General features: G+C 36.2%; 7 protein-coding genes across 12 annotated transcripts; 4 read left to right on the plus strand and 3 right to left on the minus strand.

Annotated features, from left to right (window-relative positions):
* Positions 1-11280: 11280 nt before the first annotated feature.
* Positions 11281-11778, minus strand: LOC123310343. The gene has a single exon (XM_044893808.1). The coding sequence runs from the start codon at positions 11776-11778 to the stop codon at positions 11281-11283; it is 498 nt and encodes a 165-aa protein (XP_044749743.1).
* A 27181-nt stretch (positions 11779-38959) lies between these two features.
* LOC123310344 lies at positions 38960-40276 on the plus strand. Its single transcript, XM_044893810.1, has 2 exons — positions 38960-38989; positions 39061-40276. The coding sequence occupies exon 2, from the start codon at positions 39143-39145 to the stop codon at positions 40274-40276; it is 1134 nt and encodes a 377-aa protein (XP_044749745.1). The 5' UTR covers positions 38960-38989; positions 39061-39142.
* Positions 40277-52200: 11924 nt separating this feature from the next.
* Positions 52201-53017, plus strand: LOC123310345. The gene is made up of 2 exons (XM_044893811.1): positions 52201-52456; positions 52631-53017. Exons 1-2 carry the CDS (start codon positions 52415-52417, stop codon positions 53015-53017), a joined length of 429 nt encoding a protein of 142 aa, XP_044749746.1. The 5' UTR covers positions 52201-52414.
* Positions 53018-60547: 7530 nt separating this feature from the next.
* LOC123308921 (eukaryotic translation initiation factor 5B) lies at positions 60548-213731 on the minus strand. Its single transcript, XM_044891730.1, has 14 exons — positions 213525-213731; positions 213391-213465; positions 208320-209056; positions 205649-206017; positions 179176-179343; positions 155307-155482; positions 155034-155252; positions 141534-142006; positions 137587-137800; positions 135111-135374; positions 110582-110658; positions 76299-76602; positions 66465-66626; positions 60548-60945 (listed from the first exon to the last, which is right to left on the minus strand). The coding sequence occupies exons 1-14, from the start codon at positions 213569-213571 to the stop codon at positions 60838-60840; spliced, it is 3393 nt and encodes a 1130-aa protein (XP_044747665.1). The 5' UTR covers positions 213572-213731; the 3' UTR covers positions 60548-60837.
* An 18072-nt stretch (positions 213732-231803) lies between these two features.
* LOC123309949 (THAP domain-containing protein 2-like) lies at positions 231804-235201 on the minus strand. Of its 2 annotated transcripts, XM_044893260.1 has the most exons (5): positions 235011-235201; positions 234666-234892; positions 234394-234526; positions 234040-234277; positions 231804-232025 (listed from the first exon to the last, which is right to left on the minus strand). In XM_044893260.1, the coding sequence occupies exons 1-5, from the start codon at positions 235079-235081 to the stop codon at positions 232011-232013; spliced, it is 684 nt and encodes a 227-aa protein (XP_044749195.1). In that variant the 5' UTR covers positions 235082-235201; the 3' UTR covers positions 231804-232010. The 2 variants fall into 2 exon arrangements, with proteins under 2 accessions (XP_044749195.1, XP_044749194.1); XM_044893259.1 differs by lacking the exon at positions 231804-232025 and having other exon boundaries at positions 233265-234277; positions 235011-235200.
* Positions 235202-242547: 7346 nt separating this feature from the next.
* LOC123310236 lies at positions 242548-245939 on the plus strand. 3 transcript variants are annotated; one of them, XR_006537349.1, is made up of 9 exons: positions 242548-242824; positions 242933-243297; positions 243349-243450; positions 243512-243841; positions 243946-244507; positions 244559-244699; positions 244758-245295; positions 245354-245571; positions 245656-245939. XR_006537349.1 is itself a non-coding variant. In XM_044893700.1 (8 exons), the coding sequence occupies exons 1-8, from the start codon at positions 242808-242810 to the stop codon at positions 245519-245521; spliced, it is 2223 nt and encodes a 740-aa protein (XP_044749635.1). In that variant the 5' UTR covers positions 242548-242807; the 3' UTR covers positions 245522-245939. The 3 variants fall into 3 exon arrangements, 1 of the variants encoding a protein (XP_044749635.1); XR_006537350.1 differs by having other exon boundaries at positions 244186-244507; XM_044893700.1 differs by having other exon boundaries at positions 245354-245939.
* Positions 245940-254745: 8806 nt separating this feature from the next.
* On the plus strand, positions 254746-255798 carry LOC123310148 (thioredoxin, mitochondrial). 3 transcript variants are annotated; one of them, XM_044893553.1, is made up of 3 exons: positions 254746-254815; positions 254862-255078; positions 255137-255435. In XM_044893553.1, exons 1-3 carry the CDS (start codon positions 254805-254807, stop codon positions 255287-255289), a joined length of 381 nt encoding a protein of 126 aa, XP_044749488.1. In that variant the 5' UTR covers positions 254746-254804; the 3' UTR covers positions 255290-255435. The 3 variants fall into 3 exon arrangements, with proteins under 3 accessions (XP_044749488.1, XP_044749487.1, XP_044749486.1); XM_044893552.1 differs by having other exon boundaries at positions 254765-254815; positions 255134-255435; XM_044893551.1 differs by lacking the exon at positions 254746-254815 and having other exon boundaries at positions 254937-255078; positions 255137-255798.
* Positions 255799-281390: the final 25592 nt, after the last annotated feature.

A 281390-nucleotide genomic window follows, 5' to 3' on the forward strand; every position in this document is an offset into this window, starting at 1 on the left:
TACAGGAAAGCAAGAACATAGTTGACTGTCTTAATTCTCTGTGGTGGGACATAATCACACCAAGAAACACACTCGTATATCATATTTAAGAAAGATTCGTTTCTCCGGTACGTCATTTGAAATAAATTTCTCTGATGTACAGATTCTCATTTAAATCCATATGTTATAATTTTATGAAATGCGTTTCATGTTTATCGATTCACGTTTAATGTTTTATGTTTCTTTGATGTGCGGACTGTCGAGGAGAAAAGATTTCGTGTTTATGATTTCTTCCTCCATGACGTCATAGGAAACTCGTTTCTCTGATGTGCGGATTGCCAAAAACTAGGTATGTGTTGTAATTCTATGAAAGAAGAATCATGATTCTTGTTAGGCTGACCGGCCACCGAATGCGAAGTTGAGCGAAGCTGAGCGTTTTCAATGCTAAATGATAAGCTACGTCACTCGATTCGTAGCTTGTCAATTATATTAGCATTGAAAACGCTCATCTTCGCTCTACTTCGCATTCGGTAGCCGGTCACCCAATATCTTGTTTGTCGTTTTCTGTTTTATGGGTGAATCAACTTTTAAATTTCCACATGATGAAATTGTGGGTTTTTTTCTTATTGTCCACATTTAAATACTTCACTCAAAGGATAATTTCCTAGTGTTTACGATTCTGTATAGAGCAGAGCTGTTTCTTCAAGAAATTAGTGAATTTGACTAAAAAAACAGCCAAATCTGGCCTCCTGGACCACTATACAAAAGTATTTTTGAACCGACTATACATCAACATCAACAATAATGTTGAAACAATTATATTACTCACATTCCCAAACCATACAGTTTCATTTTTATCTTTATATATGGCATATATCGCACGAATCGCAGGATGTCAACTGTTAGAATTAGGGTGTCAAGCATTAGAATGTTCATATTTCAAAAGTAAAAATCTTATCAAATCGTTCTTATTGAAGGGACAACAAAGATTTCCTACGGATATCCCACGGGATAATCACTTCGGTTCTCCAAGGGACTGATTGTCCGAGGGACAAAAACTAAAACTTTAAGCCTTATAATAATTATTAAAGATTTTTTGGGTTTTATTTAACCCTTACGGTAAAATATACAGGGTGACTGGTGACGTAAGGGACAACGGCTAAGTGGAGATAGAGGACCTCAAACTGAATGAGAATTTGGGTTTCAAATGTCCCATAAAAGTATTCGTTTCGGAGATATAGGGATAGATTTATGAAAAAATGCTTCATATATAAACTTCTATATCTTCGTTAATATGGTAAATTTTTCGCTGATATTCAACAAGCTTCTTCTTAAAGGCATTTACTGTCAGCATAAGAAAAAAAGTTGAAAAAAAAAGCAGGCGCGTATTCAAAAATTTCAATTTACTTGTCAGGTGAAAAATATCACACGGTATATGAGATAAAATAAATTCAAATAGAAATTTGAGAAGAAACCTAGCAGAGCTGTTCTCACCACGCCCTGCACATCTTGCCAAAGATAAGTTTGGCTTACTTTAATTACTCCCAGAACTGTTCTTTCTACTAAACTGAAAAATGTGGAACAATAGTCCACCTGGTATTTTTCCAATAGACTCTTCATCAAAATAATGCAAACATTTTTATTTTTGTGTTTGAGTATCCAAATATTTCAATAATATCAATGGGAACCCTCCGTGCAACCATTTGGTTTTTGGAGGAAGCTATGATTATTCAGCAACAAGATTTTTTTTTCATCGCCATTTGAGTGACGCTTATTGCTATACATGGACATTTTTATTTTCTTTTGTGTTGTTCTAGCATAACTATATTAAATGTAATTTTCCATCTATAAACTGTTGAGATTGTTAATGAATAAACATAACCGAATTCAAATAAAAATCATTACTTTTATATAAATTTATAATATCGATCAGGGACTCTGAGCCAGACTCTGATTTTGATCACATAAAAGTTGATTCACCATTCACCCTTATGTTTCTTCTTATGTGCGGCTTGCCTACGGTTGCAGATGTGGCGGGTTTTTCAAATCCGAACAGGGAAAACTTCATTTAATTACATGGTTACAGTAAATCAGAAGTTGTCGTTCGTCCATGCTGTTTGCTAAAGGGGGCCAAGTTCAGAATCCCTTGGGTAAATTGCAGATAATTTGCTATGATATAACGGTAGAGTTAGGGGTTGTTCAATTTTTTTCACTTCGAATAATACAATGAGTAAATTTAGTGAATTAACACTTTTGTGACGAGGTTCGCCTACTGAAGAATTAGGCGTTTCATATGAATCATAAACAATTTTACTGAAATACTGAAAACAATATTGAGTGATTATTAAAAAAATAAATAAAGGTCTTAAAAAACTGCTATCACGTCACATGAGATCATGTGTAATCATGGGAAGTCACGTTACGTCAAAAGAGTGTCGTTCAAAGTTAGTCCATGTATTTTCATGGGTTATCAACTATCTAGCTATGTAGAGCCACACTGATCACTGATAAGTGATGGTACCAATACACATTTGCGCATGATATCACTTCAAAGGATGAGCAAACAGTTCATTTCCGACAGTTTCCGTCGTTTTAATGATTGACTTACTTATATTACTATTATGTTGACGCCACGTCGAAAAACTTCACTTCTATACTCCATTCACATTTATATTAGCAGTCGGTTGGCCATGAAATAATTTTCTCAAGTTTTTATAACTAGAACGGAGTAAAGTTGGCACTCATGAAATTTCGTTAATGTCATAACGCCGGTGCCACAACTAATATCAATTTTTAATTTTTATTACGAAAATGCCGAAAGTGATTGAAAAAAGAGACAGGGTTTCAGGAAGTGCTATTTATTTTATTCAGGTCCGCTCATTCGTATATAGTTATACCCTGATATTCTAAAATCCACAATACGTCAGACGGTAGCGAACATATTCAATGTAAGAAAATTTATATAATAGTTCATCCGAATCTAAAAGACTTATATTTCAGCTGAATATTTCCACAATCAGAAAGATTGTGAATGAAGAGGATGACAAAGAATTTACTTCTATTGGGAGACCCAAAAAAGTGGTGACATTTGAGATTTTTATGTTTGAGTAAATTAATAAGAAAAGTTTACTACAGGATTTTCGATGAATGTCATCGTAGAATAAGTTCCCGAAAATTGATTTTTTTATTTTTCATTTGACTTGTCCTATACATTGTAAATGTCTTAAGGTACCAATTATTACCTAATTATTAGTATTATATCAATGTATTACGATGAACCGCCACAAATACGCGCCAGTTGTCCTGTTAATTGTTTATTCATGTGAAATTTTTGTTCAAAGGTGAAGTTCATCTTGACTTGAAACTTCCTTTAATTCCTTTTACTTATATTAATGCAAGATGATCTTTGTTGTTAATTCCTTCGGGAGATACCCATTCCCAACCACTGCATCATATGCATTTCATCTTCGGGTTAATATTTTTGAAATCTGCAACTGATGTAACGTATTCAAACTTCTGCCAAAGAAGATAACGAACATTAACTCTCCTCAAGCTAGTGCATATTATGATATTATACTAATCTTTTGTATTTTCCATGCAAATAACTGGATTTGGTATGCCTTCAATCAGTTTTTCATTCTTCCTTTATGTTCGTCACATATTTTCCGAAGAGATTCGACATTGTGATAAAATACGTAATAACAGAAACTTTACGTAGAGCGGGCAACATAACGTTGATTTAAAACCCAAAAATGTTTAGACGAGGTTCATAACCCCAAATTTTCGTACTATACAGAGTGAAATGTGTCAAATTTCCATGGCCAAACGAGTGCTTAAATAAAAGTGAATGGAGTATATTTGTTCAGTCAGAATAAAATCCGTTCGTACATTGGAATTAATTTTGATGATCGATCTACTACCTGCTTCCAGCAGATAACTTATTTCTATGAGATGGTTCTTCGTTAACGCTTGAATAAGTTCAATTCGGTTATACTTTCCGTGATTGTGCTGTGAAGCACGTGTCGATAGACACGTTAAAGTACCTACTTATAATACATATGTAAAGAAAAGCGTTATAATCGCGAAGCTTTCCTTAAATATTATATTCGTGTTACCTGGAATGGCCGAACTGACACTTTAAAATAAATTTTGAAGTTTTTTCGAAGCGTCATAATAAATAGTTTCAGAAGGTTGAATTAGAGGCTTTAAATGTTGTTTCCCTCTATTGTTTCAGGTTTGTTTTATTGTGAGTTTTGATATTGTTAATAAAGATTCCCTCTATTGTTTCAGAGAAACGCAATTGAGTCTCTATTCATTATAAAACAACATTTAAATCCTCTAATTCAACCTTCTGAAACTATTTATTATGACGTTTCGAAAAAACTTCAAAATTTATTTTAAAGTGTCAGTTCGGCCATTCCAGGTAACACGAATATAATATTTAAGAAAAGCTTCGCGATTATAACGCTTTTCTTTACATATGTATTATAAGTAGGTACTTTAACGTGTCTATCGACACGTGCTTCACAGCACAATCACGGAAAGAAAAGCTTTTCTTAAATATTATATTCGTGTTACCTGGAATGGCCAAACTGACACTTTGAAGTTTTTTCGAAGCGTCATAATAAATAGTTTCAGAAGGTTGAATTAGAGGCTTTAAATGTTGTTTCCCTCTATTGTTTCAGGTTTGTTATATTGTGAGTTTTGATATTGTTAATAAAGATTCCCTCTATTGTTTCAGAGAAACGCAATTGAGTCTCTATTCATTATACATATAGGGTTTTCTATTGGTAAAACTAGTGCTGGAGTGTATCACATAGAAGAGCAAATATGAATTAGGATATCTTGAAATTACTGCTCCGTTTTTATAATAAGCAACCTATATATGCGCACTAGTTTTACTAATGAAATTTTTGATTACAGCGAATTCCATCATCAGTACATCTAGCTTCAAATCTTGTGAAATGATGTAGTGAGATCAAATATGCACTCGCATAGCACTACACCATTTCCAGTTGTAATTCAGAAAGTTTCTGGTGTCTTGGAGAAGACGACTTTCTGGATTTTCTTTTTTGTTGAAGAAAGGATAAATTTTTGCAGTGCGAGATGCCCTTCAATATAAAATATTTCAGCTTATTATGTGAACAATTTCATTTCTTACAATCCACTACACTCACGGAGAGAAAGGGTTTTTCACTAAGGTTTTTCCCTAAGCTCTTGTATCATACACCAAATTATATGGTACACCGCTTAAGCTAACCTCTGCTAAAACTGTATCTCATACACATGCATTATTGTTTGCCTTTAAATATTGTAATGCTCTGTATCAAAAGAATATATTGTACATATATTCAGAAATAATCAATGGAAATGGTCATTTGAAATTCAGTTTAGTCACATATATTTATTTCAGAAACCGTCAATTGTAATTCAGATTAATCATTTGTATTTCAGAAACCGTCAAATGCGATTAATAAAACTATGGTCAAATGTGTTTCAGAAAATATCAATTGTAATTCAGAAAGAAATCCATTAAATTATTGAATTTTATTATCGTACTCTTCCGAACTTTCAGAAAATATCCATTATAATTCAGAAAGAAATCCATTATATCTATTTATGAACTTTTATCATCGTACTTTCTGAATTACAAATGACGGTTTCTGAATTACAAATGATCAATTCTGATTTACAATTGATGGTTTCTGAAATTAAATCGACTAATCTGGATCACATTTGATGTTTTCTGAAAAAAAAGTGAATAAACTGAATTTCAAATGACCATTTCTGAAATTAAATTGACTTATCTGAAATAGAGTTGACGATTTCTGAAATAAATTTGATTAATCTGAATTTCAATTGATCATTTCGGAATTACAACTGGAAATGATTTAGATAAAAAACAAGGAAGTTTTTTTGTTCTGGTTGTTTTGGTGGAACGATGACACAATCACTACATGATTTATTTCGATTCATTATTTCCCATCTTGAAAGCTTGAAGGGAGCATAAGAATTAAAATTTTAAACCTTGAACATTTTACATAAGGGCATGTAGATTTGAGAAACTGAATAAAACAACAACCATCCTCTGTATAGTTGCATATCACACTACAAGTAACTATGAAATCTTCTCTGGTTCGAGTTCGATTTGGAATGGTTGGACCTTAGGTACAGATACCTATTTCAAGACTGAAAATAATGGACCTTGTGTGAATTTTTCAATGTTTTTTCTTTCATTCAAAATAATATATTTTGATTAAGTCCTAGTTTTTGAAGGTCAAGTGCATGCAATAATCTGTAATGATCATATTCATTAAATGGCTTGAATGCCGTTCTTATTTATTTTCTAACTAGCTTTCAGATCCGATATTTTTCAGTCTGCCCCAAATCAATCAGTTATTTTATTCATCATAAGCAACACGGGAAATACAATGCGCTTATTCAAATAAAATAATAATAATACATCCGTCCAAATCGAAGGAATTGAATAATTCCTCAATCAATAAATACAATGTACAAAATAATGAATGGATGGTTCATAAAACGCCACATGCTTTCCTGGCAAGCATCCCAATGTGATGGGAGTTCTGCATACCTCGATCATTGAGAATTATTAACTTTTACTACTACGGAGCAAAATATTCCGACAAGTTATTTTACACTCAAATACTAGAGGTACCGAAAGTTTCGGAAAATAATCTCATCTCCCAAATGAATTAACGGCATGTAGAATTAAACATTAAATAATTGTCGCCTTTATGATTTAATGATGTTAGATTAGGAAATTAATTGGTGTTTATATATTTTTTCACTATAAAGTAATGAATAGGTACTTATGATTGTATTTGGAGAAAAGAAATACATGTCTTTAATTCGTCGATATATTGTCCCTATATTTGTAAGATTCAAAGGAATCTGATAAATGTGAATGCCATCTGCTGGAATAATTTCATAATGGCACGAAATGAAAATATATACTGCAGTAACAAAGATACCCAACATAAACATTGAAATTTGAACAGACATAAATACCAATTCGTGAGTCGTTGTTCCTACATTTCGGATATGAAAATATAACATTTGATCATATCAGACATTCTCATTCATTCACTCGTCCTCTAGAGACGGCCGGTTGTGCACCGCGTGATTTGGACGAGGGCCATAATTCTGGTAGAAAAAGAGAGAATCACCGGAAACGCTAGTTATACGCGTATGCAGGCAGGATGACTTCCATCTGGGAATATCCTCATTCTGAGATCCAAAGAAATTCTTAACTGCGGGTTCAACTAATTCGTTCGACGAAAACTCTTGTTGTTTTGACGTTCACGTTCACGAATTTATAAGACTGGCTGGTCAGGTTATTGAATTCGAAAATCTGCGACATCAGCATAGTGAGAAGCAACATAAAATTCAACGGAAGTTCACTTGAAATTTCGGCCACTGATCCCAAGTGAATTTATCGTGAGGCTTCTATGAAAATGATTGTTGCTTTTAACAATCGTTTGATTGTCAGAACGTAATCCTTTTCGATCGTGGGGTATCATACACTATAAAAATATAACAAGGCTGACCTATCACAAAATTTGACCTTGTCATATTTTTTTCAAAATCGAACATTTCAGAACAGTTGCGGCTTTAGGTAGGGAGAAGAAACAGTAAGCCGGCTTCAATATTGCCCGAAAAAATCAATCAGGGTGCTCTAGGTAGTTGTAACTAAATTTTCAGGGGATCATTTCACTTGTGAAAAAAATTTCACACATAAACATGACGAAGCTGAATTTTTCTATACCGGTAAGGATGGTTTCCTATCTCAAACATCCATACAAATATACAAAAATTTTCATTCACACTACAATTATTAAACAGCCCTAGAGATACTCGGTGATCGATTAAGATTATGAATGATCGCCTCGTAAACATTCCCCGTTATTTCAAAAGAGGTATTATCAAAACACTTTATGATAGAGCTAATTTAATTCCATCTACACCCGAAATTAGAAATAATGACATTGACTTCATTAAAAAATTTCTTAGGGATAATCAATACCCGACAAATTTTATTGAAAAACAATATTAAGTCATAATAATGATCAGGAACAACCAAAAAACCTTCAAGAACAACCAAATTTATTGAACGTTCTGTTAATGGCCTTTCAGAAAAAATAAGAAGAATCGGTTCCAAATTCAACATAAGAAGTGTTTTTAAATGCAAAATGATTTAAGATCTATACTAACAAAAACTAAACCTTTGAACAAAAACAAAAATCAAAAAATTGTATTTACAACATTCCGAGATTTTTGGTAAAACTTATACAGGTGAAACGTCTAGACTTGTAAAAATAAGAAAACGCGAACATAAAAATAATATTAAAAATAGAGAAATTAATAGATCCCAGATCGCAGATCATGTTTGGTCTAATACAGGAGACCACATGATGGATTGGAATAACACTAAAATTTCAATGACGGAGCCAGATCATTATTTAAAATTGAGATAAATTAATAAATAAATAAATTATAAACGAAAGATGAAAGAGGCTACTTGTATTTTATTGGATCAAAATAATAATTTGGCAAATTGTTCGGTTGGAATAGATCATATTTGGATCAATTTACTGAAGAAGAAACTGTCATCCGATCATTTCAAAATTAAATGAATCAACGTTTCTATGCAGTCTCTGTTTCTATGTATTGACAATTAATGTCAAACAAAAGATACAATTAAGTAGTCTAAAACTCTGGTGTATTCACTGATTCGATTTTGTTTTTAATTTCGTGGGAATATGGGATCAGTTTCGTTTTTTCCACTGTAGGTAGCGTTGTTTAGAATTTGGCAGAGCATTGTCAATTGATATTTGAAAATACATAATTTGAATACTTTCCTATGACTTACGTAGTTGTTGTATTTATAAGCGATTATTGGTGTGTGAAAATGTATTAGTTTCGAGAAAGGGTGTAGAACATTCATTTATTTAACATGTCGTTCAGTAAGTTCAGTTTGGTGTATGGACAATCAAGAATTATTATAGCTAAGAATTCAGTGTTGTTGGAATTTGTGGCAGAACCAAATCAGATGAACGAACATTCGGGAGGGATATAGCTAAGTTTTATGGCAACTTCAGCAATATTCCAAAGAAACTGTATTGGAAATACGTAATGTAAATAATTGTGAGCATGTATTGAGAATCAGAAAAACATATCTTTTTTTTTTTGGTGTAGCAGGGGGAAAATCTGCAAAACAGACGAACACACCCTCTGCTGAGGGGGAACAGTGTGGGGATTCTCACTCTCTGAGCTCGAGACCCACAAAAATACCTTAACTGCTTCTTCATAGGTTCCGGGCATTTTGCCTATTAACCAGTTGACTCTTATGGTTTCTGGACTCTCACACGATCATAGTCGTGTTGATAGTTGTATGCTGCCTATAGCTTTTATAGGTTAAGCTCTTCCTTGGTTACATTTAAATCCTTAACTGATCTCTCGGTCTTCGGTGGTAGGTTCTTGACCTTCTAGCTTCTTCCGTTGGATCGTAGTCGACTAATCTTCGTAGTTCCTCATTTGGATGTTGTTTGGCTTTGTCGAATATCCTTTCCGCCTTTCTCTTCATAAATTCTGTAACTGGTTCCCATTCCAAGTCCTTGTAGATTTGTTTGTTCCTAACAAACCAGGGTACGTCCATCGCCATTCTAAGGAGTTTATTCTCAGTGGCCTGTATTCTCTTGATGTGGGTCTTGGCTGTGAAGCCCCATGCCGCCGATCCATATGTGAGTTGTGGTCGCGCAATAGTTTTAATCATTGTCAACTTGATGTTCTTATTCATATGACTTCTTCTGCCTATGAGTGGATAAAGTTTACTCATTGCGCCTTTTGTTTTATCAACAGCACATTTGATGTGGTTTTTCCATGTAAGTCCTCTGTCAAGCGTCACTCCTAGGTATGTTGCTTCATTTTTCCATTCAACCTCTTCTCCATCAACTTCAAGGTTTTCTTCCATCCTCAATCTTCTCTTTTGCAGTAATATTGCTTGTGTCTTTCTTCCATTGATTTGGATTTTCCATTTGATGCACCATTTGAGCAATTCATCTATGGCTTCCTGCAGTCTCCGGTGTATGATCTCTGGGCGTCGATGTCTGAACGCTATTCCTGTGTCATCTGCGTACAAGGTGAGCATATTTCTAGCATTCTTCGGGATATCATAAACGTATATTACGTAAAGCAGAGGTCCAAGTACCGATCCTTGAGGCACTCCTGCTTCCAATTGTCTGCTTTGAGAGGTTGCTCCATCTATCTTCACGTAAAAGTTTCTATTCCTCAGATAGTTCCTTATAATTTTGCATAGCTTGGTCGAATATCCTGCTTTTTTCATCTTGTAGATTAGGCCTTCGTGCCATACTCTAACAAAAGCTCTCTCGATATCCATCAGAACTAATCCTGTGGCCTGTTTGGTCTGCATTCTTTCGGTGACGTATTCTATGAGCCGTAGTAATTGGAGTTCAGTCGAGTGTTCTCGTCGAAATCCAAATTGTTCGGGTGGAATTATGTTCAACATTTCTGTTTCCTCATTCAGCCTTTTGGCGATAACCCTCTAGACGACTTTTCCTAGTGCTGATAGTAGGCTGATTGGTCTATAATTTTGAGGAAATTTCCGTTCCTTTCCAGGCTTGTTGAAAACTATCATTTCTGCAGTTTTCCATCTCTTTGGGTACTGCCTCCCAAACAATGGATCACATCACCTATAAATGCCCGCTAACAACCTTTCCTGGAACAGGCGACGACTTGTTGCACGCGACACCGGAGGCCATTTACTGGCTTGAACAGCTATGCCTGGAGCTGTGATAGTGGAGACAATGACTGTGCGTGTAGTTGTGAAGTGTGTTCTAGTGTTGTGTTGTGTGTACCTGTATTTACTTTCCTTTCTTTCTTCCTTTTTTTTTCATGAATGTTCGAGTAGACCATAGGCTGAATAAATAAATAAAATAAACATCCTTGATAATCGATTTGTTATTGGATAACACGAAGTCAATTTCATTCTTGGATCTCCCGTCTGGACTTATCCATTTCCACCGTCTATTATTTGGTTTCTTGAAGAATGTATTCATGCAATATAAATTTTTCTGTTGTACATAGTTAATCAATCTATCTCCTCTTTCGTTTGAAGTTCCCAGACCAAAATTTCCTCTGTTGGGTATATTGTCGATGCTATTAGTTCTCACTATGGCATTGAAGTCACCTATAATTATTTTGAAATGTGATCTTTCAGATTTTGCTGTTGAAATGTCTTCATACATTCTTTCAACTTCTTCATCTTGAGTTGCTGATAGGAGCGTATATTTGGATGACTTGTAGTGTGTACCCCTCGGATATTTGTACTACTATATAAATTACTCTGTCTGATATTGCGATAATTTTTGTCACCAGATGCTTTATTCTCTTGTTCACAAGTATTCCGATGCCTCCGATATGTGGGTTTGTGTCTTTGTTGTTTTGGAAGAACATGTGACGCGAATGTAGAATTGTGCATTTTTCTTCTAACAGTCTTGTTTCGCTCAAGCCTAGGATGTCCCAGTTGATTTGCGTCAGTTCTTCTTCTAGTTCCTCGAGACGTTCCTGCGATTTCAAAGTTCTTACGTTGACGGTGGCAATGAATAATTTCAATGTTTTATGTTTCCGTTTCTGTTTGAATGAGCTTCTGCCTCCCCCAGATTCCACGAGGCAGACCCATTTGAGGGTGTGGGATTGAACACCCACCTGGGGACCAGTTCTGTACGTTGTACAACTCATTTGGAGGTAATTAGCCATAAATCGTCACGCTGGCCAGACGGGTTGACGAGTGGTCAGGGTTATGGAAGGATTTAGGGGATTTTTAGGTAGGATGCTGAGTTGGACATGGTTCCCCTCGGCATTAGGAGTTGAGGGGAAAACCACGGCTCGCGTGGGCAGGATCGCTTTCCTGAAGTAGATATTCCTCCACCGGGACCGTGAGAGAGCATCTACCCGCTACCGAAGGATTATTGTGCTTGTCCATTATTGAGCATGCAACTCCTTGTTCATTTTTAGACGCATCAGTGTAGAATTCCTCATCAAATTTCTCACTGTTTTTCAATTCAAGGAAAGATTGTTTTAGAATTGTGGGATATGAGTTTTCTGTTCATTGTATCGGTGTAAGACTGTATTGATCTTCGGTGAATATCTGGACCAGGGGCATGTTTAGAATTGGGAGTTAGAGAGTTATAAATCTATACATTCTGAGTGTTGATGGACGAGCTATGGAATTGGGGGCACCGTCATAAGGCGAGAAGCAGTGGGGCAATTTGATGTTTTCATTAAATCATATTATGCGGGATGGTTCGGCATAGCAAGCACCCTGGAGGCATACTATAGAAGAATTTGTTGTCGACGAAAGTTGAGAGGAATTTCTTGCGCTTCTAAGTGAAGGCTCTCAGATGGGCTAGATAATTCGCAACGCGGTATTGGGTACGGTATTCAGTGATTTCAGATTTGTTCTGCTTGATGTAAAATAGAGAATACTAACATAGATTAGCTTCGACCGTATTACACACCTGTAGATTCTCAGTAAAATTTCTTCATCGCATCCCCAGTGATGGTGAGATAGGGTTCGAAGGATGTTCATAGTTTTCATGCATTCGCCTTTGACGTTCTTGATGTCTTGAGTCTCTGATATTAGTTCATTCCTAAGAATTTTGGGTGGTCAACTATTTACAAAGGTAGGCCGTTAATTGTAACGTGAGGTTGCACAGTTGTCTTTCAGTAGAGCGAATTTTTTTATTTTGAGGGGAAGAAGTTGAATCCGATGTTTTTGGCCCAAGCAGTGATATAATCAAGAGTATTCTGTAACAGTTTACACGTACTGTTTGTGTTTTTACCTGAACAGAACAGTAAGAGGTAGTCAGTATATAAAACTAGTTTTATTGAGGCTTTGATGATGTTGCTTATGTTGATGGCTAACAAAAATAGGGTGGTGCCTAAGACGGAACCTTGAAGGATGCCGTTTTGGCTGGTGTAAGAAGCATACATTTCACCTTTTACTTTTAGCCTGAAAATTCTATCAGTTAGGAAGGTCTTCAGAAAAGGGTATATATTGCAATTGAGGTTGATATCTTTTAATTTAGTTAGGATAGCTTCGCGGCTTGTGGTGTCAAAGGCACTATCTATATTTATAAGTGCGGCAATTAGGTCTTGTTGAGTTGCGAAGGCGTTTGCAATTTCTGTTTGTAGAATTACAAGGTTGTCAGTGGTGTTTCGATTCTGCCTGAAGCCTGATTGGGTTGGATAGAGCAGATGCCACATGAGTTGTTGATTAACCATTTTTTCCAATATCCCTCATAGGGTGCATGTCAAAGAGATTGGCCTGAACGTGTTGGGTGAGGGAGGATTTACCTGGTTTCTTGATAGGTATAATATGGGATTGTCTCCACTGAGCGGAAAACCGATGAAAGAGATCATTTCGCCGGCAGTTGCTCATATGAAATATCCAATATAAAAAAACATTCAAAAGCCTTGGGCAACAATATCTTGATACTACTGTGTATCGTAGTATATGTCTCTTTGGATATCATATCACCTGTGATGCATCACGATGCCATATGGATTCAGTCAGAATGTTTTCACCAAATAAATAAATTGCTCGGCTTCCTTTGCGATCTCTTCTCGGCGCAAGAATTTATAGAAAATTTGTATATTCTTTTTCAAAATTCATTAGGTGATTTATTCTGAAAGGTATAATCATTATAAGTTTGAACTAAGCATAGGAAAAATACCCCCATGAAAAGGCCATATCTTAAAAAAAATATATAAGACAGCTCAATAATTTCGAACGTTTCTTCGAAAGTAGGGTGCTGCTCCATCCAGTAACAACCACATTCTCTGCCGAATATTGCGAGGAACATCTTCCAGTAATCTTAGCAAATTGTTCTGGAGAAAATGGAGAAAGTCTTCACCTGACATTAGTGGTGGTAGAAAAAATGGTCCAATAAACATTCCACACAGTAGTCAGATCCAGACATTCAAGGAAAACCTTTGCTGAAAATCTCTCTTCTGATAGCGTGAGGATGTTCTGTAAACCATACATGGGTATTGTGGAAATTCACTCCATTTCTTGGAAAGTGTCAGTAAACAGAATGGATGTTGTTAGATATTGGTGATTCAAAAGTCACAGGCAGAATTATTTTCTTCGAGGATGATCTTCTGGTTGGAGTGCTTGAACTTTCCGGAAATGGTGGGGGTACAATTGCTCTTGTCTTCCTAACTCTACTGTGGCCCACTCCGACGACCCTGGCTATGGATCTAGTACTTGTTTTCGGTGTTTGCTCAACTATGTCCAGAATCTGCTCCTCGATTCCTGCCATTTGCGATGTTACAGGCCTGCCAACATTTGCTCCCCGGGTTTCGTACAAACGTCCAGTATCCCTACATCTCTGCACCAAAATTATGAATATCCGAGGAGTTGGGTGATTTCTTAACGGAAATCGTCTTCTGCACAACCTGCAAACCGCACTGGCAATCTGTTTGAATTTACTATAAATTAAAATCATGTCAACAAGTTCATTGTTTGAGTAAACGTGAGGCATTTTTCAACTATTTTGCGTTACTCCGAAAATTCACAAAAATCATACGCTGACTCTAACGGTTACAGTACCAGCCTATGCATAAGGCCCGGTGTACACATCCGATTTTTTAAGTTGCGACACCGTTGCGGGACCGGATCAATTCAATGCACACTACACCGGCGTCTTTGCGGAGCCTGTAAAAATGACCATTCTATGGCCGTTCCAGCACCGCAACGGGACGGCGGGTGGAGACGGTAGTGTACATCCTCCCATTTGATACTTTGTACCTCAGACCGCAAGAGTGGCTCCGCAACGGCACCGCAACTTAAAAAACCGGGTGAGTACACCGGGCCTAAGGGTTTGGTTTCGGTAGTGCGTCGGATCCATGCAGTGGCTGCAGAATGTGACTACCCATATGCAATTACCAAGATGCAGTCACATTCTGTAGCACGGTAGCATTTCATCCGAAGCACTACAGAAACCATACCGTGAGTATGCATGCAGATCCGGACCGGGAATTTCTCAGATTTTCGAGTAACTTTAGTTTCGAAATACTCAGCTATTACTGTATTTATATTTTATATAAACGATTTTTGGTACCATGACGTATTTTGAGGAGTCCTATTACCTGTCAAAAAAAAAGGCTCACCTTTGAGGACACCCCTTAAGTTTCTAGGAGTTTAGATAAGGTTTCTGCATGAAGATGTTTCAGAAATATCATAGGAATGTTGTCTGGGTCTGCTGCTGTGTTCATCATAGAAAATAAAGGTTCTTGTAAGGTGGAGGAGCAATTTATAGGTTCTCCCGGTTCACTTCTATTTGGCTCATCACTTCCGAAACAATCAAATGTTTCGGAAATCACTGTTTTATCATAGTGGTATTCAGCTAAGGTATTCGCCATGTCTTGGCTGTTGGTCATTGGTCCATTGTATTAATTTAGTATAGAAGGTATTTTGTAGTTTGTGATGTGTCCTTTTATTTGTATTATTTCTTCAAATTTGATTCGATGGAGTGTTCGGGGAGATTGTGGTGACAGACGTATTGTATTCAGGATTCGCGTTTTCTCTCTTTCAAAACTCTTTTGGAGATCGCTCTGAATTTTTTTAAATTTATCAAATCCTCTTAGTTTTAGATTCGTCTATATCTGCTTGAAGCTCTTTTGCTTTCTTCGACCGCTTTTTTGCAAGATTGATTCCACCAAGGAACGAAACCATCCTCCTAACTGGAGTTATCGTATACTTCCGACATGTTTTTCGGCAGCTGAGGTCAGGATATATGTTTGTGAGGTTGTTAATGGACAGATCGGTGTTTGATGAAAAATCTGTCATTCTTATTCGGATATTCATCTCTTCTGAAAAAAGATCGCAGTTGGCATTTGATATATTCCATTCTGAGACGCTTTCTGTGGGATGGACGTTTTTATCGTCAATGGATATGGGCCTCCATGATCACTGTCATGGAGGCTGTCTAGGATATGCAAGAAAGAGCGAGTTGCTGAGACATATCCATACAGCACATGTATATCCATTGAATGTCCATTGAACGTACAAAATGGACATGACGGACATCCATTGTACGTCCAGTTATGTACAATGAATGGTCCAGAAAATGTCCGAACCTCACTGGATTTAAGATCCTATGGACATACCTACAGGTACCTACGTACCTGTATGTTCGTCCATTGTATGCCTGGAAATATTCTACATCTTTATGTGAAAAATTGAAATAAAATAAATAACAAGTAAGTATAATTTAAACATTGGACTACTGCCCCTGCAAAAAAAGAACTAAACTACAAAAAAACTGAATAACAAAGAAGCAGATATATAGGCATATATACACTGAATAGGAAACACTTTAACACTTATGATTTCCTATCGTTGGCTCCTCGAAGCCATTTAGAAATAGCCTCTTCTATCTCCTTCCTGTCCCCTTTACTGGAGTGTATGGCCGTTTCTGTAAATTTATTTCATTGAAATTTTGCTGTTGTCATATCATATAACAGTACATCACCATACTATAATAGTTTGGTGATAATATCTATTGAAAATTGAATTTCTGGATGTTTTCTCGTAATTCCGTTTCATATTCTTATATTGTTGTCCCCCTACCATTTAATAGATATTCATGGTTGTGAAAAGACAACAATATATTTTTTACGATAGTATGAATAATTATAACTAATGACTAATGAAATCATCAAATTAACATGAAACAGAGATGAACATTCGTGGTTCGTATAAGCATTCAACATTCAATTCTTTCAACATTTCTACCCATTAGATTATATTTTTCTGTCTACACGTAAATTTGCCACTTCCCTCAAGAATAAAAACTTCGACTCACCTCGTTACTATCAAATATATCCACAACACACTGGAACTAGAACTAGACACTATACCTCAAAAGTAGTTCCACAAGCTAAAGCCAAAATATTCACAAATTTACAAAATATGTCGAGTCCACTTCAAAATCCACTGATTACAGATTAATGAGTTTCTCTTAGATATTCTGTTCTGATTCTATATTTCGCTGTGTCACTCAAATGCAACTCAAAAAATAAATGTTTCGGTCTTAGGGACGAAAGTTCCATGGTGAAAAAAGGAATAATTGGCTGTATTCGGGTTCGACTTTTGGACGGTCCGAGAATTGTTCTAAAACTGCGCAAAACTGTTGCGCCCTAGTATCGAATCCTCTGCGCAGTTCTAGAACCATTCTCGGACTCTCCTAAAGCCGAACCCAAATACAGCTATTATGAGAGGGCAAACATCTGGGTTTCAACGTCACAGTCAGTATGTACCTACCATAGATTAACTTAAAATATAGATGGATCACTCTGACAAGTGGCGCCACCTATTGTTATGGTACACTAATCACAAAAAATTATTCTAAATTTGATCGTTAGATGTCACTGCATTTTGAGCTTTCGTATAGTGATTCTATCAAACACAGTGGCGACAATTGGAAATTTAGCAAGAATATGGCGGCTTAGAAGCACAGATTTCAATGATATGATCCCAAATTCGGAATAAGTATTGGCTCACGTCACGTCACGTGACCAAATCCGCCATATTCTTGCTAAAACTATGAAAAATGAGACCACAATTGTCGCCACTGTCTTGTTAGAGTCACTGTAAGCTTTCGATCGTTATCACTCGTGAATGACCGTGATCTCCGCCGAATATTCAAACGACTAATCAAGATATCTATAGACCGACAGATGTATTTTTGATTATCTATCAATTTAGGAATTGACATAATTTTCTAATAAATTATTCAATAGGCGAAGCGAAATATCTGCTAGAGTGAAGTCGTGCTGTGTTGTTGGGTGCAAAAATCGTGATGCAAGAAGGTAATTATGCGATATTACATTGAATTCAAAAGACCTTAAAACTTTTATTAACCCATAACAACCTAGTGTTTCACATATGTAACGCAAATTTCACTGGCAACGCTATTTTATTTCTCAGTAATTGTAGCTATTAGCGTTACATATATGTAACACCATTTTTCTCAAAAACCATATATTTTTCAAACAAAAATTGAGTTTTTTTTTGTCTTGTAGACTCCAATAAAGGATTTATATTCAATTAGAATATTTTTTTTCTGAAAAAATAGAAACTCAGGTTATTAAGGGTTAAACAAGTTCATAGGATGTTCGCTACTTCCCCAAAGTACAATTAAACATCGCCCTACAATACTCTCGAGGAGGCAGGATTTTCTCACTGAGGTTTCTTCTCTGAGCTCTTGTATCATACGCCGAATTGTATGGTACCTCATTACATCAACCTCTACTGAAACTTTTTCATGTCATACATATGCTTTATTGTTTAATATTCAAAAATGTATTGCTGATATTCAATAGACTATGCGTATATTATGTATAAATATTGAATTGTTTTTGTGTAATGAATGAGTATTGTAATTAGAATTAAGTGAATTTAAAAGATAATTTCAATTATAAAATGAATCCGTGTTTGAAGAACAATGCAATTATTTTTCCAATTGTGAACTGATTTTTTTTCGATTTTTCGGATCAGAGAAAAATCCAGATAAAGATTCGTATTATTTGTTATCTCACTGCAATTTCTTAATGAGCAATTTATTCGAATCTTTCTCTGAGTTTCACTCAGATATTTTCAAATATATTCTGCCTTGACCATTACAAGAAAATTAAAAATGAGCGTTACAGATTCCCTTTTTATTCGGTTCCGTCGAAAATTAGTACATGCACCGTAAAAACAGATGACGCTGAAGTTTGTTTTTCGAGTGGTCCATCTATTCTCTGTTCATTTAATCTATGGTACCTACTCCCAATGATAGCCGAGACCGACATGGCACTCATGGCAGCAATACAAGGGTATATCTTTGCATACACATTCCTGTTATTTCCAACATTCCTTATTTAAAGTACAATAGACATCCATAAAACGTCCATTTTTGAAAGTACAGTAAATGTCCAGAAATGTACATCCTAAGAATGTTGAGAAATGAATAATTATAGATACTAGAAAAAAGAAAATGATACATCCAGTTGTCGTACAGAAAAGTACAATTTCTTTTCCAGATCCGAACATCCAAAAGACGTATTATACATTCATGGATAATTCACGTTGATCCAAAAATGTAAGTTGAATGGACGTACACTAATGTACAATTTCTGATAGTACAATTAAGATCCAGATTTGTATATCTAGAGGATGTCCAATAAGGGACGTATATGGATGTTTGTCCAACATCCCTTATTTAAAGTACAATGTATAAATCGTCCATTTATGAACTCACAGTAAATGTCCAGAAATGTATATCTATTGGACTTCCATATAAGGTCCGTGGAAGTTTGTACTTCATTTGGATATAAAATGGACGTCCATTCGAAGTCATGTGCTGTATGGATGTGATAATATGATCACAAGAACTATTAAAGAGAAATTGCCAGTGGATATATCAAAGTGTGTGCTTTCTCCAGTATTAAGTAAGTTGATATTAACATCTGATATCATATCTTCGACTACCTTTCCTCTGCCGAATGTTTTTTTGGAACCCCATATGGTGTTATGCGAATTGAAATCAAACCAAAATGAAAGGTATAGGTAACTGATTGACAAGATTGGAAAGCTCCAGATAGCTGAGATTGTAATTTGATGGTATGTAGACGTTACATGTTGTGAGTTTTTGAGGACACCAGGCAATGATAGGATAGCAACAATTTCCAGAGGGTTCCTAGAAGTTTAGATCTGATCAAATGGATTCTCCACCACTAGCTATGGTGTTGGTAATTCTAATGAAATGATGACCTGCATAATTTTTTAGTTTTGATTTGTGGTTAGGTTTAAAATTGGTTTCCTGTAGGCAAAGAATAAGAAGTGAAGTGTCTGATATCAATTGTTGGATTCGTTCTATGTAGACGTGAGTAGAACCTATTATAATTTCACTGAATTAGAATGAATGTGATTTTTGCCGTTAATTTTGGGATCGTAGTGAGGAGTTATCTGAGGGGTCGTCGTCATCAATAATGGTGTCTTGGCTATTTTGACTCCTTAACTCTATCGTATCGTCCTCAACTTTTTATCTGATTTTTTCAGAAATTCGTGTTATTCTGTCGTTAGTGAATCTTTCTACGTACGAATAAATATTGTGTAGATCTTGGAGAAATAATTTAATGGATCGGATGTGAATATTTCTGCTTCAGTATAAGGAGTGGGGCTGCCATATAGGAATTTTTTAAAAATGCAACGAGGTTGTCGTAGTTCTCGAGATTGCATTTTTGGTGGATTCGCTTAAAGCGTGATCTTAGGGTTAGTCTATCTTTCGTTTTTTCTGAGCTTTTTTCCTAGTATAAGATCCTTTTGCTGGTGTGTGCGGGGGAGGCATGGAAGAATTTTCTGGGGGTCAGTTTTTCTTTGACATTCTGATTGGTTAGGTTGATCACTGGATGATGAAATTTCTGAAATTCCCCTTTTGAGAGCAAGATGTTTAAACGGCTAGAGGTATCAGTGAAGGTGGAATGTGAGCTTGTATTCCATTCGTCGAGGTTTGCGTTATTGTTTATATGTTATTCGACGGCTCTGGTTGTGGGTTCGGACAGTTTGATGCTGTATGACCAGATGTCGACAGTTGAAGCAGTCCATCTTATCGGTCGATAGAAATATCATATTGTCGTTGCCGTCGTATTTAATTAGTGTCGATGTTTGTAATTCACCATGTTTTCACTTGGTGGAAAGATGTAAACTTGTGTTCGGATGCTGAGGATATGTGAGTACTCTTTTCCAGGAATTCCAGCCTTAAGGAATGAAACGGGAGAGGCAAGTTGCAGTCCAAGATTTTGTATAACTTCGGTAACTAGTTCATGGGGAATACACGGTTATATATTTGAGATCACTATTCTTTCAGTTCTTCTTATCCTCAAATTTATATCTGCTACAGAAACAGTTGTATTGGTTTTAATAGGCTGTTCAACATGTTCTACGGATGTCGGATAAATGCAGATTTCATTGTTCCAAATTCTTGAGACGAGGCAAATATTTTTCGGGTGAACAATTTTCCCAATTGCTTGAAAATAATCTTGAAGTTTCAGATTGTCTTCGGCGTGAATTACGATGGCTTGTTACTTTTTGGGAAGTATTTGTAGACATTATTTTAGTGGGACTATTCGATATCATAATTAGAGCCCTTGTCCTTGTACTCAAGAGCGTTTGAAATGTCAATTTGTCGAAATCAGGAAACGGTCACAACCGAAAACACCAAAAAGTGTTTTGTCGGTTGCCTACTCTAAACTGGGCGAAGCTCCCGCTCGTGTTATCAGCTGTTTCACTTATTATGAGATAAGTAAAAGAAGTTTGTTTACCAATATATCGGAAATACCAATTTCTAGTGGTATTCAAGGTCCCTTAGTGACTTTCTTTTTACACTCGTGAAGTACTTCTTCTTCGTACTTATGCACTTATTTGAAACAAAAATTACAAACAAACTTCACCGAACTGAAAAGCAACAAGCTAACGCTCAACATCGAATATTTCCCATTCGGACCCATTGGCCTCATACAAAACGGGACTCCCCAACATAAGATCGATAAAAATAGACGATCAAACAGAAATCCCAGAAGCCACCAGCATTAAATACCTTGGTGTAATTGTGGACTGTCATCTTCAATGGGACGAACATATGAAAATATGTTGTCAAAAAATTCAGAGGTCTCCTGTACAAATTCGGATACATGAAGAAGTACCTTAGTTGCACAAAACATCTCAAAATGTTGTATGATGAGCTTATTCAATCTCAACTAAGTTGTGGAATTACTGGATGCGGCGGTGTTTACTATAATCATTTAGCATGCTGGAATGTCCTGCAAAAGTGGTTTTGGAAAAAAGCTCACCTTTCCCAGTAAACAATTATGTATTTTAAATCTCTGTTCTTGATATTAGAAAGTTGTATGTATACCCTAAAAATTATCACAACATTTATATTGGAAAGATAGGTACATGTGGACAAGCTGAGGCATGTATATTATACCAGACACAAAGAAAATACTTACCAAAAACCCAAATGTGAAAAGAGGATGTTACTCTAAGTGTAGACCGAGCTTTGACTTCTCAGCTTTCATCGGTCGATGTGAAGTTGCGCTCGGATGGTGATGACGGGTTGCGAGGGCTGAATTCGGATGATTTGAATTTTGTGTGTTCTAATACAGAAATTGAAAGTTTCAACAGTAAATACAAGCCAGTAATTAATTTCATTTTAGCGGGTCTTTTGGAGGGAGAATGTCCGTATGTTGAAGTTAAAATATACACTAAAGAATTTCATGTCTTACTGGATTCTGGAGCAAACCAAATCTTCATTAATGCTAATACTTTTGAATATGTCAGGGGACTGGGAATAAATTTGATAACTGATAATATTTCTTCTTGTGTTTTGGCTAATAGTCACGAATTAGAGTGCATAGGTTATGTTAATGTACCAATTGTTTTGGAAGATAGAGTACACATTTTCAAATGCTTTGTTTTACCAGAATTACGTCATAATATTGTCCTCGGGACGATCTTTTGGATAAAAATGGGTTTAGTCCCAGATTTGCGAAAAGGATACTGGAGCTTTAGTAATGAAAAAACTTGTGATAAAACCCTCAATTCTTTAAGAACAACCGGAGATTTAACTTTAATTCAGCAAGAACAACTCTACGAAGGCGTAGAATTTAGTTAAATTCCGAGTTCAAAGTCGGAATTTAACTAAATTCCGAGTTATTATTTGAGTTTTCTTCCATGAGAGGTCATAACAATGATATGTCAACCTTTTACAGACATGACATGATATGACATGAATATTTTTTTAGACATAACTGTTTTTTAGGTATATTCCGGATATTCTATGAAAACATTTCCTTCTCATATGTACTCGTGAGGCTCAATGGACTAAAAATCAGTACACCCCGAGGTACACCCGGTGTGCTTTGATGTTTCTTACATGAAGAGGTCATTACAACGGTGAGAAAACCTCATATAGGCTGCTCTATGACGAATTGGTTCATTTCCAAATATGCTGAGATATTCATTAGAGGATTCAGATTTCACAAAATAAACACGTTGTTCTTTAATAAATATTGAACTTCATGTTTTTTATTAGAGAAAATTGTAATTAGGTCCATGGATGTTTTTGAATAATTATGAAATTATGGTCGTAGACAGGTAGAGGTAAGGTTGGGCACAACCTCCCCCCACCCCAGTACTGAAATAGTAACCATAAAATAACATTGAGCTCCCAGGCCCCCCTCTGTATATATGGAGAAATAATCTATGTCGTTTAGAACAACACCCTGTGCATCTAGCCTGTATCGGTTTCGAAGTAAATAAAATTCCGACTTTGAACTCAGAAATTTGTTAAATTCCGACTTTGAACTCGGAATTTAGTTAAATTCCGACTTCGAACTCGGAATTTTGTTAAATCGGAATTTAACTAAATTCCGACTTCAAAGTCGGAATTTAAGGAAAAATATTTTTAAAATATTATGTGGCCCTTCTACGCCTTCGTACAACTCAATTCCATCATTAAAGATTATTTCGATTCAGTAAAAGATATTAAATTGGGATGTACAAATGTGATCGAACACGAAATTTTAACTAATAGTCCTCCTATAAAGTCAAAATACTACCCTGTTAGCCCCTATATGCAGAAAAAAATCAATGACGAAGTAGATAAAATGCTCGAATTAGATGTGATCGAACCATCGACCAGTGGTTGGAGTTCTCCAATCCTTATGGTGTCAAAAAAGGATAATTCTTATCGATTTTGCGTAGACTTTAGAAAACTAAATGCAGTTACGGAAAAGTGTGCTTATCCTCTTCTTCATATTTCCTCGATTCTGGACAGTTTGGGTAACGCGAAATATTTGACATCTTTAGATATAAAAAATGCCTACTGGCAAATAAAATTATCAAAGAAAAGTGGACAATATACTGCATTCACTATACCTGGACGAGGTTTATTCCATTTCAAAAGACTAGCTTTCGGATTGACTAATGCACCTGGCACATTTCAGAAATTAGTGAATGAACTTTTTGGACCTGAATTTTCGAAGTATATTTTTAAATACTTGGATGATATAATAATAGTCACCCCAGACTTTGAAACACATTTAAAAGTCTTACATCACGTTCTCAATAGACTTCTTGAAGCTAACTTAGTTTTAAATAGAGAGAAATGCGTTTTTTGCAGACCAGAACTTAAATTTCTCGCATATATATCGTTAACCAAAACGGTTTGGCAGTTGATCCAGAGAAAGTAAGTGCAGTTGTTAACATGCCTAGTCCTAAATCTCCTAATAAGGAAGCTAAAAGGATCATTGGGAGGGTTATGTGGTACCGTCAGTTCATCCCTAATCTATCGACAATAAATTGCAGAACCTATTACTAGAATTACTAGAAAGAATATAAAATTCGAATGGTCAGCGGAGTGCCAACAAGCTTCTGGTATAATTAAGGACTCTCTAATAAACGCACCTATTTTATCATGTCCCAATTTCGATCAGGAATTTGTTCTTGAATGCGACGCTAGCGGATATGGGTTGGGGAGCGTGTAAACTCAAGTATATGACGGTAGACAACAGTAATTTGCTATCTCTCTCGTAGTTTGACTAGGTCAGAGAGGAAATTTTCGGCAACTGAATTGAAATGTCTTAGTGTACTATGGTCGATTGAAAAATTAAGATGCTATCTGGAAGGAGCCCCTACTTTCACAGTCATTACAGACCATCATAGTTTATTGTGGTTAAATAATTTAAAAGATCCTCATGGTAGGTTAGGAAGGTGGGTTCTGAAACTTCAGATGTATAATTTCAAAATTTTACATAGACCTGGAAAAAATCATCATGTACCAGATTGTTTGTCTAGAGCTTTTCCAGATAATGTAGTATCAGAAATTTTCCTGAAAATATTGAAGATCGGTGTTATAATAAACTTTTGGTTCAAGTACGAAATAGTCCACTTAGATACCCAAACTTTAGAGTTTCCGAGGATGAATTTTTATTCAGTTCAAAAGCCGCGAATTTTCGAAACTTATGAAAGAATATAACGTGAAAATCTTTTACAATCCATTGTATCCTCCTGAGCCCAATTTTTCAGAGAGATCAAACCGCGTTATTAACAATGATAGCCAGTTATGTCGATGAAAACCATAAAAAATGGGACAAATATCTGCCACAACTCGCCTGTGCATATCGAACAGCGCAACATGAAGTGACCAAAAATAGTCCTTATTCAATTAACTTTGGATATGAAATGATAACTGACGGTAATGAATTCAAGTTTGATAGAACGAGAAAGAGTATTGCTAATGCTGCGGAAGATAATTCTACTTTTGATGATGGGAAAAAGTTAGTACGGTTGAAAGAGCTAAGAAAATACCCACGTGAAAAATAGATTGAATTTAGCTCATGAAAAATCAAAACACCAATACAATTTACGCCATAGAGCTCATTCATTCAAGGTGAATGATTATGTTTGGATTAGAAACCATGCATTGTCTTCTAGTGCGAAAGATTTTTCTGCAAAGTTGGGGGATAAGTTTTGTGGTCCATATAAGGTACCGAAAAAGCTAGGCGTGAATACATATGAAATTTTAGATGATTAGGTCGAAAGATACTTGGCACGTATCTAAGCTCAAGCCTGATAGGACATTAGACAGTGATTAGGCTCGACGTGAATGTTACTCCATTTGTTGTTCTTCTTCATAGTTGTGTAGTTTTCTGTTTTAAAATGGGTACCTTTCTTGGAAAAAAAAATCTTCGATTTTTTCTCCGTAAGAAGGGGGAGTATGTTACAGTATAATCATTGATTGGTTTGATACGATCGTATTTCTTTATTAAGATTGTTGGAGTTCTGAATGTTGTTAAAATTATTAGTGTAATTCATTGAATTTTGAATTCCCGGTACATATTGCAGATTCCTGATAGTATTGTTACTCTTTATTGTTACAGTTATCTTCGATTCAGAATGTACTGTTGTTTCCTGTAGTGTGGAGGTTCGTCGTCGTTGCGTTGGATGTCGCTGATGCTCGCTTGGTTCAGTCTCGTTCGAATTGTTTATTCGTGGGTATTATCAGTTTTTTTTTAAAAAATAATTTTTTTCTCAGATGCAGATTTGTTAATACGTTTCACTGAAAATTCATTATTCGTTTTGAGAGATCTCTACGAGAAGTCGAAAGTTAATGCAGCAGAGTAATTTTTCGTCGATAATTTGAAATTTAGTAAAATTGGATAAATTTTGGTGTAGAGGCAATTTCAGTATCGATTTAATTCGGATAGCCTTCAAAACTTTTCTAACTCTTGTGGACGAAGATCTGGCATTTTTTTTCCTGGAACGAGATTGGACCGGGCCGCGATTGAGAACACCATTGGCGACGAGGCTCCAACACTCAGAAGAATTGGAAAACCAAAACTTCTAGTTTCCAGCCCATTGTCATCCTATTCTAGAAATCGGGAGCAGAAGCTTCCGTGGAGACACATTCATGACCGGATAAGTCCTATATTTTGAACCTATTTATAGTCAGATTGCTCATTGCATTTTTCCACTGTTCTAATAATGAAAACTCTTTAAATCTCAATCTTACAATTTTTGAGTTTTCATCGTTGAAAGAACATTTGTATCTATCAGAATTGTGAATCTTGGGTCCATTGTAAATTTCCTAGTTGGATCTGTTGTAATTAATGAACTCATGTCTTGCTTGTAATAAAACAGTCAATTTCACGATTTTTTTGCCACCTAGTATCCTACAGGACAATAGTAACCTGGCCCAACCCGGATTAAGCCAGAATTTGGGAAATGTAAATTTATTTCAGAATAGTTCATAATTAGTGTAGAACCTAATATCTATTTATGTAACTAGGTACCTAATTTGTGAAACTAACGTGGCAAGGATAAGACAAAGATGTTCCTATATGGGACAGAATATATTCTAAGGTAGAGCTAAAAAAAATTAAAAACCTGAAGATGTTCATGAAAAAAATCAAAGAATGGATGAATTGTACAGACGAAGGTTTTTTTTAGAGAATTTGACGAATGCTAACGCAACCAACTAGACTTAAAAAAGTATTCCATTCCCTCTTCAGCCGGACTGTCCCGACATTCGGCCGAATGGATCCCGATTTTGTCATATACTTGCCTGGATTTGACATCAGACATCACTTCTTAGATTTGTCTGCCATTGTGGGGGAAACTTTGATATAATTTATTTTTGGTTTATATTAGGGTTTCATTTCATTCATAGTTACGCACAGATTCTCATTAGTTACCTCTGTAACATATACAGTTTATTTAATAGTTGAATAAAAATATGTGACTTTAGCCTTGCGGCTTTCATACATCAAATTGAAGCCGAAACTTTACCGCCGTAAAGTGGCGGTGCCTATTGGATATTAAGAGAAGTATATGATGCTGAGTCAGTCGAGAAATCCATAATTCAGTTATGAGCAACACATCGAATTATGAATTATTTTCGACCATTCAATGATCGATTCTCTGTTGTTAGTTCTTCGATATATTCGGTAAGGAAAAAGTTGACTGGAAATCGCATAACTGAAGAATCATTGAAGAGAAATGATACGCGTTCAAAATTTGGAAATCGTCCGTAACTAAGCTTTTGCATACCTATTTTTATGTGAAGTTTTTGCACTAAAATTATTCAGGAAATATACCCCTAAAATTATTGGACCTATCGAATCGTTTAACACCCTGTATATTCAACACTGTGTTTTGTACAATCAATTCAAGACAAAAAATCTTACTCTGAAGCAAATTAAGGTTTTTTTTTGACAAAAATTCTACTTTTTAGTTACTAACAAAATTCGAAAATACAATGATACCTTTTTTCAGATTGTTCATCAGAAATTCCAATCGATATCGATCTTAGGATCATAAGATAATTTCATTCATAGCTTTGAGTATTCAATTAATACACAATATTCAAAGGTATACTCAAGATGTCTAAAACTCTGGTGTATTCACTGATTCGATTTTGTTTTTAATTTCGTGGGGATATGGGATCAGTTTCGTTTTTCTCACTGTAGGTAGCGCTGTTTAGAATTTGACAGAGCATTGTCATTTGATATTTGAAAACAATTTCCTACGACGTACATGTTGTATTTATAAGCGATTATTGGTATGTGAAAATGTATTTTCGAGAAAGGGGTGTAGAACATTAAATTTTTCAACATGTCGTTCAGTAAGTTCAGTTTTCTGTATGGACAATCAAGAACTACAGCTAAGAATTCGGTGTTGTTGGAATTTGAAGCAGAACCAAATCAAATGAACGAACATTCGGGACCGATATAGCTAAGTTTGGAAACTTCAGCAATATTTCAAAGAAACTGTATTGGAAACATTGAACTAAAGAAAGTTCTTTAGTTCAATGATTGGAAATACACGAATTGTGAGAATGTATTGAGAATCAGAAATACATGAATCTATTCGAGTCTGTTACTTCAAATATTCTTTCTGAGTACATATAGTGAAAATTCCCTTTCCGTCAACTGAATATATTGGATATTTGATCAATCAACTGTGTTTTATTAAAATCATATTGAATTAACCTCCTCACGAATTCAAGTTGTCGAACGGAAATGATCTTGAAGAAGAACAGTAAATCCTCCTTCGAATCCTTATTCGATAGTGTTGAAATATTGACAGATTTGTTTTTACAACGAAAATTATACTGTACATCACAAATATTCCTCAACAGCTGACAAAATGGGCCAGTTCATATTTTGAACTCGTTGATCGACATTCGATATCAACGCAAAACAAAATGAAACGAGAGAGTATATAGTTATAGTTATAGTTATAGTTATAGTGTGAAGGGGTTACAGTTCACTGCGACCTTAAGGTCTATTGTGCCCCCTAACAGAGCTGTTTTCATTGCGCCCTTTACAGCTCGCCTTCCAGATCCAGAGATCTGATGAAATCCAATATCTGGGACGGCTTCAACGAGGATAATTCCCCACTCCTACAAGTTTCTCGTCCAAAGCACTCTTTCCTTTGGCTTGCAATGGCAAAGCATTCCGAGAGAGTATCCTTGAACTTCCTTTGGTAGAACAAGAATAGAACGAAGCAAATGACATGGTGGCGCCGCCACGAAACTGATCCCATATCCCCGATTTTCTGAAATGTTGATGCTTGCAAAAAGTGACAAGTGCACACACCAGTGTTTTTGACATCTTAGGTATACTGAAGCTTTCTTTCTCTATAGAAGTTCTGTGTTGAAAGTTTCACCGAAGAGGATGAGAACAATCCTATATTCCAACGGATTACTAAACAATCATATAACCTTGAATTTTGAATCACTTCATATGAAACATCAAGCAATTAAAACACCTCTAACAAGAACAAACAAATAGGGCAGCATCAAGATATTCCAATCTGCTCGATTGTTACCGAACCTTTTTGAACAGGAGGGCCATAAAGTGTCATAAAAGTTGAAACTTTATTGCTCTCTTTTCGAGAAGGCCGTAATCACCATTCCAAATATTCTGTAAGAAGAATAACGTCCCTGGCAACTCTTGCTTTATCAAACGAAATAATATCTTATCTTTCGATACATATTCTCAATGATAATATGTATCGAAATTTTCCAGAAAAATTTTTTTTCAAAATTGAATAAAGAATCATAAAAAAGAGAATTTTTGAAATATCTCCCTTACAAAAAACTTATTGCAGAAAAATCAAGTGGTGAATAAGAACATCGATAATGGAGATGAGGGGTTGAAAAATAACTACATAGTGCTTCACATAAAGTCTTGGAATAAGTTTGGATGAAGGCTTTATTATTCACTTTTTTTCTCGTTTTTTGCTCTGTTTCTTTGTTTCAGATATTATTTCGAAATGGAAAGAGGATAAAGAAATTTTTATGTCAATGGACAGGAAGCCCTTCAGTATTAAAAGCCTATTCTGTAAACAAACTTGTCATCACTACACTTCTCACGAGGAGACAGGGTTTTTTTACTGAGGTTTTTCCCTAAGCTCTTGTATCATACTCCAAATTGTATGGTACCCCGTTACACTAACCTTTGCTAAAACTCATACATATGCTATATTGTTTGATAACTAAAAATGTATTGCTGACATTCAAAAGAATATATATATATATATATATATTTTTTCATCACCGTTTACCGGGTAATCATGCAGCTGCCGGACTTGGTTGTCAAGGCAGTCGCAACGCTATTGACCTTGCAAACACTTTCTCACGATACGGACGGTGTTCAAAAGTACTTGCTTCTGTGCCCGTGAAATTATGGTCTGATCCAGGCCCAGCTTTCGCGTATTTTCGATAAGGTGTTTTTCCACCAAACCATTAGTCGATATGATCAGTGGTAAGATACTTATGCCCTTTAAGTTATGTAAAGCGCGAAGCTGAAATGCTAGATCGTTGTATTTGCTGATCTTTTCCGAGTATGCTCTGGGAATATTGTCGTCCGCCGGGATAGTCACGTCAAGGAGGACACAAGTTTTCTGCTCCAGATCAAACAATGCGATATCGGGCCGGTTGTGTGCCACTCCACCATCTGTTATCAGTGTGGCATCCCAATATAATTTGTAGCGGCTGCTTTCCAGGAGTGTTTTTGGTTGATATCGGTAGTGTTCCTCTTCACTGCAAAGCAAGCCTAATTTGAGAGCCAAGTGTTGATGATATATCTTGGCCATCGCATTGTGTCTGTCCAGATAGTCCCTGGGGGCCATAACCGAACATGATGACGTCAAGTGCTGAATAGACTCAGGAGCTTGGAAGCACCTTCTGCATCGGTCAGAGGGGATATCTTGTTTGGCTATATGTTTCAGGTACATTCTAGTAGGCATTACCTGGTCCTGTATTGCTATCAGCCTCCCCTCTGTTTCCGGTAAAAGGTATCCAGCACGTAAGTATGACAGTGATTCGACTTTATTAACATGTCCACTTTCTAGGAGAGAAGCATATCTACCATGAAGAGCCTTGGACTTCCATTCTTCGATCAACTCATCACTCGAGCGCCCGGAAACCCGATCAGCCCGATTAGACAGTCCAAGAGCCGAATAGTTCTCGTCAGCTCGGCAGATAGCCTGCAAAAGTGGTGAGTCACTTTCATGAAAATAACCCCTTAAGGAATCAATATGTTTGTCATGTGCAGCCTCCAGGTTAAGTAATCCTCTTCCTCCCTGTTGTCTCTTAAGATATAGTCTGATGTTAGATGAATGCGGATGGTGGACTCCATATCTCGTGAGCGTAGCTCTCACCGCTCTATCCATCTCGCGGAGCTCTGTTCTCGACCAGGTCAGCACACCAAACGAGTACATCATACTAGGAATCGCCCAGATGTTAATAGCGGTAAAGAATGCTTTGGAATTGAGTCCTGTCTTCATCAGGAGTCTTAGTCTGGCATAAAGTTTATCCTTAAACATCTTTTTCATCTCCGATGTTCTAATCTCCAAAGCTTGGCTGATTCCCAAATACTTGTAGGTGCCATCATCGTCTAGAGCCGGTATTGTGACATTATTCATTAGGGTCTGGTGTTGAGTTTCTTGAATTTTTCCCCTTTTTACCTCCAGCACTGCACACTTTTCGATTCCCAATTGCATATTTATTGATTCGCTGAATGCTGCTACAATCTCAAGTAATCTTCTCAGTTGTTCCATACTTGCGGCGTATATTTTCAGGTCATCCATGTACAGATTATGATTAGTTTTTATGTTCTGTTGTTTGTCTATGATATAGCCGTACTTTGTATTATTGAGCAGCATGCTCAGGGGGTTCAGTGCGAGGCAAAACCAGACAGGGCTGAGCGAATCACCCTGGAATATACCCCGTTGAATTCGGATCTCGTCTGACGTCCCCAAAAGATCCCCCGCTCGTATCTGAAGTGATGTTCTCCATGTCTTCATTAAACTCTCCAAAGCAGTTATGATGTTATCTGCTATTCCGTGCATCCTCAGCACCCTCAGCAGCCAAGAATGTGAGATGGAGTCAAATGCCTTCCTATAATCCACCCATGCCACAGATATATTTCTTAGCTTTTTGCGGGCCTGCTTGGTCAGGATATAATCGACCACTAAGAGTTCCTTACTTCCTTTTGTCTTCATTCGGCATCCGCTTTGCTCCTCAGCCATCAAGTTATTCTGCCTGAGGTGGTCGCCTATATATTTAGCTAGAATTGATGTAAAGATTTTATATACGGAGGGTAAGCATGTGATAGGCCTGTAATTTTCAGGGTTGCTACTGTCTCCCTTTTTCTTTATCAGATGCGTTATCCCTTTCGTAAAGAAGTCAGGTACGCCAGAGGGATCCGAGAGTGCCGCCTGGAAGATTTCCGCCAATGGTCCGTGGACACTTGAGAGGTGCTTCCACCAGTAATTGTGGAGTCCGTCCGCACCAGGAGCTGCCCAGTTGTTCAGACCTTTCAGGGCTTCAGTTATGTCTGCCGCTTCAATTCTTAGGTCCTGCATTTGTGCTCGTGGGATTGTCTCCTGTGCCTCTTCTATCCAGTACGCTTGATCGTCGTAGGTAACGTTTTCGGACCAGATCTTACTCCAATACTGGTGGGCGGTTTTAGAGTCGAGATGGCCCTCCACATGTTCTTTTTCCTGTTCGAGGTTCCGGAAGAACTGTTTTTGGTTCTTGAAAAAAAGTCTGTTGTTGTTATGTCGCTTTACCTTCTCATTGTAGCGCCGAATACGAAGCCCTAACACTTTTATTTTTTGTTTCATAGTGTCACACCTAAGCGAGATCTTTTCCCCGAACATGGGATCCCGTCGTTTAATACGGAATTCAGAGGCCACCTTTCGGACCGCTTTGACCACTCTAGTTGACGGTGCGGGGTTGCTCAGGTAAGTATGGATAATACCAATTTTTTTCCTTAACCTTGTTATCTCCCCTTGCAGCCGGGCTTTCCAAGGGGGGATTGAGGACTCCATCGTATGATGATGGGCATTACGTTGTTGGAGCTTTTGTCCATTCATCTCGCATATAGTGGCGGCTCCGGCATATACTACGCTTACCACCTGCTCCAATGTTTTCACATTATTCAGATGTTTCGGGAGAGTTGTGTTCAGCGATTGAAGACTTTCAAGGACCGCTTTCGAGTAATCGAGCTTAGGTATTCTTGGTCTACATTCTGGCGTCATTCCCGAGTAGCTCATCAGATTACGTAGAAACGCTCTCTCCACCTCATCATTCTGCCCCCTGTTCTCAAAAAGACCACTCCTTCTCACCCGTACCGACGACCTACGAGCCTCGACTGGCTGTTCAACAGTGAGCTGAATAGTCGGAAAGCAAGTATTCTCGATTCTATCAAGTTCGGCCTGAGACAGCTTCTGGTTAGCAAGAATCCATCTCACACGATTGGAGAGCAGCTGGACGTTGGCTGGTCTGGTCGGGTACATATCCCTCCAAGTTTCCAGTAGAAGCTGTCTATATGTCCTGTCAGACTGTGCAGCAAGATACTGAGCAATATAATGTGCGCGCATTAATAAATAATTCTCATCTAAAGTCCATCGCGTTCGCCTATCCCGCTGTGGCCCAATAGCGGAGCGAGCTCGTGGCTCGCTCAAACTAATTGAGCTATCCCTTCGCTGGGTTGCAGGAATTGGCCCTGCGGTTCCTTCTCGGAGGGGTGCGCCGCTCGCTCCACACAAACCTCCTACAGGCCAATCATCCTGACGGTTCCGAAGAGAGCCGACCTGAGACTCCCTACCGCCCTGGTGTCTACTTCTCGTTTTTTTTTTTTTTTTTTTTTTTTTTTTTTGATGTAGCAGGGGGAAAATCTGCAAGACAGACGAACCCCCCTCATCTCCTGAGGGGGAACAGTGTGGGGTTTCTCACTCTCCTGAGCTCGAGACCCACTAAAAACCCTACTGCTTCTTGAATTTTGGTTCCGGGCATTTGCCTATAAACCGTTCATCTCTTGATCGGTTTTCTTCTCGCACACTATCGTGCTGGGATTTATGTGTTTATCCTCTATTGGATTAACACTTTATTGAATTTTTCAATAAGTTTCTGTTGTTATTTTAATCTCTTTTTAATTGATCTCTTGGTCTCCTTCGGTAAATTCGCATTCTCCTTTTGTCTTCCTCTGGGTCGTAGTCCACTAGTCTCCTGAGTTCTTGATTCGGATGGTTTTTCGCTGTTTCGAATAATTTCTCTGCTTTTCTGTTCATGAATTCCGTTATGGTTTCCCATTTCAGGTCCTTATAAATCTGTCTATTCCTGACAAACCAAGGTGCATCTATTGCACATCGTAGCAGCTTGTTTTCAGTGGCCTGAATTTTTTTGATATGGCTCTTTGCCGCGAAACCCCAGGCAACTGATCCATAAGTCAGTTGAGGCCTAGCAACGGCTTTGATTATCTTCAATTTTGTCTCTTTCGACATGTGGCTTCTTCTTCCTATCAGAGGATAGAGTCTATTCATCGCTGCTTTCGTTTTGTCGATTGCTTGTTTGATATGACTTTTCCAAGTAAGTCCTTTGTCAAGCGTTATTCCTAAATATTTGGCTTCATTTTTCCAGTCGATTTCTTCGCCGTCAACATCCAGTTTCGTTGTGGGTCGCAGTCTTCTCTTCTGTAGTAATATTGCTTGGCTCTTTTGTCCATTGAGCTTGATTTTCCACTTTATGCACCAGTCATTTGTTTCGTCAATCGACTCTTGTAGAACTCGTTCTATTATTTCAGGGTTTCGGTGTCGAGTTGCTATGCCTGTGTCGTCAGCATATAACGTTAGCATGGTTCTTGGATTTTTCGGAATATCGTGGATGTATATGTTGTACAGAAGTGGCCCAAGTACTGATCCTTGGGGTACTCCAGCCTCTATATCTCTTGTTGAGGAGCATTCTCCTCCCACTTTCACGTAAAATCTTCTATTTTTGAGATAATTCCGTATCAACTTGCATATTTTGATCGAATATCCAGCACATCTCATCTTATATATTAATCCTTCATGCCATACTCTGTCGAATGCTCTGGCGACGTCTAGTAAAACAAGACCTGTAGCTTGTTTATTTTGGAATCCCTCTGTTATGTACTCTGTGAGCCTCAATAATTGTTGTTCTGTTGAATGCTCTCTTCTGAATCCGAACTGTTCTGGTGGAATTAGTTCCAGATTTTCGGTTTCCTCATTTAGCCTCGTGGCGATAATTCTTTCTACTACTTTTCCTAAAGCCGACAGTAGACTTATCGGTCTGTAGTTTTGTGGAAACTTCTTCTCTTTGAATGGTTTATTGAATACTATGACTTCTGCTGTTTTCCATTTTTCTGGGTAGTGTTCTGTCCTCATAATTCCATTCGCGATATTAGTTAGAGCGGCTATACCTTTTCTAGGTAATTTCTTCAACATAACATTCGTTATTTTATCGCTTCCGGGAGCTTTCCTCTTTTTCAAACTTCTAATTATTTCCCTGATTTCATTTGGCGATGTTGGCTTGTCTATTTCAGCAGCCGCTGGTAATTCATCCATTTCTTCATCATTTTCTTCAACCAGTTCTTCCAAATCTTCATTATCGTCGTCTATCCTGTAATTTATTCTCGATTCTCGTTCGATCGAGTCCGCCAATGCATCTGCCTTATCAGTATTGGTATAAGCCATTCCCCTTTCTCCGTGTAGGGGTGGAATTTTAGTCTTTTCTCCTCGTAGGCTTTTTTGCATTCTCCATGCAGAATGATCGATTGTATTCAGTTCTTGCACCCTTTTGTTCCATCTGCTTGTTCTTAGATCTTTCAGGGCATTTTTCAGAACTTGGCTATGTCGGTTGAGGTTCCTTCTATTCAGATCATTTTTGTTCATCCTATATATTCTTCTTAGTCTTCGATTTTCTTGTATAAGATCTTTTACTTCTTTAGGCGTATCGCCATGCGGATGACTTGGAGCTGGTCTCTTCACTCTTCTCGTGCTTTTTTCGTAAGCTTTCAATATAATCTCTTCCAGTTTATCAACCGCACATTCCAGATCGTCTGGAGTGTTTATTGTTGGAATTTCTGTTATTTCCGATTGTATTAAATGGCTGTATTTAGTCCAATTGGTATATTCTCTTATTTCCAACAGTTTTTCTCTTGGTTCTTCTCCAATTGTCAATTCCACGGGATTGTGGTTTGAGGTTCCATCTTCCAAAGTTTCAATCGAGAATTCTTGACTTATATTTTTCAATATCGCGATATCTATTACATCTGGTATTCCTCTTCCAAAAGCAAGATATGTCGGTAGCTCTGGTCCAATAACTATGGCATTTTGTTTTTCGGCGAAATCCTTGAGTTTTTTGCCATTTCTATTCTCTGTTATGCTATTCCATAATGGGGATTTACAGTTGAAATCTCCGATGGAGATTTTCGGGTTTGATCCTTCCAACATGTTGTTTATCTCTTCTTCCAATAGATTGTTTTGTGGTGGCTTATACGCCGAGGTTATTTCGACTCTTTGCCGATTTAATTCGGCAACAATCGTCACTTTTTCTGTTTTTCCTTGTGTTTCGTCGGATCTACTTTTAAAGTAGTGTTTCAGATCTGTTCTCACCAATATTGCTACTCCTCCTCCGGTGTTTGTAATTCTGTCACATCTATATGTTTCATAATTCATGAAATTCAGTCTTCTGTTCCGGTTTATTCTTGTTTCCTGTAGGGCTATAATATCAGGTTGTCTTTCTGATATTATTTGTTCTATCTCGGCTTTCCGAGTGTTGATCCCGTTTATGTTCCACGAGATTATCTTGAGGGATTTCTTCCTAATATCCGTAAGGTCCATTAATTCAGTTTACTGAATAATGCTTGGAGTTTTTTCTCCATTTCCCTCTCAATTTTCAACATTATCTTGTTGAAAATTTTTTCTGTGAAGATATCTAAATCATCGGCTGATTCAGATATCTTTTTCTTATCTTGTTGACTGTTCACAGCTTGTTTCATTGTAAGCTTTTTCTGTCCTTCTTTTTTCTGGACGGGTTTCGGAGTCTCCCTCTTCTTTTCCTGCTCTGTAGGTTGGGTCTTCGCTACTTCCTGAATTTTTTGTTCAGAAGTTGTTGTTTTTGTTACCTTCTTTTTCTGTTCAACTGATTTTCGGGAATTTTTCTTTCTGGTCACCAACTTGAACTCGCTACATCCTTTGTAGCTAGCTGGATGGCCCTCTTCTCCACATAAGACGCATGTGGCATTTCTCTCTTCACCTTTTCTGGTGAGTGTGCAGTCATTGCTGCTGTGGCTTCCTGAGCACTTTACGCATCTCCACGGGAAGGAGCATTTGTTTTGTGCATGCCCGTACCTTTGGCACCTAAAGCACTGGCTTGGACTTTCAGGCCTCTTTTTATGCTCAACCACAATACAGAGGTTGTAGAGTCGCTTCACTTCGAATATTTCCTTTTTCTGGGTTTTAACCAGGTAGAGAGGTATTTGTTTCTTTGTCTTGTTCGATGTCATTCTGGACACCTCAGCGTCTGTTATTCCCTGGAATATCAGGTCGTCCTTAATCAACGCAAGATCAGCGTCGATTGGTAAATGCCTAATAACGGCATATATCTTCTTCTCCTCCTCCATTTGGTAGGTAAAAAATTCTTTACCACGCTGCTCGAAGAATTTCGTGATTTTTCTAAAATCATCTACGGTTGACGCGATGATTTTTATACCGTCTTTAACTGTAGTTGCACGGTTGTAATTTATCCTTTTTGTGTAGAGAGCTTTAGATATCTCTACCCAATCTGAGGTGCCCATCATCGTGATGGGTGGAATTTTATCTTTTTTAGGCACTTCCATTGCCTTCTTGACAGTCTCCTCATCAGAAGAGGAGCTTTCTTTTCGCGCGCGTTTAGTTGGGGGCGCGTTTGGGGCCTTCGCGACTTGGGTTGTATCATTTTTCCTTGTTTCGGGTTGTGAAACAGTTCCTATAAGGGAATTATTCTTGGAACCCTGTACCGGCTTTGTGATTGCGGCGTACGTGGGAGGTTTCGTCATATTGTTGCGGGTCATTTCCTCCCTCAATAGGCGCATCTCACCGACCAACTGTGACACAGTTTCAGTCAGTTTGACTATTTGAGCTTTCAACTGCCCATTTTCTTCTCTGAGCTTTACAAGCTCCTCGTGTTCGCCTTCGCTGAACTCTTCAGCATCGGTCGCTTCCATGTAGGAGCCCTCATTATCTGAGGTTTCCGACATGGTTTTATAATCAAAAATCTCAAAATAATAAAATATTCAGAAATCTTCACTAAAATAGTCTAATATAAAACTATGGTATAAAGTCGAATGTTTTATACGCTATGATAAAAATCAGAAAAGAGATACGAAAAATAAGCTCACCTGATGTTTTCTGCAGTACCAACGAGAAATTCTCTGGACACTTAGGATGAACACCAACTTTGAGAATTTTAACGAATTAAAATTCCGATAACAAATATAGAACCTACAAAAACTTCGCAGACGGAATCAAATATTCCGTAGCTTGGTTAGTGGGCACTTTCACCTCCGCTTTCTCTTTTACGGCACTGTGACACTTCGACTTTCTCGTCCGCTTTCTCTTTTATAGCACTAGGAGCACTGTAGCACGTCTTCTCCTGTCAAGTGAATGACTCGGAATGTACTTCTCGTTATAGGGGCTGAATATAACTTATCCCTCAAAGGCTGCCAACCTTCGAAGGATTGTGGCGACTCGGGTACGCGGGGGCGTCAATCCCCGATGATCTTGCGACCACCCTGCGTATTATATATATTATATATATATATATATATATATATATATATATATATATATATATATATATATATATATATATATATATATATATATATATATATATATTATATATATATATATATATGTAAAGAAAATGTATTCCTTTATTTTGATTGTTATGACTTGAGTCAGTTTTGTTCTGTGATTTTTATCATCTCGTTCTATTCCCTGTCGTAAGAGATTGATGACATATTGTAATTATAAGCATTAAATGTCGTTTCTCTTTTACAGGTAAGATTTTGTACATAATGTTTATATCAAATGAATTATGTAAATAATAAAAACAAAAATCTCTTTTACAGAGAAACTCAGTTGTGCTTTTAATCAACACTCATCCTGAAATAGTCTTATAAAACGACATTTCTTGACAAATTGAAGACGAAGATGTCTAAACTAAGGTTCACCTTTGAAGTAAAACCCTCTCAAGATGGAAAATCAAATCACATTGCCGTAACTTCTATCAACACTGAAGATGGCAGAATATTTTTGATACCAGAAGATTTTCAAGTGGCATTCTTCCATAAAGAAATCTGTGCTACAAAGAATTTTACAATAATCAAGAATACCTTAAAACGAAGACATCAATACAGGAATGTTTGGATAGCCTTAACAGAAGATATTAAAAAAACCTACTTCGATGAAGACGGTAACATGGTTTTCATGGATATGTACTTAGATGAAGCAAATCAACAAATAAGCAATTGTTCATCTAACACTACCCAAATATTGGATGAAAGCAATCCTATGGTCAAAATCTTGGAAAAACTGGTGAAAAATCAAGAGAAACAGAAGAAACAGAATGTGAGGCAAGCAGCCGAGAGATTTGTTCTTGAAAAATATGATGGTAGAACTACAGATTCATATCAATGGCTTGAAGTTTTTGAAAAAGAATGCGATAGATTTGAAATAACTGATGATAGGGAAAAAATTGAGATATTCAGATTGTTTCTGGAGAAATCATGTGTGGACTGGTATAATTCCATGATGATAAAACTAACATTTGATTCTGAATGGTCAGATTGGAGGAAAAATTTTTGCCAAACTTACGCTAACAAGGGCTGGTCTGCTAGTAGGTATGCGATATTTTTTAAATACCAAACTGGCTCTCTACTGGAATATGCTGTGAAAAAAGAAAAACTAATACTAGAGGTAAGAAAAAAAGTTGACCAGGGAACTCTAATAGACTTAATCGCTGCTGGCCTGCCCAATTTCATTGTGGATAGGATTAACAGAGAGGAAATTTTGGAAACACAAGATTTGTTCAATGAAATTGGGAGGTTAGAACATCTTGTCAAGAATAGAACATTGAAACAAAAATCTGATGCAAAACCAAACCCAGAAAAGAAACATAAATGTAGCATTTGTGAGAAACTGAAAAAGGGAGTTCGTTATCATTTAGAATCTTCTTGTTGGTTCAATGAAAAGGACAAACGATCAAATCAAAAAAATCAAATCAAAATTGTTAATAACTCAGAAATAGAATGCGAACTTCAAGATGAGGATCCAAAAAACTTGTAGTGCCGCCATTGATCAAAGTGAAATTAGTATTGAATAAAAACGTTAACATATTTGGTGTCTACGATTCCGGTTCGAATGTGTCTCTTATCAACTCTAGATTGTTGAAAGTGGTTAATAAAAATAAACGTTATTTCAATAAAACTAATTTGAAAACGATTAATGGCGTTAAACAAGCAAGTGGTATGGTATCACTTAATGTGAAAATTTTTGATATGGAAAAGAAAATGAATATTTTCGTTATAGATAAAACAAACTTCGATTATGATTTTCTGATTGGTTTAGATTGTATAAAAAGTTTCTGTTTAACACAAAATGAAAATTTAGAAATTAATCAAAGAAATCCAATAAGACATGTTACCATTTCTAAAGAAATAATGAATGAAAAATATGAAGAACACGGTTCTTCAAAAGCTGTTGAAAGTAAAATTGATATGAATGGAGGTGAATATTTGATCAATTTCAATGAGAACATCGAGACAAAACATTTCGAAATTCATGTCAATCACCTGAACTATGATCAGCAATCAATAATAGATGAACTGATACAACAAAATTTATCTGTTTTTGCTAAAGACAAGTACGATGTGGGCACGGTATCGGGTTATGAAGCACATATTGATCTACTTGAAGAAAAATATTGCAGTAAGAGGCCATATCGCTGTACAATCGAAGATAGGAAAGAAATTGAACAGCAAATCGCCAAGTTGCTGGACAAAAAACTCATAGAAGAATCGTATAGTCCTTTCGCAGCTCCAGTAACATTAGCATTAAAAAGGGACGAAAACAAAAGATCAAGACTGTGTATAGACTTTCGAGACCTAAATAAAATAGTAGTTCCTCAGTCTCAACCATTCCCGCTAATCGAAGATCTAACTGAAAAAACGAGAGATTGTAAGTTTTTCTCATCGCTTGACATAAATTCGGCCTTTTGGTCTATACCGCTAAGGGTCACAGACAGACCAAAGACGGCTTTTGTTACTCAAGAGGGCCATTTTCAATGGACATGTTTACCGTTTGGTCTGAAAACGTCGCCAGCGATATTCCAAAGAATAATGGGCAATATAATAAGAAAACACAAACTTTCCGGATTTACTGTGTGCTACATTGATGATATTTTGATCTTCTCAAAAACATTCTCAGAACATATCGATCATTTGACACAATTGTTTCAAGCAATCAAAACAGAAGGATTCAGGTTAAAATTTGTAAAATGTAGATTTGCAGTTGATTCTGTAAAATATCTAGGTCATATAATTGAGAACAATTCTGTAAAGCCATTAAAAGACAATTTAACCTCAATAAGAAACTTTCCAGTGCCCAAGACTCAAAAAAATGTTAGACAATTTTTAGGTAAAATAAATTTTTATCACAAGTATGTACCAAACACAGCTATAACGCTAGATCCTTTACACAATCTCCTCAGGAAGGGAAAACCTTTTATTTGGACAAAAGAATGTCAAGAGTCATTCGATAAATTGAAGGATTTACTATGTACCCAGCCAGTATTAACAATTTTTGACCCAAGTCTCCCCATATACATATATACAGATGCAAGTTTACTGGGAGTAGGTGGAGTACTTAAGCAACCACAGGAAAATGGAGAAGAAAAACCAGTGGCATACTTTTCGAAAAAACTCAATGAGGTGCAAAAAAAAAAGAAGGCAATTTACTTAGAATGCTTGACCATTAAAGAATGTGTAAAATATTGGCAACATAAATTGATAGGAAGGAAGTTCACAGTTTTTTCGGACCATAAACCTTTGGAAAATATGAATTTGAAATCAAGGACTGACGAGGAACTTGGAGACCTTGCGTACTACCTATCACAATATGACTTTGATATCAAATATTCTCCTGGTAAAAATAATACTGAAGCTGACTGTCTCAGCAGAAATCCTGTTTTGGAAGCAGATGACAATATGGAAGAACAATTAAAAGTTGTGAATTTGATAAAACTAGAGGATATCTTGGAAGATCAAAAAAAAAACCCATATGTGCAAAGGAAAAAACCACAATTAATAACTAAACACAATGTTCACTATAAAAAAATTCGAAAAAAGGAGAAAATCATATTGTCAGAAAATTTCTGTAGGAAATTTATGGAAAATATGCATAAGACTTTATGTCATATAGGAATAAAACAGATGCAAAAAATGATTGGACCATATTATACGGCAAAAAATTTAACGGAAAATATAAAATCTGTATGCAAAAATTGCAAGATATGCATCAAAAATAAAACAAGAGGTCAAAAAAAGTTTGGATTATTGTCTCATTTAGGGCCAGCCACAAAACCATTCGAAATCATGTCGATCGATACAATCGGAGGTTTTGGAGGATCTCGATCAACGAAAAAATACATGCATTTACTAGTTGATCACTTCACCAGATTTGCCTATATCCTTACTTCAAAAACCCAACACGCAAACGATTTCATTAAATTGGTGAATAACATTGGAGATGCGGAAAAAATTGGAACTGTGCTCACAGATCAATATCCAGGCATTAATTCAAAGGAATTCAAGGAATTTTTGAATAAAAAACGCATAAATTTGATATTCACTGCTGTGAATTCACCCTTTTCTAATGGTTTGAATGAGAGATTGAATCAAACCTTAATAAATAAAATCAGGTGTAAAATTAATGAAGATGAGAAAAAGAAAGCTTGGACATCTGTTGCTCAGGAATGTGTACAAAAATATAATGACACAGTGCATACAGTCACACAGTACCCACCATCGTATTTGTTGAATGGTACAGATGCCACTGTTTTGCCTAAGGAATTAAAAGAGAAAATTTCTGAGCAAACTTTAACTGAAGATAGAAAAATTTCATTAAAAAACACATTAAAAAATCATGAATATAACGAGAAAATCTATAATAAAGGCCGTGAACATCTTGAACTCAATGTTGATGACATGGTGTTTGTTGAAAATGGAAACAGATTAAATAGGAAGAAACTTGACGAACTGAGAATTGGACCATATGAGATTGTCGAAAAACTATCGCCTTCGATTTATAGGGTTAATACCGGTCACAGGAAATCCGAGTCAAACCTTTTTCATATATCCAAACTAATCCCTGCACGAAAAAATAAAAACTAGAAAAGAAGCCGCATGAATAATATGTTGTGAATAATTTCTTCCCCATGGGGGGTGATGTAAAGAAAATGTATTCCTTTATTTTGATTGTTATGACTTGAGTCAGTTTTGTTCTGTGATTTTTATCATCTCGTTCTATTCCCTGTCGTAAGAGATTGATGACATATTGTAATTATAAGCATTAAATGTCGTTTCTCTTTTACAGGTAAGATTTTGTACATAATGTTTATATCAAATGAATTATGTAAATAATAAAAACAAAAATCTCTTTTACAGAGAAACTCAGTTGTGCTTTTAATCAACACTCATCCTGAAATAGTCTTATATATATATATATATATATATATATATATATATATATATACATATATATATATATATATATATATATATATATATATATATATATATATATATATATATATACATATATTTATCCAGCATACTATGTTGCGTCCATACATTGTCTTTGGGCCATACACTATTGCGTCCTGAATAATACTGCGTCCGTATACCGGACGCAGCATTGTTTTTCAAAGTTTTCTCTGGTATTTCGAGGGATTCAATGACAGGGGTGGTCGCAAATCAAGAAGGACGTCGAGAACTATCTTTGGAACAACTATAGATTTCATTCATCTATTGATAAAAGAGTTATTCTATGTTGAAAAACATATCTCCAGACGCAGTAAAGTGCTTCTCATGAAACCTAAAGTATATTTTTAGTTCACGCAAATTCCGCTTCGGGGGCGCTTCAAATGATGAAAACTGATATACAGTCAATATACATCTTTCACACGACGCATAATGTTGCGTCCTAAATCTGGCAACTGTGTATACAAGTAAACCAAGTTGTATTTGCACAACTGAAATGATTTAGCTTCCTAGGCTCCAAGGTCATCCCGAAAGTCTGTTAGGTGAAGAATTGGATTCTGTCTCTAGAGCAATAGCAGCTACGATTGAAGTGCCCTTATGGTGTTCTTTTAACTGATATTGTCATTATTATTTTTTCGAATGAAAAACAATTATAACTCGCCTGAATTTTATTCCACTTCAATTAGAAATCAAACGATAACACTTTCCAGAGAATTATCGGATTTATAAATTGACATGAAAGGTATCGCTTTATCCGCTTATGCTTATGTCATCTCATTTCACTTGTGAATTAAAATTTTTTTATTCCACTGGATGAATAAACGTCAACTTCCCTTGTTGCTAGAGGCAAGTGTATTTGCCTCTTCATTTCCTTTAGTTCCCGAGGGACCAGGAACCTAGCTATAGAGTCATACGGTCATACAAAGCAGTTTTTGTTGATCGGTCGTCCTGTAGACCATCTGGCATTTGTGAATTGGTGTATTCTCCAGATTCTATGTTCTTATGTAGTTATCTACTACTTTCTTCCTCGTCTTCAATAGAAATTAATTGTTCTTGAAGATTGTGGGTCCCCATTTTGGTGTGAAGGAAGCTTTTGTCCTTCTCCATTTTCTGTGTATATGACACATTCAAAGCAGCTTCTGGTTATCTGGGAAGATGAAGACGAATCTCTTCTAGCATTTTTCTTTACACTTCTGGTGATCTATATAGATTGAAGGTGTTCATTGCCCACTCCAAACATCGTCTTTTAAATATCCCAATCTTCCTTACGAGGATACTTGGTCTATATTGCTGTATCGATTCTAGTTATGGGTTTACTACCTGTGGAGGTTGTTTTGGGAAAACTGAAAGATCGTTCCTGTTCTCCTTCGGTGAATTATCCGTCTGGCTTATTGAGCGATATTGCGGGGTTGATTACTCCTTTTGCCATGACCTTTTGTATTCTGAGTGCTGTGGGATTAGAAGTGGCATTGCCACAAAAATTAAAAAGTTCTACAAATTATGTAAACTCTTGTATATATAATTATATTTTTTACGATGAAAATTCCGTTTTTAAAAACACAAACTTTATTTTGGAAATTTACAACAGTGACTAGAGACTACTCTATGTAATGAGACAAGCAAAGTAACTGATTGACTTCTGAATTAATTCTCCTCTTGCATCCTGAATGAATTGATATTTATAACAATGGGTTATCTTAAAAGAGATAAGGATGCAGGTGCACTATTGCGTAATATTAACATTGTATGGCTATATGTAGATTCAAATAGGAAACAAACAAAAGTCTAATTTAAGTTAATAAGGGTTAGGATTATGTAATTCCTCCCCACCTTGGATAAAGGTATCTCCCAAAGGAGTAGCTTTACAATTAAAATGATTATTAAAATATTTAAAAGCTGAAAATGCAATTATTGCTAAAATTATCAATATTAAAATTATTAAAAATGTATGATTATTATTTTGGAAGTTCCATCCTTCCAACTCTTCTAAATGGATATCTGGGATTTCTTCATCCTCTGTAGCATCATCTTCTCTCTTGGAGTATTTGTGTTTGGATACCATCTTGGGTAAAACGATGAATTTTTCTTCACTAATAACTGCAGTTGGGGAAATTTCTTTTTGACCATTACTGACGACACAACTTGTGCGTATAATAGCGATTGGAGGAACAAAATGCCATTTTGTTTGATGAGGGCAATCTTCTTTAATTTTTGTGTTTTCCACGGAGAGGATATTTCCATCTTCTAATAATTTGAGGTTTGACGTAGGAACCATTTTTCTTCTTGTACAATTTTCGAAGTGGGTTTTCAAAATATTTTCCATACATATTGGAGGCTTGGATAATGAGTCTTGATCGCAGAGGAAATCATCTTCGACTGGATGACATTCACTTGTTGACCATTTTAATGTCTCTTCTTGTGAGAGCAAATAAGGATAGGTAAAAGGAAGGGTAAGATTGTTTTGAGGCAAATAGTAAAATTTATGTAAATCAAAACTATCTTCATAAATTGTTGGAATTGATATCAGAAAAAGTAAGATCTTGTCTTTGAAAATAACTTTTGTATGACACAATTGATAGTAATCTTTTATGTGATGCATTGGAATAATAGTGACATTTTTGACTAATTCTACGAATTTTGTGTACGGTAGAATAGATTCATGTAAGAGATGTAATCTGGCAAAACTAACTGCCGTTTGAATTTCGTCTAATGTATTCTTAATATCTTTGAGTTCAAATGTCATGAGATGCATTTGTTGAACATCCCTCAATGCTGGTACAATTTGCAATAATTTAAGATTATCATTTAATTTTTTAAATTTCTCATTATATTTATCCTTAAGGTCATTTACAATAGTCGCGATCTGTTTTTGATTCCTCATGAGTGTCTTCTCATTTTTCTCTATGCTATTAAAATAAGTTCTATAAAGTTCTTCATCATCAGAATCTAATGTTCCAAATAGTATTTTAGAAATCTTGCCACCAAGGTTAATTAATCCTCTCTTAATTCTAGTTTTTTCATTTAAAAGTTCCTCGAATGTATTAGTATTAATTTCATTAGAATGTAATAAATACTCGTAATTAGCTGTAGCTGCAAAACCCAACTGTTGATGCTTCAATGCTTCAATTTCTACTTGATATTTAAAAATTATATCTTGTATCTTTTTTAAATCAATAAAATAGGCAAAATATTATTTTCTATTGGAATTATTTCAAAGGGATTGATCAAAATTATCATTTCGCATAATATAAGAAGGAAGCTCGTTTTCAGGAGCATTATGTCTGAAACAAAATAAACTATTTTTTCTTTCGTTGTTTAAGAATTCTTTTATGATAAATATGCTTATTCTTTTTATCTTGAATTCGATGTGAATCAATTTCTCGAGCATCTATCTTTTTAAATACCGGATCTAGTTTTCTTGTAATAGGATTTTTAATATAAGTGGGATTATCATTTAATGGATGGTCTTCTTCAGCGGACCTTTTCTGATTAATGTTTTCCAAACGATTAATACTTTTATGCTTTCTTTTTTCTAATTCTTTCGAAATATCATTGAGATTTTCCACATAATTTTCAACATAATCTTGTATTTGTTCATTATGAGTTTTTTCAATGGGTAATGAGTAATTTAAATCTGCCTTGATTATTTGCATTGGAGTCATTTCTAGACTCGAATGATTAGAATTATTATAACTTAATAAAGCAAGAGCTAATTTATTTTGAAAAGTAGAATTTTTATCATCAATAGTACGTAATTGCTCAATTAGTGTTGAATGAAATCTTTCCACAATTGCATTAGAATTTGGATTGTAATTTGTGATATAATGAATTTCGATTTTATGTACTTTACAAAAATCTTGAACGACACTATTTTTAAATTCTAAGCCGTTGTCACACGTGATTTTAGAGGGTACACCATAATGACTAAAATACATTATTAATTTATCAATTATTTCCGTTCCTGTTTTCTGAATTAAAGGATAACATTGTCCTAATCTTGAAAATGAATCTACTATGCTTAAACAATATGTTTGACCAAATCTTATGGTATCACAGTAAACATGTGTAAAGGGTTTTGATCCTATAGGGTTAGGTTTGAATTGAAGTTGTATAGGAGTTCTTTCGTATTTACTCTTTTGACATATTTCGCATGAGTTAATATAATTTCGTACATCTTTATTCATATTAGGCCAATAATATTTTCGTCTTAAACTAATTAAATTTTCGCTTACACCACGATGTCTAGTTTTAGTTTCATGATATTGTTGGATTCGTAAAATTTGTTCTTCTTTATCTTCAACATCTTCAACAAATATTTTAGAAATTTTAAATTTAATAGTTTTATAATCAAATTTATCTTGTAGGATTCTAATAAGGGATTCTTCTAACTCTTCGGATTGAAAATATATCGTGTAAGGTTTTTCAGGACGAACATATTCTTTAATGAATTTAAATAAATCATTATCAATTGAATTTATCGAAACGCGAAATCTTATTTTATCTCCAAATAACTTCGTTGCAAAGGATATGCATTTAAACATCGTTCCGTATATGGTAACTCTAAAATTGGATTTTCTACGTTACTATGGACAGTAAAATCATCATTTTCATCATTATTATCTTGATTCAAATCATCTTCAATATTATCTTCATTATTATCATCATTATTATCATCATTATTATAATTTTCATTTAAGTGAGTTCCTTCATTATTATCATTATTAATATTCTGATTGGGATTATTAGTATTTTTATCATGAGCATTCAAGAGCTCTAAACATTCATCTAATTCCTCTTCAGTAACTTGATTAATCATTGACGCTAATTCGTCTTCATCTACTTCTTCATAAGTAGCTTCTTTAATCAATTTCATAAATTCTTCATATTCAATACCATTAAAATCAATATTTTTATTATTTATTTCCTTTTTCTTTTTACTTCGAATATTATATATCATTATGTTTATATTTGAATGCATAAAAATGAATTGTATCATTTTGAATATTATAGACCATTCCAATTGGTCTAGACCACACGCAATTCGTGGTAACGCTAAATATTTCTCATTATTATTTTCACATAATTTCCGTAAATCTATTAACGCTTCAAAAACTGTTTCATACTTCGGTTTTTCATAATAAAATTCTTTCGTAATTAAATAGTAAATATTTCTATTATCTCGGTTAATAAAAGCAACTTCTCCTGTTGACTTATTTTGCGATTTTAATTCATCGATTCCTTCATATTTTTGTTTAAACGTTAAAGCAATACCTTTATTCATATAAAAATCTTTTGATACACAATGGGCTAACGCGTATTTCTTAGGGGCTTTAAATAAATTACCTTCTTTTTCTAGAACATTAAAATTTTCTTCAATTTCTTTTTTATCGTAAAGTTTCAAAAATTCTTCGTAATTCAAATGATCAGTTGAATTCAAAACAATTCTACTAAGGGCATCGGCATTATTATTCGAACCTTTTTTATATTTGATTTCATAATCATATTCTTCTAATTTAATACGCCATCGCATTAAGCGTGAATTTGGTTCCTTTAAAGAAAATAACCATGTCAAAGGTTTATGATCCGTGTATATCGTAAATTTTCTTCCGTATAGATAGGGTCTAAAATGCTTACATGACCAAACTATTGCGAGGAGTTCTTTTTCAATTGTACTATATCTCGTTTCTGCAGGGTTCAATGTTCTACTTGCATAAGCTATTGGTAGGTCATTCGGAGGATTACCTTGAGATAAAATACTTCCAATTGCAAAACCTGATGCGTCGGTACTTATCACAAAGGGCTCATTGAAATTTGGATATCGCAATATAGGGTGATTCAATAAATTTCTTTTGCATACTTCAAAGGCTTCAATATATTTCGGATCTATAACATTAATTTTTGCGTCTTTTTTCAAACATGCCGTTAATGGTTTCGTAATTTTCGCGAAATTAGGAATGAATTTTCTATAATAACCAACTAAACCAAGAAATGACTTAATTTCTTTTTGTGTTTTAGGAATAGGGAAATGCTTAACCGCTTTCAATTTATTTGGATTAGGTTCAATTCCTTCAGGGGTAATAATATGTCCTAAAAATTCAATTTCATTTTTGAAAAAGTGACATTTGTCTAATTGTATTTTCAAATTATCTTTCTTTAAAGCTTCAAGAATAGTATGAATGTCAGCTAAGTGTTGTTCGGGTGTATCAGAAAATATAATAACATCATCCATGTAAATATAGCAAATTTTTCCAATATATTTTTTCAAAACGTCATTCATTAATCGCTGAAAAGATGCCGGAGCATTTTTTAAACCGAAAGGCATTCTTAGAAATTCGTAGTGACCATCTTCAACAGTAAAAGCTGTTTTTTCAATTGAATCTTCATCAACTTCTATTTGATGAAATCCGGACGCTAAATCAAGCACGGTAAAATATTTTTTATTTCCTAATTTGTCCAATATGTTTTCAATTTGTGGTAGAGGATATTTATCATCAATTGTTTTATCGTTTAATTTTCTATAATCAATTGCCATTCGCCATTTTGTTTTACCTGATAAGTCTTGTTTCTTTGGAACAATAACAACTGGAAAAGACCATGGGGAAATACTCGGTCGAATAATCTTTTTATCTAACATGTCTTTAATTTGACTTTTCACTTCTTCGCGATGAATTTCAGGATATCTATAAATTTTACAATGAACAGGAACATCGTCAGTCGTACGAATTTTATGTTTTACTCTGTTTGAAAAATTAAGGGGTTGACCAGGGAGTTGAAGTACTTCTTCATTTGTTTGAAGTATTTTCATTAATTGACTATTTAATTTCGGTTCTAAATGACTTAAATCGATTGGAATCTCCGTTTGATTCTGACAAACTTGTTGGTAGTGAAAAGGTATTTGACAATTATCATTAAAAATAATTTGATTTTTGAAATCTAAGTTAAGTCCATATTTATTCAAGAAATCTGCACCAATTAAACCATCATAATTTTTATGAAATTTATACAAAATAAAAGGATGAAAATCATCTGTTCTAAATTCTGAAAATAATGGTAGTAAAACTTTTTCATCAGAAGTTTGCTTTCTAAAACAAGCAGTTAATGTAGTCGATTCTTTGAAAATATTTTTAGGGAAATTATTGTACGCAAATTTTGGATCTATCAAACAAACTGAACATCCGCTGTTGTTTCAACCAAAGAAACAACATTTTTTGGTCCTTCGAGCCGGAAGAGAAATTGGAAGCAATGTACAAAGAATTCATGTGGGAATATATCGAACTAAAACACATGACTCCAGCAAATCAGACGACCAGCACAAGATACTACATTCCGCATCAAGCAGTAATAAAAGAGGACAAAGAAACAACATTTTTTGGTCCTTCGAGCCGGATCGAGAGAAAGGATTTACGACCCTAATCTCGATCAAAACATCAACGCCTGTGGGGAAGTCTTCCAGAGCCAAATCCAGCGCCAGCAGAAGCCCTCCAGAGCCAGCACCAGCATCCGTGAAGAAGCCATCCAGCGCCAAATCCGAGCCCGTGAACTAGCCTTCCGGATCAAAAATTCAAAAAAACCAGGGAACACACCGAGTCCACTGGAAAAAATGAGAGCTAAGGATTTACGACCCTAATCTCAATCAAATCATCAACGCCTGTGGGGAAGTCTTCCAGAGCCAAATCCAGCGCCTGCAGAAGCCCTCCAGAGCCAACAACAGCATCCGTGAAGAAGCCATCCAGCGCCAAATCCGAGCCCGTGAACTAGCCTTCCGGATCAAAAATTCAAAAAAGCCAGGGAACACACCGAGTCCACTGGAAAAAATAAGAGCTAAGGATTTACGACCCTTATCTCAATTAAATCATCAACGCCTGTGGGGAAGTCTTCCAGAGCCAAATCCAGCGCCAGCAGAAGCCCTCCAGAGCCAGCACCAGCATCCGTGAAGAAGCCATCCAGCGCCAAATCCGAGCCCGTGAACAAGCCTTCCGGATCAGAAATTCAAAAAAGCCAGGGAACACACCGAGTCCACTGGAAAAAATAAGAGCTAAGGATTTACGACCCTTATCTCGATCAAATCATCAACGCCTGTGGGGAAGCCTTCCAGAGCCAAATCCAGCGCCAGCAGAAGACCTCCAGAGCCAACAACAGCATCCGTGAAGAAGCCTTCCAGCGCCAACTACGAGCCCGTGAACAAGCCTTCCGGATCAGAAATTCAAAAAAGCCAGGGAACACACCGAGTCCACTGGAAAAAATAAGAGCTAAGGATTTACGACCCTTATCTCGATCAAATCATCAACGCCTGTGGGGAAGCCTTCCAGAGCCAAATCCAGCGCCAGCAGAAGCCCTCCAGAGCCAACAACAGCATCCGTGAAGAAGCCATCCAGCGCCAAATCCGAGCCCGTGAACAAGCCTTCCGGATCAAAAATTCAAAAAAGCCAGGGAACACACCGAGTCCACTGGGAAAAATAAGAGCTAAGGATTTACGACCCTTATCTCGATCAAATCATCAACGCCTGTGGGGAAGCCTTCCAGAGCCAAATCCAGCGCCAGCAGAAGCCCTCCAGAGCCAACACCCGCATCCGCGAAGAAGCCTTCCAGCGCCAACTACGAGCCAGTGAACTAGCCTTCCGGAGAATCAACAAAAAAAAAAAAAAATCTTCAAAGCAGAGATTTCATGAAACCTTCAACCAACATGGAAGAAAAATTGGGAGAACAAATAAAAGCATGCCTCAACTCTCGCCCTCTTATCCCAATCACCGAAAATCCACAAGAATTAGATGTGCTGACGCCTGGACATTTTCTCATAGGAAGATCACTACATTCAATCCCTGAACCAGAGATCAATGAAAAGAATATCACCCTACAAGATAGATGGAGGCTTATACAAAAAATGAAACAAGACTTCTGGAAGAAATGGACATCGGAATATCTCTCCAGATTGCAACAAAGGAGCAAATGGACGGATAAAAAAGAAAACATGAAAATAGGAGATATCGTACTAGTCAAACAGGACAACATTAATCCCAACCATTGGCCCTTGGGAAGAGTGACGCAGTGTCACCCAGGAAACGACGGATTTGTGAGAGTGGCTACGATACGATGCAAAGATGGAAAAGAGATCAGAAGACCTATAACCAAAATCTGTATACTCCCGGTCGAGCAAGAAGAAAGAAGAAACGATAAGACTAACAAAGTCGGACCTTCCTCGAAAAATAAAGAATTCCAGACGAGAGACCAACTCCAGACGTCAGCACCAATTCATGACCATGCCCAATAAAGCACTCGATCGAGTGTCACACGAATTAGAATTAGGAAATTAGGAAATAGGACAATGGAAGTAACAGATTGCCAACACTGGAGCTCCAACATCAAAGCCTGCAGCATTTCGGCCTTGGGAGTAATGTTCGAAATTCGAACATTATTCTAAAAAATAATCAAGTTCAATAATATGGAAAATTCCATCTGAATTATTCACAAAACTGGGTCACGCCGAGCGAGCCGTCGATCTACCGAATTCTGCTGACTGGCTAGAAACAATTGATGCAACCGGGGACTCCGTCAGTGCAGTGATACCAAATATGGCAATGTTATTTCTATCGTCATTATTCAATTTAGTATATAAGCTTAGACTGTAATAATAAAATCATCATTCATCTTTAGTTTGATCAATATACCTCTTCGGCAACTGTGGAGTTAAGACAATCCCTTGAACGTTCTGAGTCTGGTCGTTCAGTTGCCCTAAAAACTTCAAGCAAGTGTTGTTTCAACCAAAGAAACAACAACAATTAATAATTTACATTTTGGATTTGAAAATTCAATATAAGGTAATTGATTAGAGTGATCTAATGAATTATTTAAGTCAATGGCTCTTCTTGAGGCGTTTCGTGAAAATTTTTCATTACTAGGATAACGATCAGGATCTTTAGAAGTAGATTGTACATGAGTTAATTCTTCAAACGTAAAATTAGGTTTAGGATTCTCATTTACGAATCTTCTTTGAGGATTTACATCATATTGTGAAGAATAATTTGGACGTTTTTGAGGATAATTTCTACTTTGAATGGACATTCTTTCTGGAGGACTATTATTTCGATAATTAGGATTTGGTTTAAAAACATTTTGATTATTATATCGATTTCCAAATACTTGCTGATTTGTCGGATAATTATATTTTACTGGACGTTGATTGAAGTGTATCGGTTGCGAAGGAAATTGCGCATTTCTTTGATTATTTTGATTAAAATGATTAAAATTATTGAAATTATTAGCAGGACGATTATAATTATTTGCGGGGCGATTGTAATTATTTGCTGGGCGATTAAAATGTGTAAAATTCATTTTTCGATTATTTTGGTTAAAATTATTAGAATAGTTATTCTTAATTGGTTGAGGCTTATTCCGTCTGCTTCTATCGAGTAATTCATATTGTTCTAAATTAGAAATATAATCTTTTACAGCATTTACAGTATCATCAAAGCTATAATCATTATGCATAATTAAATGCGTTCTTAATTCGGAGGGTGAATTTGAAATTAACACTGTTTTGCAAATTTTTAGAATATTCGTTTTATACAGTAATTTTTCTGGATCAGTCATTGGGTCTGCATCAATTCGATAATTAATTCGTATTTTTAAAGCAATTATACGTTCTATAAAATTTAATAAATCTTCATGTGGCTTTTTATTTAAAAATTGTAACTGGTGGATTAATACGTCTAGGTTGATAAGATCTCCAAATTTAGTATAGAGAAATTGTTTGAGAAGTTCCCAATTATTAGGAATATCGGAGGTAAATACTTCAGCACGAGCTCTATCAATTAATTTCGATTTTACAACAGCAAAGCAATAATTTTTTACAATTTGGTTCTCATTAGCGAACATCATTAAATAATCTTCAGCATTTTGAATGAACGAATGCAACTCATTTTCTACACCTGAAAATTGAGGTAATAGCATGCCAAATTTTTCTGCAATAGACAAATCTATTCTTTCCGTAGCCATTTTAAATTTATTCACTTTTTTATTCTTTTTGAAGGAAAAATGCTTAATTGAAGTAATCTTGAGATTTCGTTATTTTAAATAATTATTCAATATTATAAATTCACTTTATTATCGGTTTTTTGAAAGAAACCTAGAAAAAACTATTTGAAATCGGTTTTAATGAAGAAAAACCTAGGAAAAACTTTGATAATCGGTTTTTTAGAAGAAACCTAGAAAAAACTTTGGTACCGGTTTTACGCTCAAAACTGGGAAAAAGAATGATAACTTTGGGCCAGGTTATTAGACTGGGGGAAAAAATTCAGGACTTGCTCACCACGTTGTATTCCTTAAAGTTGTCTTATGAAGTCGTCGAAGGGCGCTACTCGATCAATCGAACTCCTACGGGGTTTCACCTTGTTCTTTGGTTGTGCTGGACAGTTGAAACTGACAATTGTGGACGCTCTGGATTCTCGGCTTCTCAGGCACAATTCCAGGTTTTCTGCTTTTCACACAAATCGGCACAATCCCATCCTCGTCGCCAATTATATTTTTTACGATGAAAATTCCGTTTTTAAAAACACAAACTTTATTTTGGAAATTTACAACAGTGACTAGAGACTACTCTATGTAATGAGACAAGCAAAGTAACTGATTGACTTCTGAATTAATTCTCCTCTTGCATCCTGAATGAATTGATATTTATAACAATGGGTTATCTTAAAAGAGATAAGGATGCAGGTGCACTATTGCGTAATATTAACATTGTATGGCTATATGTAGATTCAAATAGGAAACAAACAAAAGTCTAATTTAAGTTAATAAGGGTTAGGATTATGTAATTATATGTAGTGTCCTTGTAATATATTAATTACTAAGGACTGTCTGTCGAAGTGTATATCACAGAGATGCGAGATCTGATTGAATTTAGAACAAATCATATTGTAGACAGATGACTGAAACAATATATTTGTTCTGGGCGTAGTAAGGTTGAACAAGCGTACGGGTCTAGAACTTGGGCGTCCTACATGAAATCCTACTCTAGCGAGTAGATGTGCCACCTCAAACAAACAACGCCCTTTCTGACATCAAGCTTAACTGCACCGAATTTATTCAACAAAACAGCATGATCTTACTCAAAAAAACTTCTCTGAACAGCCCCCATTAGTCCGAGAGCTGGCAACGAAATTCGGCAAAAGTTTTGTACTGGCGCATAATTTAATATGATTTAGTATTGAGGGTGTACATAAGTCAGCACCCACTCTCAAGGTCAGGTAGTGGAACACCTAGCGGCGACGCGTTTTAATGTAGGTATATGAAATTACAACACACTCTACAAGTATTTTGTAATGATTGAAAATTATCACTACTTCATAGAACAGAAAATTTGAAAAAGTGGTCAGATCTCATTTTAGTGAAACGCGGTATGTCAGTACACCACATTAGTTGCTGCCTTGACGATGTTGTTTCAAAAGAATTGTATTGGCTGAAACTGCATTTACTGCTCAAATATCATATATTATTTGTGAATAAAATATTCAGACCACATATCAATAGAAGAGAGGCAGTCAGCAGTCACCCCAAAGTACGGATATTGTAATTTTATATAAATCAAAGAGCGTCGCCGTCAGATGTTTCACTACCTGATCTTTTAGCGTGGGTGCTGATTCATATACACCATCAAAACTAACTCATATTTAATTATGATCCATTACAAATCTTTTGCTAATTTTCGTCGCCAGCTCTCGGAATATATGTCATTGTGATGTGTATGGCAATCGTATATTGGGTTCCAAGCAATGCATCCAAACTCCAGCTTGCTTGTCACAAATGTATTGAACAGCAAAATCATGGTATCCGGATCAGAAAATATCTGCCATTACGCAAGATGAATTCATACATTCTTGGCCTCGTACCAAGTAAATGATTGACATGAGGAACAAATGTAAAACTTTGATCAAAACAACGCCAAGATCTTTTATCTCCGTCTTTTTGCTCAGGACGCTGCTATCAAGACTATAACTATACAATAAATAGTTCTTTTTCCTGGTGTACGTGGCGACATTGCACTCAAAAATGCTCAATGGTAGTTGATTTCTGCCACACCAAATGAAGAATGAGTCCACAAAGCACGCTGCAGGAAACGCAGTCTTCAATAGAGCCTATATCACCAAAGATTTTAAAATCGTCAGCATGAGCCCATGCACGAATAGGATTAATTAGATGCATTCTCACTTGTTCAAACTTCCGGGAGTGGATAACTGGAGTGGAAGGCCTCTAAATATCCCTGATCGACTTTTTGTTCCAGATCGTAATGCGAGAGGTTTGGCCAATTAGTTTCGAACTGTTGTAAGTTTTGCTTCAGATGGATCTTAATGGTGGATCAGTTCCTCTTCTGTTATTTTATATTCGATTATCCTATGGTCAGAGATTGATGGTTTGGTCACCATTTCCCAAGCTTTAACACTTCTTCTGGAAGCTGCGTTGACCATTGTCACGTCCAGAACCCCTTTTCTTGCCCTGTGACAGAACCAGGTGTTGTCCCCACGTTCTTGAGATAGTTCTTCATTCTGCCAGAGTTCTGCAGGCCAGAATAATCTCCAATTCAGTAACGTTATTGGTTCTCAGATCTAAAAATTCATCAATCAGATTTACCATTCAAACTTTATGCCCTGGGTATGAAGCCCCCTGTTCGAACATTGATCCTTTGTATTTTTCACTTTTCTGTTCTTCGTTCACTACCACATTATTTTTGGCAGCGAAGGGAATACAACACAAGAAATTCTTTGAGTTCTTTTTCTGGCAGAACTTTATCGAGCTTTATTACGTGTATATACACGCTTTTTCAACAACTTGGCATATGCCAAGTTGTTGAAAAAGCCTAATTGCAATATATGCGAGCTTTATCATTCTCAGAAACTGCTTTGGTCTTTGGAGGTACAAATGAGAGTTCTGGTTATTTGTCTATGCCATAAACTTCTCTCAGATGGAAGTAAGGAATTCGGATTGTGTCTCTCTATATACCCTGATAAAGTATGAATTCTGCAAGCGGACAAGATGCGCATAAGAGTTTTCGTCGATCACGGCTAGCCCTGCAAGATGTTGAGGTGACCACTTGCATTATATTCTTCTTATACTACCTGATATTCTAGTATCTATAGTATCACTCCATCTTGATGAACAAATCCTCCGGTTTCCGACATCAGCTCAGCCGACTCCAGAAAAGCAGAAGAGGATTTTTATAGCAAGTCATGGTCTTTCAATCTCTTGAAATATATAAAGTATATGTTTACTCATATGATATTCGAATGAAAACTTCAGTTTTGCTTGTCTAATCAGGCTTTCTAATATTTTTTGTTCTGCTGGCGTGATAGATTTTCCTACTAGCTTAAGATCCATTCATATGTCGGATATTAGTTTCTCCAAAGCACTCCAGCTCTTTGACTTCGATTTTATGATGAGCTACTATTCCCTTGAGTGGGTCTTGACCTCTCAATAATCTTATTCCATTTCCAACTTTTGTGTATAATGTTGGTATTGCAAACTTTGAAACCCCTGTCTTCCTGCATTCGAGGAAAGTATATCCTTTGTATCGAAGAGTTACAGTTACAGTTTGTTCGGCGCATCTGTCGAATCCCCCAGACCTGCTACCGCGACCAAAGCGGTCTATTGTGGCACACAAACAAGCTCAAAGAGCTAAACTTCTACCTCCAGTGCCATCTTCCAAAGGGAAGAGGTGATAACAGAGGAGGAGTAGTTCATGAATTCCCCTAGAACCAGCCTGAGCGAACCTTGTCTGTCGCTGGGCAGTCACTGAGGATATGCTCAATGGTTTCGTCCTCCTATAAGCAAAGGGAGTCCTTGTATATCGAAGAGCTGGAATGCAGGCTACGATTCATATTCAAACTCTTCTATCGAATTCGGGAATTTTATTCGCCGTCCTTTTAACTACCCTGAGAGAGTAGTTGACTCTCCAGTCTGCCAATTGTTCGTAGGAAAAACGTAGGATGAACTAACAACTGTGCAGTTAATGCATTCCTAATTTATGTTATCTCCAGAGCACCACTCTCTCACATTCATTTGTTTAAAAAAAAAAAAACGAATGAAATATATAATGTTTTTAAAACTATTGCATAATCACTAAAGCTCTTGACAAAAAGACACTTAAATAGTGTTTGAAACATTCTGAAATACGATTCCCCAAGTGAGCAGTCCACAAACTAAGGATGATAGCCATCATAAATATAGAGGTGTTTTGAAAGATGAAAGTTGTAATAACTGGAGCCAATGTTATAATACCATCACGTCATCGAGTTCGAATAATCCTATTGTACCAGATTCTGAAACAAATGTGGCAACTACGCTGGACGCAACAACATGCTAATGGTGAAAGATTGAATAAAATTCGCACGCAGCATTGTGCTACATATGGAAACAAAATATACACCGGACGCACTAATGGTAGGACCATGAAAGGACGCAATAATGTGCGTATATCAACTTCTTTATTAATAAAGATATTTGAGATCTGAAACGACCAAACTACGTAATTTTTTGAGTAGATTAATATACTTCGATCAGATTCCACCTAGGTAGCGTATTTCTGGGAGACGCAATAAGGTTGCTTTTTGAAAGGACGCAATAAAGTATGCCAGATGTATATATATATATATATATATATATATATATATATATATATATATATATATATATATATATATATATATATATATATATATATATATATATATATATATATATATATGTATTTATTGGGAAAGCGACTTTGGTGAGTAAAACTCTTTTTCCTTCAGCTTAAGCTTTCGAGACTTCAATTTATCTCTTCTTCAGTAGCACTATGAAACATTGAGGGCTTAGTATTTGTAGGCTATAGTAATTGTAAAAAAGTAACTACTTGTAGGATTTGAGATTGTACCTGGGTTGTTATCGTTGTAATTACATAACAGGATGATCATAATTTCATATTACATCTTCAGATTGAATGCAGCTAAGAAATCCTTGAACGTCGGTGTTTCATTAAGGGTTAGATTCAGAATTCGTTAGGTTAGAAGCAATATGAGACCACAGACGCACAGGGAAATCATTGGTGACTCGATGACAAGTCAACTCTTTTTCTTTGTGTTAGGTAGTTATTAAAAATGTCTCACATTTAACAATGACAAATAACAATCTGATTGGATTTCTTGTTCTTTTTCTGTTAGAATTAATTCAGAGCAATTTTTATTTCTATTTTTCATATAATTAGGTTACAACGGGTGTATTGAAGGGCCGTGGAGAAACTATAGGGTCTTCTATCTGTGTGGGGTTTCTGTTTCTAGACATTTCGTCCATCTCGACTAGGTTTGCATAAATTGCACTGAGATTATCGATGTCTCTTTTGTGGTTGAATGCGTTTGGTTCTTGGGTTATCCTTATCATCTCTATAAATTTTCTCTTCCAATTGTTAGTTTCAGGCTTAGTGATCCTAGACACAGAAACTAACAATTGGAAGAGAAAATTTATAGATATGATAAGAATAACCCAAGAACCAAACGCATTCAACCACAAAAGAGACATCGATAATCTCAGTGCAATTTATGCAAACCTAGTCGAGATGGACAAAATGTCTAGAAACAGAAACCCCACACAGATAGAAGACCCTATAGTTTCTCCACGGCCCTTCAATACACCCGTTGTAATGATATGAAAAATAGAAATAAAAATTGCTCTGAACTAATTCTAAAAAAAAAAGAACAAGAAATCCACTCAGAACCAAACGCAATCAACGTAGAATATAGAATATAAGTGATGGGTAGTGAAGGAACTAGACTGCAAATAGTTTTTTTATTATCAATGTACCTCTTAATTTTTTCGATAAAAATAATTTGGAACTCTTTAGAGTTGACTAAACTGAAGAATATTTTAAAACTTCAATTTCACATAGTTACTCAAACTGACAACACGAATCATTGTTCATATCAGTAATGAAACAATATCGAGAATGCATCAAGTTGAACAAAATCGATATAGACGGATAACATCTTGATATTTATGAATACATCAATATTCACAATTGGATTTTTTTCTTGAAAGATAAAAATTCATACAAATATCCAAATTCTACAAAATTTGAAACACTTTCTTCAGTTCCACCATCAACTGCCAGTCAGACTTCAACAAATCATCTCTGAAGTAGTCCTTACAGGCATCAATTGATTGACGGGATATCTGCAACAAAATAAATTTTGTACTGAAAATTTAAAACAGATGTTCAAAGTGAAAGGTACATAAAAATCACACAGAAGTGTATTCTTTTGAATTGATCCGGCACCAATGAAGTATTAAAACGCGTATTAAGAGGGCATTATACCAAGTGACTTTCAAGGTACGGTTCGAAAGAACTTGGGTATTTTTCCATTTCCCTCCAATGCACGACAATGGACTTTGGTTTACTATGAGCACCCTGATACCACATTCCTGTTGTGAGTAGGTGGGTTGATGATTATTCCGTGTTGTGTGAACCTGGAAATAGGGGTGAGTGCCTCTCTGAGTGTTGCGACTTTATGGAACTTTCGCAGGTGAATAGACTGCCTAATAACCGTGGTGTTTTTCTTGACCTCACTTTCTCGTCGAGTCCTGGAGTTCTGGTGGACTATGAAAGTGATCCTCTTCTAGAAAACTCATTACATCATTATGGTTATTCAATCACTATACCATGCTCTGACAACGCTTCCTTGTCAAATCCGCACGAATTTGATATGTATAATAATCATGATTTCAAGAATGGTGACTATGTTGGCCTTAATAATTATTTTCGCTCTGTTGATTGGAGTTTTTGTAGAGACATTGATAGGGCACAATTTTATTTTATATTATACCGAGGAGTTGAGATGTTTGTTCCAGCGAGGGTGCATTGTTCCACGTGGTGCATTTCCCCAATGGTTTGATAGGGAGTTGATAAGGTTAATCAAGGCGAAGAGGCGAGCTCATTTGCGTTATAAGGCCTCATACTCGTCCGAACATTACGAATTGTTTCGTGATCTACGTCATCAGTGTAAAATTAGGAGTAAAATCTGTTTTGAAAATCATTGCTTATTCATCGAATCTAGAATCAAGTCCGATCCAACATACTTTTGGAAGCACATGAGTTCGTTAAAGGGGACTTCCCCAATAAAGAGTCTTCTAACGGTGAAGACATTTCAGAATTATTTGCCAAATTTTTTGGCAAGGTGTTCATCAGTGAAGAAATCGTATCTCCCCCAATGGATATTCCGGAGTATGCTGATTTCAACGGATTGCCATTTTCTTTTGCCGATGTGTTCGGTGACATATCGGAGCTTGAGTGTTCCTGCTAGTATGGGTCTGACATTATTCCATCATTCTTATTGAGGCAATGTATTTATTGTTTATCTGCGCCTTTATGCGATCTACTCAATTATTTTTCAAGTACTAGAATGTTCCCTTCCATTTGGAAGGATAGTTACATTTTACCCATTTACAAGTCGGGGGACAGGCAGGTTTTGGAACAGGAACTGCAGACATCTATAGATGTAGATGCCAGAAAGTGTGAGAATGTTATTCTTTCTGAATACGCCACGGCAGGATTCCCGGTACCTCAGACCAAAAAGAACCCTAACGACCATCTTTGGGATGTAAAAAACCATTTTCACATGTCGACTATTCCCCCAGAAAATGACACCATAAAATAATAAATAAATTGACTTCAAAAATTCCAAACTGAGCTCCGATCTCAACACCCGCAAAACTAACACTGTCTGGCTTAATCTTCTGCACAATTTATCAACATGCTCTGTCCACTCAAGATGTTCATCAATGTGGATACCCAGAAACTTGGTTGTTGTTCGAGGACAAATAATTTCTCCTGATAATGTGAGCTGATGTTCTGCTTGAACACTTCTTAGTTTATGGGAAAAGAAAACAAATTCCGTCTTATCTACATTTAGATGTAAGTTATTTAGTGTGCATCATGATTGTACAGATTGGTGAGTATATTCAAGGAGGCCCTGAAGATCTTCACGGTTTTTCCCGCGTATTAGAATGTTTGAGTCGTCAGCAAAGTTGATGAATGCTATTGATGGTAGAGATGTCATTCTAGATATATCATTTCCTTCCCTGAAGGCGGGGAGTATATTTCTAACGATATTAGGAATGTCATTTATATACACAACAAATAGCAGCGGACCCAGCACACTGCCCTGTATCACACCTTGCTCAATAAATGTATAATCAACTCCATCTATCCTAAGAGATACATGCTGAGAACGTCCGCTGAGATAGCTCCTAAAAAATTGAGTTGAACATCTCGTATGCCATATGCCTCAAGTTTCTGTAATAAAATCGCATGATTTACTGAATCGAATGCCTTCAAGAAATCTAAGAAGAATCCGAGTATCTGTTCATTCATCTCAAAGCCCTCAGTTATCATCTCCACTAGTTCGTAAATCGCTGTCTCAGTGCTTTTTCCTTTCATGAAACCATGTTGTTGTGGATTTAAAACCTTGAATTTCCTGAAGAAGTTGAGAAGTCTATTTACTATAATTTTCTCGAAAATTTTGGAGAAGTTATTAAGAGACTTATAGGTCTGTAGTTATTGATATCATTCGGATCATTCTTCTTGTAAACAGGTTTTATCACATCTATTTGAGCATATCCTGAAATACTCCGTACTGAAAACTGCTATTCAGGATATGTCGTACTGGTTGAGAAATCCAAGAGATACTTCTTCTTATTACTCTCGTTGGTATACCATCATAACCGACGCTTTTTTTGTTCGCCAAGTTATTGACTACATGTTCGATTTCTATATCAGTTACGTCGAACATAAAAAAAGAATGATCCAGCCGAGTAACAGCATTCAATGTCTGTGGCACATTGCTGTATTGATGTTGGTTTGCCGAGTTTCCAAATAGAAAGCCAAAATCCTCTACTAGTTGCTGGGGCTCGTTAATATTGCCAAATTTAGGTTTTCCTTGTGCTCTACCTGTTTTCTCATTGATAATATTCCAAATTGTTTTCGATTTATTTGCAGAATTTTCATATTTTTGACGATAGAAATTCTGCTTACTCTTTCTAAGTGCAATATCGTATAAGTTTTTCAGTGTTTTGTATAAATCAAGAAATAATGGATTAGTACAGGCCACAGTAAAAACTAAATCAAGTTGTTTTTTGATATTTTCTACCTTAGAATTATATGGGATAATAGTTTTATGACTTTTTTTCATTATCTTTACTGGAAAACATTCTTCGAACTCTTTTTTATAAATACGAAAAAACAATATCCACTGTGAGTTAACATCTTCTAATGACAGTTCGAATAACTCCTTCCAATCGTGATCTGATAATTTGTTACAAAATTCTGAAATTTTTGTTTAATCGATGGGACGAGTTGTTATTGTTTCCGTTTTATCGTATTTGGTTGAATATTTGAATAGAACCACTTGGGCTGAATGATCAGAAAGATGAGGATTTTCGCAGTGACCCGAAGCGCAAACAATATTAGTAATCACGTTATCAATACATGCTTCTTTACGTGTTGGCTCATCTATAATCAATCGTGAATTAAAAGATTCGATGATTGAGGGTTCTCTATTCACATCCCTGGAAGTTTCCTCAAAATGAATATTGAAATCACCAGCAATCAAGAAGGGGATGTTTTTGTTTTTTAGGATTTGCATCATTATAATGAATTTCTCGATAAAGAGGTCCACATCACTGAATGCTGACGATGATCTATAAATAGAAATAACTGCGATCGGCTTATTGTTGATATTTATCATAACATTACTTTCTTTAGTAGATGTTGATGTGTTTCTCTTGTATGGCTAATTCTGAGTCTTCTGAGGATAACAAGGTTTTGACGTATTCGTGTGATTGGAGGATTTGTATTGATTGTGGAATCTATCAGAGCAAGTTTCGAACTTCTGTTTTGCCAGATGAATTTCCACTTATCTTTAATTTTATTCTTGCAGAGGTTACTCATGTCGTAGTTTGTTAATACTTCTATATAAAGGCCATCGATAACAGCTTCCTTTGCTGCTGCATCTACCATTTCGTTACCCTCAATACCGCAGTGGGAAGGAATCCATATCAATATCAGGGATTTATTGTTGTTTTGGATGGAACAGATGAGATCTGTGATGTTACTAACATCACTGTAAGGCCTCTGGGTGGCTTGAATTGAGCTAAGAGAGTCAGTACATAAAATGGGCTGAAATGTTCCTTGTTCAGCTATAAACTCTAGAGCTTTCTGAATTGCAACTAATTCGCTCGTGTTCTTCCCTGGATTGTCCTAAACACACACACACACATAAATACTAAATTAATGTCCAATTAATAATGTGCTGATGTTGATGTCTTACACACTCAGAAACTCGTCGAGACATACACCCAATAGAATGGTCGATTTCCTTTAGAGGCATCTCATCCCAGGCAACTTGTACCTCATGTCGAAATGCCGTTAAGTTGAAGTCTTTGGAGGATGGGGTAAACGAAGTATTCTTCTTCTCATAATGTCCCAGACCTATTCTATGGGTGAAAGATCGGGAGGTCTAGGGAACATTAAACTGAGTTGAATGTCTTCAATATGAGCCATCATGGTTTTGACCATGATCTTGTTGGAAAAGTGGGTTGAACAGCGTCAGAATACAAGGCAGAAGATGCCTCCTGGATGTAATGCAAGCCGGTTATGTTTCCTCTTACCAAAGGTGACCTAGCCCCCTATACCATAATTTCGAAAATGGGGAGCAAATGCCTATCCACATAAGATAGAGGATCTCGTCTCTCACCACGCTGCGACGCCTTGTCACCTTTGTAAGGGCATCATGCATGCTGATATAGAACCTAGATTCATCACTAAAGATAATGTAGTTCCATTCAAGGTCCCAGTTCCAGTAAGTCCCAGTACGGACGGTATGAAGCAAGTCCAAAACTTCTGATGCGGCGATAAAAATTTCACATTGTAATTGACCTGACATGCTCTGTAAACCGCTGATCCGCAATTGACCTTGTGGACTTGATGCAGACCCATAGAGCCAAAAGCCTAAGGCGGCTATAGTGAAATGAGGTCATGCATCTGGCACGTCCTGTCTCTCTAGCTCTTCGTGTAAGGCCTTCATACACTTCTGCGCAGTCCCTTTTTCGGAAGGATAAACCACCGTCACGTGAGCCCATCATTTGGAGTTTATCAAACTCACTCAGCTGCAAAAAAAATTCTTGTCTTTCCACTCTAGGTATAATAAATTAAAGCAGTTTGAAAAACTGATCGTCCTGATTTATAGAAATACATTCATCTCATAAATTCATTAATACTTGGTGTTGCTTTTATGTGCCACTTGATATTATAGTCACTCAAATTGATGTTGCAAAGCAAACATGTGATGACATATTCAACAGCGCCGTAGATGTCCAAAATTACTATAATTGTTTTAGAAGAATAGTGGTTGAATGAAATTTTAGTAGATGTCTCAAGCTTCCTTCTAGAACCAAGCTAGTTTATTTCCGCTGGCACACTTGTTTCGTTTACACACTTACCTAATTTCTGTACGCAATATAGAATTCACAAGCGTCTCGTAAGTTCCTGTTAGTGAGGTTTAGGCCATATTTGACTCAAACAAGAAGAGGATTCCGATATCCCCTAGCTTGCCAATTATAAATTTTCGGATAATATATGTGGTAAAGGTGGTTTGCAGAATCACCCTGTATAGGATGGAATGATTAACGATACTCACCTTACTAACCAACATATCTTTTTCATCGAAATGTCTGCCAAACATCTTGGGGGATTCACCAGGAATAGGTTCGATTTTAACACATACTTCCATGCCTTTTCTCGCATTTTCAACGGGTTTGTGATTACTCTCTACACTAGTGACTATTCCAACGTCTAGGAACTGCAATTAAAAGGAATGAAGTAATTTCTCGTTATGTCACGATATAATGGATTCCGAAGTGGAACTCTGCCTAGTACGCAGAGTCTTTGCTTCATTTTGACACAGGATTTCTGTTGTCTAATGGATATGAGGAAAATAAACAGAGTAAAGTTATAAGTTTAACTATAATAGAATATTCAGAAAAATATATTACATAACAATAATAATGATAATTCAATATTGTAAGCATTATTGGTAATTGATTGATAAGATAATATTATAATATGCATGTTTATAATAAACAGGGTGAGTCTTTGACTCGTATAAATATTTTAACAGTGGATTCTTGAATTCAAAAGAAACACTTTTTTTCTATACCATTTTTTTCCGTGATAAAAAGATTCACCCCCAGTTTCACAAAGCTCTATAGGGGAACCAACGCTTGATTGAAGATGAACGTCAATTTGTTTTCAATCAATAATTCATTCATATGAGAATTCGGAATACCATTCCGCATTAAATTATGATCTATTTAGGTACATTCAATGAATCTCAATTGCTACTTCTTCAATATATGTAGGAATGAAAAAGTTCGAATGATTTCGTTTTTGAAATCGACTGGCTGTCAAATCGTTGATCGGGTAATAAAAGTTTAATTTTTTTTTTACATTTTAAGTTTCCATGATGTGCCTTACCGCCTCTGAGAACCGAACACTGAAGTTTTTCTAAGCATTGATAAAAACATTTCAACCTTGAAAATACGCTAATATATTAGAAAAATGAGCATAAACTGTCTTTTTCCGTTCCATTTGGGAAACCAAATTGTATTTGGGAATCCAAATTGTATTTGGGAATTCAATAAATGATAACAGAAATTTGGAATATTTGAGAAGGTGTATACTTCTATTCTAAAACATTTACACCTGTGTTAATCATGGTCTTCCATTAATATTCATCCTTCCGATGCGCCCGGTTAGGCGCTTGGGGTGCTGTACACTTGTACAGTACTCTTTTTCTTTTTGTAATCATGGTCTTACCTAGTTGTAATACAGACAAAAGATCTTAAAGGTCATGATAATTAATGAGTCCGTACATTCAATTTGGAAAAAACCTTCATCATAAAGCACTAATATTCCATATCATATGTTCTCACGTCAAAAAAATAAGGTTAAGACACATAATTAACAATCGAGATGGGCGAGATCATAGACCCACTCGTGACAAATCTTTTATGACCGATTGCAGCGACGCATAGGAAGGATGAAGTCATCAACAGTATCTACCAACACCAAAACGGTGTAAGATACAACAATGGAATGGAATGGAATGCTATCTATTATTTTTATTTTTATAAATTTGCACTAGGTTAGTATATATGGAGCTTAAGTTGTTCGTGTCAGACCTATGGTTAACAGTGTCAATAATTTTAATATATAACATCTCTCCCACGCCCCGCCTCAACCAGCCATGTGCACAATCCAATACAACTACATTTTTTAATTCAAAGTCATGATCCTTGGTGAAATGGTGGTCAGCTAACGCAGTCCTCCCTTTATTATTTTTAAATTTTGGATAAGAAACGTACATATGCTGCTTTTTCCTATTTGACAAGTACTGCCCTCTCTGACCAACATAACACTTTGGACACGACATACAAGGAATTTTATAAACTACATTGGAACGCTGTGAAATCAGCGTCTCATCCTTTAAGCGCGAAAACAGGTCCCTTGTGGATTCACTACTATAATATGTCATGCACACTTCAAGTATTAAATTCTTAATTAACTTGGTAATTTTCTGAAAAGCCCCCCAGCAAGAAAGGTAACTTAAAATATAATGGTGAGTTATTTGCACCCTCTACAGACATCGACGAGGTTGATCTTTTTAGATTAAACTCATTAATTATTCTATTTACAAAGTTAGTAGAGTAATTATTCTTCCTCAGTAAAGTCTTAATGCTTGTCCTAATTGGTAAACGATCGCGCGAGCAAGCGATCGCGTTGGTCGGTCGCATCGCGTCTTGATCGCGCGATGAAAAATGGGTGTCCTAATTCGGAACGCCTATTCGAGCGAATAGATGTGGTCGGTCCGATCAACTCACTATCGCGCGACCATCTCACACTGCGCAGTTGCTCTTATTAAGTTAAAATGACTTCTAGAAACGAAGATGCTGAATTTTTGTTAGGAAATTTGCACCTTCCGATACTTCTCGCAGAAGCGGCTCTTCCAAATAAGAGGAAGAAAACTAATCAAATTAGTTAGAACCCGATCCGAATTATGTGAATTTCATCATCTTTACCGGGAGCTGAGAAGTCAAGATTTGTTTTTTCATTACACGAGAACATGTGACTACATTTGCAAGGAAATTGAGCGAGAGTGCCTAAAGTTAGTAATTTTTAAATACAAGAATGAAATTTTGTTCGTCGTCAGTTGTATGCATTAATTTCTCAACTCACTTATAAAATTTCAATCCAATGAGCATAGTTTCTGTAAAAAATTGTTTATTGAACCTTTTTCATGCAAACACATCATACTGATGATGATGCCTTATTTATACAAATTGGAATATTTTGACAAAAACGAATATATTATATTTAGCTTGTTTGTATATTCAACAATACAATAATAATAACAACAATATTTATGAGAGGTTTCAAGGACCTTGCGCTACAAGAAGATAAGGATATTTCTGCGATGAGGTTTTCGATTTTGCTCCTCAATTTTTGGACAGCTTTCATTCCCTTAAAACATATTTCATTCATTCATTTTCATTCAATTGTTGGCTTCATAAAGCCAACAATTTTAAGAAAAGTGTATCCCCATCGACAGCAGTTGCGTCTTCATATTTTATCTTGAAAACAGAACTTCATTAATCCTCAAAGTCCATCCTGTCCAACGTTCGATAGCGCGATCAAAAACAAACTTGCTTGTTCTGGAGCGATCAATCGCATGGACCGCTCGAAGTCGGTAACCAATTCGGTCACAACCCTTCATACGTATAGGTTTGTATCTAGGCGTTGAGGCGATGTACTCGAAGCGATATCGAAGTGCGAGCGTCCTCCTCCATCGCGCGAGCCAATTTTGTGCTGTATTAGGACATCCAGCTTTGTTTGTTCACGTTTGATTTTTTCATCGCGCGATCCTTTGCCAATTAGGACATAAGGATAATTTCAAACAATGATTGTTCAACAAATACAGAACTACACAAATTGAAAACTTTGAACAGCAAAGATTTAACAGTAGTCTTGAACTACTACAAAACGAGTTGTAATTCAGTAAACGTCCAGAACTGGTAGGCTTCGAAAACCATCTTGTTGTCAATCATCATCATCACCTCTAACCTCTAACCACCTGAACATCCAGAAACGACAACATATGCTCATTTTCATGTTCCAAGATAAAACTGCAACTTATCGTGTAAACTATTGAAAACTGTGAGCAATTCATGGACCTTATCAGCAGGGACGGCCAAAAACGTAACATCAACATATAGCTTGACCACTGCATGGTACATAAAAACTTAGTTTACTCCTCACAGAAACAGAGACTTTTCAAATAAATTATTGTTTCTTTTCCGGCTCTTACATCTCTTCAGGCGTTCCGCATACAGAGTTAACTTCTGCTTCAGAGTGTCGAGGCAGTGGTGAGCAGTAGCATTTTTCGTCTCTAGTTTCATGTGTGTCCTATTCCTACCCATTATTTCTTTGGCAAGTTTCACAACCTTTCTCCCGCCATTCCCCTTTAAGTACTCCGTCAGTCATCCCATTTCTCTTCTAAGCCTTTCTGTTTTGTTTTGTAGAGGTTTCTGCCATGTTGGCGTATGTAATTTATGTAACCTTGGACCATCGTTGTTCGTTCGCCGAATTCTTGCCCCTATGGTTTTCGCTGTTGTTAGCGCTGCGCAGTAAAAAACTAGATGCAGATATTCCAATGAACTTCCGTTCTGCAGGTACTCAAGTAAAACGTAGTTAGTCAAGATGTCGATTATGAGTGACAGTTTGTTGGATGCATTGGGTTGGGAAGGTGCTATTCGATGAAGAGGATCAGTTTCTTCCAGTTTGGCAACGTATCTCCTCATGTCAGAGTCGACTTGTCAGCGGAGCTCTCACTTGCGTTGCAAGATGGCCATTATGTAAACTAACTTGACCTTATTATGCCAAATAACATTCAATACTATTTTGCAGCCCATTCGACCATACACGAGACACAATAGGAGTTTCATTCGTTTCATTTCGGGTGATGTGCACATTAGCCGGCTAAAGATGAAATTCTCTGACGCAAATAAACATCTTATCGAACTTTAGCGTGTCCTCGAATGTAAACTTGACATTAGCTGGCTCTATGCTCAAACCTATCTTTATCCATAACACATATAATCCGACGTCTATATATGAGTATAGTTATACATTTAAATCAGATACTTCTACTGACCGGATTATTACATAGCTCTCAATAAATTTTATGAAAATCTAAAAAATTAAGCATATGATATTATCTGATATCAATGGAATATGGAACTTCTTTGAAATACGCTGTTTCATTTAAAATCCCACATCAACTCGGTCCGTAGACAAAATACGCTCATCTACAATACAGCTACGAAGACAGCGCCGCAGATGCCTTCTCTAGCGACCGAGTGACCGACCGTTCGTTCGGTTCCGTCAGGTACGGCATGCCGAACCTGCCTTACCAACATATCGAAGGAGCGCTAATGTCAATGAGTCAAATTGCTTCAAACTTGAATAATTTTTGTTGGAATTTCATTCGGATAACAATTAAAATTAGATAAGCCTCTTATTTAATAAGAAATGGATCACGCCTTCAACAGTAAGGCAGGTAAATAATAAACAAATTAATTCAGATGCATAACACTCGCAGATAATTAAATCAACGAATGTTACGATCTAAATCTCTTATTCAATGTTTTTTCCGCCAATATCCGATAGTTTCAGTTTCACATAACAAATTACAAGAGATCGCTGTTACTTAAAACGAATTTTAATCGTATTTGATAATTTTTATGAACTAGAGTGCTAAATAAACAGGGTGTTTCCTGATTGAATGTCAATATTTATGGGGCTGATTTTTGGGCCCATTTAAAAAAAATCTTCATATGAACATATGTCCTAAACGTCTTACCTTTTGAGATACAGGCTGGTATTATTTAGACAGTCAGTGGCACGCCCCTGACTGTATTCAGCTATGAGCAAATTTGATCTCTTGAATATTTTCAGTCCGACGCACGGGTTTCATCTAAAAAAAATTGAATCTACGTATGTCTTTGCATGGTGATATTATCATATGTATGTATTAAGGATATTGTTATGAGCATGCAGAGAAACGGTTTCTATTTTTTTAAGCGGAAACCGTGAATCGGATTGAAAAAAGTCAAGTGATCAACGTTGATAAGAAATGAATGGGAATTTCAAAAATAATTTTTATTTCAGGAAAAATCTGTGGCGTACCATCAATGTCTGCCAAAATATGTGGGTCAAATTAAGTACGAACGCCATTGGTGGAAATTAAGAAAAATGTGATACATTAAAAAATGCCCCTTGATTCATAGTATACATGTATGACAAGTTTTATTGAAATATTTGAAGTGGTATTGTAGATATTGATAATGAATAATTTATTTTTGAAAACTTTACTATCCTGTATCTCAAAAGGTAAGACGTTTAGGACATTTGTTCATATAAAGATTTTTTCTTAGAATAGGCCCAAAAATCATCCCGATAAGTATTGACATTCAATTAGGAAACACCCTGTATAATACTTATGAAATTCCGACAATTTTTTAAGAACTTTTCAAAAAATAAAGACCAAAACTATGATGAAAGTTGATATTGTTGGGTCAATACTTCGCACGGTGTAGCACATATAGGTCCGGCAGGCAGCGACCACGCCGACCCTAGAATGCCTCTCTTCGGTAACTCGAAGAATGATCGTTCGGGATATCTCGATTCTATCGTTTGCGCTCGAGGTGATGTTAATTTTCGCAATTCTCAATTTCGTTAGAATGCACTTTTGTTTGTTTTTCCAATTTTATTTTATGGATTAGCTATTTTTAGAGTATTTTTGTTTGTTATTTATATATTCTCATTTTCATTTTTGTTCTGAAATTATGTTTAATTTTCAAGTGGTATGCAGGGCTAAAATGGTTATTTCTCAATCAATTTTAATTTCCCGGATAATCTTCAGAGATTATGGAAAAGGAAACAAAAATTATGGCGAAACTCCACTATGAAAAACTAACGCACCGAGTGCAGTACCCCATGGTGGTGTGGAAACCTACACAAAACATATAGAAAATATTTTTAAGAAAATATATATAAATACCTGCCGACCCAGGTTAAATATGCTCGAGCCGCCACTGCTAAGAAAAGAGTATTTCTAGTTCCAAAATAAGTTATGTCGATGTTGACGATAGTGAATGATTAGAAAAACGACATGGCAAAAATAGAAACATTTCAACAAAACTATATTCAAGGAAGAAAAATTCCTAGAATCTTCTAGTCTAGTCTACGTTACAAAATTTTACATATTCCTATATATCTTCTAGCAAGAGATTGGCTACCATTATCTGATAAGGACAAATACGCTCCCAACTGGTTGTACAAATAACAATTCCATAGCATTTCGACCACCTGTATCTTTTCAACGAAATCGACTCTCAAAAAATGGTAAAATCAATCAAAATAATATTTTGCTACTGTTAAGATGGTACGAGTAAAAGACTCGCCGGTATAATAGGCCACAAAAAAACCTTTCTTTAAATGCTACTCAATACTCACAGAATAGGGTTCAAATTAGACGTCCAGTGAGGGTATCTCTGAAACTAGCAGAACTAGAGCAAAACAGATGGCTCTTTGTCAGAGAAACAACCATTGCCTTTTACCATCTCTCGTTTCTGAGTTATTAGCAGAAATTGACATTTTGACGATTTCGGAAACTTTTAAGTCTTGAAGTTAAAGATCTGAAACTTGAATCTTCAACGCCCTACAGAAACTTTTTTACGCAGAATCCAGTGGCATTCCGAAAAGAATTTTCTCTTGTTTATTTCGAATTATGGAGCAAAATTTATATTTTTTTTAATGAAAACTATCATTGATTTTGGCATCTTCGAATAGAAAAAATCACAAAATTCAAACATAAACAAGGTGATATATTAGCTCATCGACAAACTTTTACATATGAAAGGTCATGTATTTTCAACAAAAAAACATTATGGGAAAATAATATATCCGATTTCAATTAATCAAAGAAATAAAAGGTTTCAAAAGTTTGATTTTATATAAGTGGTTTATTCTTTCAAAATCATTTCAATACTAACATAAACTGCTGAAAACTGAAAATAATATGAATACATAATTATAATAAATGCTCTCCCTCCTCAATGCATGTTTCGTAAAGACGAATTAAAGGGTTCTTCGCTCGAAAGGGAATGTTTGGTTGATTTAGAATCGAGTAGTAGAATTTTGTACTCTCTCTAGCAACTTCTGTTGTGTATTAATCTCTTCTTGATAAACAAGTGTGACTACGCTTGTTTTCAAGCACACTTTTTGTTATTAATAAAGCATTTCAATAGACATGCCAATCGCCTTATTATGATTTCCTCGAAACTTATGGACCATTTATTTCCTCAAATATGGACATATGATTCCATAATGTTTTTTTTGTTCAAATTATATGACTTTTCATACGGCAAAGTTTGTGTGTGAGCTTATAAATCCCCCTGTATATATGATGATACAACGATGTGAACAGGTCAGTAACTAGCTATCGACTTGATTTTCGATTTTTTCTTCAAACAATGTGCCTGACAATTGAGGTGTCCGAAAATAAAATACTGTTTTTATTTTAAATGACAACCCCAAGTTTGTTACATTTTTTGGATTCGCCTCTAAATTTTCTATGTAACGCCCCCGGTTTCATAGACTTAGGCGCCTTAGTTTTTGACTTACGCCAATTTATGTGTCAGAATAGCGTAGAGCATAAACCCACACAAAAATTCGTCGAACATCGTCAAAATCTGCAATCCGTCATTGGTCTGGGGCAGAATTTGCGCCAGCGACAAAACACCCTTGGTTTTCGTGGATCAAGGGATCACAATCCATCAAAAAGTCTACCGATGCGAAATTCTAGATGCCGCGGTACTTCCGTTGGCCCAGCAGCACTTCAGCAACACGCAATGGACCTTTCAACAGGACTCCGCTCCGGCTCACAAAGCGAAAATGACGCAAGAATGGTGTAAAACCCATTTTCCGGGTTTCATCACATCTGCTGAACGGCCGCTCTACCGCCGGATCTCAAACCAATGGAATACAGCGTGTGGTCGATTTTTGAGCTCATAGTGTGTGCTAAACACCACAAAAGTTTGGAGTCGCTGAAGTAATCCCTGCGCCGGGAATAGGACCGATTAACGCCCGAGGAGCTGCGGCCCATTGCCGAAGCGTCTGAAGCTATATATCGCCGCCAAAGGAAGCAATTTCGAAACTGCTTGAATATATTATTACCAAATGTTTATGTTATTATTATTCGTTGTTGTTTTGTTCAATTTCTTTTGTTCGGCGAAGTTAAATGATAAAAAGGTTGTCCGAGGTTTTTCTTGCCACCCTGTATGTTACAAAATGAGAAATGTTATAGAATTCGAAGAATAGATATTCCCAATAATTGTGAAATTACGGAAAATTCGATATGCTCGAATGCTATATTCGTCCGAATAAAAATTGCACTGACACATTGAATTTATTTTTCGAAATGTAAAGCTAAAAAAGCCAGCCCATCAGAAAAATTTAGAGTCGGGTGGAAAATTATTAACGAAATTTCGGTTCTTCCGGCAAAGAGTGCAATATTCACCATTATTCAAATAATATTTTTTTCAATGAAGAAGTCCCTTTAATTCCAAAGCTTTCTTTAAGCCTTAATGACACTATGGTGACCTGACCTGTAACCTTAAAGGGTCTCAAAAATTAATGATCTTAAACCACTTCCGGCAGAAAACAGTTAACATATATCTGAATATGTATAATTTTTAAAAACATGATTTTTTTCCACTCAAAAATTACAAATTTAATATTTTGCATTAAAAAAAAAATCTCCGTCATATACGAATTCTTAAAGAGTAAAAGACGAGAAAAAATTTCAGAATGCAAGTGAATTCTATTTAAAAAAATGATTGTAGAAGGTTCAAGTTTCAGAACTCTAACTTCATAGACAAAAAGTTTTTTTTGAACATTTTGAAATCGTCAAAATCTGAAGTTTCGCTGATAACTCTAAAACGACGGATCGTAGAAGGCCATTATTTCCACCATTGTTTGTTTCTCGAAAGAAGAGCTGAGGAACGCTCCATCCGTTCTTACCCTTCCAGTTTCCGAGATGCCCTCACTTGACATCGAATTTAGTACACCGTTTACATTCAGTCAGAGACATAGAGACATGGACTGAGCAATGTCAGTATGAACATTTCTGTTTTATAGAAAGAGAGAAATGATTGTCGGGCATTTACCTGTCTCTTTTTTGTTCACATAGAGGTGAGTGTGGACCAATCAAAATTCTAGAAAAAGACAACTGCATACCCGACGTGCGTTTTTCCCTGTCACTTTTTTTGACCGTATTTCATGCATAGATATAAAGGGAAGGCACAGTCCATGTCTATATGTCTATGCATTCAGTAGAGCATAAATAACTCACCTCTTTGGATGGTACACAAATCGGGGTACCTTCCCTCACCACTCCGGCCTCTACCATCACACCACAAACAATCGGATCCCTAGAGTTGAAGATGCAATTGGGCAGTATCCTCAATTTGCAAGGGAACACGGCGATGTGTTTGAATTCTTCGCGTTTTCTCGCCTTTAGTTCTTCCCTATAGGCGGTGAATTTATCAAAAAGATGATAGATAATGTCTGCTTGGAATATCTTTACTCCCAAACTATCGGCCAGTTCTTGAGCGTCCTTTTCCACTTTCACGTCAAATGCTAATATAGTGGCATACCTAGAATATTGTTAAATGAATGTTTTAAAGATGAAAACTGAAATGATAAAGTGTGATCGTAGGTACGGGTATTTCTGACTTTTTTGTGATGGGGATGGAATAACACAGAAGATATTTTTGATTCAACAGCCATTTTTAAAATGGATGAAGTACATAGGCCTGAATTGCTAAAGCAATTAATAATTAAGTATTGCTTTTTGAACTTGACTGGAAATGTTCTTAATTTTTTGGCGTATTATTTCAAATTCCCTAATCGAATCGAGAATATTTTGCTTTTAGAATAAACAAAAAGATTTACTAATGCTATGATTTGAGAAAAACTTCATCTGCCTTATTTTACTCAAATTTTCGGCTAGTATTGGCAAGACGTTCTCGAAGAATATGTTGTTCTAACCGAATAAGGTTGTCTCTTAAATTACAAGAGAAGTAGGATTCATTGGGCAATTTTATCATTTTGCCTTGTTCTATTCAGATATATATATATATATATATATATATATATATATATATATATATATATATATATATATATATATATATATATATATAATTTTTTTCACCTTTGTAGTTCGTGGCTTGTGTCCTGAGCATGCCGGGTCAAGCAGACCAAGGCATGCATGCTCATTTACTAGTCAAGAACCCCCGCACTATACGCGTTGTCCATAAGATGTTGTGTCTCTGATCAACCGTTCTTCCAGTATAAGGCAGGCAGTATTCTCAACAAGTTTGTTGTGATCACAAGTAGAAGTATGAATGTGCTGGTGAGTTTATGTATTTCCTTGAGTTCAAACGCCAGATCGTGATATTTTGTTTTTTTCTCAGTGTACGCCCTCTCAGCATTGGCGTCCGCTGGAATGGTGATAACGATATCAGATCTATTGGTGGAATGGGCCTATCCGTAACAAGTGGTTAGTCCCAGTGTAATTTCATCTCATCATTTTCAAACAGTTCTTTAGGTAAGTTTTCATGGATTTCCTTAGGATTCTTTATTAATCCTGCTTTGAAGGCAATTGCTGGTGGTATATTCCCTAGGCGCAAGTACTGAACAGAAGGATGTTACATGTTGTATCGTTTCAGTCGCTTGAGAGCATTTTCTGCATCTGTCAGTGTATATGTTACCGGCAATGTGTATGATTCCGGCATTCCATACAATGCCTAGGCAATGTATAGAATGCCTGGGTTTTCTAGGCAATATATGAAATAATACGAATGCGTTTGTCCATTTCATACTTTACCTAGGCATTGTATACAAATCCTAGGTATTATATAGAATGCCTGCTGATCTGCCGGGAATGTGTAGAATGAATTGATTTAGGTGTGAATTCATTATCTTATCAGAATGGGTGTTTATGGGTATGCACAATTCGTTGTCCACTGAGGGAAACTCGAGAACTAGGTATAAGAGCTAGAAGAAAACGGATGACACATTTCCGAGCTCTTTTTCAGAGAAACAAAGAATGGTGAAAACCGTAGCCTCCTACTATTCTCCGTTTTTTATATCAGCAAAAAATGAGATTTTGACGATTTAAAAAAGTTCTCATAGCTTTTACGTATTTGAAGTTACAGATCTGAAACTTGAACCTTCTTGGGCACTTTTATATGTAGAATCTACTGACAACAGATTTTTTCCAATTCATAAATAACAAATTCAATAAAAGTTTGCATTTAAAAAAACGAAAGTTCGTCTAATGATTCGAAATTAAAAAATATTTCGAGTTCGTCTTTGGATTCTACATAAAAAAGTGCCTGTAGAAGGTTTAAGTTTCAAATCTGTAACTTCAAAGACAAAAGAGCTTGATATTATTTTATGGTTGAAACATTTTTTTTCAGTTCCTATTTTGATGGAAGTTTGAAGAGATAGAGAGATACCCGAAAAGCCATTCTGTACAAAAATGTCTAAGTTTTCAGATCCTAGATGATATGTTTAATATTTACTTTTTAATTGAAATGAGCATCAAAGACACTCGTTGGTCGGCTGCCATTTCAATGAATTCGCAACGAACGAATGCTCTCCTTGAATTATCGTCTTCCTTCATCGATGCGATCTTACCGTAACACATTGCCTGCTAGATATTAGGTATTCTATAGCATACCTAGGAAATCTAATATATAAAATTCTCGTGTCATAGTTTTCGTTACCATACTCCTCCGAAACGGCTTGACCGATTTTGATGAAATTTTTTGTGCTTATCCGGTATCTATGAGAATCGGCCAACATCTATTTTTCATCCCCCTAAATGTTAGGGTAGTCCACCCCTAAATTTTTTTTGTATTTTTTAGACAAAATTTTTAATTTCTATTTTTTTATGATACAACATACAAAAATACATACAATCCTCAATTTTCACCCTTCTACGATCAACCCTTATTTTTTAATAGCCATTTTAGTAATTTAATCATTAGGAAATTATTTATATGGCAAAACAACGTTTACCGGGTCAGCTATCTATGAGAATCGGCCAACATCTATTTTTCATCCCCCTAAATGTTAGGGGTAGTCCACCCCTAAATTTATTTTTTATTTTTTAGACAAAATTTTTAATTTCTATTTTTTTATGATACAACATGGAAATTATTTATATGGCAAAACAACGTTTGCCGGGTCAGCTAGTGTATATATAATAATATTTCATACATTGCCTAGGCATTGTATTGAATGCCGGATTATACACATTGCCGGTAACATATACAACGTGTCCCAAAATTCAACGATAAGCCGGCGCTGTAGGGTGTACATGGTCGTGACTACTTCAGAAAAAATAAGAAAAAAAATCCAGCTCACTTTGTTATTTAATTACAAAATAACTTAGAAATTCTTCGAAAATTAACAACCTTCATGACATTTTAAGTTACTACGGCCACAATTTTTTAAAAATTTTTGTAAATTTTTTTGTGTCGGCAACTTGAGTAGTACTGCTGCCCACCACGATTCCTAAATCTCCTAGAATACTTATAGTTTTTACACAAAAAATAATCAAAATATGTTTTTCCCATAAAATTTTGAAAGATTTTTCCGTTCAGCCCACTTTCCCTCATTGTTTTGTTAAAAAAAGTATGGAAACTATGGCGGCAAGTTTTTCTAAAAATTTACACAACTAACCAAGATTCCAAAATAGTATAATAATCCAAGAAAAATAGTCGCAAAAAAAATATGCGTACCATTTCTTAGAAGAACTAAATTACTTAATTGTTCTCGTTCATAGTGACAATTTTTATTATGTGCCGAAATGAGATTGTGTAAAGTCATTTCTTGGAATTTCAATGGGGTACGTGTGTTGTTGATGAAATTTAGAAATTAAAGAGAAAAATATAGCGAGAGATACACCTTAGAGAAGGATAGTAGATGTTCTTTGTTTAATAACAATAGCACTGATAAAGAAGTTCCTATTCTCGGCAAAGTCAGTACCAATCTCAGAACATAGAAACATGGAATGGAAAATAACCATTCCAAAGACTGGAGTGAGATAGTTGCTTAGTGTTGCCAATCAAAATTGAGACAGTTGACTCGGACATCATTAACATCAATGTTCAGTACGAATAGATAGGAAGTATGAAAATTTTTCAATATAACGCCACTGCCTTAGTGTCGTGCTAGACAGAGGAACATCGAATGTGTGAACTACAAAAAATTCATCCGTAGCATAGAATGTCCATTCCATGTTTCTATGTTCTGAGATTGGTACTGACTTTGCCGAGAATAGGAACTTCTTTATCAGTGCTATTGTTATTAAACAAAGAACATCTACTATCCTTCTCTAAGGTGTATCTCTCGCTATATTTTTCTCTTTAATTTCTAAATTTCATCAACAACACACGTACCCCATTGAAATTCCAAGAAATGACTTTAAACAATCTCATTTCGGCACATAATAAAAATTGTCACTATGAACGAGAACAATTAAGTAATTTGGTCCTTCTAAGAAATGGTACGCATATTTTTTTTGCGACTATTTTTCTTAGATTATTATACTATTTTGGAATCTTGGTTAGTTGTGTAAATTTTTAGAAAAACTTGCCGCCATAGTTTCCATACTTTTTTTAACAAAACAATGAGGGAAAGTGGGCTGAACGGAAAAATCTTTCAAAATTTTATGGGAAAAACATATTTTGATTATTTTTTGTGTAAAAACTATAAGTATTCTAGGAGATTTAGGAATCGTGGTGGGCAGCAGTACTACTCAAGTTGCCGACACAAAAAAATTTACAAAAATATTTGAAAAATTGTTGCCGTAGTAACTTAAAATGTCATGAAGGTTGTTAATTTTCGAAGAATTTCTAAGTTATTTTGTAATTAAATAACAAAGTGAGCTGGATTTTTTTTCTTATTTTTTTCTGAAGTAGTCACGACCATGTACACCCTACGGCGCCGGCTTATCGTTGAATTTTGGGACACGTTGTATATTCTATCCCGCTATATTTTTCAGATAGGCTTTCGTGGGGACCACCTGATCCTGAATGGCTACCAGTCTTCCCTCCGTTTCCGGAAAGAGGTATCCACTTTTAAGGTACGTAACCGATTTTTCTTTATTGATTGTTGTTTGTTTTAGGACGATTGGATATCTACCATGAAGCGCCTTACCGTGCCATTCCTCAAACAAACTCACAAGCGTGATAGGTCCAGCTGGTTGATTAGTGGAGGCGAGGTTTAGAGGTGTGATGCCCTCGTCTACTCCGACAAGTGTTTTGAGGAAAGGTATATTCTTTTTGAGGAAGTATTGTTTCATTTTCGTCACTGCCCTGTGGTGCGTCATTTCTTCGCTCTGCAGCCCCCTCCCTCCATCCTTTCTAGGAATGTACAAACTGTTTACAGAAGCATGAGGATGGTGTATTCCATGTTTCGCTAATTGTGCTCTTACTTGGATGTCAATGGCTTTTAGATCTGCTGTTGACCATCTGACTATTTATTGATATGAACATGGCTTTAGCATTGAGCTTGCTTCGTAGAAATTTTTTAAATCTGGTCAAAAACTTCTGTCTGATTGTAGCCTACGCTTCTGTATTTTTCATGTCTAGTCTTTGTTGTATGCCCAAATACTTGTATTCTTTTTCTGGGCTCAGAACTTGGATTACCACTTCTTCTTGTACAAGCATTTGTTCCCCTTCCACATTTCCCATTTCCATCCTCATGGTCTTGGTAAAGGATGCCACAATCTTCAGCAGTCTTGTCAGTTGATCCTTCCCAGCAGCATACAGTTTAGGGCCATTGACGTAAAGTTGGTGAGTTATTTTTGTGTTGTTCGTTTTTTCTATGACGTAGCCGTAGTTTGAGTTATTCGGCAGTTTGCTCAGAAACTTTATTGAAAGACAGAACCAGAGAGTGCTGAGATTGTGTCCCTGGAAATGGCCTCTTTTCATGTTCAATTCCTTTGTCGTATGCGTGCCTTGTTTGTTTTTTACAAGTAGTGTTGTTTGCCACGACTTCATCAAGTGCATGAGTAGGTTGGCGATAGGCCTCCGATACTCCGTATAGCCGTAGGGTCTTCAACAGCCACGAGTGTGGTATGGAAGGCCTTCTTATAATAATCAATCCATGCTATTGATATGTAACGTTGCCTGTTTCTTGCTTGTTTCGTAACTATGGAATCTATAATGATCAATTCCTCGCGCGTCCTTGCGACAGCCACCTTGTCTTCGTGCCATAACATTACACTTGCCTGCGTGTCTCGAGATGTGCAGTGTGAGGACTCCAGTGAGTATTTCGTAAACGGTCGAGAGGCATGTTATTGGACGATAGTTTTTCGGATTTCCATTGGTGCTTCCCTTAGGTAACATATGTGTGATGACAACTGTGATGGAGTTAGGTATGGTAGAGAGATTCGCCAATTCTTTCTGAAATATTCTAGCAAGAAATCGATGGGTGTGGCGGAAAAATGTATTCCATCGGGCCCAGGAGCAGACCAGTTGTTCATCTTCTTTATTGTGGCTCTCATGTCATCCGCGGTTATCTGAATTTCCTCCATGCTTCACCTCTCTGCTTCTCGTATCCAGAAAGCCGCATCATCGTGTTCCTCTTCGTGTCCCCAAATTTTTTCCCAGGCCGTATGCATGTCCTCAACCGTTGGGGTTTCAACTTCTACTGTTATGGTATTTTCAAGTGAGCGGAAGAACTGTTTGTTGTTTTTGTAGCATAATTGATTGTTCTTATATCTCTACTCTATCATTGACGATGAATCCGATTTCCTAATGAAACTTCCTCTTTCAGGGTGTTGCTGGCCACCTCCAGTTTATGTTTGAATTCTTAATTTCGGGTCGTGATTTGGAGTTCTGATGCTATGCGGTGGGCAGCCTTCGGGAGTCTTGTAGTGGGTGAGTTAGTTTGCAGGTAAGTATACAAAGTGCCGATTTTATTCCTAATTGTTTTAATTTTTGTTTCCAGGCGTGTTTTCCAGGGTGGTGTTGTTTCCCTTCGACAGCGTTGATTTTCGGTTTGTGAGCTGTATGTTATTGTCTTCGCAGACTGCTATTGCTCCGACATATGTATACGTAGATCTCTTCAAGCATTGACTCGTTGTTTACGTGGGCTTGCAGTATTTCGTTTACTTTGTGAACACTACCTACAATATTATTTGAGCCCTTCAGTCTGGGTATTCTAGGTTTTTCTCGGGGTGTAATGTAGTAAGAAGAATAATTTATGTTCAATGTTCTAGTTGATATAATGTATCATGCGCAATGCAAAATGATAATGACGGTGACAACGAGGTAGGATTAGTTAGATAGACAGATTGATTAAGAGAAGTGCTGTAGTCAGAGAGACAAATAAATTACGAATTTTAAATTAGTTGTTTAATATAAAATTATTCAACTCTACTGATCAATCACCTTACAGGGGGAGACCCCCATGTATATGTACACGTTTTTGTCAAATATACGCTCTATCTTGCTTTGGTGAGTGTTTGTTCTCCTATCTGAGTTTGTCGCAGTTACAGGAGGGGCAACTTATAGAAGTGGCAACGTATAGACGTTGATGGTTATCTTCCACGACTGGTGCGTAAGGTCTTGTATTCTTTTTTATTTCATCCAGCTCAACGCTCAAGAATTTCTCATTTTGAAGGATCCATCTGACTCTGTTTTGGGTATGATCGTTTCTCCGGATTAATGTCATTCCATGTGGTAGTGAGGAGTTCGCGATATATTCTTCCAGTTGTTTGTTGCAGTTCTTGGGAAACAAAATTAATGCTATATGTTTATGTTTTGTTTCGTTTTCGCGATGTCGGAGTCACCTTCCACAGTCCCGTACTTGAAATTCAATGAAATTTTGTCGGACTTCTGAGGGTTGTATCTCGACCATCTTGGATTATTTTATATAGAAAATTTTTGGTGAAAAGACATATTTTGAAGAGTTCTATCTTCTGTCAAAAAAAAGCCTCACCTATGAAAACACCTTGTATATATTCAGGGTTAGAACTATTTAGAGGCTGACTATAGGGTGGCTTAAATTGCAAAAAAGTAGTACACCAGTATAATCGCAATAGGTATAGAATTATGACTACACACCGAATTTCGTGTAGTTATCTCCAAAAACAAATGAGGTATGAAGAAAAAATGATAATTGTTTAATTTTCATTAAAATAGCGTGCGTGTTCATGTCATATTAGTTACTAGGGTGATTCGTTAATAAAAAAAAGAAGACAGTCAAAAATACATCAGTCAATTCATCAGAAGCTTTTCAATTTTCTATCCTAAAATAATCAATTCTAAAAAGAATATTCGTTGAGTGACCAGGACCGACCTACAGTATTGTTCAATTCTTCGTTCCCTAATAAAAACCAGCAACACAAATATTTATGTGTTCATCTTATTGAATGGATACATAAATTTGGTCCAATTCGAGCCGTATTTGAGAGTGAAGGTTGATTTCAATTCCTATCCCGAGGAGTAGTGAAGAGGTTTGCTGTTTCATGGTTGGATTTTAATCACCCCCAGAAGACAGAGGAATCGGGTGACAGCTGGTTGTTTAATACTTCTACTGAGCGAGTTCATCGCTGGATTTTCGATAAGTAGCACTATCATCGTGCAAATTTCGTCTCATTTTTATTGAGCTTTGTTTTCTACTGTGCTTATAACAATTACAATGTCTGAAGATAATTCAAAATCGAGTGAAGTCGATGATGAAGTGAGAACTCTGATTAAAAACAGAGGTATAGTTAAAGCCAAGATGACTAGAATGGAAAATTGGTTCAAACAAGATAAACCTCTTGATATTGTTCAATGTAAATTACGTTTGGAACAACTAATGCAAATTTTCAAAGACTATGACAATTTTCAATTATCATAACCTCTAATTAGAGGTTATGGATTATGAATCACATCATCAAGACAGAGAAATTATGGAAGATAAATATTTTGATTTGATTTCTTTTGTAACTAAAATTGTTAATCAGTCTGAGGACACTCAACAATCCAATTCTTCAACTGATAATCGGTCTACAATATCTCATTCAAGTATAAAGTTACCTGAAATTTCTATTCCAAATTTCTCGGGCGATATCAAACACTGGCCAAGCTTCTTCGAACTATTTACTGCACTGATAACAAATAATCAAAAATTATCTAATGTTCAAAAATTAGTGTATCTGAAATCTGCTCTAACAGGGGAGCCATTACAACTCATAGAAAATTTGGAAGTGATCGGGTTGAACTTTCCCATAGCTATTAATACGTTGAGGGATAGATTCGATAATAAATACCTAATTGTTAACGCATATATAAGAAATTTACTGAATGTTCCATCCTTAACAAAAGGTAATGATAACAATCTGAGAAACTTTATTTCACAAATTAAAACAAATTTGGCAGCTTTGAACACCTATAATTTATCAGAAAAACTTACTGACTTGATCCTTATTCAAATTTTCACACAGAAGCTAGATTTTGGTTTAAGAAAAGAATTTGAAGGGGAAAGAAATGTTCGCGATTTTCCAACGCTCCCAGAATTTATACAATTTTTAGAAAGAAAATATAAGGTTCTCGAAAATTTGAGTGAGTCAACTCAAAATTCAAAATTAAATTCTTCGCACAAAAATAATAATACTTCTCGTAGTTCTTATCATGTTGATACTTCAGATAAAACAAAATTCTTCAAATGTTTCATCTGTGGTACCGATGAGCACAGAATATATTCCTGTAAAAGGTTCCTGAATTTATCTCCAAACGATCGTCATGCTGCTGCTAAAGCAAAAAATGCCTGTTTGAATTGTCTTTCATTAGGCCATACTATTCAGTCATGTTCTAGTCAACGCAAATGTTCCAATTGTCAAAGGTCTCATCATAGTTTATTGCATTTCAATAAGAATTCATCTCGAAATTCATTTTCCCATTCCAGATCTCATGATGAACCATCCAGATCAACTAGTTCGACGCAAGCATCTTCCTATTTATCCACTAGTGCTCAACCATACATTCCAGTGCGAGAAGAGGTTGATTCTTCTGCTCAAAATTTGTCTTCTCTTTCAGTACAGTCCTCTAATAATGAAGTGCTTCTAGCTACGGCATGTGTCAAATTGTATAATTCTCACAACCAGACAATTATAGCTCGTTGTTTGACAGACTCAGCAAGTCAAACATCATTTGTAACTGAAGATTTAGTTAGAAAACTCAATCTCAAAACTTATGACCAGAAAATTCAAATTTCCGGTATCTCTCAAAGTTGTTCTATGTCAAATAGAATGATTGATCTAAAAATTCACTCATTAGTACACACCGAACGAAAATTTAGTGTTTCTTGTGCTGTTCTTAAAACTATAACTTGTAAACAACCACAGTTACCAATTAGTTTGAGTTCTATTCCTATTCCAATGAACATTCAATTAGCAGATATCCATTTCAACACTCCATCTAATGTTGATATACTTTTGGGTGCAGACATATACTTTGACATCATTACTGATGGTATAATTAAATTAGGTCCTGGATTGCCTGTTCTTCAAAATTCACATCTAGGATATTTAATTGCTGGAAATATTCCTCAGTCAGGATGCATGTCTCGTGCAACTCATTTAAATGCATCACAATATTTATTCGAATATACAGAACCTACTGCCAATCCAGATGATTGTTGAATGATACTTTAACCGAATTTTGGGAAATTGAAGAAGTACAAATTCAATCTGAATCTATATTGACTCAAGCAGAGCAACAAGCTGAACAAATATTCAAAGATACAACCATTCGGTTGCCGTCTGGTAGATTTCAGGTTGACCTACCATTCAAAGGTCCAAATGAACCTTCCAAACTAGGTGATTCATTCTCTCAAGCAAAAAAGAGATTTTTAAATTTAGAAAAGAGACTTGAAAGTTTCCCTGAACGAAAGGCCCAATATTCAGAATTCATCAATGAATATTTATCCTTAGGACATGCAGCAATTGTACCTTTAACTCTAACCAATGAATTATCCCTTAACAAATATTTCGTACCTCATCATTGTGTCATTCGTGATCAAAGTATCACAACTAAGCTTCGTGTAGTATTTGATGGTTCTATGAAAACCTCAACTGGTTTTTCTCTTAATGATATTATGCTTAAAGGTTATACTGTACAACCAGACTTATTCGATATATTAATATGTTTTCGTACATTCAGGTACGTTCTTATTGCTGACATTGAAAAAATGTTTAGGCAAATTCAAATAAATCCTAATCACACATATTTATTGAACATCTTGTGGCGTGACAATCCTCAAAATAAACTGAAGTGTATAGAATTGAAAACAGTTACTTATGGCACAAATTCAGCCCCCTTCTTAAGTACAAGATGCTTAAAAGAACTAGCAATGCAAAATAGGGAGAAATTTCCTCTCGCAAGCGAAGCAATTCTGAACTCCTGTTATGTGGATGATTTTCTTTTTGGCTGTCATGATGTATCAACTTTGATTGAGGCTCACCATCAACTCACTAATTGCTTACAATCAGCTTGCATATCACTCCACAAGTGGGGTTCAAATTCTCAGGAATTCTTAAATTCTATTTCAAAAAATTCTCACAAGGAAAATTATACTTTAGATTCAGGAAAATCTTCAAACAAAATTTTAGGTATGCTATGGGATTCGCGTTCTGATAATTTTAGAATTGCATTGCCAAAATTTTCAATGAAAGAATCTTATAGTAAACGAGAAGTTCTCTCCACCATAGCATCCATTTATGATCCTCTAGGAATCATAAATCCTTTTGTTGTTAGTTTGAAAATTCTCTTGCAAAAAATTTGGATTTCAAAAATTGGATGGGATGAAAACAGTTCAGAACTTCTTTTTGATTGGAAGACTGCCTTAAAAGGTCTTTCAATGCTTTCCCAATTAAAAATTCCAAGAACTATTCTTCAATTTGAATCAAAAATTTTACGACATGAAATTCACGGATTTGCCGATGCCAGCTCTCAGGCATATGGAGCCTGTATTTATTTAAGGACAGTCTATTTGAATAATTCTGTCTCTTCAAAGCTGATAACAGCTAAAAGTCGTGTTGCACCATTGAAAATCTTATCTATACCTAAACTAGAATTGATGGGAGTTGTACTCTTATCAAAACTAATTTCAAAAATCTCTAATTCATTGTCATCCCACTTACAAAATATTGATTCCATTAATCTATGGTCTGATTCAGAAATAGTGTTAGCATGGATCCGATCTCATCCATCCCGTTGGTCTGTGTTTGTTTCTAATAGGGTAGTTCAAATCCAAGAAAATTCAAAAGGTGCCACATGGAGACATATAAGTTCCAAACTCAATCCTGCTGATTTACTCTCCAGAGGTACATTGCCAGCACAATTGATAGTCTCAGATTTGTGGTGGCACGGTCCCAGTTTCTTTTTTCAACCAGACCTTGATTTAACCCTATTCAATGTCAAGGAATTCTTTGGTAATCTTCCAGAGCAAAAGAAAACTGTTCATTTCGTTCAAAACACTTTGGATATTTATGATGTTTTCACACAGTATTCTGATTTATTTCACTTAAAAGGGGTAATGGCCTATTGCCTCAGATTCATTCAAAATTGCAGAAGACCATTCAAAAAATTGATTGATTCGTTATCTGTTACTGAACTCAACTCAGCAGAGATCAAAATTGTTGAAGTTACTCAACGACGGTATTTTTCCTGTGAAATAGGAAATATAAAGAACGAAAAGATATTGAAAAACAAAGTTATTCAAAAACTCAATCCATTTATCGATTCCATAGGTATTCTGAGAGTTGGAGGTAGACTCTCAAATGCTATTCTTCCCTTCAATCAAAGATTTCCCATATTACTTCCTTCTAAAAATCATATTTCAACACTTTTGTTGAAATCAGAACATTTGAGACTATTGCATGCAGGCCCTCAAAACACGCTTTCGAGTATCAGACTTAAATATTGGCCACTAGATGGACTGAGAGAAATAAAGCGTATCATTAATAAATGTCATACTTGTTATAAATTCAAACCACAATTGTGTTCACAATTAATGGGAGATCTTCCGAAGGAAAGGCTTCAAGTATCACGCCCTTTCACAAACACCTCTGTTGACTTTGGTGGTCCTTATTTAATAAAATCTTCTCCGCTGAGAAGGTCTCCACTTATGAAATGCTATATGGCAGTGTTTGTTTGTATGACAACTCGTGCTGTTCACATCGAATTGGTTTCAGGGTTAAGTACAGAGTCATTTCTACTCACTCTAAAAAGATTCATAGCTAGACGTGGAAACCCTTCTATAATATTCTCTGACAATGCCACTACAGTCGACTCTCGTTAATTCAAACCTGCGATAATTCGAACCTATCTATAATTCAAAGCTATCACAAGTTCCCTTCAAAATCTCTTTATATTTCGAACAAAATCAATACATTTTTATGCACTTGGTAATTCGAACGAAAAAATCATTGCTATATAATAAAACGATGCGTTAATTCGAACTCATCGGCGTCCAACACTCGACAATTCAAAGTTGCATAGAGAAAGAGGCGGAAAGATTGGAAGTACATTTTGCTACAAGTTCAAACTTGTATCAACGTACACGACCCTTTGTTTTTGTTATGATTAGTTTGACTATTTGACACACACGAATTGGTTACTCTTTCGTTGGTATACAGATTAAAAGTTCGTTTAGTTATGAACCCTAGAAAGTATAAATGTTTGACGATTGCTGAAAAGAAGAAGTTAATCGAAAAAGTAGAGGAAGGTGAGAAGAAAAGTGATGTTGCAAAAGAATTCAAGATTCCTCTGAGTACTCTCTCAACCATAATAAAGCACAAGGAGAAAATTTATGCTACTCAAACTGCTGGAGTACGGAAAAGAACTACTAAAGGTGAATTTCCCCGTCTGGAAGAAAGCCTGGTCATTTGGCTGAGACAGTGCAGACAACAAAAGGTGTCTATTAGCGGAAACTTGTTAAAGGAAAAAGCAAAAGAGTTCGCGTCTACCCTAAGCATCAATAACTTTGCGGCAAGTGAAGGGTGGCTTACAAATTTCAAAAAGAGAAATGGGGTTGTATTTAAAAAAGTTTGTGGGGAAAGTGGAAGTGTTGATGATGTAGTATGCTTGAATTGGCACGGTAAATTGAAGACCTTGATTGAAAACTATGATGCCCGAGACATTTTTAATACTGATGAAACTGGCCTATTTTTCAAATGTATACCGGACAAGACGCTTACTTTTAAAGATGAAAAATGTCATGGGAGAAAACATAGTAAAGAGAGGTTGACAGTTTTACTTGCAGTAAATATGGACGGATCGGAAAAACTTAAACCATTAGTGATAGGAAAGGCAATGAAACCGCGATATTTCAAAGGAGTGAAATCGTTTCCTACTGACTATCGTGCTAACAAAAAAGCTTGGATGACGACAGAACTTTTTAACAATTGGCTTTTAACAGTTAATGGGGACATGAAACGACAAAAGCGGAAAATTTTACTATTTTTAGACAATTGCACTGTCCACAACAATCCTCCTATATTGTCCAACGTGGAACTCTACTTCTTTCCGCCAAATACAACTTCCAAATTGCAACCATTGGACCAAGGGATCATCCATAATTTTAAGACGTTCTATCGCAAAGAAATTGTTAAGCTCGTTTTAGAATCTCTCGACAAGCAGCTAACTGCAAATATCACGGTTCTGACAGCTATTTTACTGATTGACAAGGCATGGAGAGCTGTAACACCCCTAACGATTCTCAATTGCTTCAAAAAATCCGGTTTCTTAAAAGAAGATCAGGAAAATGTTCCAATAATTATGGATGATGAAGAACCAGCAGTAGAACCATTAGTTGACATCAGCGGTGTGAGTTTTTCTGACTTTGTTCAAGTGGATGAAGATGTTGCTGTCTCAGGTTCACTAACCGATTGCGAAATTTTATCTGAGACAGATACGAATGGAAAAAGTAACGATGAAGATGAGGATGATACATCAGAACCTTTGGCAGAGGTGTCAGTTAAGGAAGCAAGATCCTCTTCGATACCTTACAAAGCTTCTGACAACAAAACGAAAGTGATGAAAAAGCATTTCAGGCACTTTTTCTCCTAAAAAAAGTTATTGAGCAGTCTGAGCAGCAGCAATATGCTTTGAAGCAAACCAGTATAACAGACTTCTTTCGAAAGATTAATTAATTCACATTATGAATATACATGTATGTACACGAATGTACCTCTGAACTTTTGACATTGTTATAGAATAGCAGTTAATAAATAAAAATTGATCAGCACTTAATAATTCGAAGTTTTATTTATTTTCTCTCACAAATTTCGAACCATTTGATATTTCAAACACTCGATAATTCGTAATATTTTAAGAGTCCCTCGAGTTTCGAATTAACGAGAGTCGACTGTAATTTCCTGGGCGCAAAAAACCAGTTGAAGGAATTAAATTAATTCTTCAAAAAACCTGGAACTTCTGAAATATTGCAAAGGTATGCTGTTCAAAACAATATTCAGTGGAAATTTATTCCCCCTCGTTCACCTCATCATGGTGGCCTGTGGGAGGCAGCCATTAAGAGCGCAAAATATCATCTCATAAGAATTATGAAAAATTATATTTTCACTTTCGAGGAATTTAGTACTGTACTAGCCCAAATTGAGGCAGTACATAATTCACGCCCCATCTGTGGCATTTCCAATGACCCTTCAGATTTTAACGTTTTAACACCAGGACATTTTTTGATAGGGACTAGTTTGACAACTTATCCAGAAAAAGATATCACTTGTTCTCCAATGAATAGATTATCGCTTTGGCAGAAATGCGGCCAAATTCAACAGCATTTCTGGGCACGTTGGAAAACCGACTACTTGAATAGATTACAAAATAGACCTAAATGGTTCATTCCTTATAATAATATTCATGTAAATGATATTGTATTATTGAAGGATGAAGCAACACCTCCACTCAAATGGCCACTAGCACGTGTTATTGAATTGATTAAGGGCAAAGACTCACGCGTTCGTATTGTCAAAGTTAAAACTCAAGGAGGAACATTCACTAGATCAATCACTAAAATATGCCCTCTTCCATATTGCGATAACAATATTGAATCTTAATATGAAGTGTTAAAATATATCGTAATTTTGGAACTCTTTATTTTCAATTCTTAACCTCAACGGTTCAGCCCGGGGAGTATGTTTAATTTTCATTAAAATAGCGTGCGTGTTCATGTCATATTAGTTACTAGGGTGATTCGTTAATAAAAAAAAGAAGACAGTCAAAAATACATCAGTCAATTCATCAGAAGCTTTTCAATTTTCTATCCTAAAATAATCAATTCTAAAAAGAATATTCGTTGAGTGACCAGGACCGACCTACAGTATTGTTCAATTCTTCGTTCCCTAATAAAAACCAGCAACACAAATATTTATGTGTTCATCTTATTGAATGGATACAATAATCTTGATTTCCACTTTTTTCGAGATATCTCAGGAACCATCAGAGAACTCAGGAACTGTTTACACCAACCCATTCATCCTTGAATAACGCAACTTTTTCGTAATTTAAGCTGCCTGTATTTCTAACGGTATTCGATAGTCCCCCTCTAAATAGTTCTAACCCTGTATGTATATTAGACTGATTCAAAAAAATCGACTTTCTTTCTTTTCCAGAAACCCCTCCCTAATTATCTTCAAGCATTGAAAAATTACGTCTGTGAAAATATTAGCTGAAAATATCATTATTTAGAGGATTTTTTTCCCTACTGATAGCACGAAAAAAAAATTATTGCTAATTAAAAAATTTTTGTTCGCAAACCAATGAAAGGATTTCATTGAGCGATATATTTTTATGTGGAGAATTAGTTGCTTCTACAAAAACTGTTCCGTACAATTTATCGATAAAACGGCTCTTCCAAGTTATTAGAGCTTGAAATGAAAAAAGCTATTTCTACTTGGATATCGGGGAGAATTTTGGAATTTATTATTATTATTGGGAAATCCTTCTGGAGAGTTACAGTTAATATGATTTTATGTAGATTTAAATCATTTATGACATCCCCAAAGTGTCAACTTCAACAAATATTGGAGTACCTAAGACTTTTATACTCTTTGCAATTGAATTATTAATCATCTCTTGTTTTTCATTCACTTTGGTCAGAAAACATTATTGGTTTTGTGCCCACTTTCAGATTACTGTTTGATCTTACACTAAGTACTTGTCTTCAGTTTCAGTCGCAATACAATTTTGTATACTCAGTATTTTTGTAAACCCAAAATGGCCGCTGTCACAAAATTCTCGCTATATGATTTCATTGAAAAAGACATTACGTAGTGAAAGTTACATGAAAATTTCAATTTCTTCAAAGACCTTTTTGTTGTTAACGATTCAGCGGAGCGAGTTATTGCTTTAATTGAAGAATTCAATAAATACTAAAAGAAGAATGGATAACAGTTAGTTTCTTTTACAATTGATCAACGAATACCGTCATTGTTTTCCGGATTGCAACAAAAAAATTTGAAATTATCTGTTTAGAACAAACAGGGTCCGGCAATGAAGAATAGTGTTTCTGAAAAGATTGACACACTTTCATTTTTAAACATAGATCAAAATTTATTATTTTAATACATTAGTGGAATGATGCCATTTAAGTAACATAACATAGTTAGGTCCGAAAAATTACATCAGATAGGTGGCGTCCATTCTTGTCGATGCATTCTTGGAAACGGATTGCAAAATCGTCCATACTGTTTTCGAGCATGGCACGAGGAATCCTTTCAATTTCGTGCGTTACGGTTTCCGAAATAGCCTCAAGAGTTCGCAGTTTGTATATGTAAACTTTGAATGTTAAGTAGCCCTATAAAAAGTAGTCACAACATGAAAGGTCTGGTGACCGAGGTGGCCATTCCATATTTGCTCAGAAAAATGTTCCCTCAAAAAAGTCATTGCAGATCTTGATGTATGGCAAGTCGCCCCATCTCTACTAAAATGGCATCGTGGAACGAGTGATATCAACCATCGTGAAACCATTGGCTCGACAGTGCTGCACATAACAGTCGTGGCAAAAACGCCATACTCCATTGGCGGACCCTGTATTATGTTGAATATACCAACACCAATATTATTTTGTACAACCGAATAAATGTTACCATGCTTTCTATATGAGACTTATTTCTACTATCATTAAACCTGCCAATACCACAAATATCGAGAGATTTGTGGAAAAATTGATAATTCTTGTGGCCGCGGCCATTTTGAGTTTACCAGGCCCGGATCTAGGGGGGGGCAAGCGGGGCGCTTGCCCCGGGCGCAAGCGCAAGGGGGCGCCAAAATCAACCAGAGGTTAAAATTTTTTTACTTCTGATTTTCTCGGAAAAAAATAATTTCCTAGTTCTAAAATGGAAAGTGTAGAATGGAAACATGATAATCCATCACTATGCCTAAAATCTTTAAAATCAATGAGGGATCAATTAACTGCATATTATTCAGTCATCTACGAATGACCGCCACACTTGGGTGAAATAGGTTGAAAGATCTGATATGTTCACACTGCATCGCGAGCAGTAATTTCTTTTCACAAACCTTTTAGGGCTTTCACTCCCAATCTCTGAAACAAAATCAATTAAAAATGAAATCAACGATTTGCTCCTGCGTGAATTCTTGCACTAATTTGTTTCAGAGATTGGGAGTGAAAGCCCTAAAAGGTTTGTGAAGAGATGCAAAATCCTCCCAAAATAAATTTCAATCGATATCAGTAATTTCTTTGCCTGCCGACTCATCGCCTTCTCATCTGGAACTAAAGGCCAAAATTTCCGATTTTATATAGATCATAACTTAAAAACTAATCCTTTCAGCATAATTCTGTTTGCATATTCGTAATCTATGCCTTAGTGAAAACACCAATTTTGGATGGAAATCGGTAAGATTGAAATTTTTTCAAATTTTCCATAGATGTACCGAGATTTTCACCATAATATGAGCCCCCCTTTAACTTTGTTACTAAGAGATACAAAAAATTGTCTTATACAAAAGTTTCACGAAATTGAGTGTTTTAAAATGTTTTCACAAAATGAAATATATACAGAGTGGGTGATTTTTTGAAAAATATTTTTGGTCTCCGATCAAAAGAGAATTCATTTTGTACACTAATTCGAGGGCGTAGAACACGATGGAAAATCGGAAATTTTGGACCTTCGCGGAAAAATTCATAAAATCTGAACTGTTCGTGATAGATGAATGAAGTGTGGTTTTTTATATTTGCAAAGAACCCATTCATCATCCAAAAAACAGCATATGACTAGTGCCTTTTTTCTAGCTGCTACAGCTCCTCAAAGTTGACTAATATTTCCGAAATTTTGCACTAAAAGTGATTTATTTCTCAAAATACTGATCCTCCAAAAATCTAATTGCATATTCGTGATCTTCGACCTTGAATTGATATGTAAAATGATCCGGGTCGACATATGTAGCTAAATAAATAAATTTTTGTTCGGAATAATTTCGTTCGTGAAGCGCGGGTAAAAACGATAGACGAGGGCGGGTTGCAAACGACATTCTTGTAAATACAAACTTTTTTATTTTTCGAACGATGGCAACCCGAGTCATTTTTTTTACTAATTCGAGGTCGTAGATTACGAATATGCAATTTTTGGGAGTATTTTGGGAAAAGAATAACTTTTAAAGGAATAATGAGAAAAAATATCTTTTGATGGAACAATGGGAAAAAAATAAGAGTGATTTTTTCCCAAAGTACTCATCTTAGGAAAAATCTAATTGCATAATCTATACGACCTCGAACTAGTGGAAAAAATAACTCGGGTTGAAAGCGATGACGAATATGCAATTAGATTTTTCCTACGAACCTTAGAAGGGGGGGGGGGGGGGCGCCATCATGAATTTTTGCCCCGGTCAGAAAAAATCGTAGATCCGGGCCTGGAGTTTACAGAAATTCTGAATACATGAAATTGTATTGTGACTGAAACTGAAGACAAGTACTGAGTTTAAGATCAAACGGTAATCTGAAAGTGAGCACAAAAGTAATCATTTTTTCTGACCCAAGTGAATGAGAAATAAGAGATTAATAATTTGATTATAGAGAGTATAAAACTTTTAGGTACTGTCCAACAATTGTTGAGGTTGACAATTTGGGCATGTCATAAATGATTAAACTCTACATAGAATCATATTATTAATTGTAACTCTCGAGAACGATTTTCTAATTTTCAAAATAAATCCCAATAATTTTTCCTGATATACAGAATAAAAATAACATTCCTCGATGAACTACTATTTTCGGCTGATATTTTCACAGACGTTATTTTTCAATGCCCTGAAGATAAATAAAGAAGGGGTTTCTCGAAAATAAAAAATTTCGATTTTTTTAATATATTATACAGGGTGTTTCCAAATTAGACGTGAATCTTGGAGGTGTTTTTATCACTCATTTGCTGTCGTTTGGGCTATATTTATTGATAACCAAAAATTAACAGTGTCCGAGATATTTGAGTTCTTGTGTTTTTCAAAAAATTTCTCACCTTACATCACTTTTCATTTTTTCTACGTTGACCAAGTTTGATTATATTTTTGGATTATTCTCATCAGAAAAAAATATGATACGTATGGAAAAAGCAAAACTATCTTGTATTAAATATTGAAAAAGAATTAGAATGTTTTAAAAGTTGGCATATGAAGAAAAGTGAAATCAATTCCTAATATCAATTCACCTGAATCTTTCAAATTCCAAAATTTATGTATGAAAAAATTATTTCAAAAACTTGCCTAATTCCTTCTTTATTTCCTAAAAAAGTTTTCGTTAGAATGCAAGCCCTATTTTCGTTTCAGCAGATTCAGATTTGAAAGGGGATAGAAGCAAAGAAAGGAATGTAATGAATTAAATATTTTTTTATTGCAATTGAACTCAAAATTTCATTAGAAAATGTATTCATAAATTATGTTCGAAATGACCGCCACCATTCCTTATAAAAGCGATATGCCACGTTGGATGTGAAAATGCTTCATGCACTCGTTCATGATCAGCTCGCATTATTGGAACGACAATTCACGAAATTATGGTCTCCAGTTTTCATTGGTAATTTTTGAGTCATTCACGACGATTTTCTTAGTTCTACAAAATTCGCCATCTATGAGAACCAATGTGAACTTAACAAAAGCTTCCTTCGAGTGAGGAGCGGCTTCTCAAAAGCAAGCTCAATTTTGTAGTAAATCGGATATTTCAAGATTACTGCTGCTTTCATTCAATAGAGAAAAAGTGTTTTGATAACTTCGAACGTGGCCATCTGAAGATATTCTAATATCACAATTTTCCTACTGTTTCTCCTGATTTGAACATTGAAAGGAAATACGGTTTTCACATAAACAAATTTGTTTCATGCTTTTTCATACACATGTGATCATCTTATGGTGAGTTTCTACAGAGTTAATAAGAACTAATACTTAAGAGAGGAAACATTCCAATTGGCAGATGACGTGCACATGTTTGCCATCTGCCCATTAAATTTGTCCTTTTCTTAGGTTTTAGTTCTTAGTTACTTCGCATAAACTCACCAATAATTACATATCAGTTTAATTATAAAGTATGATCTAAATATACAGGCTTAGTCAGATCGAAATCAAAGGTTAAGGTGAGAGGGTTATCTGAATAAACCCTATGTAAAGGGTTTTTTACGTATACAACAAAACGAACTACTCAAAAACAGAATGGAATCGTTAGATCAAAACCGGAGAAAGAACTGCATTCGTATTTTTGGTATTGAAGAATGCGAAGGAGAGAATGCAGAGGAATTAGTCCAAAATTTGTTCAATAAGACGTTGAAGGTGAGAATTAATTTAACAACAAATACTGAATCATGTTTCCGTGTGGGTCGACAAAAAAGCGGACAACAAACATCGCAAGACGATGATATCGATAACAAAAAACCACGCGCAATACTGGTCAGATTCTGTAATTATAGAGATAAGCAGAAAATCATGGAGAAGAGAAAACTTCTAAAATCCAGTGGCGTCGTGATCAAGGAAGATTTGACTAAGTATAATTTGGATATTATGAGGAAGGCTGTCAAGAAGTACTCTTCGAAAAATGTTTGGAGTTTCAATGGTGAGGTATTTGCGACTATCAAGGGACAGAAGACAAGGATCCGGAGTGATATGGTATAGAAATAGTACCGAAATATTGATGGAGTATAAAAGCGGTCTCATGGATGTACCTACTTGTGTTTTTTCTGTATTTTCTCTTTTTTTGTGTTGTTGATTTTTTGAATATTGTTCATTGAATATACTATTTTTTAAGGATTACAAAAATTATGCAGATAAATGGTTTGAAGTGTTATACCAAAATTTCAGAGGTTTGAGGACAAAGCTGAATGAGATAAAATTGAATATCGAAGAGGAGACTTTTGATATTATAACTGGAACGGAGACATGGCTTTACGAGGGTATTCTAGACTCAGAGGTAATTAACTTGCATAAATACCAAATTTATAGAACAGATAGAAATTTGCAACTGACCAACAAAGTCAAGGGAGGCGGGGTGATGGTAGCAATAAATAAAACATATAAGGTATTAGGTGTTGATCGCAGGTGTGGAAGTTATGAATTAATAAATGTAAAAGTCAGGATAAGAAAGGAGAATATATCGTTTGTCATTGTTTACTTTCCACCGGGCTCACCTCTTGAGATCTATACAGAATTTTTTGATTATGTAGAGGTTTTTTTTGAGGAGTATAGTAATGTCATCATAGTTGGAGATTTTAATTTGCCAGATTTTCCGGACGATCTGACAGCATATGACAGTCTAGATGAGAAGCACAAGAACGTTTTAGATCGCATTAATATACTTGCACTCGAACAATGTAATCGAATTTCTAATTCAAACGGGCGAAAGTTGGATCTTATCTTGGTTCCTGGAGATGAATCTCACAGAATTTCCTTAACTGGATCTGAATTTCCGCTGATATCAGAAGACAAACATCACCCTTCTCTTATTTTCAACATAACATTCAACTCTATAGCTGATAAAGTTGATAGAAACTCGGAAAATGAAAGGTGGTATTATGATTTTCGTAGATGTAATTTTTACGAGTTGGTTGTTGGTATAAGACAAATAGATTGGACGCCACTGTTCCATCATAATAATGTTAACGATGCATTGGAGTTTTTTTACCGACAGATGTATGGTGTGATAAATACTGTCGTTTCATATTCTTGTAAAACAAAATCGAAATTTCCAGTATGGTTTAACAAGGACATATTTGAATCCATGAAAAGGAAAAAACTGCTGAATAAATTAAAACATTTATCAATCAATCATTTACAACTGTACAGGGATGAGAGACGTAATCTCAGAAAACTGATAAAGTCTAGTTACGCAGATTACATAAACAATATTGAGAACGGAATGAAAAGGGACAACAAGGCATTCTGGAATTTTACTAAAAATGAAAATCGAAACTGTAGCTCAATATCACAGTTTGAATTGGGTGAGCAAATGATTCCAGAATCCGAAGCGGCACATAATTTTGGAAAATATTTTGAATCAGTGTTTAAAAGAGAAAAAGCTGATTACGAACCTAAGACTCATGAGCCCAAATTTTCATTGTCGGAGGTTACAGTGGTGGATTTATACAACGCGATAAAAGGGTTAAAACCAAAAAAAATCAGCGGGAATTGATGGAATTCCTCCATATGTCATAAAGGGCTGTGCTGAGTGGCTGAAGGAGCCACTGATTTTCATATTCAATTTGTCAATGCAAACGAAAACATTTCCGGTGTTGTGGAAGGAAGTGGTGGTGACACCTGTACATAAATCAGGCAAGGTCTCAGAAATTCAAAATTATAGGCCCATCTCGGTTCTTTGCGCAGTGGCTAAACTATTTGAGCAAATAATATATGCAAAACTCTCGGCAATGGTGAGAAGCAGTATATGCCAGGAACAGCATGGATTCACACCGGGAAAATCTACCACCACCAATATGTTGCAATTTTGTCATGATATCACGGAGATCATGGAAAACGCACAAGCAGATATAGTGTATACTGATTTCAGAAAGGCTTTCGATAATGTGAATCACGACTACCTATTAGACAAAATGAGCAAATATGGTGCAGACGCATGCACCCTTGAGTTTTTTGCATCTTACCTGAAAGATAGAACATTCAGAGTAAAGTACGGAGGTGTTTCGTCTGAAAAATTTTACGCGAATTCTGGCGTGCCACAAGGATCAAACCTGGGACCACTGTTGTTTCTCATATTTATTAACGACTTGCCACAAGATTTGAGTTACTCCGGATGTTTAATGTTTGCAGACGACTTCAAGATCTATCGGAGAATTGATAGTGCACAAGATTGCCTGAATCTTCAATCTGATATTGACCGCGTCTACCAATGGAGTGTCAAAAATGGATTACCCTTCAATAAGTCGAAATGTGTCGTATTATCCTGCACCAGAAGAAAGGAAATGTTACAGCACCGATACAACATGGATGGAGAAGAACTAAAAAGAGTAAATAAAGTCAAAGATTTGGGCATAGAGTATAATAACACTCTCTCATTCAAGAGTCACATCGAGACCATATCGGCAAAAGCTTACCGCAGTTTGGGATTTGTCATGAGACATTGCAGGAATTTTAGAAATCTGGACACTGTGATTCAGATTTATAGTACGGTGGTCAGACCGAAACTTGAATATTGCTCGACTGTGTGGCACCCTTCACCTATATTGTACAAGTCAACACTAGAAAAGGTCCAAAATAAATTTTTGAGGTTTTTATATTATAAAAAATATAAGACGTATCCGGATTATAATACGGTGAGATCAGCCCGACTTAGAAGGGAGTTTGGGATACCATCACTGGAGACCAGACGACTTCACGACACAGTGAAGACGTGTTATAAGATTTTTAACCATCACTACAGAACACCACACCTGAGAAATCTAATGCATGTAAGAATTCCTCCCCGCACCACTAGACTGAATACCTTCTTCGATATGCCCCCAACAGTAGCTTTCAATTACTATTCACCAGTTGTGAAAATGTTAAAGATAACAAACCAAGTCCTCTGTATGTCTGATCTTAGCTTTTACCAACCTCCTAAGGCATTTTACAACGGCTTGCATTCGTATTTCGAACAAGAATATATTGATTGAGTTAAATTTGTAATCTGACTTTTTTTTCCTTAATTTGATTTAGTTGTAAAATAATAATATAAGGTTTATTTCTTCAATGCTTCGATATATTTTGAGTGTATTCTTTGTGTTTCTCATGTAAAAAGATTTGTAATCTGTTTGAGAAATAAATAAATAAATAAATAAATACCTGAAATGAAAACTTTCAAGAGTAATCAAGGAAAAACCTGATGGGAAAACAGTAATTTCCTCGGTAATTTGAAACTGGTTGATTAGCCTGTTTGTTGATTGTTGATAATCCTCATGGATTGAATTGGTGAATTGTTCATACAATTCACGAAATGTGAAAATATTTCTCAAAACATCGAAGTTAATTCAGATAACACATAACATCCATTGAAATAAATATCAACAAATGACAAATGTTACGATCTAAATCTTAATAAAGATCATTCCATCGAGGAAGAACGCTGACCATGGCTTTGGAAGACCAAATCTTGAACTCGTCACGGCAACACAATTCATACCTCGATGAAAATGGATTATTGATTTTTATATCAATGCACGTTATAACAGGTCTTTCACTTCTGGCTTCCGAAAGTATAGACCCTGCACTTGACAACCGTTTGACATATCTGTCAACCAAAGCGTCATATCATTAGAGCCATATTTTGGCGATTAAGCGTCTTAATCGATGTCTTAAAGCGTTTTTAAGCGTGACGTCATTAATTTTGTTGTCGCAAAAATAGAATATCGCTGATGGTTGAGTCATCTGTCGTTGTCATTAGACAGCGAATAGAATTGTGAATTTTTCAATTTCTGTTCTTTGGCTATTATTTGAAAAATATTTCTTTATTCTAAGTGATAATGCAGAAACTGCATTATTGGCAATAAAAGCACTCTTCCCTAGTAGGAATTCAAATCAAATTCGATATAAACAACATATTCTCCCTTCTTCTTTATATTACCTCTTTCCGCTTAAGACGACACAGGCCAGAGACAAGATGACTCTATGACACAGGCGCTCTCCACAGACCGCCAGGTTCCGCTTAAAGCGTCTTAAGGTAAGCGCACATACAACGGCATCGGACGGACGGCATGGAAGGAACGGCACGGCAGCGGCGGAATTTTTATGAAGGTATCGCACATATAACATCGGAATCGCCGGACTCCGGAGGAATAGATTAGTTGCGGTGAGGAACCAGCGTTCGTTCTGGAGGAAGAAGAGTTTCAAAAGCGAAGGAATCGTAGACGAATGTGGATACATGACATATGTAAAAAAGGAAGGATTTTGGAGAATATGTTCATTTATTTCCGGACTTGATGAAGGACGAAAAAAAATGGTTGCTATAATTTCTGTCACTTAAATTGTACAGGGTGGGCAAATTTCGATGTTTTTGCACTACAGCTTTTAAACCAGAGGAGATAGACAAAATCTGATACTCCATTCTCGTTCTCTTTTTCTGAGAAACTTACAATAGTTACTAGTGATTTTTAGCCACTTTCTTTTGTTTTTGAGTTATAAGCAAAAATTGGAAAAATGGCGATATCGAAATAAATTTATATCTCCGCTAATACTGATGATAGAGCTCTGAAATTAAAACATTATACAGGCACTTTTTTACGTAGAATCCAGTGGCGTGCTCGCCTTTTTAGCAGGATTTTTAATTACGAAGCTATGATCCAAAGTTTCGTTTTTTTAAATGGGAACACTAGTTTTCTGTGCAATTTTTTGAAAGCTAAATTTTTACTGATTTCAAAAATATATAACATCTTATGGTTTGTATCAATATAAATAATAGAAAATGGTCAAAAACCTTTTTTCTCAATATTTCTATGGTTTTAAATTTAGACGAGCACAGAAAAATAGAGTTTCCTATAACAAAAGCCGTCTCCTTCCAGCAATGTCATTCTTTCTATGCAGTTTACCAATTTTCACAAAATTTGAATCAGATATATTTAATAAATTTTCATAATAATGAAAAGACTTAAAGAAGGAGACAGTGGTAATCATACGATGCTATATGTTTCTGTGCTCATCAAAAGTTGAAACCATAGAAATATTGAGAAAAAAGGTTTTTGACCATTTTTTATCATTTATATTGATACAAACCATATGATGTTATATATTTTTGAAATCAGTAAAAATTAAGCTTTCCAAAAATTGCACAGAAAACTAGGGTTCCCATTTAAAAAACCATACTTTGGATCATAGCTTCGTAATTAAAATTCCTGCTAAAAAGGCGAGCACGCCACTGGATTCTACGTAAAAAAGTGCCTGTATAATGTTTCGATTTCAGAGCTCTATCATCAGTATAAGCGGAGATATAAATTTATTTCGATATCGCCATTTTTCCAATTTTTGCTTATAACTCGAAAACAAAAGAAAGTGGCCAAAAATCACTACTACTATTGTAAGTTTCTCGGAAAAAGAGAACGAAAATGGGGTATCAGATTTTGTCTATTTCCTCTGGTTTACTTTTAAACGGGTAATTTCGATGTTTTAGCAGCTTTCTGTAGTGCTAAAACATCGAAATTTGCCCACCCTGTACAATTCATTATAATTTTGTACGCGCAGTATTAAGTTCTCCTGAAAACTCATGCTTTTGCCGTGAATTCGTATTTCGTATGACTACCCGTACAAGCCGCTGCATGTAGAGACTTGTAAAATGACGCAGATGCCGCGGCAATCTCCGATTGGTATCGCACATATGTCGGGATCGGCCGCCACGGCACGCATCGGTCGGAATTTAATTCTCGTTCCTCAATTCCGTCGGATGCGACGCGATGCGATGCCTGCCGTCCGCACATATGTGCGTTGCTCCATTCAGTTCCATTGAAAGTAATTTATTCCGATCCATGCCGTCCGTCCGATGCCGTTGTATGTGCGCTTGCCTTTAAAGACTGACGTCATGACTTATTCGCTCGAATAGCACCGCTTAAAGACGCTTCACGCGTCTTAATCGCGAAAATATGGCTTAGTTGAATATTTGCCATTTTACAATATGGGTCGTTTTAGCATCGCACGTGTTAATTTTGTGAAATTATACTACAAAAATGGTAGAAAACCAGTAAATGTTTTACGAGTATTACGGGCAGATTTTGCTCGTCAATGTAGTGCGTAAATTCGAAGAAACTGGATCCGTAGCAGATATTGTGAGACCTGTACACCATCGTATGTGCATTCGGCCGAAAATATTGCTGCCAGTGTGAAGGAAGACCCGAATGTTTCGATTCCACGACGTGCTCAACAATTGGGCTTGTCAAACACATCATTGTGGCGAAATTTTTATTTGGATTTGCACCTGCATCCATATAAAGTCCAGCTGGTGAAAAAATTAGAGCGTGCTGCTCTAATGCGTCGGGCATACGTCGATTGGGTGAACGAACAACAGCAGCAAAATGCTGAATTTTCGCATCAAATTTTCTTCAGCGATGAAGCACATTTTGAGCTTGGTGGCTATGTGAACAACCAGAATTTCCGTATATGGAGCTCAGAAAACGCACACGTGATAGTTGAGCGGCCATTGCATCCGCCAAAAGTCACTGTTTGGTGTGCATTATGGTCTGGTGGAGTCATCGGGGCAGTATTTCTTTGAAAACGTGGACGGCGAGACGGTAACCGTGAATGGTGAGCGCTATGGCAACATGTTGGCCGATTTTTTTGGCCAAAAATTGAAGATATGGATACGGATGACAAGTGGTTCCAGTAAGACGGCGCCACATGCCATACAACACGACCGAACATGGCCATATTGAGATCAAAATTTGGGGGACGCATAATTTCGCGTTTTGGTGATGCCCATTGGCCGTCGGGGTCATGGGATTTTGGACCCATTGGAATTCTTTTTGTGGGGTTATGCGAAAGACCGTATTTATGCCGACTCTCCGCAAACTCTTGAACATTTGAACAACATTCGTCAAGTTTAGGTCGAGATACCGCCCCAAATATGCCGAAAAGTCATCGAAAATTACCTGTTTCGAATCAAGGTCTGCGAGGAAGCCCTAGGTGGTCATTTGAATGATGTTGTATTCCACATATAATGTCATAAACCGAACTTTATTCAAACAAATTTTCAATTCTCAGTATGTTTCATTTCAATTTACTTTCTGAATTTGAAGTTGAAAAACCCTGTATATGCATTTGAATTAATTTCATTTATTTTGAGTTTTGAATAATTGGATTTGCCCAACTCTATAGCTCTCATAACCATGTACATCTATGGTCCAAACAGCAAACAGTGTGGTAATACTGCATTATAATACAGTATTCTGCCACTGCCATTGCAATTCAAGATGCTTGCTAGTATACGGCAGTTTAATTGTCTTTAAAACAAGGTGTCACTCAACTTTTTGGCAATGTATGCTTCCATAGATGTTTCTGTATATTATGGTGAATGTAAATAAAAACACACTGTAATTATTGTATAATTCTTTGGCGATCGATTTCGGCTATGATTAAGCGATCATCAGGCCAGCTGAAATTACATTTTCACAATTTAAATAATGCTATTTTTATGTAAACGGTAGTCATTGTAAAAGAATGACAGTGTGCAATCTTACCGTCGTTGGAGGTATCGATCTCTAACACCATAAATTTTCTCGATCTAACAATTAATCTCGATAGAAACAATAACTTCTCTTTTGATATTTATAGAAAGCCTACACAAACCGATATTATCATTCCTTACCATTCGTATCATGCACTAACATTAAAAAGAGCTGCTTGTAACTTTCTATTTCACAGACTAATTAACATTCCCCTATCCCCTGAAAAATACAATAAAGAAAAGAATATTATATACCAAATTGGCTTCAATAATCAATACACTAGAGAATATATAGATCAGATATACCATTCAATCAAAAGAAAAACAATATTGAAGAAAATCTACCCCCACATTGCAGAAAGAAAACAATATCTATCCATTCCATTCTATAAGGCGGTGAACACATATGAGCGGCCGCGGCCACGATTACGATCACGATCACGATCACGATCGAGAAGCGTCCCATGCAAATGTATTATTCCGCACATAATATCACGATCTGTTCAGCGATATAGTGGCGTTCAGTCGCGATGTCTCACGATCGTGATCGTGATCGCGGTCGCGCCCGCTCATATGTGTTCACCGCTTTTAGGTTTACATGAAAACATCCCAACATATTGTTAACAAATACGATTATACTCTGATAAATAATCGACATAAAAATTCGACAAATGACACCCCAAATTAATCTTCTAATCTAACTCCTTTTTTCCACTACATTTTACATATTGAACACGACAGGAACTTCGACGTTTGGGATATATTTCAAAGAATTGAATAGAGAAAAAGTATTTCTTGAAGTCACATATTTCATCCTTGATCTTGTCTCATCATATATGTTTGACAATTTACCTCCAACGACGGTAAGATTGCACACTCTCGTTCTTTTACAATGACTACCGTTTCCATAAAAATAGCATTATTTAAATTGTGAAAATGTAATTTCAGCTGGCCTGATGATGGCTTAATCATAGCCTAAATCGACCGCCAAAGAATTATACAATAATTACAGTGTGTTTTTATTTACATTCACCATAGTGTCACTCAACATCTTTCTCATTCGATATTTTAGACGTTGCTGTTATCACGCTCACAGGGTTGGTACGAATTGATTGTAACTTGGAGCCAAATGTATAAAATGTCCCCCTACGAACCAAAGTTTACCTCTTTTCACATTTTTCCGATTTTGCATGGGGGTCGAGCGGTGGTACCTTTTCCAATTGACACACAGTATATTCAATCTGCGAAGATATCAAAACTTTTGTCAACTCTATTTCGAATAAATGCCATAATCTTGACTTATCTGACGACAATAATCCGCTTGCTCTCAAGAAGCCGCTCCCACGAAAGAAATTTGATAAGTACATATTAGTTCCCATAGAAGGTGAGGTGTGAAAGAAAATCGTGAGTAACTAAAATATTACTAATGATATGGAACTCGCTCCAAGGGAACAAATTGGGTACTAAATAGCTAGCTTCACGCTTCATCGAAGACAATATTGGAGTTATTTTAATAGAACAATTGAAAGAAATTCGGTACTAAATATTGGCATTGAAATTATTTTCGGAACCAGAATGTTGGTGTTGGTGCTGAGTGGACTGGGACTAAAAGTTGAAATGCCAATAAATATCTAAATGAGATCATTTCAACAGAACAAATTAGAACAAAATGAGTAGGTACTGATGTAGCATTAAAATTGTTCCGAAAATTGAAAATGTTAGTGCTCAGTGGGACCTCAGCAATAAATCATAGAAATTAGAATTACTCAAAAACCATAACGGTGCTTGAAAAGTTTTTTTTCTACAAGCGTGCGCGTTCAACCTTTTTCCCGCACGCATTTCAAGTTGCAAAGAGTCGCTTTTCCAAAACGTGCGGGAAAAACGCCTGCTATTTCTTTCCCGCACGCATTTGCGTGCGGGAATGGATTAGCAGGGGTTTTTCCCGCACGCAAATCTTATAGAATAAATTAAATTCTATCATGTCTCTATGCACCGAACGTCAACGATGAGTAACCCATGGTAACGACATGCAGAATTACGTCTGTCATTTTATATGAATTAATCAAATGAGATATGATCTGTATCGTGCAATTGATATATTTATATATTTCAAGCGCTTGTAGAAAAAATATTGTTCCTAACTCTTGCGTAAAGTGTCTTGCCCGCACTCAACTGCTTACCCGAACTCTGCTTCGCATCGTTCGGGCAACGGCAGTTTCGTGCGGGCAAGTATCACTTTCCGCACTTGATAGGAAAATAACTATTACAGAACAAATCAAAAAATTCAGTAGTGAATATTGAGCTGTCGAGATTTTTGCGACTAACTTGTCGCTGGTTTCATGCGGCTCTGAATACGTTATTCGTAACAAATGAACAATTTTTGTTAAATCAAGACCTCAAGAGTACCTTCCCCGCACAGCATTCAGTAAAAAATTCTCAGACCTATTGTCCAGTATTTCGATTTATTGGAAAGAAACATGGTGATCTAATAAACCTACGTAGAAACTATGGAGAGTAGAGAGAAGGCGAACGATCGCTGCTTTGAGACCATAGATTTTTTGTCCCCTAAAATATGTACCAATAGGGTAGTTCATGTTTTTGCCAACAGGCGCGCTGGTCATCACGGGATGGCGAAATTTTGATTTAAACTAATTTTACTTGGCTGAGTGAATTGTCTTCATATGGTGACATATGATTAGAATATTATTGTTTTCAATTTTTGATAAGAGAGCAACCATGGTGAAATGTTGAAGAGTGCGCTAGTGTATGAGCATTTTTGAGAGAATTGGAAAAAACCTTACCCCGAGAATCGACTCCGAATCAATTTGTGTGTCAAAAGCACTTTTGCGATGAAGATTTCAAAAAGATGATGGATTCATTATGAACGAAATCGAAATTATAATCCCTCGTGAGAAGTGGACTACTCTGAATAAGAATATCTAACCAATAAAACAACATGGTTCAGAAGTAGATGTTCTTGAAGAATTTTGTTGGCATAACATAATATATCGTTTATAACGTTTCTCAGCTGAGTATTGGAAACAGAATCTGCTCTAATACCTAAGTTTTAAATCTGAGATTGCTACCTTTTGTTGTGTTGATGTGTACTACTCCTCACTGCGAATTTATATAATTTTGTAGATTACAGTAAACCAACTTACATACCTGTTTTCAATAAATAATGATAAACAAACGTAAGTAGATTTTTTTTTGATCAGTAAACGCGTTCGGCATTGACATCGGATCAGTTTGGCGCACGTATTATCGTTCGATAATTACATCTGGATGTAGAGGAGGTAAATCTGTTTCGTTCGATATTTGACGTCTGAAGTATCCGGATGAAATCTTTTTGCTCGGCCTCGAGAGACGGAGGGAAAAGATAAATCGGTTATTGTTAGGTTAGGTATTACTGGAATTGAAATTTAATGAAACAATCATAGACTTATACTTTAAAATGAATAACAGTAACATTAGTTACAGATGATATTGATCTGCAAAATGATTTATTTTTATTCCAAACTATCCTGGAAAATCGTTCAAAATGTGGTTTGCAGTTTCAAACAATACCAAAAAAAAAAGGGAAATTTGTCAATGACAAACGCGTTTAGTGATTTCTTTTGAATTTCATTGATTTCGTCATTTATTATGAATGAATAAAGCTCATAACATAGTCCCATTTATAATATGATTTGTATTTTATTGCATATAATTCAGAGAACTCATATTCAACCCTTTCAGGCCCAAATTAAAAAATTTCATTCAAAATAAACTCATATTTTGAGGTCGAGAATACATGAAATGCAATATATTTCAATGAATATCTATTTGTAATTTTTTTTAATGATGGTTTCTACATGTAAGGACCAGGACTCAACTAATAATACAAGTAATATTATTATTTCTTGTGGAAGGCAAGAAAACAGTTTTTTTGTCACCTAAGCAAAGACCAACTTTACACGCTGTACAGCGCCATTTTGCAGAACTATTGCAACCCAATCCGAGAGGAAGCCTTAGACTTACCACTCTTGCAGCTGTTTTGAGATGTAACCATAGGGATGCATGGAATATATATTATTAGAGGTGGTTTCATAGTGAAACCACTAGGAATGAAAGGGTTAACACGTTGAGCGCCGCATCGAAAACTTCAAATTTTCCCCTGGGACCAAACCTTTCCATTACATGAATATTTACAGAATTTTGTACCTTTTTTCAAAGTGTCCACCCGTGAGCTTGCGGTCTCACCAACTAAATTCACATGTTTGGATCGCGTGCCTAACAATGGATACTCGCAGTTCGAAATAAACCCTCGAAGTGCCCACCACTGGGCACGCGGTTCTCAAGACAAATCACACGCGGCGCTCAACGTGTTAATATAGATTTGAAGAAATGTATTTGAAAAATCATCAGAAAAACCACGGTGACACATAACCTAAAATACAACGGAGGCTGTTCATTTAAAATTGACGCTAAAATCCCCACCCCTTATTAATAAACATAGCGATCGCAGCGACTCCTAGCCTACGTTCCCCGTTTTCGGGGACACATTATTAGTACGGCGATCGTTCTCCTTCTCTCTACTCTCCATAGTAGAAACCATGGAACATAAAAACATGGAATGGCCATTGAAGTGATACGAATGTATTTATTGTGGTACACACAATCGGTGCTTCTCTGACTAGCGTGACACTAAGGCAGTAGTATTTTATTATATAAATATATATACTATATATATATATATATATATATACCTAAATTTTCATATTGAAAATTTATGTGACAATGTCAGAATCAACTATCTAAATTGTGATTGGCGACATTAACCAACTATCTCACTCTATTCTTTGTACAACAAATGTATATTTTTCCATTCCTTGCATCTATGTTCAAATGTAGAAATGTCAAACTACTTACTGACTGTCATGTTCCAGCATGATAGACGCCTTCATAACGTCTTTCTTAACAACAGGTCCGATCCTGATACCAGAGTACTGAAACAAAGAGAAAAAAATGAGAGTGTGTTCGAGACTTCAAAATCATTTGATGTACACCTTGAAATAAGATGAACCTGCTTGAAAAACCAATAAAGAAAACAATAAATAACGTAATATCTAGGTGTGCTTCCACTATTTCTGATTGGTTAGGCGTTCCGTTAAATGAATGGGTATCGGACCCAACCGAACATTTTTTCATGAAATGTAAAAACTGAGATAACTAGAACAATCGCTTATCAATAATCAGAAGTGGCGACTCGTTGTCGTTTGAACGAGGAGACTAGCATTTTGATGCGCAATGGATTCAAGTATTCGCAGTCAATCGATTATATTTTTTCAATACAATGAAAAATGGTATTTATTTAATAGTTTCCAAAATTCCAGTTCAGCACGAGAACGTTAAATTCAAAATGAAATTAACGTGATCTTCTTGTGAAAATCTCAGAGATCGAACATAGTCGAAGTCGATAGAAGAGAATTTATTGTGACCGCTAGAGAAGCGGGAACCGCCCAGCGGAACTCAGCCTCTGTTGGCTCCGTGAATGTTCGGATATTCCCTGTCAGTCTTCAGGATTCTCACTTCACTAGCTTATAACAACCACAGAACATCAAATATAAGAAGTGATGCTTCCGAACTGATCCGCAGAAACCACGTTTAACTGTCATTTTGAATGACACTGTAAAGTGGGGGCTTTTTATAATGGGGGAGGTCGCTTGTATTATTTCTTTGACGTAAATTCGAAATTCGAAAGTGCCGTTTGATTTACAAATATATAGAATATTCAATTTGTTTGAATTAAACAATGCTTTTTATAACCATTTATTAAATTTTTTTTATTTAATTATATCATTTCAACAGCTGGAACTATATAATAATGCAATATTTCAAATCAAATAAACTAATTATTTCAATATAGCTTTATGAGGATACAAACTTATGTAATTGATTCCAAATCAAAATAACTAAGATAAATTGGTTTCCAAACAAAATTTTCACATCCCAAAGGACCAGGATTCTCGAATGTCTATTGGATAAGTCTTGGATGCACTGTAGACCGGTTTTTGTTCGACAATTGATGTCACCTGCGAGAGTCACCCATTAGACATGTTAGAATTAGGCCCCAGGTCTTACATGTATCGCAGCATTGAGAAATTTGGTGGTTGGTCAAATTCCTTAGAATCAAAACATTGATCAAGTCCTACAGAAATTGATGTTAAGATACACATGAAAAAATTGCACACAAATTCCTTCCACTGTCATCCTGCATGGTTTTTCAATAACTTGTGAACACAAAGCTTCACCCACAGTCGTCAATAGAGAACTTTAATAGGCTGTGGCCTTACCATAACAGTTAATGATATCACAGCTACACTTAGCATAAATAAATGAAGGGGCAGCACGTTCTGTTTCATTTTATCGAAATGAAACAGATGAGTGCGAACATACATTTGGTTGACATCAGGAACATTCGGCAGGATTCTAACGTCCATCATCAGTACCTAAAAATAATTCATAATAATAAGAATTTTTACAAAGATTCAATGCCAAGATAATAAATGTGCCTCCCGAGGGCTAAAAGCTCCTAACTGACAAATTCTGCAATTTAATAATAATAATAATAATGCCTCAGTGGCGGACGATAACTGTAGTTATGGAAAAATAAGGACGATGCTGACTAAACACAATAAACATCACCCCAAAAGCTCAATAGAACGGACCGAGCTGCCACGACATCTTGGGGGTAGAGGAATTGTTGATTTGTCCAACCGTATGACCCAGGAAATTGAAGGACTTCGAAAATATTTTCTGAGCAAGGCTACTTCATCAGAACTCCATCAAGTAGTTTGTGTTGCTGATACTTCAACACCGTTAAAGCTACAGCAGGACCACTTGGAAACCGTCGAACACTCTGCAGAAAGTAAAATGCAGAAACTGATTGGCAAACCTTTGCATGGGAGGCACCAGAACGAGGTCAACCATGATTACGTCGACATATCTGCGTCGAACTACTAGTTGATTCCGGAAGGTTGTTTCCTGAGACAGAGGGCTTCATGCTCGCCATCCAGGATCAGGTGATTCAAACAAGGAACTATATGAAATATATCGCCAAGGATGCCTCAGTGGCGGATGATAGCTGTCGTTATGGCTGTGCGACACATGAAACTATCCAGCACATCACCGGGGGATGTCAGAAGTTCGCGGGCACGGAGTACAAAAATAGACATGATGCTGTTGCCAAGATTCTTCACCAAGAATTGGCACTAAAACACCAACTTCTAACTTCGAAAAAGGTTCCTTATTACAATTACCATCCGGATGCTGTGCTGGAAAATGAACATCACAAGCTCTACTGGGATCGCACGGTTCTCACAGACCGGAAAATAACCCACAATAGACCAGACCTCATATTGCTCAATAAGGATGAGGACACAGGACACTATTCATCGACGTGGCAATTCCAAATAATAACAATCTTCTAGATAGACACACTGAAAAAATTTCAAAATACAGAGATCTTGAGGAACAAACCAGAAGACAGTGGAAGCTGAAAGATATAAAGACCATCCCTATTGTCATTTCATCTACAGGCCTGATACCGAAGAAACTACTAGAGAACTTGAGAAAACTTCAGTTGGACGAAAATATTTATAAAGTCATGCAGAAGGCGGTACTGCTCGGAACGGCGAGAACTGTACGCAAGTACATGGGGAATGCAGAGGAACACCGTTTGCTCCGACAGGAAGTGCGGATGGAGCAGGAATCCAACCTACAGCAGGGAGCCGAGAAGCGACCCGGACCCGACCACCACCACGAGCCCGAAAACCTGGAAAGGGCTCCAACAGAGCTTAATCCTTTTGATATCTGAGATAAGTGAATTTTCCTCTGGAAAGGAGTGTGAAAGCCGCAAGGCATAATTATGCATATTTGAAACACAGAATTCAATTTCGGAATAAGCATAAACTAATTTATCGACAATTATAAATGCATTCCTCACCTAGCACAATCGTTTACATATTTAAATCCTCCACTTCCATCGGTTTCGTTAGTCATAAATGAGAAAAATTTACTAATCCTATTCCGTACAAAACTTTTCAAAACATTTATATTCCATATTCAACTGACGTTTTCCACTTATCCACTTATTTTAGTTGTCATGTCACCCGTCCGTTATGCCATGTCATTCCCCACTTGGGCAGTCGAACGTATCAAAGACATACGATTCTGAAAATTCCAGCCGCCGGCGCCGTTAAAAAGTGAAACACGTATGTCGACGTTGAAGGTTTTCTGTTCGCCGTTGGCTAGAGAAGAAAACACCTAAGAATCACTTTTTTATAATAGATTGAGTATGTACAACCAATTACCATTGTTTATGAGATTTGCTGATAATTTAAATCGATTCAATAGACTGATAAGTTATATTAAGAATCGATATTGAGCGGATGAAATACAGGATGTCACCGTTGACGCGGAACTGGATTACGCTTAAGCAATGATGTTTTCACATTTTTTGAAGCAGAATGTCTCAGGTAAGTAGCAGGAACCAAAAATGTAAAATTTTCGCAACATATTAGTTGCCTAAAATGCATTTTAATTTTCAACTAATTCATTGATTTGATTGTATTTTTATCACTTTATTATTATCTATTATTATCTACTACCTTTCTCTATCAAAATTGTAGTTCATATCAAAATATTGAAACTTCACAGAAAAAATTAATTTAAAAAAGACAATATTCTCAAATTGAGATATCTACCAATCAACTGTAAAATAATAATTTCAAGGTCACTACTATCCTCATTCTCAATAATATCAAATTGAATTACAATAACCAGACCACCTTTGTTAATAACAACTCTCACAGCAATACACGCTCTATATTAATCAAACAACAACCCTTTAATGCAAAGAAGTTTTTCCAATCACATTCAACCTTCGTCATACAATACTTGCGGGAATTTTGTTTTAAATGCTTGCGTCAACTCCCCTAAGGACTCAAAGGCTGCTATGTTCATTAATATCTGCCATTCCGCCCACGTTAATTTCATTCAGTTAGTGGCATCAGGGGAAAATCAAACAGGCCTGAGACTGCGTTATTTGCGGGGGTGGCGAAATCGATCTAGTCTACTAGATCGATTTCACCACCCCCGCGCATACTCTACAGCATTTCCAGTTGTAATTCAAAAATGATCAATTGAAATTCAGAAATCATCAATTGTATTTCAGATTAGTCAAGTTCATTTCAGAAAACATCAAATGTAATTCAGATTAGTCGATTGAATTTCAGAAATGGTCATTTGAAATTCAGTTTAGTCACATTTATTTCAGAAACCGTCAATTGTATTTCAGATTAATCATTTGTATTTCAGAAACAGTCAATTGTATTACAGAAAATATCAAATGTAATTCAGAAAGGAAGTCATTGTATTTATGAACTTTTATTATCCCCAAAAAAAACTAAACTCCATGTATATAAACAAGAAAATGCGACAATTTAAACGACAACAGGCATGTCGTCTATGGCAATAGCAGCTGCATGGGAGGTGGTTGTGGTGCTATGCTGCGCGATTGTGTACTTAGCCTGGTCAATTCTGGTCAATTCTGCAGATATGCAGATTCAGAATTTTCAAGAGAATAGAAAGATTAGGTACATACCTAGATAAAAAATAAGGAAGCAGGATCACGCCAAGATTCTGCAACACCCTGAATATATATGAAAATAAGTTTCATCAAAAATTCATTTTATACTGCGTAGCATAAAAGAGTCAAAGATAGAGGACGGACATTTATAATCAATCACCCTGTACCTACGGGGTACAGGATCAAATAAATCCTGGAGACAAGTAACACAGTGTGTATCTTGAATAGGATATGTGATTGGTAGGGTACCCAAAACTGAATTAACTTAATAAATCATTTTATGTACGTATCATTCCAATATCATGAAAATGCGTATTGGATTTTAATCCAAGAGAGAGATTCATCTGACATAACCTTGAATAATATTCGACTCTTTCTTACTCTCTGAATTACAAATTATGGTTTCTGAAATACAAATGATTGATTCTGATTTACAATTGATGGTTTCTGAAGTCAAATTGACTAATATGAATTACATTTGATGTTTCCGGATTTCCTGTATTTATGACTTGTGAAAGCAACAACTTGTTTTGCAATATCACCAATAAAGCTAATCTAATCTAATAAAAGTGACTACTCTTAATTTCAAATGACCATTTCTGAAATTAAATTGACTAATCTAAATTTCAATAGATCATTTCTGTATTAAAACTGGAAATGGTGTGGTATGCGCAACGACAGAATAAGTTTCAAAAGTTTCGTGTAGATATAGGGTTGGAGAGTATGGTATTGGGGCATCAGCTTATATAAGAAAACTCTTTCTCCTTGTAGCTCGAGCTTTCGAGATATAGGGGTGGACATCCAATGTCGAAATTGATGTAAACAGATTTTCAGTCCATTCAAGAATATAACTGACATCCTAGTAGGACTTGGTCCAGACGCAGCTTAATATCTGGTCACAAAAGAGCTTCAATAATTTCTGTAGTTTTAATCAGATAACTGAAATATATAAACATAACCTAGAAACGCTTTTGGAAAGAAGATTATTCAAATTCAGAGCATATTAATCAACATTCAGAATTGGAACAATAATGTTTCCAATTTGTACGAATAAATTAAGGTCATGAACAGCAGTACAGTATTCAAATTATCGTCGATCAGTGGCCCAGCGCATAGATTCACATATAATAAATAGTTCACTGTTCATTCACAATACCAACCTGAATTCCGCAACACAAAATTTTAACTTAAGGGCTATTACAAACTCAAATTCTTTAATGGACTATCTCTATTTTTGAATCTCACACTATTTGATCAATTATTATCAACCAATAAGTATATTGAGTACGATTCCAAAAGTTTTTGAGAGCCCTATATTGGACAGCATTCGTAATCTTGTAATCCCACAGCAGCATGGATTTGTCCGCTCTGGATCTTCTACGACCAACTTGTTCTCTATAGTCTATCCAAATCCGAGAGGCCAGCGTAAACAGACTGACTAACGCGTGATCTTATTTGAGGTACTCCTCTTATTGGTCAAAGCTTCAGGAACGCCATGTTTACAGGCGGGAGTAAGAAGCACCCTCCGCAGAACCGCATTACGTTTGATTCATTGATTGTATGCGAATTGTTGTGCAGAACTGCAGAGGTCATTCATTGCTTTTTCTTTCTTCTTCTTCTTCTTCTTCTTCATCTTACGTTAGGACTCAGTCCTGTGTTCTCTGCAATGTTCCTCATTCCTGGGATGCCGACGTCCAGCTTTCGTACCATCGTTTTGATGGTCTTCCTGGTAGTCTCGAGGTATTGGGCTTTTCTGTTTTTGCTATTTTGGGTAGTCGGTTGTCGGGCATCCTATCTACGTGGTCTCTCCAGTGTCTTCGTCTTGTTCTGGCCCATCTCACCACGTCTTGTAGTCCACAGATCTCTCTGATTTCCTCACTTCTCTTATGGTCGTACAATGTATAGCCCGTTATACTTCTCAGTACTCGCATTTCCGTTGTTCTCAGTTGTCTTTTGGTTTGAGCATTTTCGGCTCGTGTTTCAATGCCGTATGTCATGACTGGCCTCACACATGTCTTGTAAATTCTGACCTTGCTAGCTGTGCTCAAGTGTTTGTTCCTCCATACTATATCGCGTAGGTATCCTGATATCAGGGAAGCTTTTGTTGTTTGGCTCTGCACCTCTTCTTTTAAATTTCTGCTACTTGTTATTTTAGAGCCAAGGTATGTGTACGACATTACTTGCTCGATACTCTTATTATACACTGCCAGCTTGCATCTTCTCGGTTCCTTAGATACAGAAAGGCATTTTTCTTTCGTAAATTGGTTTATAGTTGTAGCAAGTTATTCAAGTTACAAGCATTTAATATAATGTCAAGTACTGATACTGCTGAGGAATCGCGTGTTGACTTAAGTCCTCCAAAAAAGAGACGTCTGAAACGACACTTCAGTGCCGAGATGAAAGAAATGATTTTGAATACTTGTAAAATTGAGATTTTTCAAAATGCAGGAATGTGTTTAAAGGACGTAGAACTCGGAGTTGCTGAGAGACTTGGCATTGGAGCTCGAAGTGTTAGGAGAAATATTTCCAAATATGTACATAAATTCCGGTGTTCTATCACAGCCGGCAAAATCGGACCACCAAATGGGAGTCCTCATCAGATTTCGATAAAAATGTAATACGGCGAAAAGTTCACGAGTTTTTCTTTAGAAATGAACACACCCGACTATAAAGAAAGTATTAAAAATAGTTAATGAAGACTCGAACTTGCCAAATTTTAAGAAGAGTACCCTCTCTATTATATTGGAAAAACTTAATTTCAAATATGGACGTCGCCAACAGTTTTTTAATGGACCGTGATGACATTAAATGTTGGAGAAGAAACTATCTCACGAAAATTAGGGCCTTCCGTGATGAAAAGAGGAAGATTCACTACTTGGATGAAACTTGGGTAAATGCCGGTCATACTAAATCCAAAGTGTGGACCGATGGAACAGTTACATCTTCTCGGCAAGCGTTACTTGCTGGACTATCTACTGGATTAAAAAATCCGTCTGGTAAGGTCTTGAATTTTGAGTTTAACCCTCGGTTTCATAAAGCTTGATCAGAGAATAAACGATCGATTGACGGATGAACGTCAATTAGTTTTCAGTCGATAAGTTGGTCATAAGCATTCTGAATATCATTCTTGCACCAAATAATTATCTATACACGCCCATTTCACGCACGCGCACACGCACCAGTTCTCAACTGCTTCTCCTCCAATATATTCGGAAATAATGAAAGTTTCAATGATATCCTTCGGGAAATCGAATGCCAAATGGTTGATCGAGCAATCAAAGTTTTGTGAAACTTGATGTAAGTACCTTTTTGGTGGAAAACAATTTCAACATTCTTTTTCAAATGAAGTGAATATATGTTTCCAGGCAAAGAATTATTGTATGTCATATTGGCAGTGACACTTGTTTTTTAAACTGGAGGACTCTGAACTTTCCAATCCAAAAAAAAATGGTGACTACCATGAAGAAATGGATGGTCAGTCCTTCGAAAAGAGGTTAGAGGGTATACTTCCTAAATTAGAGGAAAATTCTATAGTAGTTTTAGATAATGCTCCTTACCATTCAAGGAAAATGGAAAAAATTCCTAACTCACAATTCAGAAAGAGTGATATCCAACAATGGTTGAGAGTGAAAAATATTGATCTCACCCCTGACCTCATAAAAGCGCAATTGTTGCAGATAGTCAGGCAGAACAAAGAAAACTTCGAAAAATACATCGTGGATGAAACCGCAAAGGCCCAAAATATTACTATTCTTAGATAACCGCCCTACCACTGCGAACTGAACCCTATTGAATTGATTTGGGGATGTCAAGAATTTTGTGGCAGATAAAAACACCACATTTAAAATGGCTGACGTCCAAAATCTTTTTCAAGAGGCTCTCTCACGGGTTACTTCCGAAAGATGGAGAAAGTGCGTGGAACATGTCAAACAAAAAGTTGAGGTGGACATGTGGAAATTGGATAATATTATGGATGATATAACACCAGTCATCGTCAACTTAGAAGAAAGTTCTGCATCTTCTGACGACACTACGGACTAGTCACTCTTGCAAAAAATATTGTTACACATTTATATACATAGTATGTATTAAAGTGGGAACTTTAGATTAATTGTTCATTACTGAGACTTGTAGATAAGCATACATATTTTTCAACGGAACTGGAACATTTAAAAAGTTTTAAAATATAACGCTCTTGGAATAAAATTTATTATTACACCTCTGCGTTATCACGTTCTTGTCGCGTGATCACTGCATGCTGCAATGTTTACGGCTGGCCTCTTTGATTTGGATATACTATAGAGTTCAGTATGCTCTTGCTGAATTACAGAGTGGTTCGCAGGTCTATTGCATTCCAGAAAGCCTTTGATCGGGTCAGCCATTCTATTCTTGCGAGTATTTTCATAAATAATGTTACCACATATGAGGACAAATATTGTAAGTTTCTGATTTTTGCTGATGATTTCGAATTGTACAAGTCGATTAGAGATATAATGGATGTACATCAACTTCATTATCTATAAACAATGTGCACATTAGCCTGCTAAAGATGAAATGCCCTGACGCAGATGAATGTTTTATCGAACTTTAGCCGGTCCTCGAATATACACTCAAGTTTAGTCGGCCAATCTTAAGTTTATGCTCACACCTATCTTTAGCCTTTATATATACATCGATTATATCATATTAGATGAGGAAATAAAAGTTCATCCTCAAGTGATCGCCCTTGCAATCTCAATCCTTGAGTGTCTAGGAATTCACTAGCGTAGAACACTCAGTACTTAAAGTCAAGGTGAGATACACCCCCAACAGTCACCGATAAGCAGGAAATAGAAAGACTTAAATGAAAAGGGACAAATGGAAAAAAAATTCCATTTCACAGTCACGCGTCGGCCAGGCAGGAATTTGGAGTCTTCGGAATGAAAATCACCTCCTCCAGCAATCTCATAAATATATTGTTCTTCCTATGACTGGGTTGTCATAATGAAAATAGTGGTTCGAGGAAATCGAATGTGCAATGAGAGCAATATTTTGTTTTTATTTTTATGTTTCTTTGCTAAATTGCAGTCAAACTTACAGCCCTCCATTCTGTTCCGCAATGTCTGCCTCGTCTGACTGATGTACTGAGCGCTACAATCAACAGAAAACCCCATATACTAAGCAATTTGGGGCCGACAAAGTTGGTGTTTTGTCCTTAGGCTTTGAAAACAAACCACTGCTTGTTTTTGAGTAATATTTCACTGCTCTAACGTCAGCAGAAAGCAGAACACGAAACAGTTTATCAGTTTATGCTGAAATATAGAGCAGTATTAAAATTTTATTATCTTTCGCATAGTCAGTCGAATCGACCTGTCCATTATTGGCGAAACAACTGTTTCATTAAGTATTGAATAATTTAGTGAGATATACATTTATCGCGGAAAATACCAGAAAACCTTACATCTCAAACCAAAAAAATCTTACTGATCACAGATTTAAAAATAGGAATCCTGTGAGAGAAGAGAGAAGCTATGTTTGGAATTAAAATGTAACATTCTAACAAAGTATACAACAGTCAATAATTCATGTTCCTTTCTAACTAACAGCAAATCTGAAAAGGGCAATCTCGAATCCGACTCCACCCTAAACTGGAACTATATGAATTTCTATATTATCATAAGGCAACAGCAATTCAACACGAAAATTCACAACAAAGGTGTCTGAACAGTGGTTATTAATATGTTAATTACTAATTCTGCAAAAATCTGTTTAAAACATATGTCTCGAAGCACAAAATAATTTTGCAGATCGGCGTGAAAGCAGCCACGAGTTCCATCCAAGCGTATTCCTCTTGGAACATAGATACAAGGAATGGAAAATAAACATTTGTTGTTGTCCAAAGTGAGATAGTTGCTTAGTGTCGCCAATCACAGTTGAGATAGTCGAATCTGACATCATTGTCACGTCCATTTTCCGTACAAAAAGGTAGGACTATATAAATTTATTTATTTTAAGCCACTGCCTTAGTGTCGCGCTAGACAGAGAAGCATCGAATGTTTGTACCACAACAAATACATTCATAGCACGTCAATTTCCATTCCATGTATTTATGTTCTAAGGTTTTCCTCGGCGCCTCGGTGAAGCATTCGGCCCGCTCGCATTGGATCGTAATTCGTAATCAAGACTGGTACGGGATTGAGATTGAAAAATGGAAATGTAATATTATAGTGAACGATATTCTCGAAAAGGGGTGAGGGTACTAAGAATCTACAACCATTCTTGACTATTTCTACGAATGGAAAACGAGCTAGTGGGTCAATTTTTTTTTCAGTGAATATATTGTCCCAACGGTGCTGTTCAAGACTTCTATAGTACCTGATTTTGTCGGGAAACAATTCACACCCACCACACCCCACCTGACTTTCGTTAAAAGATTATGCGTCAAGGATAATTTGGATATTGGAATTTTTTTCTGAATATCTTGTCCCCAAGGTGCACTTCACCCAAAATTTTGTCGGACACTACCCTCAACCGATGTTGGGTAGTTGTATATAAAGAGCATCTTAAAGAGAACTGAAAAAAAATTCAAATATCCCACTTTTACTCTACTTAGAATAATTCCGAAAACACAGGTTGGGGTGGTGGTGGGTGAATTGGTCCCCGACAAAATCGGTGGTTAAATAGGTCTTGAAGAGGAGAATAAATTCACTGAAAAAAAAAATATATCTCAATTTTACTCGACTTAGCATAATTTGGTGCGAAAATGAGGTGGGGTGTGAATTCTTGCACGACAAAATCGGGGACAGGATCTTGACACTTCCTCACCCTTACCCCAAATACGGTTTTTAGTTCTGCAATCAATTGCTAGGTGGTACTGCATACGAAAATATATGTCATGTTCTCCACAGATTACTGTATTCTGACATATTGGATTTGTCAACGCCAACAGTGTCAATGTCAATATATTTTAATGCAAATTCTTGGTTGTCTATGAATTCTTGTTTACAAACAACATATTACAAATCTCATAAGAGTCTAAATTAAAAATACCCATTTATTACAGTCGACAGTTTCATCAGGAAATTGATCTTCTTGTGAGAAATGTTTGATTCAAAGAACCACGTAATTATAACATTGATCGTTTTTACTTAAACCAATCCAACTTTTAAAATGTGTATTAATCAATGGATTAATTAATAGGAGGTATGTATGCTTTGTACATTTTGAAAATGTTCAAGATACCTAGTAGTATCTCTATGACAGTAAATTTACTATTTTCCTTTTTAGAAATCAAGCATCCGCTTCAGCTTCCCAGAGAGGCTATCGACACTGCTGACTTCATACTATTCTTGGATGAGCTATTTGATTCGTTGAATGTATCCAGAGCTTCGACATCCACTGCTGAACCCTTAGCCCTTTCAGGCCCAAATTAGAAAATTTCATTCAAAATAAACTTATATTTTGAGGTCGAAAATACATGAAATTCAATATATTTCATTGAATATCTATTTGCTATTTTTTTTAAATGATGGTTTCTACATGTATCCACCAGGACTCAACTTATAATACAAGTAATATTATTATTTCTTGTGGAAGGCAAGAAAACGGTTTGTTTGTCACTTAAGCAAAGACTAACTTTACATTTAGTACAGCGACATTTTGCAAAACTTTCGCAACCCTCTATGAGAGGCCGCCTTTGACGTACCACTGTTGCAACTGTTTTGAGATGTAACCATAGGGACTCATGAAATAAATATTATTAGAGGTGGTTTCATAGTGAAACCACTAGGAACGAAAGGGTTAAAGAGGGCGGTTAGTATTCAAACAGAATAGAATGTTTGTTGGAGCAGACGATACAAATTTTCAACAGTATATCATTTTATTGCCCTCGAAAGAAAAGATCTGTTGTGGTGCCCACTTTGAAGAATATAGTGTCAACATTGAAAGCCTTCCTCTACTTAAGGCAAAAACTGTTCAATGATCATAACTTTAAATATATTCTAACTGGGGCTTTCAATTAAGATTGTTGAGAAAACCTTTTTGTGTACATTAGAGCACATGGAGTAAGGCATTCTAACCCAAATGTTGAACACATTATTTCATCATTCAAAACTTTAGTTATTAATAATTTCATGTCGGTGCATTCCTGGGGATCTAACTATGAGGAAGATAAAACAAAGAGTTTCATCAGCCGCCCCCATTGAACTCTATGGGAACTGGAATGGCTTCGTAGGTAGCAAAATTCGTCGAAAATTGTGACCGAGAGAGAGGGAAGATGTAGAGCAACCTTTCTCTCTCTAGCGTGTTTTTGTTTACACTATTATAACCTAAATTTAAATGTCATTTTCGTAGATAAATTTTAAATTACATTGTTTAATGTCTTTTTGTCAGTATTTTAGTAAAAATCATGGTGAAAAATTGTTTAGAAGCCATATACTTCCGATTTACATTCCTAAGAAACTCGTAAAATGCCTATATATCAAGTCAAGTTAGCTGTTGAACAGAATTTTTTCTTGTGCTTTTTCAAAGCTTAAATATAGTTTTTTGGTGAGTGTTTTTTAAGTCTATGTGTTTCCCAGAGTGACAAAAGTGGTTTTTGCAGTAACAAAAAACATTTTGAATAAGAAGAATTTCATAACAACAATGGTCCAGTATTGTGTTGGAAACGGATGCCATAATGCAGGGGACATAAATATAATATAATATTTTTTCTGTGAAGTGTTGGTATCACATAAACCAATCCATCCTGAACAGTTTTACAGAAGTGAGAATCCACAAAAGGTGAGAAGCAGTAAATAATTAGGAATTATGCCTTATGTTTTTCATTTTTTTAGGTTCCCTCTCCGAAAACCTTTTACTTTACAACTTTGGACCAAATCTACAGGAAGGAAAAATTGGTATCCGTAGAAATACATTTGCAGAAAAAAATTTGTAGTCCCCCACAGGAAACATTTCTTGGCAGTTTGTCAAGGAATTAGAAAAAGGTCAAATGGAGGAAGGTCTAAGGTTGGCTAATTCCCTCTCATCTCAGCATATCAATTATAAAAATAGAATTATGAATGTCAAATTACCTACTCAAACAATGAGTAATGGGGTAGCAGATGCTATGGAATTTCTTGATAACAAATGTAAGAACTTACAATTCGAAGATAGTGCCGCTACAGTTGAATTCATTAGAAAAATTGATAGAGTGTTTGACATTCTTAATTCTAGAAATCTGTTCCGGAGAGGGTTTAAAGCTCCAATTAGATCTTTTTCCCTGAGGTATGTTGAGGAAATTTTCAGTGAAACTATAGAATATTTAGAATCATTGGAAATTGATGATACCAACATTCTTTTTCACTATCGAAAGACATTCGCTTTAGGATTTACTTCGACCATGAAGAGTGCACTAGGGCTAGTGTAGAATGTTCCATCAATCAAAATTAATGAATGATGAACTTCATGGGGATCCTCTACTATTCGTCAGAAAATGACTAAATTAATTTTATTTAATAATTGTTAAGCAAATGTAACATTTTTGTCCCAATTATGTTGAATAAAAATATTTCAGCAATTTTGTTCTTTACTTTTTGAAATTATTCCTTTTATATATTGAACTATTTGGAATATTTAAAATCTCTCGCACTGACACCAGAGACGACTGTCTCTGCTCCAGAGACAACTCTGTCTCAAGATTATAATTAATATTTATATTCAAATTACTCTAAAGCTTCTATTTTATTAATTCATCAAGGCTGCAAGGGTGATTATTAAAAATTTCGTTCCCGAAATTCAGGAAATTATGATTAACATCATAAATCACTAAAAAAAGTGCAAAATTTTTAGAAATTTCGATTAGAATGACAAACTAATGATTAATTATTTTTAGTACGAACCGACTCGTTGAAAGATTTGAACAATTTGGGAAATAGAGAGAGAAGTGAATTTTTCCAATCAGTATCAAACCTTCAAATATTTTCAGTTCGAATAGTTCATTCTTTCATTCCCGCACATTGAAATGTTTACGTTGCTAATAGCAACGGCGTGCGAAAGAGAAAGGTTGCTCTACATCTTCCCTTTCACTCTTCCTCATTTTGCCTGTATCGCGATGCCATTCCAGTTCCCATAGAGTTCAATGGCCGCCCCACACCGACCAGGCCGCCGGTTGACATCACCATTTGTTATTACTTGTACATTTCTGTATATAATTTAATCCACTAGGAATAAAGAACTGAACGTTTATTTTGTTGCCAATTATTTTGCCAGTGATAGTCAATTTAATAAATCAGTCTTTTTAGACGCTACCACCCTAGTCTTCATCGATACCCTTCTCCACTGATACTCAAGTCTACCCGGGCTCTCTAATTCTGTGAGTGGAGTGGGGTTTCACTGATTGTCCCACTGGCGCCCGAGCAAAGGTAAGGGGAGGCCAGTGTGAGAGAAAAAACCCATCACAATAGTAACAATATTATTTGTGTGTGATAGTAACGGTGAAAGAGGAGAACCTTGCGGTGTACCTTGTTGTGGTGCAAAAATGTATGATTTACTGTTCTTAATTATGACTAATAGTTTGCGATCTTCCAAGAAATCTCTTATGATATTTAGAAAATATCTGGGTGTATTCATCTTGTTTAGTTTTAATAAAAGACCTTTGTGCCACACACTGTCAAAGGCTTTATTTATGTCCAAGCTGATTGCCCATGTTTTGAAATCCTTCAAAGTGGCATTTTGGGTGTTTTGTATAATAGGAAAGTAGGTTCCTCTATCAATTTTTCTTTTTTCTGAAGAGATTTTCTTTGGGGTAGTAAAAAACTTCTCATACCACTGAACAACTTTTCTTTCTTGGGCTCTGTCGAAGTCATCGTCCTTGTCATATTTGAATGAAATTTCATAGTGTTTTTCGAATGATTTTACTTTTTCAGCATCTGCAGAGTATGATTTTCCATTTTCTATTAGAGTTGGAATTTTATTATATTGTTTATATCTTGAAAGTTTTTTGATTTCTTGATAGAATGATTTCCCTTTAGATTCGTTTATTTTGTCACAAGCTCTTATCCATGTATGTTCTCTACATTGGTGAATCATTTTCTGTATGTGTTTGTTATACTCATTCAGTTTCTGCTTTATGCTAGGGTTCATATTCCTGGTGTATTCTATGTACAGGGTGGGCAAAATTAGTTGTCTATTGAGGGGATCTCGAGAACAATAGCAGCTAGAAGAAAACGGATGACACGTTCTCGAGCTCTTTTCTCAAGACTAATCCAAATCTGAAAACAGAATCGACCTATCATTTTTAGATTTCGAGTTATAAATATAAATTGAGATTCTCATAACTTTTTTTTTGTCTTTGAAACTTGAACCTTCTTAGGCACTTTCATACATAGAATCTACTGACTAAAGATTTCTTTCCAATTCAAAAATAACAAATTCAATGAAAGTTTGCATTTAAAAAAAATTAAAGTTCACCTAATGATTCTAAATGAAAAAATATTTTGAGCTCATCAGTGGATTCTACGTAAAAAAGTACCCATATTTCAAGTTTCAGATTTGTAACTTCAAAGACAAAAAAGTTATGAGAACTTTACGAAATTGTCAAACTCAAAAACGAAGTATAGTAGGAAGCTACGGTTTTCACCATTCTTTGTTTCTCCGAAAAAGAGCTCGGAAATCTGTCATCCGTTTTCTTCTAGTTGCTATAGTTCTTGGGATCCTCTCAGAAGACAACGAATTTTGCCCAACCTTTACATTTTTCTTTTGTTTTTAATCAGTTTTATTATGTATGGTTGCAGTTCATGAAGGAAGTTTGTATGGCTGATAATGGGTGAGTTGTTTCTGATATTGCCGGACAGCATTTCGTTAAACAATTCAATATGTTTTTCATTTATAGCTGTTTATTTATTTATTTATTTATATATATTTTCATTTTAGCTGTTTTTTTCAATAAATTCCTCCATTGCTTTGTTCACTCTCTTCATGTTACACTTGTTGAAATTATGAGTAAAGCTCTCTTGGTTCATCCTGTGTTGGTTTTTCTAGATCTAATTCAAATATCATTGCCAAATGGTTAGACCCTAAGTCTGGGATAAGTTCAACTTCTGCCACATTATTTTACATGTTGGAGGTGTGGATTATGATGTCTGGCGTGGTATCTGGACCGTTATCCCTCAGAAATGTGGGCATAGTTGGTACCTGTATGAAGTGACTGTTTTGGAGGAAATTGGATATTTGTTTCCTTTTCACCTTGTTCACATTAAAATCTCCAACAATGGGGTATTTTCCTAAATTTCAAAATATATGTCATTGAAATCCTTATAACTCAAATATATCGAAATATATTTTTTTTTTAATTTTAACATATTGCGTTTTGTCTGCATTCACTTACGAAAATTCTGATTTCAGAAGTGCTCTCTTATGAACATTCTACGTCATTTTCACAATCCGGCAACGCCCGTCGAATCAATAAAGGTTATGAAAGTTTTATGATCATCATAGACTTAATAAATATCAAGTTTGGTGATCACATTTGACAAGGAAAACAAACAGTGCATAGAAATATCAAACAATGACACAAAATGTCATCGTTTTTAAGAATATTTAGACAGAGATTAGAGCAACAATTTTTTGAAATGTGTGGATATAGGATTCTATATCTTCTTGATCTGTTCCACTGTTGTCTAATTAACAAAAATTACTAGATTTTAGTGAAGGCATTCTACGTCACAAGCTTTTACATATTCGAAGTTTCGAAGGGTATATTTCTGAAATTTCTGAATTTTGAAGCGAATGTTTTACGTGTTGGATAACCAATGGAAAAGGGTTTCCATAAATAATTTTGAATTCGATTTTGGAGTTTTAGGAAACTTGCCCATTATGGCATACTTATACTGCATCGCTTTCGTAAATTCAGTTTCTTCTATTTTAAATAATTGAAACGAAGTACAGGCGGCATGCGGGAGAGTCAAATGTACGCATTCAGCACAATTCAACAGATTTAGAAATTTAAAATTAAATGTTAGAATCAAGTCCAGTCTTTAGCCAGAAGGAACAAACGAATATAAACACAGGTATATGTCATTCGATGACAAGACAGAAATAATGAATGACTTTTAAATGAAGCGTGACCTATGACAAGTAAAACAAGTGACACGCAAATTTGGTGGCGCCACCTTACAATAACATAATCTATAAACAAAATTATGTCAACAAACATACAACAAATTAATATAGCACATTGACAAAACGTTAAAATACGTGTAAGGCGGGGAAGATCACCATGGGAGCAACCTCTTGAACAATGGGGTCAAGACGTTATTAAGGTTCACTTGTGTATTTTCGCAGTTATTGTGTGACTGCATTTCTCGACTGATCTCAAGATCCTCAAACAGGATCATCTTGATGTTGTACTTATTGCCCGTAATGTTGTGTAGAACCTCAGAGTTCCGGTTTCGGCTGAATTGGTGTCGGGAAAAGGCGAGATGATGGCCAAATGTTGATAATTGGGGTCTGCTCAGATGTTCTTTTATTCTTGTGATGAGTTTTTCTCCTGGTTTGGCCCACATAAGATGTGTCACAATCACCACAATTGAGTTTATATACGCCACTCTGGTCCAGTTTCCTTGAGTTCACTAATAAGGAGCCTAGTGAACGTACACCGGAACAAGAGATCTTAAATCCGTCAACCGAACGTTCGAGGACGTGAGATATTGTGGCCTATGTATGGTACAGAGCAGTATTTCGAGGTGTTGTCCATAACATCTGAACTGTATGCTAAGGTTCTTCTCTGTCTAGTTAGTACACTGTTTGTGATCACATCAACTACCTCTGGGTCATAGCCATTATTCAATGCAATTTGTTTAATTATATTGAACTCTTTCTCTCTGCCTGAGATAAGGGGATGTTGAGGGCTCTATGAATGTAACAACGCAAGGCTGCCATCTTATGCCTTCTGGGGTGGCACGATCGGGCTGGTATTATATGATCGGTTTGTGCCTTCTTTCTATATATCTCAGTGAGGCTGGTCTGTGAGGGCTATAGAGCGACAGCCCCCCATACAAAAAATCAAGAAATCAATCCTTTCATGTTATTTACCTTCCCATACGGTTTTTAATGAAAATATTACATTCCACGGTTATTTATATAATTTATTAATGTATAACTTTCATGCGACTCCTTCAGTTTTGTTTATTTCAATCATAATCTAGCAGTCCGTCCCTGCATGGGTGATGAATCGTATAGCCGCGAATTCTTGCAAAGCTACGATAAAAGTCGCCCCTATCCGCTTCAGTCTAGCCGCTGCCCGCTAGCGCATAGCTACTGCTACTGATCTTAAAATGAGAATATCAAACACAAAACTGCTGTTAATGCTTAGGTATGATATAGCACTGATTTGCGTGATCTTTAACCTTCAATATTCAAGGACACTTGATCATATTAAGCAAACGAGAAAATGAAGAGGAAACTCAGCTCACGATTATCAAATTAATCGAAACTCTAAAAATATACTCTTCATTTATCGACTGTGATATAAAGATAGCTATTTATCTTTATGGAATCGAAATTATCTCAATTATTCATAATGAAACTCATATTTTAGGAGACAGCTAACTTTAGAGAAAATATTAGGTTCAATAGTCAATGGGAAGAATATATATAGGTATACCTATTAAAAGATTGATATGTAGCATGAAATTACACACATTCATCATTTGAATGAAACTGAAATTTTTGTAAACTGCTTTTCAAATGGATATATGATTCTGCCTTCTCTTCATCAATTTTTTGTTGTATTACATATTGAAAATTTTGCGTTTTTTCGAGTTTGTTGTTGCATCGCTTATGTTTGAGAATTAATTTTTTTGTCAAAATATTGCTATTATGTTTCGCTATGTACCTACGTATTAAGACATTTTTATTTTTATATGTCTGGTTAGATATACATGAAAATAAATTTTACTATTATCCCCATTAAAGGGGCCCCCTTAAATCAATAGTACAATTAATCTTCGATATCAAGATTGGCGCCCCAAGTCGTATGACACACATGACACACTGACGGCGAATCTATTGCAGAGAATGACTCGCATACCTCTCCATAGATGGCTACGCGGTATCAAATCAGATATTTTCGTGTAACTCAAAAACTGCAATGGTGCTGTCAAATATTCATACGGCACTAATTTGCAGTAATGAGGCACTAAATATTTGACATAATTTCAGAATTAGTGCTTCCAACTTGTTCGAAAAGCAACAGGCAATTACTGTAAAACTAAAAATGATATCGCATCAGTTTTAAAATCACTAATAGGCACTAATTAAGCACTAATTATTGCAACAAAAATTTTCACAAAATTCCAATATGTTGGTGCTGGGCGTGAAGTCAGCACCAAAGGAAATAATCTGTGATATTATGAAAACCGTTCATTTTTTTTCGTTGGTTCCAAAAGCACTAATAGCCACTAATTAAGCACTAAATATTAGTATAATAATTTCATGGTAATTTGAAAATGTTGGTGCTGAGCGTGAAGTCAGCACCAAGAACTTGAATTATCAATTTCTCAAAAACTACATTGGTGCTGTCAAAGATACAGCACTTAGGCTATGTCCTAATTGGTAAACGATCGCGCGAGCAGGCGTTCGCGTTGGTCGGTCTCATCGCGTCTTGATCGCGCGATGAAAAATGGGTGTCCTAATTCGGAACGCTTATTCGAGCGAATAGATGTGGTCGGTCCGATCAACTCACCATCGCGCGACCACCTCACAAAGCGCAGTTGCTGTTTTTCAAGTTAAAATGACTTCTAGAAATGAAGATGCTGAATTTTTGCTAGGAAATTTGCACTTTCCGATACTTCTCGCAGAATCGGCTATTCCAAATAAGAGAAAAAAAACTAATGAAATTAGTTAGAACCCGATCCAATTTAGATTAATTTCATCATCTTCACCGCGAGCTGAGAAGTCAAGAAGATTTGTTTTTTCATTACACGAGAATGCCAACTTCAACCAACTTCAACCTGTGACTACATTTGCAAGGAAATTGAGCGAGAATGCCGTCATAAAGTTACTAATTTTAAAATACCAAAATTAAATTTTGTTCGTCGTCAGTTACACGTATGCATTAATTTTTCAACTCACTTCTAAAATTTCAATCCAATGAGCATAGTTTCTGTGAAAAATTTCTTGAAATTTATTGAACCTTTTTCATGCAAACACATCATACTGATGATGGTGCCTCATTTATCCAAATTGGAATATTTTGACAAAAATGAATATATTATATTTAGCTTGTTTGTATATTCAAATATAATAATAACAATATTTATGAAAGGTTTCACGGATCACTACTGTGCTACAAGAAGAATGGAATATTCCATCTGCGATGAGGTTTTCGATTTTGCTTCTCAACCTCAATTTTTGGACAGCTTCAATTCCCTTGAAATATGAAGCCAACGAATTTAAGAAAAGGGTATCCTCATCGACAGCAGTTGCGTCTTCATAATTTATCTTGAAAGCAGCACTTCATTAATGCGATTTTCCTCAAAGTCCATCCTGTCCAACGTTCGATAGCGCGACCAAAAACAAACATACTTGTTCTGGAGCGATTAATCGCATTGAACGCTCGAAGTCGGTAACCAATTCGGCCGCAACCCTTTATAAGTATAGGTTTGTATCCAGGCTTTGAGGCGATGTACAGGGTGGGCAAAATTCGTTGTCTACTGAAGGGATCTCGAGAACTATAGCAGCTAGAAGAAAACGGACGGCACATTCTCGGGCTCTTTTTTCTTGACTAATCCAAATCTGAAAACAGATATAGCCTAACATTCATAGATTTTGAGTTATGAACGAAAATCGAGAAATTGTCATTTTCGATGGAGCTGAATAACTCGCTTATTTGAAGTCGTATTCGAAATCCGTTGTTACATTCTACAGGCACTTTTTCATGAGGAATTTGAATATGATATTAATAAATTTTTTGATCCAGTAATTCTCGAGATACGACAGAGATTTTTGATTTTTCAAATGTAAACTATAGTTGAAAATTCTTTCATCTTGCTGCAATTTTTTTGCTGATTTCAAAAATGTATCATATGTTGCTATTCACATGCATATAACATAAGAAAAAAATTCAATACTGTTTCCTACTTTTTGATTCACTGTTGAATCTTCAGTAGGCTGACGTAACCATAGCGACCATTGAATATCTTTTGTGAACCTGAGCCTCTATGAATGGAATCACGGATTTCTGAATGAATATTTCGATGATTTATTTGTCATCGTTTGTTGTTGAGAATACACAATCTGATTATTATTCCTAATGGCCCGAAATATTCCTAATTACGAAAAATTCGATATGTTAGTATGTTATATTCAAGCGAATGAAAATAGCCGAGTCGCAAGGGAAGTGTATTTCGAAAAATATCCAGAACGACAGCAACCGAGTGAAAAATACTGCCAGCGGTTAGTTCACAATCTAAAAAATTATGGTAGCTTTACAAAAGTACGTTCAAAAAAATATAATAAAGAAAATGAAGAGGAGAATACTCTTAATATAATTGGAGCTGTGACAATCAATCCAAATATTTCGTCTAGAAAACTGGAAGAGGAAGTAGGCATCAAACGGAGAAATGCGTTGAATATATTGAAACGCAATAAATTTCACAAGGGTGAAATTTATTGCGTATATTTTACGATATCTATAAGGATAGATATCGTAAAATTCATCATTTGAGAGATGGGGACTTTGAAAGAAGGATTCAATTCTGCAATTGGTATCTGAATAAAGTAGAAGAAGATTCTCTTTTCCATGAAAAAATTATTTGGACTGATGAAGCTCGCGTTGAAAATTGTGGAATAATAAACAGGCACAATACGCACTATTGGTCAGACCAAAATCAACACTTGGTATTAGAAGATGGCCTTCGACAAGGACGATTCGGGTTCAATATATGGGTTGCTTTATATAAGAACAAAATTCTGGCATATCACATTTACAGTCAAACCCTTAATGCAGATGCATATCTCAACATCATGCAGCGAAAAATTGAACCAGCACTCGAAAATATTCCATTGGTATGTTTGAGGGAAATATATTTTCAACAAGATGGGGCCCCTGCACATAACGCCAGAGTCTCAAAAAATTGGTTGAACTCTAATTTTGGTGACCGTTGGATTGGTACCCATGGCCCTGTGAGATGGCCCGCGCGTTCTCCAGATCTTACACCGCTAGATTTTTTTCTATGGGGATATTTAAAAAATAAAATTTACGAAACAAGAGTACAAAATTATGAACAATTAAGAATCAGAACGGAAAGCGCCTTGAGAGAAGTCACCAGTATTCACATCGCCAACGCCATACGTAGTGTTAGATCACGATGTGCGGCATGCTTATCTAACGATGGTTCACAATTTGAACACTACCGTTGACAGAAGTTTCTATTTTTCAACATATTTCTATTGTAAAAATAATAATTGTAGTTAACTATCGGATTTTTTATATTACTGACTCATTAAATTTCTTTCATAAATAGAAAAACGATAATTGAATAAATTTTCTTCTTTAGTGATCAGACGAAAGTCTTTCACTCTCTTTTAATTAATGGATATCGATCTCGATATCAATATATAAAAGAAATAATTATTCGACAGTCGATGATTCCTATCACAGAAGGTTGAGTTCACGTACCATAATGCATTTTCAAAGGTCGCTATGGTTACGCTAGCCTACTGATAATTCAACAGTGAATCGAAAAGTAGGAAAAAGTATTAATTTTTTTTCTAATGTTATATTCATATGAATATCGACATATGATACATTTTTGAAATCAGCAAAAAAATTGCAACAAAATGAAAGAACTTTCAACTATAGTTTACATTTGAAAAATCAAAAATCCCTGTAGTATCTCGAGAATGACTGGATCAAAAAATTTATTAATGTCATATTCAAATTCTTCATAAAAAAGTGCCTGTAGAATGTAACAACGGATTTCGAATACGACTTCAAATAAGCGAGTTATTCAGCTCCATCGAAAATGACAATTTCTCGATTTTCGTTCATAACTCAAAATCTATGAATGTTAGGCTAGATCTGTTTTCAGATTTGGATTAGTCAAGAAAAAAGAGCTCGTGAATGTGTCGTCCGTTTTCTTCTAGCTGCTATAGTTCTCGAGATCCCTTCAGTAGACAACGAATTTTGCCCACCCTGTACTCGACGCGATGTCGAAACAAACAAGTGCGAGCCTCCTCCTCCATCGCGCGAGCCAATTTGGTGCTGTATTCGGACAGCCAGCTTTATTTGTTGACGTTTGATTTTTTCATCGCGCGATCCAACGACCAACGCCATCGCCCGATCGCGCGATCCTTTGCCAATTAGGACATAGGGTAATAGGCACTAATTAGGCACTAAATATTTAACATAGTTTCAGAATTAGTGCTTTCAACTTTTCGCTAACTTCACGGACCCGAGGAAAACGCGTGGCTGAAACTCGTGGCTGTTTTCACACTGGTGCTGAACTCTAAGTTTCTGAGATCTTCGTTGAACCTGAAATGTAAGATCCAAACTGCTCTATGCCCAAAACTATCAAATCCTCTGTAAAATTCATGAAAATGGACTAGACATCCAAACTAATGAACTTATGTTCCAGGGGAACCATACTATTTTCAATGATTTAACTACTAATGAGTAGGAATTTTTATCACCATAACTGAATCTATTCCTGAATGAATTGGAAAGATCCTAGGTGTGGTAACCTATGTTAGATAAAACTGGCCTGTACAAAAAATGGTTCTACAAGAAAATGAGTTACTACAAGCAACAGTTGAAAAACCAGTTTAATCATTGTGGAAGAATTGACTCACAGGAATTTTGCTGGTCCTCAAAAAGTCTAGAAGTGCTTCAAGAGATCCTAGAGTAGATGCCTGCACATAAACTCCCCTCTCTTGAAGTTTGATGTTGGACAGAGCAGATTTTAGTTCCTTAGCTACTTCTTCTTTCAAGATTTCAACTTCATCGGGCTTGTTAGCGACGTAAAGATTAAGACCAGCTATGGCTTTCTCCAATTCTTTAGCAGCTATTTTCACTCCTTGGGCAGCTTTAATTTCACGATACTCGATGTAGGCATTCTGGAATTGATTAGTTATAAAAAATACAAAATATTAAAAGATGTTAGATAGAAAGAATTCCATAAGGGAAATGGTTTTCCTTTTTTTCATTTTGCTGCATTTAAATTTTGTATGTATTTTCTTATGCCCGTTTTCACCAATGATTCCTAAACGAGCCCCTTTCTAAGTGTTCCTTAGCTTAAATTATTCCACATAAATTCGTTTTCACCTTACAAAGGTATACTTTGAAGGAACACTTAGCTAGGGTAAACAGATTTCCGTTTATATTCTCCTAAAATATTTTAATGTCTTGTGCAGTATATTCATCTATTCCAACAGAATTTAACCCCAAGCTTGAGCATTGGAACTGGATATGAAACATACAGAAGAGCGCCGAACATTTGAAGTGTTTTTATGTGAAGTGATAATGTCAATTGAAATACCCAATTTTCAGTTCTCTTCTTGAGCATATCAATAAAAAAATTATTTTCATATATTTTTCGATATTTATATGCCAAATATTCAATATCCTATCTATGATGATTTACTTAACTTACTTTCTATAGAAAGAAATATTCATAAAAATAAAATAGTTCCATACAACCTTTTTTATATAAGATCTCAGAAAGGCAGAAGTATATAAATGTAAATGGCATATTCCTTATGCGTTGATAGTCATACAAATTATTCTATATTTTGTCAACGAACATCCTCCTTGAGATAAGAATCGCCATATTCCAACATGACGGCATTTTTTCATAAACCTTAATTGTTCAAAATTTTTCACACAATTTCAATTCATATATTCATACCTGAGAACAAGTTCTGTTGTATGGTTTTCGAGCGATTTTGAACTATTTAAAAGTCTCAATTTTTAATTTGATGGAGAGCGAATATATTCTCAACACAGTTTTTAGTTCAATCTAACCTCGCAAACAACCGTGTATCCAAATGAATGAGTTGATCAAGCATTTTCTCTGTTTGTTATTTTTTTATAATAACATTCTAAATTCTGACAATTTTCCGGACGAGTTTCGAATGGCAAAAGTCATAGGAATTTTAATACGTGGAAAAGATTCTTCTGATCCTAGTAGTTATCGACAGATTAGTTTATTGAGTGTTCCTTTCAAAATTTTAGAGGGGCTAATTCTTTTTATGATTGAATCGACTCTAGAAGGCGCTTTTCAAAATTGTCAAGGGGGTTTCCGAAAAAATAGAAATTGTTGTCCTCAGGTTCTGAGCCACATCACTTTCATTCAAGCAGGTTTCAATGATGAACTAAAAAAGAAGCAGCATTTGTAGATTAATCTCCAGCATATCACACAATATGGAAAGGTGGTTTGATTTTCAAACTTTAGACACATCTGAAATGTGGAATGATGGTTCGCTTACTGGAAAACATGATGTCAGAAGGTTTCGTGTTTTTGTTAATGATAATAGTTGTAATTTCAAAACTTTAAATAATGGTCTTCCACAAGAATCTTTTCTTTTCAATTTATATATCAGTGATATCCCTGCTTCTGAGAAATTTATATAAGTTGATGATATTGACCTCACATTCCGTCATTCTGATTTTAGATGTATAGAGAATGATCTATCTACAGATTTAGAATTTTTCGAGTCTTAACCCAAATAAAACCGAAGTTTCGTGTTTCCATTTGAATAATCATTGAAAATTTCTTTTCTGGAACATAACTTCAATCCAAAATATCTAGGAGTTAAGCTGGATTCCTCGATGAATTTCAAAGCACATTTGAAAATTTTGCGTCTGAAGTTGAAAACTAGGAGTATTATACTGCATAACTTATCTAGTACTTCATGGGGTGCTGATGCAACAACTACTCTTCGAACACTAACCCTAGCTTTGGTTTTTTTCGGCTGCTGAATATTGTTGCCGAGTTTGGGTTATTAGTGCTCATTTCAGCTTAATTTATCTTGATGATGTGCTTGGCTGAAATCTTGAATTTTTCATGCTGTAAGTGGTGTTCCCACACCTATCGATGATTAAAGTAAACAAAGATTATGATTCCACGGTGCAAATCTTTTAAATACTGAACATCGATTAGTTTAACCATGGTTACTAGCGAAACGATGCAAACGGGCAATAGAGTTTAAGAGTCCCCTAAAAGTTAGTGAAAACGAAATCGTAGCTGAGAGTCACTTAAAAGGGTCTAGGTATCCCTTAAAATTTAGGGATATTTAGTGAAAACGGGCATTAGAGTAAGAAAACTACCTTGACACGCAGCTCTTTCATAGGCTGAGGCATTAACAAGCTTCTTATTTGTGTTACGATAGGTCCGTCTGTTCCTGCACATAACATAGTGTCCCCTTCTCGAAGAGTTCCATTAACCAAAATAACATCAATGGTAGTACCCAATCCAGAAATGGCCTTGACTTCCAGAACTGTGGCTTGTAATTCATCCGAATACATCAGTCGCTGTGGCAATCTAAAAATGAGAAAGAAAGACAATTAAAGCAAGTAGTTTCGAATTGAGCTTAGGTTTAGGGCGGGAAATTTTTTAGGCAGAACTTGACGAAAACATTCAACTTCTTAGAGGCATTAATTAATGAAAAAACTTGCAATACAGATTTCAAACAAAAGTTTATAATTTCCGAAGTCTTCAAATCTTAATGATTTCAAACAAAAAGTTAAAGATGCTTTTTTGACCCGAGCGAGTTTGGACGCCTGTCGCAAAAACTGTAAGTTGTGTGGCTTAATTAGATGTAGTCAACCATATTTTACGTTCGTGATAATTTTTGTAGTCGCCGTGTTTTTCGTGAAAATTATCGGTTTTTTTTTTCAAATATTTATAGATACTCTTGGTTTTCAGAATGAACACTGACGTACAAGCGTATGCAGAGACCGAAGATATTTTGAATTTTGTGCTGTACCAGTTTATAGAATTTTATATTTTCTTGAAACCTATGGGGATCAGAGAGAAGGAGAACAATGGGTGCCTTGAGACCACAGATTATTTGTTCCCTAAAATATGTACCAATAGGTAGTTCATGTTTTTGCCAATGTCCGCGCTGTCGATAACGGGAGGGCGAAATTTTGATTGAAACTAGTTGAAGTTTGCTGAGTGAACTGTCTTCCTGGTGACAGATGATTAGAATATTATTATTTTTGATAAGAGAACAACATACGATAAAGCGTGCGCTAGTGTAAGAGTGGTTTGGCATCGGAAAGAAAGGGATAAAATATAAAATTTCAAAGTACATTTTTGAGAGAAAATTGGAAAAAACCTTACCTAAAGAATCGACTCGGAATCATTTTGTGTGCCAAGAGCACTTTTGCGATGAAGATATCAAAAAAGATGGATTCATTATAAACGAAATCGAAATTGTCATCCCTCGTGAGAAGTGGACTTTTCGGAATAACAATATCAAACCAATGAAACTACATGGTTCAGAAGTGAATATTCTTGAAGAAGTTTGTTGGCATAACATAATATGTATAAGGTTTATAACGGTTCTTAGCTGAGTATTGGAAACAGAATCTACTCTAATAAGTGATCAATCTGAGATTGACCTTTTTTTGTCATGATATGTTCTACTCCTCATTGCAAATGTATATAATTTTGAAGATTACCTTAAACCAACTAACATATCCTGTTTTCAATGAACAATGATTTTTTTATCACTGATTTATTTAGAATTTCATTGATTTCGTCATTTATCTTGAATGAATAAAGCTGATTACTTAGTACCCTTTTTAATGCAAATTGTATTTTATTGCATATAATTCAGAAAATTAATATTTATTATAGAATTGAGGAAACTTATTTGACAAATCATCAGAAAAAACTACGATGATACATAACCTATAATAAAATGAAGGCTGTTCATTTCAAATTGACGCAAATTCCCATCCCTATCGATCAACAGAGCGATCGCGACTCCTATTTTTTCCGTTTTTGGAGACACGTTCTTAGTACGGCGATCGTTCTCCTCTCTACTCTCCATATTAAATCCGATGACATTTTTTTGTCATAGTTTTTTCTTGTCAAATGTGGTCACCACACTTGGGGCGATTTCTAGCTTGTTACCGGTTATGTTACTAGCGGTATTTTGTGGGTATCCCCTCCACTACCGTCAAGAACAACTTTATGAATAACCATTACTAGTTATTAATACGAATCGAAAAATTGATTGGTAAAGAAAAATGTTTGATCATACATGTCAAAACAAAAAATAACCTCAACACAGTACTCAGTTGAGACTGTTTCTTCAGATGACACAACTACAAGTAACCGGTAACAAGCTAAAAATCGCCTCTAATAATTAGTGAGTCTATGGCAATCTGAAAACTTTGAGGACAATTATTGACTCAATGGGCGTTACCGGATTGTGAAAGTGGCGTACGATGTTTGCGAAACTTTTTAAATCGGAATATCTTTAACTGAATACAGACAAAATACTATTTTGGTCCATTCAAGTAGGCCAGTAGGCTTTGAAAGTCACATTGTGATAAAATACGTAAGAACTGAAACTTTCACGTAGAACGAAACCCAAAAAGCTGATTTAAAACCCAAAAATGTTTTGGCAAGCGTCATAGCGTCATAATCTTACATTTTTTACTGCACAGTGCGGAATGTGTCAAATTTACGTGCAAACCGACTGCTTTTATGAAAGTGAATAAAGTATACATCGAGCCGAGAACACATATTAACGACCTCGGCCACGATCACAATCATCAAGCTATCAAACGCATTCCGTGTATGTGTTCACATTTGAGAGGTTGCGATCGCTAGATGTAGGGAACAGTGGGAACACATATGCGCGATCATGATCGTTGACAATTTTCGTGTTTTGATAAGAACAGTAGTGAAAATTATTTTACTGGCATTACTTTTAGACGAAGAATAAACATCAAGCAAAATTTGTTAAGACCCACTAATATTTACCATCTAATGGGATGATATTGACAGCTTTTTTGAGTTTACGTTGAAGTACATCGAAACAAATTTTACTTTCGATGGCGGAAAAATTGGCTATCCAAAAAATTTGAAGTATTTATATACTTGGTCATAAACACCAAAGTCATAACAGGATTGGGGTGACATTAAAGTATTAATTTTTGCATTTTATCGAGTGGTTGATATCCAAAATTTATCATAGTAAGGTTGGTTGTTTCAAAAATGATGTATACGGTTCTAGAGAGTTTGATAATCCCTCACATTTCTCTTGGGTTATCACAGTCGACCCTAAAGATCTATATTAAAAATTTAACTTCATCTAACTATCTCAGTGGAACCGAAAAAGCTTTGATCTGTATTAAAAATTTAACTTCATCTAACTATCTCAGTGAAACCGACAAAGCTTTGATTGATAAACAATAAATGGTATAAGGTTACGTTTTCGACTAACTATAGCACGGATTTCTACGATTAGAATTAAGGGAAATCCAAGCTGTTTCTACAAAATCAACAACGTGTATCAAAGTTCCCCATCAAATCAATTTCACCCTGTTCGACCGTACTATTTTATGGATATTAGAGAAGGAAAAGGCGAAGTGTTTGGGTTCATGATATTCCCCAATCAGTATTGGACTTGTCATAGAGATCCTATGACTTTTTACAACTTCAGTAATACAATAATATGCAGTTCCTTCAGATATTTTTCCTAGCGCGATCTGCGATCAACTCGACCTGCGGCGTTTGAACACTGACTGCCTCGCGACAGAACGCCGCTATATCGCTGAAAAGATGGTGATAGTATGTGCGAAGTAATACATTTGGATGCGTTTGATCTCTTCACGATGGTGGCTGCTGCCGCTTAGGCCCGGCGCAAATAAAACCGCAGGTTAGTGAGGTGACGCAGCGTGAGTTTTTGTAAAACAAAGAAAAGACCAAGACCGCGCAAATAAAGCGTGACAGTGACTTGTCAGATAGTATGTGCAGCGCAGGAAAAAGCTGCGTCACCTCACTAACCTGCGTTTCTATTTGCGCCTGGCCTTATATGCGTCAGGGGCTTGGCACTTCCTTACCCCCGCCCCGAATACGGTTTTTAGTTCTGCAATCAATCGCTAGGTGGCCCTGCATACGAAGATATATGTCAAGTTCTCCACAGATTACTGTATCATTACACTAAAACATTTTCACGATTACATCCCAAATTAATTTAATATGACTCCTCAGTTTGCAACACCTGGAAATAAGTGTATATTCAAACACTCACCTATTTTGACAAAACTCCACTATGAGGGCTAACAAATTTCCCATTCCTTCACCAGTAATTGCGCTTGTGGGTACTAAAGAAACATAGCTTCGAATATCTGGATTCTCGAAAAATAGAGCGGCGTTTAATCCTTGCTGAGCAAACTGTACAATGACGTCTTTAGTACGTGTTTCGAATTCGTTTTGTGTATTCTGTGCTTGAGCTTTTAGAATATCTCTGATATCTTTTCTATTCATTGTGTTCCAATCATACAATCTATCAATTTTATTCAAAGCTACGATGAAGGGTGTTTTCCTTTTCTTCAGAATATTAATGGACTCAATTGTCTGAGGTTCGAGTCCGTGCATAATATCTACAACTAGGATGGCTATATCACAAAGAGATGATCCTCTGTTTCTGAGATTGCTGAAAGATTCATGTCCTGGTGTGTCAATAATGAGTAGGCCGGGTATTCTAAGAGGCATCTCACTAGCCTAAAAAATTTAAAAACAAATAAATTGAAGTTTTTCGTAGAACTCTCTATCTGAAACAAAATAAATTCAGAAATTGCTAGTGGAAAACGATTCTGCGATAGAATTCACTACTAGCTATGCCTGCCCGTTTCGTAGAACGAATTTTCTACCGACGTGAAGCTAGCAGCCAAAATGTAGTAGCCAGTTTCCCAATATACCCGAACGATCAGTGGCGTCGTGGATGTATAATCCCGTGTAGTTATTTTCCAGAATAAATATTTTCTCTCAATGGATGTGACCTGATAGAACCAAGAGTACTTTTGTAATACGAAATATAGAAATTAATGTAGATACTTAAAGAAGTGATATGGTATTCGTTGACATCTGAAAACGCATGAGGGACATCATCGGAGTTCAATGAAATAAAATATATTCATATTAAATAGGAGGACGAGGAGAAGCCAGCATCAAAATAACCTGATATTATACTCATATAAGGAGGAATATATGGAGAGAGGAAAAATACCTTCATCGGAGTTCAATGAAATAAAATATATTCATATTAAATAGGAGGACGAGGAGAAGCCAGTATCAAAATAACCTGATAAATTACTCATATAAGGAGGAATATATTGTAACGTTTTCTTCGCTAAATTAAAACGTCCGACTGATTAAACTTATTTATTTACACTTAATAATCTTATAACTCACAAACTAACTATTTCACTACTATTTATTTCCACTTTTGTTTATTTCCACTAGTCGCTTGCACTATAACTGTACTTGTACTTGCCTACCTGCTCCTCCGCTGGGCTTATATAGGCGCCGGAAACATTCAGGTACCTTCGCGGTTATTCTAGACTAGAAGCTCTCGACCGCTCTGGTTCTCGAAAGGTCCGACCGCAAGGGCCGGACTGGTTACACTGTCCCCTCCTTAAGCCTGTACTGTCCCAGAACAGATTTAGTGAATTCCTCCGAGGACCGTGGCGAAACTTGCACTCATCACCATTCCTACAGTAGCTATTCTGATGGAAGTAGCACTCCACAGTTTTTCCAGGCTCCCTGGCCTGCTTTGGGTTGAAACTGCACACCAGGATCCGTATACCAGTCCCCTGAAATACCACCTCCAGCATGCTTCGCACAACTCGCCAATTTAGCTGGTCCAATCCACAACCAAGCTTGGGAACAGCTAATTTCCTAACCCCAAAGCGTTGCAGGTATTCTTTCAAGCTATGCAGTGCCGTCCATAAATTCTGATAGGTTGGCTTCTGATAAGAATGTTGCTTTGTGACTAGGTAATAAATGAACCGACCTTCAGCCTTCATTTTCAAAACTTTTCCGATTCTTGGCTGCTGTCGCAATAGTTGTTCCTGACGTCCAAATTTATTTCTGAATACTCTTGCTATTCCTTTGCTCATACGAAGGTCCTCCGCTACGCAATGAGCGAGAGAGTATTCCTTAGACACGGTAAAGAGAACTTGATGTATAATACTTCCTGTGTAACGCCGAACCGTGCAACGCGTGTCTCACCATAACAATACATAAACTTCTGGTAATCGCTGCTACCTTGCATCGGGGCTTCCACAAGACGTACTTCTTCTTCGTCCTGCGCGTACGGGGCTAATCGGTTGAAATGGACAACCTTTGGTTTTCCTCTGGGGAGCTTCCTTATCCGGTAAACTACATCATTTATCCTCTTGATTATTTCATACGGTCCCTCCCACTGTCTCTGCAGCTTTGGTGAAAAACCTTTCTTTCTTTGTGGATTATGTAGCCACACCAGATCTCCAGTGGTGAATCCACCTTCAATAGCCTTGAAGCCGTAGCGCATTTTCATTCGGTCACTTGCTTGCTGCATTTGATTGCGCACCTTGCCATGAATGTAATCCAGCTTGTTCCTTAATTTACTAACGTAGTCCTCCCCAGCTACGTCTTCTCCAGGCTTACATCCAAACTCTAAGTCGCAAGGCAGTCTTATTTCTCGGCCGAACATTATACTGGTTGGAGTTTCCTTGGTAGATTCTTGAATCGAAGATCTATGCGCCATGGTGAATTGATGTAAATATTCATCCCAATCCCGCTGGTGATCAGAGACTACTTTGGCTAGATGTTTTCCCATGGTCCGATTCATTCGTTCGACCATGCCGTCTGATTGTGGATGAAGAGGTGTAGTCCTTGTTTTGTGAATTCCCAATTTGCTGCATACCTCTTGGAATAACTTCGATTCAAAATTTCGGCCTTGATCACAATGCAGCTCCAGAGGTATTCCAAATCTGCAGAAGAATTCTCTGACCAATTTATCAGCTACCGTACTTGCTTCTTGATTAGGAATACCGTAGGCTTCCACCCATTTCGTGCAATAGTCCATCGCTACCAAAATGTACTTGTTTCCATGGTCTGTTTCGGGAAAGGGGCCAGCGATGTCGATAGCTACTCGTTCCATGGGGGATCCGACGTTATATTGCCTCATTGGTGCTTTTCCTCTACCATAAGGTCCGTTAGCAGCAGCGCAAACCTTGCATCTTCTACACCAATATTTAACGTCCCTCTTACAATTTGGCCAATAAAATCGCTGCCAGACTTTTTCCAATGTCTTGGTTATCCCGAAATGTCCACCTGAAGTTCCGTTATGTAGTCTGGTCAGAATGTCTGTCACACGGCTCTTCGGCACAATCAACTGAAGTCTCTGCTCAGTTCCATCTTCATTTTCCCAACAACGTTTCAGAAGACCTCCATCAAGTTTCAGCGTTTCCCATTGAGCCCAATACGACTTTATATTCTGACTCAGTCTGGATACTTCTTCCCAAGTAGGTCGTCTACCGCTCTTCTTCCAACTCAGGATTTCTTTCAAGTCGTTATCTTCCTCTTGTGCTCTTTGAATTTCCTCAGGTAGCCAGTCGTCTTCGATAACGGTGGTCCGCCTCAAATCGATCTTTTCTTCCAGACGCGAACAATGGCTGCAATTCTCGGGACAAGGTCTTCTTGATAACGCGTCTGCATTGCGATGGCTAGTCCCCGCTCTGTGTTCAGTGTCAAAGTCATACTCTTGCAGCCTCTCAATCCATCTAGCCACTTGTCCTTCCGGGTTCTTAAAACTCAGGAGCCATTTCAAAGCAGCATGGTCCGTTCTTAGTAAGAATTTCCTTCCGTACAAATATTTGTAGAAATGTTCTACGGACTTGATGACTGCTAAAAGTTCTCTCCTGGTCACGCAATAATTCCGTTCTGGTTTGGACAACACCTTGCTGAAGTACCCGATGACTCTTTCCTGTCCATCCTGGACTTGCGATAGAACGACGCCAATGGCTGTATTACTGGCGTCGTTGTCGAGCACAAATTTACCTTCAGCCCTTGCGTAACTCAGAACTGGAGCTGTGACCAGAGCCTTTTTCAATCGTTCGAAGGCTTCAGTGCAATCATCGGACCATATGTACTCCTGTCCGTCTTCCGTCAATTTCGTCAGCGGCTTGGCAACGTTGGCAAAACCAGATACAGATCTTCTATAATAAGTGCAAAGGCCTAAGAAACTCCGCAACTCACTTTTGTCTTTCGGTATAGGCCATTCCTGCACTGCGTTGATCTTATCCGGGTCAACTTTCACACCTCCCCGTGAAACTACGTGTCCTAAATATTTCACTTCTGTTCGAAACAGATTACATTTTTTAGGACTTAGCTTTAGGTTGGCATCACGAAGTCGCTGGAAAACCTCGGATAGGTTGCGTAAGTGATCTTGGAATGATTTTCCCACTACTATCACATCATCCAGATACACCAGACAAGTTTTCCAGGAGAGCCCTCTCAATATTGTCTCCATCAGACGTTCAAATGTGGCAGGAGCATTGCATAGATCGAAAGGCATAACTTTAAACTGCCACAGATCCGTTCCAATACTGAAGGCAGTCTTTTCTTTGTCTTTTGGATCCAAGCCAACCTGCCAATATCCACTCTTCAGATCCAAGGTGGAAAACCAACGTGATCCCGAGAGTGTATCCAGGGTATCATCAATTCTCGGTAAGGGATAGCTGTCCTTTTTCGTGGCCTGATTGAGCTGCCTATAGTCTACGCAGAATCTAGTAGTTCCATCCTTCTTCTTCACTAATACTACGGGCGATGTCCAGGGGCTATCTGACGGTTCGATTACACCTTCTCTCGCCATGTCTTCAATAATGCTTTCAGCTTCTTCTCTTTTTTAGCCAGAGGAAGACGTCTAGGATGCTGTCGGATAGGTTGTGCATCACCAGTATTGATTTTATGCTGCACAACATCAGTCTTCCCTGCTTTTCCGTCCGTAGCAAAAACGTCGGAGAACGTTTGAACCAATTTTCTCACTTCGAGTAGTTGGTATCGGTCGAGCTCTTGACATTTTGAAGTGAGGAGGGACACCAGTTCTTCAGAATTGCTTTGCGATTTTGAGACTTCTGCAGTACTTTTCCCACCCGAAATATGGTACACAGGTACACCACGTCCAATCAAGGTATCCTTCTTCAGGGTGACTGGAAACATGTTGACATTTAGCAATCGGATGGGAATGCTGTCTCTTACCCTTACCAAGGTCTTCCCAAGTAGTAGTCTTTTAGCTAAGGTTGTATCGTCAGAGGGCTCAATTACTCTCACGCAGCCACTCCTCGTTACATCGTCACATCTACCAGTCACTATGCCTTCAGTTCGCCCTGGCAACGTGATGTCCTCGGTCAGTCGAATCCGATATATCTTGTCCTCCACATCATTGAATGGAATCTCTTCACTTCCTAGCCGAAGTACATCACTCTTCATATCCAATTGGCATCCAAGCTTCTTAACAAGGTCCAATCCCAGAATAACTTCTTCCGTGATTCCAGCTACCAGGACTTCGTGGCTAACTGTTGTGTTTCCCAATTCAATAGTGGAGATGATCGATCCATAAGTCGGTATTTCTTGTCCAGACGCAGTTCGAAGTTTGATCCTAACTGGGCGAATCTTGAATCCTTCAGCAATTTCTGGACGAACAATAGTTTTGGTCGAGCCAGTGTCTACCAGTATTTTCACATTTCGTTCATTTATCTTTCCGGGGATAACTATGCTTGATAAATCCTTAGACATTATTCCCCGGATTATCACTTCGGGGGCATTTTTGGCTTGGGTCGATTTATGCCCCTTATCACCGACCCTTTTTAGTTTCCCTGCTGTGACTCTTTTTCCAATTCTGGACAGTTTCGCTTGAAATGCCCACTTTTGTTGCAGTTCCAGCACACAGTATCCTTTTTCCTAGTTTGTGATATTCTGCGGATTTCTTCTCTGACAATGTCCTCAATAGATCGGTCTGATTCTTGGACTTGTCTAACACGAAGGTGTCCTCTATGCGACGCTTGCTTCGCTGCCTCAATTTCCAAAGCCTGAGCTAAAGCATCATCAATGGTTCTAGGGCGTGCTAGTCTCAGGGCTTGTTGTATTTCACTATCCTTTATCCCATCCACGAATGTCTGGATTGATAGCTGTTCCAGGAAGCTATCTGGAGCAGATGGATAAGCCAGCCTGACTAATCTCGCCACATCAGCTTCAAACTCTTGGAGATTTTCCCCTGTTTTCTGCACTCGGTTCTTTATTTGTGCATGGTATGCTTGTTGTAGATGAGCATCACCATATCTCATCTGAAGTTTCGATGTAAGAACTTCGTAACAGGCTTGTTGGCTCTCCGGGATCGTCTGCAGAATGTTGAGTGCTTCTCCTCGTAGAGCTATAATTAATGCCGTGGCTTTTTCGTTGTCGTTCCAATTGTTCACCAGGGCAGCAGCTTCAAACTGTTTTTGGTATGTCGACCAGGGTATTTTTCCATCAAAAGTTGGAGGCTTGATTTTCATTCTACTACCTTCGCCGTCATTTTCCGCTTTCGCTGTGCTGTAGGGTGATGAAGCCAGAATATCTGTTCTGTTTGACATTCTTTTCAAGGAATCTATCAATTTGGCATGATGTTCAATTAATCCTGCCATTTCTTCAAATTTTCCATTAACTTCATCATAAACTTTGTCAAACTTTTTATCAACTTCGCCAAATTTTTCGTTCACTATATCAAACTTTTCGTCTACTTTATCAAATTTTTCATTTATGGTTTCCAGTTTCTCATCCAATTTATCTGTTAGTTGACTCACCACATCATTACAATTTTCCTTAATCTGGTCCATTTTTTCATTCAATTTACAAGAGTTCTCGTCCATTTTCTCATTCAATTTTCGAGAATTTTCTTCCAACTTACAAGAGTTCTCGTCCATTTTCTCATTCAATTTTCGAGAATTTTCTTCCAACTTACAAGAATTCTCGTCCATTTTATCATTTAATTTTCTCAAAAAGTCCATTACCGCTTGAGTCTCCATAGCGTTCTGCAGTCTTGTGGTCACTGGCATGAACTCCAAATATCCAAAATTATTTATTTAATTCGAGCGATGTTAAACCGCACACTTGACACCAATGTAACGTTTTCTTCGCTAAATTGAAACGTCCGACTGATTAAAATTATTTATTTACACTTAATAATCTTATAACTCACAAACTAACTATTTCACTACTATTTATTTCCACTCTTGTTTATTTCCACTAGTCGCTTACACTATAACTGTACTTGTACTTGCCTACCTGCTCCTCCGCTGGACTTATATAGGCGCCGGAAACATTCAGGTACCTTCGCGGTTATTCTAGACTAGAAGCTCTCGACCGCTCTGGTTCTCGAAAGGTCTGACCGCAAGGGCCGGACTGGTTACAATATGGTGAGTATATGCCGTCGAAGAGGGTGAAACTAAACCTTGAGCTACTTAAAAATCATTTTGTATATGAGCCGCTTATTTTGAAAGTGGCCTAACTCCATTTATCTTCAAATCGAGATATTGAAAGTTTTGCGTTTCAATGAATTTAAAAATATACGTATAAGATACTAAGGAGTCATACTGCTTAAGCGTATCTAAGGATGTTAAATTTGAAGTTCCTGTTAAAATAGTGGCAATTATTGAGTAAATAACGTGCGTTTTCTTATCAAGAATGGAGTTGGGCCACTTTCAAAATTAACAGCCAGATTTATTATAAAATTTGAAGGTGCCCAAGTCCATTCAACATAATTTAAGATGTTTCAAATTGAAAAAAAAGAATACGAAATTTGTTTTGCATATGTTGAAAACACACATAATTTATGCGATTCAAAACATTTTTTAATTACACAACATAGAAAATTACAAACATAAATTTATTACAAAACAATTTACTATTCATCTATTGATTTGTGCGTGTGAAAGGGATTTGAAAAAATCATGATGTTCTGGTGGTATGTATATTTTTTCATGAACAATATTTCCGGTTTGACTGCAATATCTTTTTCCTGAATTCCGTTTAATCTTTCGCACTTTTTGGATATATGGTGCATCAATCTTTTCTTCATTGTTATTGGGATCTTCATCCTCTGACGACGAATATTGTTCTATAACTGTTTTTCTCATTCGATATTTTTTAAATTATTAATTACTATTTATTCTTCACTATCTGAACTAAGTGGTCTTATTCTGTTCTTCCTCATGGGTGGAATAATTTCTATAATTTAATATTAAATTTTAAGTTTTATATTAATTGAACGTACAGGTTAATGAACTAACGCAATTGTCCCAATAATGAGGTTAACTTGTAAATACTAATTAATTGAAATTATCTTCATCACTGCTTTCCGACATTATCAATACTAAATATCTTGATGTAACTATAAATGGAGTTGGGCCACTTTCAAACTACACGGCGCAGTTATTCAATTAATTAGGAAAACTCATATGTAAAAAATGTATCGTATTTTCTCTGAATATAAGCAATCTGAAGTGCTTCACTGATAAATAACATGAAGTTGTACATGTAACCATGGTAACCGGCAAAAAAATGAAAAACGGAGTTAGGTCACTTTCAAAATAAACGGCTCATATGAAGGCGACGAGAAACCAGCTTCAAACACATATGATGAATAACTCTTATAATGAGGAATATATGGCAGAAGAGAAAATCCCTTCGGTGCCGTCGGTAAGGACGGCACCGTCCTTATAATTAGGAATATATGGTATAAAGGAAGTTCTCATCGAAACTTCGGAGTGCAATAACCCCCTTAGTTATCGATGAATCTATGATTTCCTTCAGAGGGCGGCTGAAATTCCGCCAGTACATACCAAATAAGACACAGAAATACGGTATGAAACTGTAAAAGTTATGCACTGTTGACGGCTATATGATCCAAATCATTTTTTACACAAAAATGAGAAAGTTGAGGGAAAACATCACTCTGACACAATAGTATTGTAGTAATTTAATTCATTCAAGTGAAAGAAGGGCATTATCTTCGAGCAGAAAATTTTTATACCAGTTTACCTTTAGCTAAGAAATTTTTTCAAGAAAGAATAATTTATTGTGGAACCCTTTGCGCAAATAGAAAAAGCATTCCCAATACTTTCCACCGAAAAATGAAAAAAAAGGGAAAAATATATGGTCACTACCCATATGATGCGTCAAAAATATTGATGTGTAGATAAAAGACCTGTTTTGATGCTAACCACAGATCCGGCTCATTCTATTGATGTTCTAAGTGTGTAATAGATTACAATAAAGCAAAAAAAAGGAGTCGATTACAGTGGTCAAATGTCTTCGTACCACTCAGTATTACGGAGAGGACTTAAGTGGTACAGGAAGGTCGTGTTCCAATTGTTATTTGGAACATGTGTAGTAAATGCATCAAATAAAAAACTGTCGATAACTGCATTCAGAAAAATTTTAGTGGAAGACCTTAAAAAAAAATGTACCAAAAATAAAACTGAAACCTCCCGCAAAACGCTCCACACATTTGTTAAGCCAACTGGCCCAGGAAGGAAAAAAAGAAAAATATGCAAGGGATTCTACGAAGAACTGCGTAAAAGTAGTTCCAACTGTGAGGCGAATAAGAAACACTAAAAAGAAGAGTTTTTGCGAAAATCTGTAGGGAATTCTACAGAGAATAATCGGCTGTTACAAACAGGCCTTATAGTTGTTTTAGAAATTTTAATCTAGGTGGGACAAAGGTTGCTGTAATCTAATGCAGCGCAGAACGTAAACTTTTCAAATTTAAATAGTGTTTCCCAACGTGTTTCACACAATAATTTTTCTAATTTCGAATGGCAAATTGCGATGAATTCAAATCAAAAGTAGCAAAAACGTGACGGAAAATATTCAATTTTTCACTCCGTTACTATAAAAGCAAGTATCGTTTCATAATCAGTTGCGAAATATTTTGCTTTGCGTAACTGGTTACGTTTGATGGTGACCCAGCGGGTGTTTCGGCGCCATCTCGAAATTCCTGTGAACGCGTCTGTCCTCTCGGCAAGCATAATCAAAATTTGGGCTCGTCAACTTGAAGAAACATGAAGTTCAGGGCGGGCAAAATTCGATGGGATTGAATAGCAGCTCTGTAACCGTAAGAGCTAGAGAAAATGGATGGCACGATTCCGATATCGATTTTCGAAAGATAGATAATGGCCAAAACCGCATCCCTCTATGTTCTTGCGTTTTCAAGTTATAAGTGAAAATTCACTTTTCGGCTCTTTGAATTGATGCGTCTATTTCGTAAGGTTTCAGGTATATCGAAAAACAAATGTTACATTCTTAGACACTTTCTTATGTAGATAGCAGTGGGGAAGTCAAAAAATGTTTCAATCGACCACTTCAGTGATATAATTGTAACTTTGATTTTTTTCAAATATAAAATATTTTTTTTTGGCATTCCAGTCCCATATTTCTTTCTGATTCAGAATGTATAATATACGTCGTGTCTTTAGTTGTTCTTTCAGTAAAAAAAAAATCAAAAACTATTTAGGTCAAGTTAGCAGGATATTTTCATTGATAATATGTCTATGTTGTGTAATGTTATGAGATAATTTGAAGATATGTTCCGGAACCTTTTCAACTAGTACCACAGCCTTTTCAAACACCTTCACAAATAAAGACGGCTGTATCAATACTAGTATAGGTAAATATGATGTAGTCATAGAAATTCTCGTTGTTTGTGAATGAATGAAAGTGCTGTATCAAGTCTTTCATAACCTGACAAAACATATAAGCATAAAGCTCATTAGAGCTTTCTTATTGGAGGAACACAAAATGCAGGCCACCAAAGTCCTGGCTCTCACAGAGCATCAAAAAGCTGGCCATTCACGGTGGAGCCATCGAACTAGAATCCGTGGAACTGGCCCGATACCATGCATATTCCACCGTGTATAGGGAAATTTTGGTCGAGCCCAAGCCTTCTCAAGGTAATGTTGGATTTTTCGATCCAGCCAATATCTATCTGGTTGACTCATACCGGTGTAGTTTTCCCGATCCAGACGGGAGATTTCGCCTAATGAGAGGATATTTTAGCGTGGCACGTGCCATCCCATGGCTCCATAGAATTTTCAGTCGGTTGAAAATCCAGCGAGGTTTGATCGAGTAATGATGACAAATTCTACCGATCTACCTATGAAGAATCAATTGCTACTGAAACTTATCATTGAATTCATTCGGAAATAAAAAATACATCACACAATCAATAAAAAAACATCAGTTTTTCTGGTCATAATGCTTGTAATATCGTCAATGGAAATATGTTATTCCCATTTATATTCAATTAATAATAATAAGATGTGAGTCATGAATGCGATCATTATAATTAATAAACAGGGTATTTCTGAATTGATGTGAAAGTCTCAATGGGTGATTATTTAGCAGAAATTAAGGGGGGTCTTGTATATAAATTTTTGCTCAACACCCTTTTTCCTCCAAGTTACAGCCCTTTTAAATTAGGTAGAAAAATGATTTTATTTAATATATCCACTTTGGAGAAATTTAGAAGAATGAAATTTGGCAGATAACTGTGATGCTACTAAAATTGCAGTTTTTGAGTGTTTTCATTACCCTAAAATGTAATCACAAGGGGCTGAAAAAAACAAGCCCTATAATTTTTTGCACCAGATTTTTTTTATCCAAAAAGACAGATTCAAACTGCAATGTCTTAACTTTTCATAATAAAGTTGTTAGTTTGATCACAAAAAAATAAAATACTGCTCAGACTCTTTTCCCATAAATTCACAGAGGTTATCGTTTATTAAAAAAAAAAATCAAGTAAGATGCTGTCAAATGAAGTCATGAAAAAAAGTTTTACTATCCTGATTTTCTCTAATTTCTAGAAAGTTTTATAATGACTTCACATGTTTTTCACAACCTATTTTTAAAGGGCTGTAACTTGGAGGAAAAGGTTGTTTAACAAAAAGATTTATGAAAGACCCCCCTTAATCTTTGCTAAAGAATTGAAATCTTTCGCAGCAATTCAAAAACACCCTGCATAATCATGCATCATTCTCGTCGATTTTTTTTTATATTTTTCTATTCACTATTCTCCAGAATTAAGGAAAAATACCCATTGACCTATAAAGTTTGCTTCTGTAGCAGTAATGATAAGAACACTTTTGAGAGTTTTAGCTCAGAAAAATAATTATTGAACAGTTTTATTATTTTTTTTAATAATACTATCACACAGCGACTACAGTTTTCAATTAAAGGGTGTTCCAAATTACTCGATTTTTTTTAATAAATAAAACAAATAATTTGCATTCGTTTTCAAAAATTTTTTACTGGTAATTGACATTTATGTACGAAAAATAATATCTGCCAAATGGCCCCCTATTGCAGCTCTACAGACGTCTACTCTTTTCTTTAGATTTTAAATGAAATTTTTGTCATAATTAAGGCGCAAATAATTTCATGCTTTAGTTCAAGAATCGATTGTGGATTATTCTTATAGACCTGGCTTTTCACATAACTCCCAAAGAAAATAGTCCAACGGTGTCAAATCATATTATCTTGGTGGCCATTTGACATCAGCGTTTCTGGAGATTATTCGTCCAGGAAATTATTGTCTCAATAAATCAATTGTGTCTTTGCAAAGTGAGTGGTAGCGCCATCCTGTTGAAACCAAATGCCCTCTAGATCAATATTCATTAATTGAGGCCACAAAAATTCGATTATCGCCGAACCGGTCTCTTGAAATTTCAGATGCTTTCAGATGGACGATTATGTAAACCATAAAATTCACGTAATTTTCTAAAAACACTTTTCACAGAATGCTGATTTTCTCGAAAGCCATTTTTATAAATGTCGTACATCATACTTTTTAAATGTCAAAATACCCAGACGAATTCGGTGCGCCATCTATATTTTATTCATTCTTAAAAAAACAGCGCAATTTGAAACACCGTTTATATGTGACAAAAATACTGCACACTTAGATGAACGATGAAAGCGTTATCATCAGATATGATGACTTCGAACAATGTTATCAGGGCAGATACAACAGAAATATTATGGGGGACTACATTTAAGGCTCAGTGAAAAAAAAAATTTATAAACATGGAAGAAAAGTAAAGAGATCCACTCTTCAATATTTTTTCAACTACATATTTTCCACAGTAATTGATCTTCAAAAATGATGAAATTTTAATTGAAAATATTTTGTTATATTGATGGAAAAATTAAAATTTTCTGAAATATTGATTAATCATTCTTTTACCCCACTTACAAAAGCAAACTCTTTTAGGTCAAATTTTTTTATTCGTGTTACTGACAATAAATCAATCGGAATTTCATACCCCTCAATCAAAACAACATTTGTTTCGACCCCCGTAATTTTTTTTCTCATAGTGTCAAAATACCTACTGATATTGACTTATAATCAACATTTATCACCAAAACTAATGAGGGATTTTAGAATCGCCTTCCTAAATTTAAATATTTGAATATTGAGAACTAGGGGATGAATCGTAGTCATTATAACGTAAATATATTTGTAGAAAGATTACATGTGCCATATTTTATGATACTGACAAAGACTATAAGTATTGCCCTCTTTCAAAAGAATACATATGTATGTCATTTCGTCTTTATATCGACAGAAGGTGCATTGAAATGGGTCATCACAATTTTCGACAAACTCGCTCTGAGAGTCCGAAATTAAGATTTGTGTTATTGTCTTAAGCCTATGACAAAGAAAACTTACTCCTTTCACCATTCTTATATTCTCTTTGATGGCTTCGATTGGCACATTTGTTGCACCAATTTGCTGAGTAATCCCCCCGGCTTCTCCATCCTGGACGTTTGTTCTTCTCAATTTGTCCAAAATTTTAGTTTTACCAGTATCTACATGTCCTAATACGCAAACAATAGCTGCTCTCAAATTGTCTACTGTTCTATTCTTTTCAGCCTCTTCTTTCCTCAGCTAAAATAGAAAGAGGGTAGGGCTGAGAACATCTAAAAAAAATTGAAATATTACCCTAATTCTCTCGAGAGCCTTATCTCTTGCCTTCTGAGCAGGTGTTCGATCATCTTCATCATTATCGTGATCATCTGATTCAGAATCTTCGCTCTCCGACTCCTCAGAACTACTCTCTTCTTCCAAATCTTCTTTGCTCTTTTCTTCAGAGGATTTAGAACTTGCCTTTTTAGTTTCTGAAAAAAAACTATTATTGAGATGTTTTCCCGACCCAAAGTAACTCGATTATAAATAATAGAGATGATATAATATAGAGATTTAGGAAATATCCAACTAAAGCACTAATCGATTATAACCCATAGAATATTGAAATAAATCGTTTTATTTTCTACTTGTTTTCTTTTCGACTTGTTTTTTCCTTTTTTGAAACATTTTAGGGTTTTTTCTCCCAATCTCTGGAACAAAATCAATTAAAAAATTGAAATAACCGAGCCGAACAACGAGGGCAGCAGGCCCGAGCCCAAAAAGGCGAATCAGCTTGGAAAGACGAATCATCTCCCTAGTCATTATACTAAAATATTATGGGGACCATTGTTAGATATTATTCTATGACCGACGTCCGAAGGACGTAGCGTAAGCGGAAGAGAGCTCGCAAACATGAAGAAAAGTGCTTTCCGAAGAGCCCCATTTATATTTATTTTAGCAGTCGGTTGGCCATGATATTATTTTCTCAAGTTTTTGTAACTAAAACGAAGTAAGGTTGGCACTAAGATGTCTAAAAACATGGTGTATGCACTGATTAGATTTCCGTCTTTGGAAATAAGAGATAAGTTTCGTTTTTCCCACTGTAGGTACCGCTATTTAGAAATTAACAGTTGTCAATTGATATTTGAAAATATTTTGAATATATTCCTACGACTTGCGAATGTGCTGTATTTATAAGCGATAATGGGTGTGTGAAAATGTATTAGTTTCGAGAAAGGGTGTACAACATTCATTTATTCAACATGTCGTTCAGTTTTCTGTCTGGATAAACAAGAACTACAGCTAAGAAGTGTTGGACTATCACCCTTTGTTGTTAGAATTTGAGGCAGAACCAAATCAGATGAACGAACATTCGGGACAGATACAGCTAAGAGTTTTATGGCAACTTTGGCGATATTTTATCGAAGGAACTGTATTTGAAAATACTTAATGTGAATTGTGAGCATGTATTAAGAAACAGAAATACATGAATCTATTCAAGCCTGTTCTTCAAATATTCTTCACGAGAATAGTGAAAATTCCGTTTACGACAATTGAATATATTGGATATTTCGCCAATTAACTGTTTTATTAAAATCATTGAATTATCCTCCTCATGAATACAATTTGCCAAACAGAAATTATCTTGAAGAAGTACTCCTTCGAATCATTCGATAGTGTTGAAATATCTGCAGATTCGTTTTTCATGGAAAATTTAAGTGTAAATCTCAAATATTTCTTAACATTTAACGTCCAGTTAATTTTTTTTGGATTCGTTGATCGGGATCACAGATTACTGTAATTTGTGATCGATATCAACGCAAAACAAAATAAAACGAAAGAGTATCATTAGACTTTCTTTGATAGAACAAGAATAGAATATGGTGGCGCCGCCATGAAACAAATCTCTTATTTTCGATTTGGTCGAATGTCATTTCATTCAAAAATTGACGAGTGCATTGTAACGGGTTTGGTTCGGAAAAAGGGTTTAATCTCGAGCGCCAGCTATTCTTTCAATAGGGAGAAATAGCAAACCCACCCAGGTACCTACTAGTCGGAGACAGAGTTCGGGTTTATCTAAGGTGGTAGCGATAACAAGTACTTTAAAACCGAATTTATTACAACAATCTAAATTACAGTGAACCATACAGTTATTTCCAAGTCAAGAAATATATATAGCTGATGACCAAGTTCAAAAATAAGGAAAACAGAAATGCAATAACTTGTCACGGTGATCAGAAAGTGAAATCAATGAATCAAAGAATATTCAAATCAATTATGTTCAGTCAAACTATCAGGTATTAAAGAAAGCAAACAATTAATAGCGGTTACTTTGATTCCTTCTGAGACAATGACGGATGTAAGGGGTTTATACAAAATTTACAGCAACCGGGTGTCTCAGAAAGATTCAAGTCTCTGTAATCGGTTAATTTAGCAATGGGTTTGATCCCGAGCACTTCCAGTGATTTTCAGTGTACAGGCCAATCAGAATTGAAACTATTCAATAAACGGGACGGGGTTGATGCAGATGAAACACAATGCAACAATTTACAGGATAACGGGGTAGTTTATCGTGGTCTCTCCGTGGCAACCTTGGGTGTACACGCCAAGCATTACCAGCAGAAAAACTTCGAGACGTCTGCCGATTGGTTTCTGTCACCAGATAGCCAGGCGAGAGAAGTCTGCGGTAAAAGGGGAAATCTACACGGAACACAACAGGGGTAGTACGGTATAAGTTACTGTGGTCTTTCTGTGGCAACCTTGGGTGTCACACGCCAAGCATTACCAGTAGAAAACTTCGAACCGGCGTGAAGCTAGCAGCCAAAATGTAGCAGCCAGTTTCCGAATATACCCGAACGACCAATGGCGTCGTAAAAATATATTCCCGTGTCGTTATTTTCGAGAAGAAATATTTTCTCTCAATAGATTTGAACTGAGAGAACCAAGAGTCCTTCTGTTACACGATAAATAGAAATTCTTGTAGATACTTACTTAAGGAAGTGATTTGGTATTCGTTGGCATCTGGAAACGCATAAAGGATATAATCGGACTTCAATGAAATAAAATATATTTATATTAAATAGGAGGACGGGGAGAAGCCAGCATCAAAATCACCTGATGAATTACTCGAAAAACAAGGAATATATGGTGTAAAGAAAATCTCTTCGGTGCCATCGGACTGGGTGAAACTACCCCCGAAAATACTCAAAAATTATTTTCGATATGAAGGAGACGAGAAGCCAGCTTCAAATTCACATGATAAATTACTCTGGTAATGAGGAATATATGGTGTAAAGGAAAATCTCTTCGGTGCCGTCGAACTGGGTGAAACTACCCCCGAAAATACTCAAAAATTATTTTCTATATGAAGGCGACGAAAAGCCAGCTTCAAATTCACATGATAAATTACTTTGGTAATGAGGAATATATGATGTAAAGGAAAATCTCTTCGGTGCCGTCGAACTGGGTGAAACTGCCCCCGAAAATACTAAAAAATTATTTTCGATATGAAGGCGACGAAAAGCCAGCTTCAAATTCACATGATAAATTACTTTGGTAATGAGGAATATATGATGTAAAGGAAAATCTCTTCGGTGCCGTCGAACTGGGTGAAACTACCCCCGAAAATACTTAAAAATTATTTTCGATATGAAGGCGACGAGAAGCCAGCTTCAAATTCACATGATAAATTACTCTGGTAATGAGGAATATATGGTGTAAAGGAAAATCTCTTCGGTGCCGTCGAACTGGGTGAAACTACCCCCGAAAATACTAAAAAATTATTTTCGATATGAAGGCGACGAGAAGCCAGCTTCAAACTCACATGATAAATTACTCTGGTAATGAGGAATATATGGTGTAAAGAAAAATCTCTTCGGTGCCGTCGAACTGGGTGAAACTACCCCCGAAAATACTAAAAAATTATTTTCGATATGAAGGCGACGAGAAGCCAGCTTCAAACTCACATGATAAATTACTCTGGTAATGAGGAATATATGGTGTAAAGGAAAATCTCTTCGGTGCCGTCGAAGTGGATGATACTACCCCCGAAAATACTTAAAAATTATTTTCGATATGAAGGCGACGAGAAGCCAGCTTCAAACTCACATGATAAATTACTCTGGTAATGAGGAATATATGGTGTAAAGGAAAATCTCTTCGGTGCCGTCGAACTGGGTGAAACTACCCCCGAAAATACTAAAAAATTATTTTCGATATGAAGGCGACGAGAAGCCAGCTTCAAACTCACATGATAAATTACTCTGGTAATGAGGAATATATGGTGTAAAGAAAAATCTCTTCGGTGCCGTCGAACTGGGTGAAACTACCCCCGAAAATACTAAAAAATTATTTTCGATATGAAGGCGACGAGAAGCCAGCTTCAAACTCACATGATAAATTACTCTGGTAATGAGGAATATATGGTGTAAAGGAAAATCTCTTCGGTGCCGTCGAACTGGGTGAAACTACCCCCGAAAATACTAAAAAATTATTTTCGATATGAAGGCGACGAGAAGCCAGCTTCAAACTCACATGATAAATTACTCTGGTAATGAGGAATATATGGTGTAAAGGAAAATCTCTTCGGTGCCGTCGAACTGGGTGAAACTACCCCCGAAAATACTAAAAAATTATTTTCGATATGAAGGCGACGATAAGCCAACTTCAAATTCACATGATAAATTACTTTGGTAATGAGGAATATATGGTGTGAAGGAAAATCTCTTCGGTGCCGTCGAACTGGGTGAAACTACCCCCGAAAATACTTAAAAATTATTTTCGATATGAAGGCGACGAGAAGCCAGCTTCAAACTCACATGATAAATTACTCTGGTAATGAGGAATATATGGTGTAAAGGAAAATCTCTTCGGTGCCGTCGAACTGGGTGAAACTACCCCCGAAAATACTAAAAAATTATTTTCGATATGAAGGCGACGAGAAGCCAGCTTCAAACTCACATGATAAATTACTCTGGTAATGAGGAATATATGGTGTAAAGGAAAATCTCTTCGGTGCCGTCGAACTGGGTGAAACTACCCCCGAAAATACTAAAAAATTATTTTCGATATGAAGGCGACGATAAGCCAGATTCAAATTCACATGATAAATTACTTTGGTAATGAGGAATATATGGTGTGAAGGAAAATCTCTTCGGTGCCGTCGAACTGGGTGAAACTACCCCCGAAAATACTTAAAAATTATTTTCGATATGAAGGCGACGAGAAGCCAGCTTCAAATTCACATGATAAATTACTCTGGTAATGAGGAATATATGGTGTAACAGAAAATCTCTTCGGTGCCGTCGAACTGGGTGAAACTACCCCCGAAAATACTAAAAAATTATTTTCGATATGAAGGCGACGAGAAGCCAGCTTCAAACTCACATGATAAATTACTCTGGTAATGAGGAATATATGGTGTAAAGGAAAATCTCTTCGGTGCCGTCGAACTGGGTGAAACTACCCCCGAAAATACTAAAAAATTATTTTTCTACAAGCGTGCGCGTTCAACCTTTTTCCCGCACGCATTCCAAGTTGCAAAGAGTCACTTTCTCTTCGGTGCAGTCGAACTGGGTGAAACTACCCCCGAAAATACTAAAAAATTATTTTCGATATGAAGGCGACGATAAGCCAGCTTCAAACTCACATGATAAATTACTCTGGTAATGAGGAATATATGGTGTAAAGGAAAATCTCTTCGGTGCCGTCGAACTGGGTGAAACTACCCCCGAAAATACTAAAAAATTATTTTCGATATGAAGGCGACGAGAAGCCAGCTTCAAACTCACATGATAAATTACTCTGGTAATGAGGAATATATGGTGTAAAGGAAAATCTCTTCGGTGCCGTCGAACTGGGTGAAACTACCCCCGAAACTTCGACTGCACCGAAGAGAAAGTGACTCTTTGCAACTTGGAATGCGTGCGGGAAAAAGGTTGAACGCGCACGCTTGTAGAAAAATAATTTTTTAGTATTTTCGGGGGTAGTTTCACCCACTTCGACGGCACCGAATAGTCCGGGAGGCAGGGGCTTTTTTTCAAGGAATTTCATCCCGGCTGAATTTAATACTGTAGGTTGTAGTCACATTGCAAATGACGAAACCGACCGTCAGCTTCAATACCATCGGTGGGTGCGGGCGTGGGAGGCGGCGGAACTTGGGAAAAAATGCAAAATTTCAAGTGATTTTATCCCGGCTGAAATTTTTTATATGTAATATTAATGTTAAATAGAAACAAAATAGTGAAGTCAGCCGATAGGCGGAGGGTGGAAAATACGTCAGTCGAGCGCGCGAAGTGGGGGAAAAAATTTGAAAATCAAGTGATTTCATCCCGAATGAAAACACCTCCATATGATTTCTTAGATATATGGAAATATAAAAATGACCGTCAGCTGCGTGTCTAGCGGGGGAAAGACCGTCAGTCAGATCATTGAAAATTCCACGCGCCGTATAAACGCACGAGCGCGCTAATACATTTTTGCTCTGACTGACGGTCTTTCCCCCGCTAGACACGCAGCTGACGGTCATTTTTATATTTCCATATATCTAAGAAATCATATGGAGGTGTTTTCATTCGGGATGAAATCACTTGACTTTCAAATTTTTTTCCCAAGTTCACGTGCTCGACTGACGTATTATACACCCTCCGCCGATCGGCTGAATTCACTATTATGTTTCTGATTAACATCAATATTACATATAGAAAATTTCAGCCCTGATAAAATCACTTGAAATTTTGCATTTTTTCCCAAGTTCCGCCGTCTCCCACGCCCGCATCCACCGCACTTATTTCAAAGAAGCGCTCGTTGAATTTTTAATAGACGATTGGTTAAATGATCACATGGCATCGTGGATTGAGAATAAAACAGTTTTCGTAAACTAAATGGAATGCCACAAATATGAAGTTAAACAAGGTAAAATTCAACGATCATCGGATTCATTGTTAACGTGTCCAGGTCACGAAGAAGCAGACACATATATGGTTTTCCATGTCTGTCACTTGAAATCTGATGTTCATGTAACTCCATATGATTTCTTACATATGAGGAAATATAAAAATGACCGTCAGCTGCATGTCTAGCGGGGGAAAGACCTTCAGTCAGAGCAAAAATGTATCAGCGCGCTCATGTATTTATACGGCACGCGGAATTTTCAATGGTCTGACTGATGTCTTTTTTCTCATTAGTTAATCAGCCTACGGATATTTTTACATTTATATTTATTGAAACTATGATTTCGATCAAAATCAAACGGGTTTGTTATGATTCACACATGATACATGTAGGTAAAGCAGCAACATCATATAACATACTTAATTATAGTATAGTATAGTATATTTATTTCATTTCTACAATTAATTTACATATCGCAGATATGTCAAAATAAAAAAGAAACATGTCAAAGCAACAACAAAAAAATATATCAGGAGCAATTTTTCTTTTTACAAAATTCTCTAAATTCTTTCAAGTTATAAGGTTCACACTGAAGTATGTAGCTGTAGCTGTGAATCCTTCTCCGAAAAAGGTTAAACTGTTCAATGCCTTGCAAATTTCTTGGTAAGCCATTAAATAATTTCATCGCTGCATAATGGACATTTTTCTCCCTTAAAGTTGAGGAGTGTATGGGATAAAAGTAGGGTTCAGTTCTTCTTGTGTTATTACCATTCTAACAGTCCTCAAAGTAATACTGGTGCTTGTGGAGAAATAGAAGTAGTCTATATATGTAGAGACCATAAACTGTAACAATATTGTTTTTTCTGAAGTGACCACGAGACGATTCTCTATGTCTAAATGATAGTATAAATCTTATTGCACATATGCAATAGGTCATTCATATTTTTATTAATTCGTTATCAACATAATCAACATTCAAATAAATCGGTAGGTTCGAAAAGAAATGTTGGTTCAGTTCAGCCTTAGAGGGCGGGAATAACAATCCGTCAATTTTTGTTTTCTAAGTTAAGTAGATTGCAATCATCTTAACTGCCGTATGCATTATTGAATGCTAACACATGAGCAGTGTTAATATCATCAAATTCTGTAAATCCATATATCCTACAAACATAGTATTCTAAGTATGTGAACAATTGATAGAGGTTACAATTGGGAATTTGTGAAATGTCACTCACTGCTTGGATGTACGTTGGAAACTTCCGGAGAATTTCAAAGTTTTTTTTTTCTTCACAATAAAATGCAGAGTTGAAATGGCATCCTCTGAAGGCATGAAATTCTGGCAATACAGAGCACAAATTTGGACCCAATGATGCAAACAATTCGGTGACATCAATGAATATCTGATTATTGCCGGTCCAACATGCATCGAGATTTGGACGTTCTTCTCGATGAAATTCATATTTCCCAACATAATGATCAATACATCTGTATCAGAACATCGCATTGTTACATGAACATCAGATTTCATGGACATGGAAAACCATATATGTGTCTGCTTCTTCGTGACCTGGACACGTTAACAATGGATCCGATGATCGTTGAATTTTACCTTGTTCAACTTCATATTTGTGGCATTCCATATAGTTTACGAAAACTGTTTTATTCCCAATCCACGATGCCATGTGATCATTTAACCAATCGTCTATTAAGAATTCAACGAGCGCTTCTTTGAAATAAGTGTGGTGGGTGCGGGCGTGGGAGACGGCGGAACTTGGGAAAAAATGCAAAATTTCAAGTGATTTTATCAGGGCTGAAATTTTCTATATCTAATATTGATGTTAATCAGAAACATAATAGTGAATTCAGCCGATCGGCGGAGGGTGTATAATACGTCAGTCGAGCACGTGAACTTGGGAAAAAAATTTGAAAGTCAAGCGATTTCATCCCGAATGAAAACACCTCCATATGATTTCTTACATATATGGAAATATAAAAATGACCGTCAGCTGCGTGTCTAGCGGGGGAAAGACCGTCAGTCAGAGCAAAAATGTATGAGCGCGCTCGTGCATTTATACGGCGCGCGGAATTTTCAATGATCTGACTGACGGTCTTTCCCCCGCTAGACACGCAGCTGACGGTCATTTTTATATTTCCATATATGTAAGAAATCATATGGAGGTGTTTTCATTCGGGATGAAATCACTTGATTTTCAAATTTTTTCCCCCACTTCGCGCGCTCGACTGACGTATTTTCCACCCTCCGCCTATCGGCTGACTTCACTATTTTGTTTCTATTTAACATTAATATTACATATAAAAAATTTCAGCCGGGATAAAATCACTTGAAATTTTGCATTTTTTCCCAAGTTCCGCCGCCTCCCACGCGCGCACCCACCGCTACTTGACCAGCTGACGGTCAGTTTCGTCATTTGCAATGTGACTACAACCTACAGTATTAAATTCAGCCGGGATGAAATTCCTTGAAAAAAAAGGCCCTGCCTCCCGGACTAGAAGAGATTTTCCTTCACACCATATATTCCTCATTACCAGAGTAATTTATCATGTGAATTTGAAGCTGGCTTATCCTCGCCTTCATATCGAAAATAATTTTTTAGTATTTTCGGGGGTAGTTTCACCCACTTCGACGGCACCGAAGAGATTTTCCTTCGCACCATATATTCCTCATTACCAGAGTAATTTATCATGTGAATTTGAAGCTGGCTCATCCTCGCCTTCATATCGAAAATAATTTTTAAGTATTTTCGGGGGTAGTTTCACCCAGTTCGACGGCACCGAAGAGATTTTCCTTTACACCATATATTCCTCATTACCAGAGTAATTTATCATGTGAGTTTGAAGCTGGCTTCTCGTCGCCTTCATATCGAAAATAATTTTTTAGTATTTTCGGGGGTAGTTTCACCCAGTTCGACGGCACCGAAGAGATTTTCCTTTACACCATATATTCCTCATTACCAGAGTAATTTATCATGTGAGTTTGAAGCTGGCTTATCGTCGCCTTCATATCGAAAATAATTTTTTAGTATTTTCGGGGGTAGTTTCACCCAGTTCGACTGCACCGAAGAGATTTTCCTTCACACCATATATTCCTCATTACCAGAGTAATTTATCATGTGAATTTGAAGCTGGCTTCTCGTCGCCTTCATATCGAAAATAATTTTTAAGTATTTTCGGGGGTAGTTTCACCCACTTCGACGGCACCGAAGAGATTTTCCTTTACACCATATATTCCTCATTACCAGAGTAATTTATCATGTGGGTTTGAAGCTGGCTTCTCGTCGCCTTCATATCGAAAATAATTTTTTAGTATTTTCGGGGGTAGTTTCACCCAGTTCGACGGCACCGAAGAGATTTTCATTTACACCATATATTCCTCATTACCAGAGTAATTTATCATGTGAGTTTGAAGCTGGCTTCTCGTCGCCTTCATATGGAAAATAATTTTTTAGTATTTTCGGGGGTAGTTTCACCCAGTTCGACGGCACCGAAGAGATTTTCCTTCACACCATATATTCCTCATTACCAAAGTAATTTATCATGTGAATTTGAAGCTGGCTTATCGTCGCCTTCATATCGAAAATAATTTTTTAGTATTTTCGGGGGTAGTTTCACCCAGTTCGACGGCACCGAAGAGATTTTCCTTTACACCATATATTCCTCATTACCAGAGTAATTTATCATGTGAATTTGAAGCTAGCTTATCGTCGCCTTCATATCGAAAATAATTTTTTAGTATTTTCGGGGGTAGTTTCACCCAGTTCGACGGCACCGAAGAGCTTTTCCTTTACATCATATATTCCTCATTACCAGAGTAATTTATCATGTGGATTTGAAGCTGGCTTCAAGTCGCCTTCATATAGAAAATAATTTTTGAGTATTTTCGGGGGTAGTTTCAACTAGTTCGACGGCACCGACGAGATTTTCCTTTACATCATATATTCCTCATTACCAAAGTAATTTATCATGTGAATTTGAAGCTGGCTTCTAGTCGCCTTCATATAGAAAATAATTTTTGAGTATTTTCGGGGGTAGTTTCACCCAGTTCGACGGCACCGACGAGATTTTCCTTTACATCATATATTCCTCATTACCAAAGTAATTTATCATGTGAATTTGAAGCTGGCTTTTCGTCGCCTTCATATCGAAAATAATTTTTTAGTATTTTCGGGGGTAGTTTCACCCAGTTCGACGGCACCGAAGAGCTTTTCCTTTACATCATATATTCCTCATTACCAGAGTAATTTATCATGTGGATTTGAAGCTGGCTTCAAGTCGCCTTCATATAGAAAATAATTTTTGAGTATTTTCGGGGGTAGTTTCAACCAGTTCGACGGCACCGACGAGATTTTCCTTTACATCATATATTCCTCATTACCAAAGTAATTTATCATGTGAATTTGAAGCTGGCTTCTCGTCGCCTTCATATAGAAAATAATTTTTGAGTATTTTCGGGGGTAGTTTCACCCAGTTCGACGGCACCGACGAGATTTTCCTTTACATCATATATTCCTCATTACCAAAGTAATTTATCATGTGAATTTGAAGCTGGCTTCTAGTCGCCTTCATATAGAAAATAATTTTTGAGTATTTTCGGGGGTAGTTTCACCCAGTTCGACGGCACCGACGAGATTTTCCTTTACATCATATATTCCTCATTACCAAAGTAATTTATCATGTGAATTTGAAGCTGGCTTTTCGTCGCCTTCATATCGAAAATAATTTTTTAGTATTTTCGGGGGCAGTTTCACCCAGTTCGACGGCACCGAAGAGATTTTCCTTTACACCATATATTCCTCATTACCAGAGTAATTTATCATGTGAATTTGAAGCTGGCTTCAAGTCGCCTTCATATAGAAAATAATTTTTGAGTATTTTCGGGGGTAGTTTCACCCAGTTCGACGGCACCGAAGAGATTTTCCTTTACACCATATATTCCTCATTACCAGAGTAATTTATCATGTGAATTTGAAGCTGGCTTCTCGTCGCCTTCATATAGAAAATAATTTTTGAGTATTTTCGGGGGTAGTTTCACCCAGTTCGACGGCACCGAAGAGATTTTCCTTTACATCATATATTCCTCATTACCAAAGTAATTTATCATGTGAATTATAATAATAATAATAATAATAATAATAGTGCCTTTATTCAAAAAAGAAGAAAACCAGAAAAAAACATATTTGAGGCGAAGTCTAGCATCTGCTACTCCACTCAACCCCCGACAAAGTACAGAGAAAAACGAAAAATTATATGAAAAGAAAGATAAATATCACAAAAAAGAAAAGAAAAAAGTGTACAAAAATAGAGCGAACTGAAATTGAGTATGTAGAAAAAAAAAAACAAAATAAAAAAATATTAACTATATTGCAAGGACTGATTCACAAACAGCTTCAACCTCAGTTCCCTCTTCAATGACCCGATAGTTACTCTCTCAAAATCAACTAAAAATTCATTGTGCAGCTTTACTGCATTGAAGGTAAAAGAGCGCTGAAACCTAGCCGAACCAAATCGAGGCAACATAAGCCTCCCCCATGTCTCACAGCCACATCATGTACATCCCGCCTGAAGACAAGCTTTCGTCTCAAATAGGGAGGAATACCCGTCTCCAAAACTCGATATATCAAAGTCGCCATATGCAGCCTAAAAATATTCTCGACCCTGAGCCATTCCAACCTATTAATACCCCTACTAATACCCCTATCATACTTTCTCAGACCAAGAACATAGCGACAGCATGAATTCTGCAATTTCTGCAACCTATACTTTTCAATGGAATCCAGGCATGGATAAAAAACGGTCAATCCATAACTAAGCTTAGACAGCACTAAGGTTTCGCAGAGATATTTTCTCGATTGGAGGTCCAGAAAATGTCTTTGATGATATAGATATCGAAGAGCCAGGAAAGAACTCCTCAACAGAAACGAGACATGCTCCCTGAACCTCAGCCGGCAATCGAAAATGATCCCAAGGTTTCTGCAGCAGGTGGAGGATGGAATTTTATCATCACCCATTTTAATGTCAAACTCCGCATTCAGCGTTTTCGGAAAGAAAGGTATAAAAAAAGATTTCTTCACGTTGACCCTCAGGCCATTTCTCCTGCAATATTGCATCATTGCAGATAAATCTTCATTGAACTGCTCAACAGCTGCAGAAATAGAGGATGGAAGGAAGGAGAGACGAACCTGAGTATCATCGCAATAAAAATAGATGACAACAAATTTTACGACTTTGTACATATCTGCTATGTATACTAGAAATAGCAGAGGGCCAAGAATGGAACCCTGAGGCACACCTGAAGTTATTGGGCAGAACTCCGAAAACGCATCACGCAACTTAACGCACTGATATCTACCAAAAAGATAAGACCTAAAAAATCTCAAAGCAGATTCATCAAAACCATAGAAACCAAACTTAGCACAGAGCAACTCATGGTCCAGGGTATCAAACGCTTTTGCGAAATCTAACAGGGCCAGAACTGAAGCATACCCCCCATCCAGAGATCTCAGAATGTCATCAGCAATATTTAAAAGAAGAGTGGTAGTGCTGAAACCCCTTCGAAAACCAGACTGATGCTCAGTAAGAATTTTGCCACGGGTGACATAGTCATAAATCTGAACAAACAATACCCTCTCGAGAACCTTCGACATAGCTGGCAACACACTAATCGGACGAAAATCGGAAAGATCCTTAGGATCAGCAACCTTGGGCAGAGGATTCACAATAGAGCACTTCCAAACATTCGGATAATATCCAGACTCCATGCAAACATTGATGATATGCGTTATGAAGGGCAAAGTAATGCTGAGAGACAATTTAAGCATTCTGGCAGACAAACCATCAACACCCAATGCGTTCGAACGAAGATTGAGCACAACAGATCGAATCTCCTCCACAGTCGCAAGTCTGAACGAGAATTCTGTATCTGGATCAAACCTAGAAGAACCATAATAGTTAGTTGCATCAGGGCAAACATTCGGAGAACTGAAGACTGAGCGAAAATAATCATTGAATTCCTGAGGGTCAACAAAACATTCTGGCACAGTTACCACAGAATTAGTGTGCAATGATCTAAAAGATTTCCAAAAAAACTTCGAACCCTGGGATCGGGCCCGGGACATGAAACTAAATTTTTCACTTCGCACAGCCGACGTTACAGTGTTGCGCAGACTAGTATAGTACCTAAAATCTGCTAAGTTCTTTGTCAGCTTATATCTTGACAGGGCCCTATCTCTCAACCTCATCATTTCTCTCACAGTGGGAGTTATCCAAGGGGCAAACGGTTTAGAAACTCTAGATTCAACGTAAGGTGCATGTTTGTCGAATACTTCGGTCAGACAACGACAAAAAATGGATATCTTTGTATCAACATCATCTACATAGAGAACATCATCTATAGATGAACTGGAAAGGTCTGACAAAAAGTTCTGAAGGTCAAAACTACGAAAATCACGATAACGTATCATCTTTGGGGAATTAATTTTTCTTTTCAAGTTGATCCTACAGAAAACTCCCCTGTGGTCAGACAACGAATGATCAATGACCCCATGAATTTGAAGCTGGCTTTTCGTCGCCTTCATATCGAAAATAATTTTTGAGTATTTTCGGGGGTAGTTTCACCCAGTTCGACGGCACCGAAGAGATTTTCCTTTACATCATATATTCCTCATTACCAAAGTAATTTATCATGTGAATTTGAAGCTGGCTTCTCGTCGCCTTCATATAGAAAATAATTTTTGAGTATTTTCGGGGGTAGTTTCACCCAGTTCGACGGCACCGACGAGATTTTCCTTTACATCATATATTCCTCATTACCAAAGTAATTTATCATGTGAATTTGAAGCTGGCTTTTCGTCGCCTTCATATCGAAAATAATTTTTTAGTATTTTCGGGGGCAGTTTCACCCAGTTCGACGGCACCGAAGAGATTTTCCTTTACATCATATATTCCTCATTACCAAAGTAATTTATCATGTGAATTTGAAGCTGGCTTCTCGTCGCCTTCATATAGAAAATAATTTTTGAGTATTTTCGGGGGTAGTTTCACCCAGTTCGACGGCACCGAAGAGATTTTCCTTTACACCATATATTCCTCATTACCAGAGTAATTTATCATGTGAATTTGAAGCTGGCTTCTCGTCGCCTTCATATAGAAAATAATTTTTGAGTATTTTCGGGGGTAGTTTCACCCAGTTCGACGGCACCGACGAGATTTTCCTTTACATCATATATTCCTCATTACCAAAGTAATTTATCATGTGAATTTGAAGCTGGCTTCTCGTCGCCTTCATATAGAAAATAATTTTTGAGTATTTTCGGGGGTAGTTTCACCCAGTTCGACGGCACCGAAGAGATTTTCCTTTACACCATATATTCCTCATTACCAGAGTAATTTATCATGTGAATTTGAAGCTGGCTTCAAGTCGCCTTCATATAGAAAATAATTTTTGAGTATTTTCGGGGGTAGTTTCACCCAGTTCGACGGCACCGAAGAGCTTTTCCTTTACATCATATATTCCTCATTACCAGAGTAATTTATCATGTGGATTTGAAGCTGGCTTCAAGTCGCCTTCATATAGAAAATAATTTTTGAGTATTTTCGGGGGTAGTTTCAACTAGTTCGACGGCACCGACGAGATTTTCCTTTACATCATATATTCCTCATTACCAAAGTAATTTATCATGTGAATTTGAAGCTGGCTTCTAGTCGCCTTCATATAGAAAATAATTTTTGAGTATTTTCGGGGGTAGTTTCACCCAGTTCGACGGCACCGACGAGATTTTCCTTTACATCATATATTCCTCATTACCAAAGTAATTTATCATGTGAATTTGAAGCTGGCTTTTCGTCGCCTTCATATCGAAAATAATTTTTTAGTATTTTCGGGGGTAGTTTCACCCAGTTCGACGGCACCGAAGAGCTTTTCCTTTACATCATATATTCCTCATTACCAGAGTAATTTATCATGTGGATTTGAAGCTGGCTTCAAGTCGCCTTCATATAGAAAATAATTTTTGAGTATTTTCGGGGGTAGTTTCAACCAGTTCGACGGCACCGACGAGATTTTCCTTTACATCATATATTCCTCATTACCAAAGTAATTTATCATGTGAATTTGAAGCTGGCTTCTCGTCGCCTTCATATAGAAAATAATTTTTGAGTATTTTCGGGGGTAGTTTCACCCAGTTCGACGGCACCGACGAGATTTTCCTTTACATCATATATTCCTCATTACCAAAGTAATTTATCATGTGAATTTGAAGCTGGCTTCTAGTCGCCTTCATATAGAAAATAATTTTTGAGTATTTTCGGGGGTAGTTTCACCCAGTTCGACGGCACCGACGAGATTTTCCTTTACATCATATATTCCTCATTACCAAAGTAATTTATCATGTGAATTTGAAGCTGGCTTTTCGTCGCCTTCATATCGAAAATAATTTTTTAGTATTTTCGGGGGCAGTTTCACCCAGTTCGACGGCACCGAAGAGATTTTCCTTTACACCATATATTCCTCATTACCAGAGTAATTTATCATGTGAATTTGAAGCTGGCTTCAAGTCGCCTTCATATAGAAAATAATTTTTGAGTATTTTCGGGGGTAGTTTCACCCAGTTCGACGGCACCGAAGAGATTTTCCTTTACACCATATATTCCTCATTACCAGAGTAATTTATCATGTGAATTTGAAGCTGGCTTCTCGTCGCCTTCATATAGAAAATAATTTTTGAGTATTTTCGGGGGTAGTTTCACCCAGTTCGACGGCACCGAAGAGATTTTCCTTTACATCATATATTCCTCATTACCAAAGTAATTTATCATGTGAATTATAATAATAATAATAATAATAATAATAGTGCCTTTATTCAAAAAAGAAGAAAACCAGAAAAAAACATATTTGAGGCGAAGTCTAGCATCTGCTACTCCACTCAACCCCCGACAAAGTACAGAGAAAAACGAAAAATTATATGAAAAGAAAGATAAATATCACAAAAAAGAAAAGAAAAAAGTGTACAAAAATAGAGCGAACTGAAATTGAGTATGTAGAAAAAAAAAAACAAAATAAAAAAATATTAACTATATTGCAAGGACTGATTCACAAACAGCTTCAACCTCAGTTCCCTCTTCAATGACCCGATAGTTACTCTCTCAAAATCAACTAAAAATTCATTGTGCAGCTTTACTGCATTGAAGGTAAAAGAGCGCTGAAACCTAGCCGAACCAAATCGAGGCAACATAAGCCTCCCCCATGTCTCACAGCCACATCATGTACATCCCGCCTGAAGACAAGCTTTCGTCTCAAATAGGGAGGAATACCCGTCTCCAAAACTCGATATATCAAAGTCGCCATATGCAGCCTAAAAATATTCTCGACCCTGAGCCATTCCAACCTATTAATACCCCTACTAATACCCCTATCATACTTTCTCAGACCAAGAACATAGCGACAGCATGAATTCTGCAATTTCTGCAACCTATACTTTTCAATGGAATCCAGGCATGGATAAAAAACGGTCAATCCATAACTAAGCTTAGACAGCACTAAGGTTTCGCAGAGATATTTTCTCGATTGGAGGTCCAGAAAATGTCTTTGATGATATAGATATCGAAGAGCCAGGAAAGAACTCCTCAACAGAAACGAGACATGCTCCCTGAACCTCAGCCGGCAATCGAAAATGATCCCAAGGTTTCTGCAGCAGGTGGAGGATGGAATTTTATCATCACCCATTTTAATGTCAAACTCCGCATTCAGCGTTTTCGGAAAGAAAGGTATAAAAAAAGATTTCTTCACGTTGACCCTCAGGCCATTTCTCCTGCAATATTGCATCATTGCAGATAAATCTTCATTGAACTGCTCAACAGCTGCAGAAATAGAGGATGGAAGGAAGGAGAGACGAACCTGAGTATCATCGCAATAAAAATAGATGACAACAAATTTTACGACTTTGTACATATCTGCTATGTATACTAGAAATAGCAGAGGGCCAAGAATGGAACCCTGAGGCACACCTGAAGTTATTGGGCAGAACTCCGAAAACGCATCACGCAACTTAACGCACTGATATCTACCAAAAAGATAAGACCTAAAAAATCTCAAAGCAGATTCATCAAAACCATAGAAACCAAACTTAGCACAGAGCAACTCATGGTCCAGGGTATCAAACGCTTTTGCGAAATCTAACAGGGCCAGAACTGAAGCATACCCCCCATCCAGAGATCTCAGAATGTCATCAGCAATATTTAAAAGAAGAGTGGTAGTGCTGAAACCCCTTCGAAAACCAGACTGATGCTCAGTAAGAATTTTGCCACGGGTGACATAGTCATAAATCTGAACAAACAATACCCTCTCGAGAACCTTCGACATAGCTGGCAACACACTAATCGGACGAAAATCGGAAAGATCCTTAGGATCAGCAACCTTGGGCAGAGGATTCACAATAGAGCACTTCCAAACATTCGGATAATATCCAGACTCCATGCAAACATTGATGATATGCGTTATGAAGGGCAAAGTAATGCTGAGAGACAATTTAAGCATTCTGGCAGACAAACCATCAACACCCAATGCGTTCGAACGAAGATTGAGCACAACAGATCGAATCTCCTCCACAGTCGCAAGTCTGAACGAGAATTCTGTATCTGGATCAAACCTAGAAGAACCATAATAGTTAGTTGCATCAGGGCAAACATTCGGAGAACTGAAGACTGAGCGAAAATAATCATTGAATTCCTGAGGGTCAACAAAACATTCTGGCACAGTTACCACAGAATTAGTGTGCAATGATCTAAAAGATTTCCAAAAAAACTTCGAACCCTGGGATCGGGCCCGGGACATGAAACTAAATTTTTCACTTCGCACAGCCGACGTTACAGTGTTGCGCAGACTAGTATAGTACCTAAAATCTGCTAAGTTCTTTGTCAGCTTATATCTTGACAGGGCCCTATCTCTCAACCTCATCATTTCTCTCACAGTGGGAGTTATCCAAGGGGCAAACGGTTTAGAAACTCTAGATTCAACGTAAGGTGCATGTTTGTCGAATACTTCGGTCAGACAACGACAAAAAATGGATATCTTTGTATCAACATCATCTACATAGAGAACATCATCTATAGATGAACTGGAAAGGTCTGACAAAAAGTTCTGAAGGTCAAAACTACGAAAATCACGATAACGTATCATCTTTGGGGAATTAATTTTTCTTTTCAAGTTGATCCTACAGAAAACTCCCCTGTGGTCAGACAACGAATGATCAATGACCCCATGAATTTGAAGCTGGCTTTTCGTCGCCTTCATATCGAAAATAATTTTTGAGTATTTTCGGGGGTAGTTTCACCCAGTTCGACGGCACCGAAGAGATTTTCCTTTACATCATATATTCCTCATTACCAAAGTAATTTATCATGTGAATTTGAAGCTGGCTTCTCGTCGCCTTCATATAGAAAATAATTTTTGAGTATTTTCGGGGGTAGTTTCACCCAGTTCGACGGCACCGACGAGATTTTCCTTTACATCATATATTCCTCATTACCAAAGTAATTTATCATGTGAATTTGAAGCTGGCTTTTCGTCGCCTTCATATCGAAAATAATTTTTTAGTATTTTCGGGGGCAGTTTCACCCAGTTCGACGGCACCGAAGAGATTTTCCTTTACATCATATATTCCTCATTACCAAAGTAATTTATCATGTGAATTTGAAGCTGGCTTCTCGTCGCCTTCATATAGAAAATAATTTTTGAGTATTTTCGGGGGTAGTTTCACCCAGTTCGACGGCACCGAAGAGATTTTCCTTTACACCATATATTCCTCATTACCAGAGTAATTTATCATGTGGATTTGAAGCTGGCTTCAAGTCGCCTTCATATAGAAAATAATTTTTGAGTATTTTCGGGGGTAGTTTCACCCAGTTCGACGGCACCGACGAGATTTTCCTTTACATCATATATTCCTCATTACCAAAGTAATTTATCATGTGAATTTGAAGCTGGCTTCTAGTCGCCTTCATATAGAAAATAATTTTTGAGTATTTTCGGGGGTAGTTTCACCCAGTTCGACGGCACCGACGAGATTTTCCTTTACATCATATATTCCTCATTACCAAAGTAATTTATCATGTGAATTTGAAGCTGGCTTTTCGTCGCCTTCATATCGAAAATAATTTTTTAGTATTTTCGGGGGCAGTTTCACCCAGTTCGACGGCACCGAAGAGATTTTCCTTTACACCATATATTCCTCATTACCAGAGTAATTTATCATGTGAATTTGAAGCTGGCTTCAAGTCGCCTTCATATAGAAAATAATTTTTGAGTATTTTCGGGGGTAGTTTCACCCAGTTCGACGGCATCGAAGAGATTTTCCTTTACACCATATATTCCTCATTACCAGAGTAATTTATCATGTGGATTTGAAGCTGGCTTCAAGTCGCCTTCATATAGAAAATAATTTTTGAGTATTTTCGGGGGTAGTTTCACCCAGTTCGACGGCACCGAAGAGCTTTTCCTTTACATCATATATTCCTCATTACCAAAGTAATTTATCATGTGAATTTGAAGCTGGCTTCTAGTCGCCTTCATATAGAAAATAATTTTTGAGTATTTTCGGGGGTAGTTTCACCCAGTTCGACGGCACCGACGAGATTTTCCTTTACATCATATATTCCTCATTACCAAAGTAATTTATCATGTGAATTTGAAGCTGGCTTTTCGTCGCCTTCATATCGAAAATAATTTTCTAGTATTTTCGGGGGCAGTTTCACCCAGTTCGACGGCACCGAAGAGATTTTCCTTTACATCATATATTCCTCATTACCAAAGTAATTCATCATGTGAATTTGAAGCTGGCTTCTCGTCGCCTTCATATAGAAAATAATTTTTGAGTATTTTCGGGGGTAGTTTCACCCAGTTCGACGGCACCGAAGAGATTTTCCTTCACACCATATATTCCTCATTACCAGAGTAATTTATCATGTGAATTTGAAGCTGGCTTCTCGTCGCCTTCATATCGAAAATAATTTTTGAGTATTTTCGGGGGTAGTTTCACCCAGTCCGATGGCACCGAAGAGATTTTCTTTACACCATAAATTGCTTGTTTTTCGAGTAATTCATCAGGTGATTTTGATGCTGGCTTCTCCCCGTCCTCCTATTTAATATAAATATATTTTATTTCATTGAAGTCCGATTATATCCTTTATGCGTTTCCAGATGCCAACGAATACCAAATCACTTCCTTAAGTAAGTATCTACAAGAATTTCTATTTATCGTGTAACAGAAGGACTCTTGGTTCTCTCAGTTCAAATCTATTGAGAGAAAATATTTCTTCTCGAAAATAACGACACGGGAATATATTTTTACGACGCCACTGGTCGTTCGGGTATATTCGGAAACTGGCTGCTACATTTTGGCTGCTAGCTTCACGCCGGTAAACTTCGAGACCTCTGCCGATTGGTTTCCGTCACCAGATAGCCAGGCGACAGAAGTCTGCGTTAAACGGGAAGTCTAAACGGAACACAAATGGGGTAGGACGGGATAGGTTACTGTGGTCTTTCTGTGACAACCTTGGGTGTCACACGCCAAGCATTACCAGTAGAAAAACTTCGAGATTTCCGTCGACTGGTCTTGGTTCACCAGAGAACCAGGCGACAGAAGTCTGCGTTAAACAGGGGGATTAACAACAAGGATTAACACAATTAAACAAATAAAAGAATGCAACTTTGAATCACGAAGTATGCGGTATCAAGAAAAGACTTACAGTTTGTTCCGGTACGATCACACCAAATCTTAGCGAAAAAAAATGAAGAAAAGCAAAAGAAAACTCTAATAGGAAGAAAGACTTAATTAAAGCGGAAATGAATTAATTACTGAATCGAGAAAAGGATCAATTACAGAATCACTACCGAATCAAGACTGAAAAATGAATCTAGAATACAGAATCGCAGAATGACTACCGAATGAATAATAATGAATAATAATCCGCGTCTGGTGGTGCGGCCCTATTTATTAACTCTCCAACATGTGGACGGTCACGTGATCAAAATTGCACTCAAAATTCGGAATTCTCGAATATTCTCCCCAGAAGAAATATTCTCGGTGGCGGTTATCTCTTTATCGGTAAAAGAAACTGTCGTTATCTGCAATCCACGATGTTTTATACTGAATTCGGTGTGTTTTTGTGGACGGAAAAACAACGCCGAATGCAGAAAGACACTTTTTCTTTATTTTGGATTCTTACGGCGGATTAATGATGGAAATTTCAATTATACGGAATTTGAATTTATTCATCAGGATTCTGAAAAATATTTCTAAAATGAAACGGCATAACTATATCGAAACTGAAATCTCCATCAGACGGTGTTGCATTGTTTCAACTGGAAAATTCAGGGAAACGGATATTTAAAACGAGGCTTGATTTTCACTAAAAAACAATCAAGTATCGTTACAGCATACACCATGTTTTTAGACATCTTAGTTGGCACTAGTTGGCTAACGACCTAAAATTATATCGGAAATACTTCTTCAATAATAGCAGATGTATGTGAATGTTTGATACAGATTTATACAACTCCTCCATCCACTCAAAACCTTAAAAATCCAATGTTCATTTAAATCACAAGCATTGAGATAAGTTTGTAAGAAATTAGAAAAATGAATGTTTATTCAACACAGTACATTTCTTGTTCACATACCCCTTATTGAATTGGTAATTATATTTCAACTCCTCACATCTATTTGAGTCAACTAAATACAAAAACTTTTATCTTTGGGTTTGGGAAAACAAACTAATTTTCGAATAGGTAAATCATCTATAATGAGCATCACATACATAATACCTGTTGTATATCTGCTCAACAGCTAAATCTTGGTAATATTTTGGCTTGATGATTTCAACCCACTTTTCAAAAAGAGCTGTCTTAGTTTTAGGAAACCGATGTCTCTTACTAACAACATCCTCACATCCAAATACACAATAAGATTTCAATACCATTTTTTGGAAGATATCTTGGCCTGTCCCAACACGTTTTCTTTCACTAATCACTCGATTTCTCTGAAGAAATTCTTCTTTCAAAGGTGAGATTTTCACTTGAGCTTTTGATAATTTTCCGACCAATAAAAATATATTCGAATTTGTACATATCTATTGAAGACAACAGTGACATTGATATTTGACAAATTAATTTCATTTTTATTTATGATTCTGTTATCTGTTATTCTGTTATTAGAACATAAATATCTATGTTTCAAGGGTTTAAACGATCAACAGAGTCATCTATAGATCAAACATTGTAATATTTGCGACTACAGAGTCATCTTATCGATGCGATTAGAACTAAATATGCGATTTGGAGTGGGGGTAAGAGAGTGTCACGACCCTGGGAATGCATTCAAATCATTTTCAAATATCAATTGACAACTGTCAATTTCGCTGCCTACAGTGGGAAAAACGAAACTTATCTCTTATTTCCAAAGATGGAAAAACAAAATCTAATCAGTGCATACACCATGTTTTTAGACATCTTAGTTGGCACTCATGAAATGTCGTTAATGTCATAACGCCGTTGCCACAACCAATATCCATTTCATTACGAAAATGCCGAAATTCAGGTCCGCTCATTCAAATGGATATACCCTGATATTCTAAAATCCACAATTCGTCAGACGGTAGCGAACATATTCAATGTGAGAGAATTTATATAATATTTCATCTGAATCTAAACGACTTATATTTCAGCTCAATATTTCCACAGTCAGAAAGATGGTGAAAGAGGATGACAAAGAATTTCCTTCTATTGGGAGACCCAAAAAAGTGGTGGCATTTGAGAATTTTATGTTTGAATGAATGAATGCGAAAAGTTTACTGCAGGATTTTCGATTAATGTCATCGTAGAATAAGTTTCCGAATATTGATTTTTCTATTTTTCATTTGACTTGTCCAATACATTGTAAATATGTTAAGGTACCAATAAATACCTAATTTATTATTATTATATCAATGTATTAAGATGAACAGCCACAAATACGCGCCAGTTGTCCTGTTAATTGTTTATTCATGTGAAATTTTTGTTCAAAGGTGAATTTCATCTTGACTTGAAATTCCTTCGGGATATACCCATTTCCAACCACTGCATCATATGCATTTCATCATTTCAAAGAAGACAACGAACATTAACCCTCCTCAAGCTAGTGCATATTATGATATTATACTTATCTCTTGTATTTTCCATGCAAATAAATGGATTTGGTATGCCTTCAATCAGTTTTTATAAACTTCAAACTTCAAAATTTCATACCTGTTGTAGGTGTTTCCTCTGAATTATCGTCCTCATCGGACGATGCATCCCAAGCATCTTTTACATCATCTTCAGGCTCTACTTGGGTCGTAACTTCTGGAGTTGTTTCTACAATTTCTACCTCAACTGGGACTTCTTGCTTTTCAGGTTCCTCCTGGGACTTTTCTTCTGTAAAAATAATAGTATCAGTTTGATTCATCTAACTTTTCAATCATACTAGTTAGCCGATAGATCTATCTCATCGATACTTTGAATTTGTGGATATACCTAAACTAAACGGAAGTTGGGGTATTATATCGCGTTTTCGTAATAATCAGCATTTTTTTAAAGAATATACGCCGACGTTTGAGAACCTCCAAGTATCGCATATAAAGTATCATACTATATTTTTTATATTTATAATAATTATTTATTCTATTCTTCAAAATCCAAGATCGTGATGAGTTTATTATTTTTATTACTTACATAGAATTATTTTAGTATATAGAATAATTTAAGTATACAGGGTGGTGACAAATTCGATGCTCACCACACCTGATGGAAATTCCGTTTATAGACTAAGTTCTGCCTTTGTCCTCCACCATGACATTCCTCAAATCTCAATATCTTCTTTTGTTATAGATTTATAATGAAAAACTCGGAAATATATGATATTCAAAAATTGCTTTCATCTTCTTTATTTATTTCATTCCCATGAAATAGTTGTTTTTGTAGATGTAGTAATTTCAAAACTTTGAAATCGGTCTTCCACACGGATCAGTTTTAGCACCTCTTCTTTTCAATTTATATCTGTGTGATATCCCTAAGACTTCTTCTGAGAAATTTATTTACGCTGATGATATTGCCCTCGCATTCCGTCATTCTGATTTTAAATGCATAGAGAATAATCTACACATTTAGAAATTTTGAGGTATTACTTTTTCGAGTGGCGTTTGCGTCTTAACCCAAATAAAACCGTAATATATATGTATAAAACCATAAATCATCTGGTTAATCAGTTTCCGAATCTTTTTTGAATTGGGTTGTCAATTTCAGGTCAATCTGACATATTGAATCTAATTTTATTATTTTACCTTTTTCTGCTCTTGTTTTGACTCTATTTCAGATAAAAGTTTCTGGTTTCTTGGAGAAGAATTTCTGGATTTGCCTTTTTGTTGAAGAAAGGATCAATTTTTTCAGTGCGAGATGCCCTTCAATGTAAAATATTTCAGCTTATTTCGTGAACAATTTCATTGCTTACCATCCACTACACTCACGGGGAGAAAGGGTTTTTTACTGAGGTTTTTCCCAAAGTTGCAGATATTTTAAAAAATATCGTCAAAATTCCCCCTCTCGATTCGAATTTGAACTAATTGACGAGTTCAAATATTAATTTTATGTCAGTAAACGAATTTTCCATTTGGTATAGTTTGGAAGATAGCTGTGATGAGCATCGAGTTTTTCACCACCATAGAACAAGGTGGACTATAACAGCGGAAAGTTTTGAAAAAGACATATTTCAGGAACTAACTGCGTTTGATAAATGAGGATTTATGGATCCCAAAATATTAAATATCAAGTGAGAATTAACAATTAGCAAGAAAAAATGTTGCAAGTATATAACAGCAAAGCGATGTCGATCAATACACCAATGATAAATCACTCTTTATTCATAAATTCGCCAAGCTTTCGAAACGAATTGTTTCATCCTCAGGGCAACTGTAAAACACGTATTATAAATAATATAAACAAACACGAAAACCTCTTACCGAACTGTGTCTGGTTGTGTTCGATGCAGAGAACAACAATTTATTAACGATGGTTCTTGGGCAGGAATTTTCTATTCATAAATCGGAAAGTCTTCGGATACTTTCCTCCCTAAACATTTGGTCGCATATTTTGTGAATTCAATTTTTCTGTTCTCTTATGAAGTTGACCTTAACATTGATCGGGTGATCTGATAGGAAACCCGCGGAAAAGTAAAAAAGTCCTTACATCAGGAAAATTAAAAGAAAGTTCAACTTCAGTTTCAAATAGATACTCTGTGAATTAGTTTTCTAAACGAACGTTGCCATAAGTTCTTTTCAAGAAAGAAAATCTCAAGTTAGAAAATTCATTTATTGACATTATCATGATCGCACATGGTGTGAACATGCTAATTGAGGAAAGTCCCCTGAATGGCCGTATGCACCGTTTGATTGAACGAAGCTTTAAAACGACGTTTAAGCATAGAATCTCTATGGAAAAAAGGATGTTTAAGGAATTAATCTCGTTTAATGAAACGGTGCATATGGCCATAAGAGAGTCTATAATCTATCATCAACTAGTGAATTTATCCTTGTGGTGAGTTGTCTGAATCCTCCACATTGTATTAATTGAAAACCCGATTTGATTGGTGGACTTTCTAACTTGTTCATTCTTTTGATTTCTTCGATGCAATAATAATTATTACTCATCGATTCTCTTATCGATTGTTTGGGAGGTTCATGTCTAGATTTCGTTGATCAGTGTCGTCTCGTTGTGCTGGTATAGAAATCTCTTGACAAAGTTCGACGAATTTTTTTTCTTGAATTAAACATCAAGATTCCTTATCACTTTTGGCCTATTCGTTCAAATTCGATGTCCGCGGCCCTCCCCTGTCTGTGCAAGGTCTCCCTTATAAGCCCAAGGGAGTGAAGAGGACTATTTTTGTCAGCCTTTAACGCCGTTTTTTTTTTTCATTTTTATACGTCATGCCACGAAGCTGTATAGTATGCCAAAAGATAGTATCGGGTACTGAGATATCCATCAAGTGTTCTGGATGCAGCAAGTTTTGCCATGCCAATTGTGTGAATCTTTCAGATAAAGAAGTTGATTATTTTGCTTCAACCAAGCATAGATGGTACTGCATGGGACGTACTGCCAACGAGAGGACGTTGCGAAGTGGTACATGTGCTTCCCCTGTTTCGCCGGCGACAGGTGAGGCTTCGCAGGCTGGTGGCGGCGATATCGGTGGATCTCTTACCTTGCAACATTTTAATTTGTTGATGGAGAAGATGCAGCAGGTAGCTGCTACTGTTATCCGCATCGAAAGGCGACAGGATGACCTATTTGCCCAACTGGCGACCTGTTCGGCATCTATAGCTGAGCACTCTGAGATGCTTTCCATACATCAGTCATCGATATATAATAGTTATTTTCCTATCAAGTGCGGAAAGTGATACTTGCCCGCACGAAACTGCCGTTGCCCGAACGATGCGAAGCAGAGTTCGGGTAAGCAGTTGAGTGCGGGCAAGACACTTTCCGCAAGAGTTAGGAACAATATTTTTTCTACAAGCGCTTGAAATATATAAATGTATCCATTTCACGAAACCTTTCATATCTCATTTGATTAATTCATATATGACAGACGTAATTCTGCATGTCGTTACAATGGGTTTCTCATTGTTGACATTCTGTGCATAGAAACATGATAGAATTTAATTTACTCTATAATATTTGCGTGCGGGAAAAACCTCTGCTAATCCATTCTCGCACGCAAATGCATGCGGGAAAGAAATAGCAGGCGTTTTTCCCGCACCCTTTGGAAAAGTGACTCTTTGCAACTTGGAATGTGTGCGGGAAAAAGGTTGAACGCGCACGCTTGTAGAAAAAATACGTACCAATCGGAGATCCAGAGCATTCATGAGAATCATTCGTTGCTATCCACCAACTTATCTGATATTTCAACCAGAATGATTTCACTGGAAAATACGCTCACATCGACTGCGATGCAGACCTCAAAACTCCCTGATACTGCTGAGATGATTGATCGTGTTCAAAAGTCAAGTCAAATTGCATCATAAAATATATCAGAGGCACCCCGAAAATTGTTCCAAAGTCTACTTCAGAAGATACACGCTCAAAAAACTGAACCAACTGCAGATCTGCCCTATTAGTCCAAGATCCCAGAGCGACCAGACATAACTTATTTTCACACAGATGAAGCTTTAGGATCTCAGTAGATTCTCATGTGCTTTGAATACCTGCGAACTTGTGGAGCTTGCTTAGTGACACCTGAGCAGATATCAGGTGCAAAGGTAACTAAAAATAAGTGTTACTTCACTTATTTTCACATGGCTGATTTTTATATATGTTTTTATAAGTTATATTATAAGTGCCAGACAGACACTTCCCATGGGCCAAAACTCTTGCCAGGGGCCGAGTCTCGAATGTGTAGGAATTAGATCCTATAGGAACATGATCCCATGCTTTCAGTTCCGATAGGAAATTATAATTTGACGTGATACCTATTCTTGAATTCGATGGAATAGCTTTTCCTAGATGATTGACAGAGTGAGGTTTGTCGATGCTGGTGTCTTGTCCTTTAACGAATACACCAATGAAAAAGATGTAAATTATGTTGGTAATATGTAACATATTCTGTGGTATGTAGTTCTGAGGTTGTTATTTTGACATTGAACTCAATGAATGTTCAATGTGTTTTGATATATTTTCATAACTTCTTGTTCATAATACATAAGACAGCGAAGAAAAATGGATAGAAACGGAAATAAAAGAGATCGAAAAGGGGCCAGTATCAGTAAGGAGTAGCAAAAACTTCTGATTGAAATAATGGAGGCGTCTGAGGACTTGAGAGACTGAGGCCATTGGCGAAAAGGCATGTACTAAATAATTATATATGTACATATGTCCTTAAGTCAGCAAGTTTTCAGATTAGTTTGATGAAACGTTATTTCTTGTTGAGTTTAATTATTTATTATTCAGATTCTTGTTTTATTGTTACATGTTCTTCCTGTTCCTTAATTGTTGTATAATAATTTGGTTTACGATGATAATATACGCTGAATTTTCTCTTATGTTTGTTTTGTTCTCAAACATATACAAAAATATTTCAGGATAAGGGGTGAAGTAATCATAAATTGTGATAATAAGAATATGTTCGTTTGTGAAGAAAATATTTCTAAAGTATTTGGTGATTGTTATGATAATCAGTTATTGTGACGGAGTTTGCAACTCAGCTCATGTGTAGATGGCGACCAGCCAGGCACATTTTAAAAGATTGAATGAATGAATATGTTCCTAATCTTAAATTCCGAAAAATATTGATTCGCGAAACTGTCGAAATGAAAACACAAACGTCAAATGACCTTGTAACGTCAAATATTATTGATTTTCCCACTGGAAACAGCTCATTCGCATAGAAAAAAACCATTGGAAGCAGTTCCTCTGAAATGTAACGGAATATGTTCCCATACTTCAGTTCGAGAATACAGAATTTGAAAATTCCATGGGAAATGTCATTTTTTTCCTATGGGACACATTCGAGAATCGGGCCCCAGACGCTTCGAAGATGCACAAAAAATAAATTAACTTAACTTATTTTCTCATGGCTGATTTTTGAAGTTATATTATAAGTGCCAGACACTTCCCATGGGCCAAAACTCTTGCCAGACGCTTTGAGTAAGAACAAAAAAATAAATGAACTTTAAATATTTTCACATGTCTGATATTATAAAATATGCCATTGAAGTATAGGTGAATCCTTCCACTCCATCCACTTCAACTGCTGTTGATGATAACATTGATAACAAAATTTTATCAAGAGTAGATGACAGTTTATCGTGTCCGGAGCATGAAGAAGCTGACTAAAATTGTTTTTCATATTTGTAATATAGACGCTCAAGCAAATTTTGTTATAAGATGTTCTGATACCGATATTGCGATAATTATGTTAGGACATATGCATAATTTGAAAAATGTATGGTAGGCACCGGGAATAATCAAATATATATTAATTTAACAAAGGTTTACGAGCACTTGGGACTATCTTTGTGAAGAAGTTTGCCAGGATTCCATGCATTCACTGGATGCGACTTTAATCCCGCATTAAAAAAAAAAGTAAACAAAGACCATTAAGAGCCTGTCCAGATGCAGCGATAAACGCGCGATTCACTACGCGCGTTTCGAAACGCGCGTGTCGAGATACTTCTCGACACGCGCTCTAGTAAGAGCTTGTCCAGATGCGGCGAGAAACGCGCGATTGACTACGCGCGTATCATTTCATGTTGCGTCCACATGTAGCGTTTGTCTACGCGTCAAAACGCGAGTTTCCAGTCCAGTATTCCCTATTATTGAATCCTTGGTTTTCAGTGTGGATGGTTTTTTCTCTTTTGAATTACTTCCTTCACAAAATATTTCAACAATTTCTTCCCAACATGTATTTTTAGTAGGTATTCATCGATTGGAATATTCCGGAAATTCCATATCCCACAACAGAATTATCTTTTTGCAATTCTGACATATAAAGTGGCACTTTTTAGAACTCATTGACGTTTGAAACGTAATACAAGAGACCGATTTGCTGAATATTTTGTAAATGAGTCAACTGCCCTGACAAAATCAAATGGTTTAATAATTTATGTATTGTTCCAAGTACCGCAGTACATTTTTATTCCGTATAATCCTACTTTGCGCACTATTAAAAATGGTTTACTTATCCAAAGCTCTTTTTCCTCTTCTGAATCACCTTCTTCAGAAAATCTATAAACAATTTCTTTCCAACATTTTTTCCGAATACGATTGAAATATTTGGGTGATTCCATATCCCACAACAGAATTTCCCTTTCAACTTCATCGATAAAAAGTTCAATATCGTTATCGAGTTCCATTTCGAAATTTCACTTAATCCGTCCTCACGCAGCAACCAACGCATGTGTACTGGACGCTACCATTGAGACCCTAGTATCTCGACACGCGCGTAGAACGCGCGAGTCGAGATTCCTGCGATTGCTTGCGTCGAACTTGCGATTTTATTGCACGCGCGTGTGCATGTGGACGGGACCTACTGTGCTCTAGTATCTCGACACGCGCGTTTTGAAACGCGCGTAGTGAATCGCGCGTAGTGAATCGCGCGTTTCTCGCAGCATCTGGACAGGCTCTAAGAGCGCAGTAGATCCCGTCCACATGCATACGCGGATCTCGACTCGCGCGTTCTAGTACACATGCGTTGATTGCCGCGTGAGAACGGTTTAAGTGAAATTTCGAAATGGAACTCGATAACATATCGATGTTATCGAGTTCCATTTTCGAACTTTTCATCGATGAACTGGAAAAAAAAATTCTGTTATGGAATATGGAATGATTCTAACATTCCAATCGTATTCTGAAAAAAAAAATTGGGAAAAATATGTCAATATATTTTCTGAACGAGGTGATTCAGAAGATAAAAAAAAGAGCTTTAGATAAGTAAACCATTTTTATTAGTGCGAGAAGTAGGATTATACGGAATAAAGAAGTACTGCGTTACATGAAATAATACATAAATTATTAAACCATTTGATTTTTCCAGGACTTTAACTCGTTTACAAAATATTGAGCAAATCGGTCTCTTGTATTACGGGAACTTACACTTGTATTACGGGAACTTACACAACGTTTATGAGTTCTAAAAAGGTTCTATAAAGTTCCACTTTATATGTCAGAATTGGAAAAAGAAAATTCTGTTGTGGAATATGGAATCTCCCGAATATTCCAATCGATGAATACCTAAGGAAAATACATGTTGAGAAGAGATTGTTGAAATATTTTGTGAAGGAAGCAATTCAAAAGAGAAAAAACCATCCACACTGGAAACCGAGGATTCAATAATAGGGAATACTGGACTGGAAACTCGCGTTTTGACGAGTAGAGAAACGCAACATGTGGACGCTACATGAAATAATACGCGCGTAGTCAATCGCGCGATTCTCGCCGCATCTGGACAAGCTCTAATATATTGATGAAAAAATATGAGTATCAGCAAGCTTTTATACAGTTTGGAGATCCCGGATTGTTTACCAATAGGACAATACAAATAGATATTTCCAACAATATACAAAAATTAATCTGCGAAATTTATACTGTTCCTGGTATACTTAATGTTAATGCTGCCCGGCTCCAGTTATTTTTAAATAATTACAGCGTATCTGATACTAACAAAAAAATTCAATTCGAAAAATTTCAAAAATTTTGATGCTAGCATTTACCACCATGCGAAACTGAGTTATTTCAACAATTTCTTAGAGCTAATAACAATGCTAGCATATGGAATAATGCAAATGAGAAACAACCATCAATTTTTACTCCTGAAACAATGGGTGGACGTTTGAAGAAAACCAGTACCACTTTCATTGGTTTGATGGTGACCAATTACCAGGAGACGTCAGTGAATCTCTCCAAAAATCCGGTACTGTACTTTGACTTCTACTTCAAATGTTATTATATTCGTAATTTCATGTTTTTGAATTATTTGATCTGTTTTTCGCAGAAGAAGCTGCTTGCAACGACAACATGATTGATGATGTTGAGGACGATGACTCGAATGCCCAATATCATGACAGGCTTGATGGTGAAAATTGCAACGATTGTGTCGATGATAACGATGTTTAAACAATAAATAAATACTTCCTTTCATTAATCATAGTTGATTTTCTTTAACTCAAATGATTTTTCTTAAAATTGTTTCCACTGGTACTTCATTTATAATAAAATCAAAATAATTGTTTATAAAACAATAAATTAATTTTCTGTCATATTTATTAATTATAACCTTATTGTTGAAGTTCATCTTATTCGAATGGAGATGTGGAAATATTGAATCGAAAGAGGTAATAAAGCATTTTTTAAATATTTTATACTATGGCGCTCACAATCCCGGCTAAATAATTTTCATGTTTAGGGGATGTTTGGTCACTACTATTTGTCTGACTGATGAAATATAACTTTTTTATAGTTACTTCAATGGCATATTTCAATTTCAGGCATGTGAAAATAAGTAGAGTTCGTTTATTCTTCGTGCATCTTCAAACCGTCTGGCATGAGTTTTGGCCCATGGAAAGGGTCTGACACTTATAATATAACTTCAGAATAATATTCTTTAAATCATATATAAAAATCGGCCATGTGAAAATAAGTTATGTTCATTTATTTTTTGTGCATCTTCAAAGCGTCTGGCAAGAGTTTCGGCCCATGGGAAGTGTCTAGCACTTATAACTTCAGAATAATATTCTTTAAAATATATATAAAAATCAGCCATGTGAAAATAAGTTAAATAACACTTATTTTTAGTCACCTTTGCCACCTGGTATCTGCCTAGGCCTAGGTGTTACTAGGCAAGCTCCCACAAGTTCAAGGTATTCAAAGCACATGAGACACTACTGAAATCGTAAAGTTTCATCTGTTCGAAAATAAGTTATGTCTGATCGCTCTGGGATCTTACTCCATATTGTATATACTAATATTCAATCACTTTCTTCAAAATTTGCTGAATTACTTTCTTGTGTTCAACTTCACCATTACCATACATTAGTTTCATTTCTGAATCTTGGCTTCAAGTCTATGTTTCTGACAGCATAATTTCCATACCAGGCTATATACTATACAGGAATGATAAACATCGGGGCTGTTGGATATCGAGGGGTTTGTGCTTATGTAAACAACGTCATCACATCAGAGTTTCAGGTCCATGTTTCCCATGAAAATTGGCCAGGGATTGACAACATTTTCTTTAATATCGCGAAGCATAACTTCTCTATTTAGTTCGGATGCATATACCGACCTCGTGCGTGTTCCTCCGATTCTGAGTTTATCGATTTCCTTTCGCGGATCACAAATGAACAACCAAATTTTCTGATAACTGGCGATTTTAATTGCCCGGATATCAAATGGCCACTAACTAAACTGCCATCTTCAGATTCTTCGTCTTATGCTTATGCAGAATTTCTCAATAATTCCGGTGTGCATCAGCTCATCACGAAGCCGACAAGATTTAGGAGCGGACAGATTCCTTCAGTTTTGGACCTTTTTATCGCCTCAGATCCCAATATTGTTTCAGAAATTGATTATTTTCCACCAATTCTCAAATCAGATCATGCTGTGCTATCGACTGAACTGCAACTTAATATGAACAGTGAACTGAGATTACACGAAAGAACCGTTAAAAGATTTGATTACAGCAAAGCAAATGAACACAAGCGAAATCACAATAACAACCAATCCGATTAAGCCTTGGATCGATGAGGGTGCACTAAAGCTTGTGAGGATCAAAAGATCTTTATGGAGAAGTTATCTCCGTTCTAGAGCTGAGAGTGATTATCAAAATCACAGATCCTACTCCAAATACGTTTCATCTTCAATAAAAAAATGCAAATCTGATTTCGATCAGAATCTTGCCTCAGCTAAAAACAAACAAAAAAAGTTTTATAAATACCTAAGATCTTCTATGTCCACTAAAGTGGGTGTGCCACTTGGTACGGTTCTCTTGCCTCAGTTTCGCAAGTCATCTTCGGAGATTAACTCTTTGACGATCGACCAGGGGTTGGTGGGAAGACACCAAGGGTGAAGAAGGATTCTTCTCCGGGACCAGATGGCATCTCATCAAACTTACTGAATAACTATGCTCAGTCCCTAGCCGAACCACTAGCAATTATTTTCAACAAATCTGTTTCCTCCTCATCTCTTCCGAAGGATTGGTTATGTGCTTCAGTCACGCCAATATTCAAGAAGGGGGATAAATTAAACGCTTCTAATTACCGCTCTATCAGTTTAACTGCCTGCGTTTCAAAGGTACTGGAGCGGATAATCTCGACGCACATTCTCGATTTTGCCTTGTCTGAACATATCATCCCTGACCAGCAGCATGGATTCTTGCCAGGCCGTTCTACCCTGACGAATTTGTTATCCTGCATTGACGATTGGACTAAGGCCTGGGACTCGGGTACGCCGATTGATGTCTTATACCTTGATTTTGCTAAGGCATTCGACCGGATACCACATCGCCGTTTTTTTTGCCAAATTAGAACACTGTGGTGTCAGAGGTGAAATCCTCAATTGGATCTGATCATTCCTATCTTCGAGATCTTATCGTGTCCGAGTTGGAGGCGCTGTCTCTGCTGAAGACACTCCTGTCATCAGTGGGGTCCCTCAGGGATCTGTTCTCGGTCCTATTTTATTTATACTGTACACGTGTGATATTCCTTCGCTCATCATATCCCCATGCGCTATGTTTGCCGATGATACAAAATTGTATAACTACGCCCAAGAAGAACATCCTTCAGGACGATCTTAACGCTATAACCAAATGGTGCAGCATTTGGTGTCTGCCGCTCAATGTAGAATAATGCTGCGTCCTACACATTGGCAAAAATAACCCGAGATCAGTTTATACGGTCGATCAGTGAACCTTGTTATCGGCGACTAGCCATTGCGACTTGGACTTGTTGTGTCAAGTGACCTGAGCTGGTCTGAACATATAACAACTGTTTGTTCACAAGCGAAGCAGGTCACATTTCAACTTCAAAAAGCTTTTGCCAGATGTGACATTACAACGAGCAGGCTCCTGTATCAGTCTTTTGTCCGGCCAATCATGGAATATGTCGGTCCTGCTTGGTCGCCGTCACTCAGAAGAGAGGTAGATATGTTAGAGTCTGTCCAGCGCTGGAACACAAGAATACCTTTTGGTCGCGTTCGGCCTTCATATGAAAACCGACTCAGAATGTTCCAGCTTCCAACGTTTGAGGACCGTAGAACTAGAGGAGACTCCATAATAACTTACAGAGCTCTGCATGGCGGCTTCAGTGTTGACATTGGTTCTATGTTTAGAAGTGGGGTCAACAGGTTGAGGGGCCATAACTTCAAGTTGGCAAAGGAAAGCTTCAAGAACAACCAGCGAAGGAACTTCTTAACCAACAGAGTGTTTGATGTGTGGAATGGTCTCCCGCACGAAGTGGTCAATGCAGGATCGGTTAATGCATTCAAGAACCTCTATGATAAGTTCATGGAATCACAACTGTAGACGTCCGGTGGATGGTTAATGGATTTTCTTAATTTAGTTTTATTTTGTTTTTTACGAGTTTCCTCATAATTTTTTCTTTGTTTCTTTTTGAGTTTATAGGTTCAAACCTCAACTCTTTACAATAAATAATAAAAAATAATAAAAATAACTATACATACAAGTATCTAGGCATCAAACAGGCAAGAAAAATCAATAAGAGTCAGATGAAGAAAGAATTAACGGAGTTCACCCGAAGATTGAGAAGGATAATGAGAACTGGTCTTAACAGCAAGAATCTGATAAAAGCGATAGATACCTACGTTTGCTAGGCGCTGAGCTACTCATTCGGTATCATCTCTCGAACCACCACGGATTTAGCAGCCCTACAGAGAAAAATAAGGACGATATTGACAAAACATAATAAACATCACCCCAAAAGCTCAATAGAACGGACAGAGCTGCCACGACACCTCGGGGGTAGAGGAATTGTTGACTTGTCCAACCGCATGTCCCAGGAAATTGAAGGACTTCGAAAATATTTCCTGAACAAGGCTGCTTCGTCAGAATTCCATCGAGTAGTTTGTGTTGCTGGTAGTTCTACTCCGTTGAAGCTACAACAGGACCACTTGGAAACTGTCGAACAATCTGCAGAAAGCAAAATGCAGCAAATTGGTGAGAGCTATCAACAGCAGTGTTCCTTGGACCGATATTTCCCAACTGTAATTATTAATTGGAACGAGATTTTCCTGTTCGTACCTTATTGGCAAACCTTTGCATGGAAAGCACCAGAAAGAGGTCAATCATGATTACGTCGACATATCTGCGTCAAACAGCTGGTTGACTTCCGGAAGGTTGTTTCCCGAGACAGAGGGCTTCATCCTTGCCATCCAGGACCAGGTGATTCCGACAAGGAACTACATGAAATATATCGCCAAGCATCCATCAGTGAAGAACGATAGCTGTCGTTATGGCTGTGCGACACATGAAACTATCCAGCACATCACCGGGGAATGTCAGAAGTTCGCGGGCACGGAGTACAAGAGTCGACATGACGCTGTTCCCAAGATTCTTCACCCAGAATTGGCATTAAAACGCCAAATTCTAAGTTCGAAAAAGGTTCCTTATTACAATCACCATCCGGATGCTGCATTGGAAAATGAACATCACAAGCTCTACTGGGATCGCACGGTTCTCACAGACCGGAAAATAACTCACAATAGACCAGACCTCATAGTGCTCAATAAGGATGAGGACACAGCACTATTCATCGACGTGGCAATTCCGAATAATAACAATCTTCTAGAAAGACACACCGAAAAAATTTCAAAATACAGAGATCTAGAGGAACAAACCAGGAGACAGTGGAAGCTGAAAGATGTCAAGACCATCCCTATTGTCATATCATCTACAGGCCTGATACCGAAGAAACTACTAGAGAACTTGAGGAAACTTCAGCTGGACGAAAATATCTATAGTCATGCAGAAGGCGGTACTGCTGGGAACGGCGAGAACTGTACGCAAGTACATGGGGAATACAGAGGAACACCGTCTGCTTCGACAGGAAGTGCGGGTGGATCAGGAATCCAACCGACAGCAAGAAGCCGAGGAGCGGCCCGAACCCGACCACCACCACGAGTCCGAAAACCTGGAAAGGACTCCAACAGAGCTTAATCCTTTTGATATCTGAGATATCTGGATGAGTGAATGGTCCTGTGGAGAGGAGTGTGAAAGCCGCAAGGCTAAAGTCACTATTAGTTTCGCAAATGTTCAAAACGTTGAAGAACATTCAGTAACTTCGCTGGTGTCATTTGTTTACAGTCGTTTACGATACGATGACGTAATTCTTCCAGGCATTCGAGCTGAGTAGAATAAATTCTACCTTTCATGTGATCCCACAAAAACGAGTAGAAAAAGGTCAGGCGATCGTAAGGGCCATTCTAAAAATCCTTGTCGCGCCGGCGATAAAAATCATCTTCATTCAGAGATATGGGTGAAGCATATAACGCCGACGTACGCTAATAACGTTATGGAATAACGTCTCGCGCTATCTGGCTCAGATTTCAGTCGTATGGAAGATACGAATTTACGTTACTAGCGTAAGCAACAGCTAATCGGTGAATGTCAAAGTTTGTTGTCGACGTAGGTTTCTAATGCTTTTTCGGTTGATTATATGCTGTTTTTGTGGATTATAAGCGCTTATATGAATGCAAAATCACAGGAATTTTTGTTTGTGGAGTTTTATTGAACTGTGTTGAAAAAAATATCTCTTCACAGTGTACTTTCATAATTTTGAAAATAATGAACATGGACCTATAAGTGGCCACTATAGTCACCAAGAAAAAATTGTTGATTTTGGAAATTAATATTTCGGAGCTTCAGCATATCTTCTGGAGGATATGTAGAGATAATGTAGAATAATTTGTGTACTGCCTTACTGCCATCAAGCCATAAGCCAATGTCCAATCTAGATGTATCTGTATCTACTTTTATGAGTCTCAATTAAAAAATGCTCTAATTGAATCCAGATCAATTACGATAACGTGCTACGTTATCCACCCGTAAATTACGGAATGCAATATCGATGATGAGAACAATCAGTCTATTCACTTTACACCACTTACATCTACTGAGCTCATAAATTACGGATCGAAACTTAAGAATAAAAAAACTAGTGGTCAAGACGGCATCCCCACATCGTTAATAAAAGCATGCTTGGAAGATATTCAGGATATCTTATGTTACATTATAAATAACTCCTTAAAATACGGTGTTTTTCCCGAGCAGCTGAAATTGGCAATGATTATACCCCTTTTCAAAAAAGGCGATCCTCATAAACTTAAAAATTATCGTCGTATTAGTTTATTACAGAGTTTTTCAAAATTATTCGAAATTATTGTCCTTTCTAAATTACTAGCGTTTTTTAATAGCTGCAACATCATAAATACGAATCAACATGGCTCAATAAAAAATAAATCTACAACCACAGCTATATTTGATTTCACTCAAATAATTGTCGAGCAGCTCGAGAGGGGAAATTACACTTTGGGGATGTTTTTGGACCTTTCCAAGGCATTTGACTGCATCAATATAGAAATACTTCTGAAGAAACTGTATGCTTATGGAGTGAGAGGTCCGGCATACTCTTGGTTGTCCACTTATTTAAATGGAAGGAAACAATATGTTTCAATAAACAGATCGGGCAGGAATTTCAGTTCTCGTGTTGTTGAATTGATGGTAGGCATTCCACAGGGCAGTATTCTGGGCCCCTTGCTCTTTTTGATCTACATAAACGATCTAAGCCTTGTTTTGTACCAGCTGTTGAAATATGTTGTTGACACAGATATCCTAGTATGGAGTGATAGTCTTAGCAATATTGAGGAAATAGCATCCGAACAACAAATTCAGTGACAAAATGGTTTTCAAATAACCGCTTGGTTCTAAACACTGATAAAACAACCTCTTTTTTATTTCGGACAAAGAGGTCAAGAGTAGATTTACCTGAAAACCTGACTATAGATGGCATGCAAATCCATAGATTAAATAGATGGATCATAAGCTATTTCCAGACTGTTCATTTTTCAAATAATTCCCACTGCAGGCAACCACCAATGAAATGAATTTACGCTTGTATTCCCCTTCTAAATTTCTAAGACGGCGTGTGTATTTGTAATTGTCAAAATATTATTTCAATCATTCACGTCGTAATATTTTGGAAAATAAGCAGCGATGTGCCGTAAAAACGTGTGTTTGAAATAAAAGTGCAATTTATACACGAAAGAGGAAAGCGATTTATTTATTCTGGTGAGTTTTTGATATTTTATTCTTGTTTGAGTTCACGACTTTATGAAATCAGGGGAGGGAGTTAGGGGACGCCAGGGTCGAATTTTGTTTGAATCCCATCTAATGATTTGCATCTACATTGAAATGTTGAGTTTATACAATAAAATAATTGATTTCAATTTTAGATTTCCCAGAAATGAAACCAGACGACAGCAGTGGAGAGTTGCAATGGGTCATGAAAACAATTTACACTTCTCTTGTAATTTACACTCCAGACTTCATTATAATGGGAGTAATCGGTATATAATCGACTTTTACCGTAAATTTGAAAAAAGATGCCATCCCGAGTGAGGTAAGATAGGTAGTTTACCACTGATTTTACTCGCTTTATTGTCTGAATATCACTTTGTTTGGAATTTTGATTTCTGACTACTTCTAGTTTTGTGGTGAACTTGAAATTTATAGTAGATTCTCTTTTTCTTATTATATCATGCGTTTTCGTATAAACATTCTTCCTGGTTTCGAGATGAACAGTAGAACGAGATTTAATTGCTTTAATAATGTTGTAATTATAGCCAATACTGTGCCAAACCTGTCATCACTACTGGAGTTTTTGAGGAAAATGGAAGGAAAATGAGAACAATATCAAGAAACACGAATGCCAGTTCAGGATTTGCAGAAATGAAAGCGTCTTGTAGTTCCTTATAAACTGCTGTGGAAAATAGAACTCGTCTTAGGAATGAAAATCCATAAAAATGAGCAGAGGTCATGTTTTGAACTTTTTTTGAAAATCAAAAAAGTTTCCTTTTTTTCTAAAATGTATTTCAATGGCAATGTAAAAATTATGCTACTACTGTAATTATGATAACAATAATGACCATTCAAATAATGCTCGGATATTCCCATTATTATTATGAGTTATTAAATGAAAATGTCTGTCATCAGGATACCTCATATTTCGAAGTAAAATTTCAGTGGAAAAATTGTTGCAGGAGACAAGTGGAGAACAGAAATTAAAAAACAGCTAATTGACGTTAGAAAACCGATTTAAGATTACGAATGAGTCGTCATCAGTACTTCAAGAAAAAAGTTGCTGCCTTACAAGCAGTTCCCAATTCATTGGAAAGAAAAATTCAAGATGAAATCTTGGAAAATCGAGGCAAATACCTAATGAAAAATTTCTTCGAAGACAGCTGCATGCATAAAATACATAAATATGGCAATGGCTTTGAACAATTTGCTTAAAAGTTGCATTATTATTCAGTTAAAGCTTACAGTTTCGTAAAAGAACTCTTGATTATTATGCACTTCAACAGCAAAAAGCACTTCCGAGGTGGTATAAAAATTTGAAGGGGGAAGCAGGTTGTTGAAGTATTTGAGTTGCCGAAAAACACTGCTCATTAGTTTATATGCAATATAACTTAATTCAATTTAAAACTGCCCCTAAAAAAAGATTGATGCTTCATCTAGAATTGAGGAATTCTTTTATGAGTTACTGTATACAATAAGAAATCATTTCCTATTTCACAATCATTGGTTCATGTTTATAGTATTACATTACTGTTTCATTCCGCAAAATTTGTACGAAAGACTTGAGGATCTCTCCAATGAATAAACTCTTTTAGATTCTCATTATACAAATTCCATAAAATTCAGCTGCTTCCACTTCTATTGATCTGAGAATTAACCATTTTAAAGGGAATTTTTTTCATGAAAGTAATAATCTGTATGTAGGTTAGGGTTATATTGACCATTAGTGTATAGTAACATTGTATTCAAAATAAATTCTTTTTTACATCAGGTGTTTTGGTATTATTAGTTCTACATCCCTTTGATTAGTTGTCATAAGAAAAATAGTCGAAATCTTTGCATTGAAACATATTTCCATTCGATATAAGATTACTGCCGACTACCTAAATATTCACAGTGTGACTAGTTCTGAACCCGCCCCTGTCCAGTTCCCCCCCCCCCAAGGAATCTAAATTCATATTTATGGCAGTATTTTGGGAACGCGTTTTTGTCGAGATGCTCTATCTCCTGTTTTATTAATCTATGTGCAAATCAAATTAGAAAAGAACCATAAATTTTTAGGTATCTACATAGATGAATTTCTTGATTGGGGAACTCATATTGACTATTTATGCCATAAACTGAGCACCACATCTTTCGCAATCAAAAATGTTTCAAAAGTTATAGACATCAAGCAATCTATTGTTCTCTACCATGCATGTCTGGAATCTGTTATTATATACGGCATTGTATTTTGGGGGACAAATGCAAAGGTTCAAAAAATTTTTATTATTCAAAAAAGAGTCTCACGCTATATAAATAAGATGAAGTTAAGAGATAGTTGTAGGGGAGTGTTCAGACAGAATTAAATATTTACCATCTATGCATTGTACATATATGAATGCCTCCTATTTCTATTCAAATACAATGAAACTTTTTCATCTCAGGCCAGTCACAATTATGCCACAAGAGGACTGAATATAAATTATCCTCCTCATTCATTGTCAATAACAGAAAGGAGTACGTATTATAGATGCATCAAATTTTATAACTGTCTTCCAAATCAAATAAAATTATTACGATTTGATAGTGTTTTCAAGAAAAAAGTTAAGGAATATCTGATAAATTTGGAACCTTATTGTCTTAATGATTTCTTGGCTTCAAGGGAGGTACCCTAGGTTAAGAAAGTACTGTTTTCATGACGCCATTTCTTTATAATTTGTAAATTCTTCTGGAATAAAGAGATTCATTTATTTATTTATCTTTAATACCGCCCGTTATTCTGAAAATAGAAATACGTAACGTTACTAACGCATGACGTTACAGATGCTTCCATATCTCTCTATTAAGTTGATGAACAAGATGAAATTCGTACGGGTGGAATTTATGGCGCATCAAAATGTTCAAAATGCTACGGGGAAAACCAGATTCTGTTGCCAGTTGCCTCGTACTCGATCTTGGACTGAGAGCCACCGGACCAAACACATCCACATCCACCCCTGCATTTGTTTTGATATTTCGCTTTTTATTACACACTGATCCAGTTTCCCGAAACTTTGCCACTAACTCGAGTACGTATATACATAACATGCCGATCCAAATGAAGCTAATTGAATAGTTCAGCTGTTCTCTTACCACATTGGTTATTTTCAAAAAAAGTGAAATAATTTCCACCCTCTCTGCATGATCTCGAATGAACGCAGGATAAAGGATTGAACTAATCGAGGGATTAAATTAAATGAAAATCATGGTTTTATTGTTATGTGATGGCAATAAACAGCTGGAGGACACAAGATTAATCTTTAATAGATATAACAAAAAAGGAATTATTAACAGTCGCATTCCGAACAAGAAGACAATCAATTATTGCCGATATTTGTAGCGGAAAATGAAAACTCTTCGTTTATAAAGGTCAAATTCACAGAAACAAGTACCAAAAGTACAGAAGTTCAAAATCGAAGAATATGTTATCTTCGAGAAACAATTCATTCAAGATCATGAATCAGGAAATACAACAACCATTAATTATTGAATTTTATTGAATTATTTCAGATATTAAAAAGCTTAAATGATGTGCTTACAAATAATGTATGTATCACATGGCCAATTTTTCCCTATGGAAAATTCAAGAGGGGTAGCCACCCCGCTTAGAGGGTGGCTATTTCACTTCTAAAATTCCTAAGAACCCATAGTTCTAAAATGAAAAAATAATCACAATTTTAAGAAAATATTCGTGTTTATTACGAATCAGAACATATTCTCATGTAATATTATGAGCATCCATTAACTAATCAAATTAAATCCAATTTTCGAAACAAGTACAAAAATAGAAATCTGACTTTATAAGCTTTCATATGAGGTATCACACAACCTATCTTTCCTACTCAAAATTTGAAGGTGGGAGCCACCCCTTGAACGGGGCGACTCCCACCCAAGTATCCCCTTCAAACAAAAATCCACCTGTCTCGGCTTTTTCCACGAATGTGGCCAATTCCCCGTAAATGGTTCTGTTAAGTTTCCAAATGGCCATTCTGTAAGTTCCCTGCGATCAAAATATTGAAAACATTCGTGGATGGGATAAAGGATAGTGAAATACAACAAGCCCTGAGACTAGCACGCCCTAGAACCATAGATGATGCCTTAGCCCAGGCTTTAGAAATTGAGGCAGCAAAACAAGCGTCGCATAGAGGACACCTTCGTGTAAGACAAATCCAAGAAACAGACCGATCTATTGAGGACATTGTCAGAGAAGAAATCCGCAGAATATCACAAGTTAGGAAAAAGGATGCTGTGTGCTGGAACTGCAACAAAAGTGGGCATTTTAAGCGAAACTGTCCAGAATTGGAAAAAGAGTCTCAGCAGGGAAACTAAAGGGGGTCGGTGATAAGGGGCATAAATCGACCCAAGCCAAAAATGCCACCGAAGTGATAATCCGAGGAATAATGTCTAAGGATTTATCAAGCATAGTTATCCCAGGAAAGATAAATGATAGAATTGTGAAAATACTGGTAGACACTGGCTCGACCAAAACCATTGTGCGTCCAGAAATTGCTGAGAGATTCAAGATTCGCCCAGTTAGGATCAAACTTCGAACTGCGTCTGGACAGGAAATACCGACTTATGGATCGATCGTCTCCACTATTGAATTGGGAAACACAACAGTTAGCCACGAAGTTCTGGTAGCTGGAATCACGGAAGAAGTTATTCTGGGATTGGACCTTGTTAAGAAGCTTGGATGCCAATTGGATATGAAGAGTGATGTACTTCGGCTAGGAAGTGAAGAGATTCCATTCAATGATGTGGAGGACAAGATATATCGGATTCGACTGACCGAGGACATCACGTTGCCAGGGCGAACTGAAGGAATAGTGACTGGTAGATGTGACGATGTAAAGAGGAGTGGCTGCGTGAGAGTAATTGAGCCCTGTGACGATACAACCTTAGCTAAAGGACTATTACTTGGGAAGACCGTGGTAAGGGTAAGAGACAGCATTCCCATCCGATTGCTCAATGTCAACATGTTTCCAGTCACCCTGAAGAAGGATACCTTGATTGGACGTGGTGTACCTGTGTACCATATTTCGGGTGGGATAAGTACTGCAGAAGTCTCAAAATCGCAAAGGAATTCTGAAGAACTGGTGTCCCTCCTCACTTCATAATGTCAAGAGCTCGACCGATACCAACTACCAACTACTCGAAGTGAGAAAATTGGTTCAAACGTTCTCCGACGTTTTTGCTACGGACGGAAAAGCAGGGAAGACTGATGTTGTGCAGCATAAAATCAATACTGGTGATGCACAACCTATCCGACAGCATCCTAGACGTCTTCCTCTGGCAAAAAGAGAAGAAGCTGAAAGGATTATTGAAGACATGGCGAGAGAAGGTGTAATCGAACCGTCCGATAGCCCCTGGACATCGCCCGTAGTATTAGTGAAGAAGAAGGATGGAACAACTAGATTCTGCGTAGACTATAGGCAGCTCAATCAGGACACGAAAAAGGACAGCTATCCCTTACCGAGAATTGATGATACCCTGGATACACTCTCGGGATCACGTTGGTTTTCCACCTTGGATCTGAAGAGTGGATATTGGCAGGTTGGCTTGGATCCAAAAGACAAAGAAAAGACTGCCTTCAGTATTGGAACGGGTCTGTGGCAGTTTAAAGTTATGCCTTTCGGTCTATGCAATGCTCCTGCCACATTTGAACGCCTGATGGAGACAATATTGAGAGGGCTCTCCTGGAAAACTTGTCTGGTGTATCTGGATGATGTGATAGTAGGGGGAAAATCATTCCAAGATCACTTACGCAACCTATCCGAGGTTTTACAGCGACTTCGTGATGCCAACCTAAAGCTAAGTCCAAAAAAATGTAATCTGTTTCGAACAGAAGTGAAATATTTAGGACACGTAGTTTCACGTAGAGGTGTTAAGGTTGATCCGGATAAGATCAAGGCAGTGCAGGAATGGCCTATACCGAAAGACAAGTGTGAGTTGCGGAGTTTCTTAGGCCTTTGCACTTATTATAGAAGATTTGTATCTGGTTTTGCCAACGTTGCCAAGCCGCTGACGAAATTGACGGAAGATGGACAGGAGTACAGGGTGGGCAAATTCCGATGTTTTAACACTACAGTTTTTAAACCAGAGGAGATACACAAAATCTGATACCCCATTCTCGTTCTCTTTTTCTGAGAAGATAACAATAGTAGTAGTCATTTTTGGCCACTTTCTTTTGTTTTCGAGTTATATGCAAAAATTGGAAAAATGGCGATATCGAAATAAATTTATATCTCCGCTAATATTGATGATAGACCTCTGAAATTGAAACATTATACAGGCACTTTTTTACGTAGAATCCAGTGGCGTGCTCGCCTTTTTTGCAGGATTTTTAATTACGAAGCTATGACCCAAAGTTATGTTTTTTCAAATGGGAACACTAGTTTTCTGTGCAATTTTTTGAAAGCTTAATTTTTACTGATTTCAAAAATATATAACATCATATGGTTTGTACCAATATAAATAATAGAAAATGGTCAAAAACCTTTTTTCTCAATATTTCTATGGTTTCAACTTTTGATGAGCATAGAAAAATATAGCATCGTATGATTACCAGTGTCTCTTTCTATAAGTCCTTTCATTATTATGAAAATTTATGAAATATATCTTGATTCAAATTTTGTGAAAATTGGTAAAGAGCATAGAAAGAATGACATTGCCGGAAGGAGACTGCTTTTGTTATAGGAAACTCTATTTTTCTGTGCTCGTCAAAAGTTGAAACCATAGAAATATTGGGAGGAAGTGTTTTTGACTATTTTCTATTATTTATATTGATACCAACCATATGATGTTATATATTTTTGAAATCAGTAAAAATTAAGCTTTCAAAAAGTTGCACACAAAACTAGTGTTCCCTTTTAAAAAAACATATCTTTGGGTCATAGCTTCGTAATTAAAAATCCTGCTGAAAAGGCGAGCCCGCCACTGGATTCTACGTAAAAAAGTGCCTTTATAATGTTTCAATTTCAGAGCTCTATCATCAGTATTAGCGGAGATATAAATTTATTTCGATGTCGGCATTTTTCTACTTTTTGCTTATAACTCGAAAACAAAAGAAAGTGGCGAAAAATCACTACTACTATTGTAAGTTTCTCAGAAAAATAGAACGAGAATGGGATATCAGATTTTGTCTATCTCCTCTGGTTCAAAAGCTGTAGTCCTAAAACATCGAAATTTGCCCACCCTGTACATATGGTCCGATGATTGCACTGAAGCCTTCGAACGATTGAAAAAGGCTCTGGTCACAGCTCCAGCTCTGAGTTACGCAAGGGCTGAAGGTAAATTTGTACTCGACACCGACGCCAGTAATACAGCCATTGGCGGCGTTCTATCGCATGTCCAGGATGGACAGGGTGTTGTCCAAACCAGAACGGAATTATTGTGTGACCAGGAGAGAACTTTTAGCAGTCATCAAGTCCGTAGAACATTTCTACAAATATTTGTAGAAATACTTACTAAGAACGGACCATGCTGCTTTGAAATGACTCCTGAGTTTAAAGAACCCGGAAGGACAAGTGGCTAGATGGATTGAGAGGCTGCAAGAGTATGACTGACACTGAACACAGAGCGGGGACTAGCCATCGCAATGCAGACGCGTTATCAAGAAGACCTTGTCCCGAGATTTGCAGCCATTGTTCGCGTCTGGAAGAAAAGATCGATTTAAGGCGGACCACCGTAATCGAAGACGACTGGCTACCTGAAGAAATTCAAAGAGCACAAGAAGAAGATAACGACTTGAAAGTAATCCTGAGTTGGAAGAAGAGCGGTAGACTCGGTAGTATCCAGACTGAGCCAGAATGTAAAGTCGTATTGGGCACAATGGGAAACGCTGAAGATTGATGGAGGTCTTCTGAAACGTTGTTGGGAAAATGAAGATGGAACTGAGCAGAGACTTAAGTTGATTGTGACGAATTTCCGTGTGACAGACATTCTGACCAGACTACATAACGGAACTTCAGGTGGACATTTCGGGATAACCAAGACGTTGGAAAAAGTCAGGCAGAGATTTTATTGGCTAAATTGTAAGAGGCACGTTAAAGATTGGTGTAGAAGATGCAAGGTTTGCGCTGCTAACGGACCTTATGGTAAAGGAAAAGCACCAATGAAGCAATATAACGTCGGATCTCCCATGGAACAAGTAGCTATCGACATCGCTGGCCCCTTTCCCGAAACAGACCATGGAAACAAGTACATTTTGGTAGCGATGGACTATTTCACGAAATGGGTGGAAGCCTACGGTATTCCTAATCAAGAGGCAAGTACGGTAGCTGATAAATTGGTCAGAGAATTCTTCTGCAGATTTGGAATAACTCTGGAGCTGCATTGTGATCAAGGCCGAAATTTTGAATCGAAGTTATTCCAAGAAGTATGCAGCAAATTGGGGATTCACAAAACAAGGACTACACCTCTTCATCTACAATCAGACGGCATGGTCGAACGAATGAATCGGACCATGGGAAAACATCTAGCCATAGTAGTTTCTGATCACCAGCGAGATTGGGATGAATATTTACATCTATTCACCATAGATCTTCGATTCATGAATCTACCAAGGAAACTCCATCCAGTATAATGTTCGGCCGAGAAATAAGGCTACCTTGCGACTTAGAGTTTGGATGTAAGCCTGGAGAAGACGTAGCTGGGGAGGACTACGTTAGTAAATTAAGGAACAAGCTGGATTACATTCATGACAAGGTACGCAATCAAATGCAGCAAGCAAGTGACCGAATGAAAATGCGCTACAACATCAAGGCTATTGAAGGTGGATTCACCACTGGAGATCTGGTGTGGCTACATAATCCACAAAGGAGAAAAGGTTTTTCACCAAAGCTGCAGAGACAGTGGGAGGGACCGTATGAAATAATCAAGAGGATAAATGATGTAGTTTACCGGATAAGGAAGCTCCCCAGAGGAAAACCAAAGGTTGTCCATTTCAACCGATTAGCCCCGTACGCGCAGGACAAAGAAGAAGTACGTCTTGTGGAAGCCCCGATGCAAGGTAGCAGCGATTACCAGAAGTTTATGGATTGTTATGGTGAGACACGCGTTTCACAGGAAGTACAACAAGACCTCTTTACCGTGTCTGAGGAATACTCTCTCGCTCATTGCGTAGCGAAGGACCTTCGTTTGAGCAAAGGAATAGCAAGAGTATTCAGAAATAAATTTGGACGTCATTTACAACTATTACGACAGCAGCCAAGAATCGGAAAAGTTTTGAAATTAAAGGCTGAAGGTCGGTTCATTTATTACCTAGTCACCAAGCAACATTTCTATCAGAATCTATGGACGGCACTGCATAGCTTGAAAGAAGACCTTCAACGCTTTGGAGTTAGGAAATTAGCTGTTCCCAAGCTCGGTTGTGGATTGGACCAGCTGAATTGGCGAGTTGTGCGAAGCATGCTGGAGGTGGTATTTCAGGGGACTGATATACGGATCCTGCAGTTTCAATCCGAAGCAGGCCAGGGAGCCTGGAAAAACTGTAGAGTGCTACTTCCATCAGAATGGCTACTGTAGGAATGGTGATGAGTGCAAGTTTCGCCACGGTCCTCGGAGAAATTCACTAAATCTGTTCTGGGACAGAACAGGCTCAAGGAGGGGACAGTGTAACCAGTCCGGCCCTTGCGGTCGCCTATATAAGCCCAGCGGAGGAGCAGGTAGGAAGTATAAGTACAGTTATAGTTCACAGTGCAAGCAACTAGTGAAAATAAATAAGAGTGAAAATAAATAGTAGTGTCATAGTTAGTTTGTGAGTTATAAGTGTATTAAGTGTAAATAAATAATTTAAATAAGTTGGACGTTTTAATCAAGCGAAGAAAACGTTACAGTATTCACAAACGGCTCTGAGTCGTCCCGCTGAAATTTTTCCAGGTGGTTGCCCCTATGCTATGAGGATGCATTTAACAAGCGATGTGTTTGGTCCTTCGTATACGAAGGACTTATCGCAGCCGGAGAACTCATACCATGAAATCGGGCTATTAGAAGAGGACCTTAACCAACTTTGAAACGAAACATTTTAAAATCTCTTTGAAGGTAACTTTCAGTATATAATGGCTCCAACAATATTTCGAAGATTCTTTCCGAAAAGCCAATGTTGGAACAATCATACAATATCACTCTGAAAATTGACTCAACTTTGTGGTTCTCTAGTAGGCTAGTAGGCTAACGAGTGGTTCAAAAATTACTCGCTTGGGCTTATTCGACGGAAAATTTAGAATCTAACAACTTTTATATTGATCACTTCCATCATATAAAAGTTAATTTATGAGAGGTTATCGAAAAACGAATTTACCAATTCCAAAACGAATATTTTAAAACTTAATCTCTGAATATTTTCCCAACTGTAACTGAACGATAATCCAAATTTTGGATTCAAAACCATAGAAAATCTAATTTTATCTCTTTGGAACCCTATCTCCAGAGAGTTTAAACTCAATATCTCAATTCATGCTATGATTTTTGAAATTATGAATATATGTGAAATTCAAACCCTTTTTTGCTTCATTACAATTTTGTGAATTACTTGTCTTGTGAAGAATTAATAATAAAAGTTTTTTTTCGAAAAATTCAAAATGTTCATCATTGGACATGATAAAACAAAATATCTATAAGTATTCAGACTATTCCCTGGAAATAAGCTGCGATGAATTGACCAAGTTCGGTGAGAAAATTAGGTGAAATCAAATTAGACTATGAGTCTCCCGGAGCAAAACATTAAAAAAACACTCGATTGAAATAATTTTAAATTATTGGAAATAATGAAAACCTTTACAAAGTAATTATATCATCTTTGTTTTGAGTACCTGTTGAATCTCTGATGCATTCAAATCAATAGCAGAGATAAATAGTATGTCAATTGCTCACCTTTTGGCTGCGGTTTCGGCTTGCTAGGCTTGACCCTGGTGCCAGGTCTAGGTTTTTTTGTTCCTACATCAGGAAGTTCAACACCTTGAGCCTTCAAACTATCTATAAGCGCTTGTGCTCTAGCTCGATCAGCCTTCTGTTTAGCAGTGAGTAACTTCCCCTCTGCTTTCAATCGTTCCTTACGTTCCTTTTCTTTCTGTTTTTTTCTTTCTTTTCTCTCTTGTTCTAATCTCAAAGCTTCCAGCCTTGCTTTCTCTGCTTCTTCTTCTCTTCTTATTCTTTCCTCCTCCTCACGTTTGAGACGTTCTTCTTCTTCTTTTATCTTCTGCAGTGCCTCTTGCATAGCAGCTAATGCTTTCTTTCCAGGTCCTGAATTGAGAAAGCAATTACCATAAACTAACCAAACATAATTCAGAATTGATTTCACAATACTGCATTTTTTTACAACTTCAAACTATATTATAGTGGAAATAAACAGCCCACTAGAATTTACTAGTCATTTGGATTTAAAAAAAAAATGTCTTATGGTGGGTTTGCGCAGCGTTCCTAAGAACTAAGATAATTAGGGAGCTGTGTGCCAAATTTCTATATAATTTATCTGTGTAGCAGACATTTAATTCTTGTGCCACAAGGAACAATAAGGACTAGGGCTGCCACCATGAGACCTATATTGCCAAGAGGAAGCACAGTTAAAAATAAAATAGTACAATATTTTTTCTCGCAATATATATGTATAATTTCCTCATCACTCAAAAACAGGTTGAATGGAAAAATGACACAATCAGAGAATGTGTGGTTTCTCTTGTTGATATTACCAACCAACCTTAATTAGGGTATGTTCAGTAAAAACCGTAGTTATATAATATTAATTGATTAATTGCGCCATCTAGTGGAAAATTTTTAGACATTTTAGTGAGCTTTATTTTCTCAAGGCCATAGATCATACGTTTGGCGAAATACAAAAGGCACAATCCTTACTGAATAGCCCTACCTATAGGGAGGGTATCCCATTTTGGGCACTTTTGCGGGGTATCTCCTGATATTTAAAGATAGAGGAAATAGAAGATATTTTATGAAATTAAAAATGGCGCTAGCAGAATTTTGACACCTAGGTTTTTGAGATACAGGGTGGAATTGAAAAGTATCCTTTTTCAGGCTTCCCTCGTATCTTAGTTATCTTCAAACTTATCGAAGTTAGAAGTTTCTGATAGAATTTTTTGTAGCATCCGGTGACGTAATTAATTTTTTGCTAACACCTTATGAAGCAAACAAGTTTTTAAATAGAATACCCTGTAGTTTATTTTCTATATTCATTAGGCATGAAGTGGACTTTCCAAAAACAAGCTCAGAATTTAAGATTTCCTAAAGTTTTTCTACTACCTTTGCAAATATAATTCCGAAGCTTTTCACGAATTTTCATTACATTGAATGAACCAAAACATCATATCATGCTTTTCCTTATTGTTGTGAGCCGCCATTGTTGTAGAATAAATTAAATATTTTATGTTATAACTCAGAAAACAGAGATACGAGAGGTGCCTAAAAAGTGATACTTTACAATACCACCATGTATCTAAAAAACCAGAATTCTGCTTGCGCCGATTTCATGAAAAGGTAGCTCGCTATTGTAAAAAACCCATTTCTCTATCTAAATCCAAGGAGATAATATCAGCACGAAATGGGATACCTTTTACATCTCAAAATCAGTGACCAAATGTCTGCCAATTTTTTTTTTATTCGGAATAAGGAAACGGTACCTAGAGCTCTTTTTACATCCTTACAACCATGTTCCTTGAAAACGCAGAATCTTTTTAGTCTTTCATCATTCAGGGGATTATTCAAACCCTCAATCAAAGAGGCCAACACGAATAAATGATTGAGTACCCTAATTTTTTTTTTCAACATTTTGGAAGAACCATACGGAATCAAATCGATTTGTAATGCCACTAAACCATCCAGGCCCGTATTCTTGAGCTCAATAGAATAGAAAGCGGATCTTTCATCTCACTTTATCGCAGATCGATTGTGTATTTCCTTCTCAACTTTTCTGTCGGTTGTTTTACTCCCTACAATTCAAGAATTAGGGCCCTGATCGATTCCTTTCTTATATTCAAGTTCTTTAAAACGCCGCATAAACCTACCATCAGTATTTGGGAACTATCAGCCCACTTTCAGCATTACAATAAACTGCAATAAATTAAAGAAAAAAAAATACTGGATGGATGTCAATAAAACTGTATTTTGGTGTTGAAATGCCTCCAAAAATATATTCTATGTGACATCACATTTTATACTGATTCACTACTTGAATCTTCGTCAAAATGAATAGTTTTGAAAGCTTGAAACCGCGATATGATGGCAAGTGATTGACAGCGATTTGCGGTACGAACTATGCCAGAATCTGCTTTCAATATTCACGAAATATTTTCAAACATTTTTGCGTGCGACAACACCGCTGAAACGCCAAATTACGAATTTTTGAAAACCTACGAAATATTTCTGAAAAATGTTCACGCCAAAATACATCTTAAATTGAAATATGCAAAGTTACCATAGATCCCTGGCACTTTGGTCATAGAACTTTTTAAGGATCTGTGGACACCAAGTTGAGAAAGCCTGCTTTCACTTATTTTTCAATTAGTAAAGATTTGAAAAGCTACCCTTCACTCACCTTTCTTGGACTCTTTGGCTTCTTTTTCATCTTTTGCCGTTTTCTTCTTTTTTTTCTTGGAATCCTTTTCATTGTCTTGCTCAGCCTCTATATCAGCTTCTTTAGTTTCTTTTTCAACTTCTTCCGCAGCCCCTTCAGCATTATTACAAGAAGCTTTCTTCTTCTGTTTTTCTCTCTTCTCTTTCTTTTTTTGAGCTGCTGTTTTAATACCTGATTCATTATCTTCTTTAGCACCGTCTTCTTTTTTATCTGATACTGTGTTTTCTACTGAAGGTTCTTCAGTTTGCCTATCTTTTTTCTTCTTCTTAGACTTTTTATCATCGGAAATTTCTACATTTTCATTCTTTTCTTTGACTTGGGGATCTGAATTATTTTTTTCCTCATTGATACCAGAATGCTCTAATGCTATTTCAGCTAAAGCCCTTTCAATTTCTTCATCGCTATCTTCTTTTTTTCTCCTGGCCTTTTTACCTTTCCTGATGAGCTGTTCCTTTGATTTTTCATTATTCCTTGTTGATTTTGCCTTTGATTTCACTTCTTTTTCAGTATCATCTCCATTGATATTCTCATCAGATACATCATCTTCTACACTAAGAAGAGCAAAGGATTTTTGGATTTTTGAGACCACAGGTTTATCGTCCTCAGAATCGGACTCCTCATTTTTCGATTTTTTCAATTTAGCTTTCTTCTCCTTCTTCGAATCACCATTGACTTTTTCAGATTGTTCCTTAGAAACACTAGAAAATAAATTTATATTGAACAAAAATACATACTGAAATTGAAAAATGAATACTAAAAGCGCAATACAACTCGTTTTACAGTCAGTGTTTCAATAAGAGGATCAACGCTGAACCAAATTGAGTAAGTTTCCTGATAACCTGTTGAATAGAAAGCAATTCATACAGAATAAAAAATCGCTTGTTAAAGGCGCATGTTATGCGCGCCCCCTTACATTTCAGAAAAAAATATCATAATTATTTATATCATCCTGATTCTCCCTTCAGACGCTCTGAGGGTTCGGAGAACCAGTTGTGTTCTGAGTAGGTTTTGTTACTGTTACTAACGCCACCTTAGGACGTAGATTCAGAATCTGTATCAAAAATTCTGTCTGTGTTTGTGTAAACTATTGTGGACACGCTACAAGTAGCAATTTTTAACCTACAGCTTAATTTTTTGCCGGATTATACGGTATCAAGAAGCCTAGTGTTTTTGATGGAATCCGAAGAACGTTTTTTGAGTTATTCAAATATTCCTCGAAAAATTGTATTGCGCACGTTACAGATCGCAATTTTGGATGTATCGATATGAAATTTTGCAAGTTGGCGCTCATCTCAAGCTTAACGAATCGTTTTAACTTTGTTCAGAATCGACTTATGCGTTATCGAATTTTTCAAATTCAACCAGAATTTCGGGTGCCTTTTCAGAAATTTTTTGCTCGTCAGGTATGAGGGTTTTTCTAACGAATTATATTCCAAGATATTTTTATCTTTTTTTTATTCGAATTGTCTGTCAACAGGAAGACAGTTCACTCAGCCATTATCAACTATAGTGGAGCGCCGTTAGGCTTATTCCTCGGAACCCAGAAAACATCTATGAAAAAAATAAATTTCTGTGGCTAATTATTTTTTGAACTTTTTCTGACAAAATTTAGCAAAAATAATTGTTGCTTCTTATTATTTATTTATTCATAAACAATCTAAATGACTGGATAAGTAAAGTCAAAATAACCTTCAGAAGTAGTTGGGAGGATTGAATTTGAGCAAAAATGTATTGAAAAGTTTTTTTGTAAACTCAATAGATATTTGCGATTGAAACCTGAGATTTTCCACCTAAAATAGCCAAATTTTCGAACAGTTTTTTACAAATAACTCAAAAACTATAGGCTTCATCGGACAAATTGTAAAAAACCAAATTGTAGTTTATCGAAAAACAAAACAAACTAGTTTTTCACCAGGTCTCTGAGTGCAATGTGAACCGAGATATGCCTCATTTCTGTTGAGTATGAATTCGCAAACTACTGAATTTCAAACATTCAACATCAAATAGCAGAAAAACAAAGACAAATTAGGGAAAAACTTAGAAAACCTTTTTTGAAGCACTTGAGAAGAGCTTCCAAATTAGCTTTATTGAAAATGAATTGGGCAAATAATGATGGAGTTATGACATTTAACGCTTTAATATCGTTATTTTTGTGCGTTAAATTGTTTACAATACCCCCATCATTACCGCCAGAATCAAAAATAGACGTAATTCTTTTACACTTCCTAGCATTTGAGCACTTTCAAAGTTATCCAGGAGTTCGCACCGTCTTTGTTGTCCGGTTTTGAAAAAAAAATTGAAGAAATTTTTCGAATTAAAAAAATTTTTTTTTTCAAATTACTCAAAAACAAAAGCATATATAATAATAATCGATTATAAATACAGAAAATTTGCAAGTCGTAAGAATGTATTCGATTTATTTTCAAAATCAATTGACAATAAGCTGTCAATTTCTAAGAAGCGCTACCTACAGTGGGAAAAACGAAACTTATCCCTTATTCTCAAAATTGGAAAAACAAAATCTAATCAGTGCATACACCATGTTTTTCGACATAATTCGATATCAATTTCAAGCACATGCGCAGAATCATAGATTAACTTGTTCTACGCTTACAAAGTCACTCTAGTTTATGCGCAAAATTAACAGCGCAGGAAACTAAACCTATTTTTCCAAATTAATTTACTGATGTTTCAGAGATGGCAGGAGTTTACACGATTCACGTCGTTATTAAGGGAGTTCCACCCCTGAAGGATTGGAAGAAGCACAGAAGTATGGAGAAAAATGAACCCGTGAATTAGAATGTTCTGTCGCAAGTAAAGGTGCCTTCAGATTACTCTGACGTGACGTGGGCCCACGTCATAATGCCAGATTAAAAAATGTAACATGGGATTTTGCGCGGAAGCGTTCAAACTGGTCTAACATGACGTTGGACGTGCAATCCCACGTCACGTCACAACAATTTGAACGCTTCCGCGCAAAATCCTTCGTTGGATTTTGGAATCATACGCATTATGACGTGGGCCCACGTCACGTCAGTGTACTCTGTAGGCACCTTTAGGGGGAGTCTCTATTCTCCATAAAAGGAGTAAGCAAAGATATAATCAAAGAGTAACAAGATTTTTCACATAAATTTCGGCGGAACGCCTGGCAACGATCTTGGGTTCTACTTTTATAGCACCATGTTAGAACAATACTGGAAAGATCCTTGTCCACATAGAAATATATTCCATAATTGCTTCAAAATACCATTTTGATTAATATTGTGACTACAAATATTCCTTCGTTCCCATTGAAACATTGAAAATTAATTTCATCTTTGTTAGTTGAAATAAAAAACCAAAGTATTGGAGGTGAAGGGAGGCCTTTTTCCTACCTCCATGCGTAATACGAACAAAACTTCGTTACTTCGGTTCCAAGCTGATATCTTCAATATGATTGGTCACCAATGTCAGAATTAACTTAGGCTTAGATGATCGAATGGGTGCGAGTTGGTGCCTCTATATTCAAAGTTCAATTTCTGTTAACAAGGTCTTGCCAGTGAATTCACTTTTATCAAAATCAAACGTTTGACAGGAAATTTGTTCAATAAAAAATCAAGGTCCATGTCTCTGATAACTATTCTATACTCGAGACTCTCTTAATGCAGTCTGAGAAATACATCGTTTTCTCGGTTGTTTTGAGGAAGGCTGTCATTTTGTCTGCAGTACTTTGAAGTTTCTTGATCCCATATATTAACGTTACATGCACGAAATAGATTCTATTTTGAAAATTGGACAACACAACACGAGCTTGCTTAGGTGTCCATGTTATAAAACTTGTTTTTATCAGGTAATGTTAGCAGTAAAATGTCCCTTTCATTAAGGAAGGTATTGAATGAAAAAAATTAAAAAGGTAGAGTAATGTTCCTTTGAATGGTCATTGACAGTATGTACAGGGTGGGCAAAATTCATTGTCTACTGAGAGGATCTTGAGAACTCTAGCAGCTAGAAGAAAACGTTAGACACATTTCCGAGCTCATTTTCGGAAAAACGAAAAATGGTGAAAACCGCAGCCTTCTACGATACTTCGTTTTTGAGTTTGACAATTTCGTAAAGCTCTCATAACTTTTTTGTCTTTGCAGTTACAAATCTGAAACTTAAACCTTCTGCAGGCACTTTTTCACGTAGAATCCACTGATGAGCTCAAAATATTTTTTCATTTCGAACCATTAGGTGAACTTTAATTTTTTTAAATGCGAACATTTATTGAATTTGTTATTTTTGAATTGGAAAATAATCTTTTGTCAGTAGATTCTATGTATGAAAGTGCCTAAGAAGGTTCAAGTTTCAGATCTTATATATATATATAACTCGAAATCTAAAACTGATAGGCTGATTCTGTTTTTAGATTTAGATTAGTCATGAAAAAAGACCTTGAGAATGTGTCATCTGTTTTCTTCTAGCTGCTATGGTTCTCGAGATCCCCTCAGTAGACACCGAACTTTGCCCACCCTCGATATGGATCTGAATGATCAAATGTAGTGTGATTTTCATATTTTGTCTTTGTGCATCTGACATATGATTAGACAGAGTAACGGATTATCATATTGCCCAAAAGGAGCCAGATTTTGTAATACCGAGAACCAAATTACCTTTTTTAGTTTTAGAGAAGTTCCCATAGAGCACTGTGTCCTTAAGGATGAATTTACAATAAAAGAAAATTGACCAGCATTTTTTGTTGAAGCTGGATATGCAACTGACAGTGTTAATAAAAATGAACTACGACTCCCACTAGAACACTAGCTCTCAGAAGAACTTCGCAAGACTAGTTACACCATAGAACGAAATAATATTCAAACTTGATGTTCGATTACTTTTCCAAATGTAGATTCAGTTCCAACTAATAACTAATAGCTATCAAACCAAAACGAATCATTTTTAATGGGAAAATTCCATTTCAAGTACGAAATGTGTGTTTAATGAATAATGGCAAGCATCCAAAATACAAATCGTGTAGATTAACCTAAAATTCATCGATTCATTGCATACTTACTTGTCGGTCTTTTTATTGAATGCATTGTTCTCAGTACTTTCGACTGTAGTAGTTAAGGTCTCTTCTTCGGATTCACTTAAAACATAAATAAACAATGTTAAAAACCACTTTTAACCTAACATATTGTTAGTTACCTTACGTCTCCTTTTCCTGCTTTGCGACCTTTTTTCGCTTTACCCATTTTATATTCTTCAGATATTTAAGATTACTATCCCAAGCTATGAATATTTGAGTGAACATAGGTTGTAAAATAATCCTGAGTAAAAGTTTTATTAAGCGAGAATACTAACATAACATGCTTCTCAAGACGAAGCAAATCATCATTTGCACTCTTTTCTTTTGACATTTGTTTATGTCGTTTGATGTTGATGTGGTTTGATCAAAGAGTAATCAACTTACTCTTTGTTAGGATCAGAGACTCTATGGTTCTGAGCATGGGTTTGATATTCAACCATTGAACTCTCTTCCCATAGAGTGCAATGTATTCAACACAGAGATAAAGATATCTATACTTCATTCACTTTTATTTTAGCAGTCGGTTGGCCATGGAAATTTGACACATTTCACTCTGTATAGTAAGAAAATGTGGGGTTATGAAGCTTGTCAAAACATTTTTGGGTTTTAAATCAACACTATGTTGCCCGTTCTACGTAAAAGTTTCTGTTATTACGTATTTTATCACAATGTCGAATCTCTTCTGAAAATATGTGACGAACATAACAAACAAATCCAGTTATTTGCATGGAAAATACAAGAGATCAGTATAATAGCTTGAGGACAGTTAATGTTTGTTATCTTCTTTGGCTTACATCATTTGTAGATTTCAAAAATATTAACTCGAAGATGAAATGCATATGATGCAGTGGTTGGGAATGGGTATCTGCCGAAGGAATTAACAGATAATTACAAGAATGTTAAATTCTTCAACAAGAATCATCTTGCATCAATATAAGTAAAATGAATTGAAGGCAGTTTCAAGTTAAGATGAACTTCACATGAATAAACAAGTTACAGGGCAACTTGCGCGTATTTGTGGCTATTCATCTTAATACATTGATGTAATAATAATAATTACATAGACATATTTATTAGTACCTTAAGACATTTACATTGTATAGGACAAGTCAAACGAAAAATAGAAAAATCCATTTTAGGGAACTTCTCCGATGACATTTATCGAAAATCCTGTAGTAAACTTTTCGGAATAATTCACTCAGACATAAAATTCTCAAATGACACCACTTTTTTGATTCTCCCAATAAAAGGAAATTCTTTGTCATCCTCTTCATTCACAATCTTTCTGATTGTGGGAATATTCAGCTGAAATTTAAGTCTTTTAGATTCAGATGAATCATTATATATTTATATTCTCTTACATTGAATATGAATATGAAGACCAAAGAAAAACTGGTTGGAGGGAATACGAAAAGCAATGAGCGATCGAAACTTACAAATAGGACAATGGGAAGATCGCAAACAATGGAATCTAGGCATCGGACAACGTCGTCGCGCGTTTTAAACCGATATATATATATATATATACATTGAATATGTTCGCAACCGTCTGACGTATTGTGGATTTTAGAATATCAGGGTAGAACTATTTGAATAAGCGGACCTGAATTCTAAATAGCACTTTCGGCATTTTCGATTATTATAATTGATATTAGTTGTGGCAACGGCGTTATGACATTAACGACATTTCATGAGTGCCAACCTAACTTCGTTCTAGTTACAAGAACTTGAGAAAATTATTTCATGGCCAACCGACTGCTAAAATAAATATGAATGAAGTATATATCTCTGATTCAACAACAAGATGTAAATTACCTTCTTTTTTCAAATAACAGGAGACAGTGTAGTGGACTGCTTTTTTTCACTATTGACATAACGACTGCCCTCTAGTTGACTCAATCAAAGACCACCAGTAAGAAATGAAATGTTAGAGAGGGTTTTCAGTACGAGTTGTCGAAGTGAAAGGGGAGAATGCGCAGGCGTTAAGAATCCTGTACAGCATTGAACTAAAGAAAGTTCAATGCAAAGATTATAGAGATTATACTCTATAATCTTTGGTTCAATGCTGTACAGCATAGAGAAAGGGACTTTTCTCTTGTCTCTGCTGTACAGTGACTCTAACGAGACAGTGGTCTCGTTTTTCATCGTTTTAGCAAGAATATGGCGTCACGTGACGTGACGTGAGCCAATCCGCATTCCGAATTAGAGATCATAGCATTGAAATATGTGCTTCCAAGCCGCGATATTCTTGCTAAATTTCCAATTGTCACCACTGTGTTTGATAGAGTCACTGTAGAATCCTGTGATCAAACTGTTTGATAGAGTCACTGTACTCTGTAGAACCCTGGAAGACGCTCTTTTTCAAGTAGGTACTTAAGATCTGAGAAAAACCGGTTTAACTCTCAAGAAAGGACGCTTAATGAATCCCTTCTTCATTAGGAATTTCTTGCATTTCAGATGATCTGAAATGCAAGAAATTCCTAATGAAGAAGGGATTCATTAAGCGTCCTTTCTTGAGAGTTAAACCGGTTAAACCACTCATTTCATTATTACCGTTTCTTGTTTTATTAATTTGAACGTTTTATTACGAATGTGCGATTTTGGGTACTTGATGAATTTTATTAGTTTTCGTTGATAAGTACTTATTCGTTGATTATTCAAGGGTCAATTCCGTTCGTATCTATTTTATGTGCTTCACACAATAAATATAACTCATTTTCCTTATTTTGAATAATAACGTACTTTCTGAAATTTTCTTTCTTTGAACACGTCATAGTGACGCCAGACGCCATTTTAGACGCTATCCCTTTTTGCTTCCATTTCGATTCAAGTTATGATTTGAGGGCTAGTAATTATAATCAACTCGTTTTATGGTAAATGCGCTCACGTTATGTAATATTCATGGTATTAATTTCTCAATTTCTACATATTTTTTTGTGCCTAGCTTATGAATACTTGTAATTTTCGCTGAAACGTCCCCAAGCCAAGCCAAATGATTCGATTACTTAGGTACGACCAACAGGGTAAATACTGTAATTGCATTAAGGACCAATAGGACCATTAATTATCATTTTTTCTCTTCTTTCATTATTATTATTTTTCTTTTCGCTGGTGGAGTTGGTCAATACCTAACATATTTGAACATGATAGCCAAGAGCGGAAATAATTCATATTTGTGTTACTGGACAAACATACAACTTTTGTGGATTTTGCCTTCCTAGTATCCCGAAGGCCGGATGTCGTTGTATCTGCGTCGAAATCTGAGGCCGGATGCCGTTGTATCTGCGTCTCTCACCCTCAAGGCCGGATGCCGTTGTATCTTCGTCTTTAACTAAGGGTTAACGTAATCCGGCCTTAAGAGGCCGGATGCCGTTGTATCCGAGTCTAAACCTGAAGGCCGGATGCACTTGTATCTGAGTCTAAACGTGAAGGTCGAATGCCCTTGTATCTGAGTCTAAACCTTTCCACAACAGCCTGAACCCTACCCAATTCAGAACTGTTGTATGCTGAAAGTAATTCAACTCACTGAAATATCGGTTAAGAGTCATCATTAAGCAGTTGAACCTGTTGCCGTAGCTACGTAAAATCATATCTGTATAGTAAGTATATTATGTAATGGTTGCTGTTCTAAGGGGAGGTTTTCTCGCAGCTCTTTTTCCTCCTCTCTACTGCTCGCTAGAGCTATGACATTAGAAATCGTTTCCAATGAAACCCGAAATAAACGTTTCTTGTTTGGGTTTAAATGTCTAGTTTTCTTTCGAATCTCCCAACCTCCCGTCAATTTTTCTATTAGTAATCAGGGTACTTTGGCTTGCCCACGTAATGTGGAGTCCTACCACATAGAGCCATAGAGTTGTTTGGTGTCTTTAAAGTGCTGTCATTCGTAAGTATCTTCGAAGTAAAAAGAATTCTACAAGCATCACTGACCAGGGCAAGGTAATTTGAAGTCAGGACAGTACAACAGTTCATTCGAATCCGTAGATAGAGGAAAGAGAAGATACCGCATTGCGCAGCTACGAAGGAGAGTTGTGTCCAACGTCAACTTGTTTTTGTTTACGTTTACCCCAATCAAATTTATCTTTTTCGGCATATTTGCCACAAATTACACAATTTCCTGACATGCCGACAACGAAATTCTTGATACTCAAGTCTTAAAATGAACGAAACACTATTGAGCTGCATTCACAATTCACTTCGCGGGCCGAATGCACTTCGGCACGGAAGTTAAGCAGATGGCGTTCTCTGTTACCATTCGTAACTGACATGAATTTCATTAGAAATGGTACAGTGACTATATACCCCCATGGGGCAAAGATTACTCTAATCTTTGGGGGGGTATATAGTCACTGTACCATTTCTAATGAAATTCATGTCAGTTACGAATGGTAACAGAGAACGCCATCTGCTTAACTTCCGTGCCGAAGTGCATTCGGCCCGCGAAGTGAATTGTAATACTGATCTCTTGTATTTTCCATGCAAATAACTGGTTCAATCAGTTTGTATAAACTTCAATTATGTGTTCGTCACATATTTTCCGAGGAGATTCGACATTGTGATGAAATACGTAATAACAGAAGCTTTTACGTAGAACGGGCAACATAGAGTTGATTTAAAACCCAAAAATGTTTCGACAAGCTTCATAACCACACATTTTCGTACTATACAGAGTGAAATGTGTCAAATTTCCATGGCCAACCGACTGCTAAAATAAAAATGAATGGAGTATACGTAAAAAACTCAGTAAATACGTATTTCATCACAATGTCGAATCACTTCGGAAAATATGTACGAACCTAATTGACGTTTATACAAACTGATTGAAGGCATACCAAATCCAGTTATTTGCATGGAAAATACAAGAGATCAGTATGATAGCATAATATGCACTAGCTTGAGGAGAGTTAATGTTGGTTATCTTCTTCGGCTAAAGTTTGAATACGTTACATTGGTTGTCGATTTCTCAACCCGAAGATGAAATGTATATGATGCAGTGGTTGGAAATGGGTATCTCTCGAAGGAATTAACTCCAAGCTTTTCCACCTAAGATGCCCCGTTTATTTGACCAAAATAATTTTCTGCTGAACAGAAAATTACAGGAACGGGTTAAAAAAGAAGCTTCAGAAGAATTCATACCAGCACAAGGTCTACCACAAGGATCGCCGATCTCTCATCTACTTTACAATTTGTTTTGCTGCGACATGTACAGACAATACAATGACAGGGACCAAAACATCAACAAGCATGCATACATCCTACAATTTGCCGATGACACAACCTTAATATCCCACCACAAAACATTGGAAGAATATATGAAAGAACAACAGCAGTTGGCAGGTGTTACGGTCGCACGGATACGACGATGGAGAATACAACCCAACTCTGCAAAATCAAAACTAATCATCTTCAACCACTAAATCAACACAAGGTCTCCCAATATAAAACTTGAAAATGACACAATTACTCCAACAAATTCATATAAATACCTGGGCTGCTATTCTCGAGAATTCGCAATATATCTATGCGATCGTACGCTGTGTGCTTTCATATGGGCTTAACACAATGCTTTGGTGAAACTCTGGAAAACTTTGCTATTTGCTGTTAAAAACATCACAACGTTTTTCGATGCGTACGATCGCATATATTGCGAATGCTCGAGAATAGCAGCCCTGGGCATACAGATCGATAGCAAGATGAACTTCAAAGCACACTTAAAAACCCAAAAGAAAATAGCAACCACACGGGCCAGGCACTTCAGGACTCTAACATATAAAAACCAAGGAATCAGACTTTTATTGGACTATGGGCATACGATATTCTCAAATTCGCCAAAAACAGCTCTGGATATTATGGGAGTAGCAGAAAGAACTTGCTTAGGAAAAATTACAAAACTAAGTCATCCAAACAACATACTCCACAACCCAACCAATGAACTTTTATACCAGATAACAGAAGTAGAACCAATGCTGGATAGAATGCAAAGACTCGACAAAAATTCATCGCAAACCAACACACTATCAACATAATCGAGCCATTGATACACCACTACAATACAGAGTTTGCACCAAAGGCAAAGTTGCCAGCTTTGCCACTTTTCGAACATCTGAAATCATTACCATAACAATAATCATTACCTCCCGATAGTTTTCAATAAGCTTCATTTGAAACAATACTGTATTTAGCTGGAAGACGGTCGATAGCCGTTTGATTGTCAAATCAATAAATTCAATATCTCTCTCTCCCTTTAGTGATCTATATCACTTATTGGTGACAAAGAAAAGAAGGGCAATTAAGGAACTCTATAAATCACGTACACGTAAAGGTTCGTTCAACATTCTTGTTGAAAGGCATTTAAAAAACGATGAAGGGATATTTCGAAAGTACTACAGACTAAATTATGACCAATTTAATTTTATTCTTAGTTTGGTTAATGAGGACTTACAGCCTTACACTTTAAGAAAAGCAATAACTGCAGAAGAAAAAGTCTTTATTACATCGAGGTGAGTTTTATAATTAAGCCTATAAAGTAACTTTGGTAACTTTGAAAATACTGACTGCAAATCCAAATCCCTATAATCTTCTTGGTGAAAATCGATACAATTTTGGAGCGACAAAATACTTTCTGGTGACTGCATTGGTGTAGAAACAAATGCAGAAAGGCTGCAATCATAAATTGATGGGTTCCTAGCTACATATTCAATTAGTTTTTCATCATCCTCACTCGAAAACGGAGACATTTTGATTGAATGTTGATCTCAAGTGCGCACTCGTTCCATGCGATCAACGCGACCAGATCGCTCCTAGAGCAGTAGGGTTGTACCAAAGAGTAACAAAGTTGTTACTCTTTGGTCGTAAGGCCGCATTGGTCGTCTGAGTCGCATTTGCCGCGGTCGGAGGCTTCGAAAGGAGAGTTATGTAAATATTAGTGTTCTGTGGTAAATACCATGGTCTGTATATGGTAAATACATTGAAGCGGCACCCATGCGACCGGCCGCATTGTCGCATCAATCGCAACGGTCGCAAACATCGAAAGTCTACCTCTACCTTTACTCGCTCGAATAGTACCGCAGTACCGCTTCACGCGTCATATCAGAGATATATACTTCATTCTCTTTTATTTTAGCACTCGGTTGGCCATGGAAATTTGACACATTCCACTGTATAGTACGAAAATGTGGAGTTATGACGCTTGTCAAAACAAGCGCTTGTGAAATCAGGCTATGTTGCCTGTTCTACGTGAAAGTCTCACTAATTACGTATTTTATTACAATGTCGAATCACTTCGAAAAAAATGTAGTCGAAAAATATGTGACAAACATAATTGAAGTTTATACAAATCGATTGAAAGCATACCAAATCCAGTTATTTGCATGGAAAATACAAGAGATCAGTATAATATTATAATATACACTATCTTGAGGAGAGTTGATGTTGGTTATCTTTTTAGGCTAAAGTTTGAATACGTTAAATCAGTTGTAGATGATAAATTCTTCAACAAAAATCATCTTGCATCAATGGAAGTAAAAGGAATTAAAGGAAGTTTCAGGTCAAGAGCTAGGAACTTCACCTTTGAACAAAAAACAAAAATTTCACATGAATAAACAATTAACAGGACAACTGGCTCGTATTTGTGGCTGACCAACGTGAAGACCAAAAAAGTTATAATGTATTCTGACGGTTGCGGTGGTCAGAACAGAAATATTAAGATGGCTCTTATTTGCCAATACATGGCTCAATCACAGGAATTTGAGGTAGACGAAATTCAGCACAACTTTTTGGTTAGCGGCCATTCGTTTCTTGTGTGTGACAGAGATTTTGGTGTCATTGAAAAAAATAAAAAATTCTTTCCGAATATTTATGTCCCCAATGATTGGGTGAATGTCATCACTGGAGCGAAGAAAAAAAATCCTTTTAAAGTAGTTTTGATGAAGAAGGAGATGTTTTATTCTACAGTCAACTTAGAGAAATCGATAACGAACAGAAAGATAAGTTCAGATGCTAGAAAAGTTGAATGGTTGAAAATTCACTCGATTGTAATAAAAAATGAGGATCCATTTATAATTTACTTCAAATATGGAATAAGCGAAGTTCAACCATTACAACAATTCGATATTCAAAAAAGAAACGCTTCGAAATATTGCTTCCAAGGACCTCTGCCTTTATTATACCCTAATGGAAACAGTGTGACTGCTGCAAAAAAGAAAGATCTTCTACAGTTAATTGAATTTATTCCGCCAATTTTTCACAATTTTTTTCACTCTTTGAGATGTTCGTCAGCAGCACGGGACGAAATTTCCATAGTGGTCAAAAATGATGATGATGTGAATCCTCTCGTTGATAAAACTTATGTATAATTTTTTTTTCAAAATAAGATACATTTTCCTGTAAAATCCGTTCGTTCCTATTTTTGTGTCATTTTTCTCAGAAGAATGTTAATTTTGTAATAAAAAATTTTAAAATCTGCATATTTTTTCATATGATCCAATATGAAAAAATTTAAAAATATCAGAACCAATGCGGACCAACCCACATTATTTCCATTTCATTTGAAGATTTCATGTTATTTTTTCGCTTGCAGCGAAAAACATCCCACCACAAGTATTCTGACAAGAATTGGATCGTAATAGAGCATTCTCAAATATTTGAAAAAATCTTAAAAAATCATTATTTTTGCAAACCTTTTTATCTCCATTCGTATCAGCAATGGGATGGTCCGCTCTGGTTCTCAGCGCCTGATTTCTAAGTTTATAAAAAACATGTAGGAGAAGCTTCATCCTTGCAATGAGAAACTCAGCGTGTTTACTCCACCTCAAATGCTGATCGATGTAGACCCCAAGATATCTGACCGAATCCGTCCTCTCGATGGTCGGACAGGTGCATGTGGATGGGTTACACATTGGCCCATGTATGGAAATTCTCCGAAGCGCCGGTTGTCCCCGTGCTGTGAGGGAGAATGTGATGAACTTACCCCGGGTTTCATAAAACTTGATCGGGGAATCAACGCTTGATTGACGAATAGACGTCAATTTGTTTTCAATCGATAATTCAGTCATGATCATTCAGAATATCATTTTAGCATCAAATAATGATGTTCATACGTCCATTCGTTTATTCTCAATTTCTACTTCTTCAATAGTTTTAGAAATGAAAAGGATTCAGTGAGTTCGATTTATAAATCAAGTGAGTATCAAATCGTTGATCGGATAATCAAAGTTTTATGAAACCCGCTGTTAGTCTTTTCAGGATTAAGGGTCAGCAAATAGTAAGACAATAGGTTAGATAATTTACTCAGACCAAATTTACTCAGACCAGTGATGGCCTTATCATAGGTTTCTGCCCAATTTTCGCCCCTAAATGTCACAACAGAGTAGTCAGCATATGCAATCATCTCCAATTCGGAAACGCGCAGCAGCCAGTCCACGTATATGAGAAACAGTACTGGGCCCAACACTGTCCCCTGTGGTACGCCCGTCTTGACAATCAGTGGTTGACTCAATGTGTTTGTGTTGTCCACTTTGACACGTTGTTTACGGCCATTCAAATAATTTCGAAATAGTCTCGATGCGACTCCCCTAACCCCGATTGCCTCCAATCTTTCCAACAATTTGCTGTGGTCCACCGTGTCGAACGCCTTTTTTAGATCGAGGAGGAGGAATACCGCCAAAACCTTCTGATTGTCATTCATAGAGTTCAACACATTCTCCGTAAACCCCCGGATAGCGTCTGTCTTCGAAACATTCTCCCTAAACCCAAATTGACTACTGCTCAACAATTTAAACCTATTCAGGAATGAAACAAGTCTTGCTTTCAGGGACTTCTCAAAAATTTTGGCAAAATTGTTGATCAATGATATTGGACGATAATTCGTCATTTCTTCTTTGTTACCAGATTTGAAAATACATGCAACACAAGATTCCTTCCATTCGGTCGGACAAATGCCAGTTTCTAGACACAGATTTACCACATGCACCAATGGTTTCAGTATATGTAAGATGTCTAAAACTCTGGTGTATTCACTGATTCGATTTTGTTTTTAATTTCGTGGGGATATGGGATCAATTTCGTTCTTTCCACTGTGGGTAGCGCTGTTTAGAATTTGACAGAGCATTGTCATTTGATATTTGGAAATAATTTGAATACTTTCCTACGACGTACGAATATGTGTATTTATAAGCGATTATTGGTATGTGAAAATGTATAAGTTTCGAGAAAGAGGTGTAGAACATTCAATCATTCAACATGTCGTTCAGTAAGTTCAGTTTTCTGTATGGACAATCAAGAACTACAGCTAAGAATTCGGTGTTGTTGGAATTTGAAGCAGAACTAAATTAGATGAATGAACATTCGGGACCGATATAGCTAAGTTTTATGGAAACTTCAGCAATATTGCAAAGAAACTGTATTGGAAATACGTAATGTGAATTGTGAGCATGTATTGAGAATCAGAGATACATAAATCTCTTCGAGTCTGTTACTTCAAATATTCTTCCTGAGTAGATATAGTGAAAATTCCCTTTCTGTCATCTGAATATATTGGATATTTGACCAATCAACTGTGTTTTATTAAAATCATATTGAATTACCCCCTCACGAATTCAAGTGTCAAACGGAAATTATCTTGAAGAAGGACAGTAAATCCTCCTTCGAACCCTTATTCAGTAGTGTTGGAATATTGACAGATTTGTTTTTACAACGAAAAACTGTAAATCACAAATATTCCTTAACAGCTGACAAAATGGGCCGGTTCATATTTTGAACTCGTTGATCGACATTCGATATCAACGCTAAACAAAATAAAACGAGAGAGTATCATTGGACTTCCTTTGGTAGAACAAGGATGGAACGAAGCAAATGACATGGTGGCGCCGCCACGAAACTGATCCCATATCCCCGATTTTCTGAAATGTTGATGCTTGCAAAAAGTGACAAGTGCACACACCAGTGTTTTAGACATCTTACTCTGCATATATCTATTATACCAACACGCGTTCTAGACTACGACAAAAAATGAAGCCAAATCGTTGGGAGGAATCCACTTGTACGCATGCGCGAATTAGAAGTTCGAAAATGACGATCAAGATATTGGTTAGGTTGTTTTCATATTTGAACATGACGTTGAATGATTGAATGAATTCGAATGATGATTTATTTCAAATTGTTGTACAAATTTTGAGAAGAATTTTATGTGAGGCGAAAGTTAATGAATATTAAATTCATCGATAATGTATCCGTTTTTTTCAACTTTCAGCTGAATCAACGAAAAGAGATCAAACCAAATAAGTGCATAAAAACTATTCAACCAATATTATTATGATTTGTGAAATAATAATTAAGTGCCGAAAAGGAATGTTATTGTCTATACTCATTGTAACATAATAAGTGCGTTTTATATTACTGTTTCATACCAGTTTCAATTATTCCGTGTACGTGTAAACATCATACTTATCTTACCTCCTGAATTTCTCCTCTTGTAAATCTACTCAATACTCAATAAAAAATATTTTTGGGTCAACATTTAATGTAATATGTAGTTATATTATATATAAAAGTACTCATTAACAGAGCCATGCTTCAATAGAATCAATACAATAATCAACTTGGCAATAAGAATATTTAGAAGATGAGAAACTGGTAGATATTAACTACAGTTGAGCTTTATAGATATAGATGTCGATTTAGATGTTTTACTATTTCAGTGCCGAAAAAAACAATCATAAATTGAACTAGAATTATCACCTCAACTCCCAACTGAATTTCAAGACAATAACAGATAACAGACTTATCACTTATCTATATATGTACAATGCAAATAATATACGATAGAGAACAACCTATGAAAATGTATTCACAGTCCTACAATTTTGTTGATTCAACATCACTTTTGTTAATCTCCGCACTCCGCAGGTTTTCTGTGGAAAACACATAATATTTCACTATTGTTATGAATCCGAGCGTCTAGTGCTGCAAAATGACGAAGTTTCATGATTTTTTACTTCTAATTATTAGAAATCAACGATGAAATACAAATTACTATGTAATGCAAACTTGATTCACATATTGTTAGGTTAAGGTCGAAAATATTCGAATGGTTGTGAAGTAAAATCATTTCATTCCTGTCAGTTCATAAAACGATGTATCAGAAAGAGACAGAGCGAATCCGGTATTTTTATTCTTAATATTTCTGCATATGCGCAGAAGTCGATTCCGGCCACGGGCTGGCTTCAATTTTCGAAGTCCCATTATCGATATAGAATATAATAACATATAGATATATGGTATTTTGTGAATGCGTTTTTGTCGAAATGCTCTATCTCCTGTTTTATTAATCTATGGTGGCAACTGCATTATGACATTAACGACATTTCATGAGTGCCGTTCTAGTAACGAAAAATTGAGAAAATTATTTCATGGCCAACCGACTACCTCCATGGTGAATGCAGTATAATATCAATTTTTATTGCGAAAATGCCGAAAGTGATTGAAAAAAGGGACAGGGTTTTAGGTCCGCTCATGCAAATAGTTATACCCTGATATTCTAAAATCCACAATACGTCAGACGGTAGCGAACATGTTTAATGTAAGAGAAGTTATATAATGTTTCATCTGAATCTAAACGACTTGTATTTCAGCTGAATATTTCCACAATCAGAAAGATTGTGAATGAAGAGGATGGCAAAGAATTTTCTTCTATTGGGAGACCCAAAAAAGTGGTGGCATTTGAGAATTTTATGTTCGAGTGAATTAATGCGAAAAGTTAACTACAGGATTTTCGATGAATGTCATCGTAGAATCAGTTCCCGAAAATTGATTTTTCTATTTTTCATTTGACTTGTCCTATGCATTGTAAATGTCTCAAGGTACCAATAAATACCTAATTATTATTATTATATCAATGTATTAAGATGAACAGCCACAAATACGCGCCAATTGTCCTGTTAATTGTTTATTCATGTGAAATTTTTGTTCAACGGTGAAGTTCATCTTGACTTGAAACTTCCTTTAATTCTTTTTACTTACATTGATGCAAGATGATTTTTGTTGAAGAATTTAACATTCTTGTAATTATCTATTTATTCCTTCGGGAGATACCCATTCCCAATCACTGCATCATATGCATTTCATCTTCGGGTTAATATTTTTGAAATCTATACAACTGATGTAACGTATTCAAACTTTAGCCAGGGAAGATAACGGACATTCACCCCGGGTTTCATAAAGCTTGATCGGGGGCTCAACCCTTGATTGACGTCAATTTGTTTTCAATCGTTAATTCAGTCATAATCATTCAGAATATCATTTTCGCATCATATCATCATGTTCATACGTCCATTCAATTATTCTCAATTGCTACTTCTTCAACATATTCAGAAATGAGAAGGTTTCAGTGAGTTCGTTTTAGAAATCGAGTGACTGTCAAATCGTTGATCAGAAACTCAAAGTTTTATGAAACCCGCTGTAACTCTCCTCGAGTTAGTGCATATTATATAATATTATACTGGTCTCTTGTATTTTCCATGCAAATTACTAGATTTGGTATGCCTTCAATCAGTTTGTATGAACTTAAATGTTCATCACATATTTTCTGAAGAGATTCGACATTGTGATAAAATACGTAATAACAGAAACTTTTACGCAGAACGGGCAACATAGCCTTGATTTAAAACCCAAAAATGTTTTGACAAGCGTCATAACACCACATTTTCGTAATATACAGAGTGAAATGTATCAAATTTCCATGGCCAACCGAGTGCTAAAATAAAAGTGAATGGAGTATATTTATCTTTTACAACTCATATCTACATGCCCGATTGAAATATGAATCATTGTTTCTATTTGACTGGGATTTGTACTGAAAATTGTGATTTTCGCTACTTCTTTCACTGCTCAATAATTTCCAAGCACCAGTGCAGTGCATCGTTGAATTCGACCCGAATATCAGTCCCGAACTTATTGACGTCACTCGGGACTGGACACAAGTGCCGAGTCGGGACTCTAGTCGCAGCCTAATATGGCTTTATTCTACTCTGTAATCTGTGGGCTTGATATTAGTTGTGGCAACGGCATAGATATACTAACCTAACATGGATGAGCCCTCCCATATTGGAGCTATGGAAGAATGTGTTGCCAGCGCAACTAAGAGAGAGATAGAGCTAGTAGTGGCAAAAAGCCCGCAAATTCCATTCAAAATGCATTCAATTCGTATGGAAATCTGTTATTTCTGCGTTTTTCATGAGAATTCTAGGAGCGAACATGAACATTTCTAAGCGTATGCATTGCCTAAATGATTATTTGTTTTTATAGGTGCAAAAATTCATGATTGGAAGCGCACTTTTCATATGAAAATTCAAGGAACTTAGCAGGAAGAAAAATATAAATCCTATTGCGATCGCACTAATGGTTTATTTAATGAATTTAACTGAATACAGAGTGTTTCAAAATTTAATACAATAAGTTTAGGGGTTTATTCTCTTGGGAATTTTTAGGAAAAATGGTCATACACACATAGGACCTCAAACGCGAGCTGTTCGGTTTTGAAAGTTATTTTTCTGTTTTTTTTTATAACCCCTGCTATTTTTTAAATGATTGGCTGAAATTTGAAATATGCTTCAAGCTGAAGGTTTTACATAATCGGACATGTAAAAAATTAATGAAAATCTACAGGGTGATATTTTTTCAGAGGTCGTTCACCATTTATCTTTTCCAGTTTTTTTTACTTTAGCTAATGATATACTACGAACTAAAAATGAATTCACCGTTTCATTTGCAAACTTTTTGAACCCTCCACTTTACTTTTGCTGCTATTATCAAGACAAAAAACAGAAAGTTTGTACAGGAAATATAACCCCAGAATTGAATTTTTAAAAGCATTATTGTTTAATCATATATTAGTAATTGTGATCTCTTTCAATATAGTAATCAATATAATAATAATGAAAATGCAACATTTTGAATATAAATAACTTTTATTTGCATTAGAAACTGAACTACATGACATTCACCAACACAGCAGCATCTTCAAGTAAATGAAGATATACTTTTATCTGTATTTAAAAATTATCATCCTGAAATTACATTTACTACACAATCAAAATTGAAAATGAAAACAATTTCTAAGATTCAACAAGTATTAAAAAACATATTTATTAGTACATATAAAAAAGGATAGAATGACAAACCGGCCTGGTCAGAAAGTTATTTGAATGATATTTATTTAAATCTTATACACTCATGAATTATAAAATAAATGTTAGTTTTGCATTAAATGGTTGTTCTTTAAAATTACCAATTCCTGATTCTAGACCAGAAACTTAAAAAAGCTAAAAGTACTGACTGAAAATAACTACTACAGGGTGGGCAAAATTCGTTGTCTACTGAGGGGATCTCGAGAACTATAAGAGCTAGAAGAAAACGGATGATACGTGACAAGCATCTTTGTAACCGTCTGTTCCGATATTCCTGAACAGTACTGTCAGTATTTCAGAGACGATGCCTATTGGCCCAGTCGTTCGAGTTCTATTGTTATTCGATTGCTGGCCAGTAAAACCAGCAATATCGGAACAGGCCTGGATCATACAATACTCCGACGTCAGGTGCCACGGGCACCACGGAAATATCTAAAATGGAGACGACAAACTGCTCTGTACTGATGAGGGACAATAATCCCGAAACCGGTATACAGTCTGTGTTCGTATTTTTCATCCTATCTGGGAATTCCTGCGCCGATTCATGACTAGCCCGCATTAAGGGAACGACAAATCTTTCAATTACTCCATTTTGGATATTGTGTGAAACACGTTAAGAAATATGTATTCGAGTTCTTTTGCACGTTTGCAACAGCCGAGAATTCTCTAGAAAATTTACTCGAGATTTCATGCGCCGTGAATTATGTACCGTTACATACGCACTTTCGGTAGAATTCTCTGTTCAGTTGCGTACTAAATAATCTCTGCCGTTTTCTTGCGAGAATTTTGTAGAGAATTCTCCAGAGAATTCTCGGCTGTTGCAAACGGGGGCTTAAGTCATATATTCAAAATATTTTATTATTGATGCCTGAAATGAATCATTTTAGTAAATTTGTGTCGAATTCTGACGGAGACTTCATTTTTTGTTTTGTTGATGTGGTGGACTCTGATTGTGAAATATATTTTCAAAATTAATTTAACCAACTGTAATAAGTGATTTTGTAGTGGATCTTGGTCTTTAAAGTGGTCTGATATATTACTGAAAATATTACCCAGGTTCAACCTTCTAAGAACTTGTATGGTGAATGAGGCAACATTGAATCTAGAAATATTATCAAAAGCTCTTATAACACTTTCGGCTGTTAAACAAATTTTCACGACATCTCCTGAAGGTTTGCATAAACCTCCCCTATTTTTGTTTTCCAAAAGGGAAGACAAAGATACATCACAAAGTAGTGATTGGGCACAGATCTCACAATTTAGGGACTTGGTTATTTTTCTCACAATAAATCCAGCAATATATCCAACAACATCATACAAATACTTGGAACTTTGAATGTTGTGTAGAATACTTAGATGATGTAAATCATTTTCTTCAGGTGAATTCAAAATATCGATATCATTAAGGGAATCAACTGATTGATATCGGCTTCCAATGCTGGAGCTTACATGCAGTATGCTCGTTTGGTCCTGTGCCAAACAGTTAGCCTCAGAAGATGTTTTGATTTCTGAATGTATAAGCAAACGTTTGTATGCTCCTTCAAATTGCCTGGCAGTTGGATTATTGTTAAATCCCCCGCGAGCACGAATGGCTGAAAAAAATATTTCCAAATGGTCTTGGCTTAATTTATAAGTGAAAAGAAATTTAAGTTCCCCTGTCAAAATTAAATCGTCTATTAAATTATCTATACTCATTAAAGATGTTATTAACCCAATAAATCCAGTTTTTCTTCCGGACTGAACAATTAAATTTCCATTCTTATCTTTTAAACTGCTCACAAAATCAATTGATTCCCTTATGAAATTTTTTATGAATAAGTGATTCTCTAATGTCACAGGCCTTTTATAGATCACTTTGCCTAAAAAGTTCCGCGAATTCAACACATCGAATATATTATTCATAGTACGGCAAAATTCAACGGTGGATTCAGAATTCGCAAATTGAGGAAGATTCAGCACTTGTCCTAAGTAGCCGATGGCATCTGCTACACTATTGCTGAACACTTCTACCGCTAATTTGACCTTCATTTTTTCTTTCTCGTAATTTAAATGGCGAGAGCGAATTTTTGTGGCTGCATGAAGCCCAGCTTCGTCTTGCAGCTTCACCAAGTCAGTGAAATATTGCCATTTGATCAAATTATTTTCTTTGTCATACAGATATTGCCAATCACCCAATGTATTTCTTATTAATTTGATCATATGGCAAGGATCTAGTATGATATTTATTTTTTCGCCCGTTGACGGATGCAAAAAATATGGTTTGATGTTGGGCCAAGTTAAATCAGCTCCCAAAATACTGCACATGGAAATGTTGGATGGACAGCCATCAAATGTGAGGGATACCACTTTTGTTTGAGTATTCTCCAATTGTAATAAACACCCCTTAAGGAGTGTAGCTTTTTCCTCAGCTGTTAACGAGTCTACAAGGAAGTAGGCAATGGGGACCTTCCACCTTGCATTTAAACCTACTGCCATGAAAACAAGAGCATTTTTAGCCCTGGGCAAATTGTCATTTTCATATGAATTGATGCCATAATTAATATAACCCAAATGCCTTGTTCCATCCCACTCAATATATTCTTTGATGGCCATCTCGTCCATGACCAGTCCGATTTTAAGTGATTTGCCTTTTTCTTCTTCTGTTTTCGCTTTTATAGTAATAGCCCGAATGGCTTCCACTGTATAGCCAGGACTACCATCAATGGCTCCGTACCATTTCGTTAAAGTGCGCGGATGGGGTAAACATTTTTTCCCAAAAAGATTCCTCACATAATTATATGCAGAGGAGGAATAAAAATTCAGGGTCAGCGCAAAAGATCTCAAGGCAGGTGGGAAAATGCCGCTGCCTCCTTTAATTTGTCTAAATATCAGCTGCTTTTCAGCTTCAGGTATAGAGTCCTGAAAATTTATTGAAAGGTGTTAATTATTGTGAAACAGAAAAGACACTTTGAATCCCTTCTGTATCTGGAAATTAAACATTCAGACAATTAGAAAAAAGTTCATGCTTCTACCACTATTTTATTAAGGCCTAAATTTTATATGTAATCAATATACATATACAGGGCGAGTCTTTGACTTGAATATCTATTTAAACGAAGATTACTGAGGTTTTTCCATTTACCATTTTTTCCAATCAAGCTCGGTTGAAAAGATAGACCGTCTGTTCCGATATTCCTGAATAGTACTGTCAGTATTTCAGAAACGATGCCTATTGGCCCAGTGGTTCGAGTTCTATTGTTATTCGATTGCGGGCCAGTAAAACCAGCAATATCGGAACAGGCCCAGAAGCGGATAAAAATCTATAAAAAAAAGATTTAATACTCAGTTATATCTCACAAACGATTCTATCGAATGGTATGATTTTCGGTATATAGTTTTTCTTCCATGGGATGAATCTTCTCCGAACACATAATTCCACTCACATCTTCAAAGAACCATACTCATAAAAGGAAATTGAACGCTTACTGATGAACATTGGACCATTTTGGAAAATAAAAGTATTCTCAGGTTTTCTCGCATACTGCGCCGTTTCGAGTAATTTGATTATAAATCAAATGATGATGAAATCAAAAAAATATTTGTGAAATTCGAAAAATTAGGTATTTTGGCTGAATGCAACTCAGTCAAAGACTCATCCTGTATAGGTAGCTAAATACCTATATAAGTAGCTAGGTATAATGAAAATGGACTAGTAGGAAATCTAAATTGAGAAGTGAGCATGGAACATGTCGCTATCAATCGAAAGAGTAGTAGGCAGACCGGTTTCTGGCTTATTTGCCGTCATCAGTACCCCATAACTCAAATCGATGATGACAACCAAAATGAAATGCAGAACTTATATTCAATGCCAAAAATAAAATCTGAGATATAACAAACTACTTTCATATTATTAATAGTACTTGTCCTTCTCTCAGGACACTAATCTTACATTTATTATTTTTCGTAGCTAGGTATAATATTAGTATTCCCATGCACTGATGATTAGAGTGAGAAGCATTAAAAATTTTCTGTTTCATGCATACATCAGAAGATTAGAGAAAATCGCAAAAAAAGCATTCTCTTCTGGTTCATACACACACCGGCAAATTTGAAGGAACGGAGATGAATTGTATTATTTTTCCTTGCACATTTGAAAAGAATCATTCAACAGGGAAATTCAACGGATGGTTTAGTTGATTTCAATTTGTTTTGCAAAGCTTCATACGCTTTTTTTTTACAATTGTGTAAAAATAGCATGGCTTCTAGACCTAGGCAGCACAAAAACCAAATAAAGCAAAAATACCATTCATTTACGCATGTATATCTCCGTTCCTTTAAATTTACCAGTGTGTGTATATTTTAAGCCAGAAAGCATGAAGAAAAAAGCATTCAGTATTCACACAAACAGCATTTACACTACCTAAATAATAAGGAATTCACTATATGGGTTGTAGACTGTCAGGAGCAAAGGAAAGGGGAGGTTTGTTACGCACAAACACCACAGCCTAAAAGACTTATTGTGTTGTACCTATAATCTGTTATGTTAGGGGATTCATGGTCAGAGCTGGATCAAGGAGTTTTTCACTGGTCTCAAGTTGGGCTTGTTTTACCTTATGATTATGTGGGGGTTGTTCTTCCTCCATCAAAGTAGAGCTTTGCTATATTGGATTGATGTGGCTGATACTAGATTAAAATCCATAATTGAACAAAACAGATTATATAATTCTCACCAAAATGAGTTTTTAAACCACAACATGTGTTTTGCTATCACAATACTATCTTCAGGTTGGTTCAGATGATATGAAAGGCACCCTGTTAGTCCAGCAACTGATCTATTTCACTACCAGCTTTAGAAGGTTTCCAGCTAGTCCTACTATGTCTCAAAATCAAGGTTTGATTCTGAGAATAGTTTTCAGGTTGTTTTCTAGTCCACTGCACTACTATTATTACTTTTACCACCCCTGACTGTGGTTGTTGTTATCCCAACTATGATTTCCGGTCCAGTAAACAAGGTAGCAAGCCCTCTCATTTTCAAGAATGCCCTTGTGTCCAGGCATCTAAGTAAAAGTTACTCACAGCATTTCCAGATCGGCTTGGATCTGTGTTCGAGTCAGACAAGATCTTTACCAGATTTTTGTCAATTTTCACTTGGTTGAATCCATTGTAAAAGGATTTTCAAAAAAGTGTGAATTTATTTTTCCCCACCTCATTTCCAATTGAGGGAATGCTATTGACCTTGGTACATCCGCCAAAGTGGTTTATAAGACCTAATTCTCACCCTCACCTTTAGATAAATATCAAGGGAGGGCGAGCCCAACATTATCTCCGTAGGAGATTTTGGAGGTCAATCTTAAAGCAATTACAGAGGCAAGCATGTCTCTGGAGTTTGTCGAGTTCCATCCTCTCTTGCCTTTGCTTCGAACCGTAGGCCACCATGGGTCTTACCACGGCTGTGTAATTCACCATATTGACTTACCTTTAAAATAAGTGAGCTTTGTGCAGTGAGCTTATTCTTTTCCTTCAAATCATCAAGCAGAGAATTCAAACTACTTATTTTGTTTTCGTAACGCCTGGTCTTAATGCGTAGCATCTTTATTGTTTTTTGTTGTTTCCTAAGAGTTGCTTGTGAAATCTCCCAGTACTTGCGACGTTTCACAGGATTTTGCAGATCATCTTCTTCAAAATCACCCATATAAATTGGATTCTGTCTCTTCCTAAAATGCAGTATAGACTTTTGGATATAAACTATTTTAATTAGGTGTTCAATGGTATAAATATAGTGCCGAATAATTTCAAAATCTGTAAAAAAAAAGAAATTTACAAGTTGTACCTTCTTTTTGGTTGCCTTGCCAAAGTGGATTCTGTTAAAACAGAGGTAGTGGTCACATCTCGCTTGAATAAGTTTGAAGAAGATAATGAAGTTGATGGCCCATTTTCCTCTTCAACATTAGGTTCTTCCACTCCTTCAAAAATATATTTGAAATAAATCAAAATTATAGTTATGTATGTATATTGAAAAAAGGAACAATAAGCGGTCAAAGTTCAGCAAAGCTTATGAGTATGTATTCTCTTCAATTACATAAAAATAATCTATATACATACCTTTTCGTATAAGCTTTCTACGAGGAGTTTTCTTTTGTATTTTACCGGGGAAGTCGAATACTGAAGGCACTGATCCCACTTTCAAATTTTTATTACCATGTACATTAATATAATAGTCCTCCTCAACAAAATGCTTGCTGCAAATTAAGGAGGAGTCCTTAGGAATGAAATCTTTCCTTCTTACAGCCAGCAACCACTTTTTTCTCAGGACTTCGTCCTTAGGAAATCTATAATACAAAGGAATCCTCATCTTTAATACAAAAATTAAGAAATTATAAGTAAAATTCAATAAGTTAATTGAAATAAATAAAAACTCAGATAAGAAAGATACATAGGAAAACTTACTTGTGGAATTTAATATTCTCGCCCTTCTTGAATCTTTTAGTACAGTTAATGGCTGCACAAGATTTCACCATTATGTATTGGTCCTATTTAAACACTTTTATTTGAAAATACTCCGAAAATCGCACAAAAATCACAACAACAACAACATAAACACTAGTAAACAACGCTTTTAGCAAAGAGTAACCAACAAGAGGTTTCACTCTGTCAATTTACAAGGCGAAACCTGACTCATGGAATTTTAACCTTGGAGTGGGGACACGATACGCGCCAGAATACTGCGAAGAGAATCATCCGCAGTCAAATCAGAATCTGGGCGTCCAATCAAATTGCGAGTTGCGAACCGAACGAATATCGGCAGATATCGGCTTTCGTTTTCGTATCCTGTCGGAAACGAATCAATTTCCGTTTATGAAAATAATGCGACTTCTTTCAAAATAGTTCGAATATCGAATTATGAGTATTCCCTCAAGGTCATTGAAACCCAACCGGCCAAAATGACAGAGTGCATCCTCTTGTTGGTTACTCTTTGCTTTTAGCGAGCTTTTTGCCACTACTAGCTCTATCTTTCTCTAGGCAACACGTTTCTCTTTCCTTTACCGCTTCCATTGGAAGTTATTAGTTCTATGGGCAACGGCAACGGTGTTATGACGACTCATAGACTTATAAATAACATGGACTCCGCATGTGAGAGAGAAGTCGGTTGGTTGAATAAGATGGAGAGTTTGTGGGCAAGCTGTCAAAATGTTATAGAACACAAGTTTATGCGAAAATTTTCTTCAATAAATTTTAAACAAGCTTCCGAGAAGACACACAGAAATTCCATAGCTTTCCTTCGAAATCAATTATGTCAAAAAATATGTGAGTTTTAGTCAAAAATAGATGTAATGAGAATAATAATCAACGTATCAACACCTTGTGGGCAAAGTCTGCGAAAATTGTAAAAATTTTCCATAATAAATGTTCAACAAGCTTCCGAGAAGGCAAACAGGAATTCCTTAACATTCCTTCGAAATGGAAAATATAAAAATTATGTGAGTTTCATTCAAGAATAAATATAATGTGAATAATACTCAACGTATGAACACCTTGTGGGCAACGTCTGCGTTAATATCCATCATATGATTTTGACATTGCCCACACGGAATCAGTTCATCTCTAGCTTTGTTTTGGTTCGCACTTGAGGCGGTTCTGAATCGGTTCAAAGTAGTGGAGCAGCAAAGGTGTGGGAAGCTACACGCATGCTACGCGCGAGCTTACGCTGAATAAATAAATATGCCACTGTTTTGAACCGTTCTGGAACCATCCTAAAAGCGAACCAAAACAGGCCTTCTTTCTTGTTCGATCAGAACGCATAAGCCCTTCTCTCTCTAATGCGTACAACCCCTCGATCTACTGGAAAGTCACGTGACAGTGAGTCCATGTATTATAAGTCTATGTGACGACTGTGGTCCGCATTGAACTCTATGGGAACCATAGAGTTCAATGGTGGTCCGTATACATTGAACTCTATGGGAACCCATAGAGTTCAATGTCCGTATATACCATAGACATATACACATGGACTGTGCCTTCCCTTTATATCTATGCATGAAATACGGTCAAAAAAATGACAGAGAGAAACGCACGTCGGGCATGCAGTTGTCTTTTTCTAGAATTTTGATTGGTCTACACTCACCTCTATGTGAACAAAAAATAGACAGGTTAATTCCCGACGATCATTTTTCTCTTTCTATAAAAAAGACATTTTCATGCCGACATTGCTCAGTCAGTATATTAGTGTTCTGTGGCTCAGTCCATGTCTCTATGTCTATGGTATATACCCATTGAACTAAAGAAAGTTCAGTAATGGAGAGTAGAGAGAAGGAGAACGATCGCTGCTTTGAGACCACAGATTTTTTGTCCCCTAAAATATGTACCAATAGAGTAGTTCATGCTCTTGCCAACAGGCGCGCTGGCCATCACGAGAGTGCGAAATTTTGATTTACACAAATCAAATTGTAGTTGGCTCGTTGGCTGAGTGAACTGTTTCTCTGCTGACAGATGATAGGAATATTATTATTTTCGATTTTTGATAAGAGAATAACATATGAACATGGTGAAATGTTGAAGCGTGCGCTAGTATAAGAGTGTTTTGGCATCGGAAAGGAAAGGAGAAGAGATAAAATTTCCGAGAGCATTTTTGAGAGAAAATTGGAAAAAACCTTATCTCAAGAATCGACTCCGAATCAATTTGTGTGTCAAGAGCACTTTTGCGATGAAGATATCAAAAAGATGATGGATTCATTATAAACGAAATCGAAATTGTCATCCCTCGTGAGAAGTAGACTCACTGAATAAGAATATCTAAGCAATAAAACTACATGGTTCAGAAGTAAATATTCTTGAAGAATTTTGTTGGCATAACATAATATATGGTTTATATAGGTTCTCAGCTGAGTATTGGCAAAAGAATCTACTCTAATACCTAAGTGATAAATCTGAGACTGCTACCTTTTGTTGTCTTGATGTGTACTACTCCTCACTACGGATTTATATAATTTTGAAGATTACGGTAAACCAACTAACATAGCTGCTTTCAATAAACAATGATAAACAAAAGTAGGTGCAATTTTTTTGATCAGTGATTTCTTTTGAATTTCATTGATTTCGACTTGCATTTTATTGCATATAATTCAGAGAACTCATATTTAATATAGATTTGAAGAAAGGTATTTGAAAATTCATCAGAAAAACCACGATGACACATAACCTAAAATAAAATGAAGGCTGTTCATTTCAAATTGACGCTTGAATCCCTACCCCTTATCGATACCCGCTGCAATCGCAGCGACACCTAACCTACGTTTCCCGTTTTCGGGGACACATTTTTAGTACGTCGATCGTTCTCCTTCTCTCTACTCTCCATAGTTCAGTAGTTCAATGTATATACCATAGATGTATAATACTAACCGGGTATTGGTATTATAGTTGGTATTATAGGCCCATGGTATATACACTTTGGTTTTTTCTGGTAAGTAAGTGGGCGGTCCGTATATATCGAATTCCTGACAATTCGGTTCAATATCTGTCACCAGAGTAACCACTCTGGTAACTTTCGGTTACCAAATGTGTATATACCAGAGATATAGTTTCTATATCTCTGGTATATACGGACCATACGCCAGATTACGGAGTGAAAAGGCACCATAGACAAAGCACATACTAAAGAATGTTCTGTGGTAACAGCTGTATTCGGGTTCGGCTTTCGGACAGTCCGAGAATGGTTCTAGAACTTCTAGAACTGCGCGGAGGATTCAATACTAGGGCGCAACAGTTTTGCGCAGTTCTAGAACAATTCAGGACCATGTCAGACGTAGCGGTATGAACAGTTTGTCTATGGGTATGAATCTCCAGGCGATTATAAAACCGACTCGAAGGGTCATAGAAGTCCTTTGTCATACAAAGTCTTTATACATGCGAAGGGTGGTCGGGACCACTACCCGCCTCGGTTTTTATGAGCCTTTCGTATAGTCGTCAGTGGAATGTATATGGAACATGTCAGACGAGGCGGTTTTATCGTTCTATTCACGACCTCACATCGCCTTGTATTTTGGATATAAAACGACGCGATTAAATCGACGCGTGAGACATCGACCAGGCGAACGCTAGGGGGAACCGCTTCAGTCAAAACCGCCGGGTCTGACATTACCCTAAATGTGAATTTATTTATTTATTTTTATTCATTTATTTATTTATCTATATATCTCTGGTCTTAAATCAAAGAGGAACCCCCTCTTTGCTTAAATCGCGAAAATGAAAGGCTTGTTCGTAGAGTGGTTCACAACGGGTAAACTGGATTTTCGCTACCCTAAAAAGACATTGCATTTGCACTGTACAGTTTACAACAGTTGTAAACCACTCTACGAACAAACCTAAAATATGAATCGATTTCAAGCGAATAACCCGTAATAACCGCAGTTATTGCTGGTTTTGCCCTTGGTTATGGCCCTTCACAACTTCTAACCTCACTTCAATAACCAGAAGTTTAACCCAGCTCTCGAGTATGGTTATCTTCGGTTATCTGCGGTTCAAAATGATGACGTTGAAGGGCTAGAACTAGCCCCATGAACATGACGTCACGATATTATAACCAATAATGACCAAAAGCGCTTGAATACAGTTGGTTATTGTTGGTAATTACCAATGATGACCAGGTTATTCGATTGAAATCGATTATGGTCTTTGCATAGACATAGAGACTCTATGCGTATGGTCCGTATATACACATTTGGTAACCGAAAGTTACCAGAGCGGTTACTCTGGTGACAGATATTGAACCGAATTGTCCGGAATTCGGCATATACGGACCGCCCACTTACTAACCAGAAGAAACCAAAGTGTATATACGGACCGCGTATGGTCCGTATATCATTGAACTCTATTCCCATAGAGTTCAATGCCGTATATAGACATTTGGTAACCGAAAGTTACAGAGCGGTGTCAATGAGTCTTTGGTTTCAAGCACAGAACACTAATATTCCAGCAGAGACTCTCTATGGTTCAAGTTCTGTGGTTTCAAGTATGGAGAGTAGAGAGAAGGAGAACGACAGAGACATCTTTCCCTTTCTCTATGGAGAACGATCGCTGCTTTGAGACCATAGATTTCTGTCCCCATATGTACCAATATGGTAGTTCATGTTTTTGCCAACAGGCGCGCTGGCCGTCACGGGATGGCGAAATTTTGATTTAAACTAGTTGAAGTTGGCTGAGTGAACTGTTTTCCTGGAGACAGATGATAGGAATTTAGGCTGTGGTCCGTTTATACACTTTGGTTTCTTCTGGTTAGTAAGTGGGCGGTCCGTATATGTCGAATTCCTGACAATTCGGTTCAAAATCAGTGACCAGAGTAACCGCTCTGGTAACTTTCGGTTACCAAATGTGTATATACGGACCATACGCATTATTATTATTTTCGATTTTTGATAATCGAACAACATGGTGAAATGTTCAAGCGTGCGCTAGTGTAAGAGTGTTTTGGCATCGGAAAGAAAAGGAGAATGGATAAAATTACCGGGAGCATTTTTGAGAGAAAATTGGAAAAAACCTTACCTCAAGAATCGACTCCGAATCAATTTGTGTGTCAAGAGCACTTTTGCGATGAAGATATCAAAAATATGATGGATTCATTATAAACGAAATCGAAATTGTCATCCCTCGTGAGAAGTTGACTCTTCTGAATAAGAATATCTAACCAATAAAACTACATGGTTCAGAAGAGGATATTCTTGAAGAATTTTGTTGGCATAACATAATATATGGTATTGGAAACAGAATCTACTCTAATACCTAAGTGATAAACCTGCGATTGCTACCCTTTGTTGTCTTGATGTGTACTACTCCTCACTGCGAATTTTTATAATTTTGAAGATTACGGTAAACCAACTGACATACTTGTTTTCAATAAACAATGCGTATGGTCCGTATATACACATTTGTTAACCGAGAGTTACCAGAGCGGTTACTCTGGTGACAGATATTGAACCGAATTATCAGGAATTCGACATATACGGACCACCCACTTACTAACCAGGAGAAACCAAAGTGTATATACGGACCACAGCCAATGTAACAATGATAAACAAAAGTGGGTACAATTTTTTTGATCAGTGATTTCTTTTGAATTTCATTGATTTCGTCACTTATTATGAATGAATAAAGCTGATTTCATTGTGCCCTTTATAATAAAAAAATCATCAGAAAAACGACGATGACACATAACTTAAAATAAAATGAAGGCTGCATAACTTAATTATGTTAGGTTCTATGGAAGGCTGTTTATTTCAAATTGACGCTTGAATCCCCACACCTTATCTAACGTGCGTTCAAAAAAATTCGTCGTCAAGTAGGCTATGAAATTTTGAAGGTTGGTGTTCGGTGGCTGAACGTATGTCTTTCCTTGAATTACTTCATCTTCCCAAAATGTAAACAATGATGACATTAACCTATATATCGTAATTTTGTAAGGAAAGGCACTTTTTGGAAAAAGTTACATGTAAATTTCACCCAACGTGCGAAAAGCATTCCTTTCATTGAGTAAGATGACAAGAATCCAAACAATCTGAGGCGGTTAGAAAAATTCTTCGTAAAAATTTTAACCGTCCACTATTTTCATATGTAAGAGACATGAATCTTGAATTGATCGTGGTATTATGTTTTTTTTTGTAAGAAGGTTCTAGCTACTTCAGTCATATGAATAAATCACAGTAAGAATCTCAATAATATGTTTCTTAATTCTCTATAAATATTGAATTGATTCAGTCATTACTGAAAATCCATGACTCAGGCCCGGTACTTTCACCTTCGAATAAATTTTATTCAACCAATAATGACGTACCGACATTCGATCTATGACAAATAAACTCTTCTAATTAAGTTTCAATGACAGATTTATTCGATGAATAACACTATCTGAAAGTGAAAAGACTGCATTTTTACTAATCTTACGAATAAGACTTAATAAATGCGAATAAATTTATTTATTCGCACGTGAAAGTACCGGGCCTAAACCAAAAGAACTGAATTACATGAAAATAGCTATTGGACAGTTTATTAAAATTCAACTCAGCTATAAAAAGGCATGATGTTTTCTCCTTCATAACGTTCTGCTATTAAAGTTCCATAAAAGAAAGTAGGTCCACATTTTGCTTTTGACTGATGCATACTGAACTCCAATTTTTCTTGGATGCTACAAGGTTAGGTAATCACAACCTTTTCAGTTTTCTGATAACATGTCAATCTTTATGGAAACAAATGGATATCTTTTTTTCAAAATCGGGTGGCATATGCCAACGGATACTCCAGCCACTTGAGATAAAACTTGAACAGAGGTTTGTCGAGCTTCTGTAATGATGTTTTCATTATTGCTGAACTCTGGAGTTTTCTTCTTTGGTCGACCACTTCCTTTTTGTTTGAACATACCTGTTTCGTCAACACATCGCAAAACAGTTCAATGGAAAAATTCATACTTGATAATCTACAGCAACATAGGCTTCTATGAAGTCGCCGGAACAGAATATTTCCATTCTCATTCAATTTTCTTTCCAATTTTGTAGTAGGATTGAATAATAAAGGCTTTTTACACGTCCGTGAAAACCATCTTTATAATTTGCTGATAATTTTAATTCAACAACAATCCAAAATGCTTAAATGACAGTTCACCTGGAAAATAGTATAGCACGAGCTAAGAATTACGTTTACGCACGAAATATCGACGTTCAAAATTCCATTGCCTACTTGACGACGAATTTTTTTGAACGCACGTTATAATCGTAGCGATCGCAGCGACTCCTATCCTATGTTGCCCGTTTTCGGGGACACTTTTAGTACGGCGACATAGAGAACTTAGAGAGTTGAAGTGCAGCCATGAACGTAAACGTTAACGTTATAATTGACATCTACGCATGCTCATTCGTCCGTTTTTAACGTTAACGTTAGCGTCAGCTTTACGGCCTACGTAAACTAGCGGTCTCCCACGTATACCTTAAACATAGCATACATTAACTTACACTGCGTGCGGACCAATCACAAGCACGAGCTTTCGAGTGAAATCGTCTTTCGTCGGTTCTGTCTCTGGTCAACCCAATTTTCGCGCCCAGCCAGCGTTCATTTTGATAATTCCTTGTTACTGAGAACTTTGCTGTGATTTTTTGAGGAAATTCTTCCGCAAGTTTTTAACAAGTGTTCTGAAAAAGCAGTTTTTATTGCTATTAATCTTAATATTTTCAATCAACTATAGAGAGCTACTCGGATTTAGTGTGAATGATGGAATCTGTGATGTAAGTACATATTTAATAGCAGTGGGTTTCTAGAAATGTAATTCAATATTTAGTAATTTTTATTATAATATATCATAAAACCTTTAGTAAATGCTAAATTTATTTCAGAATGAATCCCCTGATTTGTGGCATATGCCAAAAGGAGTTCAGCAGTATTTCTGTAAAGAATAGACACCTTCGGCAAATTCATAATGAGGACATTCAAAAGGACAAGAATCAACATGTATTGTGTTGTCTTTGTCCTGCTGAGAATAGAGAAAAGTTCTCCAGTTACAAAAATTATGAGAATCATTTGAAATCAATTCATGATATAACCGTGAAAGAAAGTATTTTTCATTTTAGGAGTAGTGAACACTTTGAGGCATGGAGAGGACAAGAGAACAGAGATGTGGATTACGCTTTTATTAGGACTTGTAAAACAACCAAAGGAGATACACTCGCATATTACAATTGCAACAGGAGTAATCATAGAGGTAAAACGATTTCCACAAAGTCTGTGAAGATTCTACAGTCTTTGATTTCAGGATACGAAAGTGTTTGTGAGAAACGAAAGAGAAAGATCGCAGGTAGTATACATATTCAGGGAGTTTGTCCTTCACGAATAATAGTCAAAATTTCAACAGATGGTAACATCAATATATTCCTGAAACATTTCAGAATCAATTTGAGTCATCCCTTTTTATTTAGGCTTGTATTCAGTAACATTTGTTGAAACACATGTGGGGCATGATGATGACCTTAGAACAAAAAGACTTTCAAAATTGCAACAGAACCTTCTGGTCGAAAAGTTGTGTGCTGGAATACCAAAAGAGAGAATAATGAAAGATGCTAGGGATACAGTGCAAAATGGAGAATTGGAAAGATTCAATATTATAACAAGAGCAGATTTAGCATATTTGGTGAGAAAATATAATATAAACAAAATAAGGCATGATGATGATATGGTAGCAACAGCTCTGAAAGTTAATGAATGGAATCAGCAAGGAAAAAATTTTGCATTTTTATTCAAAAAAATTGGTAAGTTGTTTCGCATGTATATAGCTATTCTTGTATGTAATATGTAATTTGAATTATTGCTTAGAATTTTGCATGGTGTAGGAAATAGTCTTGAATAATTGTAGGTGAACCTTACCCTGGATTGAGGGATGAGGATTTTGCATTAGGTTTTATGAATGGCATAATGGAGAAAAAAATTAGAGATTTCAAAAATATTATATGTGTAGACGGAACTCATGGGACAAATAGAAATAATTGGGACCTAACAATAGTATTGGTGAAGGATGAAAATAACATGGGTTTTCCTGTAGCTTTCCTTTTATCTAATAGATTGGATCAGACGATCCAAGAACATTTTTTTTCAGCTCTCAAGTTGAGATTAGGTGGAATAGTAGATTGTAATTTTTTTATGAGTGATGACGACCCAAAGTACTATAATGCATGGGTCAAAGTAATGTCTTCCGAGCAGAAACCAAGAAGACTGCTATGCACATGGCACATAATAAAAAATTGGAATCTACAAGGAAAATCGAAAATTAGGAATCCTGAAATAAAAAAACAAATGAAACAGGCGATGAGGAAGATTTTGAAAGAGACTGATTCTAAAAAATTTACTGAATTGAAAGATCATTACTTCAATTTCTTAGAAAGGGAAGGAGAAAATGAATTTCTGAAATACTTGCAAAAGTAAAAAAGCCAACGTAATGTATGAATTAGAAAGTAATTTTTTATTTTCAGTTATTATTTCCAAACTGAAGAAAGGGTGATGATGTGGGCCCACTGTCATCGATTGAATGCTGGCATAAACACAAATATGGCTATAGAAAGTTTGAACAAAGTTCTAAAATATAATAAAATGAGAGGTCAACGTAATCTGAGGTGTTCTGAAATAAATGAATGAATTTATAGGAAAAATTAACACAAATCTGCATTCCAGGGTTGAGAAACTATTGGATTTATTAGATGAACTGGTAGAAGAGAAAATGTGGAAAAAAATAATAAATGAAGAGAGACCCAATGCAAACAACTACCAGCACAAGATCACAGTGGAAGCACATAAAAAAGCTGAACAAATGAATATCAGTAGGATAGAAACACATGAATTTGGATATTTTAAGGTCCCTTCTAGTTCAGTGACGAATAAATTTTATGTGGTAAGTTACAAAGATATCTGTGATTATGACTGCCGAGCAGGATTTTGTGATTCATGTAAGGTATGCATACACAGATATGTATGTGAATGTTCGGAAAATGCAGTGAAAAGTGTACTGTGTAAACACATACATGCTGTATCTCTGCTTGAGCGGAGGAGCGAGTCTGTTTTAGGTAGCCGACATTCTGAGGATGACAGAAATAATTTAATTATGGATGAGCCTTCAGGAAGTAAGCTGAGGTACCAAGATGAATTGAATCATTTCATGCAGGAGAAACATAATGATCAAACATCGATAAATACTGACGAAGAAACAAGAAAGGTCTTGATCTAAAAATTTGTTGACTTTTTATCAGTGCATATAGCAATTATATTTTCAGATTGCTGGAGAGCAATTTATTGGATTTATCAACAAACTGAGTGGTAATGATTTGAACAAATTTTTATCAGAAGTATGGACATTGAAGAGAAGAATGGAGAAAGATACTGAGCAGATAAGTAAGAAGAGGAAAGTTGAAAAACAATCTTACTTCCCGAATAAGAAATAATTTCTTCTAAGAACTTACTGTAGAGCTCTCAAGATGACTAATTCAACTATGTATGTATGCTTATTCTGCTATTTCTATGGGCTTAGTACTAGCAAAAAATTTCATTATTCATAAAGATCAATATACTTTACCAGACAGTCCAGACACACACACAGCATGTCCTCACTAACACCCGGGTATAGGCAAAATTGAAGGTGCTATCTGTGATTACTTAACTAACTAACTGAATTAACCAACCATTGAGACTGTGTATTAATGAATGTGAAAAGTGATGGAGAAGATTTATAACTTTATGTATCTTAAGCTATGTTAGATTGTCTATGTTAATGTTTAGAATGTATTGGTGAAAAATGATAATTGTATGTATTTTAAGAGGTGATGGTGAAGAATAATATTTGCATGCAGCTTATGCTTTGAATGTGTATTGATATTTACGTTGACGAATTGTAAAATTTTTATGGAGTGGATGAGTGTGACATTTGTATAATTGTAATTATTCTTGACTTAAAATTTTAATCAATGTTTTTCTAGCAGTATGTTTTTATAGAACACTACATTTTGATTACATTTATACAAATATTGCATTTTGGTTCAGGTGTAGGGGTGTTGGGAGCCTGATAGTTAAAATAAAATCAGTTATGTCCATAATATGCTATGAAAATTTGTACCTTGTAGTGCATGTTCTCAATCTAATAATTAGACGATGCTGGGCTTTATAACAATTAATTTTTGAATTAAACCTTATTATTTATATCTTAAAATTTTACTCTATATAATTTTAATTATATTAAATTAAAGAACTTTGAAATATTGTTGTCTTTGACTTTATAATTCCAGCTCCTTCGAACATAACCAGAACATTTTTCCTCCTGCACTCGTGAAATATATAAAATTATGAGGAACTTTTTATTTTGAATTCACAAATATATTCATGAATTAAAGCAGAATTATATTAAGATTTTCCCTAACATTAGTTGTTTAACCACAATAAGTGTTTCACTATCACAATAGCATCTTAAGTTGGGTGAAGGTAAACTGTTGTGATAACAAAACAGGTTTCGTAGTTGAACTACTCATGTTAGTGAAAAATCATATAATCCTGTTTATAGTTTATGGATTTTCATCAGCTATGGGCCACATGAATTGAACATATTTTCATATTACTACTTAATGAAGACGATGAAATATCAAGAAATGAGGGGATTAATTCGAATTTGACTCATTGTTGCCCTATTACATCCAAAATTTATGGTATTCTCTCAAATTAGATGAGAAAATAGTAAATATAACCTACTGACGTTTTCTCTATTCAAGATCAAAATATATGTTTTTTTTCTAATAATCTTAACGAAGAGTTTTTTATCTTCAACTGAAAATGACATTATGAACATCAACATATTTTAGAATGGAAATTCCGAATAAGTATAATTTTTTTGACGCATGTACCTATCCAATGTTGTGTTAATACGTATCCAAAGTTGAACATTTTGAAATCGAATTGGCGCCAAATAGGCCACGCCCTTTTCTTGTGATTGGTCTGCACGCAGTGTAAGTTAATGTATGCTCTTAAACATCAACGTACGTTAACCGAACGTTAAACGAGTAGCACCGATGACTTGCGAATGGCCGAATTTTGATCGTTAAATGCAATTCTCGATAACCTCAAACTGTCATTGTTTACATTTCCTGTGTATTTTCTCATAATGAACGAAAATTATAGGAAATCAGCAGTGATTTGAAAGTTATCAAAAGGATTAAGTTAAATTAATTTGTTATCAGATATTCAGTACATAAGGAAATGGTTGATTCTACACTGCAATTCTCATGTCTCTAACACTTGAACATTTCATTGATAATAAAATACTTCCAAGCTGAAAATTCTCTTTATTAGGCGTATAAATCATTAGAACATCAATATTCCAAATGTTATTCCAGCTGTCGAAGCTCAATATTAGATAAAAGAGAGTTCACGCGAAACGAAAGCAAAATCAAATTGATAGGTTATGTTTAACGTCTGACGTTTCATGATGGCAGCACTTCAACTCAAATTTCATCACAACACGTAAACGTTATATCTGACGTTATTTCTCACGTTAACGTTTACGTTCAGGCTAACGTATTGTGCACACTTCAACTCTCTCTTGTCTCTGTACGGCGATCGCTGTTTTGAGACCATAGATTTTTTGTCCCCTAAAATATCTACCAATATGGTAGTTCATGTTTTTGCCAACAGGCCCGCTGGCGTCACGGGAATGCGAAATTTTGATTTAAACTATACTTCATTCAAATTTATTTTAGCAGTCGGTTGGCCATGAAATAATTTTCTCAAGTTTTTGTAACTAGAACGAAGTTAGGTTGGCACTCATGAAATGTCGTCAATGTCATAACGCCGTTGCCACAACTAATATCAATTTTTATTACGAAAATTCGAAAGTGATTGAAAAAAGAGACAGGGTTTCAGGAAGTGCTATTTAGAATTCAGGTCCGCTCATTCAAATAGTTATACCCTGATATTCTAAAATCCACAATACGTCAGACGATAGCGAACATATTCAATGTAAGAGAATTTATATAATGTTTCATTTGAATCTAAAAGACTTATATTTCAGCTGAATATTTCCACAATCAGAAAGATTGTGAATGAAGAGTATGACAAAGAATTTCCTTCTATTGGGAGACCCAAAAAAGTGATGTCATTTGAGAATTTTATGTTTGAGTGAATTAATGCGAAATAAAGTTTACTACAGGATTTTAGATAAGTTCCCTAAAATGGATTTTTCTATTTTTCATTTGACTTGTCCTATACAATGTAAATGCTTTAAGGTACCTAATCATTATTATTACATCAATGTATTAAGATGAATAGCCACAAATACGCGCAAGTTGACATGTTACTTGTTTATTCATGTGAAATTTTTTTTCAAAGGTGAAGTTCATCTTAACTTGAAACTTCCTTCAATTCCTTTTACTTATATTGATGCTAGATGATTTTTGTTGAAGAATTTAACATTCTTGTAATTATCTGTTAATTCTTTCGGAAGATACCCATTTCCAACCACTGCATCATATGCATTTCATCTTCGGGTTAATATTTTTGAAATCTACAAATGATGTAAGCCAAAGAAGATAACGAACATTAATTCTCCTTAAGCTAGTGCATATTATGATATTATACTGATCTCTTGTATTTTCCATGCAAATAACTGGGTTTGGAATGCCTTCAATCAGTTTGTATAAACTTCAATTACGTTCGTCACATATTTTCCGAAGAGATTCGACATTGTGATAAAATACGTAATAACAGAAACTTTTACGTAGAACGGGCAACATAGCGTTGATTTAAAGCCCAAAAATGTTTTGACAAGCTTCATAACCCCACATTTTCGTACTATACAGAGTGAAATGTGTCAAATTTCCATGGCCAACCGACTGCTAAAATAAAGTTGAATGAAGTATAGTTGAAGTTGGCTGAGACTGCTGACAGAACTGTTTTCCTGGTGACAGATGATAGGAATATTATTAAGATGTCTAAAACTCTGGTGTATTCACTGATTAGATATTGTTTTTAATTTCGTGGGGATATGGGATCAGTTTCGTTTTTCCTACTGTAGCTGATGTTTATGTACTGTACTGATGTTTATGTTCTGTGTACTGTAGGTAGCGCTGTTTAGAATTTGACAGAGCATTGTCAATTGATATTTGAAAATAATTTGAATACTTTCCTACGACTTACGAATATGTTGTATTTATAAGCGCGATTATTGTGTGTGTGACAATGTATTAGTTTCGAGAAAGGGGTGTAGAATATTCATTTATTCAACATGTCGTTCAGTAAGTTAAGTTTTCTGTATGGAGAATCAAGAACTACAGCTAAGAATTCGGTGTTGTTGGAATTTGAGGCAGAACCCAATCAGATGAACGAACATTCGGGACGGATATAGCTAAGTTTTACGGCAACTTCAGCAATATTTCAAAAAAACTGTATTGGAAATATGTAATGTGAATTGTGGGCATGTATTGAGAAACAGAAATACATAAATCTATTCTAGTTGTTCTTCAAATATTCTTCATGAGTAGATATAGTGAATGAATTCAATTTGTGGAACGGAAATTATCTTGAAGAAGAATAGAAATGCTCCTTCGAACCCTTATTCGATAGTTTTGAAATATTGACAGATTTGTTTTTGCAACGAAAATTGAACTGTAAGTGACAAATATTCCTTAACAGCTTACTTACAAAATGGGCCAGTTCATATTTTGAATTCGTTAATCGATATTCGATATCAACGCAAAGCGCACTTCAACTGTCTAATTAGAGAGTTGTAGTGCGCACCACAGAACGTTAGCCTGAACGTAAACGTTAACGTGACAAATAACGTCAAATATAACGTTTACGTGTTGTAATGAAATTTGAGTTGAAGTGCTGCCATCACAGAACACTAATATACAAGAAGTGAAAAGTCCTAAGTAATCTGTGGCAACACCAAATGTCATTTATATGCCGCCATATCATAGACATAGAGACACAGATTACAGAGTAGAATGAATAGAGACATGGACTGTGCCTTCCCTTTATATCTATGCATGAAATACGGTCAAAAAAAGTGACAGAGAGAAAAACACGTCGGGAATGCAGTTGTCTTTTTCTAGAATTTTGATTGGTCTACACTCACCTCTATGTGAACAAAAAAGAGAAAGGTAATGTCCCGACGAGCTTTTCTCTCTTTCTAATAAATAGCCAATTTCATGCTGGCATTGCTCAGTCCATGTCTCTATGTCTATGCGCCATATTTGGTTGTGGAAGTAGATATTGAATGGCGGGAATTTTGAATTTACAGGCGTACTATACCTATATACATACTTTTCGTTGTTTTCACCTTCATTGTAAATTTACAGCTTCTACCATTAATATTGAAAACAGATTTGGAATTCATGATAGAAGCTGTAAATTTACATTACATAAAAAATATCATCAAGGTAGGAGAAAGTTAGAATTTCAGCAATTTATTTATTTTTCATAAAAATTCTATAAACAGTATTTTCCAGAGGAGCACATTTATATATCAGTCAGCCAAATGCAAATACATATTGAGGATGAAATATATCAAACAATATGGTATTTGGGAAGAAATAGAATTGTTGATCGTAAAACCTGTTTCGCATATAAAATCTCAGTATAAGCAGAGGAAATGGAAATCAAGTAACATCCGCATATATGTATGATACAAAACAACCACGAAAAACCTCAGCAAAAATCTGTCCCTATAAAAGCTTAGTTATATTGAATTTATTCACATAATGAGCTATTTAAATTATCGGGGCGGCTCTTTCATTGTGATAAATTTTCTTGTTCCCTTGTACATCTCGAAATTGAAAACATATCTGAAACAAAAAAAAAGAGAATGAAGATAGAGAAAGCTTAGTAAGTAACATAATAACAAAGTGATTGATGTAGAATTGGAATGATAAATTCAGAGATCAAAAATAGCTCAACCTACCTAATCAAGTGTATCAGAATAGATGAAAATAATATTCAACATTCGGTCGGTCTTAAGTTACATCTCCTTGAATCTGCACTAGAATCTCCTAAATAATCCGCCTCGTTATGTAGTAGAGAAGTAATTTTTCAGTTAAATAATGAAATGTGAATATTAAATACATGATTTTTGAAACGTCAACAGGTTGTCAATCAAAAGAATTAGGTTAATTTGGTTTTGACTGTCCGTCTGTTCCGATATTCCTGAACAGTACTGTCAGTATTTCAGAAACGATGCCTATTGGCCCAGTCGTTCGAGTTCTATTGTTATTCGATTGCGGGCCAGTACTAGCAGCAATATCGGAACAGGCCCTGTCACTTCAACCGGAAATTCATGTCGGCGCTAGTGGTTAACTATGGTTAGGTTGTAGTTACATGGGTAACCACATTTTGGCGATGATAACCATGTAACTATGACGTTTCAATGACGTCACAGGAAGTTAACCACGTAACTACACGTAACCTTCCTCTTGAGTAGGGTTAAAGCATTGAACTCTATGGAGTTCCCATAGAGTTCAATGGGTTAAAGAGTATGGTATGTAGTTCTATCTCCTTTCAACATTGAACTCTATGGGAACCCATAGAGTTCAATGCCTTTCAATGAGTGAAATGGAATGAATTTTAGTGCCATAGATTCTTAGCAGAGACGCACAGAACACAAATAATAGACGTTGGTAGCGGGATTCACGAAGCACAGAACACACCCATATAGAAGGGAAACTTCCCTTCTATGAAGTAAACAGCGATAGTTTAATTTTTTTGCCATTGGTGGATCCATCACAACATCACAACAAATTATAAAATACTACTACTGGAATCTATAATGCGTATTGAATTATGAAAAAAGAAAGAGGTAAGCAAAAAACAGCATTTGGAGAGACACCAGTATACACCAGGTAGGTTAAACTAGTTAAAGATTATTTTCTTATCATTCTTCTTGTACATCTTCTTCAAGAAGGGTCTCTACCCTCCAAAATTTTATTTTTATCGAAAACTAACCAAACAAAACGTACAGCTGTCACTTAACAGCTGATGACATAAATGTCATCAGTAACTATGACGTCAGAGATAACCATAACCATAGTAAGCTGTGGTTACAGCGCCAAAATTCGCCTCATATTTGAGCCATATTTTCGCGATTAAGACGCGTGAAGCGTCTTTAAGCGGTGCTATTCGAGCGAATAAGTCATGACGTCAGTCTTTAAGACGCTTTAAGCGGAACTTGGCGGTCTGTGAAGAGCGCCTGTGTCATAGAGTCATCTTGTCTCTGGCCTGTGTCGTCTTAAGCACAGAACGTCTTAAGCGGAAAGAGGTAATATAAAGAAGAAGGGAGAATATGTTGTTTATATCGAATTTGATTTGAATTTCTACTAGGGAAGAGTAATTTTATTGCCAATAATGCAGTTTCTGCATTATCATTTAGAATAAATAAATATTTTTCAACTAATAGCCGAAGAACAGAAATTGAAAAATTCACAATTCGATTCGCTGTCTAATGACAACGACAGATGACTCAACCATCAGCGATATTCTATTTTTGCGACAACAAAATTAATGACGTCACGCTTAAAGACGCTTTAAGACATTGATTAAGACGCTTAATCGCCAAAATATGGCTTTGGTTGTAGATTGGATCATAGAAGAGGGAGTTTCACCCCCCTGGCTGCCATCATGAAACGTCAGACGTTAAACATAGCCTATCAATTTGGATTTCATTTTGCTGGAACTCTCTTTTATCTAATATCTAATATTGAGCCTCGACAGCTGGAATAATATTTGAAATATTGATGTTTTAATGATTATATGCATAATAAAGAGAATTTTCAACTTGAAAGTATTTTATTATCAATGAAATGTTTCAGTGTTAGAGAAAAGAGAATCGCAGTTGAGTTTCAGCCATTTCCTTACTGAATGTAATCTGATAATTAAGTTTCATAACTAAATCTTTTTGATAACTTTAAAATCAATGCTGTTCTGTGCATTGAACTAAGGGTTCCCATAGAGTTCAATGTATCTACGGTACGGGTAGATCATTGTTATGCTTTGTGACAGTAGTTCTAAACGAAAAGAATAGGAGTGCACATGCAATTTGCACTTAAAATAGTAATTGATATTCGTTTTGTATTTTAAATAATGAAAATATTGATAACACTTCTGTGCTTCATTCCGAATATTTTAATAAGGCTTATGGGTGACCACAAATTTGGTATATATCGTTAAACCAATATATTCAAATAATAAAATATTGATAACACTTCCAAATCTGTGTTTCATTCCGAATATTCTAATATATCGAAATATCGATATTTTTTCATGGTATATATCGATACTGTCGAGAAATATCGATACAATATATATCGATATTTTTTTCACGTTTGCCCATCCCTAATTTGCACAGAACGCGTATGGTCAACGCGTATGGCAACCGAAAGTTACCAGTGCGGTTACTCTGGTGACAGATATTGAACTGAATTGTCAGGAATTCGACATTTACGGACCTCCCACTTAAGCTGCATTCACAATCAATTCGCGGGCCGAAGTGCACTTCGGCACGAAATTTACCATTCGCAATAATCTTGGAACCAAATACTCAAATGAATCAAAAATGTAACTGATCAAAACATAAGCATCAGCATCATCTATAGCCGGCACGAAATTCCTGGCCGAAGTGATAGTTTGCAACTTGCAAGAAATTTTGTCTTGAATTTCATTGTGAATGGTAACGGAGAACGCCATCTGCTAAGCTTCCGTGCCGAAGTGCACTTCGGCTCGTGAATTGATTGTGAATGTAGCTTTACTAACCAGAAGAAACCGAAGTGTATGTACGGACCACAGCCAACACAAATGTTGTTGTCATAGACAAAGTTTGTTTGTTGTAACCATAGATCTAATAAAGCGTATGGTCCGTATATACCATTGAACTCTATGGGAGTTCAATGGTATATTGGCGAATCCAAAAATCTAAACGCCGCCTAGCGGCCAAATCACTAACCTAGAAAGTGAGTAATAACTTGAGTTTAACTTCTCTATAATCTTTGCTCGTGCGTAGCATGCGTGTAGCTTCCCATACCATTGCTGCCCCACTACTTTGTACCGATTCAGAACCGCCACAAGTGCGAACCAAAACAAAGGTTGTATATACGGACCGTACGCTATATCCATTGAACTAAAGAAACTTTCTTTAGTTCAATGGCTATATCCATAGACATAGAGACATGGACTGAGCAATGTCAGCATGAAATTTTTTTATAGAAAGTGGGAAATGATGGTCGGGCATTTACCTTCTCTTTTTTGTTCACATAGAGGTGAGTGTGGACCAATCAATATTCTAGAAAGAGACAACTGCATTCCCGACCGTCCCGACGTGCGTTTCTCTCTGTCACTTTTTTTGACCGTATTTCATGCATAGATAGAAAGGGAAGGCACAGTCCATGTCTATATGTCTATGGCTATATCAAACTATGCGAATGGTCCGTATATACACATTTGATAACCGAAAGTTACCAGAGCGGTTACTCTGGTGACTGATATTGAACCAAATTGTCAGGAATTCGACATATACGGACCACAGCCTATATAACTTCCATAGAGAAGAAAGTCTCTGATAACTTCATTGAACTCTATGGGAGTATAGAGTTCAATGCACAGAACACTAATATGTTCAATGTATAACTTATATTAGTGTTCTGTGGTTGTAACATAGAGAAAGGGAAAGTCTTGTCTTTGGTTGTAATTTGTTGTGATGTAATGTCACCATGGTAGTTAGATATTTATTACAAATTGAAAATTCTCAGTTAATTCAAGCTTTGTTGCAGATATGATAACTGTAGGCAGCATTGGAATAGGATTATTAATTCTCATTATCGTTTGGATAATTGCATTAGGAATATATGTAATTGCAGTTAAACTTCAAAGTAATATATCGTGGATAGCCTTGGGTACAGCTGCTGTGATTACGATTATTCTCATATCATTTCCTGTGGAAAAACATAATCGAGAGATTTACAATATACAATCTGAGGTATGGGAATAACAAAAACACTCAAGAACTATAATTTCAATTTTTTCTTTTTCAGAAGACAGACTTCAAATTCATCTATAAAAATTTAGTTCTGGTTATTTTGTTTACGAGTTCAATAGTGGGTTTTGTTGCTTTCTTTCTATTCCACTGTATTGAACCAGTTCGTGCGAAACCAATACAAAGCTTTCACATAAAAGTTAGAGAGCAATGAGTACAATAACTGGAATTATCTATAATGGCATCAGAAAAACCATATGGGAAGTTGCCTTTTCTAGAAATATAACTTCCTCTGCACAAATGAAGAAGTTGATTTCACTCAAAACAGATGACGAGTTTTTATCCAGGGTGATGAACTCGAGCAAACCAGTTATTGTTAATTTTCATGCTGATTGGTGTGAACCTTGCCATATTTTAACTCCAAAACTTGAAGAGTTAATAGCACACAATAATGATATTGATTTAGCAACATTAGAAATTGATGATCATCCAGGTTTAGCCCAAACTTTTGAAGTTAAAGCAGTACCAGCAGTAATTGCTGTGAGAAATGGACTTGTTGTAGATAAATTTATTGGATTAGCGGATGCAAATTTGATAGAAGAACTGATTGAGAAGTTAATTAATAAGGAATAGAGTTCCTTTTGTTTTTTAGTCTGAATGTTCAATTGGTACTTTTTTATTTATGTTATTGATATTTAAGATATAATATAGGATTTAAGATAACAGATTTTTCACTGATTTTTGTGATTGTAGCTGGGTCAAATAAAATGCAGAGTACCCAAATATCTTCATATGTTTGTCAAAGCTTGTTTTTTTTACTCTGTGTGGTATCTTCTCCTTCCAACATCAAGACCGGCCTTAGCACCTAGGGTGCCTATGGCAAAGATTTTTTTCAGCGTTCCACCAGAACACAATCGATCAAATTCTTGTCTGGAATACGAGGAGCAACAAATTGTTTTCTATAAATATTTGAAATTCATGAATCTTTGTGTGAAAATGTCTCATTCAGCAGATTTCTTTTACGGTTTTGGAAAGACAAAAGCCATATTTTGGCGATTAAGCGTCTAATCGATGTCTTAAAGCGTCTTTAAGCGTGACGTCAGTAATTTTGTTGTCGCAAAAATAGAATATCGCGGATGGTCGAGTCATCTGTCGTTGTCATTAGACAGCGAATCGAATTGTGAATTTTTCAATTTCTATTATTTGAAAAATATTTATTTATTCTAAATGATAATGCAGAAACTGCATTATTGGCAGTAAAAGTACGCTTCCCTAGTAGGAATTCAAATCAAATTCGATATAAACAACATATTCTCCCTTCTTCTTTACCTCTTTCCGCGTCTTAAACAAATATATATATATATATATATATATATATATATATATATATATATATATATATATATATATATATATATATATATATATATATATATATATATATATATATATATATATATATATATATATATATATATATATATATATATACAGGGTGTGGCGTAATGAATGGATAATATGGAGCCTGCAGGTAGAGGACTCTATGGCGGTTCAGAAAAATATATTTTACGTTTAGTAAAAGTGCCTTGGTTTTCGAGATATTCGACATTTTCGAAAATTCAAGAAAATCATACCCTTCGCCACTCTTTTTGCAGGCAAGACTCCAAATGAAGGAATTTTTTCAAACTGTTTTTTGGATAGTATTCCTGGATAGATGCGCTATCGAATGTAAATTATTATTTTTGAGGCGCATGAATAGTTTTTCATAAATAAAAGAATTAACTCAAATTTTCCGTTTTGCTAATTTTTTTTCTTAAGTTCAACCCAGCGTGGTGTGAAAAATAATATGGTTACCTGAGTGCCAAAGCAAGAGAAAACATGCCTGTTTCACTGAGATTCTGAAATGGTATAACTCACTCTATTTTCAGCATTAAATACAAAATAAATTTCTATTACAATGAGTCAAGGCAGAGTTTGACGTAAGCCTTTTTCTTTAATTTCTAGCAACTGAAATGAGACTTGCAAGCAGAATAAAGCAATTATTCATATGAAGTTGTAGAGCATCCTATACAGCTCCTGATGCACACTTTGAACACTTTTTGTGAAACTCGATTCAATTAAACAATATTTTGAAATTGGTTTTTTTCCCTCGTATTCTTTCATTATTAAGCCCTATAGTTATAAAGTTAATAGTTGTTAAGCGAATTTCAAGTAACGAAGTGAATTTTAGCACTTATTTATTAAAAAAAAAGCTGAAAATTAGGTAATTTTTATTACATTGAGTCAAGACCCTTGTTACAAAAATGCTGAAATTTAATGCATAACTTGAAATCAACTTGAAAATATTGATTTCACAACGTTGGGGTTCAATAATAAAAGAAAACGAGAAAAAATAATAATTTTAAAATATCGTTTCATTGAATAAAGTTTCACAAATCACAAATGATGCTTAAATTGGCCACCATGAGTTCTGATACATGCTCTATAGTCTACACTTTCTAATGAATCATAGCTTTATTGTATTGATATCAACAATTTTAAAATGAGTATCGTTTCATTGAATTAAATATCACATAAGATTCTCTAAGAGGCCACCATGAGCTTCAGTAAATGCTCTATACCTTCTTATAGACGATTGCTTCATTCTGCTTGCATTTCTCATTTTAGCTGATAAAAATTTCAGAAACACTGTTTACATTAAACTAGGCCTCAACTGATTGCAATAGGAATTTATTTTGTATTAAGTGCTGAGAATACAGAGAGTTATACCATTTCGGAATCTCAATGAAACTGGCATGTTTTTTCTTGCATTGGCTCTCAGGTAACCATATTATTTTTTACACCGCGCTAGGTTGAACTTATGAAAAAAAATTAGCAAAACGAAAAAGTTGAGTTAGATCTTTTTTTCATGAAGAACTATTCATGCGCCTGAAAAATAATGAATTACATTCGATAGATCATCTATCCAGGAATACTATCCAAAAAACAGTTTGAAAAAATTCCTTCATTTGGAGTCTTGCCTGCAAAACGAGTGGCGAAGGGTGTAATTCTCTTGAATTTTCGAAAATCTCCAATATCTCGAAAACCAAGGCATTTTTACTAAACGTAAAATATATTTTTCTGAACCGCCATAGAGTCCTCTACCCCCAGGCTCAATATTATCCATTCATTACGCCACACCCTGTATATAATATAATATAGAGTAGAGTTCTCTATAATCTTTGCTCTTAAAGACTGACGTCATGACTTATTCGCTCGAATAGCACCGCTTAAAGACGCTTCACGCGTCTTGATAGCGAAAATATGGCTTTAACTCTATAATCTGTGGTTTGAAGTTTATTCGAGAAGAAAAGTTAAGTAGAAGCTGTCTCAATAGACATGCATTCAGTTTCCGTTTATTACTCAACAAATTCATGTTTCATATGTGGTCAACTCTCCATTCACATTTACAAAAGCAGTCGGCTGGCCATGTAAGTTTACTCCTATTTGTTACCACAGAACATTCTTTGGTATGTGCTTTGTCTATGGTGCCTATACCTGGTGGGCTTTTCAAAACGAAACAGACGAGATAGCGGCCGGAATAAATTTATTTCGAAAAAATGCTCGGACACGTCGATTTTTGTTTCGAGGGGGACAACTTCTAAATTCACAACTATATCGCTCCAACCCTTTGTGTTAGAACAAAAACCCCTAAATTTTGAATAGGAAAGATAGGGTGAGTGATACCTCATTTGAAAGGCCTTTTTATCCTTAATTCAGCGTATTAATTTTTTTCTCATTTGTTGCATTCGTTTTAGAGATATTTAATTTTGAATTTCGTACAGTACCCGTCATTCCGCTAACCATGCTATAGCCATATTTTCGCGATTAAGACGCGTGAAGCGTCTTTAAGCGGTGCTATTCGAGCGAATAAGTCATGACGTCAGTCTTTAAGACGCTTTAAGCGGAACCTGGCGGTCTCTGAAGAGCGCCTGTTTCGTCTTATGCGGAAAGAGGAAGAAGGGACAATATGTTGTTTATATCGAATTTGATTTGAATTCCTACTAGGGAAGAGTGCTTTTACTGCCAATAATGCACTTTCTGCATTATCATTTAGAATAAATAAATATTTTTCAAATAATAGCCAAAGAACAGAAATTGAAAAATTCACAATTAGATTCGCTGTCTAGTGACAACGACAGATGACTCAACCATCAGCGATATTCTATTTTTGCGACAACAAAATCAATGACGTCACGCTTAAAGACGCTGTAAAACATCGATTAAGACGCTTAATCGCCAAAATATGGCTATGTGAAATCATCAATTATTTGACTAATTCATTCTGTGGTTACGATGGTAACCGTTAATTGTCAACATTAGACAACGAAATAATTATTATTGGTAATTACATTCTTCAACAAATAAGGTGGTTGTTTCGTTTTAAAAAGCCACAAACAAGCTTGTGTCTGGAGCAGTGAACTCTAAAAGAACTGGAACGGCTAACGGCATCTAGATGCAAGCAAACTGAGGGAGACTGAAAAGAAAGATGTAGAGCAATCTATCTCTCCCTCCGTTCTGCCAATTGGGTTAAACAAAAACACCCGCGGCTTTCAAGTATACGACCAGAGACAGAACAGAGTTGTCTCTGGATACGACTGCTACGTCCGACGTCTGATGCGGTTGTTCGATTGGTTGCCGAACCATTAGAAAGAGATGGGTTGTCCAACATCTTCCCAACATTTTTTAAATGTTTGTTTAATGCGACACATAGAGAAAGGGTCTCTGATGCGACACCAAAGATTATAGAGTAAAAAGAAGCGACTAAAGTGATGTAAGCGCCATCTGTGTTTCAAATGTGTTTTCAAGGCCCTAAGACAGGTCAAAATATCAAATCGAAGGACATTTACAGAAACATATAAAATTTTCTGAGATTTCAGATTGGCATTTTGATCAAAGAGGTTTTGAATGTTTTGATTCTCACACCTCCTTTTGTTTATCAAGCTCGTTCTATATAGTTGCTCATTATTTGAAATTTTTGTCCAATTTCTTGGTGAAAACCTCAAAATATCGTTCGAAAATTATTACATGAAGAACTGTGAATCGATATTCGATCATAGACCTAATAAAATTGTATTATTAGGTCTATGTATTCGATAAAACTTTACTGTTAGGCGCGGTTCTCACTGGAGCGATACGATAGCCAAATCAAGCGCTTAATCGTCACTCAATTACGAAATTCTATGCTACTTTTTCCGATTTGATTCCCAATCACCTTTCTGTCGATGAAGCGACCTGGCAGCTGGGTCCCCCAAACCGACGCGATTTCGATATTTATCGGTGTAGTATCGCGATCGCTTCAGTGTGCACTGAATTAGTTGCTTCCATTGCGTTTGCACGGTTATAAGAGATCGGTTTCGAATCAGGGTCGGGTTGCTTATCGAATCACCTGTCGCATCGTTAATCGTATCGCTCCAGTGAGATCCGCGCCTTAAATAGAATGGATTTTCCGAAATAAGGCTTTTTACTTTACTAAGGAAAATGGGAATGTAAGTATTAAAACTGGTAACATGTGACTAGGTCATTCATTGATTTTTATTTTCAGTGCAACGAAGTGGATAAAATTTTCAGGGCCTGCAAACACTACTACTTACACCATGTGCAATGAATATTTTACTTCAATTCATGATATAAGAATACAGTTCTTATATCATGCTTCAATTCAATTGAGAACTGGTCATCCACGTAAATTGTTGTATGCAGGAAGCATCCCTTGCATGAAAGGGCCCTGTTACGGCTAAATTTAGGTGTGAACATAAACTTAAGATTAGCCGGATAAACTTAGGTTTAGCTTCGGGTATTTGCTAATGTCAGTTTCTTCTATCTTTAGCCGGCTAAACTTAAGTGTAACCACATCCCATCGGCTAAAAATGTAGAGGCTTATGGAAAAGGAGAAAACCATTGGCAAGGCTTGAGGGTCGCAAATTTTCGGCAATTGAAAAAAGTGAAGAAATAGTAATATAATAAAACTATTAATGCAACGTATTTTTGTATGAATTTCACATATTTTAAATAGCGGAAAAGCATTCTGTTAAACAGTTGGGAAATTGAGAATGAACATATAGAGGTATATTTGTTTTTATGTGTCTCAACCACTGAACTACAATCAAAATGGAAAGCGCCCAGTAATAAATAGATGCAAGCCGAGAGAGATGGGTTTCTTAGGAGGATCATCTATCCTTGTAAATAAATTTTAGCCAATCACTTCCTCTGCTCCAATAACTGATTTCATTACTATGGAAACGGCTTAAACAGTACCGTACTATTGTCACGAATAAAATAATTATCATTATGCTCATAAAAATGGTGGAAAAGTGCTGTATTAAATCATGCCAGTGTTAATCGAGTCCTGAAGGGAGTGTTACTTTCCGTAGGTGATATTGCAAGGTTTATATTTATAGAATATAAGAGTAACGTCTTGTAAATTTCAGTTTCCCACAGAAAAAATTAGAGCTGTAGGAAGAGGGGATGATGGCAATTCCTGAAGATCATTCCATTGTACCTATTTGTAGCCAACAATTCTCCACTGAGTTATTCAACAATTTAACACGGACGAAGACCGCGGTGATGTACCAAACATTTTTTACTGATGTTGAGACTTACAAATACCTGAGTTCTTATTGATTCCACAAATCACTCTCTTGATCGTTCCTGATACTTTTATCTAAGATGTCTAAAACACTGGTGTGTGCACTTGTCACTTTTTGCAAGCATCAACATTTCGGAAAATCGGGGATATGGGATCAGTTTCGTGGCGGCGCCACCATGTCATTTGCTTCGTTCTATCCTTGTTCTACCAAAGGAAGTCCAATGATCTCTCGTTTTATTTTGTTTCGCGTTCATATATCGAATATCGATCAACGAGTTCAAAATATGAACTGGCCCATTTTGTCAGCTGTTAAGGATTATTTGTGATTTACACTTTAATTTTCTTTGTAAAAACAAATCCTTCAATATTTTCCAGAGACAGTTCCAGTTGTCTCTGATATTTTCAACACTATGGAATAAGGCTTCGAAGGAGTATTTACTATTTTTCTTCAAGATAATTTCCGTTTGACGAATTGAATTCGTGAGGGGGATAATTCAATATGATATTAATAAAACACAGTGCATTGGTCAAATATCCAATATATTCAGTTGACGGAAAGGGAATTTTCACTATATCTACTCAGGAAGAATATTTTAAGTAACAGACTCGAATAGATTTATGTATTTCTGATTCTCAATACATGCTCACAATTCACATTACGTATTTCCAATACAGTTTCTTTGAAACATTGCTGAAGTTTCCATAAAACTTAGCTATATCGGTCCCAAATGTTCGTTCATCTCATTTGGTTCTGCTTCAAATTCCAACAACACCGAATTCTTAGCTGTAGTTCTTGATTGTCCATACAGAAAACTGAACGACATGTTGAATAAATGAATGTTCTACATCCCTTTCTCGAAACTAATACATTTTCACACACCAATAATCGTTTATAAATAGAATATATTCGTGAGTCGTAGGAAGTATTCAAATTATTTTCAAATATCAATTGACAATGCTCTGTCAAATTCCAAACAGCGCTACCTACAGTAGGAGAAACGAAACTGATCCCATATCCCCACGAAATTAAAAACAAAATCGAATCAGTGAATACACCAGAGTTTTAGACATTTTACTTTTATCCTACTAATGGCGAAGTATAATGATGACATACAATCCGATGGGAATATGGAAATGAAAATTTCCAGTATCTTTTGAACAAGAAAATAAAAATCATTCTTTTTCGCAGAATTGAAAATTAGTGGAATGAAAGCAATCGTGAGATATTTTCTATGCTAAGTTTGAGGTATGAACAAAACTAAATTATTTTAGGAACATTCAAATCAGTAGATTAATGTGATTTTTTCCCTTATTTTCACCTAAATAATTTTCATTTCACTGTTAGAACTTCGATAAGCTTAGATGAAAAAATAACATACATCGAATTTTCAATTACCTGTAATTGTCGATTTTCATTTTCAGATTACAATTCCCTCAATCGATGAGAAAGAGGTCCAGTTTTGTGATGCAGTTATTCAGTTTTCGCTACAGCACTCAAAACCGTCTAACAGAGAAAAGGAACTTATACCGCTTTCCTTGTTTTTTTGTTAATAAAATATAATATTTTATTAAAATTCGAGGCATTATTTTCTATTCGTTATCTTATGTAATAATTGGATATGCTGGTGTGATGAGCTCTCGTAATTTTGGCATGTTTTTTTGTTGATATGGCGCAATTGGATGCCAGTATTTGCGAGGCATAATAATTTTATGGCATTTTGATAGTCTGCTTCCTTCCATCCAGCCATGAGAAAAATGTTAACGAGAAAACAGCCTCGAATATATGTATGCTCATGGCCTTTGCTATTTATACCGATTTGATGGTGACGTGAGAAATGGATGCACATACGAAATAAAAAAAAATGTCACTTTTCGTAAGTTCTTTTTGTGTTGATATTTTTCTGAAAAAATATTTGTGAAGAAAACAATGGTGTTATTGTGAAGAATGATAAAAAAGGAAAAAGATTATTCTGGTACTCAATTTGGAGTTGACAATACAATAAAAAGGCAATAAAATCGTTATCATTGAAAAATATTCACCATATGGAAAAATCGGAATAGAAGTTTAAGCGTACGGCACTCTCACTACGGCCCTGGCAGACAAAAAGGCCCGACACTCTATTGACTATCTCTCTCGGCTTGCTCGTATCTATTGCTGTGCGCTTTCCATTTTGAGTATAGTTCAGTGGTCTCAACGTAATCTTATTAGAATTTAAAAATCTAAACGCCTGATGACAAAATTCAGGCGAATATGGTACTTTGAGTGTGAAGGAAAACTGTTAATGGTTATCTTTCATCTTGTTATTATTCATAATTTGCATAAGAATTGAATAAGCAAAAGGAGAGAATGAAGACAAGAATGATACCATCAAAATACCAAAGGTCAAATTCTGGGGAAATATAAGTAGCAGTACCCAATATTTTCTGTACTAACTGTGCTAACCGGACTATTTGGCTAATAAGCTTTACGATGAATGCACTATCCTAAGGAATGATTCATCAAGGATGGTGACAGGCCGTATTTTGGAATCCGTATGTTCAATGACTAGGGAAGAAAAATTTAACAAAATCAGCCAGAAAAACTGTTTTCAACTATATTTATGTTCGAAGTTTTTTTTTTGTTTTTTTTTTGCAAAATTATTGATTGTACAGTGGAAATAAATTGAAACATTAGAAACTATCATCTTTTCCATTTCGTAGAAAATTTTTCCATAAACCCAATTATTGAATGGTGTGAGGCAAATATACTGTTGTTCACAGAAAAAAATTTTGTATGTCTATAATATCTTATATTTCATTTCCTTGTGAGGTCATATTCTGTTTTTTCACACAATTGTCTATTCACGTTCCTATTAATTGTCCTGTGTGAATTGTTTTTGAAAAGCTCGATTTGAAGAGCATTGATCTCCTAAACAGATGAAAATAACTCATTGAAAGTTAAATTGAAATCCCATGGGCGTTATGTAACAAAACCTCGCAATACAACAGTATTCGATGCTATTTTGCATATTTCAATTCTAAAAATTGAAACAAAAACGTGGCCTCGTGCTTTAGTCTTCTCTTATCCGATCATTCAAAAGAATCAAAAGACATCACCCCTCCGCGTGTCCATTGAATACATTTTTAGCCGTTTCGTTTTGGGTAATGCGCACATTAGCCGGCTAAAGATGAAATCCCCTGACGCAGATGAATATTTTATTGAACATTAGCCGGTCCTCGAATATACACCTAAGTTTAGTCGGCTAATCTTAAGTTTATGCTCACACCTATCTTTAGTCGTAAGTTGAGTAAATGATAAATATTTTATTGGTTTTTCTTCTGTATCTAATTTGTATTATGAATTTTTGTATTATTTATGTGCTGTTATTAGGTAGGTACCTACGTTTTGTTTTTCGTGTTAGTGATGAGTGTATTATCTTTGTTTGCCATATAATTGATTCTTCTTTTATATGGGCAATCCATGGCCCATTAACAAAAAATCATCATTATGTGATGTTTTAGTGTTTTTTAGCATTTCTGAACATCCTACTTATATGATATTATACATCATTTTAAAGGGAAAAAAATGACGAATACAACGAAGTAATAAAGTACAGGGTGTTCTATTGAAAAAAATATTGGTTTTAGTCGTATCTTTATACCATACCCCGAAAAAAAATTGAGTACGCCACTGTATTCTACGCAGAATTTTGTATCAGACGTAGTTTTCAGCTCAGCATTATTTCTTATAACTTTGGAGATAAAGGAGGAGTCCGAAAAGTATCAATTTCTAATATCGCCCTGTATCTCATAAACGGAAAGTTATGCAAAATCTGATTAGGATAACTTGAGTTTCACAAAAAAGTAGGACAGGAACATGAAAACCGCAAGGCTCTATCTTAAATAACAATCGAGAAACCTGGCTGTCTCACCCAAAATGGGATGCACTGTACAAGGAGTCTCTCCTTTTCATTTCATTCTAATATTGTTTTTTCTTAGTTTTTTCATGAGAAATATTAAAAAAATCGAATTCGTTATGGGCTCTGGGGGGGGGGGGGAATTAACCCCTTTGATTTTTCTTCAGAATCTTCCCGAACATTCTGGGTTCTTTCGGTTACTAAACTCATCAGAGGAACGGAATTTGATATCCAGCTAACTACTTCAAAGCCAGCAATCTGCATGGTGTTTTTAACTCCATCTATTAGGGCTAGAGCTTCCTTTTCATCATCAGCTGAATCTAAGTAGTCATCCACATAAAATTTTTCAAGAATAGCCTTTTGAATTTCTCCTTCGGAATAATTTTTTGCATTAAAATTCTTAACAAACTGTGCAGGTTGTCGAACATTTTGCTCCAAATGTCATAACGTTTACGTGGTAAACATCTCTGGTTCTCTGTAATTTTCTAAATTTCTCCATAAAATGCGTTGAGAGTCCCTGTCTAGTGTCTAAGATGTCTAAAACTCTGGTGTATTCACTGATTCGATTTTGTTTTTAATTTCGTGGGGATATGGGATCAGTTTCGTTTTTCCCACTGTAGGTAGCGCTGTTTGGAATTTGACAGAGCATTGTCAATTGATATTTGAAAATAATTTGAATACTTCCTACGACTCACGATTATTGGTGTGTGAAAATGTATTAGTTTCGAGAAAGGGATGTAGAACATTCATTCATTCAACATGTCGTTCAGTTTTCTGTATGGACAATCAAGAACTACAACTAAGAATTCGGTGTTGTTGGAATTTGAAGCAGAACCAAATGAGATGAACGAACATTCGGGACCGATATAGCTAAGTTTTATGGAAACTTCAGCAATGTTTCAAAGAAACTGTATTGGAAATACGTAATGTGAATTGTGAGCATGTATTGAGAATCAGAAATACATAAATCTATTCGAGTCTGTTATTTGAAATATTCTTCCTGGGTAGATATAGTGAAAATTCCCTTTCCGTCAACTGAATATATTGGATATTTCACCAATCAACTGTGTTTCATTAATATCATATTGAATTATCCCCCTCACGAATTCAATTTGTCAAACGGAAATTATCTTGAAGAAAAATAGTAAATACTCCTCCGAACCCTTATTCGATAGTGTTGAAAATATTGACAGATTTGTTTTTACAAAGAAAATTAAAGTGTAAATCACAAATAGTCCTTAACAGCTGACAAAATGGGCCAGTTCATATTTTGAACTCGTTGATCGATAATCGATATATCAACGCAAAACAAAATAAAACGAGAGATCATTGGACTTTCTTTGGTAGAACAAGGATAGAACCAAAGAGTAACAACTCTGATACTCTTTGATAGAACGAAGCAAATGACATGGTGGCGCCGCCACGAAACTGATCCCATATCCCCGATTTTCTGAAATGTTGATGCTTGCAAAAAGTGACAAGTGCACACACCAGTGTTTTAGACATCTTATCCCTGTCTTCTTCACGTATCAGTACTCTGTGGAACAATTCCCTCACGTCACCACAAAAGGCGATCTTTTTCTGACGAAATTTCAACAAGATAGCTCCAAGAGTATTCATTTGATGAGGTCCTGTCAGCAGCATGTCATTCAGACTGATACCATTGCATTTTGCTGCTGCATCGAAGACAATTCTCACCTTTTTCTTATTTGGATTTATCACTGCAAAGTATGGCAGGTACCATGTGCAGGGACCGCAGTTTTTAATCTCTTCTACTGATAGCTTTCGTAGATAGTTTTTTCTTACGTGATCTTCAAATTTGGCACAATATTCATCAGCTAAATATTTATCTTTTAAACATTTCCTTTCAGTACAATTTAATCTTTGCATGGCTGTAGCATAACTATTTGGCATTTTGCATTCATCATTCTTCCATAGCAATCCTATTTCATATCCCTCGCCAACTTGTTTTATTCTTCTATTCATTAATTCGTTGGCTCTGGTATCTTCCTCATTTACTTCCAATTTAGAAACAGGAATTGTTCCAAAAAATCATGTAGTGTAGAATTTTCCATGATATCCTTCAAATCTTGTTCAGGTTCTCTTTCGTCACATACAGGGTGGGCTTTTTAAAACGAAACAGACGAGATAACGGCCGGAATAAATTTATTTCGAAAAAATGCTCGGACACGTCGATTTTTGTTTCGAGGGGGACAACTTTTGAGGTCAAATTCAAAACTATATCACTTCAACCCTTAGTGTTAGAACAACAACCCCTAAATTTTGAATAAGAAAAATAGGTTGAGTGATACCTCATTTGAAAGGCCTTTTTATCCTGAATTCAGCGTATTAATTTTTTTATCATTTAATGCATTCGTTTTCGAGTTATTCAGTTTTGAATTTCGTACAGTACCACTCATTCCGCTAACCATGCTGTGTGAAATCATCAATAATTTGACTAATTCATTCTGTGGTTACTTGGTTACGATAGTAACCGTTAATTGTCAACATTAGACAACGAAATGATTATTATTGGTAATTACTTTCTTCGACAATTAAGGTTGTTGTCTCGTTTGTTTCGTTTTAAAAAGCCCACCCTGTATATGAAAAATGTGATATCCCGATCTATTTTGCATGTCTGATTGGATTGGTCCATGTACAGACCAACCTAATTTAGATTTAGAAGCAACAATTGAGTTTGTTGGTGTAGATTGGATACGCCTGGGTATAATCAAATCGATGTTGTCCTGACCAATGATCATAACAGGTTTCACTTTCGTATAATTCCCAATAGGAATACCTTCCAAATATTGATGGTCATGCAAATTGAAAGATTGTTCAGGAAGCGATAAATTCGAAATTGTGCGAACCCCTCTGTCAAAAGGTGTCATCATTGTCGATTCTTGATATGTTTATGTCTAGTCGAGTAGAATTTTCTTCCTTTATCACGTCATCATTGGTTCATTGTAAATATAATGGCTGTTTTTCACCCAGTATTCCGATTTGATCGGCTATCTTGTCATGTAAGAGTGTAACTGTTGAGCCTTCATCACACAAAGCATAAATTTTGAGAGTTCCGTTTCGACCATGAATTTTGAGTGGAACGAACCGCAATAAAATTGTAGTTTCACTTCTCACCATACCAACAATATTCGTAGATACGGGTTCAGATACTATCGGGTTTTCACTCGATTATTTGTTGATTTCATTATGAAGAAGTGAATGATGTGACAGTTTGCATCCATTCTTTCCACAAATTTTTTTGTTTCTACACTTGAGTTTTTGATGATTTCTCTTAAGACAAGAAAAACATAATTTTTTCAATCTTACAACCTTCCATCTACTTTCCATATCATCCATTTCCATTTTTGGACAATTGTCATCATGGGCGGGCTCTTCACAATAATTGCATTTAAGAACTCTTCCATCATGAAGAGTGAACACTCTTTCTGTACTTCTTCCATTGTAGAAAGTCGATCTCGTTTTGTCCCAAGGAAATTTAGATCTATCCCAATGTGCAGAAAAGCTAGTAACACTAACTTGACAAACTGCCTCTGAAAAAGTAGCCAACCAATTAGCAAAATCTTCAAGATTGGTTTCACAATTTTGTCTTTTCTTTCGAATTATTACTTCACCCCATTTGATTTTCAACTCATCAAGCAGTTTACTCACTAAATCTCTTTGTGAATGCGGGGAACCAGAAGAAACCATAAATCATCTAGTTAATCATTGTCCAATTTATAAATTTCAGGATGGTTTTAGAGCTATACTTCATTCAAATTTATTTTAGCAGTCGGTTGGCCATGAAATAATTTTCTCAAGTTTTTGTAACTAGAACGAAGTTAGGTTGGCACTCATGAAATGTCGTCAATGTCATAACGCCGTTGCCACAACTAATATCAATTTTTATTACGAAAATTCGAAAGTGATTGAAAAAAGAGACAGGGTTTCAGGAAGTGCTATTTAGAATTCAGGTCCGCTCATTCAAATAGTTATACCCTGATATTCTAAAATCCACAATACGTCAGACTATAGCGAACATATTCAATGTAAGAGAATTTATATAATGTTTCATTTGAATCTAAAAGACTTATATTTCAGCTGAATATTTCCACAATCAGAAAGATTGTGAATGAAGAGTATGACAAAGAATTTCCTTCTATTGGGAGACCCAAAAAAGTGGTGGCATTTGGGAATTTTATGTTTGAGTGAATTAATGCGAAAAGTTTACTACAGGATTTTCGATAAATGCCATCGGAGAATAAGTTCCCTAAAATGGATTTTTCTATTTTTCATTTGACTTGTCCTATACAATGTAAATGTCCTAAGGTACTAATAAATACCTAATTATTATAATTACATCAATGTATTAAGATGAATAGCCACAAATACGCGCAAGTTGCCGTGTTACTTGTTTATTCATGTGAAATTTTTGTTCAACGGTGAAGTTGCATCTTAACTTGAAACTTCCTTCAACTCCTTTTACTTATATTGATGCAAGATGATTTTTGTTGAAGAATTTAACATTCTTGTAATTATCTGTTAATTTCTTCGGGAGATACCCATTCCCAACCACTGCCTCATATGCATTTCATCTTCGGGTTAATATTTTTGAAATCTACAACTCATGTAACGTATTCAAACTTTAGCCAAAGAAGATAACGAACATTAATTCTCCTCAAGCTAGTGCATATTATGATATTATACTGGTCTGTTGTATTTTCCATGCAAATAACTGGATTTGGTATGTCTTCAATCAGTTTGTATAATTATGTTCGTCACATATTTTCCGAAGAGATTCGACATTGTGATAAAATACGTAATAACAGAAACTTTTACGTAGAAGGTGCAACATAGCGTTGATTTAAAACCCAAAAATGTTTTGACAAGCTTCATAACCCCACATTTTCGTACTATACAGAGTGAAATGTGTCAAATTTCCATGGCCAACCGACTGATAAAATAAATACAAAAAGAAGGAATACTGTATAAAAAGATATTAAGTACTCCAAGCGCCTAACCGGACGCATCGGAAGAATGAAATATTAATGGAATCAACAATTCCGAAAACCGGTCTACAGTTGCACTTGAATTTTTCGACTTCTCTGGGATTTCCTATGATAGTTCATGACTAACTCACGTTATTGGAACGACAATTCCTTCGGAATTGTTGATTCCATTAATATTTGATAAAATAAAGTTGAATGAAGTATATACATGCAGTTTCCGATTCTTTTTTGAATTGGGTTGTCAATTTTAGGTCAATCTGACATATTGAATCTAATTTTATTATTTTACGTTTTTCTGCTTTTGTTTTCTCTTTATTTCAGATAAAAGTTTCTGGTATCTTTCTGGATTTTCCTTTTTGTTGGAGAAAGAATCAATTTTTGCAGTGCGAGATGCCCTTCAATATGGAATATTTCAGCTTATTTCGTGAACAATTACAATCCACTACACTCACGGGGAGAAAGGGTTTTTTTACTGAGGTTTTTCCCTAAGCTCTTGTATCATACACCAATTTGTATGGTACCCCGTTACGCTAACCTCTGCTAAAACTGTATCTCATACACATGCTATAATTATTGTTTAGTGTTCAAGATTGTAATGCTCTATATCAAAAGAATATATATATATATATATATATATATCTCTTTGTAATTGTGGATTCTGTAAATGACCAATAGAAAGTAGAGATTTCATGATGGTTACAATATTAGTGACTTCGGTCGAGAAGTGTATCAATTTTTCCAAATTTGTGTCTTTTATTGGTTGTATATATTACTCTAATTTTGGACAGTAGCATCTCTATAATTACATCAGGTCGGCCAAAACGAGTTTCTAATGTTGCAATAATTTTGGTCACATCAGAAGTCAACATTATACCCGCAACTGCTGCCTTTGCAGGGCCTTTCAAATATTTTTGAAGTTTGAAAACAATTTCGTCTGTTGAATAACGACTTGACTCGGTTAAATTACGAAATTGACGAATAAAAACTGGCCAGTCCAGGGGATTTCCATCAAAATAAATAAATTCTGAAAACTCACGTTTCTCTGGTTTTACATTCTGTAGAACTGTATTATTCACCGAATGGAGTACCCCATTAACGGTCTCACACAACATCTTAACACTTGGATCACATTGCTGTGGGAATGTGTTAATGTACTTTTCTGTGTCATCACCAATCTCTTCTTGTTTTCTTTCAACCCATTGATTTATCATTGTGTATTGTTATAGTATTTCTTTTCACTGTGCCTGCCCTCTTCTTCACCTAATTCTTCTTTTCCTGAAGCATCTTCGTCTAGTACTAATAATATTCTTCTTCCAGATCTAACAGTCTCAAAGCATTTTCAATCTCCAGTTTCTTCATCTCTATTTCCAAAGCAATTATTTTTCTGGCTACATCAATGCTTAGAGTCTTGGACGTTCTTAAGCTTTCTCTACTCATTGACTTACTTTTCATTGATGCAATCGACTTTGGTCTTTTAATCACCTCACTTGCTGCTTGGTCACTGGAAGGCTCATTTCCCACTATCGTGTCTTTTTTTCTGCCTTAAATCTTCTTTTCTGCCGAAACTGTCGGGCCACACGAAGTCTTGGGATAAAGTTTTGCGAATTCCAGCTCCACTTCTCTGAGGTCTTTCTTTGCCGTTCATGATCACGTCGGGGTCACCAAATGTTCGCAGTTCTTGGTCTACTACTGCATAGATTAAATTGAAATGTTCATTTAATCTATGTACTACTGAACTCAGAGTCTTTTAATTAAAAGTCGGACGTCTTTTCAGTCTTTATTTTCTGTCATTATATAATGTCAACGCTCCATTTTTTTATTTCAAACTATAAACTATGATCCTAATGTAAATGCAACAATGATACAAAAAACTAAGATAATAACTCAACTCGAATTCTAACACTCCCCATAACTTTTTGTTTTTATGACTGTCAAAATGAGATTTTCACTCAGATGATGATTGATGATGATGACTATTCAGGATTCATAATGTCATAATCCGTAAAAAACTTTTCTTGCATCCTTTGCAGACTACCCTTTTTCGACCCTTTTCCGTATAGAACACCGATTTGCCGCTGTGAAGCGCGAATATTTTCCTTCACACCTTCTATGTTTCTACGACTGTCGAAATGAGATTTTCACTCAGATGATGATTGACTTTTCAGGATTCATAATCCGTAAAAAACTTTTCTTGCACCCCTTGCAGAAAACCCTTTTTTGACCCTTTTCCGTATAAAACATCGAATTTACGCTATAAAGCGCGATTTTTTCTCTCCATAACTTCTATGTTTTTACGACTGTCAAAATGAGATTTTAATACCTATTGTCCAAGGAGATATAGGAATATCTCCTTGCCTATTGTCGCTAAAAATGAACGAAGCTTCAGTAAATTAAAACTTTTTTACGTTCTACCATGAGTCAGGAAAGGTTGTCAGATCTTGAAATCTTGTCCATGGAAGAGAATGCCATTTCTCAGATATTAAAAAACGATTCGTAATAGCTAAAAGGGTTGCAATTTGATTATAATTGTTGTTTTTATCTTTTTCGTGTGAATTGGAGTTTGCGGAGCAAATTATTGACTTATTATTATTATACTTATTACTTTTCATCTCTACAATTCGTTACCTCGTCAGAGGCGAACAATGCCACATTCATCCACATATATTGAAGATCTTCTACTTTTTAAAAACGAATAAGTAAGTGCATAGTATAAAAACAATAATTTTTTTATCAAAGAGGCGCCTTCTTGAGATCTCCGCAGCACCTGAGAATTTTGGAGGGACCGCCCCTGATCTCAACTATAACATTATTCTTTGGGGTGCTTCGCCCGAAATAAGTAGAGTATTTATTTTACAGAAAAGAATTATACGAATGATATTTAATGTACCACCAAGAAACTCCTGTAGAGAAATTTTCAAAAATTCTCAAATTCACACACTACCATGGGCGTATATTCTAAATTGCCTCCTGTATGTGCGATCGCATTTGCATGATCTCAAGAAGTGTTCAGACTTCCATGATTACAACACCAGACATATTAATACAATCAGTATAGCCAGGCCAGAGACAACAGTTTGTCTCTGTCCAGGCACTCCACCACCAAATTTAGGTCTTCTCCCATATTCGCAGGTGTTTCATTGTATAACCACTTACCAGATATATTCAAGAATATGAAATGACGAGAATTCGAGAATAATATAAAAGCATTATTAAATATTTTTCAGATAAGCTTCTTTAAGAGATTTTATATGTAATATTATTTAACTTTTGTGTGTTGACATATCCTATGTATCTTTTTGATATCTTCAAGGACGAATAAACATTTATTTATTTATTTATTTTATTCTAAATACTGGAAATTTTCCAGCCGAGTTGAGAAAAGCGAAAGTCATAGGGATCTTAAAACATGGAAAGAATTCTTCTGATCCCAGTAGTTATCGACCAATTAGTTTATTGAGTGTTCCTTTTAAAATTTTAGAGAGGCTAATTCTTTTTCGGATTGAATCGACTCTAGAAAACGCTTTCCAAAATTGCTATGATTAGGTTCTAAGCTTCACCACTTTCATTGAAACAGGTTTCAATAATAAATTGAAAACAGGAGCAGCATTTGTAGATTTATCGGCCGCTTATGACACAGTATGGAAGGACGGTTTGATTTTCAAACTTTATACTCATCTAAAGTGTGGAAAGATGGTTCGCTTACTGGAAAACCTGCTGTCAGATAGAAGGTTTGGTGTTTTTGTAGATGATAACAGTAGTAATTTCAAAACTTTGAATAACGGTCTTCCACGAGGATCAGTTTCAGCACCTCTTCTTTTCAATTTATATCTGTGTGATATCCCTACGACTTCTTCTGAGAAATTTATTTACGCTGATGATATATTGCCTTCGCTTTCCAACATTCTGATTTTAGATGCATAGAGAATAATCTATCTACGGATTTAGACATTTTGAGGAATTACTTTTTCGAGTGGCGTTTGCGTCCTAACCCAAATAAAACTGAGGTTTCGTGTTTCCATTTGAATAATCATCAAAAATAAAAATTGAGTTTGAGTGTAGTTTTCGGTAATTCTTTTTTGGAACATAACTTCAATCCGTAATATCTAGGAGTTAAGCTAGATTCCTCGCTAAATTTCAAAGCCCATTTGGAAAATTTGCGTCTAAAGTTAAAAACTAGGAATAATATCGTCCATAAACTATCTGGTACTTCATGGGGTGCTGATGCAGCCACTCTTCGAACGGCAGCCCTAGCTTTGGTTTTTTCGGTTGCTGAATATTGTTGCCCCGTTTGGATTAATAGTGCTCATGTGCAAAAAATTGATGCACAGCTGAATCTTTCCATGAGAACTATAACTGGAACTATTAGATCTTCACCTATTCAATGGTTACCAGTTCTTTCAAACATTTTACCGCCTCATATTTGTAGACAGACTGCGGTTATGAATTCCTTGAAAAAATTTCAATCCTATCCCGACTCGTTCCCAATTCTATCCTATATTACCGAAAATACGATTCCAAGACTGAAGTCGCGTAAACCTTTATGGTCCAACTCTTTTCTTAATTCGAATATAAAAACAAAGACCTTTGGCAGTTACTGATCCCTCGAATAGGGTTCCTGGTTTTGATCTTCCCAGGAAAATATAGTGTATTCTGAATCGTATAAGAACAGGTCACGGACGTTGCAATAGTATGATTTTCAGGTGGAATTCAGTAGAAAGCCCTAGTTGTGAATGCGGGGAACCAGAAGAAACCATAAATAATCTGGTTAATCATTGTCCGATTTATGAATTTCAGGATAGTTTCAGAGCTATACATGCAGTTTCCGAATCTTTTTTGAATTGGATTGTCAATTTTAAGTCAATCTGAAATAATGAATCTAATTTTATTATTTTATTTTTTTCTGCTTTTGTTTTCTCTCTCTATATATATATATATACTGATTTGGTGGTAAAAGATGGATCCACCGAAAAAAAAAGAAGTTTTTTTTTTTGTGTAGCAGGGGGAAAATCTGCAAGACAGACGAACCACCCTCTCCTGAGGGGGAACAGTGTGGGGTTTCTCACTCTCCTGAGCTCGAGACCCACTAAAAACCCTCAACTGCTTCTTGAATTTTGGTTCCGGGAATTTGCCTATAAATCGTTCATCTCATGGTCGGTTTTCTTCTCGCACACTATCGTGCTGGGATTTATGTGTTTATCCTCTATTGGATTAACACTTCATTGAATTTTTCAATAAGTTTCTGTTGTTATTTTAATCTCTTTTCAATTGATCTCTTGGTCTCCTTCGGTAAATTCGCATTCTCCTTTTGTCTTCCTCTGGGTCGTAGTCTACTAGTCTCCTGAGTTCTTGATTCGGATGGTTTTTCTCTGTTTCGAATAATTTCTCTGCTTTTCTGTTCATGAATTCCGTTATGGTTTCCCATTTCAGGTCCTTATAAATCTGTCTATTCCTTACAAACCAAGGTGCACCTATTGCACATCGTAGCAGCTTGTTTTCAGTGGCCCGAATTCTTTTGATATGGCTCTTTGCCGCGAAGCCCCAGGCAACTGATCCATAAGTCAGTTGAGGCCTAGCAACGGCTTTGATTATCTTCAATTTTGTCTCTTTCGACATGTGGCTTCTTCTTCCTATTAAAGGGTAGAGTCTATTCATCGCTGCTTTCGTTTTGTCGATTGCTTGTTTGATATGACTTTTCCAAGTAAGTCCTTTGTCAAGCGTTATTCCTAAATATTTGGCTTCATTTTTCCAGTAGATTTCTTCGCAGTCAACATCCAGTTTCGTTGTGGGTCGCAGTCTTCTCTTCTGTAGTAATATTGCTTGGCTCTTTTGTCCATTGAGCTTGATTTTCCACTTTATGCACCAGTCATTTGTTTCGTCAATCGTCTCTTGTAGAACTCTTTCTATTACTTCTGGGTTGCAGTGTCGAGTTGCTATGCCTGTGTCGTCAGCATATAACGTTAGCATGGTTCTTGGATTTTTCGGAATATCGTGGATGTATATGTTGTACAGAAGTGGCCCAAGTATCCTTGGGGTACTCCAGCCTCTATATCTCTTGTTGAGGAGCATTCTCCTCCCACTTTCACGTAAAATCTTCTATTTTTGAAATAATTCCTGATCAACTTGCATATTTTGATCGCATATCCAGCACATCTCATCTTATATATTAATCCTTCATGCCATACTCTGTCGAATGCTCTGGCGACGTCTAGTAAAACAAGATCTGTAGCTTGTTTATTCTGGAATCCCTCTGTTATGTACTCTGTGAGCCTTAATAATTGTTGTTCTGTTGAATGCTCTCTTCTGAATCCGAACTGTTCTGGTGGTATTAGTTTCAGATTTTCGGTTTCCTCATTTAGCCTCGTGGCGATAATTCTTTCTACTACTTTTCCTAACGCCGACAGTGAACTTATCGGTCTGTAGTTTTGTGGAAACTTCTTCTTTTTGAATGGTTTATTGAATACTATGACTTCTGCTGTTTTCCATTGTTCTGGGTAGTGTTCTGTCCTCATAATTCCCTTCGCGGTATTTGTTAGAGCAGCTATACCTTTTCTAGGTAATTTCTTCAACATAACATTCGTTATTTTATCGCTTCCGGGAGCTTTCCTCTTCTTCAAACTTCTAATTATTCCCCTGATTTCATTTGGCGATGTTGGCTTGTCTATTGCAGCAGTCGCTGGTAATTCTTCTATTTCTTCATCATTTTCTTCAATGTAATTTATTCTCGATTCTCGTTCGATCGAGTCCGCCAATGCATCTGCCTTATCAGTATTGGTATACGCCATTCCCCTTTCTCCGTGTAGGGGTGGAATTTTAGTCTTTTCTCCTCGTAGGCTTTTATGCATTCTCCATGCAGAATGATAGATTGTATTCAGTTCTTGAACCCTTTTGTTCCATCTGCTTGTTCTCAAATCTTTCAGGGCATTTTTCAGAACTTGGCTATGGCGGTTGAGGTTCCTTCTATTCAGATCATTTTTATTCATCCGATATATTCTTCTGAGTCTTCGATTTTCTTGTATAAGATCTTTTACTTCTTTAGGCGTATCGCCATGCGGATGACTTGGTGCTGGTCTCTTCACTCTTCTCGTGCTTTTTTCGTAAGCTTTCAATATAATCTCTTCCAGTTTATCAACCGCACATTCCAGATCCTCTGGAGTGCTTATTGTTGGAATTTCTGTTATTTCCGATTGTATTAAATGGCTGTATTTAGCCCAATTGGTATATTCTCTTATTTCCATCAGTTTTTCTCTTTTTTCTTCTCCAATTGTCAATTCGACGGGATTGTGGTTTGAGGTTCCATCTTCCAAAGTTTCAATAGAGAATTCTTGAGTTATATTTTTCAATATCGCGATATCTATTACATCTGGTATTCCTATACCAAAAGCAAGATATGTCGGTAACTCTGGTCCAATCACTATGGTATTTTGTTTTTCGGCGAAATCCTTGAGTTTTTTGCCATTTCTATTCTCTGCTCTGCTGTTCCATAATGGGGATTTACAGTTGAAATCTCCGATGCAGATTTTCGGGTTTGTCCCTTCCAACTGTTGTTTATCTCCTCTTCCAATAAATTGTTTGGTGGTCGCTTATATGCCGAGGTAATTTCGACTCTTTGACGATTCAATTCGGCAACAATCGTGACTGTTCCTGTTTCTCCTTGTGTTTCGTCGGATCTGCTTTTGAAGTAGTGTTTCAGATCTGTTCTCACCAATATTGCTACTCCTCCTCCGGTGTTTGTAATTCTGTCACATCTATACGTTTCATAATTCATGAAATTCAGTCGTCTGTTCCGGTTTATTCTTGTTTCCTGTAGGGCTATAATATCAGGTTGCCTCTCTGATATTATTTCTTCTATCTCGGCTTTCCGGGCGTTGATTCCGTTTATGTTCCACGACATTATCTTGAGGGATTTCTTCCTAATATCCGTAAGGTCCATTAATTCAGTTTACTAAATAATGCTTGGAGTTTTTTCTCCATTTCCCTCTCAATTTTCAACATTATCTTGTTGAAATTTTTTGCCGTGAAGATATCGGCTGATTCAGATATCTTTTTCTTCTCCTGTTGACTGTTCACAGCCTGTTTCATTGTAAGCTTCTTCTGTCCTTCTTTTTTCTGAACGGGTTTTGGAGTCTCCCTCTTCTTTTCCTGCTCTGTAGGTTGGATCTTCGCTACTTCCTGAATTTTCTGTTCAGAAGTTGTTGTTTTTGTTACCTTATTTTTCTGTTCAGCTGATTTTCAAGAATTCTTCTTTCTGGTCACCAACTTGAACTCGCTACATACTTTGTAGCTAGCTGGATGGCCCTCTTCTCCACATAAGACGCATGTGGCATTTCTCTCTTCACCTTTTCTAGTGAGTGTGCAGTCATTGCTGCTATGACTTCCTGAGCACTTCACACGCATCTCCACGGGAAGGAGCATTTGTTTTGTGCATGTCCGTACCTTTGGCACCTAAAGCAAGGGTTGGACTTTCAGGCCTCTTTTTGTGTTCAACCACAATACAGAGGTTGTAGAGTCGCTTCACTTTGAAGATTTCCTTTTTCTGGGTTTTAACCAGGTAGAGAGGTATGGGCTTCTTCGTCTTGTTCGATGTCATTCTGGACACCTCAGCGTCTGATATTCCCTGGAATATCAGGTCGTCCTTAATCAACGCAAGATCAGCGTCGATTGGTAAATGCCTAATGACGGCATATATCTTCTCCTCCTCCATTTGGTAGGTAAAAAATTCTTTACCATGCTGCTCGAAGAATTTTGTGATTTTTCTAAAATCATCTACGGTTGACGCGATGATTTTTATACCGTCTTTAACTACAGTTGCGCGGTTGTAGTTTATCTTTTTTGTGTAGAGAGATTTAGATATCTCTACCCAATCTGAGGTGGCCATCATCGTGATGGGTGGAATTTTATCTCTTTTAGGCACTCCCGTTGCCTTCTTGACAGTCCCCTCATCAGAAGAGGAGCTTTCTTTTCGCGCGCGTTTAGTTGGGGGCGTGTTTGGGGCCTTCGCAACCTGCGTTGAATCATTTTACCTTGTTTCGGGTTGTGAAACAATTCCTTTAAGGGAATTACTTTTGGAACCCGCTACCGGTTTTGTGATTGCGGCGTAAGTGGGAGATTTCGGCATATTATTGCGGGTCATTTCCTCCCTCAAGAGGCGCATCTCACCGACAGTGACACAGTTTCAGTCAGTTTGACTATTTGAGCTTTCAACTGCCCATTTTCTTCTCTGAGCTTCACAAGCTCCTCGTGTTCGCCTTCGCTGAATTCTTCAGCATCGGTCGCTTCCATGTAGGAACCCTCATTATCTGAGGTCTCCGACATGGTTTTATACTCAAAAATCTCAAAATATCAAAGGATTTGAAAATAATAAAATATTCAGGAATCTTCGCTGAAATAGTCTAATATAACTATGGTATAAAGCCAAAAGTTTTCTACGCTATGAGAAAAATCAGAAAAAAGATACGAAAAATAAGCTCACCTGATGTTTTCTGCAGTACCAACGAAAAACAAATTCTGGACACTGAGGATGTACACAAACTTTGAAAATTTTAACGAATTAAAATTCCGATAACAAATATAGAACCTACACAAACTTCTCAGTCGGAATTAAATATTCCGTAGCTTTGTTACTGGGCACTTTCACCTCGACTTTCTCTTCCGCTTTCTCTTTTATAGCACTAGGAGCACTGTAGCACGTCTTCTTTTGTCAAGCGAATGACTCGGAATGATCCAAGAAGTTTTTTTTTTTTTTTTTTTTGGTGTAGCAGGGGGAAAATCTGCAAACAGACGAACACACCCTCTGCTGAGGGGGAACAGTGTGGGGATTCTCACTCTCTGAGCTCGAGACCCACTAAAAACCCTTAACTGCTTCTTCATAGGTTCCGGGCATTTTGCCTATTAACCAGTTGACTCTTATGGTTTCTGGACTCTCACACGATCATAGTCGTGTTGATAGTTGTATGCTGCCTATAGCTTTTATAGGTTAAGCTCTTCTTTGGTTACATTTAAATCCTTAACTGATCTCTCGGTCTTCGGTGGTAGGTTCTTGACCTTCTAGCTTCTTCTGTTGGATCGTAGTCGACTAATCTTCGTAGTTCCTCATTTGGATGTTGTTTGGCTTTGTCGAATATCCTTTCCGCCTTTCTCTTCATAAATTCTGTAACTGGTTCCCATTCCAAGTCCTTGTAGATTTGTTTGTTCCTAACAAACCAGGGTACGTCCATCGCCATTCTAAGGAGTTTATTCTCAGTGGCCTGTATTCTCTTGATGTGGGTCTTGGCTGCGAAGCCCCATGCCGCCGATCCATATGTGAGTTGTGGTCGCGCAATAGTTTTAATCATCGTCAACTTGATGTTCTTATTCATATGACTTCTTCTGCCTATGAGTGGATAAAGTTTACTCATTGCGGCTTTTGTTTTATCAACAGCACATTTGATGTGGTTTTTCCATGTAAGTCCTCTGTCAAGCGTCACTCCTAGATATGTTGCTTCATTTTTCCATTCAACCTCTTGTCCATCAACTTCAAGGTTTTCTTCCATCCTCAATCTTCTCTTTTGCAGTAATATTGCTTGAGTCTTTCTTCCATTGATTTGGATTTTCCATTTGATGCACCATTTGAGTAATTCATCTATGGCTTCCTGCAGTCTCCGGTGTATGATCTCTGGGCGTCGATGTCTGAACGCTATTCCTGTGTCATCTGCGTACAAGGTGAGCATATTCCTAGCATTCTTCGGGATATTATAAACGTATATTACGTAAAGCAGAGGTCCAAGTACCGATCCTTGTGGCACT

Source organism: Coccinella septempunctata, chromosome 3 (assembly GCF_907165205.1).
Source record: "Coccinella septempunctata chromosome 3, icCocSept1.1, whole genome shotgun sequence".
NCBI lineage: Eukaryota > Metazoa > Arthropoda > Insecta > Coleoptera > Coccinellidae > Coccinella > Coccinella septempunctata.

Coding starts and splice junctions, on each gene's coding strand:
- LOC123310236 (XM_044893700.1), top strand. Junction 243,451..243,511: donor AGTCAAAATTTCAACAGATG/GTAACATCAATA, acceptor CTTTTTATTTAG/GCTTGTATTCAGTAACATTT. Junction 245,296..245,353: donor CTGACGAAGAAACAAGAAAG/GTCTTGATCTAA, acceptor TTATATTTTCAG/ATTGCTGGAGAGCAATTTAT.
- LOC123310344 (XM_044893810.1), top strand. CDS start 39,143: ATGTCTAAACTAAGGTTCACCTTTGAAGTAAAACCCTCTCAAGATGGA.
- LOC123308921 (XM_044891730.1), bottom strand. CDS start 213,571: ATGGGTAAAGCGAAAAAAGGTCGCAAAGCAGGAAAAGGAGACGTAAG. Junction 206,018..208,319: donor AGCCAAAGAGTCCAAGAAAG/GTGAGTGAAGGG, acceptor TTCTCAATTCAG/GACCTGGAAAGAAAGCATTA. Junction 110,659..135,110: donor TGAGGACCAGCAAAATTCCT/GTGAGTCAATTC, acceptor TCTTTGTTTCAG/TACTCTGGTATCAGGATCGG.
- LOC123310345 (XM_044893811.1), top strand. CDS start 52,415: ATGAAACCTTCAACCAACATGGAAGAAAAATTGGGAGAACAA. Junction 52,457..52,630: donor AAGAAAAATTGGGAGAACAA/ATAAAAGCATGC, acceptor CTTATACAAAAA/ATGAAACAAGACTTCTGGAA.
- LOC123310148 (XM_044893551.1), top strand. CDS start 255,286: ATGAGTACAATAACTGGAATTATCTATAATGGCATCAGAAAAACCATA.
- LOC123310343 (XM_044893808.1), bottom strand. CDS start 11,778: ATGGCTAATTACCTCCAAATGAGTTGTACAACGTACAGAACTGGTCCC.
- LOC123309949 (XM_044893259.1), bottom strand. CDS start 235,081: ATGGTGAAATCTTGTGCAGCCATTAACTGTACTAAAAGATTCAAGAAG. Junction 234,893..235,010: donor GAGAATATTAAATTCCACAA/GTAAGTTTTCCT, acceptor TTTGTATTATAG/ATTTCCTAAGGACGAAGTCC. Junction 234,278..234,393: donor GCAAGGCAACCAAAAAGAAG/GTACAACTTGTA, acceptor ACTGCATTTTAG/GAAGAGACAGAATCCAATTT.